The sequence below is a fragment of the Artibeus jamaicensis genome, unplaced genomic scaffold (assembly GCF_021234435.1).
Source record: "Artibeus jamaicensis isolate MK-2021 breed Jamaican fruit bat unplaced genomic scaffold, CSHL_Jam_final contig_729, whole genome shotgun sequence".
In the NCBI taxonomy this organism is placed as follows: Eukaryota; Metazoa; Chordata; class Mammalia; order Chiroptera; family Phyllostomidae; genus Artibeus; species Artibeus jamaicensis.
Window position 1 is genome coordinate 893,685 of NW_026521939.1, and position 288,358 is coordinate 1,182,042.

Consider the following 288,358-nt stretch of genomic DNA (forward strand, 5'->3'; position numbering starts at 1 on the left):
GGAGATTTTTTTTCTTTTATCCTCTCTCTTTCTCTTGAGAGAGAGAGAGAGAGAGAGGGAGAGAGAGAAGCATCCATGTGAGAGAGAAACATAGATTGCTTGCCTCTATATACCCCCTGACTGGGGATTGAACCCACGACCTTTCAGCATAGGGGATGATGCCCCAGACAGCTGAGCCTCGGCCAGAGCAGATCTTGTCACAATGCACACCCTGCTCAGTGGGTCTGGAGCAGGGCCTGAGGGTCTAACGAGCCCCCAGGAGATGCAGATGTTGCTGGTCCAGGGACCATACTTTGAGCAGCAAGTAGTCATGAATGTTTAAACTGTTTATTGAATTTTTCCCACGTGTCACGCACTGGGCTCAGTACTCCGAATGTGACAGTGAAGCCGATGCTTGAATGCAGAGCTCTGTGACTTCAAACTCCGTGCTCAGAGCGAAGGAAGTAGAAACAGTCATGGATGCAGGGGCAGGAATGACTGTCACTGGGGTGGGGCCCTCTCACCTTTGAGCTCACCAACACAATGAGATGCCTTCCTCTCTTTTCTGCGTTCAGAGAACTGCTGGTCTCTGGAAAATACCCTCGGGAGAGGCTGAGTATCTGCTTTCTGTTGGTGGCAGACCCCTGAAGGACAGGGAGTGCTTTTTAATGCAGTGTCACTACAGCAGCGAGGCATTTGCTGTGTTTGTAGACGCCCACAAGTCGCCTCCCTCTGAGGACCTTCGTTCATCAAATTCCCAGACTTTGACTCAGCCCCATTATCTTTGTTACAGAGTCTCAAGTAGTCTCTTCATGCACAAAAACAATCTCCTGAATACAGAGCAGGTGCATGTTTCTGGAATTTCAACCTGTCTTCCTGGGGAGGACAGAAGGGAGGAGCAGGTGTTCACGCTCAGCCGATGGGCTCGCCACCCTGGCCAAACAGTCCCTTTGTCCCCCCATGGAGCAGTGACGGGATGCCGTGGTTGGTCACCCAGATGTCGCTGTGATTTCCGCTGCGTCATGTCGCCCACACTGTTTCTGGCGATCCAGATGACAAGTGGGGCGTGTTTGGGAGACAGCAGAGCCCTTTCGGAGGTGCTGCAGGGGAAGAAGCACCAGCCTGGATATTAAGACGTCTGGCGTCCTGCTCCTGCCTGCAACTCGCCGGGTGATTCTTTTCTGTTTGGAACTGACGACACAAACTGGCTGCAGCAGAAAACCGAGGCGCTCAGTCCTCCAGGTGAGGGACAAAGCCCAAAACCAAGGCAGGGCTGCGTCCAGGGGCCGAGCTCACTGTGCTTCTAGCTCCAGTCAGCCGGATGCTTCACCCTCTGCCCTGCCTGCTTTGGGCACACCTTGGTCTGTACGACCTGAAAATCTACCTGAGTCCTGATCGCCGTCATTGGCCCCTGCCTCCCCTGTCACCCTCCCTCCTTGGGAGGCGTTCTCCTCCCGGGAGGTGCTTTGTCAAGTACAAACCAACCAATCCAGAGCCCACACCCCTGACCACCTCCCTCACTGCTTCCACGCAGGGGCCACTTCACACCTGTCCTAATCACCCCAGGGCCGGCCCCCGGTCCCCAGGGTTCGCTGGAATTGTTCAGACTAGCCAATGGTAGGCCTGTTGGCCCCCCCTCACCCTTCCTTCCTGCAGAAGCTACAGTGAAGCCTCTCACCCACGGGTCCCCTTCCTCTGTCCTGTGCCTGTCACTGGTGCTTCCCCATGTGTCCCACCCGTCATGTGACGGGTACTTCCAGCTCTGGGGATCTGCGAGTATAATGGACCATCTGCTCAATGACAGTCCACTCCGATCTGTTGTCCCTGCCATATCTAACGAACAATCGAGCCTGTTTAAAAAGGGACTCAGTGCCATCAGAAGGCAGTCTCTCCGAGCCCCGCTTTCCATGGTCCTGCTCATCCAGGCTGGTGTCCCGGCTTCACTCCCAGACAAGGCTGCTGCTTCCTCTAGGGTAACAGAGGTCTGCCGACATCCCACTGCACTCGGAGTTTAGGGGCCTCCACGGAAGGAGGAACGCTCTTCCCACAACAGTAGGACACTCGATTTCTATCGGCCTGGCTTGAGTGACATGCCCATCCCCAAACCAGTCACCGTGGTCAGAAAGACAGGGTCCTCTGACCGGGTGATATAGGGGACCTCCAACCCCTGCGGGCCCAGAGTGGGAGCTGCTCCACCCCAAGACGTACGGCCTGAGAGTTTGGGATCCCCAGAAGCAGACCCCCACCACGAGGATTTGGTGCAAGTAGGTTATTTGGAAGGTGACCCCAGGAGCCCTAGCGGGAGAAGGAGAAGTAAGGCAGGGAAGGGATGAGGGCCACTACCAGGTGCATTCGTGACAGTGACTGCTTTGTCGATTGGGACCCAGTCCAGATGGGCACTTCTGGGAGACTGTACAGAACTCGTCTAAGAGGTAAGGGACTTGGGGTATCTGTCACTGGTTGAGGCTTCAAGGATGTGTATTTTCAACCATTTCCAACCTGGCCTGAGTGCTTACTGCCCAGCTTCTGGGGCCAGAGAACACCTCAGGCAGCAAGTCTCAGGGGCCCAGGGGATATGGCCCAGGGCAGCACCAGCATCTGTTACAGTCAGAGACGAGACCTTCCCCCACTCTGCACCTCTGAAAGTGGTCTCGTTTGTGAAGTCAGATCCTTAGAATACAGGCTCACTGCCCTCTCCCGGGGACACCCACACGCTTCCTCGGGGCTGAGACAATGTAAGGAGGTGGTTGGTGTCTCAGTCAGGGTCTCAACAGAAAAGATAGGGCGCAGGCTAAACTGTTTATTTAAAAAGATTTTGCTGCCCTGGCTGATGTGGCTCATTTGGCTGGAGTGTCATCCCAACAGACCAAAAAGCTGTGGGTTCGATTCCTAGTCAGGGCATATGCTTAGGTTTCCGGCTCAATACCCAGTCAGGGTGCAGGAAAGAAGGCAACCAGTTGATGTTTCTCTCATGTCCTCTCTCTCTCTCTCTCTCCCCCTCCCTCCCTCCCTCCTTCCCTCTCTCTATCCCCCTCCTGTCTCTAAAAGTAATAAAAAATGTTCTTAAATGAGAACAAAATAAAATAATTTTTAATTTAAAAATTAAAAGAGATTGCTGATGAGGTGGGGCAGCATGCAGAACTGGCAGAAAAGGGAGCAGTCCCACCCAGAATGGGACAAGGCGGGGAGATGTATCGTGGGAGTCCCGGGGAACAAGGGAAGTAGGAGGGGGACCACTGCGCAGTGTAGCCGCAGCCCACAGCCCGGGGCGGGGGTCATGGGTCGTAGCCACTGCTAGAACGCCAGCTGGGAGGGCGGCGCTGGGAGGGGCAAAGTAGCACCAAATCTCCTTCCTCCTGCCCTCCAGATACTCCCCCTGGCCGAACCCAAAGCGAAACCAGAGTCCAAGGAATCAGCTGGCGGATGCCTACCTCCTGGGGAGCAAAGCCAAGCAGAGAAGGATAGCAATTGGATATAGGCAGACAAACAGAAGAAAACCTGCCCACCTGGGTTCAACTCCTGGTTCCTCTGCTTACTAGCTGTGCAACTTTGGGCGAGCTGCTTAGCCTGTCTGTGCCTCAGTTTCATCACCTATAGATTGGCAACAGTGTCCCTCTTATGGTTGTTGTAGAGATTAAGACACATGAAAGCACTTAAAACAGGCATTTTGTAAACGATCAACAATTATTAGCTATTATTATTATCATATAATTATGTCAGTTATCGTAAATATTATTCTGTCGCTTATCACCACATGACAGCCCTGTGCTAAGTGCTGAATTGCTATGAAGTTAAAATGTGATCAGAGGTGTTGGAGGAATTAGAAATTTTGAGCATACTCTCAGAAGCTGAAGAGTATTATTATTATTTTGCCTAAGAAGTTTCCATGAATATTGCTTCAAGGGCCCGAGGGGGCTGGGGGGAGAGAAAGGGGGGTGGGGAAGAGAGAGAGAGAGAGACACCAGGGCTGGGGAGAAATCTGATTTTTCTATATCTGGGACACTCCTTGTAACTCCTGCCAAAAACCATTTCATGCCTCCTCTGCACCAAGAGCAAATTTTAAAGGAGTGTAATATGTTCTTCATTAAAGTCAGCGATTTTCAACCCTTTTTCTTTCATGGCACTCATAAAAGTCATTACTAAAATTCTGTGGTGACCAAAAAATATATTCTTTGCCAATATGACAGAAAAATAGATCACATTTTGATTTATTCACACCAGATGACTATTGTGTTGGCTGCTGTTGTCATTCACTTGACACTCTACGAGAAGGGGGTCACGGCCCCTGACTAACGAGTCGGGTGTTGTGGGTTTTCAAAAGTCTTGCAGCACAACAGTTGAAAATCGCTGTTATAAGTCAAGATAGACCTTTTCAGATCATCGTCTCTGGGAAGCGGCTGAGCGGAGCCAGGCTCCCCTGACATTCTGCAGAAAGGTTTGAAGGTGGCAGTGTCCCTCCCACGTGGTGGCAGAAACAGCACGGGGGCGGGGCAGCAAACCAGACTTGGCGGGGGGAGGTCAGACCCTTCCCTTCAGCGATTGCTAAGGGCCAGGCACTGCGCTGAGCACCTACAGTCGTTAATCCTCCCTGCAAAGTGTTACTACAGCTCCCCCCACCCCCCCTTCCCTGTGGAGCCTGTGTTAATAGCTGAAGATAAGGAAAACTCAGTTTGAGTAGAAGCCTCCTTGGGACCTGACCCTGGGAACAGAAATTCCTGCTCCTCCTTCCAGAAATTGCTCAATTGCCCTGGACCTAGTCTAAGGAGATGGCACCACGTTTGGTCTTCTAGATGGGGGGCCAGAGGCTACCCCCAACTCCACCTGGGTGCCTCCGCCCTCTGAGTGTGAGAACAACCCTTAGCCCAGTCCACACCTGGACTTTCCTCATGGAGCTGAGCAACCACAGCTGCGTTCTTTGAACTGGTCAAAAAGTTTATGACGTCATAAGACTCAGCACCTTGCCACACCACAGACATCCCAGGTGTGACCTTATCATCAGGTGTCACAACATAGGCTGACAGGGGAGCAGCCCCACAACTCCAGGCGTGATCTTAGAGTAACAGGATTGTATCTCAACCTTTTTATTTCTAACATAAGCATAATGACAGACACATACCTCACTGGGAGAGCGGAGTAAATGAAAGTGAAATAATGTAGATGGAAATCCTGGAACATGGAGATGGATTAGTGAGGGTTTAAGGCTCTAAGCCACAGAAACAAACAATGTCCACCTTACACAAAGAAGCAAAAATTTATGTAAAACATACAGAATACCTGGCAACAAGGAAGGGAAATGGAAGAGCCAAGGCTTGAAAGGGACTTGAAAGCAGGCTCAGCGTGCTAGGCAGAGTTTGAAGAATGACCCCCAATGATCCTTGGCCTTACATAACTCTTCCCCTTGAATTTTTGGTAGAATCTGTGATTATGATAAGGTGTCACACCCATTTTTATATTATGTTATGTAGCAAAATAGATTTGGCAGATGTAATTAAGTTTACTAATCAGTTGACATAAAATGGGAGATCACCCAGGTGGGCCTAATCTAATCACAGAACCCTTTAAAAGTAGAACGTGTTCTCTGGCTGGTAGCAGAAGAGGAAATCAAAGAGAGTTCAAGTGTGAGAACTATTTGATATCTTTAAAGAAGGAGGAGACACTAGGAGGTGAGTGTTTTCCCTAGCTGAAGGACGATAGGAGATTGGGATGTCAGTCCTACAACCACAAGGAACTGAACTGTGCCAACAATTTGAGAGAGCTCGGGAACACATGCTTCCCCAGCGCCTTCAGAAAAAACCCAGACCAGCCGGCATCTTGATTTCATTTTTGGGAGACCCCAAGCAGTGAATCCAGCTAAGCCCACCCCCACTTCTCCGACCTTCAGAATTGTGAGATATAAATGAGTGTTTTGTTTTATTTTTGTTTTTGTCCATAGATAATGACTTTTGTGCTTTTAAAAAAGATTTTACTTATTAATTTTTAGAGAGAGGGAAAGGAAAGGAGAAAGAGAGGGAGAGAAACATCAATGTGTGGCTGTCTCTGGAACGTCCCCTACTGGGGAACCAGCCCACAACCCAGGCATATGCCCTGACTGGGGATTGAACCACACCTTTTGGTTCGCAGACCATACTCAATCCACTGAGCCATACCAATCAGGGCTATGCTATCTTTGATATGATTTTAAATTTCATATTATTATTACAGTGTTTATAAGCACAACTTGAAAAACCAGAGTAATAGTTTTCTATGCTGCATGACAAATTACCACAAATATAAGTGGCTTAAACCAACACAAATTTATTATCTCCAAGTTTCTGTGGGTCAGAAGTCCAGGCATGGCTTTGGGGTCTGAAATCTAGGTGTCAGCTGGGGCTGAGGTCTCACCCAAGGCTGGGGCCTCTTCCAAGATTTATTGGTTGTTGACTGAGCTCAATTACTTTAGCTGTGGGCCTGAGGCCCTCAGCTCCAGGAGCCGCCCACTGCCCCTTGCCACATGACCCTGCCCACACATGGCTGTTTGCTTCTGCAGGGCCAGCTGAACAACATCACTGAGTCTTTTAATTTCTTGATTTCCTCTGTGTCTGACCCTGAGACCCAGATTCTAAGGGTTCATGTGATTAAGTCAGGCTCACTCAGCATAATTTCACTTTTTTTCTTAATTTATTTTTTTAAATTGATTATGCTGTTACAGTTGTTCTATTCCCCCCTTCATTCCCCTCCACCCTGCCCCCCCATCCCCACCATTACCCCCCTTTAGTTTATGTCCATGTGTCTCAAGTCCTTTAGATTCTATATTTCCCATGCTATTCTTGCCCCCCCCATCTATTTTCTATCTACTGTCTATGCTACTTATTTTCTGTACCTTCTCCCCCCATCTCCTCCTCCCACTCCCCTGTTGCTAACCCTCCTTGAGATCTTCATTTCTATGTTTCCACTCCTGATCTAGCTGTCCTTTTAGTTTGCTTTTGTTTTAGGTGTGGTTGTTAATAACTGTGAGTTTGTTGTCCTTTCACTGTTCATGTTTCTTTAACTTCTTTTTTCTTAGATAAGTCCCTTTAACATTTCATATAATAAGGGCTTGGTGATGATGAACTCCTTGAATTTGATCTTATCTGAGAAGCACCTTATCTGTCTTTCCATTCTAAATGAAAGTTTTGCTGGATAGAGCAATCTTGGTTGTAGGTCTTTAGATTTCATGACTTGGAATACCTCTTTCCAGCCCCTTCTTGCCTGTAAGGTCTCTTTTGAGAAATCTGCTGACAGTCTGATGGGGACTCCTTTGTAGGTGATTGTCCCCTTAGCTCTTGTTGCTTCTAGGATTCTCTCCTTCATTTTAATTTTGGCTAATGTAATTATGATGTGCCTTGGTGTGTTTCTTCTTGAGTCCAACTTTTTTGGTACTCTCTGAGCTTCTTGGATTTCTTGGAAGTCTATTTCCTTTGCCAGATTGGGGAAATTTTCTTTTATTATTTGTTCAAATAAGTTTTCCACTGGTGGCTGTGCCTTTCCCCCTTCTGGTACCCCTATAATTCGGATATTGGAGCGTTTCAAGATGTCCTGGAGGTTCCTAAGACTCTCCTCATTTCTTTGAAATCTTGCTCCTTGACTCTTTTCTGTTTGGCCATTATTTGCTTTCTTCTGGTCCACTCCATTGATTTGAGTCCCAGTTTCCTTTTCATCGCTATGGGTTTTCTGTGCAATTCCATTCATTTCCATTAGTTTAGCCTTCATATGTTTCTCTAATTTGTGGCTATAATCAACCAGATCTGTGAGGATCCTGATGACCAGTGTTTTAAACTGTGCATCTGAGAGTTTTGCTATTTCTTCTTGCTTAGATTTATCTCTGGGGCTTTGAGGTCTTCTTGCGACATTTTTGGTCTGTTCTGGCCCTTTAAGTGAGAGAAGCGGCGCCTTGGACTCCCAGGTCGCTGGGTTGTGACGCTGTATGTGGAGGCGTGGTCAGAGCAGGGAAATGGCGGCGCCCTCTACCGCGGCCGGTCCAACCGCCCACTCCCTCGCCTGTCCACTCGCGCACAAATAGGCGACCGCAGTCAACACGCAGCACCGCCTCCCCACTGTCTCCTCTGCAGTCGCTCACCCGGTGGGTTGCTCGGTCGCTCACTAGGTCCAATCCTGCATTTGGAACCGTGCGTCTGGATTCGCGCGTCTGGATTCCGCGCCTGGGTCCGTCCGACCGAGTCCTCCTGTGCAACCCCTCACCAGACGCCGGTTTCGCCCCTTACCGGTCGGGCTGAAGAATTTGTTGTTAACGGACTTCCGAAAAGTTCAATTTTCCGTGTTCTGGTTGTGTTTTCTGATGCTAATATTTAGTTGTCCCTAAACTTGGTTGTGTGAGAAGGCACGGCACATCCACCTATACCTCCATCTTGGCGGAAGTCCATAATTTCACTTTTGATTAACTGAAAGTTGACCAATTAGGGCCCTTTATTACATATACAAAATTCTTTCACCTTTACCATAAAATGTAACCTGATCAGTGCAGGGATGTTCCATCATATTCACAGCTCCCACACACACTTGAGGGAAGGGAATCATACAAGGAGCGTCCACCAGGGGCTGCCAGTTTGGGGGCCCACATTAGAATGCTGCCTGCCACCGTTTATTGAGCATTTACTATGTATCACACACTATACTAACTATTTCAATGTACCCATTTAATCCTCACATCATCCTAGTGAAGGAGAGGCTACTGCTGTCCCCAGTACACAGATGAGCAAGTTAAGGCTAGTGAGTGGCAGAGCCAGGATTAGGACTCCACTCTGCCTGTTCCTCCTCTCCTCCTCTTCCTCCTCTCCTCTCTCTCTCCTTTTGCGTGTGTGTGTGTGCTTGCATGTGTCTCTTCCTCTGTCTCTCACACACAAGACACCTCCCCTGATTCTTTTCCTCTCCAATCTTTTGGTGAGTGTCTGCTTTCAGAGTGTAGGTTTAAAGGTCTGAGGGAATGGGAATGTTTGGGGGAAGGGAGCTTGTAAATCCCAATGTTATTAATTGTACTTGACTACTGAGCACTTACTGTGTGCTGTGCTGGGCTAAGCACTTTACATCCCTCATCCCAGCCTCACAGCAACCCCAGGTGCTATTATTATACCCATTTGATTGATAAGAAGTTGGGGGCTCAGAGAGGTTAAGCTACTTGCCCAAGGTCACACAGCAACTGACTGATATGGGATGCCCACTCACATTAGCCCAATCAACTGCTAGCTTTCCCCTGAACCCCAAAGCCTCTCCTCAGAGCCCTGACTTCTCTGCTGTTGTGGTGAGAAGCTGGGGCAGCCCTAATGCTGGAAACCTCAGCTCACCTAGAATGGGAATAAACAGAAGGTCCTGACACTCCCTGCCTCCCAGCTCCACAGCTGTCTCCCTCTGCTTTGCATTCGTGACAACATCAATCTTGTTCCAACCCCAGAGCCCATGAGTCCTGCCGGTCTGGCGGCCTCTGAGTCACTGCACACTGGCAGACAGCGCTAAACTAATTTCCCTGCATCTATGGGGAGGATTTGGTTACTGTCTCCCTGGCTTGGAGCCATGCAGATGGTGGCAGGAGGCTGGCAGAACCCAGGGGCTCCCGGACAGGAGAACCCAGACTGAGATATGACAAGGTCCTGATTAGCAAAGTGGCTGCGGCTTGGAGAGGGTCCAGGCTGCGGCCCGAACTGGATTAAGGGAGGGGACAGTAGGTGCCAACCCAGAGGGCTGGTGCTAAAACTTCCCTGGAAATGTAACAGAGAGCTGTCATTATTTTTGACAATGACTTACAGGGCTCATATACTATGCACACAGACGATTTGATCCTCATCACAACCCTACAAGGTAGGGACTACTTATTACTGCCATTACAGATTAGCAAACTAAGGCACAGAGCTCCAGTAACTTGCTCAAAGTCACAAACCTGATAGGCATTGGAGCCAGATTTTTAACTCTGACTACTGATTCAGCAGGACACTGTGTCATTTGCCTGTCACTGTGCCCACACATCTTGGTCCAGTCCTGTAGATGGCGCCCACAGGCAGAAACCTATAAGTCCGTTGTCTTTCTCTTTCTGGAACTGGTTTTGAATTGGTCCCCAAGTGGGTAGTGATGTGTGTTTCAAACCAAGCTGGGCCATCTTCCCAGTGACTATCTTCCTGCTTCCCTTACAAGACTGATGCTACTTTCCACTCGCCGATTCCTTCAACAGAGACAGCCTGAGCTCATGGAAGGAGTCAGGGCAAAGGGGCTAAATTCAAATCCTGCTTCTGCCACTGCTGATGGCCTTGGACACTTACCTCTCTGAACTTTCCCCGCCTGAAGAAAGGGCAGTGATAATGCACACCTGGCCGAGCTGTCAGAATTAGCGTACACACGTCTATAATACGGGCACACAGTCAGCCCTCAGTCAGGGACAGTGGTTAAGCACACAGATTCTAGAGCCCACCTAGATTTGCAGCTGTGTAGTCCTTCAGATTTGTTATTGAACCTTAGGGTTCTCATCTGTATAGTGGGGGCGCTAATAACACCCACATTTTAATTAGTTAAAACACAGCCAGTTTTAGGACACCAGTGCACATTTAATACTACAATGATTTTTAACATCGTGATAGCAGAGAGGTAGCATGTCCCATTTCCACCTAAACCTTAGCTTTGGCAGATGGATATTAAGATTCTGCCAAATGGACTTTGTTTAAAAAAGATTTTATTTATTTTAGAGAGTGGGGAGGGAGGGGGAAAGTGAGGGAGAGAAACATAGACATGAGAGAGAAACATCAACCGGTTGCTTCTTGCATGAGCCCTGATGTGGAGCCGACCCCGAAACCCAGGCCTGTGCCCTGACCGGGAATTGAACCAGCAACCTTTTGCTTTGTGAGATGACACTGCGCCAGTCAGGGCTGGACTTTTTTAAACCAAATCTTATTACAACAAAGTGATTAGTAATAGAGCAGCTACTGGGGACAATGCCGTAGCATTTAGTATAAAGTAGTAAGTTTTACCTTGTGTGTATTTTACCATAATTTAAAAAAAAAAACAGTATTCTACCCACTCATTTGGCCATCCCGGAAGTGCCACAGAGTCTGGACTGTTTTGGACTGTTGAGTGATCTGTGGGTCTCATGTTATTATTTCATTCAAAGAATGCTGCTGGCCATGCAGTGCCGTTTGAACGAGCGGAATGGTGCCCCCTGCTGCGAGGGCAGGTCTCCTGGGCTGCAGTCCTGGGCACGAGCATTACTGACCGATGGTGGACCCGGGACTAAACGCAGCCAGGCCCAGCTCAGCCACGGCCAGAGGAAAAGGGTGAGACTGTCCCAACCCCCATCCAAGAACCATCGATGCCCTGTGTCAGCAGCCACGGGAGTGGCCCTTTAGAAGCCCCCTGAATCCATTTTTTAAATGATTTCTCCGTGACTCACAATGCACCATAAATTTATCAAGTTTGACTCCTCCAAAATGTCAGGCGGGAAAGGATATGACAGGCTCCAGCATTTTCAAACCCAGTTATGCAAGACGACTGAAATGAAGGCTTTGGAAGACTGCCGCTTCTCTCCAGGTTAGGAGCTGCTGTGTGGCTTTTAGAGCTGGAAGCCCCAAAGCCTCAGATGTTTCAAAGGTGGCCACGGAGGGTAAAAGCCAGTGTCCTCTGCTCATCTCATCGGCACCGGCATATTTTGGTAGGGCCTCGGGGCGACTGCTCAGAGAGGCACTGGTGGTCCTCGTGTCTGGGCGTTTGGGTGGTAGCAGGCGGGATGGCACACATCCCCAAAAGCCCCTGCTGGGGCACTGACGGCTTGCAGGGGTTTGGAATGTGACGTAAATCCAAAGATCTCAGTGTAAAAGCTGGAGCCTGAGATCCACCAGGAAAATCTTAACATTTGTTAAAATTTTTTTCAAAAAGCTTACAGATAGCAAAGAACTGTGTCTGTGATGGTCTGGAATTGTGTTAAGTTTTTATTTTCAGAGCCAATCGAACATTTTCTTCCTACTACTTGGAGAAGGCCAAATCCCAGCTGAGTCCTGCTGATCCTTATCTAGCTTCTGGATCACATCCTCTTTGGATAATTGGCATCAGTGAGCTCAATAAATTCCAGGCTCCCTCCTGGGAGACTGAGGAGCCTGTCTCAGAAATACGTGGCAGTAAAAGTACTTTCCTGATTCCGTGGGCAATACAGCCGGGCTCCAGTTTCTCCATGAGACAGAGGTCAGGCCTTCAGACTCCAGTTCCCAGCATCGTTGAACATAGGGAGGTTCCCCGGGAGCAGAGAAGCTGGATTCTCCAGTGGAACCCTACCGATCTGCAGTTAGAAGGAACTGGAGATATTACTTTATCAGTTATCACTGATAAGTCCAACTGTATACGGCCAAGTCTTCTGGGACCGATCTTCCCTTTAATAATAGTGCTTTTAGCTGGAAGCACTAGAGCTGGCAGAAATCCCAATTCAGCTGGCTTAAGCAATGCTAAATGTGTAACCTCATATAACGAGATGAAATCATAAGCAAAACGAAAATGGTTCTTCTCACCACGTTTACTCAGCATTGTCCTGGCAGCTGTGGTCATGGCAGGGAGGCAAGAAAAAGCAATGAAAGCATAGAGATCAGAAAAGAGGAAGTAAAACTCTATTTGCAGATGACATGATTATTTACTAGAAAAACCTAAAGAATCTAAAAATGACGATTGAGAACTGATAAGTGAGTTTAACAGAGATAACAGGGTACGGGGTCGATATATAAAATAATCATATAATGAGGTACCCACAGAGAAAGCAGTCTCAGTGGTTCGGCAATATCATGGAAGCCCTAGGCTCTTCCAAGCTTTCCACGGTGCCAAAACAGTGCTGTCCCTCATGGGTTCATGATGGCCGACAGCCCCAAATGTCACGTCTGTGCAAAGCAATGTCCACAGGCCAGAGCGAGAAGAGGACAAGCTTCTTCCTAGTGTCCACGGCGAAGAGGAGGAGACTTTCAGAGCCCCGCCCCCAGGCTGTCCTTCACTGGTCAGAATAGTGTCACATGCCCTGTTATGAACCAATCACTGGCCAAGGAAGCAGAATTGTCATGATTGGCTTGAAATTTTCTTTTTCCCAGTCACGTATCACTTCTTGAACCCAGTTCTTAATGCTGTTTTTCTCGTCCGGTGCACTGGGAACCTGGCTGTGTTGCCCACCCGTCTCTGGGCACAGACCCTGCTCAAGTCTGTCCAGCACCTGAAACCCACCCCACGCCTGATGAGACCTCCCTCCCTGTCCGGGTGGGGAAGTCATTTGTATTCTATCCCATCTTTCACATGCGGTGCTTAAACCTTTAGCCGGGAACTCAGTACCTCCGGCAAATCTATGAAAGGTGGGGGGAGGGGTGCCATTTGAGGTGAGCAAAGGGTTGGATATGGTAAAAATCTCTCTCTCTCTCTCTCTCTCTCTCTCTCTCTCCTAATGGGGAATTCACTGACACCCTCCCCTCCCTCCTTAACCGCTGCCATCCCCGACTCTCTCCTCAGCCAGTCCCACATAACCACCCCAAACAGACCAGAAGCCAGGCCCCTGTTGCACCTGCTTTTTAAAGAACACTTCCTGTCCTCAATTTCATTAACAAGGGTAATATAAAAATATTACTCCACCTGTGCTGTCTCCTATCTCTCCAGCACAACTTGAATTCAATTTTGCTAGGAGACGAGGAAGAACTCTCCATATCCCTCTTCTGTTCTCTGATTTCATTATAAATTGCGAGAATTAAAGCAATATAATTATATCATTTAGGGAAGATTTTTAGGAAATTGGCATTAAAAGGAAACTGAAGAAAAAGAAATCCCGTCCACTTGTATCTGTTTAGTGAAGTTTGGGGGGATAACACTCGGCACCCAGACTTGCCTGTTCTCTCCCACAGAGTCTTTCTGACACCACTCAGAGAGTGAATGGCATCGATGCGATGAGGGGAAACGCATTCCGTACTCATATCCTCACTATTTCAATCAAAAGAAAGGTAGTTCAGTAGGAAGTTTAAAGCCATTAAGGCAAACTGGTGGCTTTCAGGCTGGATCTAGTCCATAGACGTGGCCGGTTTGCTCTAAATGGTGGAATTTTAAAAAACTGGCTGCCGAGGCGGGCAACCCTGATGGCTATTCCCAGCTCCCTCTGTCTTGCCCACATAGAGAAACTGTCCACTATAGAGACTGAACAAAGCCAGATACCTGGATTAATGTGTCATTTCCTGATTTGGGTTATTCTGCCTTGGTTATACATAAGAATGAACTAGTACTTGGGCAATGCCCTCTGAAATGTGTACAGGTAAAGAGCATTCTGTCTGCAAGTTATTTTTAAATAATTTAGAAAAATATTAAAAATAGGGAATTATGAAGCAAATACAACAAAAAGTTAATTGAGGAATGTGGGTGGAAGATATGTGGAAGTGCTTTATATTATTCCAGCAACTTTGCTATGATCCTGAAATCATTTCAAAATCAAGTTACAAAGAGATAATAAAAGTAAGGAAAAAAAGGTCAGCTACTCACTGTCCTAGCCTATCTTGAAGCTAACAATGTTCATGCGACCAAAGTTTGGCCCATGAGCTGTAAGAGAAGACCTGGCCAGGCTTTTGTTTACTCAGACAAAAAGAACAGCCTCCTGAGGAGCACTTGGGGGTGCCATACACCCTCTTCTTTGAAACTGGGATACAGGTGTGATGCTGGAGCCGTGGTAGCCATCTTATGATCATGAGACAATAAGACTATGGACAAAAAATGGCAATATGTGAAAGACAATAGTGCAAAGAGAAAGAGCTTGGCCCTGATGACACTGGAATTGCTGTGTCAGCTCTCTGACTGCCAGTCTCTGGTTTCTTGTGTCCTGGTGTTTTAAGCTGTTCATAGCAACTTGCAGCTGAAAGCATTCCCAACACAGTTGCTGTGTTCAACTTTTTTTAAACCTGCCATAGGTAAACGCACAAAATAGGAATTCCAAAATAGGTTTTCTTGCCCACTTCAAAGTCAAAAGGGGAAGATGTTTCCTTTCTCGGCTTCCTGAAAACCAGGTACTGGGACATGTGACCAAGGTGCTACCAGTTGAAATGCACACCCAGCATTGTGAACATCTTGAGCACCTGGAAGCTGTCAAGGGTGGTGGGCTTGATGGGCTAGGGCAGCACGGCCAGCCAATGCTGGCTTTTTACCAGCCTGCTCCCTTGCTATGACCCAGCTGTGCCCGCAGCTCCCGGGCCTCCTGTGGTTCTTGCCCATTTCCTGAATCCGTTCTCTGCTGTCTGTGCTACCTGACATACCTTTCCCACAAACCCTTTTCCTGCTTAAGGTGATGGCAGAGGGTCCTGTTAGCAGTTGATGCCACTGACTGGGATAACCGCACACATCTGAGAATCGGAAAATTCCCATCGAAGTCTACATTCCTGGCTTATCTTGAAAAGTGAGAAGGTTATGCAACAGTGGAGCTCATTTCCCACAGGACCGCGATAGGCTGGTGCTGAACAGCAGCTGACATCCCCCTTTAAATAATATAGTTTGGTTACCTAGCCAATACTTGGGCTCATGTCTTCCAGTCCTAGCTAGCCACATGAAATGTCGTCTCTCCTTCATTTACGTCTTATCAGAAATATTCGAACTGCCCTGGCAGGCGTGGCTCAGTTTGTTGGGCATTGCCCCACAAAGTGAAAGGTCACTGGTTTGATTCCCAGTCAGGACACATGCCTGGGTTGTGGGCCTGATCCCCAGTTGGGGCGAGAGGCAGTCTCCCCCAGTCTGATTGATTGTCTGGTTGTGAGAGAGGCAGTCTGATTGATGTTTCTCTCCTGTTCTCCCACCTTTCCCCTCTTGCTGAATAAATGAATAAAATCTTTTTAAAAAGTGCTCAGAACTAAATTCCTGTAACGGCTGCTTCCTGGCAGGTGCTGTCATGTGGAACCTCTTAGCCTCCACATTCCGAGATCCAGGGCGTCAGGTAGAATTATGCACGCATCGTTCCTTGGAAACTTTCAGCGCCCAAGACCCAGCCACCTCAAGGCCCCAGCATCGTGACCTCAGTTTCAGCACGATTGCTCTTGGTCCTCGCCTCATTGCTTGTGGCGCTGCCGGTTGCTGAAGCTGTGGACACCGCGGTCCTGCTCTGTATGGTTCTCAGCAGAGGGCACCGATGCCTGTTTGGGGGTGTGCAGGGAGTGTGTGCAGGGAGAGAAACGGGAGTGTGTGCAGGGAGAGAAACGGACGGGGGTGACTCTGAAGGGCCCCCTGCATCTGACTTTGCCCTTTGCTCTGAGAACATTTGTGCTGTCGAGGTTAAATACAGAGCTTTGGTGTCAGAAAGTTTCCGAGAAACAGTCATTTTAAAGAGGGCAATTTTACTTTCTTAGTTTCCCTATAAGTGGGAACAAATTGATATACATCAAATGGGGGAAATTTTTTTTCACAGCAAATAATGCACTGAAAACTGCAGTCTGTCATTTGTATTTGCTAGTGAGAAAGGATCAAAGAAGTCAGGTGTTGGGAACTTGCATCGGTAACATTTGCCAGCCTCAGGATTCCCGAAGCACATGGCCTTGGGAGAGGGGAGCTCTTGCCCAGAACCCTAGGAAGCCACGCTGTTCAGCTGCGATCGTTGCGTCCTGTGCCACTCAGGGACTTGCCTCCACATTTTTATTAGGCTTTTGTCGTATCTCCCAAGGTAATATTGTACTTAGATATTAGATACCAAATACAGTCAGTCAAAACTTAAAGCTTTTATTCGTTTGCGGGAGGGGGGGTTTAAATGCATTCAATGTATCTAACATTGAAATGGAGAAAAGACTTAATGTTAAAAAAAATGCTTCGTATTGACATTGAAATAAAGAAGAGATTTGATGTTTTAAAAGCCTTTAAATGAACTGAATAACACCCCCGTGGTGAGAAATATGACATTAAATATTAACCCCGTTATGTTGTAAAAAAATGAATACTCAGAACTATAATATCTAGCTAACCCATTTCAACTCTGTGTTTAAATTTTTGAGGTAGGTCAAGTTCAGCAACTGGGTGTAGTCAGTACCAATAAATATATACTAAGTGGGTGAATAAATGAATAGAAAGAGTGATTGTAGCATCTGGAGGTGCTCAGCCTGGAGAAAAGGCCACTGAGTCTGTAAATAACCAGACAGGTATTAGGTGAAAGAAGAATTTGTGTGCTTTGCATGGACCCAGAGTCAGAACTAGACCTGCAGTGTGGAATTTATACAAAAGCAAATTTCCACTGAGACCAAGAAAAGCCAGATAACTCGAACTGCTCATCACAGAAGGGGCTGGCTGCTGACGCACAGAGAAGACGCCCCGTGACTGGAGGTGCTCGTGCAAAGACAGCCGGGTACCGGGCGCAAGGGAAGACTGCTCACAGTTGACTGGGCAGCAGGATGCCCTAGGATTCCTGTGACTGGACGGAGTGACCAGTAGGTCTGGGGTGGGGCCTGAGGTTCTGCATTTCTGACACCTTCTCAGGGGACGCTGATGACCCGGTCCATCCACAGACCACACTTCGTGTACCTGTGGGTGAGATCATCTCGGGGCCCCTTAGGACTCTGACGTTCTGTGAATCCAGGGCAGGCGTCTGTAAGCTCCAAACCAATGGAGACCGAATCTGCCCTGTCTTTCGTTCTACCTTCAATACTCAGCACAGTGTCTGCCAGTACTCAGCAATAAAAAAACCGAGTGACAGAAGCCAGTCTCAAAAGATGATCTAATGTGTGATCGCTTCTGTCCAACATTCTTGAGAAGACAGAGCTAAGCAACACAGAGTCTATCAGTGTTTGCCAGGCAACAGGGGCAGGAAGAGGGGAGTGGAATCACAGCAGGAAAAGCACAGGGCGGTTTCTCAGCCGGTGCCACGGCTCTGCTCTGACTCTGGTGGTGGTTACAGAATCTGTCCGTGCACTAAAACTCATAGATCTGCGCTCCCAGAAAAGGTCGGTTTTACTGCCTGATCATCTTTAAAGTAAAATAAATATTCTTTAAAATACGAATTATAATTGAAAACAGACATTTCCCGAATCCCATTAATGGAATACCTACCCTGGGCCAGGCCAGAACCAGGTTCTGAGGCTTCGAAGAGAAATAAGACAAACGCCCTCCCCGAGCCTGGACCCTCACTGTGGGTGAAGCCCCTCTGTGGAAGCAGTCATCCCAGAGTCTTCAGTGACGAATGGAGGCACGGAAACCATCTAATCTCCATCAGTTTGTAATCATCGTTGTTTATGCTGGAAGTTGAGATGACTACTAATTATATTCTGCGCTTTTGATGGGCTTAGAAAAAGTTCCAGAAAGGCTGCTCAGATCGCCTTATTTATTAGCCTGTCCCCACGTAACAAATCCAGGAGTTTGCCTCCACACTTAACCTTGTCCACCGTCAGATCTGTCCAAGGGGAAGCCAGTTTGCGTAATCCAGTCCAGCCCCCGACTGACAGATGAAACGGATCTCACAGAGCAAAGAGAGTCTTGACTCAGTAAAAACGGAAAACAATACAGAAATCTGAGATGCAGAGAGCGCCACTCCCGGAAGTTTTCTATATAGTCCTCCTGTGGTTTTTTTCCTCGTGCACAGACGAACATGTGCATCAATCCTTTGTTTTACAACAATGTGATCATACTGAATAAACTCTTCCATCTGGTTTTTTTTTTTTCACTTAACAGTATGAACAGTTTTCCACCTCAGTGATTGAGATGGACTTTTTTGTTGTTGTTAAAGCTATGCTAATAGACTATTGTTGAAATGTCCTGTAATGTGTTCACTTAGTCCCCTATGACAGATCTCAGCATTCTTTCAGTTTTCACGGTTACAAACTCCATCAGTCTGGATGAGTTTGGTGACGCTGCTATAAGGAGTCTTTCAAGTCTTAGTAGCTGAAAACGAGAAAGGTTTCTGTTTTGCTTTTGACACCTTTTCTCTGTTGGTCATCTGGGGCTCTGCCCTGTGTCATCCTCACTCCAGGACCCAGGCTGAGGGAGCAGCCTTTATCTGAAATCTGTAGGACAGTGCGACGTTCAGGAAAGAGAGGAGACCAGACACGCTGGCTTAAAGCTCCTGCCAGGAAGAGACCCATGAGACCTGCTCACGTTTTCTCTTTCTTTTCTTTTTCTCTCTTTCTCTTGCTTCCTTCCTTCCTTCCTCCCTCTTTTCCTTCCTTCTTCCCTGCCTCCTTTTTTCCTTTCTTTCTTTCACTGAAACAAGTCACATGGCCTTGCCTGGGTCGAAATGGCAAAAAAGGACACTCCTTCCACAGGAAAGGGAGCCAGATACTGGCAGAGTCAGTCTACTGATGACCACCGTGGCACATGTATCTTTATATTCTTAGGGGAGTTTCTCAGTAGGATAAATTCCTACCAGATTCCCCTCGTGTCCCCACCAGCCGTATCAGGACCAAGTGCCCATTGCCAAGCCTGGCATCACCGTGAGAGGCTTAAGCCAATCAGGAGTTATTCTGGAGTCACCCAGGGAGGCTAGACACGGGACAAAAGTCGGGGGCTCTGGCTGCAGGAGGGCAAATGTGGTCTTCCCCAGTGTGGTCTTCTGAATGCAAACAAAACTTGAAAGAACACTTCCATGTGTAATTAGAAAAGCAAGTTAATAATCATTATCTCATCACTATCACTTACACCCCCAAACTAGATTTTTCTCCATAAACTGGGACATATAATGTCCTACCTAAATGCAGAGAAATGAAGAACATTGCCATTTCAAGGCCCTTCTAGTCTGAAGAGACTAAGGTTCTAAGACCTCAACGGGTTACATGACCTTGGACAAGCAACTGCCGTCGCTCAGAGCGCCAATGTCTCTGATCACAAAGTAAGTGTGGTGCTATGTCTAACTCCCCACTCTCTTGAGCTCACGGCTTAGTGACATTTCTTCTAAATGTACAAATGTGACCTAAGTAATATTTTGTCGTCAATATTATTACATTATTAAAGAGGCAGTTCAGCCAACTGATTAAGCATGCAAACTGTATGAATAAAAATCCTAAGTTTACTAATCCATTATTAATGTCGGTGTGACATTAAACAGATTAATTAACCACTATGAGCTTCAGTTTTCTTGGCTGTAAAATAACATTTGCCCCCTAGAAAAATTTTATGAGATGAGGTTTTGTGATGGGCCACAAATGTGTCTGGCACACAAACGCTCAATAAATCTGAACTTTCATATTCGTATTAGAGTCAATATTGTTCTCATAGTGTCATTTTCTCTCCTGCCATTGTGCGGGGAACATTATTAGGATGATCAGGTGAGCGCTGGAAGGGGCCTGTGGTGGGAGGGACAGTGGCCTCCCCGAAGATGTCCGCGTCCTCATTTCCCAGGACTTGGAAATGGGTCACCTCACAAGGCAAAATGAACTTTGCAGATATCGATTGTGGATCTTGAAATGGGGAGACAACCTGGATTATCCAGGAAGGTCCGATCTAATCCCATGGGTCCTCAAAGGTGGAAGAGGGAGGTAAACGAAGGGGTCAGAGAGACTCAACAGGAGAACTCTCCACTCACCACTGCTGGCTTTGAAGTGGGAGGAAGGAAGACAAGGGATGTGCCAGCCTCAAGAAGCGATCGACTCTCATCCGACAGCCAGCAAGAAAACTGGGCTGCGGCCCTACAGTCACGAAAACTAAATTCTGCCAACCCCTCAAATGAGCAGGTGACTGAATCTCCCCCTAGACCTTCTGGAAAGGAACGCAGCCTGCCAACACTTCGGTTTTAGCTCAGGGAGACCCATTTTGGACGTCTGACCTGCAGATCTGTAAGATAATAAATCTGTGAGTGTTTTTTCGTATTATTGTGTCAAAAACACGTCACACAAAATGTGCCATCTTATCCATCGTTAATCATGCAGTATACTCATATGTACATTTTTGTGCAACAGATCCCTAAAACTCTCTTATTTTGCAAAACTAAAACTTCATACCCATTTCTGTTGCTAAGAACTTGACTCCTTTAGTTTACTCGTGCAAGTGGGAGCAGCCCGGTTTGTCCTTCCACAGTTGGTTCCCTTCCCTTAGCATCACTTGAGGACCTAGGTCCCCCAGGTTCATCCCTGTCGTCGTGTGTGACATAACTTTTTTCTCTTTTAAGGCTGAAAACCCTTTTGTGTGTCTGTACCATGTTTTGTTTATCCCTTCATCTGTTGATAGACATTTAGGTTTGCTTCCACCTCTTGGCTTTTGTGAATAATGATGCTGCAGTGAACATAAGTGTGCAGCTATGTCTCTGAGATTTTGTTTGCAATTATTTTGAATCTGTACCCAGAAGTGGGATTGCAGGATCATATGGCACTCCTATTTACTTTTTCTGAGGAACATCCGTGCTGTCTTACAGAGCAGCTGGGCCATACGTTTGTGCTGTTTAAGCCACACAGTTTGTAATAGTTCGTTATGGCAGCAGCAATAGGAAACTAATATTGGGCCTTTATTGACTTTTTTTAACCCTTTTTGAAGTACGACATACACAAAGAAAAGTCATATAGCTTTATAAATTTTCACAATCTGAGCACACCTGTATAACTAGCACCCAGACTAAGAAAGAGCATTTTTCACACCCCCCCACCCCATCCTGGACCCTCCCACCTCTTCATGTCTGGCGGGGAGGGCTTTGGAAACCATCATTTTGACCTCCATTTTGCAAAAACATAAACTGAGGCCCAAGAAAGTGCAAGTAGTACCACATTCATTTCCCACCATATTTTTAAAACATGCACATTTCAAATACCAAGGACTCTGAAAATACTTAATAAATGAGATTGTTGGAGGAAAGAAAAATCATTTCTTTTCTAGGGAAACTCATCTGATAGTTCCATTTTTAATAAGTTTAAGAGGGTCCCCAAGAGTTTTAAATGAGCCATAAATAGAAATTATTCCATAAATTCGTGGACTTGTTCACAAGAAGCATTTTTAAAACCATAAGCCCACCCATGATCTAAATTCTAAATCTTAGGGGAAATGGTAACAGGATTATTTCAGTTCTCAATTGTAGCTTGGCCTCTTGCACCATCTGCTGGTGAATTGTGGAAACCTCACCACCACATCCTATCGTTTACTTCAACATACTAAACGCATTAAATGTTCTAGACACGTACAATCTTCTGTCTATGAGGTTCATGATCTTGCACAGGAAGCAGACATTCATCCACATGTAATCAATGTAAAATTGCAAGTGCAATAAATTCAACAGTGACAAGTGATTCTCCAACCTGGCGGTTCATCAGGTGCCCTGTAAGAATATTGTTAGAATAACCTTTACCAAAAACTCCCCTCCCAGAGATGTGAGTCCGTAAGCCTAGGGTGGGCCCCAGGGTCTTATTGGGTGTTTCTACCAACGCCCAATAAGACCTCTGTTGCACAGATGAGTGTGGACACAGTACATTAGTTTTGGAAGGGTTAGGTATGAAGGGAACTTGGAAAGTTGAATTTGATTTTAAATGCACTAAGAGTAGAAATCCGAGTAAAGTAAAAATGTCAGTTGGAAATCATCGCAGTAGGACAGTTGTAATTGGAGAAAGTTGTAGAGTATTTTGGGAGAGACAGACAAGTAAATAGAGAAAGAGAGAGAGAGAAGGTACCAGGCAGAGAATGGAGTTTTATGTGGATGAAGAGAAAGGAGAGAAAAAACAAGGGGGGAGAAATCAGATCATCAAACAAAACCACAGCCCCGTACAACTAGAAAACCACACCAGGATATTCAGCCCCGGCCACAGTATGGAAGGGCCCAGAAGGACTGACTGGAGCAGCGGCCGGACTTCAGCAGCCCTGAGCACAGGGCCATGGTGACAAAGTGAACTCCAGAGTTACGTGGTTTGGTAATCCACAAAACTATAAAAATAAATCCATTTTTCATTTCCTCGCTTTAGAACAATGATTTGTTGAGCACTTATTATATGTTGAGCAATATGTCATAGGCATTATCTGTTAATAACCTTACACGATAGATAATATTTTGTCTCCATTTTTTTCAAATGAAGAAACCAAAATTTACCAGAAATTAAGCAATTGGCCCAAGGTCAAATGGCCAGGAAGTTGGGGATCGAGCTTAGATTTGTTTGACTTCAGAGCTCAAGCTCTTAATTAATAGCTAAACTGATTTTCATCCATATGATTATGCACTAAAAACATCCCCAGTATATTACGATTTCTTTGAAAACACCATTTTTAAAAAAGATTTTATTTATTTATTTATTTTTAAAGAGGGGCCAGGGAGGGAGGAAGGAAGAAAGAGAAATATCAATCAGTTGCCTTCTCTTACGTTCCCCAACTGGGGACCAAACCCACAACCCAGGCAGGTGCCCTGGCTGGGAACCGAACCAGCCATCTTTCCATTTGTGGGATGACACCAACCCACCGAGCCACCACCAATCACGGCTGGAATATCTTCAATTTATGGCATTATAAATGGCATCTTGTTCTAAATATGTATCAGCAAACTGTGGTTTTGTGGGCCAAATCCCCTTGGCCTATGGTTGTAAATAAAGTTTTATTGGAACACAGCCACACACATCCTTTTACATATTGTCTGCGACTGCTCTCACTGCCAAGCTTAGTCATCGCAAGAGAGACCACACATCCGGAAAAGCCTCAGCTAGTTATGATCTGGCTCTTTGTAGAAAGGTCTGCTCATCTCCGTTCTACATACTGATTATTCCTTAGCATAAGCATGGAGAGTCAAGCCACGCTGTTTTCCAGAAAGTTAATGAACAACACAGCCACCAGCAGACTGCTTGAAGTCCATTTCCCGCACCTTCCAGCTTTGCCAGCACTGGCCACTGTGTGAACAGATGTCAAGGGATCGCACTGCTCCAGGCACTGGGGACACGGCAGTGACCAGAATATACAAGTCCCTGCCCACTCGGGGCTCGTCATCTGCTGAAGGGGTGAGGAGGAAGAACGACCTACTCGACAAGTGAATACATCACTGGTCAGGTGGCGATCGGCGCCGTGGGGCCAACTAAAGTGGTAAAGGGGGACCAGAGCGGCGCCGAGCCCTGTGCTAGGTGAGGACAGTGCTCACCCCCCCCTCCACCCCCATCTCTGGGAAGGTGACCTTTGAGCAGAGACCTGAAGAAAGAGCTACTCAGATGGAGGCAAAAGCAAATATGATGAACATGGTATTTTCAGAGTCGGGGGGTGAAATAGTGACAGTGTTTTTTCGAGTATTAGTTACAGTACTTTTAACTGCACGGTGGGGCGCGCTGCGTCTTTGATGACTCCGGAGCGCCAATGGACCTCGTTTGTGGCTGGCTCTGAAGTCCCTGGGGCTCGTGGGTGAGCGGCAGCAGCTGATTTGTCTCCAGACTGGGTTTTGCTAAAGCTAACACTAAAATTAGTTTTCACTTCCTAAGTAAACAGCAGCTGGCAGGGTGTTTGGGGTGGAGCACAGCCCAACGGAGCCGGGTACAAGGCAAGACTCATCAGGGGGTTTGTATTTTCTGGGGAGGGGGCGGCGCGCATCAGCGAGTACGCGTCCAAGACCTCGGGACAGGTGTTTTCTCACCTGGAAGTCAGAAACCTCACTGTCATCTGAGAGGGTTTTTCCCTCACCCCCTCGTTCGTTCAGTCACCAAATGCTGGTGTATCTCCTTCCGAAAGATCACTGGATTCTGGAGTCTCATCTCGCTCCAGGTCGTCACCAGCGGTCAGGGAGGGCTGGTCGTCCTTAATAACTGACTTCGCCTCTTTCCTTCCTGAATTTAGCTGGGCACATGGCCATTCAAATTAAAGAGCACACCCCCCAGTCTCCTTTGCTGCTAGTGTGGTCATGTGACTTAGTTCTGACCCATAAAGTGTGAGCAGAAGTGATGTGTACAGTTCCCGGCTGCGCCCCTCCAGGTTGGGAGCATGACCTCTGATGTCCCCTTTCCCTCTGTCGTCTGGCTGACGAATGCGGACATGCTGGCAGACACTGGGACAGCTCTCTCGGATCACAAGGTGAAGGCCCCATGTTGAGAATGCAAAACAGGACGTTGGAAGGAGCCTGTGTCCCCAGCCCTTTCATCCCACTGTCCGAGCCCTAGGCTTCCAACGTGGACTGTTGGGTGAGAGAGGAACAAACGCCTCTTCTCAGGCCTCTTTGCTGCAGCCCCCACCTGTCTCCTAACCAGCTCACTCTCTCCACTGACTCGACTATAACAATCCCCGGGCGGACCTGCTACCTCTAGTCCCTCACATCTCTCTCCGTCTTCTGGAGAATGAATACCCTAAAATTGGTCATGTCTCACTCCTTTATTAATAACATTTGTTGGGGTCCAGTTTACACTCTTGCACTTGGCATATGTGGGCCTCACAGCCCAGCCCCAAACCGCTTTACCTGCCCCCCACTCCCACGATTCCTGCCGCATCTGGCCCTGGCTGTGCTGTGCTTCTACCAGACTCAGCGTCTCCAGAATGTTCCTGCGGTGGCATCAGCCTCCTGGTGCTCATGCCCCTTGCAGTCCTTCCCCACACTGAGCAGGGGTGGGGACCTAGAGGATATCGGGAGAGCGACAGCATGTGGCTTCCAAGTCCTGGTCACTGACGACACCGTGGCTCTCTCCTTGCTTTGCCTTGAGCCCCTCACTGGGTGAACGTCCGCCCCACCTTGTGAGGACCCTGAAACAGCCCTGCGGACATGCTCCTGTGTCAAGAAGCTGAGGCCTCCGGTCCACAGCCCCACCAGTGAGCTTCCTTGGACACCTGACTCCCCTTGGCATGTGACAACCTCTGACAAGTCTCCTGAAGCACGAGGCTGTGGGCCAGTGTCCTTGCTTATCACGCTCATTCACCAGCATCCTAGTTCCTGATGTGGAGGGAGGAAAAAAATCTCTAATCATGGTGGATTCGGGGTTCCCGTGGGTACAACTGTCATCCACACAGGCTTTTTAAATGAAAATACCCGAGGCCCAAGGTGACCTGGTGGTTCTGCCACTTCCGTAACTTTGTGAAATGCAACCTGATCAATCAAGACTTAGTCCCACGTAATTTGAGTCCCTTACACACAGAGAACAGAACTATTCCGCAGTCCCAAAGTTTGGCATCTTCTGATGAGAAAAGACCATTCCCGAGTGGCTTGGTGTTTGCCCTTAAAAATGGAGCCCTTCCCCGGAATTTCCACAGCTGCTCCAGGCTCAGCAGCCAGGTTCACGGGCCCAGGCACTCAGGCCCCGGGCTCTGCCGCTCTGTGGAAAGACTGCCCCTGGCACTGGTATGTTTAAAGACGAGTCAGGCTCCTCTGAGCGAAGAAAGGATCCCGGGCATTTGAGTCCAGCACAAAACCTCTCAGCCTGACCACCCCCTGGAGGTCCCGGACCTGCCACTGGCTGATGTCCATGCTCAGCAGAGGACTGGCTGGCCAGGGAGAGGGGCAATGTACCTGGCGGGTAAGGGCACAGCCTCTGGAGCTTCAGTCCCCAGCAGGGGTTAACATACTAGGGCCATGGGCCACATCTGGCCTCTTACCTGTTTTTGTAGATAAAGCTTTATTGGGGCACAGCCACGTCTATTCACTTACATGGTACCTATGTCTGCTTTGGTGAAGTATAAACTACTTACGGTCTGGCCCTTTATGGAAAACGTTTGCTGATCCCTGAGAGAGCATTTACTAATTAGCCTGCTTGGTTCTCAGCTGACACTCGGGGAAAATATAGCTTTTTGTCGCAGGGTTTCAATGAACAATGGGCAGTTGGTCCAACACAGGCCTTTCACTGTCCTGTAAGGTTGGGAACTCAGAGCCCAGGAGCAAAGCTAACCCCAAAAGTGGATTTTGAGTTTCATCTGTAGAAAATTAACCAGTCTTACGTCTACTTTAGCAATGTAATTTATTTCATTCTTTTTCTGACTGACATAGAAAGCTTATCCCTCCATTTTTTGTTTTGTCTCATTTTTGCTTCTGGTTGTTTCTCTCTAATAACCATCCATGCAAGAAATATCCAAACCTGTAAGAATTTTTGTGAGTTTATTTGAGCCAAACTGACAATAATGCTCAGGAAATGATATCTCAGTGGATTAAGAAAATGCTCCGGAGAATGCAATTTTGCACCTTATTGTAAACCTTTGAGTCCAAGGAGGAGAGGGAAGAAGGGTTACATGAAATTCAATGGTGATAGATTAAGGGGGTGGGAGAAAGCAAAGAGGGGACATTTCTGAGACTGGATAAAGAGCAAAACAGAGAGACAAATGCTTCCTGTACTTCGGCGGGTACAGGATAGTTAACAGTGAGCATTTACAGCTCATACGGATGGTACGTGGGCAACAAGATAACAATGAGGGTTTGGGTATCCATGGTCTGGTGGGAGATTGTGCCCTGAGGTGACTCTGATGTCCCAAAGGCATGTTATCACAGATGCAAAAGGACAATAGACAGCCCAGTTAATGTAAAGACTGGCCATTGTTGGGGAACATACTGGCCCAGGACTTGACTGCCCACCACGACTCCAGTTTAGTCAGGAAGTTTCCTGTTCAGACCATCCTGTAGGGTTGCTTTCATCTCTGAGTTTGTAAGGTCCACCACGCAGGCCCCCCCTGAGGGGTTAGTATGTGACCTCCTCTTTGTCCACATAACCGACATAAACGACGATACCTGGAAATGAACAATCACGCATTGACAATCGCCAATAGCAGAGTCTTCAGGCTGTTTAGTGCATCTAAAAATGGCCCAGGAAACTTGATTTTAAAATGCAGATTCCAGAATCATTGAAATTAGGAACAAACGGACAGTAACCAGAGGGGAGGTGGGAGGGGCTAATGGGGGGGGAAGGAGGAAGGGTAGTCAAGGAACTCGTATAAAGGATCCATGGACAAAACCAAAGGGCGTGGGATCAAGGGTGGGAGGTGGGGATGTCTGGGGTTGGGGAGAGTGGTGGGGGGAGGATAGAGACAACTGTATTTGAACAACAATAAAAAATATTTAAAATTAAAAAAGCATAAAATAAGTTAAAAAATCAAAATGTAGATTCCACCCTGGCTGGTGCAGCTCAGTGGATTAGTGCCAGCTTGTGAACTGAAAGGTCGCTGGTTCAATTCCCAGTCAGGGCACATGCCTGGGTTGTGGGCCAGGTCCCCAGTTGGGGGTGCATGAGAGGCAATGGATCTGATGTACCTCCTGCACCTCCCTGTCTTTCTCCCTTTCTTCCCCTCTCTCTAAAAATAAATAAACTCTTTTTAAAAAACCCGCAGATTCCAAGGCTCTGGCTCCAGAGACTATGTGCTTCAGGAGATCTGAGTGAGTCCTGGGAATCCCCATTTCTGAATAAAGAGATCCTTCCCCGCCAGAAGATTGTGAAACAGCTGGTCTCTGACGTACAGTCCTACAAGGTGAGAGCCAAGCTCCCTGGTTTATATGGCCCTGCCCCCTCTTGCCCGGCTCCTCCCATATTAGAAAGTTTGACACCTACGACTGGTCATACCTCCTCTGAGGTGTCTTCCTGACTTCCCCCAGATTTGAGCACAGATGTCTTTTCTGTCCACACAGTGCATTCTATTCTACCTCTTACATAGACCATGTTACACTACAGGTGCTGATTTGCTGAAGGGTCCATCTGCCCAAATACTCTGTGGGCACCTTGGGGTGGGGGCCAAGATGTATGGATCCCCGTAGCCTCAGCTCCCAGCCCAACAACCAGCTAGGAGGTGCTCAGTGAATGCTGGTGACTAGAAGGGAGGGAGGTGGAGAGGCATTCTCGGGTCATCACTGATCGTTTCAACAGGAATGTGCCTGTTCCTCTGCCAGGAATACGTGCACAGATACAAGGGTAACTGCTGCACCCACCCTTGTGATTGAGAAGGAGAAGGAGGGGGAGGGGCAGGAAGAGGAAGAGAAAGGAGGACGTGCATAGGAAACCCCCAGGATTTTCTGAAATACACAAGTGATCCATCCCATCTGAGATGCGGAAAGCTGGTCCAGGAACCTGACTTTTCATGTTCTGACCTTCAAAGCTACTTTAAATTATAACTAGAATCATAATTAACTTTATCATTACATTTTTTAAGTCTGTTGACCTAGATAACCCTACGTGCACCCCCAAGTGGCACATACTAAGACATACTTTCCAGTTTTAGTGTGAATTTGTAGGTCCACCCCAGTGTGGCCTAGAATTGACTCCTGTTTTTACCTATGATGGGGAATGAAGGGCAATTGCCGAACCTACCACCCACGGCCACGAGAGGGCGCGCTGAAGCAGCCAAACCCGCTAAGGACCAGGTGGTTCACAGGGAACCATTCCGAACAAAAAGCAGTCTCATTTTCAAAAGGCTGATAGGGGCCCCCACAGGGTGTTCATGCTCCTTCTCCTCATAAGTAAACGAACATAATTGCAATTTAATTTCTTCCAAATTGCATCAACAATTAAAGAGAAATTACTTCCCTCACCTTTTCTTTCTTTCTTTTTTTTTTTGCAATAGGCGCCCTGGTAATTTCAGCAATGTAACAAAGTCCTTTGTGGGGAATCAATTGGATTGCAACGACTTTGCTCCTCTGAGCTCGCCCACAGGTAGAATCTGCCTCCTCCGCCTACTTTTGATTTACTGTGAATGTCCCAAAACCTTAATGCATCATTCATTTTGCCTTTGCTGTCTGATGATAGATAACCTCCTTCCTGAGAACTGGGCATATAAATATGTCTGTCTGTTCCCATCATGATTCACTTTTTCAAGTTCAAAAGGGAGAAAATAGAAAGCTTTTTCCCTGGTTGAGCCCCTCCCTTCCTCCCTCCAAGTGGTTTCTACTGTTATCGCCTCTGTGATCATTCATTCTTTTCATCTCAGATCCACGAGCCTTTTAGTAACACTTGTTATGTACCAGAAAGGACAGAAATTAATAAATAACACCTGGCCCACTTTCCATTCCTCAGTTCTAGGCACCAGGGAAAGGGAGTGGACCCCCCAAAATCCTACCTTGTCACCAAAAAATAGAAACACCAAATGCCTGTAACAAATAAATGAAATGTGGTCTATTCACACAATGGAATATCATCCAGCCATGAAAGGGAATGAAACACGGATACGTACTACATCATGGTAAATCTCAGAAACATCATGCTACGCGGAAGAGGCCAGACACACATTGTATGACTTCACTTATATGATGCCCAGTGAGAAATCGAGAAAGTAGATGACTGGTGGCCGGGGTCTGGAGGGAGGGGCCCCGGGGCGGGTGGGGAGCGCTTAATCATCCTAAGTCTCCTTTAGGGCGATGAGAATGTTTTGGAACTAGATGGAGATGGTGGCTGAACAACGTTGTAAATGCACTTAATGCCTCTGAATTAATAAACACTTTGCAATGGTAGGTTATATGAATTTCACATCCATTAAAAGGAAGAGAAGAAAAAAAATCCCTGCCCTTATAGAGTTGGCATCCTAGTGGGAGTAGATTGAAAGAAACCAATAAGTAAATAGATAATAAATATGTCACGTGAGCTGGAGGTCACGTGGGAGAGACAGACAAGTCACCAAATCATTGCCTTCTAGTGTGGCCAATGCCTTGGCAGACACATGCTAAGGGAGAGAATTTCCAGATGACCAAACTGCACTGCAGAAGTTTCCAGAAGCCTCAGCTGCTGCCCTGGGGTTGAGCTCCAGCCCTGGCTGAGTGCCTCAGTGACGCTGGACATGTATCTTTATTCATCTTTTCACATGAGATACACTGAATCGACAGAGGTGGTAGGAGTCCCTAGGTCATTCTGTTCATTCTGGATGCATCCATCTTCTCTGGCTGTTTTTCAATGTCTTAAATCCTGTTTTAACCAGTCCCAGTTTGATAGCTACGTTGAGTGATACTACTTAGGGACTCGGAGTACGCTGGGGTTTCCAAGAAGCCAGGGGACCTTTTTATATGGGGATGTGGAGGGAGAAAACAGAGAGGGAGCTGCCCGGGATTTCCCCTGAGAATTCCCACCTTCCTGGTCGCTGCTTCATTAGGGGACTTGTAGGTGTTGGTTTGAGCGACTTGCATGAGTCTCCAGGCACATAGACGCTCAGAAGCCAATGAAGACCGTGGGCAGGACCCCCTGGAGAGTAATTTCCCACTTCTCAGTGACACTGCAGACGAGCAAGCCTGACCCTACCTGTGACGTTCATCCCCGTTTGTTCCAGGGATTCGGGTGACACAGCTAGCACTGGCTGCTCCTGTGGAGACTTTGTGGTTATTGGAGGCACAGGAGTAGTTCGTATTTATTTTTTTATTTTTTTTAACTTTTTTTTATTGATTATGCCATTACATTTGCTCTATTCCTCCCTCCATTCCCCTCCACCCTGCATACCCCTCCCCCACCATTTCCCCCTTTAGTTCATGAGCACGTGTCTCAAATTCTTTAGATTCTGTATTTCCCCTACTATTCTTACCCTCCCCCTATCTATTTTCTATCTACTGTCTATGCTACTTATTTTCTGTACCTTCTCCCCCCTTCTCCTTCTCCCACTCCCCTGTTGCTAACCCTCCACTTGATCTTCATTTCTATGGTTCTGCTCCTGATCTAGCTGTCCTCTTAGTTTGCTTTTGTTTTAGGTGTGGTTCTTAATAACTGTGAGTTTGCTGTCCTTTCACTGTTCATCTTTTTTATCTTCTTTTTCTTAGGTAAGTCCCTTTAACATTTCATATAATAAGGGCTTGGTAATGATGAACTCCTTGAATTTGGTCTTATCTGAGAAGCACTTTATCTGTCCTTCCATTCTAAATGAAAGTTTTGCTGGATAGAGCAATCTTGGTTGTAGATCTTTGGTTTTCATGACTTGGAATACCTCTTTCCAGCCCCTTCTTGCCTGTAAGGTCTCTTTTGAGGAATCTGCTGACAGTCTGATGGGAACTCCTTTGTAGGTGACTGTCCCCTTAGCTCTTGCTGCTTCTAGGATTCTCTCCTTCATTTTAATCTTGGCTAATGTAATGATAATGTGCCTTGGTGTGTTCCTTCTTGGGTCCAACTTCTTTGGGACTCTCTGAGCTTCCTGGATTTCTTGGAAGTCTATTTCCTTTGCCAGCTTGGGGAAATTCTCCTTTATTATCTGTACAAATAAGTTTTCCACTGGTGGCTGTGCCTTTCCCCCCTTCTGGTACCCCTATAATTCGGATGTTGGAACGTTTAAAGATGTCCTGGAGGTTCCTAAGCTTCTCCTCATTTTTCTGAATTCTTATTTCTTCATTCTTTTCTGTTTGATCATTTTTTTCTTCCTTCTGGTCCACTCCCTTGATTTGAGTCCCAATTTTCTTTCCATTACTATTGGCTTGCTTTGTATCACCATTCATTTCAATTAGTTTAGCTTCCATATGTTTCTCTAATTTGTGACTAAAATCAACCAGTTCTGTAAGGATCCTGATAACCAGTGTTTTGAACTGTGCATCTGAAAGACTGGCTATTTCTTCATCGCTTAGATCTATCGGTTCTGGGGCTCTGAGTTGTCCTAGAGCCATTTTTGGTCTGTTCGTGCTGTTAAGTAAGCGGAGCGAAGCCTTAGTTGTTTACCAGGACGAGGAGACCCAGGTCGCTGGTTTGTGACGCTGCGTGTGTGGGCGTGGTCAGAGAGGGAGCAGTGGCGGTCCAGTCACTCCACACGCCTGGGCCTTGTTTATCCAATCGGAATTGTGCGAGCCTGCTGCCCCGCGCCGGCTTCCCTTCTCACTGGTTTCTCCGCACGTAAATGCGTGCGACCGAACTACCGCCGCGCCTCTTCCCTGTGCGCTCCCACAGCCAGCTCGCTCGCGATCAGCGCCCTCGGTTGCCTGCGCGTACCCCGCACCTCCCCGGGAATTTTTTCTTGCTAACCTGCTCCGCTGCTGGCCTCGCTCCTCGTACCGGTCCAGCTGAGTATCTAGTTGTCCTTTGGACTCCGTATTGTCGATTTTCCGTGTGGCTTGGTTGTGACTGCTGTTAAAAATAGTTGTTCTTAGATTTGGTTGTGCACAGAGGCGAGGTGGTTCCTCCAACCTACGTCTCCATCTTGGCGGAAGTCCTAGTTCGTATTTATAGAAATATAAAAGTATATAATTTATATGCTACATGAATACATAATTTGTAGCTGATATAAATATTAAGTATTTTATAAATGTATACTATATAGAAATTGAATTGGGGCCCGCCCTAATGATCTCAATTTACCTTAATTACCTCTTTAAATGCCTGACTCCAAATACTGGTGCTAGGGGCTCGCATGTCAATGTCTGGGTTTTTTTTTTAAACTTTTTTATTGATTATGCCATTATATTTGTTCTATAATGTCTGGGTTTTGAGGAGAAGCAAACCAGCCCATAACACTCCCTAATGTCCACAAACATCTAGTTCTCTTCCGTCCTCAAAAGCCAGCTCAGAGAGGTTTTTGACTCTCCCTGTTGAGCCTCCTCCTGGTCCAACCACATTAGTCAGGTCGCCTGGCCACTGAATGGACACAGCTGTCCCCAGAAAGGGACCACCTCCTCTCTGTCACTTCCAGCATGAAAGAGGTGGGGGGGGTCCCCTATTTTGGAAATTCAGAATTCCATCTCGACCATTTGTGTGCTAACAGGGACCCAAGCTATCTCCTCCTGGAACATTATTAGTCTGGGTTCTCCAGAGCGACAGAAACAGTAGGAGACAGTGATAACATACGTGTGACTACAGAGGCCAAGAAGCCCAGTATCTGCGATTGGCAAGCTGGAGACCTAGAGAGCCGATGGTCAAGGTTCCAGTCTCCATCAGGAGAAGATCGGTGTCCTGGCTTGAGGCCAGTCAGGCAGAAGGAAAGGATTCCTCCCTTACTTAGGCTTTTATTCAATCCCTGTCTTCCCTGAATGGGCTGAGGCCCGCCCACATTCAGGAGGGCAGTCTACCTTACTCAGTCTACTGGTTCGGATGTTAATCTCACTCAGAAACGCCCTCCCACACCCCCCCAAAATAATGTTTCACCAAATGTCTGGGTGCCCTGTGGCCCAGGCAGGTCGACACATATAATTAATCACCACAGGGTAGAAACCTAGGAATTCAAACTTAATTCTGCTTCAGCCTCCTGAACTCTCTTATTGGTTAACATGGTCCTGATCAACAGGGTAACAAACACCTCATTGAGTACCCTGCTCATTGAGCCCCCTGAAGTGGGGCGATGGTTGTTCTCTGTATGTTTTATTACAGGGCCCTGTCCTTGCACCAGCCTTGCAGACAAGAGGGTGAGGTGTGAGCAGGGGATGACTGGAAAAGGCAAGATTATAGCTGCTGAAAGGGACACACGTTCTGTGGCAGTGGAGGGAGCAGCCTGATCTCTGGGCGACAGGAAGAAGAAAGGGCACTAAGCATCCTCGTCTTTCGGAGCTCCCTCCAGACCTTTCCTTACACAGGAAAATGCCCTGGTTCCCAAGCTGCTGCAAATGCCTTACATCTGCCTCCTGGTTCTGCTGCCCCTCCCTCTGCCCTAGATGGTTCTGATCATAATTTGATCACTGTCTCCTTAACCTTACCAAGGTGTCTGTTGAGAACAGCAGGGGCTGGCCCCAGCTCCTTCATCCCTCCCACAAAACACCTGTCAGCCTCGTGTCCATCTCCATTCCCACAGACATCGCTCAGTTGTTCCGTGGGGCAAATGCCCCAGTTAGCGGCAGAGACGAACGGGACAGGTGGGACCGACCACCCTCAGGTGGTTTCTCAATTATTCAAACTGTACTGGCGCCTCTAGGCTGGCCCGCTGGCCCAGAGAACAGGAGGCCACAATAACTGTAAGCAACACTCTCTTTCCAGCAGCAGCGTGTGTACCCCTGGACTGTACTTGCTGTGTGCAAGCCAGGCACGAGCTTAACCCTCTCTAAAAACACCAGGACTTGGGTCGTCATGAAAAATCTTCAAGTGTGTAAGAAAAACTCACAAATAGATCCTATAGCTTTCAGATGACGGCAGAGATCTCTCCAAAAGAGGCTACCCTAATGTTCCTAGAATGGTACCCAACTTAACTTTTCGCATCCTGTGGACAGTTATCCCTATGATGGAATTCATCCAATTGGAATAGATGGCATGAAACTTGGCCCTGACTTTAGCTAACGTGATCAATGACACCACGTCATCCCTGGGAGACATTCAGGTCAGCCTCAACTCACTGACCGGGGTTGTTAGGGCTGAGATCATTGCCCTGGGCTTCTATTCTGCAGGCCCTGGGGAATCTGCAATTGCTCGTCCACCCTGTTGTACCTGGACCGATGCCTTGGCCAAAAGGAAAGGTCAGTGCAAATATTTAAGGAGAAAGCCACCTGGGTTCCTAAGGCCGACCCGGGTGGTTTATGGGATTTGTTCAGCTGGCTGAGCTCATGACCATGGGCGGGGGCTGGCCAAGGCCAATGTTGTTGTTTGGAGTCCTGTTGACAGCAGCCTTCAGTACATGCTGCCTGAGACGAAGCATGGATTGGACTGGCTCTGGTTCTACCCTCCGTTGGTCAGATTAGTTGCAGTGGCCAGTGCTATTGCATACTCCTGGGAGAATTGTTCTTAATTTATTAATCTTTTTAGAGGAAGAGAGAAACATTGATTTGTTGTTCCATTTACTTATGCATTCATTGGTTGCCTCTTATATGTACCCTGACCAGGGATCAAACCTGCAGCCTTGGTGTTATAAGGACAGTGCTCCAAACTAACTTAGCTACCTGGCCAGGGCTCACAGGAGAATTTTCCAAAAACCAAGACAGTGTAAAAATAAGGGATGAATGAAAATTTTTGGAAGGCAATTCTCCACGGGTCTCTTGTGTTTCTGCACGTTTTATGAACAGAGCTTTTCCAGAGTGTCTTTTTAAGAATGAATAGCAAACAGCCTTGAAAGAGAGAGAGAGAGAGTGTCCCTCTGTTGCAAAGAGCAAATTTGTTTACTGTCCAGTGTAGAAGGTAATGTCTCCTTTTGGGCAAAAGCCAGGTAGGTTTGTTGCCCATTACGCAAGATTCGAGGTCACCAAGCTCAGGCCTCCTTCTCTATAATGCACCCCATTGAATATGCAGGTACCCCCAGCCCTGTTGCGCTGTCCTTTGGGAATGGGGCTTTGGAAAGGGTAAAAATGCCATTGCAATAACAAAGTCCTTTGCTGCTGATCCAGGAGTCTTGTTCCATGCACTCGTGCCCACAAAGTGTGGCAGGCCAACTCGCCACACTCCAAGGAGAAGATCTCAGACCCTTCAAAGTTTTCGACAAATCCATCCAGCATATTTTTATTGACAACCTACTATTTCCTAAGTACTATTATAAATGTTGGGTGTACAGAAATAAACAAAACCAAATCTCTGTCTTCATGAAGCTCATAATCTGACAGAATGTGGGAGAATAAATTAGGGCATCCTTTATGCAGAGCAATTTGGCAGATTATATTTAAAACCTCAGAAATGTGCCTACCTCTCCAGCAATTATAAGAATTCATCCCAAGGAAAACATCAGACAAGTACATAAATGTACGTGCCCAAGAATATTTATTACAGCATTTTTATAGAAGTGTTTTTTTTCTTTTAAGACATATTTATTCAGTGTCATGATCAGCCTATTACATTTAGCAACCAACAGCATGAGAGCAAAAAAAAAAACCCTTCATGAAAACCCTTTGTTGGAAAGCTTTACACTTCCCACAGAATGAAAACTAAGATAACCTGTTACACAATTAGTCACAAACACAGTCCTCAAGTTTTTTGCCCACTCACACGAGTGTTCTTTGTAGCAGCTAGGCCCTGACACCACTGTCCTGGGCTGAGTCCCAAATCTGTTGTAACCTGTAGCTTTCCTGTCTCTTCTCTGGCCTTCCTCTCCCACTAAGCTTTGTTTCTGAAAGTAATTAAAGCCACTACCATAGCTGCTGCTGCTGGAACCGCCACAGCCACCTGGGTTTCATGGTTTTGCAAAATCTTGGCCTCTACCACCCCAGACAGGCCTGCTCTGGAGGTGCCAGAGCTTCTGGCTCTAAAATTTAAAGATTGATTGTTGTAATTGCCAAAATCATCGCAGCTTCCACCACCTCCCAAACTGCTTCCATTATTACCAAACCCATGATAGCCATCCCCACCACCACCATGGCTGCCACCAAAGCCACCCAGACCACCAAAGTCTCCTCCACAACCAAAGTTGTCATTCCCACCCAAACCGCCTCCACAACCACTCTGAAATTTCCAGAACCACTTCCATCTCTTTGGCTGGATGAAGCACTAGCCGTCTCTTGCTCAGTTTGGGTTTTCTTTACCTGCAGTGGTGGCCATGCACAGTACGGTATTTCTGAATGACAGTCTGGCCTACAGAGTTGTGGTCATCGAAGGTTACAACAGCAAAGCCTCTCTTTTGCCACTGCCTCAGTCAGTCATGATTTCAATTGCTTCAGTTTCCCCACACTGTTCAAAATAACCCCTTAGGTGCTGTTCTTCAGTGTCTTCTTTAATACCACTAACAAAAATACTTTCCACAGGGAAGTGGGCACCAGGGCTTTGAGCATCTTCTCTTGAGACAGGCCTCTTTGGCTCCACACCCTTCCACCCACCTCGTGTGGCCTCGCATTCATGGCTGCAGCCACCTCCTCCACAGTGACACAGGCGGCAAACCCAGAGCCTTCAGAGCCCTTGGTGTTTGGATCTCTCAGCACGACAGTCTGTGAGCATCCTCACTGCTCACTGTGGCTGCCAGACTTTCATCCATTGCTTCAAAGCCCAGACCTCTGATAAAGAGCTTCTGCAGCTGTTTGGGCTCTCAGGGAGGAGCATGTCCACAGGACCACTGCAGGGGGAGGCTGTAATGATGCTCACTCAGCTGCAGCCACCTGCAGAGAGCTGGAAGTGCTTCCTGAACTCTCATTCAAGCACCAACTTCGCGATTTGTGTTATAGCCACCTGCCACCATATTATTGTCTTAGTCCTTCAGCTAATTGAAGTTATTTGGTAGATGCATTTTACTCTCTTTTGTGAGAGAGACACAGAGAGAGAGAGATAGGATTCCTGTATGTGCCCCAGCCAGGGACAGAACCTGCAACCTTAGCATATCAGGACAATGCTCTAACCAACTGAGCTATGCAGCCAGGGCAAATACACTTTATTCGTAAATCAAACATTATATGACTATGAAAAAGGCTAGTTACATTATTTTCTTTTTTTAATTTAAATTATTTATTTTTATTGATTATGCCATTACAGTTGTTCTATTCCCCCCTTCATTCCCCTCCACCCTACCCCTCCATCCCCACCATTACCCCCCTTTAGTTTATGACCATGTGCCTCAAGTTCTTTAGATTCTGTATTTCCCATACTATTCTTGCCCCCCCCATCTATTTTCTATCTACTATCTATGCTACTTATTTTCTGTACCTTCTCCCCCCTTCTCCTCCTCCCACTCCCCTGTTGCTAACCCTTCTTGAGATCTTCATTTCTATGTTTCCACTCCTGATCTAGCTGTCCTTTCATTTTGCTTTTGTTTTAGGTGTGGTTGTTAATAACTGTGAGTTTGCTGTCCTTTCACTGTTCATGTTTTTTTAACTTCTTTTTCTTAGATAAGTCCCTTTAGCATTTCATATAATAAGGGCTTGGTCATGATGAACTCCTTGAATTTGATCTTATCTGAGAAGCACTTTATCTGTCCTTCCATTCTAAATGAAAACTTTGCTGGATAGAGCAATCTTGATTGTAGGTCTTTGGTTTTCATGACTTGGAATATCTCTTTCCAGCCCCTTCTTGCCTGTAAGGTCTCTTTTGAGAAATCTGCTGACAGTCTGATGGGAACTCCTTTGTAGGTGACTGTCCCCTTATCTCTTGCTGCTTCTAGGATTCTCTCCTTCATTTTAATGTTGGGTGATGTAATTCTGATGTGCCTTGGTGTGTTCTCTCTTGGGTCCAACTTCTTTGGGACTCTCTGAGCTTCCTGGATTTCCTGGAAGTCTATTCCCTTTGCCAGAATGGGGAAGTTCTCTTTTATTATTCGTTCAAATAAGTTTTCCACTGGTGGCTGTTCCTTTCCCCCTTCTGGTACCCCTATAATTTGGATGTTGGAGCGTTTAAAGATGTCCTGGAGGTCCCTAAGACTCTCCTCATTTTTTTGAATTCTTGCTTCTTCACTCTTTTCTGTTTGGCCATTATTTGCTTTCTTCTGGTCCACTCCATTGATTTGAGACCCAGTTTCCTTTTCATCGCTATTGATTTCCTGTGTAATTCCATTCATCTCAATTAGTTTCGCCTTCATACGTATATCTAATTTGTGGCTATAATCAACCAGTTCTATGAGGATCCTGATCACCAGTGTTTTCAACTGTGCATCTGAGAGTTTTGCTATTTCTTCATCGCTTAGATTTATAGACTCTGGGGCTTTGAGTTCTTCTTGAGCCATTTTTGTTCTGTTCACACCCGTTAAGTATGAGGAGCGGAGCCTTGGACTCTCAGGTCGCTGGGTTGTGACGCTGTATGTGGGGGCGTGGTCAGAGCGGGGAAATGGCGGCCCCCTCTGCTATTTCCCACCGCCGGGTGAGGAGCAGAGCCTTAGGTGGTTCACCAGGGCAGGGCCACTTAGGTCGCTGGGTTACGATGCTGTATGTGGAGGCGGGGTCAGAGCAGGGAAATGGCGGTGCCCTCTGCTGCCGCTCGCCACTGGGGCCTGCTGGGTCCCATCCAATCACCCACTCCCTCGCTTGTCTATCCACGCATGGATGTGAGACCACAGTCAACCTGCAGCCCTGCTCCCTCGCTGTTTCCCCACGGTCACTTGCTGAGTTGCCCACCAGGCCCAACCCTGCGCCTGGATTCCACGCGCCTGAGTCCGTCTGACGGAGTTTTCCTGTGCAACCCCACTCCTCCAGCTGCTGGTTTCGCCCCTCTTACCGGTCAGGCTGAAGAATTTGTTGTTATCAGACTTCTGAAAAGTTCAATTTTCTGTGTTCTGACTGTGTTTTCTGTTGCTAATATTTAGTTGTCTCTAAACTTGGTTGTGTGAGGAAGCACTGCGTCTCCAGCTATGCCTCCATCTTGGCGGAAGTCTAGTTACATTATTTTCAATAACTATAAAAGTAGCTATATAATTTATTTGTACATATGTATACAAATATATACATAATATATTAATAACATATTTAATATACTTAGTAGTATATTAAATATACTATTTAAAAGTTTAACATTTATCAATGTATTATCCAAAATCACACTGCATGACTCCAGTTACATATACCACATTTTGGAAAATTACTGCTTTAACACTAGAAAGTTGGAAACAAAACAACAATTAAACAAATTGTAGTATATTTATATAAATTAAAGAAATGTTAGCAGGCATTACAGGTGCTGATATAATGCATATTTATTGTCATGAAAAAATCCTTATGATAAAATATAAATAGAAAATAAAGCAGATTTAAAATATGGCTATTCTATTTGAATATGCTAATATGTATTATACATATTATATGTATTTGTTCATATATGTGTAGAAAATATCTAGAAGCATTAATTGCCTTTGAGTGCTTGGAACCATGGGTAAGTTTCTTTTTGACTTACTTAAAAAGAAAATTAGGAGTTTTTTGTATTTATTTTTAAAACTAGACGGAAATAATTCACTATGTTTATGTGCTCTGGGAGAAAGTATGGTGGCTATGCAGATGTAAACACCAGTTTTTCTATGATCCTGGTCTTCCATAGATTACCAAGTCACTGACAAGAGCTGGAGGAGGTGCTTCACTCCCGTTCAGACTTGAAATTTGGGATTCACACACACGATGGGCCAGCTTACTCTTCAACCTCGAATGTGTAATAAAACTGCAGGGATGGAGGGTCTATACTTTCAAAATTTACATCAGAAGTGCCTCATGAAGTCACAGAAAACTCAAGCTTGAAAAAAAACCTCATAAAGTTACTCTACCCCCAACAGTGGAAAGATGGGGAAATCGAAACTCACTCGTACTGGCTGACATGACCTCACATTTGCATTAGTGACAGAGGAAAGATGAGACCCCTGGTGTTTTGTGCCCCCGCCCAGTGGGAGAACATGGGTTGTTGTGAGATGAACATGATAATGATGATGGTGTGTTTAAATCCCAATCCTGCTGCATCCTCACAGCCTAACTGAGGCACTGTGAATGAGTTAATTTCTCAGAGCCAGGATTTCCTCACCTTGGGAATGGGAATAATGCTTAGCTCAGGACATTTCAGGGACACTTCAACAGCATTGCAGACACCGCAAGCAGCCTACCCAGTGTCTATTATCCTTTCCTGAAAGGATCTCAATTTTGTGTGGGACTCTCACCGCAATGAGACTTTGTAAGTACACTCATGTCCACGATGGCCAAGTGACACGGTTTCTGTCAATGACTAATAAGCTGAGACTTCTGGAAAGGCTTTGGCCCGTGGAATCAGGCCCACCCCTTACTGCTTCCCATTTGTTCCAGTAATGCAGATAGGGCTGGAAGGGGAACAGCCATGTTGCAATTACGGAAATGTGTGAGTGAAGGCAGAATCCAACATGCTGAAGATGATGAGGAGGGAGAAAATACTGGGATGGCATTGTTGTTGAACAGCTTCACCTCCCAAGTCTACTTCCAGACTTCCTGTTATAGAGAAAATGAACCCTTGTTTGGCCTAGTCATAGAGGTATGTTGGAAGCTTGGTTCCAATTTTTGTCCTGCTGTGCAGTAGAATCATCCATCTAAATTCTTGGCCTCAAGGGAAGGGTAGAGTGTCTTTCCTCAAAGACCTTGACTTTGGTCTTGGTCACAAGACTTGCGTTGGCTAATGGAACACTAGCTGATGAAATACGAGTGGAGCCTTAAAATAAATATATTCATGCAGCCGGGCTCACCCTCTGTGCCTCTGCCGTCGCCATGAGAAGAATGTGCCTCAAGAAACCTGCTGGTTGGTCTCAGCCCCGGACGGGAAACCCACTGGGTCAGAGCCTTGTCCCAATACACCAAGGTTGCAGGTTCCATCTCCAGTCAGGACACGTACAAGAAACAACCAATGAATACAAAAGTAGTGGAACAACAAATCGATGTTTCTCTCTCTTCCATTCCCCACTCTCTCTCCCCTTCTCCCCTCTCTAAAATCAATCAGTAACATTTTTTTTTAAAAAGGAAACTGATGGTCTCAGAAAAAATGAGGGCAGCAGGACTTAACCACATTCAGGCCCTGGTGCTAAGTCCACCCTTGAACAATCAACTCCAGTTAATCCACAAATGTATGAGCAAGAAAAACATGTTTGCTATCAGAGGGTACGGAGATTGGTGAATTATTCACTACCCAGCAATCGCTGATGAAGACACCCGCTATCGTCACGCATTCTGTTCCTTGTGCCCAACGGGATCCTTAGCAAATAAAAACAAGCAAACCCACGAGGAGCGCCTGGTACCTATTAGATGTTCAGTGAATAGCGATTGCTTTCTTCTCACTCTCCCACGCGTCATCATTTCTAGAAAAGGAAGGAATTTGTTTGCATGTTAGTTGGTCTCTGATTTGGGTCTGTGGCTCTTTCAATAGGTTTTTGCCTGGAATTCAATCATTCCCATTGTGTCTATTTTTCTAATACAACACTATTCCAGAATTCGACAAAGAAATTAAAACCAGCCTTCAGCAACACAAGTTACGGACTTAAAATTCAAAGAACTGAGATTTCTGGCATGGGATTAATAACCATAGCAAAAAGTTTTATGGAATACATCTAAAAACTGAGTTTTTGCTTAGCCATAAGAAATAGTGAGTTAAGTCGGTCTGTAAACTTTCCCTTTTTAATTTAATTTAATTTTATTTTATTTTATTTGTACCTTTCATGTGTGTGCTGAGGCTGTAACACAAGGCAGCTGCTGTATAATGGTCTCTTGCTTCCAGTAAATGCCCAGGTCACACCACAGAGATTATTTGCACAACAAGAGACATTGATCTGATGACGCTGTCCCATTACAGTGACCGTGTGTATTCTGCTCAGTGACTGAGGGGGCTGAAGTGCACTTGGCTTCAGTGTCCTGTTCTTGGGCAGCTGCCCTTTGAAGAGCTCAGGGGACGGAGCTATAGCGTTGGGTAAGCAGGACTGCTCAATCGGGGGCAGGCCACAGCGTAGACCTGCCACTGAGTATGGACCAGCAGTGCTGGCAGGAGCTGGGGGCTTGTTAGAGACGCAGAATCACAGGCCTCCGCCCTGAACGTACTGCCTCAGAATCTGCATTTTAACAAGATCTCCAGGTGAGTCTTTTGTCATTTAAAAAAATGATATATGATTCATATACCACTAGTTCATCATTTTTAAATGTACAATTCTGTGGTTTTTAGGATAGTCACAAAGATGTGCCTCCCTCCGTCACCACAATCTAATTCCAGGACACTTTCACGGCACCCAGAGAAACATCGCTCCTGTTGCAGTCGTTCCCCATTGCCCCCCACCTCCCCCAGGGCCTGGCAACCACTGATGGACTTCGTGTCCCTGTAGCTTTGACTATTCTGGACACGTCGCATACATGGAATCCGAAATTCTGTGACTTCTTCGTGTCTGCCTTCTATCACTTAGCATAACATTTTCAAGATTCATCTATGTTGTAATGTAAACTGCATTTCATTTTTTGTTATGGACGAGTGATATACCATTGTATGGATAATTCACATTTTCTTTATTCATTCATCAGTTGATGGACATTGGTGTTATTTCCATTTTGGGCTATTATGAATAATGCTGCTATTTGTTCAGAAACAAGTTTTCATGGGGACAAATGTTTCCATTGCTCTTGTGTGTACACCTAGGAGTGGATTTGCTGGGTCTAATGGTAACTCTGTTCAGACTTTGGAAGAACTGCTAGGCTGTTCTCGCCATTGTACAGTCTCACCAGTGGTGTCTGAAGGCTTCGACCTCTCCACGTCCTCACCAACACTTGTTACTGTCTCATTTAACATTTTGATAAAATATTCATAATGCAAAATTTGTCATTTTAATCACTCTTAAGTGTACAGGTGAGTAGTCTTATGCACATTCATATTACTCCGCGGCCATCACCACCTGTCTCTAGATGTGTTCATCCTGCAAAGCTGAAACCTCACACCCGTGAAACACTAGTGCTCCGTCTTCCTCCTCGCCCTCCCTGACGGCCACCCCGCCACAGTCTGTCTCTGTGGTTTTGACTACTCTAGGTAGTGACAATGATGAAACTGGACAGTATTTGTTTTGTGTGAGTGTGCGTCTGGCAGGTCATTTAGAGTGCTGAATTAAAGGTCCATCGGTGTTGTAGCAGGTGTCAGTGTTTACTTTCTTTTTAAAGGTGAATAATATTCTGTCGTGTATGTGTACCACATTACATTTATCCATTCTTCCCTGCATGGAAACTTGGGTCTTTTGTCCGTGTTTTTGCTGTTGTGAATAATATTTCTGTGAATGGTGGGTGTGCAAATATCTCTTAGAGACCCTGCTTTCAATTAAATTTTTTTTCTTTCGTTGATTCTACAGAGAAGAGAGGAAGAGGGAGAGAGAGGGAGAGAAACATCAGTGTAAGAGAAACATCATTATTGTTTGCCTCTTGCGCACACCCCAACTGGGGACCAAACCCACAACCCAGACTGGTGCTCTGACTGGGAATCGAACCTGTGACATTTCATTCTGCAGGACGATGCCAGCCAAATGAGACACACCACCCAGGGTCCTGCTTTTGATTCTTTCCAAAAAATTAAAATTGAGAATTTCAGAAGCCAAATTTCTGGATTATAAGGTAATTTTGTGTTTAACTTTTGAGAAACCACCATACACACCTGCTCTATTTTACCTGCCCACTTTCAATACACAAGTGTAACAACTTCTCTTGATCCCCACCAACACTCGATATTTTCTAGTCTGGGGTTTGTTTTTACTTTATAATAGTCATCCTAACGAATATGAGGTGGTATCTCATGACGGTTTTGATCTGCATTTGCCTAATGATCAGTGACGTTGACCATCTTTCCATGAGCTTATCAACCGTTCCTATATCTCCTCAGGAAAAATGTCCATCCAAGTCCTTTGTCCGTTTTTTATTTGGGATGTCTGTTTTGTTGCCGTTGAATTTTAGGAGTCTCTAGATAGGCTACATAGTAATCTCTTATCAGAGATTTGGTACGTAAATCTTCTCCCATTCTGCGACTTGCCTTTTCTCTGTATTAATAGTGCCTTTTGATACACAAACATTTTTAAGTTTCCTGAAGTCCAATTTGCCTGTGTTTTTTTTTGTTCTCTGTGCCTTTGGCATCATTTCCTAGAAACCATTGCTACATCCAGTGTTGTGCAGCTTTTACCTTATATTTTCTTCTAAGAATTTTATTGTTTTAGCTCTTACGTTTTTTTAAACTGGTCTGAATTTAAACTTTATTTTACAGCAATAGATATTTCTCTGTAGACACCAGATCAATTTATCTCTAATTTCCTAAAAAGAAGCCAACTCACCACACTGCTTCACTATTTCTGGCAGACTTTAGGCTAACCTCAATACCTATTTTTGTTTGAGGAGTGACTAATACACAGTGTTTCTTTTAAGCAGAACTAGATGCGGTGGCTCTTACATTTTGATCTTTAATCCATTTTGTGTTAACTTTGTATGCGGTGTTAAATGAGGGTCCAACTTCATTCTTTTGCGTGGGAAAACTCAGTTTTCAGTCAGCGTAAAGCGCTCCGTCCAATTCCTTACCTCGACCCCTCCTCGTTCGGTGCCCCTCCTCGGCATTCTTTTTATAACTCCTTTTTACTGCTTACAAAATCCACTTTAATTGCCTACTTTCCTGCCTGTCTTCCCCACGAAACTCCAAGCTCAGGGAGGGCACAAACATTGCTTTCTCTCTCCCCCCACGGTCCACCGCACCCGCAGCACTTGGCCTGCTCTCTGACTCCGCCCATGTGCTGTCCTAAGAAATATATTTGATCCTGGCACGGAGCTCCTAAAACTCTTAAATCTACTGAGCGATAGCAGTATTTCGTCTTGTTCATAACAAGCCCTTTTGTCACAGCTGAGTTGATGGTCATGAGGTGACTTAGGATGGGGCCCTGGTCTCAGGATGGGGCTGGTTACCAGAGAGCCCAAACTTGTGATCAGAGGGTGAGAATCTCCAGCCCCATCTGCCGACCTCCAGGCAGGGGAGGGGCACGGAAGCTGAAGACTGCGCTGCGCAGGGAGCCTGGAGAGCCCTGGGGCTGGGGAACCCATTCAGGTGCTGGGAGTGGGGACACACCTGAAGAGGCATGGCACTCCGTGCCCCCCTCCTTCCACAACTTGCCTCTTCCATCTGGCTGTTGTTGTTTTTTAAGATTTTATATATTTATTTTTAGAGAGGGGAAGGGAGGGAGAAAGAGAGGGAGAGAGAGACATCCATACATGGTTGTCTCTCTGGCACCCCCTACCGGGGACCTGGCCTGTGACCCAGGCATGTGCCCTGACTAGGACTTGAACTGGCAGCCCTTTGGTCCATGGTCTGCTGTTCAGTCTGCTGAGACCCAGCAGCCAGGGCTCTTCCTGAGTTTTATCCTTTCCAATAAATTTACAAGTGTAAGTGATGTGTATTCTGAGTTTTATAATCCCTTCTAGAAAATTTTTGATGTTGAGGAGGGAGTTGTGAGAACCCCTGAATTTGTAAGCAGTTGGTTCGATGTGCAGGTGGCCCGAGACTTGTGACTGGCACCTAAAGTGGGGCATTCTTGCGGAACTGAGCCCTTAAATTGTTATCCACTACCTGACACTCACTCTAGGTAGTGTCAGAATTGAATTGAATTGTTGGACAGCGAGTTGATGCTGGAGAATCAGAAATCTGGTGTTGGGGGAGGGAGGAGATGTCATGCAAGTAGCCACATGTCAGGGGCCCAGCAACTAGTAGCTATTTTTATAATTATGAAATTATTATAATCATTATTACCAGCTCCCTACTCCGTCCAACCTCCACAAACTTCTATGGAAATATGTATGTTTGCCATTCCTCTTTCCTTCTGCACAGAATTTAAGCCAATTTGGACATTTATATTTTTGATTAAGGAAATAGAGATAATGATTGAACCTGGGTCCAGATCTTAAGACTGCTCTTTGAAATTTTCTGAAATTGTCCACATCAACACCTTTGGAAGGAAGATGCACCAGGATGGTAAAATCAAAGCAAAGAACTCCATATCCATTTAATGATCAAAAAGTAAAGGGTAAAAATACATTTTGAGATTAAAGCAGTCTTCTGAACATGGGAGCGAAAGGCAGAGGGCAATTAAAGCCAATTTAATAGAATATTTTCTTCTCATCCTTGACTGCTAAAGATTAGTATCGGTTTTGAGGCCAGGTCACAGTGGCTGGGAGAAAATGCAGCATGAAGTTAACAACTATAAACATTGTGGAGACACCAACTTGGAGAAGCTTCGGGGGGGAGGGGGCAGAGCAGCAGAGATTGCATTCGACTCAAGGCCAGATTGTGTCCTTCAGGGGCCTTAAGCCCCCAGAAAATGTTGAAGCATATAATGCTGTGTGTCTTCCTGAAAAGATGCACTCAGAGGGGTGTATCACCTATGAAGGTTTCTTGCCCCTAAAACAGCTAGCCTGAATGTAACCAAGCCTCTAGAACTACCTTCCAGTTTGCAAGAAAGATGGGGAAGGGTGTTAACCCAAGAGGAAGCGATCAGACACATTCAGAAGGTGGGACATTTTTCATGACAAGTGGCCATGATTCTTTTAAAAGTCAGTATCATTCATTTTGAAAAGTTCATTGTTAGTGCAAAAACTCTACTGATTTTTGTGTGTTGATTTTTTTATCCTACAACTTTACTGAATTCATTTATTAATTCTAACAGTTTTTTTATGGAACCTTTAACATTTTCTTCTTATAGGATTGTGTCCTCTGGAAACAGATCATTTTATCTCTTCCTTTCCCATTTACATGTCTTTTATTTATTTATTTTTATCATGCCTAATTGCTCTGGTTAGAACTTCTAGTACTTTGTTGACTAGAAATGATGAGAAAGGACATCCTTGCCTTGCTCCAGATTTTAGGAAAAAAGCTTCTGTTTTTTTTACCATTGAGTACGTTAGTTGTGGGCTCTTCTTGTATGGCCTTTGTTGTGTTGAGGTAAGTTCTTTCAATACCTAATTTGTTGAGATTTTTTTTTTATCATAAATGGGTGTTGGATTTTGTCAAATGCTTTCTCTGTATCGGTTGAGATCATCATGTGATTTTTATCCTTTATTCTGTCCATCTGGTGTATCATACTGATTTGAGTATGTGAAATCATTCTTGCATCCCAGAAACACATCCAGCTTGGTGAGGTTGTATGATTCTTTTAATGTGTTGTTGATTTGGTTTACTAATATTTTGAGAATTTTTGCATCTGTATTCATCAGTCTTCATTCATTCATTGACCTAAAGTTTTCTTGTAATGTCTTTGTCCAGCTTTGGTATCATAGTGATGCTGGTCTCATCACATAAATTTGGGAGTGTGCCTTCTTCTATTTTTTGGAAGAGCTTTAAAAAGATTGGTATTAATTCTATACCATAGATGAACTTGAAGGACAATATGCCAAGTGAAATAAGCCAGACACAGAGGAACAAATACTACATGATCCCACTTATATCAGGAATCTAAGATACTCAAACTCATAAAGGCAGAGAGTAGAATGGTGGTTTCCAGGGGCTGGGGGGAGGGGTGTCCAGGGGGTGTTGGTCAAAGGGCACAGAGTTTCAGTTATGCAAGATGGATAAGTTCTAGAAAACCGCTGAATAGCATAGTGCATGTAGTTAATGGCACTGCATTGTATTAAAATTTTGTTCAGAGGGTAGATTTTATGTTAAATATTCTTACCACAAAAAAGGATGGAAGGAAGAAACTTTTACAGATGACAGTTATTTATATTTACAGCACTATTTATGGTGACAGTTTTACAGGTGTATAATTATCTTCAAATGCATGAAGATGTAGACATTAAATATTTATAGTTTTTTTGCATCAGAAAAGTCCATGTCATTCAGAAAGTAGATTGGTGGTTGCCAGGGGCTGGGAGGAAAATAAATAGGGAGTCATTATAGAACAGATAAAGAATTTCAGTTCTGCAAGATGAAAAAAGCTCTGGAGATGGATGGTAGTGATGACTGGACAACAATGTGAATGAATGCACTTAGTGCCACTGAACTGAACAAACACTTAAAAAGGGTTCAGAAGGCAAATTGTAGGTTACGTATGTTTTACACAGCTAAAAAAAGGGTGGAAAGAGATGGGAGATGAGAGGACTGTTCTGGATAAAAAGAGACTAAAGAGACAACAGTCATGCCAGACAGGAATTTTAGTGACTTCCTGGCTTGAGGAAACGAAGCAGCCATGGAAGGCATTCTGAAATGCGAGTGCAGACTTGACACAAGACGATAGGACAGAGTCGCTGTTGGTTTCTGCAGGTGTCAGGGCGGCATCGAGGTTGGGCCGGAGAGTGTCTTTAGTCCTACAGGATGCATGCTGAGTACTGAGGAATGAACTGCTCCCAGGGGCTGCAACTGACTTTTAAATGGGTCAGAAATGTAAGTAAGATAAAACAAAATAAGTAATAATAGAAGGCAAAAATGACGAAGTGTTTAAAATGGTTGAATACAAATGGAAAAGCATCCTGGTGTTCACCGCGTCATTTTCCCAACCTTTAGGGATGTCTGAAAGTTTTTATAAAAAAGATGATAGGATAAAATGATTATGATTCCTTTCTGTCCTTTTTCTTATGTAATTCAAAACAGGAACAGAAGTAGGTGCTGGGGGACAGATAGACAGTGAATCACTGGGGATTTTTAGGGCCATGAAACTATCCCTTGTGATACTGAAATGGTGGACACATAGCATATACAATACAAAGCATGGACCCTAATATAAGTTATACATCTGCAGTTAATCATAACACGTTGCTATTGTATCATCAGTTGTAACAAACAGACCTTGCCAATGCAAGTCGTTAATAGTAGGGGAGATTTATGGGGAAGGAGTATGTGTGTGGAAAGCCCCTGTACTTTCTGTTTGATTTTTCTGTAAACCTGCTATTTCTATAAAATGATTCTTAAAATAATCTATTTATTAAAAAATTATAACCATAGTATAGCTAAGCCCCCAAAATAAAGGTAAAGAAATCAGAAGGAAAAATAAAAGTTAAATAATAACCTGTGAAGTTAGTGGTCAGAAATGCATGCACTGTATTACTAAATAATTATAAAATATAGGCCAAATTCAGCTCTGAGCTTCTTGGAAGTCAGGAAAAGAGGAAAACACAAGATAATAAAAATGTAAATTTACTCAATAGAAGTTAAGGTATTCTTTAAAAGGAAGGGAGGAAATATGAAAGAAGTCTTTCCCATGGGTCCTAATTTTTAAAAAAGAAAAAGCGGTGTATACTTCTTCTACACCATTTTTTTCAAAAAAGAGAAAGTTAATAAACGGTGTATAATTGTTCAGATTGTCCATATTCAAAAATAAATGTTATTCAAGAATTATACTTATTCAAAAACAAGTTTTATGTGTCAATTATTACAAGTAAAATTGGGAACATAAGAATAGGAAATAAAACCCTAGATAGCAAAAAGCCTCGTAAAGAAGTTCAACAAAATGTTCATTTCCTCATTTTTTCAGAATGATGACTTCTTTGCTTTTATCTAACTATCAAATATCAAATTCTTTCCCAATAAATCTGGGGTAGAGAGTTCCCCTGTTTTGGTACTGGCCCCAAAGTCCGCTGGGAAATCCTGCCCTGGTATAGCTCTCTTCTTTAGCACACATTTATTTGCTCAACAAATGTTGACGTTCTGATATCTGCTAAGTGCCAGGCATTATGTTTGGTTCTGCAATGACAGAGGTTAAAAATGAAAACCCCTGTTCTCCAGGAATTTGCTCGATTGGAGGAAGGGAGGGGAATGACCAGCAAGTCTCCTCCTGGTGCAAGGAGCCCAGAGCACCAGGTATCGGGAGGGGATTGTGGCAGCACCAGGAGGCCCCACTACGTAGGCAGTGACTCCCTGAGGCTTGAAGAAGAGGAGCCACCTGCCAAGTAGGGAAGGAAAGGGAAAGGGAAAGGAGGGAGGCGTGTCTGGTAAAGGCAACAGCCTGGGCTGGGGCGGGGGCAGGGAGGAACAGTGAGGGGGAGTGGAGGCAGGGAGTGCCTTCAAGTGCTCAAAAGATTAGACTGTAGGCTGCACCCCAGTTAAAGCTGCAAAGGTGGGCAGGCTCCAGAAAGCCTCTTCTCTTAAGTTTAGACTCTAACCTGATGGTAACTGAGAGAGGTTGCTATGCAGAGAAGTCTCCTGGTCAGAAATGGGTTGTTAGAGGACGTGTCTCCTGGCTGTTTTGGAAGCCAGACTGAAGGCAGCTAGACCAGTTCTGGGCTGTTGTTGCAATGAAGGCCTGACCCGGGATGGAGGAAGGGGTGGACTCACTGGGCGTTCTGGAACAGAACCAATGGGACTCACTGATGGATTACGGGGTAGAGAGCGTGACGGAGAGGAGATAGGCTGACTCCCACATTCCAGTCAGGGCACTTGGTGGGGATTCTGGGTGAGGAAAACAGTCACAGAGGTACGGGAGGAAGGGAGGAAGTACCTGGTAGATCTGCCACATGTGGAGTCCCAGGTGTTGCCAGAGGAAATAGCATTATTCCACAGTTTCACAGGAAATGCATTTCAGGGAAACATGCAGAGGATTCGAAGTATAGTGGCAAGATTTATAGGAGCATAAACAAAGGAAGGGTAAGGCGATGTCTCATCCATGACCAGGTGGCTCAGCTCTGTCTCGCTGCTGATGACTTCCAGCCTCTGGGGCCACAGGCCCGTACTTGTCCCCACTAAACCCAGGAGGAGGGCCAGGACCCAGAGCTGCCATGCCATTAGCCTGGCATTCAAGGCTCCAGTAGTCCAGCACCATCTCTTGTTCCTGTTCAGACCATGACTGGTGCTGCACTGTGCCTTATGCAGTTGCTTAAGGAAGAGCATGAGCCACAGGCTTTTGTTACACTTTGATTATATTTCCTTGGGCTTAGGTTAGAGTAAGCTTTCTTTCAAACTGTCCTGGCTCTTTCCTGGCTATGCCAGTGCCTCCCCCTATTCAATCCCTTTCCTAGGTTCTTCTCCTTCCCTTCATGGTCACCATTTTTGCTCCTACTGCACATACACTTATAGTAAATGGACCTCCCCCTGTACCATCCTGGGTCCTACTGCGCATGCCTCAGCAGAGGAATTTCCCCCTCACTGCTTATCCCTCTACCTGTTAATATGGGGGAGCTAACTGGTTGTTCCCTAGGGAAGTTGGGAAACTGGTCTTTCATGCCCACTTGGACGTTAATCCATTTGACAGGGCTATTTCAACTATTCCCTGGAGTTTCTGTGAAACTGTAGTCTCCCAACGTAATCAGGCTTAGCCAGCTTTCTTGCTTCTCTTTTGTTAATACCTAACCAGCTATCTATCCATCATAACACGGGGGCCTGTGGATGTCCAGGTAGAGATGGTGAGTTGTCCACTGTGTGGGCAGGTCTGGAGTTAGAGAGAGGATGGGGCTGCAGTTAGACCAAGGAGTGTGCTGTGGGCTTGAGTGTCCCAGCATGGGAATGAAAAGATGGCACTGACCCCTCCTTGGCCATACATGTTCACATCATGGACAGTGACTGTCCGGATACCCTCTGTGTGCAAGGCCCTGTCCAGGTGATGGAGGTTGTGGACATCGATAAAGACCATCCAAAGGAGAACAAACAGAGGTATTTATTCAGAAGTTGTTATAGCAAGGACTCACCCACTATATTTGTGTTTTGGCAGACTCAAAAGTCAGCAGAAGGGTGGGGAAACTTCATATTAGAAGAAAGGAAGGCTCCAAATGTGTCCAGATTGAAGGCTGTCAGCATGGGGAAGCTGGAGACACCCACCTATAGGTAGGTGTCCACCTGTCCTGGGTGATTGGCTTGGAGTACACGTTTGGCTTCCTCTGGTTGATCCAGACAAAGGCAAAATCTAGGGAAGTTGTCAATTATTAGTCAATTTCTGGCCATTTGAAGCCAATTGTTACAGGGGCAATTGTTTGGCTTCTTAGGCTGGTTGTTAGAGATAGTGATCTGACTTCCTCCAAGTCCGACTTTGAGACAGCAGGGTGGCTCCCTGGGCTGGTTACTGTAGATAGTGGAATGGTTTCCCAGACCGGTTGATGCCGATTGTGGGTCAGAAGTTTATTTTTAGATGTGGTCAGGCCATTGTCTGTGTGTTCAGGCTCTCAAGGTGCAGCAGTGAAGATACCAGATACCATCCTGGCCCTCATGGTGCTTGCATTCAGGGAGGTGAGACAGGCACTAAGCGAGCAAACACATGTGTTACCAAGACCTTTCCTCTGGCCTCAGTTGATTAGAGCACCCTCCTGATACACCAAGGTTGTGGGTTTGATCCCCAGTCAGGGCACACACAAAAGTCAACCAATGAATGCATAAATAAGTAGGACAACGAGTTGACGTTTCTCTCTCACCCTTCTTTTCTCTCTCAAATCAATTTAAAACAAGAAAAGACCCTTTCATCGAGGTCTCAGTATTTTTTTTAATCCTCACACAAGGATATGTTTTTTGCTTGTTGTCGTTATTGTTGCATTGATTTTAGACAGAGAGGATGGGGGAGAGAGAGAGAAAAACATCAATGGGAGAGAGAAACATCAATCAGTTGCCTCCTGTATGCGCCCCAACGGGAGATCAGACCCACAACCTTTGGTTTACTGGACTACGTTCTGACCAACTGAGCCACCCAGCCAGGGCGAGGTCTCAGTCTTTCACTGTCCTTATCAACTAGCTCATATTTTCCAAAGACACTTAGCACTCACTTCAAGGGCCCTGAAACTAGAATTCTGACAGGTTTCCAGGCAAGGACATGTACCTAAACGTCCATGGTAGCATTAATCACAATAGCCCCAAATGTGTATCAATAGATAAACGAAAAAACAAAACATGGGATAGCCATAGAATGAAATATTATCCAGCCACAAAAAGGAAGGAAGCACTGGTACTGCAACGACAGAACATGGGAACCTTAGAAGTCCGATGCTCAGTGAAGGAAGCCAGGTGCACAAGGCCCCAAACTACATGATTCCACCAAAATGAAACATCCAGAACAGGCACATTCTCAGAGAGAGAAAGCATATTAGTGGTTCTCAGGGACTCGAGAGAAAGGAAACAGACAGCAACTGCTTAATGGGCACCAGCTTCCCTTTGGGGGTGATGGAGAGAGTCTGGAACTAGGTAGTGGTTGTGGCCGCACGGCACCTGAACACAGTGCCGCACAACCGTACCCTTTGCACAATCGTACACTTTAAAATGGTCTGTTTTATGTTATGCATGTTTCACGTGCGTGATCAGTTCTGATGATTTAATTGGATTAAAAACATTTATATCCAAGTCTTCTATTTGGCTAACTTTGATCAAACAAAGGAATATTCATTTTTTATTGAGAATATCAGCTCCTGGGTAATTAATGAACTTCAAATATACAATATAATATATATCGTAGAAAAGACAGCTTTCACTCAACATGGACTGTTCACTTTCTAAATTACTATTCATGCAAAAGATAATAATTGATAATGATGAGTAAATAGGTGATCTTCTAGTTGGTAAATATCACGGTTTTTACATTTAAAAGATATGTAGAACAATAACTCAATTTGAATTATTTCAGAGAGACTTTAATGATATAACACTGGGACCTCTTAAAGGGAATAGCAATGAACATTTTTTTCCTACAGTTAAAGAACCCTGGCTCTTTTACACTATTCATTGAAAACCACCATCATTTTCAAAAAGGATAACTTTTGGTCTCATTCTTCTGTTGGATACAATTATTCAGCACTTTTGAGGCACTAAGCTGTGGGACTTATGCAGCCACCTAATTCATGCCATCACAGTCTCCCGCATTCTGCAGAGAAGTGGCAGAATCTGCCCAAGTTCTCTCAGGTGCTTAATAATGGATCTGGGGTTCAGAGCTTGCTTTCTTCAATTCCAAATCGCATTGCCTCAGCTGACAAATTTGCTCTGCATGGGGCCAGATAGCAAATATTTGAGGCTTTGTTGGCCATGCAGACTCTGTTGCAACTACTCAACTTTGCCCTTGTAGCATGAAAGCACCACAGACAGTTCATAAACAAGCAAGTGTGCTCATGACCTGTTTCAATAAGGGCGTGAAATTTAAATTTACCTAATTTTTCATCTATCACAATCATTCTTTCCTCCCAGCAATTTCAAAATGTAAAAACGATTCTTAGCTTGCAGGCCACACAAAAACAGGCAGTGAGCCAGGTTTGGCTCAAGGGCTATAGTTTGCTGACCCCTCCTCTTGATCCCTGGGAGGGCCCCAAATCCCACGTCTACAGAGGACAGGAGCATAATAAAATGAGTGAAACAGGCTGAGCAAACATTAGAGGTTAGTGGAGACTGTAGCTACTAGAAGAACCCACAGCTTCCTCAGGGAAGCTCTTAACTGTTGCTGTCACATGGGAATGTGGGTCCCGTATTGCCAATCCTTGCAGGTTCTCCAAGGAGAGAAGCTGGAAGCTCAGGTTTGTCCTTTACAGTCTTTCTATTTCAATATCAGCAGTAAATTCAAGTTTCTGGAAGAAAACGCTGTCTAAGAAAACCTGACATAGATCAGGTACGGCCCATGGGTGCCGCTGTGTGTAACCTCTTTGTTAAGGTCGCACGGGTTCTCAACCCTGGCTGTTTCAGGGGATCATTTTGGGCACTTAAAAAAAGTGGAGATGTCTGGGCCTCACCCCTAGAAATGGGATTGAAATGGTCTGCTGCAATGGAGCGATTGTGTATTTTTAAAGCCCACTGATGACTCTGAAGTGTAGCCACCCCTGCCTCTGTCTGCCAATTACACGGGCTTGTCTCTGGAGCTGAGCACATGCGAACTGAGGGAGGGCAGATTTCCAGCTGCTCTCGGTCCAAAAGTCAACTCATTTAACCTGTTCCTCTGCCTGCCCCACAGCTGTTGCCTATAAACACCACCACAAAGGACTGCAGTCTTTTACTCATTAATCCCACTTGTTGGAAACTAACAACAACCAAGGAGCAAAATCCTAAGGATCACTTGCCAGTGAGGTCTGAACACACAGGGAACCCGATCTGGGACAGAGTTGGACGGCATTTTTTTCCTGCCCAGTGCCCTGCCCTATTTAAAATACTGGGGGTGGGGTGGGTGGGGGGGTGGCTTGAGCACTGGCTGTAGACAAAGGAGCCCCACCCATAGACATAGGTCGTATGCCTGGTTCAGAGCCTTCAATAGCTTCCCCTATCCTTTCCCTCGGCCTGTGTGATGTGGCCCATTGTATCAGTCAGGTGCAGTGAAGAAACACTATAGATTGTAGGATAAGAGATTCATTCTAGGAATTAGATCCTGCAGAGCTGTAGGAAGAGCTGAGGAGTGGACAGTCTGAGAGGGAAACTAGAAGATCCAAGAAGGCACCAACCAGTCCCTCTGACCAGCAGCACATTTGGCCAACAAAATCAAATTTGACCAAGGAAAGCCTCTATGGCAAGCTGTGCCTCCATGTCATTACTGCCACAAAGCATCTGGTGGTGGAACAGGGGCCACTGCTGGTCAACAGGGTCAGCAGTTAGGAAAAGGGCCAGATGCAGAGCTGAGGAGGGCAAGGGCAGGTGAAACCCGCAGGTGCCTCTGCATCTGTGCATCACTGTGTCTGTCTGACCACAGTGACCCGTGGTGTTGGCGGCTGCTGCACTCACCTCTCCCGGGTAACCCAACAGGGAAGAGAATTCTAGGAAACATTTTCAACTTAACCAGGCTGACACAGTACACACCACACATCCTTGCTCACCTCTCTTGCCTCTTTTAACTGTCATCCTCTGTGATGGTTAATTTTATGTGTCAGCTTGGCTGGGCCAGGTATCTAAACATGATCCTGGGTGCCTGAGTCAGTGGGCTGAGTAAAGTAGATCGCCCTCCCTGATATGGGTGGGCCTCATCTATTCAGTCGAAGGCATGGGTAAAACAAACAAACCAAAAAAGGAGGTGGGGGTAGGGAGAATTCTCACTTTCTGCCTGACTGCTGAGCTGGGTCAGCAACCTTCTCTTGCCTTTGGATGGAAACTTACACTGTTGGCTCCGCTGGCTCTCAGGCCTTCACGCTCGAAGTGGAATTGCACCACCGGCTTTCCTGGGCCTCCAGCAGACTGGGAGACTCTGCCTTCAGCGTCATGGGAACCAGCTCCTTATAACACCTTTCTCTCTCTCCATATATATCCTCTTGGTTCTCCTTCTTTGGAGAACTATTACTAATCCACCCTCTTTCCTCCATGGTTCTTCTTTCAGTTCCTGGAGGTTGCCAAGTTCTTTCCTGCCCCAAGGACATTCCAGTGCTAGCTGAAATGTTTTCCCCTCACCAACTCCCCACCTACGTCCTGTTCCTCACCTCCCAGGGTTCAGGTAACGGCACATTCTCTGGACTTCCAATACCAATGATCTCCTCATTCTTTTTCTCCTATAGGCACAACTAGGGGCTGTTTTTCTACGATAGAATGTCAAGTCTCAATACACAGCATTGGGTTGTATGTTTAGTCATAGTCTCTCTTTTGCAGGCTCTGAAGCTCTTTGAGGGCAGGGATTGTGTCTATTATGTTCACCGCTGTAAACCCAGTGCCTACCATGTAGTAGGTTCCAAAACATACCTGTTAGATGAACAAACACAGTCATTTTGAAGGCCAATGTTTGATATAGTTCTTAGGAGGGAAAAGAATTAGTCCCTTGCCTCATTCATGGCTTCATTTCGCTATATAATTTATGGTTTACACGTAACAAAACAAAACAATACTGAAAGTCTCTGCCAGCAGACAAAAACTAGCCCTACCACCCCCAACCCGTCCTGGGCCCCTGTAGGCCTGCAAAGCCACTGAAAGCAATCACTAAAACCTCGTTGGGTCGTCACATGACCAGCGCTCAGCAGGAGTTTGCATGGCTACCATGTGAGGTCCAGAAAATTTCTGTGGCTTCTTGGCCCATGCACATCCCCAGCCCTACATGTTTAATACATGCATCGCTTGCTCTGTGAGAATGTTTCATCCAAGGAGGCGACTCTGCATAAAAATTTTTTTCAAAAAATTCCAGACAGTCATCTTTCCAGTGATAACAGAGCTTTCTATTGCAATTTGTGAGCTAATGAAGACAAAACAGTTTGTGGCATCCTTAAGACATAGTAGGTGCTTAATAAATGTCACTTTCCTTCCCACACCCCTGGGGCTGTTTTCTTCTAAGGATTAAACAAACTTGCAGCAAGCAGAAAGTAAGTCCTAGAGTTCTAATGCACACTGTAGTGACTACAGACAACAATATTGCATTATAGTTATCAAACTTGCTAAGAGACTAGATCTGAATTATTCTACTGGGACCTGGCCCACCAACCCAAGCATGTGCCCTGACTGGGAATCTAACCGGGGACCCTTTAGTTCTCAGGCCAGGCCAGTGCTCAGTCCACTGAGCCACACCAGCCAGGGCTAGATCTGAATTATTCTAATCACTAAAAGGAAGTTATAATTATGTGACATGAGAAAGGTGCTAATTATCACTACAATGGCCATCATATTACAGTATATAAATATACTAAATTAACATGTTATACACCTGAAATTTATACAATGTTATATATTAAGTATATTTAAAAAATTTTTTAAAATTAGTTAAACTCGGACTACTAATTATGAAAATGTCCCTGAAAGAAAACAAATAGGTAAATAAAGAAATTTTCTTTGGGAAAAATTAAAAAAGAAGATATTTTAAAAGATCTGCTAGACCTCACCTCTGCCCCATCTCAGCTGTCTACGCATAGTGTGCTTTTTCTTATTTTGAATGTAAAAAAATGAATTAGAAGTTGAAGGAACGTTTGCACTGATTCAGAAATATAACCTTTTGGAGTAAAGAGCTCAGTGTTTTTTTAGAGCTAATCCTGGTTCTTCCATCTTACTTCTTCCACCATATCTCAGCGTCCCTGTGGTTATAGTGAAGCTCTTTAGCCCTTCGCCGAAGAGCCAAGGTCACAAACCATCTCTGTGGATGGTCTCACGGGCTCCTGCTGAAACCAGGGTGGATGGATGTTCTACCAGCACCTGCACTTAGTGGGAAGCCTCCAGCTTGTCAGATGCGGACAGTCACCCTCCCCGTGAGCACCGCTTCTCCAAAGGCAAGGCCACCACCCTGTGTTGTAGAGGAGCTACAACTGGCCTGAACTATGGCAAAGGGGGATGTCCACATGGAGTGGACAGGTTGCAGTGCCATCAGGTCTTGTGGCATAAAGCAGGGGCCACAGGCTGCCTGTCGTTGGTGGACAGTCCTCTCCGGGTAGCAGGACAGTCAACATAGCTTCCTTACAGTGCCTCCCCGTGGTGACACAGCTGTGGTCTGTGTGGTCTCTCTCCTCTTCCCCAGCCTACCTGCAGGGGGTCTCGAAACACGACCCCCAGATCAGCAGCAGCAGCAGCAGCTGCTGCAGCAGCACCTCCTTAGACTACAAAATATCAGGCCCCACCCGGACCAGTAGAGACTCTGCAAGGTGGGGCACAGCAATCTGTTTGAGCAGACCCCCCAGGTGACTCCAGTGTGCACCACAGTGTGAGAGCTACGGCTCTAGTGCTTCTCTGACTACGCTTCATACTAGCATTTCCTGGCAAACGCTGAAAAAGCCAAAAAGCCCAGGCTTCATCCACACTTATTAAATCAGAGTGTGCCAAGGACAGCCAAGTGTTAGTAGTTCTTAAAGGGCCTGCAGGTAATTCAGAGGGGCAGGCAGGTTTGAGAACCAGTGATTTGCTCTGGGGCCTGGGTACTCTGAAGTGTAGTCCCCGGGCAAGCAGGGGGGCTTGTTAGAAATGCAGAATCTCAGGTCCAAGCCCAAACCTGCTGAATCAGTCTGCACTTCAGCAAGATTCCAAGAGACTGGCGAACACAATAAAATGTGACGGGCACTGGCCTAGGGTACAAAAAGTGCAATCTGAAGCATGTGCCTGAAACTTTCTGACTTAATAGATCAATGATTCACGGAATCGGGTTCAGAGGTCGTTGCTTTTGTTTTTCTGGCTTTCTGGTGATTCCGCACCCTGGCCCCTCCCCCCCCTGAATGGATGCTCTGGCGGGGGAAAGGGACAATGATGACCCTGAGAGGAATTAAATTCAGTGAGCAACTCTAGAGGGGCCTACAGAGTGAGTAAGGCAGCAGGAAACACTTTAATTCACATTTGGACATATTCTAGGCAATCTGTTCACCATATTATTACCACATTGTCTAATGGCTGCTCCCAGGAGGCCCCCTCCTAAACCAGCTGTTTCTTCTTCTCCGTCCACCCCGCCCTCTTACCGGATCGTTACCCAGTGATTCAGAAACTGAAACCAAGGCTGTCTCAGAATTGGAATAAATATTAACTCGGACTTACTATTTTTTTAAGGAAGTGAAAAGAGCCTCAGATTAGAATAAGCCAACCTGCGATGAAAGACAGGTAGAAATTTTGTTGCCCTGCAATTGTTTAAACTGACAAGATCTTTTTTTACTAACCCGATCCCCATAGTTAGTCTTTTTCCTCATACTGAGAGTAAGATGTGGCTGTATACCAATCTCGGTATACGTGTAGTCATGGCAGATAGTTTTTCAAGATGCCCATGTACCTTGTGCAGGGCGGGCTGTGGGATGGGGCCACGGTGGGGAGTGAGAACACCTGGGTCCCTTGTAGCAAGTCACATCGCTTTGCTCGGCCTCAGCTTTCTCGCTTCTATAATAAATAAGGGAGTTTGATGGTTCAGCTTGCAAATTCAAGTGCCTGCAGGTGCTGGGGTGGAATCTAAATGGGACTAAGGGCAGCCCCTGTTCTGCCCTTCTCTCCCTGTTTACCTTGGGAATGCGAGTCCAGTGTTATCAGAGGTCAAGGGAAGCAAAAAAATCTGAATTTTTGTTTGCAACTTTCCAACTTTTGAATACTGAGAGCTAATAGGACTTTTTATTTTCCCGAATTTGAAAACCGCCCAATACACTCCTGAGGCTACAGTCCACCTGGGGCCAGCCAGGTAATGACCTCTCGACTAAGTGATATTTCAGGATGTTTTCTGAATTCTACATCCTGTTTTTTAAATTATTGGTTTGAGAGAGTAAGGAAGGGAGGGAAGGAGAGAGAATGAGAGAGAGAGAGAGAAACATCAATTTGTTGCTCCGCTTAAGTTGTGAATTCAGTGATTGCTTCTTGTATGTGCTCTGACCAGAGATCGAACCCAAAACCTTGGCATATCAGGACAACTCCAAGTAACTGAGTTATCCAGCCAGGGCCCCAATTCTACCCCTTTAATAAATCTGGGTTTTTTTATGTGTGTTGTCATAGCTGTATCTCTAGTTTATTGTTTAATAAATATTTGAGTACCCATTATAGGACAGAGACCGTAGTTGATTTTAAAAAGAATGAGATGGGGTTTCTACTTAGGTGAGCACATGAGAGAGCTAAGTGAGATGCCCCAATAAATAATAATAAGGCTTCCTGAAAAAATTAGATATGCAGAAAAGTCTAAGGAAAGGCAGATGTGCTTCTTTAATAAGACACAGTTGTATGAGTCTTGGTAGTTTCATTTGCAAAATGGGGAAAATAATACCTCCCCATCAAGTCTGTGTGAAGATTAGAATTGTATCTATAAAGTGCCTGGCACATAGTAAATGCTCAATAAATAATGCTGTCTAGCGCTACTGCTTTTATTATTATATTATAGACTCCCTGGAGTTAGGGATGGGTCTGATTACAGTCATGCAATGGCAGTCGGTAACCTGTAAGTGGCAAGCCGGTTGTGTTCCCACAGTGAAGGCCTCAGAGCTTATTTCCCATGGAGACAACATCCATTTGTTGCATCCCCAAGGCAAGTCTGAGAAAGCCTAATTTAACTACACTGTGGCCTAAATATTGCCCAATTGCAATTGTTTTTAAATCAAAAAGCAGCGCTGATGGGAGACACATACAACTGAAAAAGCTCTCTCAAGTTCTTTTTTTTTAAAAACAAATGATGTCACAGGGCTTTTTGCTTGTTGAGAGTGGTGCTTGCAGTTCTAAGGCAGGTGTACTTAGAAGACGATGCAAGAGTTGCACACTTCATGATCCTGAGAGGCCTGTAAGATAGAGCATTCCAGGTTTTTAAAATTTGTCTAATCGCACTTAAAAACACATAACTTTCCTTTTCTTTGAGCCGGTGATCTCTGACACTGTTTTCATACTTACCCTTAAAGTATTATCTTTAGGTTAATGACTCTCAAATTTACACCTTTAGGCCACACTCTGACATATTCAGCTCTTAGCTTGGAATTTTTACTCAGAGATCTCATCCACATCTTGGATTTAGCATGGTCAAAACAGAACTCTTGACCCAAATTTGCCTCCTTTCAAGCCTTTCCTATATCAATAAGTGGCATTGCTATGTACTGGTTGCTTAGGTGAAACCCTGGAAAATATTCATATTTTCTCTTATTCCCATCATGCCCCACATCCCATCCCTCAGGGAGTCGTGTACACTTAGGCACCAGTATCCCATGGCATTATATGCAAATGTACGTAATGGGTTCTCACCATATACACACTCTCTTTGACAGACTGCTAGTTCTCCCTCCATTTCTACTCTTCTCCTTTTCCCTGAGAATGGAACCTCCTATTGTTATCTAAATTTAAAATAGGCCAGTTTCCCTTAAACTGTTCATGGCTACATGACTAAGTTCTGGCCAATGCAATATAAACAAAAAAAATAATGCGGTAGCTTTTAGGAACCATCCTTAAAAGAGCATTGACATATACACTTTGCCTGCCACCACCCCCTTTACTTATTCTGCTAGCTGGAATGTGATGTGATGGCTGGAGCTGGAGCAGCTATCTAGACCATGAGGTAGCCTTGGAAATGCACAGCAGAGCGACAAAATAGAAGGAGCCTCGATTGCCGAGAACTTCATGGAGCAAAATGGTCATAGCCAGTGTGGATTACTTGCTTCTGGACATCTACTCGTGAGAGAAATAAACTTTTGTCTTATTTAAACCACTGTTCTTTTAGATCCTGTTACCAACTTAACTCCAACTAATAGACTATTGTAGCTAAAGCAGCCCTCTTTCATATTTATCTGTATTTTTTCTTCAAAGCACTTAGTAACTGAAATTACCCTACATATTTACTTATGCTTTTATTCATGTTTTTATTACATGTCTTCCCCTCTCTGAAATGTAAACTTCTAGAGGCCAGAGATTATCTGATGTTCAGTGCTGTATCCCTATTCCCCGGAGTCATGCCTAGCACATAATAGATACTTAATAAATGTTTGTGAAATGAATTGGTGAATGAATACCTACTACCAGGGAGGGAAGATACAAAGATGATTAGCACATGTTTCCTGTGTCCCTTGCTCGAGGAGCTCACTGTCTAGTGAGAGGTGACCCTAGTTTGAATGGCAGTCATCCTCACTGAATTCATCTATTGTAGAACAGTGATTCTCAGCCAGGGGCAGTTTTGCTCCCCAAGAGGCATTTGTCAATGTCTAGAAACATTTTGACTGTTGCAATTTGGGGGATGCTACTGGCATCCAGTGAGTAGAGGCCAGGGATGCTGCTGAACATTCTACAAGACACATGACAGCTCCCACAGCAGAGAATTATCTGGGTTGAAATGCCATAGTGCCGAGGTTGAGAAACCCTAACCCAGTAAAGGTTGGTGCCAATTAGCTTTGCCAGAAAGAAAGCTGCTTGGGCTGTATGAAAGTAAGAGCCATAGAGCGTGGGGACACTTGCCATGTGCTAAGTTCTCTATAATGGTATATGCAAGAATGTATAGACCCAAGCAGACCCAAGCAGAGGTCTGTTGAATTGTCAAATTCTACAAAGCTCTCCATTAGGAGGCCACCTGCAACCATTAACCTTTCTTCACCTGTCACAGGTCCCATGTTTTAAGGACAATGTGAACTAAGAACAGGTACAATCATGTCTGGAACTCCAGAAACCAAGCCAGAGAAGCTCTTTGAATGGTATCATCATTAATATAAAGAGCTCCAACATGCATTCTCACTTTGCCTGGTTTCCTTGGGAAGGCTGAGAGAACTCCGAGGCTTTGAGGCTGTAATAAATTTCTTCTCTATATTCACAGCCCTCCTACAAAATGCAATTTTCTCTTGCAGGTAAACAAATGATAGATGAAGGTAGTCTAAGGGACAGGAGATTATGGAAGTGATAGTTCTGAGCCACTTCATGCACATGTTTTTAACTTTCCAGTATGTTAGACATTGAAGCTTTTGGTGACCTAGGGCAGGAAGCTTAATCTCCCTGAGCCTCAGTTTTCCCATCTGCAAACTCAAGGGGTTGGATCAGGCCATGACTTATTTGCCTTCCACTTTAAGTAAAGGATTCATCTCTTACCTGTTACCATGATGTAACTGATGGTAATAAATGCCTGGGTTTAAAGAAATAAAATTGAAAATAAAGGAAAGACTACAGTGACTTCTATCATCAACGTAAAGCACCCCCCATTTTTTAAAAAAATAAAAAAGCATTAATTTTGGAACAGTATTTCCTAAAATATATTTCTTAGAACATAGCTCCTTAAGATATGAAAGTAGGACTCTATGTCAAAAACAAAACAATGGGGAGGATACCAGGTCCCCTTCTTGGAGAGTAACAATAAATCGTTTTAACTTGGTATAAACCCAACATTTCTCACTTATTTGAACAGGGAATCTATTTTTTACTGAGTACTTATTAATACCCTATAGAACCAGTATTCTTCGAAATTCACTTTTGGACACCCTGCCTTGGTATACAGTGACATTACCCTTTGCTCTGTACCTGTTAGGAGGAGTGATGGGACCTGCTAGAAAGAATCCTGAAGAAGATAGGCAGCGCGCTTCCCGACATCCCTGGCCTTCTTGAGAAACATGGAAATTACCCACATCCCTGATATCAGGCAACAATAGTATACTTGGACACACTATTATTGAACTCATTTTGTTGTTGTATAAACCTGTGATGCAAAGAGAGAAAAGTTAGAACTTGTGCTTCTTTGCTGAATTTACTCTGTCGATCCTATTCACTAAGTGTCTCTATTACGTGGATGGCAAAATAGGGTTTTATCTTTCATGACAAGTTTGATCAATGGGTAGAAGCTGTCTGGAGCTCTGAATTGAAACCAGTATTAGACCTTCAGTGGGCTTGAAGGGAAAAATATGCTGTGATTGATTCCTAATGTCTGTCATGGGTGTAGTGCTGTGATTGATTACTGATGTCTGTTGTGGGTGTAGATTAGATAGAATGAATAGGATGCTTATTGTGTGTTTCCTCATTGAGAATCAGAGGCTTCTTATAAACTACCCACATTGGTTTGGTTGGGGAATTAAGACAGTGTACTGAAAGGCCTTAGATGAGTAGCTAAGATCATTCTATAGGGTCAGAAAAGGGGTGACCCTAAAGGGTTTTTAGGTATTAAGGTGAAGATAAGTTTTATGGAAGAGTTGACTCATGCCTTGAAAGACAGAAAGGTTAGGTCTTGTAAAGAGACCTTGGGACATAGTTCTCAGCAGGGACTGCTGATGAGCTGCTGAGGTCCCAGGAATTGCTCGTATCTCTAGAGCTGCCCAGATACAATGTAGGCATCACTTACACATAGAGAAACAGGTGCCTTAGTTTTACTAATACATTTTATTTAACCCAGTACATTGTGAATATTATCACTTCATGTCATAAGCATAATTTACTAATGAAATATTTTACACTTAATTTTTGGTAATAAGTCTTTGAACGTTGGTGTATATTTTACTTACAGCATGTTTCACTGGGAACCAGCCACACTTCGAGTGTTCAGTCACCACAGGTGGCTAGTAGCTATCATATCAAATAGTGTCAGACTAAACTACAATCCTTATTCATGAAATTGGAATACAGTTAATGAGGTTTCCTGTGGTTTTCCCAAACTCTATTCTGAAGAACAAATTGGTACCAGAAATATTTTTTATTTAAAAATTACTTCTATAAATAACATACAAAAAATCTATTAATTCATTACCTTATAAAGTAACTTAAATAATTAATAATTTTTAAATGAAAGAGACTTAATTTTGTTTACTGTTAACATTAGGAAGACAAAGTTACTAAGTAAAGAATTGTAACGGTTCCTGTGACTTGTTTTCTCTCTGTCTCCATTTTTTTCATTGTGGTAAAATATAAATAACATAAAACATACCCTTTGTGTGCACAGCTTACTGGCATCAAGTATATTCACATTGTTGGGTTACCATCACCTCCGTCCATCTCCAGAATCTTGTCCTCTTCCCAAACTGAAAAATCTAGACCGGTTAAATGATTACTCCCCATTTTCCTTCCCTCCAACCCCTGGTACCCACCATTCTACTTTGTCTCTGTGAATTTAACTGCTCTAGGTTCCTCATGCAGTGGAATCATACAGTATTTGTCCTTTTGTATATGCTTATTTCACTGAGCATAATGTCCTCAAGGTTCATCTATGTTACATTATATCTCAGAATTCCCTTCCTTTTTAAGGTGGAACAATATTCCATTGTATGGACAAGCCACATTTTGTTTATCCATTCACCCATCACTGGACACTTGGGTTGCTTCCATCTTTAGGCTATTGTGAATAATGCTGTTATGGACATGGGTATAAATATCTTTTTGAGCCCCTGCTTTCAATTCTTTGGGGTATACATTCAGAAACAAAATTCTAAATCATATGGTAATTGTATTTTTTAACTTTTTGAGGGACTTCCATAGTGTCTACATTATTTTACATGCCCACCAACCATCTACAAAGGTTCTAATTTCTCTACAAGCTCACCAACACGTATTTTCTGTTTGTTTGTTTATAATAGCCATTCTAATGGATATAAAGTGATATCATATTGTGATTTGCATTTTCCTTATGATTGGTGATATTGAGCATCTTTTTGTGTATGCTTATTGTACACTTGTATATTTTCTTTGGAGAAATGCTTATTTAAGTCCTTTGTCCATTTTTTAGTTGAGCTGTTTGTTTTGTTATTGTTGAATTGTAAGGGTTTTTTGTATATTCTGGATATGAACCCCTTTTCAAATATATGATTTGCAAATATTCTCTCTCTTCCGTGGGTTGTTGCCTTTCCACTTGGTGATAGTGTCCTTTGATGTTCGTCAGTTTGGTACTTTATAGGATGGTCAGAAAATGCTCCTCCTCACATGCCCCTCATGACATTTTCAGGCAGGGGGTATCTTTGATAACAGGAAGCCCAGGGTTCAAAACCAGTCCTTGCCACTTTCTAGCTGGGTGGCCTGGGGCAAGTTACTCAGTAAACTTTCTGAGTCCAGTTTCTTCCTATCTGAAAATGAGTATTGGATGCTATTTACCTCCCAGAGTTTGAGGAACGGTGATTGGAAATCAATATAATTCAAAGTCTCTGTAAGTAGTCATTACTTTAACAAAATGGAGAAAAGGGTGGTATCTGCTTTTGTTGGGAGCACAGGGCCAGGCTTTGTCATTTATTAGCTTCCTTCCATCCTGGCATTTGCTGGGACTAAATACTTTCCAAACATTTACTAATGATTTGGAGATTAGGCTATTCTTTTTCTACCATTCTATTATTTTCATATTTCTGTTTCCCTTACCTAAGGTGATGTCATTCATACTTGGCCATCTGCTTCCCCTGCTTCCAAAAGCCACATCAAGTGTTTTTCTGAGACGCTTCTTCCAGAGCCCAGCAGGTAGGGCCCCTGAGAGGCAGCAGGCCTGGGGGATAGTCCAAACGCCTTGCCAAGCACCGTGACCTTCAAAGCGTTTCAGCACCAAAGACCTTCCAGAATAAACCTTTATTTGCCTCCTTAGTGTGGTACAAAGGGATCGTTTTAGTCATGGCACATATTGCAGACCAGCAAAGAAGTTGAATATTTCTAATATTTTAGCAAGAAGCTCTGGAGGAAAATATTTATTCTTCCCTTACTTGGTAGGCTCTTTAACTTTTTAATCATAATGAATGAAACTTGTGACACTTGATTGCTTTTAAGAAAATGGGCTACTCATACAATTTGATAGATAAAGTCGATTGTTAGCTGAGGTAAACTATAGGAGCAACATGCAGACAGGCAAGGCAACTGCGTGTGGTTTTCAACTTGAGCTGTGTTATTTACTGGCTTCGTTGCCTTGGGCAAGTTCTCTGTAAACTTCTGCTTCATCATCTGTAAAATAGGAGTAGGAGGAGCAAACAACTTTGTGTGGTCATCTTGAGGGTTCAATTAACAATGAGCTAGTTATATAAAGACTGGCAGGTAACAAGAACCCCGTAAATGTTAGCTATTTTTAATATGAATTGTATCATCATCATCATCATCATCAACAGAGTTTGGTGACTGACAAGTGGTGACAGCAAATACCGAATGCACCACTCTCCTTAACCCTGGCTTTAACTTCCATCTGCACACTTCCTCTTCCCGCCCACACCACACATTAATATCTTTTCTCTTCAGCGCAATCCTGGTGGGCCCCGACCTTTGCCAAGATGTTTAAGAAGGCCGGAGTTGGGCACGAACCCAAGGAAAGACGCCAGAAGCCATAACTTAAAGTAAAAGTCATGGGAATATAAAGTACAGCACAGGGAATGTAGTTAATAATATTGTAATAACTATGTGTGGTGCCAGATGGGCACCGGAAATATGGGGGGGGGGGCACTTTGTCAAGTGTGATTATCTAACCACTATGCTGTACACCTGAAACTAATACAAAATGCTACTGAGTGTAAACTGTAACTGAAAAATAAAATTGCCCTGGCCGGTGTGGCTCAGTGGATTGAATGCCAGCCTGCAAACTGAAAGGCTGCCCTTTCAATACCCAGTCAGGGCACATGCCCGGGTTGTGGGCCAGGTCCCCAGCTGGGGGCATGTGAGAGGCAACACAGCAATACTTCAATATTTTTCTCCTCTCTTTCTTTATTCCTTCCCCCTCTCTAAAAACAAATAAAACCTTTAAAAAAAATGAGTGAAAAACACTAAGGCTACATTGCTGCGAGCTCCTTCTGCTAAAAGCCAGAGAGAAAGGAGACGCACCATTTCTGGCCAAATAGTGCTTGTCAGTTAGCATTCAAAGTAAAAAGCCTGGCTCCCGGAGAATCCAATTCTTCATAAACACAGTAACTACAATATGCATGTTAAATGATAGCTGTATAAACAATAGATGCAATGACTTGCTGCTGGAGATTTTATTTATATAATTTGTGTTTTTATTTACACAAGTCTCTGATATTGCTTTAATCTTAAGAAGCAAAGGAGGTGGCTTCTTTAGAATCCTCACACAAATCCTTGGGCCTCACCGGGCCAAGCATGGGGTAATCTCATCCTCTCGTTTTCTCCACATCATAAGTCTCAAATAGCTTTGGCTGGGCATCATTGCCCTCCTGTTTTATTGTTTGGAGAGTGCATGAGCCACTGGGCAGCACATCTTGTGTCCTGATTCATAGAAGCTTGGCCCTTGCCTCAAGCTGAGGCAGCCTGAGTGGAGGTTTCAAATGTGTCATGAGGTTTCCCAGCCAAATTTCTCCAGCACCAGCTTGAAAACTGGCTATAAAAATAGCCCTAGCTAAGGGAGCCTGACCTGTGACGATTTCCTATCTGGGAGCAGGAATAAGAGGACTGCTATTTTTCTTTTCTTTTTTTAATCTCCTGTAATATCTCTCTGATATGGGTTTGCTTTTAAGATTGTGTTTTAAAATCCTTCTTGAACTCAAGTCTCCGGTTTGGGAATGAACTTCCTACATGCTTGGTGACTAATTGGGGTTAATACAGTGTCATATCTGGGGATTAAAGGGAACAAAAAAGAGAACCTTATTTTTTTGTTTATCAGAATATAAATTTGAGTATTTACCTAGGAAATTTGGAAGATCTATTTAGGAAAATCCTGGTGGCTAGGGACTCTGGGGTGCAGCGTCATTCAGAAGTTAAGAAAGGCTCAGGTCTACTCACAGTGTTTGAGGTTCTAAGTACGCTAAAAATTTAAGAAATAGCAAACAGGACACACAAAATGTATGGCATATTTTTAAAGTTTTCCTTGGTACAACTGAATGCTTTTAACACAAGGGGGGGGGGAATACAATATAATGACCTATAGAGACCCTAGGAGTATGTGGGCCACGAAGGGACACAAGTTTCAAAATCCAGACTTCTTTCCTATCACTATGCCTCTGGGACTTGGTATAACATCAATAGGCCACAATGTCAAGGTATAACTCTGAGGCCTCTGACAAATATGAGGTCTGAATCAAATGTCTCTTCTGTCCCTTCCTGGGGCAGTTCCTATCTACCACCAGCAGATGACCTTGGACAGGCTGCTCAGTTCCTCTTGGCCTCACTCAGCAATGCCTACCTCATAGAGTGGTTTTGGAGAATTTCATGCAGTAACCCACACGGAAGATTTGGCTCAGTGCTTGGCATTAGTAAATGCTCAATAAACATTAGCCAGCGTGGGCTACATGGGTCATCTCCATACCCTGTGGGTATTCTTTGTCATTCATTCAACACATACTCACTGAATGCCTAATTTCAGTTTTCAAAATTTTTGTTTTATAACTACCACTTCTGTATTAAGAAACTACCGATAATCAGGGGGAAAAAATCACCCATGATCCCACTTATCATAGGACATTAGTATTAGGTAAATTTAATATTTTAATATACTTTTTTCCAATCATTTTTCTGTGAAACACCCCCCGCCTTTTTTTTTCTATGCTCACCCACAAACAATTTGTTTTCTTTGCTCTGTGAGAAAGAGAGAGCACGAGTGAGCAAGACAGAGAGAGAGAAAGAGAAACATCAATGTGAGAGAAAAAACACTGATTGGTTGCCTTCTCGTATGCTCTTGAACCAGAAATTGAACCTGCAACCTGAGTGTCGCCCTGATCGGGAATCTAACTCTTCTACTGGATGATGCTCCGACTTAACAGAGCCACATTCAGGGCTCCCCCTCCCTTTTTAAACTGAGTTGAGGTCCTAGCATATGTTTACTTCTAAATCTCACTTTAAAAAAAAACAAATTCACATATTTTTCTGATTTTATTAAAAATTCTTCATAAATAGCCCTGGCTGGTGTAGCTCAGTGGATTGAGCGTGGGCTGGGAACCGAAGGGTCACCAGTTTGATTTCCCAGTCAGGGCACATGCCTGGGTTGCAGGCCAGGTCCCCAGTAGGGGGCAGGTGAGAGAGGCAACCACACATTGATGTTTCTCTCTCTTTCTCCCTCCCTTCCCCTCTCTCTAAAAAATAAATAAACAAAATCTTTAAAAAAATTCTTCCTAAATATAATTTTAATGGCTGTATAAAATTCTAACTATGAATATACTATCTCCTAATCAGTTTCTTATTGTTGGACATTTTTTATTGCTATTAATGAGTAAAACTGAGATGAACACTTTTGTATTAATCTTAGTCCATGTTTTAGTTAATTTCCATTTCATCCCTCCCATTCACAGCTATTTTTGAGTGCTTATTCTGGGTCAGGTGCCGTGCTATGTACTGGGGATCAAAAGGGTGGGTGGGATAGGTGTGGACTTTGCTTCCACAGGCAGAGTTCACATCCTAAGGGTGTGACAGATGAAAACACCTTAAATTTGCAGCCGGTGGTGGATGCTACCAAGGAAAGAAGTAGGATGTGTATCAGATTACCTGGAAAGGGTACTGGCCAGCTTTTGGGGGCTGGGAGGTCAGGGAAAACCTCTTAGAAAAATTAAAATGTATCATGGAAAGCTGCCAGGATTAGGGTGAGGCAGGGTTGGCACTTGCACAACCCTGAGAATGAGTGCTTCCTTGAATTTGGCACCATAAGGTATTCACTCTCATCCAAACTAGAGGAGAAGCTGTCACACCCATTACGGTTTCAAAAGCCCTACAGGAAGAACAAACTCTATGGTTATCATAGCACCCCCACCTGCAATTTCCTCTTCCCCTCTATAAAAGAACTTCCTCACCTTTGATTTCACCCAACTTGAACATGGCTTCCCATAGCTAAACATGCTGGCTTGCAATCTTTTCCCACTCCCATGCCCACCCCCAACTCCCCACACCAAATAAATCCTTTTTGCTGAAGGATATCTTGGCTGCCTTTCTGGTGGTCAACACAACTCTGATGGCAATCGTGTAGGAAAAGCATTCCAGGGAGAGGGAACAGCAAGTGCAAAAGCCCAGAGGCTAGAGAGGCTTGGTGCGTTTCGGGAACAAAAATCGGTCCCTGTGACTAGAGTGAAGTAGAGAAGTGCTAATGGAACCACTGATATAGAACTATCAAAAGAAATGAAAAAAAAATGTTTGAAAGTTTTGAGACCGATCATTTTTGATATATATATATTAAAGTATTCAAGTAGTTGCTGTGGGAAAAACTGGAATTTCAATTCCTTTCTTCCCAGTGGTTTAGAATTGTCTTTATAACCCACGTATGTTGGGAAGTGAGGTTAGGGGAGGCACTAGTAACATTTTCAGTGCTGGTGTTTCTAAACTTTGGCTGCATATTAGAATTCCCTGTGAGCCCTGGCTGGTGTAGCTCAGTGGATGGAGCGCGGGCCTGCGAACCAGACAATCGTGGTTGGATTCCCAGTCAGGGCACATGCCTGGGTTGCAGGCCGGTTCCCTGCAGGCCAGTTCCCAGCTGGGGATGCATGGAAGGCAACCATACATTGATGTTTCTCTCCCTCTCTCCTTCCCTTCCCCTCTAAAGATAAACAAATAAAATCTTAAAAGATATATTAAAAAAAAAAAAGAATTCCCTGTGGAAGTCTTAAAAAATATTGATGCCTGGGCCCACCCTGAGATATTTGGATCTAATTGGTCTGGGGTACAACCTAGGTGTAGGAATTTTATCGTGAAGACAAAATTGAGACCTATCTTTAGTGTCCTGATCTGGGTATGAGCTGCTGTGGGATATTTGCAGTGTAGGAGAAATCAGCTTTTACAGGCTCTTGTGACAAGTCTGGATTTTACTCTAAGAAGAATGGGAAGCCCTTGATGCGTCTTAAGTAGGATGGTGACATGATCGGATTTTAGTATATGAGCTGCTGAATCAAGCACAATCTGATTTTTATTTTAAGAAAATCACTTTGGCTGCAGTGTGGCAAATTTTTCTAGGGTAGATTCCCAGAAGTGGAATTACTGGAGGAAACGGTATTAACAATTTTAAGTCTTTGGATACGCACTGTTAAATTGCTTTCCAGGAAGTTGCTGCCTAATTACACCTAACTTCTGTGTCCTTATACTACGCCTTTGCCAACACTGAGTCTATTTAATGATTTCTATGTGAGAAGTATAAAAAGCAATGATAAATAATGCCCTGGCTGGTGGCTCAGTGGATTGAGCCCTGGCCTGTGAACCAAAGGGTCGCTGGTTCGATTCCCAGTCAGGGCACATGCCTGGGTTGCAGGCTAGGTCCCTGGTTGGAGGCATGTGGTAGGCAACCACACATTGATGTTTTCTTTCTCTATTTCTCCCTCCCTTTCCTTCTGTCTAAAATAAATAAATAAATAATTTAAAAAATGATATCTTTAAAAAAGATTAAAATAATAAGAAGCATTTGAGCAACTGGGTACAACCCCTGCCAGTTACTATTTTTTTCTCCTTCATTGGACAAATATTGTCCAAATAACTATGTATTTCAGTAAAGTTGTAGATCTGATTTTTAGTGATCATTTATTGATTACTGTTTGGCAGACACTCTGCGAATTATCAATACTTTACATGGAATATTTGTATTAATCCTCTCAACATCCTTAGGGAGTTGGCACTGCTGTTATCATCTCCATTTTAAAACATTTTAATTTTACTAATTGATTGTTAGAGAGAGAGGAAGAAAGTGAGAAATATCTATTCATCATTGCACTTATTTATGTATTCATTGGTTGATTCTTATGTGTGCCCTGACCAGAGATTGAATCTGCAACTTTGGCATCTGGTTGCTGCTCTAGCCATCTGAGCTACTCAGCCAGGGTATTATCATTTCCATTTTACAGATGAAAAACTGGGGCACTGTGAGAGTCAGGAGGTTGCCAACACTCCCTCAGTTTTTAAGTGGAGAACTTAGAATGTGAACCCAGAGTCCCTCCTCAAATTACTCTGCTGTTGTTCTGTAATTTGGAAAGGTTAGAAGACTCCTGTAATTTTTCTCAGGGGCCTAAGGTTCTGGTAATATTCTGCTGTAAATTATTTTGAAATATGAATAATGGACATGATTTGGTCACTGAATCATTATTGTAATCAACTATTTGAAAAATAAAAATGATTTCTCAGCCACTTCAGCCATTTGCTCATGGGTCTGAAGGTCCCATACAAGAGGGAAACATGAAAAGGAAAGGATCTGAGGAAAATATCAAGGACATTTGGAACCTAAAATTAAGAAAAGGCTTTGGGAGAGAGGGACCTTATAGTCAGATAGCAAGACAGGCTTGCATGGTGGTGGAGAGAGGGCAAACCTAAATATTTCAGTTATTTCTTATAATAAATCTATCTTTCTGAGCCCTGCTTCCAGAGGTACTTGCGAACAGGATTTGAGTCTTGACCGGTGTCCCTGTGCCCAACTGCTTAACTGATGCTCAACAAAATTTACTTAATGTTGAATGAAAGAATAAATCATGATTAGGTTGTACATTAAAACGATGCATGAGGATAATGTATTCATTATTGCTTATGTGATTAAACATTAACTACAACCATACAAAACCAAAATACCCTTGTGGCAAGAATAACAGTCTCCCAGAGAGGACCATATTAATGAGGGGACCCTAATCTTGGGGATGTGATTGAAGAGGGACTTCTTTTCATAGAAGAATAGGGAAGAGGAAATGATAAACAGAAGAAAGGACACCTTTTTTTTTTTTTTAACTGATAGGACCCTTCCTCATATCCTTCTATCAGCAAGAGAAAGGTGCGAAATTATGAAAGTACTAGGGCAAATTTCAGGATAGAGTATGTACATGTACAGTTATTCCTCTTAACTAGGTGTATTATTATTTTTTTACACATGTGGGTGACCATGCTTTGGTCTGACCTAGTGGGAATTTCTTCATTGAGTTAGATATCAGCTCCAGTTCAGAGTAGAAGTTTCTTTTCTCCTGAAATGGGGAGATGGGAAGAGTTCATTTGAAAATCTAACTTCCCATCCTTTACAAATGGCAGGACCCCAGATAGAGAGCAGTTGGTGGGGATAAAGCAAGGAGTCAAAGGGTGACAGGTATGTGTGTGGAATATCAACTTTTCTCATAATCTTCAAATACTTTTGGTAATAATTTAAAATTACACAAAGACTCTTTCTTACAACAAAAACAATAGGCTAAAACCCTTTGGACAGGTAAGGTTAAGACCCTTTGACTATTCTCCCAAAGTTAACTCCGGTTACCCATTTGATATGAATCTTGCCCACCTTTTCTTTGTGTGTCTGCATCCACAGTATATATTAGGTGCTTTTGTAAAGAAAATCTTCCAAGGAGACTTAGGTGTGTTTGTTGGGGTGTGAGTTTGGAGACTGCTCACGTTTGCCCGCCTTTAGCCAACCTCTTTCTGGTGGGGATGATGGACAAGTACCAGGGTGAGATGATTTCAAAGTACAATTTACGTTGCACAGCGGATGGATTGGTGATCACTTTCCTTTCTCCCTCCATTTAGTGTAGTTTTTCACATTGTGAAGAAATGGTCAAGGTATTAAGACTCCAAAGCACACTACGGATGGTGGCCGGGTAGGTCAAGGTCGACATCAACCCACTTTTTTAATTATTATTTTTATTTTTCACCATACATGGTGGGGACGGTGGGCGCACGTGAACCCTCAGAGCGCGCACGCACACCCCAAGTCCTTGATTGGATGCCTGTTTACCCCTGACAACCCGGCCCTCGAGGGTCAGGTGGTTTCCGATGCGTGCTCGGACAGTGTGCGTGAAGGGGTGGTAGCAGAGATCCCCTCTCCCATGAGCCCCCGCGGCGGGCCCCGGACTTTGGCGCGTTTTGCGGGCAGTGCCTGCAAGCCCCGGGCTGGGAAGAGCTGTACGCTCGCCACGCCCCCTGGCTACGCCCCCTGGCCTCCGCCCCGCCCCGCCGCTGTGCCCTAGCCGGGCGGGCGCCGCTTCGCTTCTCGCTCCCAGCATGCCGTGCGGCAGCGGCGGCGCGGCGGGCGGAGTCGGGAGGCGGGGAAGCTGTAGCTGTATGAGCGTAAGGAGGTGCTGCCACCGCTTCCTCCTCGCTGTCCTCCTTCTGGGCCCCGGCGTCGCGGGCCGCGCACGGGCCTGGAAAAGACGTCTATTCCCCTTCTTCCACCTCCCCTTTGCCGCGCCGCTCCCGCCTCCTCCACCTGCGCTGCGGGCTCAGGCGGAACCCGGAACGGCCGTCTGCCTCCCCCGCCCTCCGCCTCCTCCTCCTCCTCCTTCTCGGTTTCCTCTTCATCCCTGGGCCGGAGCGGAGTCTGGGCGGCGATCGGTTCGGGCGGCGACTCGCGCTTCTTCGGGCGGCGGCGCTTGGCCATGTCGTGTCGGGGAAGGTAATGAGCCGCAGAGCCCCGGGGTCTCGGCTGAACAGCGGCGGCGGCGGCACCAAGTACCCGCGGAGCTGGAATGACTGGCAACCCAGGTAGGTGAGCCGCAGCCCAGTCCGCTGCCCCGAACCCCTCGGCCCCGCCTCAGGCGGGCCGAGGCCTAAGGCCGCTGGGCTGGAAGGCGCGGCCTAGGCCCTTAACCCCCCCGGGAACCGGGCGCGGCTTCCTGGGTCTCCTCCCGCCCCGACTCGGGGAAGGCGGCCACTGGGAGGCTAGGCCTAAATGTCTCCTCTACCCCCGGGGCTGGAACCGAGACCCTGAGCGCCAGGCGGAAGCACTGGCCTAGGAGTTGGTTCTAGGATGGTGAAGAAAAGGGCCTGATGATGGGGACACTTCCTAGTTATCATCTTCCCCCTTGTTTGGGATAAGAGTTCGGGGACCCTGATAGTCTAGGACCCTCTGTTACCCTTTCACTTCCTTGGTCTCTCGCCCTCTCAGCTCCCATGTGAAAGACTTTAACTGTGATCCTCTTCTCTGACCCCTTCCCCACGTGTTAATACTTAAACACACACACACACACACACACATATACACATACACACCACACAAACACTCAACTCTTAAGGATTTCCTTTGACTTTAGGCAGGATAGTTGTGGGGCACAGGATGGGATTGGGAGTGCGTTAATGGGGCTGACCCACTGTAGTCCTAGGAAGTGAAGTTTTCACAAGTGCAGGGGCAGTTACTCTGGTGGAGAGCAGTTCATACCTGGCCATTCACTTTAGAGTAGTACAGAATTTTCTCTAGTATGAAGGATTTGCTCTCAGATCGGTTTGGGGCCTAGTTGGTATGGATATAATAAGTAGGAGCATCAACTTAAAAAAATGCGATGGTGTCTTTCTGATTAATCATGGGCAGTTGTGCTTAATTCTGTAGTGATTTATTTTTACCTTTCTTATTAAGTGCTTGTAATACTCAGATTATTTTAAATTTAGCCTGGTGCCTAGAACTCCCTAAATATATATATTTTAGGATTAGTTGATTCATGAAGCATTCTTACTTTGAAGTGTACTTGCATTATGATTGTCCAGGAACTGACCAAATACATGTAAGACACACAGTTAGTTGGGATAATTTTCTTCCTGATGTTAATTCCACCAATGTTTGGAAAGAAATAATTTGGTAAACTGTTAGTGCTTAACATTAAGACTTGATAAAAAAAAATCAAAATAATCTCTTGGCTAATTGGTGGTGTGCATCATGTTCGATTTAATTCCTTGCCAAATCCAGTGTCTGTTGAGAACTGATGTATATGACTAGATGACTTTAAAGTCGATGTCTAAATTTAGAATTAAGATGTTATCTAGTTTTTGAAAAATTGTTTGAAAACGTATAGTCAGGTGGGGTTTGTGAGTGCTTTAAATAAAATTAGTTGACTAGTTCAAGTATTTTTATCTGGAATTCACATTCTTCATTGTTTTGTTCTTTGGTTGAAATGTGTAACTTTTTGCATGTAAGGAATTAGATGATAAATGGATGTGATTCTGAGATTTGAGAGCTCTTCTTTGACAATGGGTTTTTTCATTATTTTTCAGTATTGTGGTCAGCATATATAAAATAATTTAATATCCTTTTATAGTACTATATCAAGTGCCCTTCTCAAAGATCTTAGAGCTTTTGGAAAAGAATAAATTGTAGCTTGTAATCATAATGGAGTAGTTGGGGTCACCTGCTGGGATTGCCTGACTTTTATTTGACAGATATGAAGCAAAATAGTTATGGATATGTACTTGTTCCACTTTATTCATTCATTAGTTGACTTGTATGTGTGTGTGTGTGTGTGTGTGTGTGTGCGTGCGCGCTGACTGGGAATTGAACCTGCAACCATGGTGTATTAGGATCTACTTTAACCAACTGAGCTACTCTGCTGGGGCCCCTTGTTAATTCTTATGTTTTTCTTTTTGTTTTTGTTGTTTATTTCAGGATCTTATTTATTTTTAAAGATTGGGGAAGGGAGGGAGAAAAAGGGAGAGCAATATCAGTGTCGTGTGAAAGGAACATCAGTCAATTGTTTGACCCACACTCCCGGTTGGGGCGAAATCCAGTCCTGTGCCCTGACTGACCTGGAACTGAACCATTGACCTTTTGGTGTGCAGGATAGTGCCCAACCTATTGAGTTACACCAGTCAGGGTCCCATAGTCTCTTTTTAAAAGTGCTTTATTTCTTGACTGTTTGTGGGGTGGGGTGAGCCAGAGTTGGGGGGAATGTAGCTTTCTTTGAAGCTATGCTCTGTCGCAGAACTTACGCCTAGGTAGACAGATACTCTGAGATGTACTTGGTTACATGGAGTAGCACTTGGTTAGGATGTTGAAGTACCTGACTTTTTTTTTCTGTAGAAGAGGTAACAGAGAAGTATAGACAATACCCCATAACTTTATTTGCATGATCACCTCAGTTGTTTTGTTTTGATTAAAAAACCTCAGTTGTTAGCCAGGTCATAAACTTTTTAAGGTAAAATTTGGGGTTGTTCTGTCTCCATTGCACTTCAGGAAAGGTGACAGTCTCCAGTTAACTGAAAGAGGGGAGCTTGATCTTCCCCCTTGTTTAAATGTGTTTTATTTTTTTAAACATCTTCAAATGCAGGCAGATTCCTGTGGTTCATCTGAACCATTTTGGTTTTTTAAAAGACTTTTTGCCTTTCTGTACCATTCCTCTTTTGCTTTCTTTGGTTCTATTTCCTAAATATAGGCATTTGAAAAAGTGAAATTCAAAAAAGTGTTATTTGTTGGTTTCTTTTAGTCAGTCTGGCCTACTATTGAGTCAATCATGGCCACACATGATACTTCACACATATTGACAGGAAGTGTTCCAGGTGGCTAAATATACTAATGTCTTACCGGAGCAGAGCAAGGCCACATTCCCTAGAAGCATACCTTAGCAGAAAGCATTTATCTAGTACTGGACTTTAGTCTTCCTTTTTATTACTGTACTCTCAAAATTTAAGAATGATTAGGCAGTTTAAAAAAAAAAAATCATTGCTACTAGCCAAAGCCTTTCCTTCTTTTCACTTTGTTTTGGGAAGTAATCAGTTGTACCAGTCAAGATAGAGATGAGGATGGTTTGTTTTAAAATTAAATGCGTAATTAGTTATTGTGTACTTCAGTGTTCAAAATGACATGATGAATTCGATTGAAATCAAATAAAAATTAGTTCAACAAGAGGAAGCATTCAGGTCAACAGAAAATAAATAGGTTTTACTTATACACTTAGGAGTCTTAGGACTATTCGTTTAACAGATATATATTGGGTATGTTACGGTGCCCAGTATGGGATCTTTCTACAATTCTGAAAGGATGAAAATGTGTATTAAAACCAGCTTCTACTTTTTTGGTAAAATCTACACAGTTTAAAGTTCTCAAAAGTGCGGATACCTTTATTCTCTATTGGCATAGACCAAAGAACAAGGAAGAGTGCTATGAGATTGTGTAGAAAAGCCAGAAACTAATGTCTGACCTTGTGAGAAGCTGGATTTTTGAAGTCAGAGCCTTTTATGTCTATTGCGCCTTTTATGAGTCTGTACTGTGTAATGTCCATAGATACCTAATACAGTAAACTGCATAGGAATTACATATTTTATAACTGTAAGTAGAGCTTTAAATAGAATTTAATGATTGCCAGTTTTGTATCACAGATTTCCAAGCGCACTAAGGTTTTTCAGATAGAATGTGTATGGGTGTTTAATTTGGGGAAGAAAGTTCATTTTTTTCCATTATAAAATAGACGTATTATTTATGAAACAATTGGCAATTGTATCTTTAAATTGTACCTTTTCCCCCCTTCTGTTTTGGTTCCTTTTTAGATTGGGAGTATAACTGAAGGTTGTTTTTGTTTTTTTTTTTGTAATAGATTATGAAATACTCTAATTCATTGAAAATATTCCAGTTCAGGAAATACCATTGCTTTAGGGATTTTTATGACTAGTAGGGAAGGTTATAGTTAGTTTGGCAGATAAGAAAGGACTTTGTAAAAGTTAAAAGCATTATATGGGTATTAATTATGATGTAATTCTCAGTATAGAGATTTTTACATGTGATTAACAGAGTTTAAAACCTGGAAAGTCAGCCCTGGCTGGTGTGGCTCAGTTGATTGAGTGCTGACGTGGTAACCAAAGGGTTGCCGGTTTGATTCCTATTCAGGGCACGTGCCTGGGTTTCAGGCCATGACCCCAGTAGGGGGTGTGCGGGAGGCAAGCCCACATTGATGTTTCTCTCCCTCTCTTTCTCCCTTCATTCCCTTCTTTCTAAAAATAAATAAAATCTTAAAAACAAAAAAACCCTGGAAAGTCAGGAGGAAAAACTGTGGTTGAGTTGGGGGGATCAGTAAGCCATGAAATTGAGTTCTACTATTTTGAGAGTAAATGGTGTGTGTATGGGGAGTGGTGAATCTCTTTAAAAAAAAAACAAAACTGAACCAAAAACCCAGAAGAAAGTAGGGGGATGGCAAAATGTAAGTTGTTTGTATTTCTAGTTTGTTCAGAAGGAAGGGGTGCTTCAGAGGAGTGACGCAAATAAGAGATAAAGCTCCAGAATTGGATTGGAGCTGGATGGTAGACCTTGAATCATAGTTTAAGTGTATGTATTTGGAATGACTTTAGGGAACCATCGACATTTTACCAGAAGGAAAGTGGCATAATTTAGGAAGATTAAAATTAGTTGGGGTGTGTGTGTGTGTCTGTGTGTGAGAGAAAGAGAGAGTGCGCGCGCACGAGTAAGCGCTATCACAGTAGGAGGCAATTGGCAAATAGTCTAAACAAGAGACTGCTAAGACCTGAATATTTTGTTCATAATTCATGATTTTAATTCAGACAAAAGTATTCAGCTCAATATATGGGAATTTTCATAAGCAAAAGTTGGTCATTAGTTATCTGGTTTTGATTTTGAGGATGATCGCTAAAGTACTTTTTTTCTGCTCACACTTTAGTTCAGGTTAGGACACTTGACATTATATGGAATAGTCATACACATACAATGGAGTGGGGTCCATGGTGTCTTTTGGGAACATTGAATTCTCACAACTTCTAATTTAGGATTTCCTGCCTTCACTGCCTGGTGTATACGAAGCACTTGGTTACGTGCTTATCTTTCCTTATTCCAACCACCTGAAATAAATCCATAGGGCTGGTTTTAGAGGACTTCGATTTGTGGATTCACACAAGCTGTTGTTTCGTTTCTCCTCATATTGCTGTTATTTTGGTTACTTGTCATTGGCTGTCTTAAAGTTTTCTCTGAACCCACTTTATTTTGAGGACTACAAAATAAAACACCCCCCACTTCTAGTATAGAGTGCTAATATTAAAATGCAGAGTGTTAATTGTGAAATTCCTATAGTTTTTTGATGTAGAGATGTTTGTGTTTTTAAAATAGATCTACTCCATCTTGTATTAGTTGGGTATAGTTTTCTTCTTAGTTGAATTCTTTTTTGAATTCCATTGTGTTACTTTTTGGGGGGATTTTTATTTTATTTTTTATGTATATTTTATTGATTATGCCATTACAATTGTTCTATTCCCCCCTTCATTCCCCTCCACCATGCACACCCCCTCCCTCACCATTCCTCCCCTTTAGTTTATGACCACGTGTCTCAAGTTCTTTAGATTCTGTATTTCCCCTACTATTCTTGCCCTCCCCCCTATCTATTTTCTGTACCTTCTCCTTCTCCCACTCCCCTGTTGCTAACCCTCCATGTAATCTTCATTTCTATGGTTCTGCTCCTAATCTAGCTGTCCTTTTAGTTTGCTTTTGTTTTAGGTGTGGTTGTTACTAACTGTGAGTTTGCTGTCCTTTCACTGTTCATCTTTTTTATATTCTTTTTCTTCGATAAGTCCCTTTAACATTTCATATAATAAGGGCTTGGTGATAATGAACTCCTGGAATTTGACCTTATCTGAGAAGCACTTTATCTGCCCTTCCATTCTAAAGGAAAGCTTTGCTGGATAGAGCAATCTTGGTTGTAGGTCTTTGGATTTCATGACTTGGAATACCTCTTTCCAGCCCCTTTTTGCCTGTAAGGTCTCTTTTGAGAAATCTGCTGACAGTCTGATGGGAACTCCTTTGTAGGTGACTGTCCCCTTAGCTCTTGCTGCTTCTAGGATTCTCTCCTTCATTTTAATGTTGGGTAATGTAATTCTGATGTGCCTTGGTGTGTTCCTTGTTGGGTCCAACTTCTTTGGGACTCTCTGAGCTTCCTGGATTTCTTGGAAGTCTATTTCCTTTGCTGGATTGCGGAAGTTGTCCTTTATTATTTATTCAAATAAGTTTCCCACCTGTGGCTGTTCCTCTTCCCCTTCTGGTACCCCTATAATTCAGATGTTGGAACGTTTAAAGATGTCCTGAAGGTTCCTAAGCCTCTCCTCATTTTTTTGAATTCTTGTTTCTTCATATTTTTCTGTTTGGTCTTTTTTTCCTTCCTTTTGGTCTGCTCCCTTGATTTGAGTCCCAGTTTCCATTCCATTACTATTGGTTTCCTGTGCATTTCCCTTCGTTTCAATTAGTTTAGCCTTCATATGTTCCTCTAATTTGTGACTAAAATCAACCAGTTCTGTGAGCATCCTGATCACCAGTGTTTTGAACCGTGCATCTGAAAGTTTGGCTATTTCTTCATTGCTTAGAGTTATGGGCTCTGGGGCTTTGAGTTCTTCTTGAGCCATAATGTTTTTATCTGTTCGTGCCTGTTACATATGAGGAGTGGAGCCTTAGGTGTTCACCAGGGCGGGGCTACCCAGGTTGCTGGTTTGTGACACTGTATGGGGGGGCGGGGTCAGAGGGGCCACCCAGGTCCCCTCTGCTCCTTCCTGCCACTGGGGCCTGCACGGTCTATCTCACTGATCGCTCCTTCAACAGTTTATCTGCGTGTGAATGTGTGACCATGGTCAGCCCTCAGTGGGTCCACCCACTGCTGCTCCACACCTGGGATCCGCCTGTGGCTGCCTGCTTGCCTAGGTTGGGTGCTCGGGTTGCGCGCCCAGGTCGGTCTGGTGGATCTTTCTTGCCCAACCCTGCTCTGCTGCTGGCTCTGCCCCCTTACCGGTTTGGCTGAAGGGGTCGTTGTTGTCAGACTTCTGTGTAGTTCGATTTTCTGTGGTTTGGCTGTGTTTTTGTTGCTAAAACTTTGTTGTTTTAAACTTGGTTGTGCAAGAAGGCACAGTGTTTCCACCTACGCCTCTATCTTGGCCAAAGTCCATTGTGTTACTTTTTTGACATAAAATTTACATGTGTTTATTTCTTAAATTCAGCATAACCGTGACTCTAATTAAGGTGCAGATATACAATGATTTTTTAGTTTGATTACACTTCCATCCCCATCATAGCTCCCAAAAAACCATCAGTGGAGCACATAGGTAGATTTTTGCCTTAATTTGGTTTTTTTGTAGAAAGGAAATCTTTGAATATTATCTATAATTTATTACCAACTTAATGGTTTCTGAGGATTGACAACCTCATCATCTTCAACATATTCCTTTTATTCCTCTTTTTCTATGAACATACTTAATTGGGATATTTGAAGATCCCTATGAAATCAGTTTCAAATGATGGATCCTCCGTTAACCTTTGCAGGCATTTATGTCCTGGAACACAGAAGAGCTCCTCTGTTTGGCTAAGTTTATTTCTATGAGCTACAAGTTCATGTGTTAATATCTTTCTCCACTCTCTCCATGCTACTTTTGCTTAGCTCTTGTTTTTCATACACTCAGCCATATAACCCTTGTGCTTTTCTTAAGACTTCTACCATGCTACCTCTGCCCTCAGTTATCCCTATCCTTTCTGAATCTTGCAACAGATCTACAATAAAAGCTAACTGTGCTTATCATTTTAATGATTGATCTCTTGTTCCCCAATTAGTTTAAGTCCTTAAGGCTTGAGCCAGAGCCATATTCTCCCCTGCTTCTTTGTTTTTCTTGCCCCAAAGCACCACTCAAGCTCTTTTCTGCCTTAAAGAGTTTCCATGTCCTGTTCTTGCTGCATGCGACTGCACTGCTTGCTCGTCTTGGAGTATTTGACCTGGGGTACTCGCATGCTGTCTCAACTTAAATGTTACTCCTTAGGAAGAAGAAGCAGCATTCTCTTAACACTTCACTGTGGGTTTTTATTTTTTTATTTTTTAAAAGATTTTATTTATTTATTTTTAGAGGGGAAGGGAAGGAGAGAGGGAGAGAAACATTAATGTATGGTTGCCTTTCATGCATCCCCTGCTGGGAACTGGCCTGCAGGGAACCGGCCTGCAACCCAGGCATGTGCCCTGACTGGGAATCGAACCGCGATTGTCTGGTTCGCAGGCCCGCTCTCAATCCACTGAGCTACACCAGCCAGGGCTCACTGTGGGTTTTTAAAAACATTTTTATTGTATTGATTTTAGAGAGAGTAAGGGAGGGGGAGGGAAGGAGGGAGACAGACATCAATTGTTGTTCCACTTTTTTATGTATTCATTGGTTGCTTCTTATGTGTGCCCCGACCAAAGACGGAGCCTGCAACCTTGGCATATCAGTACAGTGCTCTAACCAACTGAGCTACCTGGCCAGGGCTGGGTTTTCTTCCATACCACCACCTGAAGTTTTCATTTATCTTCCCCAGTAAAACATGACCTAAGTATGTGCATGCACTCCCTACTATAGTGCATCAAATAATGTACACTCTATTGTGTGTATTTCTATTTTCCTTAAGTAGATACATGAAAATGGGATTCTGCAAGTTTGTTTCTGCATTTAGCGTTAACTTCAAAGTTTACCACACTTTTACTGTAGCAGGCATTTTGAGAGGAGCTGTTCATTGGACAGCAGCCTGGTTAGCCTGAGACAGCAACTTAAATAAGCTGATTGAACAGGTTCAAAGGGACAGTGTTCTAGTGGACTGAGGTGGCCAGATCTTTTATAGGAGAGAGAATACGGTCATTGAAGAGTCGTAAGTTTTGTCCATTTTGAAAAAGTACCTCGCTCTCATATTTACAATTCTTTTACACATTATCTTCTATATCTATTGCATCTACTTCTACATTCTTTGAATAATCTAAAATCACTTAAAGTTAAGTACAGGGTTGAACTTTCTGGCATTCCATCAGGTGACCGGAGGAAATAAACTTCTTGCCAGTTGTATGCCTGATGATTAGAGAATGACAGAAATCCAAAATTTCCAGATTCAACAGATTTCTAAACAGTGAATTAATTACTATATTAATTTTTATGTCCTTCCAAAAAAGGAAATTGTATTCCTGTTACAAATTATTGCTTTGGAAGCTAATGTTGTTAGTTATATTATTATTCATAGTATATCTAGGACTTCATGTTTATTACTTAAAAACCATGTACAGACTTTCTGTATTAATTATTTAAAGAAAACTTTTTCAGAGGGGTTTCTGGTATCAGAATTGTAGGTGTGTTTTTGGCATGGAACTTCCTAAATTGTGCTATTTATTTAATTATAAAAAAGAGGCACTACTTTTTTTCCTTTATCTTACTTTTTATCATAATAAAGAACTTCAGCAGCATTCTTACAGGCCCTGTAGGTCAACAAGAAAATTGTTAATGGCTCTGCAGTGGCCTGAGGTAATTGTATAATCATATATACCAAGGTCTGTCCAGAAAGTATCCAGCCATGCATGATGAAAAATAGAGACATTTATTAAAGAAGGTACAAGAAACATTGTACATAGGACAGTGACGCCGCAGTCCCCTTCAACGTGTAGGTACCTTGGGACCTCAGAGTTCTCTTGTCATTTCTTCCACTGTTCAAAACACTGTGCCAAATCCTTTGTTGGCCCATTGTATTTTCCTCCCTGTCATTGATGGTCTGAAATCTCTTCCATTTGAAAGGTGATTTTAGTTTTGGGAAAAGCCAGACGTTTCTGGCCACCAAATCTGGGCTGTAGGGGGGCTGAGCCACCTGGGCGATTTGATATTTTGTCAAAAAACTCTCCATGAGATGTGATGCATAAGAGGGCATGTTGTTGTGATGAAGCTGTCAATCACCAGTTGCCCATAGCTGCTGTCATTTTCATCATATTGCATCTCTCAGCTGATGAGGAACATTGTGGTAGTACTCCTTTTTAGTTGGTTGGCCTGAAACAGTGTACCTGGGATGGACAACACCTTCCCAGTCAAAAAACACAGTTAACATGGTTTTGATCTCGGTGTGGCTTTGCTGCACCTTTTTCGGATATGGAGAACCAGATGACTTCCATTGGGACAACTATGCCTTCGTTTTTGGGTCATAGCTGTAGTCTGGTTATGACCTTTTTGAGGAAATCTGGTTCATTGGTAGTAGTTTGAATCAAGTCATTAGCAACTGCAGTGTGATACTCCCTCAGCTCTGGTAGGAGAAGCTGTGGAATGAATTTTGCCACTACATATTTCAAGCTAAGAGTTTACATCAAAATCTTGGACTCAGTACTTTTTGGAATCCCCAGATCAGCTTCTAGTTCTCATACTGTTTGTCGCTGATCTTTGTTGATTGCCACGCATGCACATTCAACATTCTCGGGTGTTCTGCTTGTTGCAGGACTTCCAGAAAGTGGATCACTTTCAGCACACACTCTACCATCTTTGAAGTGTTTGTGCCACACTTATTTGAGCTTCACTTATTGCATTGTCCCCAGAAGCCTTTCGATTCATCCAAATAGTTTCTGCAAAGGAATGTTTCGGCTTAACACATTTTTTTCCCTTTTTTCCTATTTTTTAAGAGTATATTTTATTAATTGTGCTATTACCATTGTTCCCATTTTTCCTTCCCTTTATATGCCTTTGCCCAGTACCCCCCTTCCCTCCAGCATTCCCCTGAGTTCATGTCCATGGTTTGTACATATACGTTCTTTGGCTTCTCCATTTCCTATCCTCTTCTTAATCTCCCCATTTCTATTTTGTATCTACTAATTATGGCTTCTTATTTCCTGTACCTTTCCTTCATTCTCTCCCCTCCTTCTACCCACTGATAACCCTCAAAGTGATCTCCATTTCTATGATTCTGTTCTTGTTCTAGTTTGCTTAATTTTGTTTTTATTTTTTATGTTTAGTTGTTGATAGTTGTGAGTTTTTTGTCATTTTACTGTTTATAGTCTTGACCTTCTTTTTCTTAGATGTATCCCTTTAACATTTCATATGATAAGGGCTTGGTGATGATGTGAACTCCTTACCTTATCTGGGAGGCACTTTATCTTCCCTTCTATTCTAAATAATAGCTTTGCTAGGTAAAGCAATCTAGGTTGTAGGTCCTTGCTTTTCATGCATTTGAATACTTCTTTCCAGCCCCTTCTTGCCTGCAAGGCTTCTTTTGAGAAATCAGTCATTAGTCTTATGGGAACTCCTTTGTAGGTAACTGTCTCCTTTTCTCTTGCTGCTTTTAAGATTCTCCCTTATCTTTAATCTTGGGTAACTTAAATGTCATATGTCTTGGTATATGTCTTATTGGATCCAACTTCTTGGGACTCTGAGCATCCTGGACTTGCATGTCTTGTTTCTTTGCCAGATTGGGGAAGTTTTTTCTCATTATTTTTTCAAATAAGTTTTCAGTTTCTTGCTCTTTCTCTTCTCCTTCTGGCATCCCTGTGATTCTGGTGTTGGAATTTTTAAAGTTGTCCTGGAGGTTCCTAAGCTTCCCCTCATCTTTTTGAATTCTTGTTTCTTCATTCTGCTCCAAACCATTGATTTGAGTACTGGTTTCTTTCCCTTTGCCATTGGTTCCTTGTATAGTTTTCTTTATTTCACTTTGCATAGCCTTCACTTCTTCCTTTTTTTTTTTTTTTTTGGCCATACTCAATCATTTCTGTGAGCATCCTGATTACCAGTGCTTTTTGAACTCTGCATCCGATAGGTTGTCTATCTTTTGATTGTGTAGTCCTTTCTCTGCAGTTTTGATCTGTTCTTTCATTTGAGTCATACTTCTTTGTCTTCGCATGCCTGTTACATTTTAAGGGGCAGATCCTTGGGTATTTGCCGGGGCAGGGCAACCCACTTCCCTGTGTTGTGGCGTTGTGTGTGGAGTAGGTGTCAGAGAGGGTACAATGCTACTTGCTTGGCTCTTGCCCTGCTTTCAATCACTTCACCTGCTTCCCACAAGTGAATTGTGCCCTTTTTGGTGCTGCCCTTGTTCTGATTCCCAGGTGGGTGGGCTTGCGTATGTTCTGGGACCCCGTAGGCCCCTCCAACAGACTTTCCTATGAGACTGGCAGTTTTTCCTGTGACCACATCCCCCATAGATTTTTATAGCTAGAGGTTTTGATGCTTTATTTTCCCCACACTGGAACCCTGGGTTGCGTGGTCTGTCTCATTCCCCAGTTGCTCCTCCCAGTTTATCCAAACATGAATGTGGATTTCCTGGTCTGCCAGCCACTGCCTTGCTCTGCAGGCTCTCCACCCTGGCTGCCAGTCTCTGCTGCTCCTCCGATCAGTCTGGATGAATGTTTCTTTAACTCCTTGGCTGTTGGACTTATGTACAGTTCTGTTTTCTAGCAGTTCTGGTTGTGTTTGTTTTTAAATTGGTTGCTATCCTTCTTTTGGTTGTGTGAGGAAGCAAAGCATCCTAATCTACGCCTCCGTTTGGCTGAACTTAACGCAGAAGTTGATGCAGATTCATTGCTCCATTTGCTCAGTTGTTTTGAATGCAACAGCCACACAGTACACATGCTCTCTCAGTGGCATCTACCATGACCACTGACTAGTACAGTGAAGTCATCACTGTTCTCTCATGTGCATTCCAGCCCATTCTCTGGCTGCCAGGTTCCATAGGTGTTGTGCAAATGGTTCTTGTTATATTAATGGTGGGCTTTTTCTGGACAGATCTTGTATGTCCACAGATTTTTAAAAATTGTTAAACTAAATATTTACGAGCTCTTTGTTTTTGGGTGGTATCCAGTATACAATGGGGGACCCAAGGACAATGAGAATTATCTTTTGGAGAGAGGGCCTCTTGTAGTACAGGCCTCCTCTGTTAGATGAATGTTCTTGGAACCTAGCTGTATCAGTGTGCCAGCTGGCATTTTTATAAGAGGCTGCATTTGGCTTCAGGGGATTTTTTTTTTTTAAGATTTCTTCAACGCCTTTGTCCAGTTCATGATGGGTGATTTATGAGTGCGTCTGCCCACACAGTGGTATGTGTTCAGTTTTTGACCAAAAAACGGCATGACCCCTATGCCCCTTCATCCCCCATTCACCTGCTCTTATCCTGAACACCTTTTATTTGTTTCCCTGATGAAAAAAAGTCCTCAAAGGGAAACATTTTGCTGATGTGGAAGAGGTAGAAAACCAAAAAGAAAAAAATGGTAGAAGTGCTAAAAGTCATCAAAATAGACAAGTTCAAAAACGGTTCTGAGCAGTGGAAAAGTCTCAATAGGTGCATTGCATCAAATGGAGCATATTTTGAAGGTGACTGAAATTTAAACACTAAGAATAAATACACGGTTTTTCTAAAATAAATTCAGGGGTTTTTTTTGGTCCCCTCTTGTATTAATACCTTTTCTGTTGATTAGGGGAAAGGCTCCACTAATAACTATACCTTGGGCTTTAAGTGACGTAGATTATGTTTTTCCTCCATGTTTGACAGCATTGGCAACCTTTCATTTTTTTACTGAAATTCTTTGAATGTGTTTTCTCTTTTATTTAAATTTATTAAAACTTGTCTTTCTTCTCTTTAACATTTTAATCTGATTTTAAAAGAGGTGTGTTGTGTGTTTATGTGTGATGAAATTTTAACTTTCATCTTGAAATATTTAGTTCTTTGAAACAATCCATTACTCCTGCTATTCAGTTTCTTGAGGGTCTCCTTGGTTTATATTCCTGATATGAACCCGTTCTTGTCTGAAAGGTAACACTTTATTTCCAGATTCTTTGTTTTGGGTCTAACCCTGGAAATCCAGATCCATTGCCCTAATGACAGATTCTGTGTTGGTGTAGGGGCTAAAATAAAAAAAACCTTTTTCTCCCACAGTCTAAATTCTTCTAGCTGGACTAATCACTGTAACAGAGACAGATTAACAGGAGAAAAATCAAATTTTAGTATGTGCACATGGGGAATTCACTTAAGTATGAAAATTTTAAAGATAGGCAAAATTGGGTGTATATATGTCTTTTTGGACAAAGGAGAAAGAGGGGGTAGTGATCGGATTTTAAAGGAACTAGGCAATTTACAGGTAGTTGAGGAAGACTGAAAACGCTTCCAGAAAATTCTTGTTTGAGTGGGACACAAGGGGTGATCTAGCTAACCAGGCCCCTGCTTGAAACCTTCCTGTCTACCATGCTTGATTTCAACTAAGCCAAGGTGAGTAAGCTGAGATTTCTTTCCTGTAGCAGATCTTTCATCTGAATCTTCTGGGCAAAAGAGTGGGAGAGTCTTTTGTTTCTTAATAACCACCTTAAAATCAGCATCCCAAAGGGCAGGACTTTGGTCCCCTTCACTGACCTCTGAGACTTGCCTGAATTTAGACAGAAAATCCTATTAATTTGAGGAAAGATGTCAAACTTTCCGTTGCCTTTGTAGAATTGGACTGTTTCCTGATTAGTTTAAAAAGACCCAAAGAGGATCCCTATCACATGTATGGCACAGTTGAATTAATATATATTTAATGAGAAAGAAAACACATCCTGGATTTTCTTTCCTAAAACTCTGGTTGTTTTTCTTGCTTGACTTATATTCTTTGGATAAACCTGAAGAAAAATAAGTGTAGTAGGCCCAGCAGCAGGACTGAAAAAAACTTGAGATTTAGTGTTTATTTTTTAGTTGGGTTTAAAGGAATATAAAGACAGTTTGTATTGTTTTTAAATGACTTGAGTTAGTATTTTGTTAAAAGTGATTAATTCTGTCATTATTTGAAATATTGATAGCATTTTAATAAGTGTAATCTTGTCCCTTTTTGGAAAATATTTTGAAATTAAAAATTTAGGTTGTGTGTGAAAGATTACCAATTGATTGACTATAAAACAAAGTTTTGTAAAAACAAAAAAGCCTTTTATTTAAACTTGCCTATCTTGTATAGTTACTCTAATGCTAATATTGTCAGTTTTTCTTAATTTTTATTTTATTGATTATGCCATTACAGTTGTTCTATTCTTCCTTTCATTCCCCTCCACCCTGTACCCCCCCACCCCTACCATTTCCCCCCTTTAGTTTTTGACCATGTGTCTCAAGTTCTTTGGATTCTATATTTCCCATACTATTCTTGCCCTCCCCCTATCTATTTTCTACCTACCATCTATGCTACTTATTTTCTGTACCTTCTCCCCCCTTCTCCTCCTCCCACTCCCCTGTTGCTAACCCTCCATGAGATCTTCATTTCTATGGTTCTGCTCCTGATCTAGCTGTCCTTTTAGCTTGCTTTTGTTTTAGATGTGGTTGTTAATAACTGCGTTTGCTGTCCTTTCACTGTTCATATTTTTTATCTTCTTTTTCTTAGATAAGTCCCTTTAACATTTCATGTAATAAGGGCTTGGTGATGATGAACTCCTTGAATTTGATCTTATCTGAGAAGCACTTTATCTGCCTTTCCATTCTAAATGAAAGTTTTGCTGGATAGAGCAATCTTGGTTGTAGGTCTTTGGATTTCATGACTTGGAATACCTCTTTCCAGCCCCTTCTTGCCTGTAAGGTCTCTTGAGAAATCAGCTGACAGTCTGATGGGAACTCCTTTGTAGGTGACTGTCCCCTTATCTCTTGCTGCTTCTAGGATTCTCTCCTTCATTTTAATCTTGGCTAGTGTAATTATAATGTGCCTTGGTGTGTTTCTTCTTGGGTCCAACTTTTATGGGACTCTCTGAGCTTCTTGGACTTCCTGGAAGTCTTTTGCCTTTGCCAGATTGCGGAAATTCTCCTTTATTATTTGTTCAAATAAGTTTTCCACTGGTGGCTGTTCCTTTCCCCCTTCTGGTACCCCTATAATTTGGATGTTGGAATGTTTAAAGATGTCCTAGAGGTTCCTAAGTCTCCTCATTTTTTTGAATTCTTGTTTCTTCATTCTTTTCTGGTTGGTCATTTTTTTCCTCCTTCTGGCCCACTCCTTTGATTTGAGTCCCAGTTTCCTTTCCATTACTATTGGTTTCCTGTGCATTTCCCTTCGTTTCAATTAGTTATTCTTCATATGTTCCTCTAATTTGTGACTAAAATCAACCAGTTCTGTGAGCATCCTGATCACCAGTGTTTTGAACTGTGCATCTGAAAGTTTTGCTATTTCTTCGTCACTTAGGTTTATGGGCTGTGGGGCTTTGAGATCTTCTTGAGCCATTTTTGGTCTGTTCTCGCCCATTAAGTATGAGGAGCAGAGCCTTAGGGGTGGGGCGGGGCCTCCAGGGTGGGGTCGCTGGGTTGTGATGGTCTATGTGGTGGCGGGGTCAGAGCGGGGGAAATGGGGGTCATCTCTGCTGCCTCCCGTTGCTGGGACCCGCTGGGTCCTGTCTCACTGCCCACTCCCTCGCCAGTCTATCTGCGCAGGAATGTGCCAGCACAGTCAACCCGCCGCCCTTCACCCTCGCCGGATCCGCGGGTCGCTCACTGGTCGCGCTCACTAGGTCACACTCACTAGGTGGCTCACTGGGTCGGCCCTTTGCAACCCCATGCCTGGGATCCATGAGCCTGAGTCAGTCTGACTGAGTTTTCCTGTGCAACCCTGCTCCGCCAGCTGCTGGTTTTGCCCCTCTTACCAGTCAGGCTGAAGAATTCATTGTTACCGGACTTCGGAAAAGTTCAATGTTCTGTGTTCTCGCTGTGTTTTCTGTTGTTAATATTTTGTTGTCTCTAAACTTGGTTGTGTGAGAAAGCATGGCGTCTCCACCTATGCCTCCATCTTGGCGGAAGTCTGAATCTTGTTAGTGTTTTTATTGTAATCTTATTGAGGTTGTAAAAATTATACCAATAGTGCTCTTCTCCCCTTAGTCCATTTAAAAGTTTTGTTTCTTTCTTAGTATAATTGCATTGGAGAAGATAGAAATAGAACCCCACGGTGTTTTAGATTCTTCTCTAAGGTGTATTTATTTTTTAAGAATGTGTGCATTTTTAGTATTGGTCCTTCACAAATATTTATCTTAGGAAAGGCTGGTGTCATCAAAATAGCAGTGGACTAAGAATAGGAAGACAAAGGGCTTTTGTATTGGCATTACCAGCTGTCCCCCTTCCTAAGGAGGTCATTCTTGCCTTCCTAAGATGTAGGGTTAGAGTTGGTTAAAGATAAAGTTGGGAAAGTTACTTTCAAAAGTGTTAAAGGGCTACACAAATGCTAATGTTGCCATGTCTGACCAAATGAGGAATTTCATCTCTCTTTCTCAAAAAGTTTTAGAATTTACTACAAATGTACATATTCACACTTGAGTTCAAATTTCATTTGTGTCTTCTAGAGTGAGTGTGTGTGCGTAATAACTTCTAAAAATTTTATAATGTCTATTTATACTGAATCTTAGAGTGTAAAGGTGATGTGAATGGAAGCTCATAATTTTTAAATTTCTGTTAAGTATGGCATATGATATTTGTGTTATTGTTATATGCATACTTAAAAAAGATTTGGTGGAGATGCAGTTAATTGCCCTCTAGTATAGTAGTGTTTTTTCCCCTCCATCTTCTACTCCATTAGACATAAAAGCCTGTTTCAAGTTGGCTTATGAGGAATTTGACTGTAGATCTGCATCATTTTTTTTTCTTTATTTTTTTCACACTCAAATTTTTTTTTTTTTGTATTTATTTATCTTTAGAGGGGAAGGGGAAGGAGAGAGGGAGAGAAATATCAGTGTATGGTCGCCTCTTGTGCATCCCTTGTTGGGAACTGGCCTGCAACCCAGGCATGTGCCCTGACTGGAAATCGAACTGCAATCCTCTGGTTCGCAGGCCTGCACTCAATCCACTGAGCTACACTAGCCAGGCCTTTCTTCATACTTTTAAAACTTGATACCAGTTGAAATCCTGATCCACCAAAAATATCTTTGTGACTACATATATTGGAGGGCAGGAACTAATAAAATTAAATAGAGAAAAGGAGTAGATTAAAAGATAGCTTGTAGCTTTCTTAATTTTTATTATGTCTTTGAAATTTAAGAATTAATCCTTATAAAAACATTACTTATGTGCTTCTTTGCTTTCTCCCAGCCCCAGGCTGGAGGTGTGTGTGTGTGTTTGTGTTTTAAAGGTGGTAGGGAAATGGATCCATGGAATCTTGGAAAAGATAATTCTCTGCCAGTCTCCTCTAAGCAAAGATAGGAATTAGTGAAATTTCCAACCATTATACCAGTATATATACAGTATTAATCTATCATGAGATTTTGGTACTATTTTAAATTATGGCATTATAAATTTACTCGAAATGAGTAAATGATGTTTCCTAAGGAACTTGATATCTAGTTCTCTTTTGTTGTAAAAGGGAATTATAAAAGATTCTTATTTTTAAACCATTTAAATCAGTCTTATTAAACTGTTTCCTATACAATATCGAAAAAGAAAAGATAGGGTGTATATAGACCTTGTGGGTTTAAAATGGCTTACGTGGTAATTTTGAATTGTTCCATAGCTTTCTCAGACTCAGGGCTGCTTTAAGAACCTCAATATGTTATTTCTGCCTACTGATGAGCACAGTGGGAACATTGTTTCCTGGCTCTTTGGTGCTTCCTGTATGTTTCAGTAACTATAAAAACTATCTTCATTTAATAAATTTTTCTATAGGTAGAATAGTGTGATTATTCTGCAAAGTATCTTTCTTTCCCAACTATTTGATAAAGGAGATTATGTCTTTTGAGATTTTTCTGTGAGACCTTTTTATTTATTTATGTTTTAGTGGTAGGAAGTAGCTATTTCAGGATGGCCCCTAAAAGATATTCTAGTGCTTAGGTAGGAGGGTTCACCATACATATTTTACCTCTGAATACAGATAGTATGTTTCGTTACCAGTTTGTTGTTTCAGAGCGTATTTCCTACCTCAGGATACCTGAGGAGATAGGTCCTGTAGGAATGATTGAAGATGTCAAAAGGAATCAGTGTCCATTTAAAAATCCACTTGCTCTCTTAGTATACATACATTAGTAAAGTTAGAAGTAGCACTCCAGTGTATTTCAGATTTTGTCCTAAGGTATATTTATTTTTTAAGAAGGTTGGAGTGGAGGTCATGTGTATAATTTGAGAATTCCCTCAAGATATTTCTAGTCATATGCTCATCTTTGTTGAGAATTACTGGTGTGGAATATGAAATTCAGTTAAATGTCTTCTTTATATTTGTCATCATTTAACGTATGTTAGATGTTCAAGGATGCATGATAGAATATTGATTGTTCTTTTGATGCCCCAAAACCTTGATTTTGTCCAAGGTTCATAGGGTGTACTATATACCATTGTGTCCATGTAGTGCCTAACTTGCTATTAATTTTCTTTAAAAGTACCTATATCTGCATCGCATATTTGTTTTTTTTTTAAATTTATTTATTTTTTAAAATTGATTATGCTGTTACAGTTGTTCTATTCCCCCCTTCATTCCCCTCCACCCTGCCCCCCCAACCCCACCATTACCCCCCTTTAGTTTATGTCCATGTGTCTCAAGTCCTTTAGGTTCTATATTTCCCATGCTATTCTTGCCCCCCCCCCCCATCTATTTTCTATCTACTGTCTATGCTACTTGTTTTCGGTACCTTCTCCCCCCATCTCCTCCTCCCACTCCCCCTGTTGCTAACCCTCCTTGAGATCTTCATTTCTATGTTTCCACTCCTGATCTAGCTGTCCTTTTAGTTTGCTTTCGTTTTAGGTGTGGTTGTTAATAACTGTGAGTTTGTTGTCCTTTCACTGTTCATGTTTCTTTAACTTCTTTTTCTTCGATAAGTCCCTTTAACATTTCATATAATAAGGGCTTGGTGATGATGAACTTGAATTTGGTCTTATCTGAGAAGCACCTTATCTGTCCTTCCATTCTAAATGAAAGTTTTGCTGGATAGAGCAATCTTGGTTGTAGGTCTTTAGATTTCATGACTTGGAATATTTCTTTCCAGCCCCTTCTTGCCTGTAAGGTCTCTTTTGAGAAATCTGCTGACAGTCTGATGGGAACTCCTTTGTAGGTGACTGTCCCCTTAGCTCTTGCTGCTTCTAGGATTCTCTCCTTCATTTTAATTTTGGTTAATGTAATTATGATATGCCTTGGTGTGTTTCTTCTTGAGTCCAACTTTTTTGGTACTCTCTGGGCTTCTTGGATTTCTTGGAAGTCTATTTCCTTTGCCAGATTGGGGAAATTTTCTTTTATTATTTGTTCAAATAGTTTTTCCACTGGTGGTTGTGTCTTTCCCCCTTCTGGTACCCCTATAATTCGGATATTGGAGCGTTTAAAGATGTCCTGGAGGTTCCTAAGACTCTCCTCATTTCTTTGAATTCTTGCTCCTTGACTCTTTTCTGTTTGGCCATTATTTGGTTTCTTCTGGTCCACTCCATTGATTTGAGTCCCAGTTTCCTTTTCATCTCTATGGGTTTCCTGTGGAATTCCATTCATTTCCCTTAATTTAGCCTTCATATGTTTCTCTAATTTGTGGCTATAATCCACCAGATCTGTGAGGAAGCTGATGACCAGTGTTTTAAACTGTGCGTCTGAGAGTTTTGCTATTTCTTCGTCGCTTAGATTTATCTGTGGGGCTTTGAGGTCTCCCTGCGACATTTTTGGTCTGTTCTGGCCCTTTAAGTGTGAGAAGCGGCGCCTTGGACTCCCAGGTCGCTTGGTTGTGACGCTGTATGTGGGGGCGTGGTCAGAGCGGGGAAATGGCGGGGCCCTCTGTCGCCTTGGCCGCCGTTTATCGCCGCCTCGGCCGGTCCAACCGCCCACTCCCTCGCTCGCGCGCAATTAGGCAACCGCAGTCAACTCGCTGCACCGCCTCCCCACTGTCTCCTCTGCAGTCGCTCACCTTGTGTGTTGCTCGGTTGCTCACTAGGTCCAATCCTGGGTTTGGAACCCGTGCGACTGGATTCGCGCATCTGGATTCCGCGGCCCCGGTCCGACCGAGCCCTCCTTTGTAACTCCTCACCAGATGCCAGTTTCGCCCCTTACTGGTCGGGCTGAAGAATTTGTTGTTAGCGGACTTCCGAAAAGTTCAGTTTTCCGTGTTCTGGTTGTGTTTTCTGATGCTAATATTTAGTTGTCCCTAAACTTGGTTGTGTGAGGAGGCACGGGACATCCACCTAAACCTTCATCTTGGCGGAAGTCTGCATATTTGTTTTTTTATAATGTGTTTATGAGTGATTTTTGGAACCATATTTTTTTGACCAGTCTCACCTGTTAAAAAAAAGTGGTGGTAATGATATCTGTTACACAGTACATTTATTTTTAAAGGCGACCATAGTACTTTTTATTTTTAGAGATAAGATTTAGAATATGTAATTGTTAGAGAATCTCACATGCATTGTCAGCCCCTTGAGGATATGCTTGAGTCTGTTAGCTAGAGGAACTTTATCAGATTAACTCTACAGTCATTATTTGCCTGTTTTCAGGACTTTATAAAGGTGGTTGTACACAATTCTTATATTAATAAAACACTCCGCCTTTTCCTTGATTATGGAGTCCCGGTCTGATTTTAAGATTCTTTCTTTTAGGATTCCTGTAGTATGTAGCTCTTAGTGATTCTTGATCTCCTCTGTCCTTATGGTGCTATGCTTGGCTTTTAACTGAAGAGCCTGGGGGTGGGACATGTTTCTTTGTAGACTTTGTCTTTTTGTTCTTCTCCTGCTAGGGAGGTCCTGGAGTAAGAGATTTCCTTTCAACTTTGGCCATTTCCCAGGCTGAAATGGACATTTCTGAAGTACTTTCAGGACTTGCTGACAAAAGAGGAAGAAGCGATGCAAATTGGACCTGAAGCAGAGTTTCTTTTTAAGTCTGTAAAACTAGCTTGGGTTAAAAATAAAGGCCAAGAGAAAGTCAAATTAACAAGGTGCCTTAGATTCAGGAACCTTTAGGTGAATGATTCTTTAGTATAAACAAAATTGTTTTTGTTAAATACTGAATGTTGAATTCACATTTGTGTTGGAGATTAAAAGCATACAAGATTTTTTAACTACCAATATTCTTGATCCTAGTAAGATATGAATTTATGCCAGTTGAGGTACAGGCCCTTAGAATACTTACATTAGCAGTGGCTTTCATGTCTCCGCTTCAGCCAGTGATTTTTCTGATTTTATCAGCCATAGTACTTTGACTCTAAATTTTTTGCATTGTCTCAGCGGTTAGTAAGAACTAAGCCACAATTTTGAAAGCTTACCAAAATGGGTAAGCAGTAAAATACTAAGAAATTATAGTGCATTTATTTTTAAAAAATTAAGTTCTAAAGGACTGACAGGTATTTCTTGGGTATTGATAAAGAGTAAAATTTCTCTTTTGCTGTAGATTTAGAACTTATTATCAGTGTAGGTAAGACTTATCTTTTACTGGTATAAATTACTGGTTTGTTTCTTTCTGTGTCTTGGCTAAGTTAATCTGTTTTCGAGTTGTAAATTCCAGCTCTCCTCATACTTGATCGGTTAATTCAGACACTAACCATCTTTGGTTTGATTGGAAAGCAGTGATTTTAAGCCAGTGCTATGTTACCTTTTTGTGTTTCCATTTAGAATGGCTAAATATGGTAGGTAATAAAAGACAGAAAATACTGAATTATTAAAAGTAAATCAGGTCTTTTATAACTTTATTATAAAGAAATACACTGTCTTTAAAGTGAGGTTTATTGAGGTATAATTTGCATGCTGTGTAGTTTGAGTTTTGACAAATGCATATATAGTATTGTAATCATGACCACCACAATCAAGCTTATAGCAGATATCTTCAACTGGTGCCGCAAGAATTTTTAAAAGATGCAGTACCTGACTGTTTAGTCAAGGGCACTGATCTCTATCCCTTAGATTGTCAAATAAAAAATGACAACAACTAACACAACAATAGCTATCCTTTGTGAATGAATTAAAATTATACCTTTTTTTTGTTAGATCGGCAAAAAATACATTTTTGGTGTTGCAGATTTTTAGTAATTAGTTTATGTGTGCCATGAGATGCAAAAGGTTGAAAATCGCTGAGCTATAGAGTGGTTCCATCATCCCCCTAAATTTCCTTGTGCCTCTTTGTAGTCAACTTACACTCCTGGCCCTTGGTAAACACTAGTCTTTTACTCCTTGTAATTTTATCTTTTCAAGAACATCATAAGTAGGGGTAGAGGTTGAGGTGGAGGGATTAAGCAAAAAAAGAAGAAAAAAATCATGAAGTTCTTTAAATTGTGGTGAAATGAATATAAACTTTATTATTCAGAATTTAGTGTTATTAAGTACATTTATAGATGTCATGCAACCATCATCACTATCTAGTTCCATGCTAAATGGTTAATCACTATCTAGTTAATCATGCTAAATGGGAAGCCTATACCCATGAGGCAGCCACTCTGCATTCTGCCCTTTTCCCAACCTTTGGCAACCACAAGCCTACTTTCTGTGTGGATTTGCCTGTTGTGCATATTGCATATACATGGGATCGTACAATATAGCCTTTTGTGTGTGGCCTCCCACCTAACGTAATCTTTTCAAGGTTTATCCATATTGTAGGAGGTATCAGTACTTCATTCTGTTTTATGGTTGAATAATATTGCACTGTATGGGTATACCACTTTTGTTCATTTATGCTATCCTTTGATGGACATTTGGGTTTCTGCCTTTTGGCTACTGTGAATAGTGTTGTGTCATTTGCATACAAGTTTTTGTTTGAATACCAGTTTTCAGTTCTTTCAGGCATATACCTAGGAGTGGATTTGCTGGGTCATATGGTAATTCTATGTTTAACTTTTTGAGGAACTGCCAAACTTTTCTACAGTGCTTGTACCATTTTACATTCCTACCAGTGACGTATAAGGGTTTCAATTTCTCCATATCCTTACAACACTAGTTATTTTTAATTTTAAAGAAAATTATGGCTATTGTAGTGGGCATGGCTTGTCATTGTGGTTTTGATGTGCATTTCTCTACTCACTAATAAATCTCAGCAACTTTTTGTATGCTGATTGGCCTTTTGTATATCTTTGGAGAAGTATTTCTATTTGAGTCTTTTCCCCATTTTTTAGTTTGGATTGTTTGTCTTTTTTGTTGAATTGTAGGAGTTCTTTATATATTTTGGATATTAGATTCTTTTTTATAAAACTTTGCCCTGGCTGGTGCAGCTCAGTGGATTGAGTGCCAGCCTGCGAACCAAAGGATCGCCGGTTCAATTCCCAGTCAGGGCATATGTCTGGTTTGCTGGCCAGGTCCCCAATAGGAAGCATGTGAGAAGCCACCACAAATAGACGTTTCTCTCCCTCTCTCCCCCTCCCCCCGGACTATAAATAAATAAATCTTAAAAAAAAAATTGTTTTATTGATTGATTTGAGAGAGAGAGAGAGAGAGAGGAACTTTTTTTTATTGTTCCACTTATTTATGCATTTGTTGGTTGCTTGTTGTATGTGTCCTGACTGGAGATCGAACCCGCAACTTTGGTGTTTCGGGATGATACTCTAACCAACTGAGCTGTCTGTCCAGGGTGCATACCAGATTCTTATGAGATACATGATTTGTAAATATTTTCTCTGATTGTGTGAATTGTCTTTTTGCTCTCTTGATATAGTGTCCTCGGATGCACAAAAATAAGGCTCCAAAAATGCATATTGAGTATATAAATTCCGATTTTATTTAAATATATTGCTGAAACCATCTTTTTTTCTCTGGCTTTTTTTTGTGTGTGTGTTCAGAAAACTTACTCTTCTTTTTAAAGATTTTATGTATTTATTTTTACAGATTAGGAAGGGAGGGAAAAAGAGAAGGAGAGGAACATTTATGTGTGAGAGAAACTTTGATTGGTTGCCGCTTGCACACACCCCATACCAGGACCAGGCCTGCAATCCAGGCATGTGCCCTGAACTGGGAATCGAACTGGCAATGACCAACTTTGCCACATTGGTCAGGGCAGAAAAGTTACTCATAAAATCATATGCACAGACCAAATTTTAGTTGTGGAAATCTTAACGTAGGAGACAAAATTTTTACTTAATTTAAACAATGATGACAGTCGTTTTCTAATCCATTGCTGTCCCTTCTGCCCATCAGCCATTTATTCTGTTCTTCCTGTGAAAGGTGTGTGGTATAAGGTGCTAGCCCTGACTTTGATACTAACATCCCAAACAAGTTACAGAAATTAAAGTTAGTATATAACTAGTGAAGTACAGACTAGTGTTGTACATGTTTTTTGAGTGCTATAAGACTTCGAAAGATAAGCTGAATGATGGGCTTTTTTTCCTTTAAAATCACAACTGTTTAAAATATATATATTTTTAAAATATTTCATTTATTTTTTTTTTGCGGGGGTGGGGAGGGAGAGAAACATCAATGTATGGTTGCCTCTCACACAGCCCCAATTGGGGCCTGGCCTGCAACCCAGGCATGTGCCTTGCCTGGGAATCAAACCAGCGACCGTTTGGTTCACAGGCCAGCACTCAATCCACTGAACCACACCAGCCAGGGCAAATCACAGCATTTTATACTCTTTTTAAAAGATTTTATTTATTTATTTTTAGAGAGAAAGTAAGGGAAGGAGAAAGAGAGGGAAAAACATAAATGTGTGATTGCCTCTCACATGGCACCTCCCACTGGGGACCCGGCCAGCAACCTAGGCATTGTGCCTGATGTAGAATTGAACCGGTGACTCCTTTTTGTTCACAGGCTGGCACTCAATCCACTGAGCCACACCAGCTAGGGCAGCAGTTTATATTCCTCATTGCTATTTATAGTGACAGTTCTTTTCTCTTTAGGTAGTAAATTCATAGAGGGTTGGAACCATCTTAGTTAACCTTTTGGAGTTGTTAACTCCTAATTAATGCCTTTGTTTTAGTAAATGATCAAGAAATATTGCTGATTTTAATAAAACATTTTGGAGAATAAATGAGGGTTGCAGGTGAATCTTGAAGAAAAGTTAGTATTAGGTTAGGTTAGGGGACTGCATTCCAAAGTCAAGAGAAAGGCCTCAGTTATGAATATAGGCAATCATTTAGTCAACAAGTAATTTATATGCCATCTAGGCAACAGAGATACAGTGATAAGCAAAACTAACAGACCCCTACCCTTCTGGGATTTATAATCTCCTGGCAGAACACAGTTTAAATAAACTTTTCAAATGGTCTAGGAGCTAAGGAAACTATTAGGTTCTCTAGTAGCACATATATATACGAGGGATTTCTAGCCATTTTCATGAGAATCAGAAACTTTCCCAAAGATAGCTGAAGCTTGAAGGATGATAAGGAGAAGTTGGCTAGGGTTGGCAGGGGTTGAGGACAAGCTGTTCCAGGCAGATGGGCTGAGCAAGGTGATTCTTTCCGTGGCACTGAAAGATTAGGATGGGGTATGGAGTGTAGAAGGGGTGGTTGGTAGACTTAGCTGAAAGGGAAGTGAGCTACGTAGGATAAGGGCAGTGCGAGGACATCATATTTGTGTTTTATAAGAATTATTTTTGTTGAAATGTGAAGAAGAGATGGGATAGAGATGAGGATTGGAGATGGGACACATGTCTGACTGATCAAATAGTGCCATTTATTAGAAAGTAGCTGATGATTGTACTGTTTATTAAAATGGGGATTCTGGGAGCAAAGGAGCCAGTTGTTTTTGAGGCACTAGAACACTGAGATCTTTTTAAAAAAGTGTTTGGTATATACCTCAGGTCTGGACCTCAGAGTAGACCTCTGTGATGGAGCCCTAGATTTGGGAGTCAGTGGAATAAAGGTAGGTGATAAATACTGCCATCAGCTTGTAATGAGGGAAGAGTACAAAGGGAGGAGATGAGAGGGCCAAAGCTTTGAGAAACTTCAAGATTAGTGGTTTTAGCCCTGGCTGGTGTAGCTCAGTGGATTGAGCACGGGCCTGCGAACCAGACAATCACGGTTCGATTCCCAGTCAGGGCACATACTGGGGTTGCAGACCAGTTCCCTGCAGGCCACTTCCCAGCAGGGGACACACGAAAGGCAACCATACATTGATGTTTCTCTCCCTCTCTCCTTCCCTTCCCCTCTAAAGATAAATAAATAAAATCTTAAAAAAAAAAAAAAAAGATTAGTGGTTTGGTACAGAAGTCTGAGCAAACCTTCAAAGGCTCCTGAGAAAATAAGAACAAGAGAGGTGGGACAAAATACGAAGTGTAATATCTCATAAGCTAAAGGAAGGGAAGAGTCCAGTTACTTTAAATTCTCAGGATCAGTGCAGAGTGGGTTGTAAGAATTTTTAAAAGTGGTTTTCATTAAGCCCCTCATTCCTTCCCCCACAAGGCTTCTCTGGTGCAGGCCATACTCAGCCACGCTGCGAAAGCTGCTGGAGATCATAGTTGGTTTGGCCAAAAGTGATGCAGTAGAAGTTGGACCAGTGTGGATTGAAGAGCTAGTAGAGGTGAAGAAGTGGGAGTGGAGAGTAGAGACAACTCCTAGTTTGACTGCAGAGAGCAAATGTAGATTGTTTGGTGGAAGGGCATGTGAAATTGATGAAGTTTTTATGGTTTTAAAAAATACACGTTTTTGTATTTTTAAAGGGGAGACCTTAGAAATTTTTACATATTTGAGGAGAGGATTCAGTTTGGTGGGAAAGGTAGACTCCACAGGACAAAGAGTATTTGAAAAGAGATAAAAATAGATGAAATTTCAATCAAGGCCTCTAGAATTGGGTGCAGATATGTTATGTGAACTTTTTTGGTGACTACAGATAGTATGAGAAAGTTTAAGAGTGTGATTCTGGGATCCATGGACACTGGGGGAAGGTCTGCATAATGCACGTATCGAATGAGAGGTTGAACATCGGAGGGCCTGGGAAGGTGGTGCTTCCTGATGGATAATGCACAATTGATAGCTGGGTTTAACCGTGGTTAGATTTTGTCAGATTTGTGTGAGTAAAGTATTCAGGTAGATTTAGAGGGTTGGCAAGAGTGTTATTGAAATGCTAGACCATGAAGTCTAAGCCGGTTAAAGAAGGAGGAAAAAGTACTTGAACTGGGAAAGAGTAGAGTCATGGAATTTGAGTTACTAAAAAAAAGCTTTAGAGTTGTGGGGGGAGGGGAGTATAAGGAGATTAAATGGTAATGGAAAAAATACAATAAAAAAGATGGGTACAGGTATAAAAAACTTTAGGCTGGTGTTGAAAAAAAAGTGTGACTAGATAGTTGTCAAAAGCAAGTCACTGGGGCATTGAGCAAGGTGAACTGAAAAGGGTGCATGGAATTTGAGAGACAGTAGGCTATGAGTGGAAGTCTCTGCTTTGGCAGGAAAGTTTCAGTGGAGTACTGACGGTGGAACCCAGATTACAGTTAGTTGAAAAGTGAGTGAAGGCAAGGCAGATCAAGTTTTCTCAAGAGGTTCTCTGTGATGTGTACATACACTTAGAATTAGGAGAAAGAATTAAGAGTTAGACTTTTTTTTTTTTAAGGAAAGACTTAGAGTGCTTATATGTTGATGATGTGATGAGCAGTAGCGAAGAGGGAGGGTCTGGGTCCACAGGGTTACTGTAAGTACAAGGTTTACGTATTCCATTATGTGATGGAAAGGTTGTGTGTGCAGATGTGGGTGAATTTGTGGAAAGAAGTTGGTAGGCAGTGGTGGAGTGCTGAAGGACTCTGAAGTTTGAACTGAGTTTGAGTTCTTGCTCTGCCTTTTATAAGCTATGCAACATAAGGTCAGTTATGGAACCTTAGTTACCTCATCTTTAAGGTGGTAACCAATAAGATTATGTGAGGGATCAAATGATATAATAAGTGTATGTTAATTGCTTGGGTAAGTTGTGTACCATACTTGGTAGGAGCTCAAAATTATTAGCTCTAATTGAGGGTGCTGTAGAAGGAATGAACGGCTTCTTCACCTGGGGTTTTCTCCTGAAGCAAGGATCTTTATAAGGTCATCCACAGGTAGTGCTGGGGAAAGGAAGAAGGTACAGAAACTTTGAAAGCTGTTTGGGAAAGGTGAGAGCCCTGACCAGGAAAACGTGGGCAGCATTGAAGACCTAGTTGTCAGAACTACATGGGAGTGGTGTCTTCATCATCCTTTTCAATGACGATAATTGTGCACGTGAAGCAAAGTTTGGAATCTGACATTGTGTCCTCCTAGAGTTACTTGCTTTGTTATTCCTTTCTTGTTAATTAGATTAGAGCTTTGTCAGTAGAGGGTTTATGAGATTCCTTGGAAGAGAAATAAACTATAGCAGGTCTTAAAATAATATTGTTTTATTACAATGTTCATAAGATGCCATAGGGTCTTATCTCTTATTTACATCAGTTTAGTAATACTGTTTTTGTCATATGTCATTTCACTTAAAAGTTGCAGAACCTATTGATAATGTTAAGTGGTGACTTACTATACTGAAAGTTAGTTCTTTATTATGTTTGCTAAAGATGTTATTAAAAGACACAATTTTATGGTTTTTTAAATTGTGGGTTAGAGTTTGTTCAGTAATTTTTAAATGTAGATGCAGAATTAAAAGGCGGTATGATTGATTCATAAGACCACCTTTACTTCTTACACCAGTTCCAAGTTTGGAGGCCCCCAAGACTATTCTTAGGATAATTCACCAGAAGGACTTACAGAACTTGTTGAAAGCTGTTATACTCATGGTCACAGTTTATTACAGCTAAAGGATATTGATTAAAATCAGCCAAAGGTAAAGGTGCACAGGGCAGAGTCCAGAAAAGTTCCAAATGTGGAGCTTCCAGTCGTTCTTTCTGTGTGGAGTTGTGAACAGTATTAGTTTCCTGGTGTTGATGTGTGACAGCGTGCGTGGAGTGTTAACACCCAAGGAAAGCTCATCTCAGCTTCGGTATCCAGAATTTCTGTCCGGGCTCCGTGATTGACTGCCCACGTGGCTGAGCTGAGTTTCCAGTCCTTCTGGAGATTGAGGAGATTTATCTGACTAAAATCCCTTGCCATAAATCACATGGTGAATAAGAACACTGGTATTAGGCATGACATTCCAAGAGTTTAGAGATTACTTTCCAGAAGCTCAGGGCTTGGGAAAGGTAAAGTTTTTACAATTTTACAGTATTTAAATATCTTTTTTATATTTTGAGTCTACAGTGGCTCTTTAGTTGAGAGCTTAAGTAATGATTTAAAATTGGAAACAAAGAATCCATAAATAGGTTGGTGTTATAGATTCTTAAGGAGCTAAGGAAGCATCAGCAAGAAATTATATAAACTTAACATTTTAATATTACAAAACTGATGTAAACTCATTTATAACTTTGACATGATGGTTCAATTCTTTTATTAAATGTGAACTTAACTATTTTCTCCTGAGAAGAGTTTCATGTAATGAAGCCTCTGAGTCTCCCAAATGAAATTTTTAGTTGTAGACTCATTTTAGAGCAGTGTTTGTAATGTGAAAGTGATGTATATACAAAAGGCCCAAGGTCACACAGTTTCACTTTTTTTTTTAATCCCCCATGAAAACATGTTTGAATCCAGGTGAGTAAGAGACACCACAGGGATAACCTTGAATTTATTTCTAAAAAAGATAAACCACTTTCAAGTGGTATTAACTGTTAGTATGAAAAACTTGGTATATCCTACAACTGCTTTGTGACTGACAGTGATACTATACTGTCTTTGGGTACCACTGTTTTAGAGAATAAATGTATCCCCACCTCATTGGCTTTAGTGCAAATCTCATTTCCTGGTTGATACCCATAACAAATTAGGTCTCACCAAGAGGGCAAAATCTCTTAATAAGCCTACTTAAAAATAACTTGAAGCAATATGATGCTTATTCCTGTGGCACCACCAGGTGTGGTGTTTGCATCAAGTCATTTCGGGGTGCTTTATTTCTGGGTGCTTTATGGAAACGTTCCTTATAGGGAATTCCCTGACTTCATAGTTCCAGAGTGGCTCTTTTTCTTCTTTTTTCTTTTTGTTATTCTTTATACTGCTTATAAGAACTGGACCACATTCAGCCAGGAGATACTGTCCTCTGACACATGGTAGATTATTGATGTGAGGTCTGAGGATTTGGGTCATGCAAAAATGAATGACCTTTCAGATTTGTTACATTTTCTGTATACTGAGAATAAGTCACTAAAATAGTGTAACTATATTTGCATGTAATTTGTATGTTATAATGGACATTTAAATTCTTCTTTGTACTAAATTATTATTATTTTTTGGTTGCCACCTTAAGCCTCAGCCCTAAGGCACAGAGTGGCTTTCCATTTAAATTTTTGCTTCAACATATGAAACCTAGAGGGCCATAGTTGGACTAAAAGCACCTAACCCATGGATGGTATTTGCTACGTGTTTGAACAACAAATGTTTTAACCCACTGCCTTCACTAATATTGTAACTACTGTCTTACAGATTGACTTGATGCAAAACATCACAAAGGCTCCATATTATACAGTATGCGATTTTTGAGGTATGAGCTTTAGAAACTTACCTCGCGTGTGGCATGTACATCAGGCTTTAACTTCAGTTTAATCATTTTGGGGAAATTTATGCATTTTTTCTCTCCATAACATTTTTAGAATATTAAAGGGGTTAAGGAGGTATTTTGGGATCCTTGCTCTAGGATTCTTAGTCTTAACAGATACACTTTCTTTTATCACTAAATTGAGACACCAGTTCTGTTGGATAATAGTTTTTTCAGCCCCCATAAAGTAGTTGAACATTTTTGCCTGCCTCTTTGAGTTCAGATCTGCATTTCTGTTTTGTGCCTTTGATTGCCTCATTTTAAGTGCTCATTTCTCTTCTTTAACAGTTTTCTCTTTATTGGACTATGTGATCTTGGTGATTACAGCCTCATACTGACAGTTTTTTGAGACCTAAGCAGTCTAGATATTAGAAAATATAGATTTTTTATACATGCTGAACCATTTTGTGCTTTTGGGTTCAGAATACCAATAACTTGAATTGGGAAGTTGCTCCTGTTTTTCTTTTTTCCAGTTTAATTTGAAATCAGTACTTGCTAGTTAGAAATGTATTTGTTGGTAGCAGTAGTTCACTTAATTTCTTCAATGAAGAACTAAAATTAACTGCAATATGTAGAGCATAAGAATTTTCTTTGATTGTCTTTGTATGTTCATGAACTACTTATACATTATTTGTTAGACTGGAAACCTTGAGTTTATTTAGTAATATGGCCATAGTCATTGAGTGTACACTGTAAGCACAGTATTCCTACACTTGATCTTAGCCAAAAGGCCGAGAGGCAATATCACAGTATTCCTAAAGAATTCATTATCTTATACAAGCCTCACAATGGCCTTTCATATTAGATAGGTATAATCTCTATTTTATATAAGAGACAACTAAGGCTTATAAGTACCTTTTGCAGAGTCACATGTATCTTTTTGGTACTGGAGCTGGGATTTGAGCCCAGATCTTTTTTTAAACCTGTATTCTCTGCTGCCTAATGTTTACTGCTATGCCACCAGAAAACAGTACAAATATTTAACTCTTAATATTAAGGGAAATAAATATATGTGATACGTAAGTGTAATGAAAATAGGAAATTCAGACATTTCAAATATTGGTAGACTTCAGTTATCTAGGTGCTTCAGAATTATTTTATTCATTCATTTCCTAACAGGTCACTTTCCCTGATTGTGTTAGATGCCATACATACAGGAAAGTTCAAAACCTGTCAGAAGGGCTCATATGCTCTCTCTAATTTTTCAGTTCCCTTTCAGAAATTATGTTACAGTGTATTATGGATTATTATAGGTGAACATTTAATGTGCTATTTTTAGATATGTGGGGAATGTTTTTACATTAGTTTTTAAAAGTTCTCAAGTTCCATTTAGTGTTAAAGATACTTAAACTTTTATAGACTTAGTATACTTTGAAAGTATCTTCATACATTTTTCTTGAAATTCCAGAGATTTTATTTTCCCATATGTTGAAAGTATTGAGCTTTGTTTATTAATTAGTGAACCCTGTTTGTCTGAAGAAGATACTCTATTATGAAGTGTTAGTTGTTTTAGTATGCTAAAGTACAGCATTTTATCAAGGTTCAAATTGAGAGCCTTTAGGGATAATTTACACTTGTGCCACTTAGGTATCCAAGTTTAATTGGACCTATTGTTTGTATTCTATATTAACAGTGGTTACAGTAAGTACAGATCAGGGTGTCTGATTGAGCCTATGCAGAGTTTCATGTTTAGTGTTTTTGTGGGTGAGGGCAATGAAAGCTAACAAACTAGATGAAATATATTTACAACTACTGCAGTGATTCTTATTCATGGGGTAGAGGCACAGGGGTTGAGGAACAGAGTAGTTACTGCCCCTGCCAGTGTCCTTAAATTTTTCCAAGTAATTATGAGTTCAGAGGGTGTTTTCAGTAAGTAACATAAAACTGATCTATATTTCAAAAGGTTGTTCCTCTCAGAAGAAATATCAGTAGAACTTTTTTATGCTGCCTCGTAGTATGTAGTATTGTCTTATTTCTTGATGCTGTATGATTGATGGTTGGAAGAATAAGGTTCATGAGAAATTATGAAGTTCAGCTCTGTATTTTAATGATGAGGACATTGAGGCGTAGAGCTGGCCCTTGGAGAAGGGCACTGATTTTACCCTGGAATTATACCCATCGTTTATTAATATCCAAGTATCCAGGGTTAATTTGGATAATACTTGATTTTTATGTAGATTATGAACTGTAGACTTCAAATTTAGCTTTATTAGATTCCTGATATCTTTCATTTTCTTCACTTTTTAGAATTTTAATAGATATTCTTTACAGTTAAGAAATCTTCAATGATTTCAAGACTTCAATGAAGTCTTTAGTATTGCAGTTCATTAAAATAATCTTATTTTGTAACTAATGTGTTCTGATACCCCACTGAGCTTGCTTTCAAATATCATTCCACAATTTATTTTCCATCAAATAATCAAGTTACAAATTTACGTGAGAGAGAAGGAATGCCTTATTGCCATGAGGCAGTACTTTAAAAATAATTTGGTAACATATCACCTCTGCCTGATATGTTGCCAGTGTTTTTTAGGATTGGGAAGATTAATTTTTCCAGTGATTAAAGCTGTTCTGGGAGGAAGAACTACTTCTTTTTTCAAGTCAGATGAAGAGAATCCTGGATCGGGTGATCAAGTGCCCCAGTTTGCCGAGGGCTGAGGGAGTCACTAGGACACAGGGTGTCCACTGCTAAAACCAGTGAAGTCTTGAGCAGAGCGGGAGGAGTGGGGAGCCTTAATCCTTGTAGTCACTCATGTTTCTAAACGGGGCCGTAGAATAGTAGCAGAAAGGGCTCTCAAAAACAGGCACTTCATCCACTGACAGTCCCTTCCCAGTTGAGACTTATTAGACACAGGAGTACTTATTTATAATTGTAATGATTTAAATAATTAAAATGGTAGAGAGAGGAGAGAGGCTTGTATAAAAGAAAGATTTCTAATTTAGGCCAGTGATTTTCAACCTTTTTCATCTCATGGTGCACATAAACTAATTACTAAAATTCTGTGACACACCAAGAAATAGGTTTTTTTTTGTCAATCTGACAGAAAAAGATCTGACAAAAAGAAAAAAAACTGGTATAATTTTGATTCATTTACACTGGACAGCTATTGTGTTGGCTGTGTCTTTTTTTTTAAACTTGATAATCTACAGGAAAAGAGGTCAGTGCCCCTGACTAAATAGTCAATATTGCATGTTTTTAAAAGTCTTGTGGAACATCTGTTGAAAATTGCTGATTTAGGCTATTACAATATTTGTTTAAAATTCTAATCTTATACTCTTCTCTCTTTACAGAACTGATAGTGCATCAGCCGACCCAGATAATTTAAAATATTCTTCATCCAGAGATAGGGGTGGGTCATCTTCTTATGGACTGCAACCTTCCAATTCAGCTGTGGTGTCTCGGCAAAGGCACGATGATACCAGAGTCCACGCTGACATACAGAATGACGAAAAGGGTATATATATTTTCTTATTGGTAGAGGCATGTTTTCATATTTGTTTTTTAACCTACCCATCCCTCTACCCCTTTTCCCCCTTCCTCGCCTCTCTCTTCTAATAGCTTGAAATATAGCTATTTTATACTTACATAAAATGTTAAAGTAAAAAGCTCTTGATCATAGGCAACACAGTTTGATGTGGAGGAAAGAAACTCTGGACTTAGAGCTATATGGCTGCCCCCTCCCCCCACCACATACACAGAGTGAGATTTTTGAAACTTCATTAAGTTTGTGTCCTTAATTTTTTTTTTAATTAAAGTACTCTTTACATACATGTAATGTGTAAGTGAAGTTTCTTCGCTAGAAAAGAAAAATACACTATTACTAAGGCTAAAGTCTCAACTACTGTCTCTCTGGACTTAAAAGTTTTAAGAGAGCAAACCTGACTTGACTTTAATTTCTCTTACCTTCCATTGATGATACTAAAATGAAATCAAGCCCCAACTGGTATGTCTTAGTTGGCTGGGCATTGGCTCGCAGAGTGATGGGTGGCCAGTTCAGTTCCTGGTCAAGGCACATGCCTAGGTTGCGGGTCCCACCTCTGGTCCCTTGTCGGTTGCTTGGGAAAGGCAACGGATTAGTGTTTCTCACATCGATGCCCCCCCCCCTAAATAAATAAATAAATAAATAAATAAATAAATAAATAAATAAAATCTTTAAAATGAAATGAAAATAAGATTTCAAGGCAGGGCAGCACAGGAATAGGTAGAAGCAAAGGCTGGCTGAGCTGTAGAATTGGTAGTTAAGATCTAGAACTCTCAGGAATTCATTGAGTGAAACAAAGAGCCTTATTAAAATAATGTAAATGTTGTTCTTTTTCAGGTGGTTACAATGTCAATGGAGGATCTGGGGAAAATACTTATGGTCGGAAGTCGTTGGGGCAAGAGCTGAGGGTTAACAATGTGACCAGCCCTGAGTTCACCAGTGTTCAGCATGGCAGTCGTGCATTAGCCATCAAAGACATGAGGAAATCACAGGGTAAGGCCGGGCAAATTGGGGACCAAGCACATACGCCTTCACATAGACCTGTATCTTCTCTTGTACTGGACACTTTATTTCTTACTAATGCTTTTACACGTGTGAGTTGATTAGTTTACTCTGCGTTGAAAAACGTGCAATTTTTTGCATTCTTTTTCCTGTGAACTGTTTCTTAAGAGTAATTTCCTATGAGAAAGGTTTTAATATTTTTTAGAAGAGAATTCTGTTAAAATAAGACTGGATAAACTTTTAAAGAAAGGATTTTCCTGATTATTGTGGCTACGAATGTATAGTGGGCTCTTACTGTAGCAGGTCCTCGAACCCTGATGCCTGTGGAGGGTGTGGGGGTCTGTGGGGGTCTGTGGAGTGGGTCCCTTCTAAAGTTACACTGATGCCACTTGCTGCCTTACAACACCCGCCTCAGCGTAGAGGTAAAGTGCCCTGAAAATTCAGAGGATTAGAGGTAATGATTTTTTTTCTAAAAGAGGAATTAATTTCATTGGCGAAGCTGAGTATGAAATTAAGATTTCTGGTTTATACACTTTGTTGGATATAGTTACTATGGACTTTTAGTTTATGAACTTTTCCCTTCAAGTGTGTATCTGTGTTGTGTAGATCTTGGTGAACGAACATCTTTGTGCATATAGGTCTTTTTTTGGTATATAGCTTTAAAAAATATTTCTTTTGAATAAATTTTCAAAAGTAGAAAGCTAGATCAGAGGCTGTACTGTTTCTTAATAGTGTTTGAAGTTAGACTTATGTGTGATTAAGTTAGAAAGTGACTCTATGCTAATTTAGTTCAATTCTTCCTCCTCATAGGCTCAGAATTATGTTGTTTGCCTAGTGGCAGAATTGTAAATAGAGCCTAGGTTTCCAGTCTGGTATCCTAATGACATTTTCCATATTCATCCTTACTGAAATACTCAAAAATTCCCATTCCTTCTCTCTTATGTTGTACTTTCTTCTGTTTTTAGTATTCCTTTCATGCCTTGGAAAGAAACAAAACTGTCAGACTCCTTGATGTGGTTTGTCAATGTCCATTGGTTAATTATGATAAATAGCAGTTGAAAATTTACAAAGAGAACTTTTATAGTTAATAGCATTTTTATGCATTTAAGTTGTCAAGCATTGTTTGAGCATTCCAGCTTATTCTTGTCATTAAAAAAATAAAGGTTCTGATCTGCCACTTTCTTAGTGGCAGCATACCTTGCACATGGTAGGTTGTAGTGAAACGTGATTTCTGTTGGGCAAAGTTTTGTGCTGGGAAAATGATGATAATGTGATGATAATCTGGGAGGCTTTGAGCCTTCCAGTGGGATACCTAGATGAGAAATAGAGGCAAATAGCCTGCTTCTCCTGATGATGCTTTACCTGTAACCTGAAAAAAATAATTTCTAAGCATTTTTTCTGTGTCAACTGACCCTGTGGAATGAGGTATTTACTTGGGCTTACTTTTTCTGAGGGTCTGTAATAGTAACCAAGACAGCAGTCTGCCCAGGCTTGGTTTGTAGTGATGAGCAAAAATGTGGTGGGACCTGCATTTGTTGAGCTTTTATTGTCTAGTGGACTCTGGTTTTTGATGTACTTTAAAATATTTGGGATATAAGGTTCCTGTGTTTATATTCACAGAGCGATTGATGTCTTACTCTGATGAGTCTCGACTGTCAAATCTTCTTCGGAGGATCACCCGGGAAGACGACAGAGACCGAAGACTGGCTACTGTAAAGCAGTTGAAGGAATTTATTCAGCAACCAGAGAATAAACTGGTGCGTATAGTATGTTGGGGATGTTGATAATTTTTGTGTTTCCATAATAAGCTAGGTAATACTGTCCAGAGTGGTTTAAGAAGGGAAAAGGTTTACTTCTAAGCAAAAATAACAGGGATTCCTTACTCCAGATTAATTGGGCCTATGTTATGGTTTAGAATTTTATGCCCCTGATGTGTGTAATTTATGTACCACTGTTGGACCCACATTGGTTGCCTTATGCACTGAAGTGCCTTAACACATGTGTTGTGTTGTCCTCAGAATTTTTTCTATGTTCCAGAACAGAATATCTGTTGTTTTTCATATGTGAAATTGGAGGGTACATACCTACTTTGTAAAGGGTAAGTTTGGTCTAGTGTCCAGGGCCAAATAAATGGAAGAACTCCTTTAAGGACAGAGTGCAGGGGCAGTTACAAATTTGTCTCTACCCCCAAGTAATTCTCCTTATGTAAAATTAAGAACTTGTTATAAAGTAGGAGAAAATTAATGAGAAATGGTATGGCGAGTCACATAGTATTTGATTCAAAACAAGCTTCTTGCCCTTCTCCAAATGTTATAAAAAAATTACAAATACACAGAAAATTGAAAGTATTTTACAGTGAACATAATATGCCCATTGTCTAAGTTGTCATTAACATTTTACCATATTGCTTCATCACATAGTCATCTCTTCATCCATGAATCTGCTTTTTTAAAAATGCCTTTCAGAGTACATTAAACAAGTCTCTTGAGTTTATTCTTTTTTATTGATGATCATGGCTCCATGATTTATATGGATAAAATTTTTTTTCATAGTCTGAAAGAAAACTTATAACACTCTTGATATATGTTAATTGGGGGCTGGAATAAGGAAAGTAAGGTGTTGTCCATTTATAATTTGGAAGGGGACATAAGAAAAGTATAGAATGTTATTCTTAAAAGTTTATGAATTTGAAATTTATGTGTGTTTTTTTAAAGGTACTAGTTAAACAATTGGATAATATCTTGACTGCTGTACATGATGTGCTTAATGAAAGGTAAGTTACTAATAATGGGTAAATTTAAAAAACTGATATTTTTATAAATTATTAAAAATAAAGTAAACCCATTGGTTTCATTTATAAACATCTGTTTAATGTTTCGCTGGGCTCTCTTGTCATCTTCATCTGTGTTAAAGTATTTATATGGTAATAAACATTGAATACAAATAGAGTCATTGAAAGGGAATACCATTTTAAAAAAATTTGTCAACATAACCGAATAATCGAACGTTGACATATAAAGTGTCAAACTCTGAATGCAGGCGTGAATGAATCAATGAATGCAGTTAACGTTTGTAAAGTAAAGAATTTTGAAGTTCTTTAGAGAGTAGAGGTGAAAGGACAACAGTGGGCTGAGATGATACAGTCCTATTTTGGGCAACAGTAGATTAAGACCACGTAGTCTAGGGGACTACTGGCATTCTCCAAAGGTAAGCAGTCATTTATTTGTATGTCAATTCCTGGAAAATTGCAGTGTTGGAAAGCACCCAAAAACTCATCTCAGCAGGTCATAAACCTTACTGCTTTTTGATGGTTTTCTTTTATGTAGTTACCTATTGTATTTAAATGAGTATTGTTATTCCTTTAAGTTTATTATATTTAACTATTACAATTTCCTATTTTTATAGCCCCTGTATATTGAAATTATACAGTATATATAGTGTGTTTTATCTAATAATTTGTTGCTGCTCTTCTCTGTGAATCATGTAATGCAGCTTGAGATGGAGTTTAAAGCATGGATTTTAGTATTTCTTAGGCTTCCCTTACTGTTCATAGGTAACTGATTTTGTAAAAGAAAGCCCAGTGTCTAACAAACTTACTTTTGGGCACTGCAGGATAGAGAGAATAGAAAATACTTAACTTAAAATGACTAAAATCTCAACCTTTTAGGTAGGTTGAGTAGAAATTTTTAAAAAAATTGTTTAAGACATTTTGTTTGTAAGATGTCATTCTTGTTATCTTTGAAAGCTTAGGCTTTTGTGTTTTTATTTTCCTTAAAAAAAACACAGTAGCAAATTGCTTCAGGAGTTGAGACAGGAAGGAGCTTGCTGTCTTGGCCTTCTTTGTGCTTCTTTGAGCTATGAGGCCGAGAAGATCTTCAAATGGATTTTCAGCAAATTTAGCTCATCTGCAAAAGATGAAGTTAAACTCCTCTACTTATGTGCCACCTACAAAGCACTAGAGACTGTAGGAGAAAAGAAAGCCTTTTCATCTGTTATGCAGGTAAGAATGGAGGTGGGGGGCTGTTGATGATATGCTCGGAAAGAAAATTGTCCTTAACACATGTCCTTGGAGGGAGCTTGAAGAAAGGAGATTTAGAATGGAGCTGTCTACTGGTAGTAAATATGGTGTAGGTGGAATTCCTCTTTCTGAATTTGAGTAAAGGACACACGTTAAAGGTAGACTTAAAATAATGTTAGGTGTCATCTCCCTTCTCCCCCAGTTGCTCTCTAGAAGCTTTCCTTTGAATTTGCTTAGTACTAGAATCATTTGCTGGTTTGAAAACAGGAACTCTGTGAGCAGAGCTGGATTAGGAGAAGCTTCACATTTTTTGAGGTAGGCAAAAACTGAACATCACAACTCATACTAGGCTTTTTTAGGTTTGATAATGTGTCAAAAATTCTTATTCCAAGTGATGTAAATAATTGTGTGTGAATAAATATCAGTGCTACTTAATTCTATTCTGCCTTTTTAAAAGATGGCATTTTTCTTTGATTATAGAGGTTGTAAAATTTTTTTTTGAAAAGATTCAGAAAATTAGCTGTAACTAAATAGCATAACTACCACGTGGGCTTATCTTCTATAGTTGTTGTATTGATACTCCAAACATTAATACAAAATATTTAGTTTTGTATGTTAATACTTCTCTCCACATGTTTACTTTGAAACTTTTCAAATCCACAGGAAAACAGATTAGTACAATAAACACCATATATCCTTTACCAAGATTTATCACTAACATTTTGCTACAGTTTCATTTTTACACATACAATTTTTTGTTGAATCATTAGAAAATAAATTATACACATTGTGACAGTTTATTCTGTAATGCTTTGCCGTGTATTGTCTAAGAATAAGGCTGTTCTCCTTTATAACAACAATATTATAATCATACCTAAGAAAATTATTTTTATTATATAATACAATCTATATTCAGATTTCTGCAATTAGCTTGAAGATGTCTTTTATATATTTTGTCTTACCTGACCCAGGATTTTGTCATCAAGATTCATGTGTTGTGTTTGGTGGTGTCTCTTTATCTCTCTCAGAACAGTTCTCTGTCTCTTTTTGATCCCCATATTTTGTATAATGTTCCACTTTGTGGGCTTTTTGAATTGTTTCTTCCTGGTTAGATTTTGTTTAGACTTCAGGTCTTACTCTGTGAGATGAAGAGTCTGATTGCCTGGTTGAAGTGATGACCACCAGATCTTTCCATTTTTGAAGGCTGATTTTTCTCTCTCTGTAATTAGTGAATAATCTGGCATGATGCCATGAGATCTTATGAGCATTCTGGGGTTTTTTTTTTGGAAAGGAAAGAAAGGTTTATTTAAAGCTGTGCAGACTTAAAGTAGTGACCCAATGTCCCCATAAAAATATCGAAGTCCTTTAGGATAACCACAGATGCCCACAGGGCTTCCCCCCCCCCCCGCCCTAATTCGGGGTACCGTATCTCAGGAAAAGAAGCACACGTCTGTGTTTCAGGCTGCTGGCACTGTCAGCTGTGTTACCGTCCAGGCAGGATCTCCAGTTAATCCAAAGTCATGTGGCACCTTCTCATGGTCCACTGGCAAGAGTTCTTTGTACCCATTTTTCCAGTCAAAGTCTCTCCTGCTTCCCAGGCCACTTGGCCAAAGGGAGCACCCCAAGGCTGTGTGGGCCTCTTCTACCAGAGCTGCAGGGGTCAGCACTCTGACCAAAAGTGTGTGGCTTTCTTCTTCACCTGGCTGCAGGGGTCTACATTCTTCCAAAACTGCTCTCCTTTTCACCTGGGCAGGAGGGGTTCTGCACTTCGACAAAACCACGTGGCTCTTCCCAGCATTTTGTTTTTTTTTTTTTTTAGTAATATTGCTGTCAGTGATCTTAGCATCTATTCATAGGCTGTGCCTGTGTATATTATAACTTTGGCTGTTGTGAAGTGTTGGTTTTCTAATTCTGGTATTTTTTCTATGTTTATAACATTCTTTTGTAAAGAGGAGCTTTCCTTTTTTGGGGGGGGAGAGTGGTTTTTAACAGCTACAAAATATTCTATTAGTGTTATGCCATTATTTATTTTAAAATTATATGTAGTGGTGATGTGGGCCCGTGGGTCATTCATGAATTGGGGCCATGTTAATCTGCCTTAAGTCATTTGAGTCTGAAGCACGTAGTAATAGTTTAAAGCATAAACTGTACAAAATTTGCTCTATATTTTGAATTAGAAAGTAATTGTGGTATTTAAAAAATGTTTCTAAACACATTAGATTTTGTACTTGAAATTTAATCACATCAGTGGTGTTAAAGAGTGTGCTTAGGGATAATGTAAGTAGACATTACGTAGAAATAATTTTAACAGACATCAGATAAGAGAAAACAGTATTTGTTTTTAGCTTAATATCTTAGTGGAATAAAATGTTTTCAACTTCTTTTTTGTGTCAAAACTATAGAATTTTCTTTGGTATCATAAATTTGGATGTAGTCACTATTGAATAATGAATCTGATTTGCTTGTTTTCTTCCTTTTTTGTTGAATGTTCATGGTTTGTAATTTCATTTTATAGCTTGTAATGACCAGCCTGCAGTCCATTCTTGAAAATGTGGATACACCGGAATTACTTTGCAAATGTGTTAAGTGCATTCTTTTGGTAGCTCGGTGCTACCCTCATATTTTCAGCACTAACTTCAGGGTGAGTTCCCCAATCCCTTCTTTTCAAATGCTAGATTGAGAGATTTGGTTGCATGTATGAGGACCTTGGAACTCAGAAAACAAGCCCTCTGCTACTTTGAGTGTAATCAGTAATGTTTGCGGGTCCGTGATTGAATGGTGCAGCAATAATGTTTTTATAGAAAATGCTCTCTGTATTTTCTGACACTAATGCCTTAAGATATTTAAAGAAAAATATCTCATTTTATCAGTATCATGAATTAATTTCATTGTTCTCTTGGTTGCCCTTCTCCTTTTTCACTTTGTAGGATGTCACATAGGTAGAACATAGATGACCTTTCTAGGGCCTCTTACTCTGAAATCACCCATAGGTGGAATAGCAGTTAAGACCTTAAAATGCTTAGTGCCCTTCTCTGTTTCCATCCAGGATACGGTTGATATATTAGTTGGATGGCATATAGATCATACTCAGAAACCTTCACTCACACAGCAGGTGTCTGGTAAGTGGTTCAGCATATACCAGTTCCATAAATATTGTGGGAAGGATCATTGGTGCCTCAAAGACCAGCTGTTAGTATTTCTTTGAAAATGCAAGAAAAATATTGTTTAACAGAAATAGTTGGGTTATTATAAATGAACATTACTTGTTAGCTAAATTTATCTTTTCAAAAGAAAATTGTGCACTTTCAAGTACAGATTATGATGCTCCAGTGAGAAATTGAAAGGACTTAACTAAGTCGTCTGTGGCTTGTGCTGGTAGGAGGAGATATTATAGTGGTCATGTCCTGAAGTTTAAAATGGAGGATCCTAGATATTTGTGGCTTGTGTTGTTGTTTTTTTAAAACTAAACAACAAGCAAATGGTTTAATTTAGAAGATTGTCATAAATGGTAGAATATTTTTGGAGTTAAATGAATAACTGGCATGACTCACTTGGATATTTTAGCACTTGTTTCAAGTGCTGTAGTTTCTCTTAGCGTATTTGGGGCAATAAACTTCTGAAAATATGTTGTGCAGGTGAGACTGGTACTGTGTCATCTCCACTGGGGCGATGAGTACACACCTTTGGTGGCTAACTGTGGCCCTAGAGTAGATAACCAGCCTGGTGGTTGATAGGTTGTGGCATTTTAATCTATAACTATGTGTTTAGTGACAATCTGGTTATTAAATCTGTTGAAAAATAAGGATGTGAGATACACATTTTAATTTCTGGAGATTATTTTTGCAGCATTTAAAAGACACTGGATAATCATGGTCAGCATGCTTAACAGTTAATACTCCTAGTTTTATGATACAGGTTGTGTTTTAAGAGTTGGCAACTTGAAAACCAGATGTCTTCTAAAACAAGTCTCTTAAATATATTTTTATTTGGATATTTTATTCTTTATACTGTTTCAAAATTTCTTATATGATTCCTAGGGTGGTTACAGAGCCTGGAACCGTTTTGGGTAGCTGACCTGGCATTTTCTACTACTCTCCTCGGTCAGTTTCTAGAGGACATGGAGGCATATGCTGAGGTGAGTATAGAGAAAGCCAAGTCATTAAAAATAAGTAAATAAATCTTAAACTGTGCTAGATTTATTTTAAAATAATTTAGATCACCTTACATTTGAGCAGAAATTGTAAGACCATTGCCAACATTTTATTTTATTTTTTTAGATGTTATTTTTGAGTTATCAGCAGAATTACCAGAAAGACTCAAAGAAAAATTGTAGGTCTAATTTTTCAAAGCTTAGAATGGTCTTGGTAGCTGGTAGTTTTCTGAAGACATTTCTGTAGTTTATTCTTATTTTTTTTGTTGCTGAAAGAGTCTTAAGCTCTGGTCTGGTGGCTCCATTGGGTGGAGCGTCATCTGGCACCCTGAAATCAGATTCCCTGGTGGGGGCATGTATGGGAGGCAACTAATATTCTTTCTCTCTCATTAATAAATAAATGTCCTTGGGCGAGGATTAAAAAAAAGAATCTTAAGTGAGATGAATTGTTACTGTATAAAAGCTCCTAAAGACTTTCCTCTTACATGTGTGGAGATTTTGGAACATACTTTGGAGGACAAGACTTGGTTTTTGCCAACTTTTACAACTGTAGAAGTACATACGGTAGCTTTAAGGATCCTGCTGAAGTTTCTGGTACTGGTTCTTGGCTTTCCTGGCCCTGTTGTCATGGCTTAAACATGCCATTTTTTGTGTGAATCTTTGGGTTTCTTCCCTACTCAGATCTACCATGATTCTTGTTTGGTGTTCAAGGCTCCCATTAAGATTTAGCTTCATCTTTTCTTTATAACCATGGCTATTTCTAGCCAATAAGAATGCACTACTTTTAACTGTACCAGTCTGCTTGCTACCTTTTCAGAGAAAAGCGAGGGAATATTTTGCTTCCACATATTTCTTCACTTCCACAATTAGAATGTTGTTCCCAGCCAACCTTTAAAGTTGATCTGCCCTTCTGAGGGGCAGACAGCCTACAACCTCCATTGTAGGTTGTGGAGACTCATCCCCTTGGTATCCATAAGATCTAACTCTCTTCTATTATTTGGTTGTTTAAGTATAGGTAGTAACATATTAATTCTAGTATCCTATTTTTTGCTAATCTTTTCCTTTTTTTCTGCAGCTAGATTATAAAACTGTGATTCAGATCTTATAGTTCTCTCCCGTCGATCCTCCCTCCCCACATACACACTCTTTGTGTACATAATGTTGGTGTGGAGTACTTATCATTGAGTCAAGTAGCTTCCAATACTTGGAATGAGATTTTAGCAAACAATTCAGGAGTGCTAAAAGTTTCTGGCTCCATTTATACCTTTATAAAACTATAGTGTATGTTCCAGAATTAATTCTTCCCAATACCGATCTGAGTTGGTACAAGAAATTTACTTCCTTAATCTACTCAGATTAATATTGACTTATTTAGTTGGAAAATAAAATCTACTTTTACCTTAGATGCATGTTTCCTTTTCTCATAGGCCAAAATACCTTTTTGTTTGTAAAAATGAGTTATAAAGTTAATTGAAGTGTTTTACATAAATAAGAATGCTGTAAATTCACTTCTAGGACCTCAGCCATGTGGCCTCTGGAGAGTCAGTGGATGAAGATGTACCTCCTCCTTCAGTGTCTTTACCAAAGCTGGCAGCTCTTCTCAGGGTATTCAGTACTGTAGTGAGGAGCATCGGGGAGCGCTTCAGCCCAATTCGGGGTCCTCCGATTACTGAGGCGTATGTGACAGATGTAAGTGTATTTAGGAGTTCTGAGTATTATTCAAAAATAAAGTTGTTTTGTGTTATAAATGCTTCTGTTTATCTGGTATACTGCTATTAACCTTTCATTTGTCTAGCATGTATGTATCTGGCCACTTTCTTGAATAGCTGGAAAATTTGGGAATTTCTATATTCCATCCTACTCCTTACTTTTTTCCCTCCATGAAAAAACCGCTACTGTGAATTTTTAAATGGTGTGAACTTTATAGATCCCATGTATTCTTTTTTAAACATATACTTAAAATGTTTTTCTTTTTAATAATTATCTTGCTTTTAAATTTGAGTCTTCTTTTAGTTTTTCAGCATATTAAGAATAACAGTGTAGAGAAAGCCTCAAAAAGTACTTTTATGTTAGCATGACAGGATGAAATAACTGGATAGCCTGACATCAAAGGATATAAAGCTATAAGGACTTAAAATGTATAGTAACATGAGTCCAATGATAAGATTGCCACACTGCTTCTGGCTGGGCAGCTCAGTTGGTTGAATCATTGTCCTGTGCACCAAAAGATTGCCAGATCGATTCTGGTCGGGGCCAATACCTAGGTTGCGGATTTGATCCCTGGTCCGGTTGTATGTAGGAGACAGCCAGTCAGTGTTTTTTGTCTCTTCCTTCCTCCGTCTCTAAAATAAATATGTCCTCAGGTGAGGATTAAAAAAAACAAAGTTAGCCACTCTTCTGTGCCCCCAGCATCAACTGCACTGTATTACAGTATGGTGAGTGGTTCAGCATAATAGACGTTAGAAATGAACCTCCATCATTATGCTCTGCTTGAAGAAGAATGGAGAAATGTGTGATACAGTCAACAAACTTAATCTAAATGATTAAAATTTTACTGTGAGGACTAAACTAGCTTTTGTGAGTATTTGCTTTTGTTAAACACATTGTTAGATAAAATAGTATGTTAATTGTGTATTAGAGCAGAAATGTTTGATCTTGAATATAATTAAAATGAGCATGTTAATAGTTTTAATCTGATCATAATGGTTTAAGATCCTTTTTTACCATCTCAAAGGTGGTTGGTTATTTGATGACTATGTCAGTGTTGAAATAAAGGCCAGTTAACTCAGATATAAAATGAAAGGAACATAATAGTTTTCTAGGATAGTTACATATTAAATGTATTCTTTCACGAAGTTCTTTTTAGGCCTTTTAAACCTGTATATATAGGTTTTAAAAATCTGTGTGTAGTGGTTGTTGACTGTTATAGAAATATTTTAGAGATATCTTTTTGTCAGTTTGTTTTTTTACCTCCAGGTTATTTTTATTAGAAATTTAATACATTTTGATTATTATAATTTAGTGGAGGTTTTGGTTGGAAATTACATGATTTTTAAAATCCTCGTATAGATAGCATATGTTATGAATGAGAATACTGTTAGTTTTAAAAGATTGTCCAAAAGCCCAAGTGCTAGATTATAGAAAGTTATCCTTTTGGCAGGCAATTCCCATGCTGTTAATACTACTACAGTTCTAAGTTCTGGCATATTTCATAATTATAAAGATACGAGCTTCAGACCTTTAGTGACGTTGGGAGCATAGGAAGCGGGTACAATGGAAATAGAGGACTGCAAATTCCATTTCCTGAAACAGTTGTACTTTAGAATTTTTTAAGCAAGATAATTTTTGTGTAGTGTACTAAAGATACCCTTATTATTACTCACCCTCTGAGAACTAGTATATTAAGAGACTACTGACAAAAGAGGCAGTTAATTTTCAGTTGAAACTGCATTACATAGAAAATAATAATTTGCTCTGTGAAAGCATGTGAATTTTTTTAAAAAGCTGCTTGTTTTCCCCATTTGCAGGTTCTGTACAGAGTAATGAGATGTGTGACGGCTGCAAATCAAGTGTTTTTTTCTGAGGCTGTGTTGACAGCTGCTAATGAGTGTGTTGGTGTTTTGCTCGGCAGCTTGGATCCTAGCATGACTATACATTGTGACATGGTCATTACATACGGATTAGATCAACTGGAGAATTGCCAGACTTGTGGTACAGATTATATCATCTCAGTCTTGAATTTACTCACATTGGTATGTGAATTTTTTTTCATTGTTGCTTTTTAATATGTTGGTTTATTCGGGCCCTTAAATTTGCTTTGCTTATGGATAAAAGTAAGGCCTTGGTTGTTTTGGGGCTTTTTTGAATGCATTAGTCTTATTTATATAATCTAGTTTGCTTTTGCCCTGGTATCTATTTACTTTTAGTGTTAGAAGGCTTATCTCAGTGTAGATGTACTGGGTGTTTTTTGTTTTGTTTTTTGATGAAACACTATCCTTTACATGAGACTACCTAATATATCTAATACTGCTGACAAATACCATATAAGAGAAGGTACTTGATAGCGATTTTGGAGGATCCTGTTATGTTTTATTTCCCATATGAAACTTCTGTTATAATTTTTATTTTAAACCATAAATACTCCCCCTCAGCCTTTTATTATAGACACTTTTATGCATATTTTAAAAATAGAATAGTATAAGGAATCTCTGCATACTTTACATTTGACCCATCTAGTCCTCTGGCCCACCCACGCCCTTCTTGCTATTCCTCCATCCCTGTTTGGATTGTTTTAAAGCAAATTCTAGATGATATTCTGCTGAACATTTCTACCAGAGTATACTTCCCATTGCCAGTGTAAAACAAATGCCTGTGTTTAAGTTTAAATTTAAAGTATATTATGTAAACATACAGCTTTTTAAAAATTAATGCGCTGTTTTTTCAGAGGAGTTTTGGTTTACAGAAAAATTGAGCACAAAGTACAGGATTCTTATATATCCTCTTCTCCCAATAGTTTTCCCTGTTACTAACATCTTGTTTTAGTATGGTATTCATTACAATTGATGAGCCAAACTGACACATGATTATTAATTAAAATTCATAGTTTACTTCAGGGTCCATTCTTTGTACAATGTATGGGTTTTGACAAATGTATAGTGCCATGTATTTACCATTACAGTATCATACAGAATAGTTTCACTGCTTTAAAAATCTCATGTGCCCCACCTACTTGTCTCTTCCTCCTTTCCCTTGAGTCTCTGGCAACCACCAATATTTTTACTGTCTCCATAGTTTTGTATTTTCCAGAACATCATAGTCGAAATCATAATATGAAGCCTTTTCAGATTGGCTCCTTTCACTTAAGAATATGCATTTTAGGTTATTTGATGTCATTTTGTGACTCGATAGCTCATTTGTTTTTATTTTATTCTCTTAGATTGTTGAACAGATAAATACAAAATTGCCATCATCATTTGTAGAAAAACTGTTTATACCATCATCTAAACTATTGTTTTTACGTTACCATAAAGAAAAAGAGGTAAGTGATAGATACATTCATAAATACTCTTGATAATTTAGGTCATTGAAGTTTGACTTACATTGTTCACTAGACTACATAAATGAAATGATAAATACTTCATTTACAATGTAGTGATTATAATGATTGTTTTAACTTGATATTTGTGGATTATCATAAGATATACCTTGATGAATGAATGCCAAATATTCTTTTCAGATTTTCCTTATTTGTCTTTATTAAATTTGTTCAGAACTGATATATGTTATAAGTAAAACTTTATTATTAGTTTTTCAACTGACTCCATGTCTCAACCACTAGAGATTTTCTAATTAGATGTAGGGAAATTAATAAACTGTTGTTTGTATATGTGTTTTGACACTGGCTTTTTTTTTTAACATCCTTTGAAGAAATTTCACATGGTCAGGTTTTAATTTAGAGTTTCCTTTCTCTAGGAATGATTTGTAGATTTTAAAAAGCTTACTGATATGTGTAGGTTCCCAGAAGGTTGGGTTTTTAGAAATTAAGATCTTTTGTGTTCTATATAGTGATTTTTATCCATCTTAAATGTTCTATACAGTGATTTTATCAATCTTAAATTGATTTGCATCATCATTATATGTAGATGCTAAGTTATTTTTCACATAATTGTTAAAGATTTGTTTTCCATTGCCTTACTACTTTCCTGATTCTCTGTTTAAGGTTGTTGCTGCAGCCCATGCTGTTTATCAAGCAGTGCTGAGCCTGAAGAATATTCCTGTTTTGGAGACTGCCTATAAATTAATTTTGGGGGAAATGACTTGTGCCCTAAACAGCCTGCTACATAGTCTACAACTTCCTGATGCCTGTTCTGAAATAAAACATGAGGCTTTTAAGAATCATGTATTCAATGTAGATAATGCAAAATTTGTAGTTATATTTGACCTCAGTGCCCTGACTACAATTGGAAATGCCAAAAACTCACTAATTGGGGTGAGTCTTTACATGTAATCACTTTGTCTTACCCACATTGAAGCCTCTTCTCACTGCATACGTATGAGTATTTCATTTATCGTCACGCCAGGGCATCTGCAGCGTCCCTGTAGAACAAATGGCCGTATTTAGGAAGGCAGCTGTGCTCACCACTATGCCACCAACGTCAACAAAATGGCCACATTTAGGACATGCCTGAATAATTTGGCAGTAATATTTTGCTACCATTATGTTTAGCTTTCTCCTTCCTTAACTTTCATCCTTTGATAGGATTTTTAAAATATTTGTTTTATTAGAAATTTTAATGAATTTCTCCTATTTAATATGCTTATAGAAAATTTCTCAACATTTTCCACAGCTCAGATCTGTATAGTTCTTTTAATTGCAGCCCCTTCTTTTCCTGATACTTTTCTCCCCCTCTTTACTAAAATTAGTGCTTATATATGGTCTAACTTTTTGACTGCTTACTTTTCTAGGAACATTCATATATGATTTCTTTAGAGAAAGAATAATGATTTCTTTCCTCTAAGAAATTTGAAGTGACCCTATTGTAAATTTATAATTATTGCTAGGGCTCGTATATTTCTTTCTCCTAGTAGACCTTGCAGGATTGAGAAAACATTATTTCTAGTATAGAGTAATGGCATATAACTAAGAGATTAGCTTTCTAAGAGAAAATGGAGGGGAAAATCAAGATTTGATTTGTATTTGCATGTACTTCATATTGTTAGATCAGATTGCCTTATAACACTCGATAGCTGTTCCTTCCCTCACTGCTAGTTATAATTTCAGTAGGCTCTTTCTTTCTTTACAGTCTAAAATTGATTGCTGAGGAATTCACATTGTATACAGACTTGAGGAGGTTTATGTCCTGTGCTCTGGCAATAGGAGGCGGGATGCTTAGGGGAGGGCTAGCGCCCTCAGGTGGAGTGGAGTATTTTAGCATAAACGGAAAAGGGAAGGATGAAAAAGGCTTAGAGTGGCAGAATTTTTCTTTCTCATTGGACAGGGCACTTTGCCATTTGCAATATATGAAAAATTGAGGAAATAACTACACTAAAGGGTACAAAGGGCTATGTTTAGGCCAGGGATCTGTAAACTGCAGCCCCTGGGCCAAATTCAGCCCACTGCCTATTGTGATCTCTAAAAAAAAATGCTTTATCGAGGTATAATTTACATACCATGCAGTTTTCATTAATATATACAAGTAAATGATTTATAGTATATTCAGAGAATGTAACTATCACCAGTCACCTGTTTTTGTAAGGAAAGTTCTGTTGGAACGTAGCTGCTCATCTGTGTTGTCTGTGGCTGTTTCTTACTGTAGAAGCGAAGTTGAGGACATCACAACAGATATGTCATATGGCCCACTGAGTCTAAGATACTGGCTCTTCTTAAAAAGTGCTTGCTAACCCCTTGTTCAGCGTACTAGATTGTTTCCAAGTTTAAATTGTCATTTTAATTTTATAAAATGTATAGACACTTATTTTGAAGGATAAGCTCTTTGTATGCTCATGTACATATTAGAGGAGCCAAACATTTACTTTCTTTTGTTCATCATCAGATGTGGGCACTGTCTCCAACTGTCTTTGCACTCCTGAGTAAGAATCTGATGATTGTGCACGGTGACCTGGCTGCTCACTTCCCTGCCATTCAGTATGCAGTGCTTTACACTTTGTATTCTCATTGTACCAGGTACTGTATTTACAAATATTCCTTAAACAAATTTAAAAAATTTAAAGGTATTTAAAAAATCTGTGTGTTGAGCCCTGAGCAGTATGGCTCGGCTGGTTGGAGCATTGTCTCATAAACTGAACTGCTGTAGGTTTGCTTCCCAGGCAGGCCACATGCCTAGGTTGAGGGTTTGGACCTGCTTGGGGAGCATGTAAGAGTCAACTGATTGATGTTTTCTCTCTCTTTCTCTCTCTCTTCCCTTCCCTTTCCTTTCCTTCCCTTCCCCTCTCTAAAATCAATAAGCATGTCCTTGGGTGAGGACTTAAAAATATATACATGTTGATTTAACTTTGGAAATGCTCTTTTGGAAAAATTAGAGATGAAAAGATGATCTGAACTTTGTCTTCCAGGCACGATCACTTTATATCTAGTAGTCTTAGTTCATCGTCCCCGTCTTTGTTTGATGGAGCCGTGATTAGTACTGTCACTACAGCTACAAAAAAACATTTTTCAATTATATTAAATCTCCTGGGAATATTGCTTAAGAAAGATAATCTTAACCAGGACACAAGGTAACTGAGTAATATTGTATATTAACACTTAACTTTTATTAACTTTTATTAATTTGACTTTATGATTTAAGAATAAGCAATGAAAATTGTTGAGTTGAGGTAGAGCAATGTCTTCATTATGAAACACTTTGAAATTTGGTTTTATTGTTTAGTCTAAGATTTCTTACTCTTTTTCAAAAGAATTAAACACCCTCTACCCCAATGTGTTATGGGAGAATGTATTGGGTTGGCTAAAAAGTCCATTTAATTTTTTTCTTTTATTTTAAAAAGACATGTTTTTCATTTTCACCAGTAACTATTGATTTGGATATTTCGAGTATGTTGACTATCTCCCGCTTTTAACTTCCAGTGGGTAGAGGCCAGGGGTGCTGCTAACCATCTTCCAATGCATTAGCTCTACAACAAAGAATTATTTGGCCAAAATGTCAGTAGTACCAAAAAACTTCACAAACCATTTCCGACATGTTCAGTCAGTCACAGCACCTTCTCCACATACTGCACAAATCTTTTTTTTGCATTTCAGTTGAGTTTACCCTTCTTAAAATAATAAAGCATAATACACCAAAAACGTTGTGTATCTTTTTCCATCTTCAGTATTAAAATAGCTGCACCAAATATTCATCAATTACATCGGTTTTTTTTAAATGCGTGCTGATACTGATACCTGTCACAATACAGCCTAACAAAATTGTCTCTAGTGAAGAAATACAGAAAAAAAAACCTAAACAAACTTTTTAGCCAACCTAATATTTAGATTTTCAAAAGACATACAATTTTTGACAAGGGGATTTCTATAATTTTAATGTTTGTTTCTTGTTGCTTGAAATATTTAGAAAATCAAAACAAAACTAAGAAGAGATTTTTATAGTTGATTTTGTTTTTTGGATGTAAAATCACTATTTTGTGTTTCAGGAAACTGTTAATGACTTGGGCTTTGGAAGTGGCTGTTTTAATGAAGAAGTCTGAAACATATGCACCTTTATTCTCTCTTCCATCTTTCCATAAATTTTGCAAAGGCCTTTTAGCCAACAGTAAGTTTGTGTGATTGATTATTTAATTTTGTTAACTCTTAAAAAAGGGATCATTGGTAGCAGGAGAAAGTCACTTGAGTACTTCTATGACCTGAAGTGAATAATTCCCATTTTTGATGAGAGAGGTGCATAATCTGTCTTAATTTTTTTATTCTTAATATATTAGTTTTAAGTGACTGTCACATTTTAAAACTTACGTGAATGTGACACATTTCATGCACTTTTAAAATTTCCCTCAGAAAAAGTTTTGGGTGAAGACTAGTCACTTTAAGTGGATTTTGTTGAATGTGTCATTTTCCCAAATGTTAATGTGAGAATCCCTGGCAGGGGCAGAGCCTGCTCCGCAGTGAAGTGCTCACTGTTTGTAGAACGTTAGAAAATTATTACATACTGGTATGTAAATTATTTTGGCAAGCTGAAAATAACTCTTAATTTTTAATAGCTCTTGTCGAAGATGTCAGTATCTGTCTGCAAGCATGCAGCAGTCTACACACGTTGTCCTCTTCCTTGCCAGACGATCTTTCACAGAGGTATGGACTAAAGATCCTGTCTTTTGAGTCTAGCTCTAAAAACTTGGAAATGCTACCACACCTACGTTACCTATTTCATTTTCTGTAGGTGTGTTGATGTTTGCCGTGTTCAACTGGTTCACAGTGGGACTCGTATTCGACAGGCGTTTGGAAAGCTGTTGAAGTCAATTCCTTTAGATGTTGTCCTGAGGTAAAACAGTTGTGTTGGGGCAAAAACATTCCACTATGTTTTCACTGCCTAGTCTAGTTTAGGAAAAGATAGATCACCTAGTAATGAATTAATGTCACATCTTGTATGGCGCTTCTCAGTGATTGGAGAGAGATAAGCTTATGGTAATTAGTGTAATTCATGTAGTGCCAAAATGTGTTTCTTGGTTCAGTTATTTGAAAAACTAAACTCTGATCATTTATTTGATTTAAGTTAATTTGGGAGCTTTAAGAACCTGAAATTTCAAAGTTGAAATAATGTTCTGTTTTAAAGCCTTAATTTTATTTTTTTACTTCCAAATTTAGTTAGTAGGAAAATAGCCTGTTTATAGTATGTACTAACCTTTTAACCACAACATTTTGCATGACAATAACTATTTTCTGTCTACAGCAATAACAATCACACAGAGATTCAAGAAATTTCTTTAGCATTGAGAAGTCACATGAGTAAAGCACCAAGTAACACATTCCACCCGCAAGATTTCTCTGATGTTATTAGTTTTATTTTGTATGGGAACTCTCATAGAACAGGGTAAGACATTTCTTTGACTCTTTAATTGGGAAAAGTAATATATACTTGAATATATTGGCCCTATGCCTGCTTTTGAGGAGTGATGGGTAGAAAGTAATATTCTTGTTAAACAGGTTAGTTTTCAGTAGGAACCATTGCTTTGAAGATAACATCTAAAGATAGAAAAATGGCCTTTGGAAGTGGGTGATGAAATTTGGTTGACAGTTAACTGATCTGACGTTGTCATCAATACTTCGGGGAAGGGTCTGTGGCATAGATATTCTGGAGATGCGTAGTTGGAGTGAATGTTTTAGTCTGATAGCCAAATTATCCTGAGCTATTTACCTTAATAATTTGTCCATACCATACCCCATCCTGTTTTAACTCTAACAGACCTCCTCAGAATAAGAGGTAGGGATTTAATGCTTTTCTTAGATTTATAGGTTTTGCCTTTTTGGAGTAGGAAAAATTATAGTTCCCTACTCCCATTCCCCTTGCAATTTTTATTATTTTATTAAAATGAGGTCATTGTTGTCTGTTAAATATGAAACTGCTTTTCCCAGGAAGGACAATTGGTTAGAAAGATTGTTCTATAGCTGCCAGAGACTGGATAAGCGTGACCAAACAACAATTCCCCGCAATCTTCTAAAGACAGATGCCATCCTTTGGCAGTGGGCTATTTGGGAAGCAGCACAGTTCACTGTCCTTTCTAAGTTGAGAACTCCACTGGGCAGAGCTCAAGATACCTTCCAGACAATTGAAGGTAATCAGTTCTGGTGCTTTTCCAAACATTGTGATGTAAATACTTTCAAGCCTTATATTAAGAAATTTGTCTGTTAAAACAAAAATTTGAAAGCATAATTTTTTTCTGAATACGTTACCACTTAATCTTTTAGATATGGTGAGAATAAGCTTTCATCGAATAATTGTGGTGGTAACAATGTGGCTGTTTCTTTGCGTTTAAAAATTTAAGGGATTTGTGTGGAGAAAACATTTTTTGCCCCTGAAATAAAAAATCTTTTATGTTGAGAGTTTTGTTTTTAAATGATGGCTGTACAGAAGAAGTTTGATAAATGTGAAATTTGTGAAATGATCTGATTTTTTAAAGATTTCTTTTAAATTTGGAATGTTTTCTTTGCTTTTAGGTATCATTAGAAGTCTCGCAGCTCACACATTAAACCCTGATCAAGATGTTAGTCAGTGGACAACTGCAGACAACGATGAAGGCCACAGTAGCAACCAGCTTAGACTTGTTCTTCTTCTTCAGTATCTGGAAAATCTGGAGAAGCTGATGTATAATGCGTATGAGGGATGTGCCAATGCATTAACATCCCCTCCCAAGGTGGGTTTCAGTGGGCTCAGTGTTGCTCTGGAGCAGTGTTTTATGGTAAAGTTGGTGGTGTGTGTAGAGCCAACATCACAATAGACGTATGTGTTTGTTGTATGCGTATTTGAGTCATCAGCACCTATAATTTGAACCTGCTTTTTTTTTTTTTTTAATTCTAAAGGTCATTAGAACTTTTTTCTATACCAATCGCCAAACTTGTCAAGACTGGCTGACTCGGATTCGACTCTCCATCATGAGGGTTGGATTGTTGGCAGGCCAGCCTGCTGTGACAGTGAGACATGGCTTTGACTTACTTACAGAAATGAAGACAAATCTATCTCAGGTACAGTGGTGTGTTTGCAGTTAATTTAAATCTGTCGATTAGTAAAACTGGGATTTAATATCCTTGCTATTATTTAATCTCTGGGTAAAATAAGTGAAAATTTTAATTCATTTTAAAGCTTTTGATCCATTAGTTTATAAAAGCAAAAACTTCCAAAGCCACTTATTCATATTTTGTATTTAGAACATGTCAAAATATGTATTACTTATACTTAAGGTTGGAACATTAAAGGTAATTCTAAGAAATTTGTAGAAGAAATAATTTTTGTAATTTGTAATGGCAGTTGTAAAATGCATAGGGAAATATATGTAAATTGTAATGAGTGCAGAAGTATATATAATAATGTTTTAACATATGAGAAAAGTGCTAGCTTGTAAGTGGGCTCAATAAGTGGGATCCAAAAATAGCAGATATTTGCTAATTATAGTAATACCAGGCAATATTCAGAGATAAGACATTAATCATCTTTTTATTCATGTTTATTTATATTTAATTTTGCTTTATATTTACTTTATGTGTTACTCCTTTAGATGCCACAGTTGAAATGCTGGGGAACTTTTTATTTTGTAAAGACTAACACCCTGAGCTCTTAGGGTTCTGTCAGTCAGACTTTGTAGCTACATTATACATGACATTTTAAGAATTCTAAGGGAAATAGAATTCCCTTAGAATTCTAATATTAATATTATTGTTGCAAAAATTCTTGTTAAATACATTTGACTTTAAATAGGCTTTTACATGATCAGTAGTTGAGTTTTAATGGTGTGATGTCTGAGGTTAATACTTCCGAGGTCCATTTTCAGGGGAATGAATTGGAAGTAACCATCATGATGGTGGTAGAAGCACTGTGTGAACTGCATTGTCCTGAAGCTATACAGGGAATTGCTGTCTGGTCATCTTCCATTGTTGGGAAAAATCTTCTCTGGATTAACTCAGTGGCCCAGCAAGCTGAGGGGAGGTAAGTCGGAAGGAAGGAAATGGGTGGTAGGATTTCTTTACGTTTACATCATTTTTACTATCGGCTAACATTATATTTAAATGCTAAAACAGCTTTGTTCCATTTTAGTAATTGGAGTTTGCTGTATATTATTTTACTAGTACACATCTTTGTTCTTTAGTAGCAAAGCTTGGGTATCTTTATTTTTTATTTTTAATTTTAATTTTATTGATTATGCCATTACAGTTGTTCTATTCCCCCCTTCATTCCCCTCCACCCTGCACACCCTGTCCCCCACCATTCCCCCCTTTAGTTTATGACCACGTGTCTCAAGTTCTTCATATTCTATATTTCCCCTACTGTTCTTGCCCTCACCCCTATTTTCTACCTACCATCTATGCTACTTATTTTCTGTACCTTCTCCCCCCTTCTCCTCCTTCCACTCCTCTGTTGCTAACCCTCCATGTGATCTTCGTTTCTATGGTTCACTCCTGATCTAGCTGTCCTCTTAGTCTGCTTTTGTTTTAGGTGTGGTTGTTAATAACTGTGAGTTTGCTGTCCTTTCACTGTTCATCTTTTTTATCTTCTTTTTCTTAGATAAGTCCCTTTAACATTTCATAGAATAAGGGCTTGGTGATGATGAACTCCTTGAATTTGATCTTGTCTGAGAAGTACTTTTATCTATCCTTCCATTCTAAATGAAAGCTTTGCTGGATGGAGCAATCTTGGTTGTAGGTCTTTGGATTTCATAACTTAGAATACCTCTTTCCAGCCCCTTCTTGCCTGTAAGGTCTCTTTTGAGAAATCAGCTGACAGTCTGATGGGAACTCCTTTGTAGGGGACTGTCCCCTTATCTCTTGCTGCTTCTAGGATTCTCTCCTTCATTTTAATGTTGGGTGATGTAATTCTGATGTGCCTTGGTGTGTTTCTTCTTGGGTCCAATTTCTTTGGGACTCTCTGTGCTTCTTGGATTTCCTGGCAGTCTATATTTCCTTTGCCAGATTGGGGAAATTTTCTTTATTATTTGTTCAAATAAGTTTTCCACTTGTTGCTCTTTCTCTTCCCCTTCTGGTACCCCTATAATTTGGATGTTGGAGCATTTAAAGATGTCCTAGAGGTTCCTAAGTCCTCATTTTTTTGAATTCTTGTTTCTTCATATTTTTCTGCTTGGTCATTTTTTTCTTCCTTCTGGTCCACTCCCTTGATTTGAGTCCCAGTTTCCTTTTCATCACTATGGGTTTCCTGTGCATTTCCATTCATTTCAATTAGTTTAGCCTTTATATGTTCCTCTAATTTGTGACTAAAATCAACCAGTTCTGTGAGGATCCTCATCACCAGTGTTTAGAACTGTGCATCTGATAGGTTGGCTATCTCTTGTTCGCTTAGAAGTATTGGTTCTGGGACTTTGAGCTGTTCTTTTGCTTGAGCCATAATGTTTTTGTCTGTTCAGTCCTGTTATGTATGAGGAGCAGAACCTTAGGTGTTCACCAGGGCAGGGCCACCCAGGTTGCTGGTTTGTGACACTGTGTGTGGGGGCGGGGTCAGAGAGGAGCAATAGTGGTCCCCTCTGCTGCTTCTTGCTGCTGGGGCCTATGTGGTCGGGCTCACTGCTCGTTCCTTTGCTGGTTTATCTGCATGCGAATGTGTGACCACGGTCAGCCTGCCGCCTTACGCCCTCTCTGGGTCCAACCCTGGCCACCCCACACCTGGGATCCGCCCACAGCTGCCTGCACGCCTGGGTTGGGGGATCTTTTCTGCCCGACCCCCACTCAGCTGCCGCCTCCACCCCTCTTAATGATGTGGCTGAACTGTTAGTTGTTGATAGACTTCTGTATAGTTCAATTTTCTGTGGTTTGGCTGTGTTTTTATTGCTAAAACTTTGTTGTTTTTAAACTTGGTTGTGTGAGAAGACACAGGGTTTCCACCTACGCCTCCATCTTGGCGGAAATCCCTCAGCTTGGGTATCTTTCTTATTCATGAATTAGTAGGAAGTCTTCCTTAACAGAAGAACTGCCAATTATTTGATTTAAAAATACTTTTAAACTTGATCCTTAATTGATAACCTTTCAAATCAGAGTCTGGTACAAATTACCCTCTTTGGCTAGAGTAATTGCTCATTAGGCCCATCAACTCAACATTCAGACTCATTTGATTCCTCGTAAATGAGCGTGTACCATAATAGTCTCTGCACATTGATGTAAGTTTTATCTGTAAAATGTAGGAAAAAATAAGAGAACTGCTCATAATTCCATCTCCTAGCTGTAACTGTAGTTTTGGTATATATGCCTTTCTGGTTCTATTGTCTTCTCATATAAGTTTGTATTAGCCACATGATTTTCTTTTTCCACTGAGATACAGGTACACACATACACACTTTTTTCTTTTCCTTTTTTGACTATAACCTTAGGATATGTTTTAATTGATTATAGAGAGAGAGGAAGTGGGAGAGAAACATTGATGTGAGAGGGAAACAGTAATCAGTTGCCTCTTAGACACGTTCTGAGTGGGGATGGAACCCACAGTGTTCTTGGTGTATGGGATGACGTTCCAACCAACTGAGCCAGATGTCCAGGGCCCACTGAGCAATATGTAAAAAAATACGTTGCCATCTTAAATATTCTACAGTGTGATTTTTTTAGTGGCACATTTGTATTTTTTTTTGTGATTGTACCCAAACTTAACATCCTTATTTGTTGGGCAATAAAGTTGTTTCTAATTTTTTTTAAGTAATCTTAATGCAACACGGCACTTAGCTTTTTGCTCATAGTTGTGATTATTTTCTTTGGATTCATTCTACAAGCTGATATACTAGAAGAAAGCCTTCAGATCATAAGGCTTATGATACATACGGTTGCTAAGTTGCCCTATAGATAAGATGGTGCCAATTTAAATCCCTAAGGATAGATAGAGTAACCCCTTCTGTTTCCCTTTGTGAATACTGAAGGTCACCCAGAAACAACCCTACCAACCATCATCAGTGAAGTATCAGATTTGTTTTATTTTATTTTGCCTAATTAATGATTAATAGTAGAACTTTGTGGGTGTCTTATGTTGACCATTTATGTTTTTCACAGAGATAAATCTTTATGGCCTTTTGTTGCTTTTCTTTATTGATCTGTTAAATTTTAATATACACCAAACTGTTAATGCTATTTACTTTTTATTTGTAATTTATTTTAAATGTTTATGGTAGTTTTTAAAAAATGTTTATGGTATTATTGATACCCAAAAGTTTCAAGTTATTGTGCCATTAAATATGTTACTTTTTTTTTTTTTTTTCCACCCTGGCTTGGCTTAGTGGATTGAGTGCGGGCCCTCGAACCAAAGGATTGTATTTCAATTCCCAGTCAGGGCACATGCCTGGGTTACAGGCCAGTTCTCAGCAGGGGACACTCGAGAGGCAACCATACATTGATATTTCTCTCCCTCTCTCCTTCCCTTTCCCTCTAAGATAAATATAATTAAGTTATTTAAAAAATGTTATTTTTTATGGATTCTTGTGTTTATTCTTTTATTTAACCTTCGCACACATTTGAGATCAGATGCTTACCCCAGTATTTTCCATTAGTTATTTTTGGCTGTCTTTATTTTCAACATTTAACAATGTTGTTTATTTTCATTTGTTACGAGGAAGAGATCTCATTTTGTGTATGCCCAGCCCCATGCAAAATAATTATCTAGCTTAGTTTATTGATTCATTTTTTTCAAGTTTTTTATGGAAGTGAATATATGAATAATTAAAATAAGACTTTCAATTTCTGTTGAAGGTTTGAAAAGGCCTCTGTGGAGTACCAGGAGCATCTGTGTGCCATGACAGGCGTTGATTGCTGCATCTCTGGTTTCGACAAATCTGTTCTTATGTTGGCCAATGCCGGGCGAAATAGTGCCAGTCCCAAACATTCTCTGAATGGTGAGCATTCAACATTTAAATAAAAAGTAGTGGTCAGATAGTTTGTACTAATGAATTTACTGTATATTTTTAGATTTCTGCACTCTTTGAAATATTTATAACTGCTTTGCATATCTCTCTCTGTATTTTATAAAATACTTTCACTCAGGTGACTCCCGAAAGACTGTGTTGTCCAAACCAACTGACTCTTCCCCTGAGGTTATAAATTATTTAGGAAATAAAGCATGTGAGTGCTACATTTCAATTGCTGATTGGGCTGCTGTACAGGAATGGCAGAATGCTATCCACGACTTGAAGAAGAGTACCAGCAGTACTTCTCTCAACCTGAAAGCTGATTTCAACTACATAAAGTAAGGATTTTTTGTAGTTATAAGTTGTGATACTTAACTCCATTAAAAAATTTTTTAGTAACTTTAAAGGCTTCTTCTGTGCCTAAAACATATTGAAAGATGGTTGTAGTTCTAATAATACTGCATTCTAAAAATGACTATAGTGAGAAACCAACCTTAGATATGATAAGCGTATTCATTCTGTGTGAAAACAGACTCATAATTGTTGAAGTAGTTATTTGGTATGATTATCAGAGCCTATTCTAAAGCAAAAGTAAACATACAGTAGCCCCCCCCCCCCCCATCCACAGGGAACATGTCCAAGAGTCCCAGTGGGTGCCTGAAACTGCAGATAGTACCAAACCTTGTATATACTGTGTTTTTCATATACACACCCACGGTAAAGATGAATTAGGCATAGTAAGAGATTGACAACAATAATAAAATACAACAGTCATAATAATACACTACAATGAAAGTTACGTGAATGTAGTGTGACCCTGTCACTCATAACCAGTCTGATAACCCTACCGATAACCGAGATGGCTACTAAGTGCACATGGGCAGGTGTTGTGTGCAGTATGAATATCTGGACAAAGGGCCGACTCTCATCCTGAGTGGGATGGCGTGAGATTTCATCATACTGCTGTGAACAGTGTCCAATTTAAAACTTAAGAATTTTTTATTTCTGGAATTTTTCATGTAACATTTTTGGATTACTGTTGACTGTGGGTAACTGAAACCATATAAAGTGACATGGCTGGCGAATGGTGGGGGAACTAGCAGAATGGTAAATTTGTCGTACTTTAGAAAGGATCCCATTTATGGTGTTTCTGAATTAGATTTGGATACAGTGAGTTCTCATTTAACATCATTGATAGGTTCTTAGAAACTGACTTTTAAGTGAAACACCATATACTGAAATTAGCATATGATAAAATGCGAATTTTATCATACGCTAATTGATATAAACAAGAGTTACGTTTCTATGGTGTATATTCTTGGTCACAAAACCATCAAACTACTAAATAAAGACCCTAAACATGTCTGATATTAAACATTGAAATAGATGTGAGCTATAAATACATTTACGAAAGGTTAATGAAAACAGTAAAAAAAGTAATAAAAAGTGTGAAAAGGACTGTGACCCCTAATAAGATAGAAAATCTTAGGTAGAATTTGAACAGGAGGAGCATGTTGTCTTAGTGCTGTGTTGTGAAGAGACTAGAGTTATGGAGGGCAAGGGTAGAAGCCTTGGGGGGACATAGGCAGAGGGAGGAGGAAACATACTATTAATTGAAGTAGGAACACACAGAACGTCGAAGTATGTTTAAGGTGCTTGTGAAACATGCAGATGAGACTCTTTAGTATGTATTTGGATTGTGCAGAAAGTCTGTATGGTTATTTCTGTAAAATAAAAGACACATGTTTTTATTTTCACCAATAACTTTATTGATTTGGATATTTTGAGTATGTCAGCTGTTGCCCGCATAATATAACATTGATTGTCCTCAGTGTCTCAGTTCGATCGCCTTCAAACTTTAGTGGGTCTACCCAACCGTGGAGCATTGTGGAAACTTTGCAAACCACTTTTGACACCTTCAGTCATTCACAGCACCTTTTCCATACACTGCACAAATCTTTTTTTGTGTTTCAGATGAGTTTTTACCTTTCTTGAAATAATAAAGCATAATATACTGAAAATGTTTTGTATTTTCTTCCACCTTCAATATTAAAATGGCTGCACAAAAACTCATAAGTTTTGATAAGTTTATTTTTTCACGCACAGTGGTGCGTGAATTCTTCTCATTCTACTGTATGACAGCTGTCACAGTAGAATCTAAGAAAATTGTCTCAAGGGGGTAGAGGGATTGAGCAAAAAGGAAAAAGGACTCATGGACAGTAGTGGTGGTGGTTGCGGGGGGGGGCGGTGTATAAGGGGACTAAATGGTAATGGGAAAAAGTACAATAAAGATTAAATTAAAAAAAAATGTTTTGAATGAACTTAAAGACAACTAAGCACTGCTAGAGCCATCTTATGGAAAAAAACCAAACGAACCTTTTGGTCAACCCCATAATTAAGAATTGGATTTGGAGCTAAGGAGGGAAGTCTAAGCTAGAGATTTGGGGATCATTACTATAAAGGCAATAATTAAATGCTTGATTCTTTACCCTCAAGCCTTTGTAAGCCACCAACCACAGATAAGGCTCTGGAGAAGAGTGAGTGAAAAGGAAAGAGGGTCAAGGTCAGAATCCTTTTGAGCATCTGTTAAGGAATAGGAGGAGCCATTGAAGAAAACACAAGGACGTTGAGAAGGGAGCGTTGGAGATGTAGGAGAGCCAGACTGGACTAGCCAGCCTCGTCAGGAGCCCCAGACCAGGCAAGGAGAGCTTTGTGGAGAGAGGAGCAGCCAGGTCAAATACTGATGAGTGTTAGAAAAAATTTGAAAATTAAAAGTTTTAGTTAGGTTAATTGGGTTTCTTGAAGTCAAGGGGAAGAATCGGGGCTGGAAGAGTTATCGTGTGTTCACATATTGGTGAGATCAGGTGTTTTTTCAGACAAAGGGGGAGGAGCCACTAGAAAGCAGTTGAAGAAACAGGATATTAAGACCACTGATTGAAGGATGAACTAAATTCCACCTTTTCTGTGCCTCAAGGAAAGCAGTTAAAGTTAGATATAGATGCTCTTGGGAGTGGATAATGGGTTGGGGTAAGGGTAGAGGAAACTAAAGCCTGGTGTTTTTGCCCTTTTATGTCCTGTCATGTCCTGTCAGTTATTAGCTGGAAGCGTGAGGGCATTGTAGAGTGTAGTGGGCACAGAGGGAACCTGCCACTGGCGAAAACTGACCCTGTAGTGCCAGAAGAGGTAAGTGTTTTAGTCTATAAACCGTAACAGTTCATCAGCCGTACAGCTCACCTAAGAGGCTGGTGGTTGCATTGAGCCAGGCATGGGGCTTATCCGTGTGGAAGCAGGTACAGTCAAGTAATGTCCACTTACATTGCTGGATTCAGGCTGAGATGTTAGGGAGATGATGCAGGGAGGGGGGACAGGAAAAGATGAGAGAGTAATGGAAAAGAGAGATGGAGAAACTTTACCAAAGTTGTTATTCTGTCTGAGAATAGCTATAATGGGAATGGGAACAGGGTCAGGAATCTGAAAGCCGTGAGGAGCTAGGAGGATGAGGCCCCTCATCTTGGCACTGATGATCCAGGATTATAGGAGTTTCAGAGGTGTTACCATTTTCACATAAGGTGAGGAAATAGAAAAGAATTATTGAAAGAAAAGAAACAGATTTCCATGAAACATAGTAGAAAAGGTAGAGAGGAAGAGGGTCAGCAGTGAATGAAGGCAGGACTATTAGAATATAAGAATGAGATGACAACATAGACCTACAGGATCTTAGGCTTTTAGGGGCTTTGTAGGGGTTTGGATGGTAACTGCGGGGGAACTAGATGTTGAAGAAATTATCCTGCAGAAGTCTGTTTTCAGTTTGTTGGAGGGGCCCCAAGGAAAATAGGCTGCAAAAAGAGAGAGGAGACATTGAAGGGTGAGAATGCTAAACTGATGTCTAAAGCTGTGACTTTCATGTTTGCTACTCCAATTTTAGTGCTAATTAAGGTGGTGGTCACATCGTCAGAGTAAAAGTGAAATGGTGGGCTGTGTTGAAAGAACTTTATTAAAAGAATGCTGTGTAATTGTGCTGCCTTTTTCTAGAATTTTTTTTTCATGGTTCCACAGGCTGGATAGGGTATAATACAAACTAATCAATATTTTAATTACAGATCACTAAGCAGTTTTGAGTCTGGAGAATTTGTTGAATGTACTGAGCAATTAGAATTGTTGCCAGGAGAAAATATCAATCTACTTGCTGGAGGATCAAAAGAAAAAATAGGTATTTGAGATCATTTTAAAATTAAATACTTTCATGAACAAGTTGCTCAAAGTGTTTGGCTTAGTATATTTTACTAGGAAATCTGGAAAGTTACTGTACATTTATTTTGGGGCAGAGTCCCATGTAAATCAACAAATTTAGGAGTGTTCTATTTATATTTAATTTGGCAGGTAATGGTTTAATTAAAATTAAGCCAACAAAAAAAAGGGCTACACTAATACTTTGAAATTTATCTAGCCATTTGCTTGAAAAGGTATAAGTAGTATTTAAGCTGAATATTTTTGTGCTTGACACCTTTTTAAAAATTATTTTTTAATTAATATTTAAATACAGTTGCCTCCATTTTCCCACCGCCACTTCCCCCCGTGTGGTTGACATCTTGATGTGGTTCAGTAATTCTTTATCACAACTGAAACATTTTGTATGCTATACTGAAGTTAGTATTCCATAATCTGTGTGCTAGTATTGATTTGCTAGATTCAGAGACATTTGCCAAAGTAGGTCTAATTTAGCCCCTATAAATAGTAGGTTACTAACTGATTTTTGAGCCTTGAAATTAACTGACTTGGGAGAGGTCTGAAGTATAACTATATAGAGTATAATTTTTATGTAGGTATCAGAAATTTAATTGTTGTGTTTAGCTGGTTGAACCTAATATGAAAGGAGGTATTCATTGGTGATTATTTTCAGCACTGTCAAAATATCTTATCACCTGTACATTAAAAGCATGTTAACTGAATGGAATCTATTTAACTTTTGTAGATATGAAAAAACTGCTTCCTAACATGTTAAGTCCAGATCCAAAGGAACTTCAGAAATCCATTGAAGTTCAGTTATTGAGAAGCTCTGTTTGTTTGGCAACTGCTTTAAACCATCTAGAACAAGATCAGAAGTGGCAGTCTGTCACCGAGTAAGTTGAATTCTAAGCAGGTGAATGTACGCTGTGTATACCTTATGACAAATGTTTGTGCTCTGGTAGGGGTGAGGCAGTTTCCAGAGCACTACAGTGCTAATCATGGAAGCTTCATTTTAATTGAAGAAGTCATGTAATACGTGGATGCCACTTGCTTACATACTGAGGTTGAAAGTAAATAAAATATTAACATCTCCCAAAACAAATGCTCTGACTTGCTTATACAGTTTTACTAAAGAGGAGGCCTGCTCCTCTTCTTCCTCCAGTTTGGGTGCCAATATGGAGGTATCTTATCAAACTGCTTATACCCTTTAGTGGTTACAAGTTGAGAAATCTCATTTATGAATTAATAATAAACATTTTGTTTCAGAAATGTGGTAAAGTACTTGAAGCAAACCTCCCGCATAGCCATCGGACCACTCAGACTCTCTACTTTGACGGTTTCCCAGTCTCTGCCAGTCCTGAGTACCTTACAGCTGTATTGCTCCTTCGCTTTGGAGAACACAGTTTCTAACAGACTTTCTACAGAGGTGTGTATAGGTATATTTTTACCAGGATAGTCTTCTGAACATCGGTAGGCACTAGTGTAGAACAAAGACTGTTTTTCAAGTTTTAAAAATAGCATCTGTAACTTTGTTGGACAAGCTAGCAAATCCAGAAATCTAAAATGCCATTTCAGGCAGATTTTCATTTGAGAAATGTGTAGGGCAGATGGAAGAACTTAAGGTACATAATCTCAAGGTTGCTAATTGCTTAATTTTTTTCTTTTTGGAAAAGGGGTTGGTGTACATAAATATATTTCTATTGGGCAGATTATATAAATTTTATATTTGACTAAGATGAAGACACCCCCTACTCTTCCCAGATAGGGTAAAGTTTAACCAAAGATAAGCTCTTCCAAAGAGAATTATAATACGATGTGCATACTTTTTGATAAGTACATTGGTAAGTTGGACTTACATTCTGAAAAACAGGTTTTTTTGGTGGGTGAAAGTGTCTTCTCTTAGAGTGTCTTTTCCTCTTATGATTAGAAGATGCAGTGAAGAAAGTGGAGAGTTTAATATAAATGAACCTGGAATAGAGCTGATAGTCAACCTATAGAGATGTAACTGAACTCAGTCTACAGACATGTAAGGGATCCTGTTTCCACTAAGGCGTTTTGGTTTTACCCTGGCAGGACTGCCTTATTCCACTGTTCAGTGAAGCTTTGCGTTCGTGTAAACAGCACGATGTGAGGCCGTGGATGCAGGCGTTAAGATACACCATGTACCAGAGTCAGTTGTTGGAGAAAATAAAAGGTAACTAAGTTAAAAAAATAGATCTATTGAGATATAATTTACATATGATAGGTATATAGTTCTGTGAGTTTTAACACATCCTCACCTATGTAACCATTAATAAAATCAAAATATAGACTATTTATCTACCCTGAAAAGTTTCCTTATGCCTTTTCAGTTATCTCTTTCATCTGCCCATCCCAGGCAACCACTCACTGATTGGCTGTCTACCACTATAGATTAGTCTTGTCTTTACTAAAATGTTATATAAATGTAATCATAAAGTATGCTCTTTTGTGTCTAACTTCTCTTGATTAGCATTTTATTTTTGAGGGTTACCCATGGTACAAGTACCAGTGTCTCCTTTTATATTGCTGAGTACTATTTATTGTGTGGATACACCACAATTTATTTTATCTCTTGACCCTTTGATGGATATTTGAATTGTTTTTGAATTTGGGCTCTTGTGTATAAAGCTGCTGCCGTGAATTACATGTGTAAGTTTTTTGGTGGACATGTACTTGTATTTCTCTTTTAAATGCCTAGGAGTGGAGCCGTGACTGGTGAGGCTCAGTTGGTTGTGCATCCTGCAAAGTGAAAGGTCACTGGCTCAGTTCCCCATCAGGGTACATGCCAGGGTTGTGGGTCCAGTCCCTGGTTGGAGTGTATGGAGAGGCAGCTGATCGATGTTTCTCTCTGGCGTTTGTGTTTCTGGCCCTCTCTTTCTCTCTCCCTTCCCCATCTCTAAAAATATATAAACGAATGAATGAGTGAATGAATGAATAAATAAATAATTAAAATTTAAATGCCTAGGATTGGGGACATTGGGTCATATGGCTTAACTTTCAAAATAGTTTGGCAGTGTCTTATAAACTGATTGTGTATACAACATTCTTTCTGGCATGTACATTGTTGGTATTGTTAGTCTTTAATTCTAGTCACTGGAGTTTGTATGTAGTACTATCTCATTGTTCTGTGTACATCTTCCTGATGATTAATGATGTTGAACATCCTTTCATTTGCATAATGGCCATTGTATATCTTATATTCTTTATTTTTTAAAAATATTTATTTAGTTTTAGAGAGGGGAAAGGAAGGAGAAAGAGAGGGAGAGAAACATCAATGGATGGTCACCTCTTGTGCACCTTTTTGCTGGGGATCTGGCCCACAATCTGGGCATGTGCTCTAGTCCGAAATTGAGTCAATGACCCAATTTGCAGACTGGTGCTCGGTCCACAGAGCCACACCATTCAAGGCTATATCTTACACTCTTCCAAATGTCTGTTTCAATCTTTTTAATGAAGTCAGAAGACTTGTTTATGTCTTTGTCAGCCACACCAAATGAACAGTTTGAAAATTAGCATTTGTAAAAATATTTGTGTCATTTTCAAGAAATGTCATATTAAAGGGATGCTAGCAATTTACTTTTACTGCTCTAAAGTGGAAAACTTGCCAGAATTCTGTAGAATTTTATTTGAAAATGTGGTAGCTGGGCTTACTGAGTAAATTTGAATGTTAAATTTTGACTGAGCTAATACTGGGAGATGGTCTTGCATTGCAGGGTGTCTTTTGGTAACTGGTTCACACCCTTAATGTCATATGTCTGGGTTTGGGTCTTTAGCCCAACATTTGCAAATTGAGGCACCTTAGGGCAAGTCATTAAACTTCTGAGTCACTTTCTTTTTTGGTCAGGGAGATTGCTCCACTGATGTGATTCTTGTAAGGATTCATAGGAGATGAGACAAGGTATATAAAAGCCTTTGCACAGAATGTAGCATGCAGTAGGACTAGAAATATCATCTCCTTTTCCATCCTCCTTTTGAACATGTTTTAAAATTGAAAAAGTAATTCATTTGTTATATTTAGAGACAGAATTTCACTCCTCCTCACTTTTCTTTTATTCATCAAGTGTTTATCAATTGTGTGCTTTGTGCCAGGCACTGTGCTTCAATTGGGATGCAGTGATGAAAAGACAAGCCTGTTTTCTGTATTCCTAGGACCAAAGGGATTCTAGAATCTAGCAGGGAAAAGTGACATTAAATAAGAAACAGCAATATGGTGTAATGCACGGAAGTGCACATGCAAGTTGCTAAAAGAACATGCAACAAGGGCAACTGCTTAATCCTAGGACTCGAAAAGGACTTCAGAGGAAGTACCATTTAAGATGAGACCTGAGGGAGGTAGAGGTGAGAAAGAAGGCAGACTGACTTAATTTAAACAAACATCATATGTGAAGGATAGTGGTTATGATGAAAGATGCTTAGATGACTCAGTTTGCTTAAGGGAGAGTGGGAAGAGATGAAGCTGAATGAGGCTGAGATTGTAATGGAATGTAAAGCACCAATGCCTCACAAGCCACATTCAGGAGTTTGGGCTTTGTCAGAAGGGCAGTGGGAAACCATCAAAAGGAAGTTAAGTGTTGAGACTTCCATCTGTGTAAGATTGCTTCAGTTGCAGGTTAGAGAATGGGCTAGAAAAAGGGGAGACTGGGAAGAAAGGTACCAGTTAGGCCGAAGTCCCTGCTAAAGGTAACCAAGGTTACCTTAGGGACATTAGGGACAGAAAAAAGCACATGATATGAGGGTTGAAAATAAAGTCTAAGATGACTGCTAGGACTTGCTCAAGTAGCCAGATTGAAAAAGGAATAATAGGAGAAGGAAGTAAAAGGTTTGAAGATGGAAAATGGACTTCACTTGACACAGGTTAAGGTGCCTTTAAAAATCCTGAGTATAGGTGATTGGTAAGCGGTAGAACTCACATGTATGGTCTGGGCTAGAGATAAAGATGCAAGAATCACCAACATTTGTATGACAATCGAAGCCACAGTAGCAGGTAATATTGTCCAGGGAAATTATGCAGAATGAGAAGAGTAGAAAGCCTTAGGACTGACCTGAAGAACACCAGTTTTAATGGATTAATGGATGGGTAGTGGAAGAGAAGGAAATGGAGAAGGATACTTCAGAAAGGCAGGAGTAAACCAGGAGGGAATAGCGTGGTAGAATGGCAGGGGGTACTTGTACGGGAAAGGGGGGTGGTCTAGCCTCACCCTCATTCCCTATCCTTTGGCCTAGGCTCTTTGCTTAAAAGATTTCAGAAACTAAATGTTGAATTTCTTTTAGTGAATGGTTTTTACTTTTGTATATTTTGTCGTATATGTTTATTTCAACAAACATTTATTGTTTATTGTATGGCAAGCAATATGCTAACTGCAAGGGATTTAAAGATGGTGAAAAAATGACCCTTTATTTAGGGAGGTGGTAGGGAAGGCAAGAATTGGGGAGGAATTTTTTGGTTGTGTTTCTGTGCAATCTGGGATAAGACCAGTCAAGACTAATAAAATCTTTTCTTTTCTCCAGAGCAAACAGTTCCAATTAGAAGCCATCTCATGGAATTAGGTCTAACAGCAGCAAAATTTGCTAGAAAACGGGGGAATGTGTCACTTGCAACAAGACTTCTGGCACAGTGTAGTGAGGTTCAGCTGGGAAAGACCACCACTGCACAGGATTTAGTCCAGCATTTTAAAAAACTCTCAACTCAAGGTCAAGTGGATGAAAAATGGGGGCCTGAACTTGACATTGAAAAAACCAAATTGCTACATACTGCAGGTTAGTAAAATGAATTATGGTTAATACACAACTATGACGATAATCATGTGTATGAACATTATGGTGTGAGGCAGTAGTAGAAATTTTGAATTTTTTTCAGCTGTTGCAGAACATTTGAGTCCTGAATAAGAATTTTATGCATTGACTTATCTCTGTAATTTAATACTTCTAAAAGAATTTTGTTACTGGTTATTAAGACATGCTTTTTTTTTTTTAAGAAATGCAGCATTTATTATGTTACTAATGGCAAATAAGCTATTCATTTTTTTTGATCTTTCAGTATTCTTCCATATTTATTTATTTTTTATTTTATTTAGTTATTTTTCAAGTACAGTTTTTTGTCTATTTCTCCCATCCCAGCCTCCCCTGAAGACATGCTTTAAGAGATCATTGGTTATCACTGAATTTGCATGTGTTTAGAAGTATATTTCACCCTGAAATTATGTCCATGATCTGCTTTGAAGGCTTCTAAGGGTTGTTTTCGGTTTTCTGTAGGCCAGTCAACACACGCAATGGAAATGTTGAGTTCCTGTGCCATTTCTTTTTGCCAGTCTGCCAAAGCTGAATATGCAGTTGCCAAGTCAATTCTGACACTGGCTAAATGGATCCAGGCAGAATGGAAAGAAATTTCAGGGCAGCTAAAACAGGTTTACAGAGCTCAGCAACAGCAGAACTTCACAGGTCTTTCTACTTTGTCTAAAAACATACTTACTTTAATAGAACTGCCATCAGTTAATACAACAGATGAAGAGTATCCTCGCATTGAGAGTGAATCTACAGGTAGGATTTCTTTCTCTTACCAGCTTTAAAATAATTAATTTTAGAAGTTATTTTGTTCCCTGTTTTGAAGTTTACAATGTCATGCTGGCTGTAATGGGCCACAAAAGTGTCTGTATGGAAATTTATATGGCCTGGAAGTGCCGTAACTAAAACACGTTTCTTTAGTGTCTGCCCCAAGGGCCATACTTCCCACCTTCCCAATTCACTGAGCTGTTACGGACTTACACATTTGTACATACAGTAGGGTCCTGCCCCAGATATCTAAACTTTCACGTCACACTAGAAGGAGCAACAAAGATATAACAGTTTGCAGTCTCCTTGACTGGTGGAGCATGGAAGTTCTAGAAATGGCCCTAGCCAGGTAGCCCAGTTGATGAGAACATTGTCCTGATATGTCAGGGTTGAGCGTTCAATCCCTGGTCAGGACACATACAAGAATTCAATAAATTTCTTCCGCCAAGATGGAGGTTTAGGTGGATGTACCGTGCCTCCTCACACAACCAAGTTTAGGGACAACTAAATATTAGCATCAGAAAACACAACCAGAACACGGAAAACTGAACTTTTCGGAAGTCCGCTAACAACAAATTCTTCAGCCCGACCGGTAAGGGGCGAAACCGGCGTCTGGTGAGGAGCTGCAAGGGAGGGCTCGGTCAGACCCGGGCGCGGAATCCAGATGCACGAATCCAGACACACGGGTTCCAAACCCAGGATTGGACCTAGTGAGCGACCTAGCAACACACAAGGTGAGCGACTGCAGAGGAGACAGTGGGGAGGCGGTGCAGCGAGTTGACTGCGGTTGCCTAATTGCGCGCGAGCGAGGGAGTGGGCGGTTGGACCGGGCTGCGGCAGCGAGAGAGGGCGCCGCCATTTCCCCGCTCTGACCACGCCCCCACATATAGCGTCACAACCCAGCGACCTGGGAGTCCAAGGCGCAGTTTCTCACATTTAAAGGGCCAGAACAGACCAAAAATGTCGCAGGGAGACCTCAAAGCCCCAGAGATAAATCTAAGCGACGAAGAAATAGCAAAACTCTCAGACGCACAGTTTAAAACACTGGTCATCAGCTTCCTCACAGATCTGGTGGATTATAGCCACAAATTAGAGAAACATATGAAGGCTAAATTAAGGGAAATGAATGGAATTCCACAGGAAACCCATAGAGATGAAAAGGAAACTGGGACTCAAATCAATGGAGTGCACCAGAAGAAACCAAATAATGGCCAAACAGAAAAGAGTCAAGGAGCAAGAATTCAAAGAAATGAGGAGAGTCTTAGGAACCTCCAGGACATCTTTAAACGCTCCAATATCCGAATTATAGGGGTACCAGAAGGGGGAAAGACACAACCACCAGTGGAAAAACTATTTGAACAAATAATAAAAGAAAATTTCCCCAATCTGGCAAAGGAAATAGACTTCCAAGAAATCCAAGAAGCCCAGAGAGTACCAAAAAAGTTGGACTCAAGAAGAAACACACCAAGGCATATCATAATTACATTAGCCAAAATTAAAATGGAGAGAATCCTAGAAGCAGCAAGAGCTAAGGGGACAGTCACCTACAAAGGAGTCCCCATCAGACTGTCAGCAGATTTCTCAAAAGAGACCTTACAGGCAAGAAGGGGCTGGAAAGAAATATTCCAAATCATGAAATCTAAAGACCTACAACCAAGATTGCTCTATCCAGCAAAACTTTCATTTAGAATGGAAGGACAGATAAGGTGCTTCTCAGATAAGACCAAATTCAAGGAGTTCATCATCACCAAGCCCTTATTATATGAAATGTTAAAGGGACTTATCTAAGAAAAAGAAGTTAAAGAAACATGAACAGTGAAAGGACAACAAGCTCACAGTTATTAACAACCACACCTAAAACGAAAGCAAACTAAAAGGACAGCTAGATCAGGAGTAGAAATACAGAAATGAAGATCTCAAGGAGGGTTAGCAACAGGGGAGTGGGAGGAGGAGATGGGGGGAGAAGGTACAGAAAATAAGTAGCATAGACAGTAGATAGAAAATAGATGGGGGGGCAAGAATAGCATGGGAAATATAGAACCTAAAGGACTTGAGGCACATGGACATAAACTAAAGGAGGGTAATGGTGGGGTTGGGGGGGCAGGGTGGAGGGGAATGAAGGGGGAAATAGAACAACTCTAACAGCATAATCAATTTAAAAAAAATAAATTAATTTAAAAAAAAGAATTCAATAAATTTATTTAAAAAAGAAAAAGAAATTACAGAAAGATTTATTTCACATCCTGGCACTAGTGTTAGTAACAGAAAGGTACCCAGCAAATAAGGTAGTTAATTCATTCAGTATTTGAGTGCCTGTTATGGTAGGTATCATTGTCCAGATTTTACAGATTGGGGGGTAATTAACCTCTGCTGAAACATAGAATGTTGCCTCATTGTACTGTTGAGATCCTAGGCTCTTAATTACTTACATTGGTCTTATGTTTCTAATGTGCATTATTATAGGGTCTTGATATTCATGAGGGGTAAACCTTCATACTGACAAATGACACTAGAGCAGGTGATTTTTTTTTTTTGTACTTTTAAATCGGGAATAATGTTATTTGCCTCCTGAATCTTTGAATGAGATTGTATACTCATCACCTTTATATTCATTTTGCCAAGACGTTTAAGCTAAGTATAATCACAAGGAAACAGTCATTCAAATTTAAAATGCAAGACATTCTACAACGAATCTGACACCTGAACACATGGACTTATTTGCAGTGTTGTAATTTAAGCTTGCTTGGGAAGCTGAGTGATTCATCTCAACATATTAGACTTTTAGAAAAGCATAATATGAATGAAAGTGTTATCACATTATGAACTATAGTATTGTGGAGCTTACTGTTTGCAGATAGCAAAATTCTAAAATGTTCATGGGAATTCCATTAGAAATTTATGAATGTAACATTGCTGATTGCTTTCATTATTTTTTTCTTCATTCTGGCAGTACATATTGGAGTTGGAGAACCTGACTTCATTTTGGGACAATTGTATCACCTATCTTCAGTACAGGCACCTGAAGTAGCCAAATCTTGGGCAGCCTTGGCTAGTTGGGCTTACAGGTGGGGCAGAAAGGTGGTTGACAATGCCAGGTATGTATTTTGAAATGTGTGACCTATTTAATGCATTGTATTAATTGCACATTAGTAATATTGCAAAATAGAGATTGAAAATGTCTGTTGACATGGTAAAGGTTTGGTAGCTGAAATACTGATGACTTGTTTATTTTTATAGTCAGGGAGAAGGCGTTCGTCTGCTGCCTAAAGAAAAATCTGAAGTTCAAAATCTGCTTCCAGACACTATAACTGAAGAAGAAAAAGAGAGAATATATGGTATCCTTGGTCAGGCTGTGTGTCGGCCAGCGGGGATTCAGGCAAGGAAAACATGATACAGTGTTTGGGGGGAATAGTGTCAAAGTCACTGTTCTAATTCATTCATTTCGAGGAAATTGATCACATATACTTGATTAAATGTTCTGTTTCAAATAAAAACTTTGGTTCTTAAGATGAAAGTGAGTTGCTGTTTTTCTGATTTCTTAAGATCAAGTCATTTCCTTAGGCTCCTATTAAAAAAAGATGAAGCTCACTTTATGTAAAGTAGATTACTCTTTAAATGTCCTTCTGATCATTAGGTTTTTAACACTGGCTTGGGCCTGAGCCCCACCCCAGATATTCTGGGTAGAAGGTATGTGTGCATGCCGTGTGCACATGTATTTAAACTTACTAGGTGATTCTAATACACAGTTGGAGTTGAAAAACAAGGGACTAGATGATCGGTAGGATGTATTCTCTCCACTCTCACAGTTCCTATGTTATGTGCACACACAGCACTGTACAGAGTAAAGTCTGTTTTGACTGTATTCTGTGTACCTCCCATGTCAGACTTTTGAACAGATTGTTTCATTTTCTGCAGGCAGAATATTTTATTGTAACTTAGAATATTGAAAGTCAAAAAATCAGCCTTTAGTCTTTGTGAGGTGCTTATATCTTCTTAAATGCATTAGTAATTACACCATAAGGAGAAGCATATTGATAGTGATTTAGCATGTATAAAGCCAAATATGAGTAGTTTGGTTTTTCATAATGAGAAAAGTACTTTCATTTGGTAGGAAAACCAGGCACCTTTCTCCCTTTTCAATTTGTATTAAAAATAGCATTTTTTGCCCAATTTTTTTGTTAGGATGAAGATATAACACTTCAGATAACAGAAAATGAAGATAATGAAGAAGATGATATGGTTGATGTTATCTGGCGTCAGTTAATATCTAGCTGCCCTTGGCTGTCAGAACTTGATGAAAGTGCAACAGAAGGAGTTATTAAAGTGTGGAGGAAGGTTGTGGATAGAATCTTCAGCCTGTACAAATTGTCTTGCAGTGCATATTTTACTTTCCTTAAACTCAATGCTGGTCAGGTAGGTCATGCCACATTCTCTTTTAGCAAAGTTTATTTGAAATTTCTTTCCTAGTAGACAAAAACAGTATTTTAAATTGTTTCTTCTATCTCTTTTTTTATTTTTATTTTTATTTTTGGTCTTTGACCCTAGATTCCTTTAGACGAAGATGACCCAAGGCTACATTTAAATCATAGAGCAGAACAGAGCACTGATGATGTAATCGTGATGGCCACCTTGCGATTGCTCAGGCTGCTTGTGAAGCATGCTGGCGAGCTTAGGCAGTATCTGGAACACGGTTTGGAAACAACACCTACTGCTCCATGGAGAGGTGATGATCTAAAAAATGTCTAATGAAAAATTATTTCTGGGTAGGATATCTAAGGCAATAAAAAATAGTAGTTCCTTTATGTTTGTTATTCAAACGTGTTACAGAATAGCTACATTAGTTAATATGACACCTTGATCTGCTATTATACCACTTCCCTCTTACCTTTTAGAAGAATGGAGAGCTGAGAGGCAGAAGCCTTTTGAATAAAAAATAAATTTGGGGGAGAGTGGTTAAAATAAATTTCAAAAATCTTCATGTACCTTGTGAATCCAAAGAACAAAATAAACAAACAAACAGAATTGAAATAGGCTCGTAGATACAGAGTGGACTGGTGGTTGCCAGAGAGGAGAGGTGAAGGAGGATTGGGTGAAAAACATAAAAGGATTAAGAAGTACAAATTGGTAGTTACAAAATAATCCCAGGGATGTCAAGTACAGCACAGGGAATATAGTCAACAGTATTGTGATAACTGGGTGGTGCCAGGTGTGTGCTGGAAATACCAGGGGACACTACATTTGTAGAGTACATCATTATCTAAACCACTGTGGGTTACATCTGAAGTTAATACAAAATAATATGGAAAGGAAACTGTACTTGAAAAAATTTTTCATATACCCTTTGTAAACATTGTCTATGTCTACTTTTAGTCATTCACAGAAAGTACATTACTCTAGAACATTTTTGAATTGCTGTAGATTTTATTATAGCTCTAGACTCTAACCAGACTTGTAAAGCAAGACTATTGCGTATGGTTCCTGGTATCACAGGGAGAAATTTGAGGCCCTTAGAAGTGATGCTGGTAAACATCAAGTTGTATTCTTTTGCATCCACTATGTTGATCCCTTTTAATAATTTTAAAGTATGTTTTTTTCTTCTTATCCTGAAGGAATCATTCCACAACTTTTCTCACGCTTAAACCACCCTGAGGTGTATGTGCGCCAAAGTATTTGTAACCTTCTCTGCCGTGTGGCTCAAGATTCCCCACATCTCATACTGTATCCTGCAATAGTGGGTACCATATCGCTAAGTAGCGAGTCACAGGCTTCAGGTATGGAATATTAACATACTGCTACTTTGACTATAAATTATTTCTCAAATAATGTTTTAGGTAAATATTTTTGAGGTTTATATTCCAGAGTTGACAGAATTTGTAGTTTTTTTAAATACCAATTTAATAATTGCCATTTATTGAGAGAGTAACTGCTGTGTGTCTGGTACCCGGCACATGTGCTTTACATGTTATCTTCAATCTTCCAGTAATCCACCAAGCAGGGGAAGTTGAGTCACTTTCATGTTCACTGAGCTGAGTAACTGGTGGAGAAGGATTGAAAACAAGTTCAGGACTCTGGCTGGGAGAACACTTTATTTGTTGAGACTTCTTTTCTTCCATTTACCTTCTACTAGCTTATAATATTAATAAATATAAAAGCTCAATTTGTAAAATAGCAGAATATTCATGATCTTTGTTCAGTTTAGTGCACAGAATTATTTAATTACTTAAATGAGTGCGCTGGAGTTGAAGAGCTCATCAGTGTTTTCCCTAATGTGATACATACCCATGGGAGAAACATACAAAGTCTACCTTATTTTCCCATTTTATTATAGGAAATAAGTTTTCCTCTGCTATTCCAACTCTGCTTGGCAATATTCAAGGAGAAGAATTGCTGGTTTCTGAATGTGATGGAGGAAGTCCTCCTGCTTCTCAAGATAGCAATAAGGATGAACCTAAGAGTGGATTAAATGAAGACCAAGCCATGATGCAGGATTGCTACAGCAAAATTGTAGAGAAGCTATCATCTGCAAACCCAACTATGGTGTTACAGGTACAGAGAACCAACTCATAAGTTTTAAGCCAATTGTTATTAGAACCATTCTCCTCCCAAAACAATCTATAAGCAAAACCCATTACAAACTGTTATGGAAATATTTGAGGAACAAAGCTTTTAGAGTAATTCAAAATGGGTTTTACCAATCTGTATTGATAGGCAGACTCACTGACATAGGTTGTCTAATTGTTTCGTGAACAAAAGATGCACAAGTTTAACCAGCAGCTTCCAGAGTTTGCAGAGCTGTGCTGTTTGTGTACTGCTAGATGACCATGTTTGGATGTGCTGTGTCTGCAGGTTCAGATGCTTGTGGCTGAGCTACGCAGGGTCACTGTTCTTTGGGATGAACTCTGGTTGGGAGTACTGTTACAGCAACACATGTACGTTCTGAGACGAATTCAGCAGCTTGAAGATGAGGTGAAGAGAGTCCAGAACAACAACACCTTACGCAAGTATGTTTGTTTGTTTTAAAGATTTCATTTATTTTTAGAGAAAGAGAAAGGGAGGGAGAAAGGGAAATAAACATTGATATGAGAAACATTGATGCCCCATCTGGGGACTGAACCTGCAACCCAGGCATGTGCCCAGAGTAGGAATTAAACTAGCTACCTTTTGCCTTGCAGAATGACGCCCAACTGAGCCCTACCAGTCAGGACACCCAGGGATGTTTTATGCTCTGAAAAATGAAGCTGCCTTTCTTTAATTTTAATTTTTATTTATTTATTTTCTGTCCACCCATATCTTTTTTAAATTATATTTTATTGATTATGCTATTATAGTTGTCCTGATGTTTTCCCCCTTTGCCCCTCTACCAAGCACCCCTTACTCAGTTAGGCAATCCTCCCAACGTTGTTCATGTCCATGGGTCACGGTGCGTAAGTTCTTTGGCTACTCCATTTCCTTTACTGAACTTTATATCGCCATGGCTATTCTGTAACTACCTGTTTGTACTTCTTAATCCCTCACCTCTTCACCCCATTCCCCCACACACCCCTCCCATCTGACAACCATCAGATGCTCTTTGTATTCATAATTCTGTCTGTATTATTATTTGCTAGTTTGTTTTTTAGATTCAATTGTTGATGGATTTATATTTTTTGCCATTTTATTATTCATTTTTTTTTTGTTTGTTTGTTAAATAAGTCCCTTTAACAATTCATATAATAATGGTTTGGTGATGATGAAAAACTTCAGTTTTTTCTTGTCTGAGGAACTCTTTATCTGCCCTTTGATTCTATGATATTTTTACTGGATAGAGAAATCTTGGTTGTAGGTCCCTACTTTTCATGACTTTGAATATTTCTTGCCAATCCCTTCTAGCCTGCAAAGTTTTTTTAGAGAAATCAGCTGTCAGTCTTACAGGAGCTCCCCTGTAGGTAACTAACTTCTTTTCTCTTGCTGCCTTTAAGACTCTTGCCTTATCTTTAACCTTTGGCACTTTAATTATGATGTATCTTGGAGTGGGTCTTCTTGAATCCACCCAAATCTTGTTTGGGACTCCCTGTGCTTTCTGGACTTACGTGTCTATTTCCTTCATCAAATTAGGGAAGGTTTCTTTCATTGTTTTTTCAAATAGATTTCCAATTTCTTGTCTTCTCCTCCTGGCATCCCTATAATGCAAGTGTTGGATCTCTTGAAATTGTCCAAGAGGCTGCTTATACTATCCTCATTTTTTTGAATTCTTTTTCTTCTGGTTGTTCTGATTAGTTGTTTTTTGCTTCTTTTGTTCTAAATCATTCATCTGATTCTCATCCTCATCCGCTCTACTGTTGTTTCTCTGTAAGTTGTTCTTTATTTCAATTAGTGAATCCTTCATTTCTGACTAGATTTTTTTATGCTGCCAAGGTCCACGCTAAGTTCCTTGAGCATTCTAATGACCAGTGTTTTGAAATCTGTATCTGATAGATTGCTGATCTCCATTTACATTAGCTCTTTTCCTGGAGTTTTGATCTGTTCTTTTATTTGTGCCATCTTTCTTTGTGTCCTCTTTTCAGCAGCTTCCCTATGTTTGTTCCTATGTGTTAGTTAGAGCTGCTTTGACTCCTTGTCTTAGTATTGTGGTCTAATGTAGTAGGTGTCCTGGAGGGTCCAGTGGCACAGCCTCCCCATCCCCCAAGCTGAGTACTCAAGGTGCACCCTTTGGGTTGGCTGAGTACACCTATTCTTGTAGTTGAGCCTTGATTCTTGTTGGCAGATCAATGGGAGGGATTTGCCCTGGCCAGTCAGCTTCAAGGATTGGCTCTGACCACAGACTACTAACCTCCACTCTCCATGGAGGGTCAGCCGTGTAGGGGCAGGGTGGTGGTGCTCCAGTGTGGTCTGTAGTTGTCTACTGGGTACACTGGCCCTGGGGTTTCCCTGGTGGTGCAGGCCAAGGTCAGCCCCCACCTGTGTTTTGTCCAGGGCCACCCTTCCTGAGCTATAAAGCAATCTGAGATGGCTGCTACTGGTACTGAGCTTGGAGATTCCTGGGTGAAGACAAGCTGTGAATCTAGGCTGGCTGCTGCTAGTGCTGTGCAGGGAGCTCACTGAGGGCAGCTGTTGCTTGTTAGAGGGGATTTAGGAGGTTGTATAGCATGAGTCAAGATCAGCCATTCAAATGGAAGATCAACTTGGGTGGGCCCATAAGTTGGGTGGGACAGAGTCTCTGGGGATCTCCAAGGTGTTAGGGTCAAACAGTGTTAGCCAAGTTGATGGATTGTCATATATGGCACTAGCTTGCTGGCTCTGCGGGGGGAGGCTTTCAAAAAGGACAATGGCCTCTGCTTGCCTTGATGCCAGACACATCTGTTCTTCCCTTTATGTCACTGGTACCTTTCAAGCTGCTTCCCTGGTGCTGGAGCTCAGAGGGAGTGATTCTGAGTAGGTAAGTCCATGTGTGGGTTCTTTAAGAGGAACTGCTTGGGACTCCAGAAATTTCTTTCAGTGATTCAGTCCCTGCTGGTTTTTGTAACCAGAAGTTGTGGGGACTTATCTTCCTGGCACTGGAACCCTGGGCTGGGTTGGATAGCCTGGTGTGGGGCTAGGACGTCTCACTCCCAGGGTATCCCTCCTAAATTTTTATCCACCTCATGTGGGTCAGGGACCAACCCATTCTGGGTCTGTGCCCCTCCTACCAGTCTGGATGGATATGGTTTCTTTGATTCTGTAGTTGTCAGACTTCTGTTCAACTTGATTTCTGACAGTTCTGGGTGATGGTGGTTCTATATTTTGGTTGTAATTTTGATGTGGTTGTATGAAGAGGTGAGCCAGGTCTGCCTTTGCTGCCATCTTGACAGGAAGAAAGCTGTCTTTTAAAAAAAATACAAAATATACATAACATAAAATTTGCCCTCTAACTAGTTTTAAGTGTATAATTCAGTGACATTAATTAAGTACATTCACAGTGTTGTGCATCCATCACCACTACTCATTTCCAGAACTTATTCCTCATCCCTAATAGTATCTCTGTAGCCACTGAACAGTACCTCTCAATCCTCCTGTAACTCCAGCCCCTGGTTATTGCTGGTCTATCTACATTCTGTCTCTGAATTTGACTCCTGTAAGTCCTTTTGTGTCTCTCTTATTTCCCTGAGCATAATGTTTTGAAGTTTCATTCATGTAGTATCAGAATTTCCTTCTTTTTATGGCTGATTATTTCATTTAATGGATGTGACACATTTTATTTATGTGCATATCTGTCAGTGAACACTTGGGTTGCTTCTCTTCTCTTTTGGATTTGGGTATCACAGTGTTTTTGTCAACATCAGTGTACAGAACGATTTTGTGTGTGAATCAGTGCATTTGCAGGATCATATGGTAAATCTGTGTTTAACTTTTTTAGGAACCGACACACTTTTCCACTGTGGCTGAACCATTTTATTATGTTTCCACCAAAAGTGCATATAAATTCCAATTTCTCCATGTTCTCAGCAGTACTTGTTATTCTCTTTTCTTTTTTGATGGTAGTCGTTCTAATGGGTGTGAAGTGTTATCTCACTGTGCTTTTGATTTGCTTTTCCCAGTGACTAATAATGTCAAGCATCTTTTTGTGTGCCTGTTGACCATTTGTGTATCTTCTTTAGGGAAATGTCTTAGTCAAATCCTTTGCCTATTTTTGAATTGGGTTGTTTATTGTTATTGAGTGTTAGGGGCTCACTGTATATATTCTGGATATTGATCCATCAGATACATGATTTGCAAAAAATAATTTTTCCCATCTTGTGTGTTGTCTTTTCATTCTCTTGGTAGTTAGTGCCTTTTGGTGTATATATATGTTTTTAATTTTTTTAATAAAATTTTTAAAAGATTTTATTTATTTATCTTTAGAGGGGAAGGGGGGAAGGAGAGAGCGAGAGAAACATCAATGTATGGTTGCCTTTTGTGTGTCCCTGCTGGGAACTGGCTGCAGGGAACCGGCCTGCAACCCAGGCATGAGCCCTAACAGGGAATCGAACCGCAGTCCTGTGGTTCGCAGGCCCGTGCTCAATCCACTGTGCCACACCAGCCAGGGCTATGTTTTTAATTTTGATGTAGCCCAATTTACCTAATTTTCCTTTGTTGTCTGTGCTTGTGCCATATCTAAGAAATCATTGTCAAATCGAGTGTCAAGAAAACTTTCCCCTGTGTTTTTTTCTCAGAGTCTAGTCTTAAAAGATATATGATCCAGTTTGAGGTTTTCTTTGCATAGGTAGTGTCAGATAAGGGTCCAGCTTTATTCTTGGGCATGTGAATAGCCAGTGTCCTAGCACCGTTTGTTGCAAAGGGAGGCTGCCTCTTTTATATGCTGGATTTATGACAATGTCATGTTGTAAGTTACTTTGCTAATATTTATTTTTTCTTATTCTTTTACACTATCTATTATACTTGATACATTTAAATTGTTACTTATTTGTATAAAACTTTTATGTCTTCCTGGTCAGAGAAGAGAAAATTGCCATCATGCGGGAGAAGCACACAGCTTTGATGAAGCCCATTGTGTTTGCTTTGGAGCATGTAAAGAGCATCACGGCAGCCCCTGCGGAAACGCCTCATGAAAAGTGGTTTCAGGATAACTATGGTGAAGCAATTGAAAATGCCCTAGAGAAACTTAAGACACCGTCAAACCCTGCAAAACCTGGAAGCAGCTGGATTCCATTTAAAGAGGTACAGAAAAATCTCAAGAGTGCTTCTAAAATGGGAACACTTCTATGAGATACAGAATTTAAATAAGGGGAATCTCCTTACTTGGAAATGAGAAGATTTGGAAAGCCCATGGAAGTCAGCTTCTAAGAAATGTAGAGAAAGGTGTTTTCTTCATTTTGAGAATTTGGGGCTGAGTGTGACCTGAGTCACAAACTTTCATCTACAGTGGGTTTGCACCAAGGAAGTATATTCTTAAGAAATTAGTTAGTAATGGGCCTCTGGCCTTGAGCTAAATATTGATTGCCTACTATATTCTCATGAAAGATTAAGAAATTTAATCTTGTGCCTCTATAGCTTTTCTAATTATTTTGGAGTGAATTCTGCATAGGCTTTTTGGAGGTGATTAGTATATTTAAATATTTGAGAATCTTTCTTTTCAGTTTTGATCTTCTTAGTTCTATATTTTCTTTGGTTTTTATCTTTTACAGCAGTAGCACTAGGAGTTGGGGGAGCCTGTTTATTACCTTGTAGTTTTTCCTTATCCCTTCTTTCTCTGGTTAACCTTTATGATTCCTAACTGCTTTCCTTATTCCGGTAATGGGAAAAAGCACACCTTACTATAACATTAATACAAACTGTAAAATTGAGAGAAAATAGCTGGAAGCACAAGACAAGACCAACATGAATGATAAAGCTTATTTTGTGTCTCCTAGCCAAAACTTGTTTCCTTGCATTCCAACAATAATAGTTTCTTACTTCTTTGTTGTCTTCTCAGTAAATTAACCAAGAAACCCAGAAGGGGAGACATGAGGAATACTTTTTAAAACCAAGTAGGGGGAGGGGGGTGTGTGTGTGTGTGTGTGTGTGTGTGTGTGTGTGTGTGTGAAATAAGTCAGAAAATGTTTGATGGATGTGATCATTTAAAAAATTTTAAATTAAAAAGAATACCTGTGTCTCCCCTTTTTTCTGTAATGAAGCTAGAAAAATAGAATTAGCTAAAGAAATACATTTTACAAGTTTCACATGTTCCTCCCTAATTCTCTCTTCCTTTCTGCAACCACTGTTCTGAATTTTTAACTAATCATCACCTACTCAAAAAAATAGTTCTTGTTCATTGATGCATTTCTGAATGGTATATTGTTTAGTTTTTGCCTGTTTTTTAACTTCATATAAATGAGATCATATTGTATATATATGTCTGTGCTTTACTACTTCTATTATTCATGAATTAGCCTTGGGGGTTTGTTTTGGTTTTTTATTTTATGATTCATATTTTCTGTGCAGCTGAACATCAATCTATTATGGGAAAATACCACAGTTTACCTGTTCTGTCAGCAGGTACTGGGTTTTTTTCCAGTTGTCGTTTTCCTTTTATGAACAAAGTATGCTAAGGATTGATTTAAAATTCTTTTCACTTGAAAGCAGAGTCCACAGTTCATTAATTCAGGTGCAGATTTTTGAGTTAGCTGCAAATAGGAACACAAGTATACATGTGACCTATTCCCTGTCAGGTATTAGGAGGGATTATGGTGTTTTTCTGCATACTTCAAGTGATCAGAGCTCTGGGACCCACTTTTTAAGCTACTTCCTAAGAATGTTTTTACCTGAAAACTAACACTGGCTACATCTTTCGCTGTATTGCAAGGGATGAATTAATTTGATTTGGCATTGATTATGAACAGCTTAACCCTGGAGAATTAGTATGCAGGCCCTGAATTTTGTGATCACAGAGTGATTTCTGTCTGTCTGCTGTGATTTTATTGCTAGTTTGGACAGAGGAGGAGGAAGGAGGCTAAACAAAGTAAACAACCGCTTAGAGCATACCAGCACACCAGTGTTTCCCCTCCCAGGAATACCCAAATATGAGGGGGGACCCCAAAGAAATGGAATTATTTTCTGGAGGGTGGGCCCCTTGTAGTTCAGGCTTCCCCCGCTAGATGAAGTATTCTAGGACTGTATCAATGTACCAGCTGGCATTGTTGTGAGAGGCTGCATTCAGCCTCAGTGAATTTTTTTCTGAAGACTCAACACATTTGTTCATTTCATGATGGGTGATTTATAAGTGCATTTGACCAAAAAATGGCATGGATCTGGGGTCTGCCCTATTCTTTCTTATTCACCTGATCTTGCCCCAAGCAATCGACATTTTTTGTTTGTTTTCCTTGGATATAAAAAGTCCTCAGAGAAATGTTTTGCCCATTTCTCTGAAGTGAAACAAAAAATATCAGAAACACTAAAAGGCATCAAAATGGACGAATTCCCAAACTGTTTTAAGCATTGGAAAAGAAGTCTCAGTAGCTGTATTGCATCAAATGGAGAGTATTTTGAAGGTGACTGAAGTTTAAACATTAAGAATAAATACACAATTTTGTATAAATAAATTCTGGGGTTTTTTTGGTCCCCCCTCATATATGACCACAAATAATGACACATACATGTATGACCATGTATGTGGTCATGACCAACACATTATTAAATGTGTTGGTATTTCAAGGTTACTTTGATGCCAGATTGAATATGGGAGAAAGTAAGTGTTGTAATGATAATATAAACTTGTTTTACCCACCTGACAGATAATGCTGAGTTTGCAACAGAGAGCACAAAAACGTGCAAGTTACATCTTACGTCTTGAAGAAATCAGCCCCTGGCTGGCTGCCATGACTAACACTGAAATTGCTCTTCCTGGAGAAGTGTCAGCCAGAGACACTGTCACCATACACAGTGTGGGTGGAACCATCACAATCTTACCTACCAAAACCAAGCCGAAGAAACTTCTTTTTCTGGGATCAGATGGGAAGAGCTATCCTTATCTTTTCAAAGGTTAGATTTAAAAGAGCATTAGTTTGATTATTAATGCTCTGTGTGTGTGTGTGTGTGTGTGTGTGTGTATGTGTGTATGTGTTAGGAGAGAGTTGCTTCAGGTGAATTTTTATGTGTCATGAATAGCTGGGAATATCCTGTATCTTATGTGATTTTGAATGGAAGTGTTTGGATGCTGTGGAGTAAAATTTCCCATTCCTACTCTCTCTGCTTATGAATTTGTGCCAGCAGAATAACAGCTAATAATGCCAGATATCTTATGACTGAATTGAATGTTCTCTAAAGCTCTAAGTGTGCCTACTTGGCTGTCATTTCTTGAATTTCTGTTGCCAGTTGAGAAGGACACAAAATGTGGTATGTTTCCAACCCTGTCCCCTCGTACTTCATCCCATTCGGTCACCTGCACTAGCTACTTCAATGTTGTTTCCATAGGATTGGAGGATTTACATCTGGATGAGAGAATAATGCAGTTCCTGTCTATCGTGAATACTATGTTTGCTACAATCAATCGCCAGGAAACACCTCGTTTCCATGCTCGGCACTATTCTGTAACACCACTAGGAACGCGTTCGGGGCTAATCCAGTGGGTGGATGGAGCCACACCCTTGTTTGGTCTTTACAAGCGATGGCAACAACGGGAAGCTGCTTTACAAGCACAAAAGGTTGATAATAATTCGAGTATACACGTACTTTTATTTGAATGTGCCTAACAGTGTGTATTAGTCTCCATTGTTATAGGTGAAATATTTCTAAGTTTACTGCACTTGAGCATTTTTTTAACTTTGTAAGTTAAAGAAGAAACAGACTTGAGGTACTTAAGAAAGTGTTTTTGAGGGACATTTTATAACAATAAAGTTTTAATAGGCAGAAATAATGACATTGGGTTAATCTTCTAAGCCAATACTGGGGGCTAGGGTGGTAGTATGGTTAATACTCTGATAATTCACATCTTAATGCTTTTTATTTGGCTTAATGCTTTTAAATTTATAAATACAACATAGCTTCGACCCAGGTTCTTTTAAATTAAGTATGTAAGAAGAAACTTTAGAGTTAGTCACTGTTTTATACCTGTGACAATTTATACTTTGATGCAGAGTAGGAGTTTTATTTAGGATTTGTTTTAGTTAAGTATCTGAGTGCTTAATATCTGCCAGGAACAGTAATATTAAGTGCTGTGGATATAAAGATAAATTTTATCCAGTCTCAACCTCCTGATGTTACATCTGTCCTGAGAAAATGACTTTAATCAGGCTAGGTGTGGGGAGGAGCAAGAGTTCGAAAGGAGTCAAGCTATAAAGTAGGTGTAGGAGACTGCAGAACAATTGTTGAAGGGTAAGGTAGAGACGGGCTATCTAAATTTTGTCTAAATATCTATTTAGTATTGATGATGAAGTCATATTGATGAAGAATGAAATGTGTGTAAATGAGAAGTTTAAACTGAATTATACGTTACAAAGAAGAATGTACTTGGGTAATGAGTTTGAATTGAACTTCAAGAAAATATAACACTAGACCACGTTTTTAATAAAGTAGTGATAGCGCCTAATTACAAGAAAGACCTAGATTGTAAGAAAGATGCATAGTCCAGAAGATTGGCTTTTTGGTGCATGAAATGATAGAGAATTCCACTGGGGGGGGGAAACAGTTTTAAAAATACTATTTTGCATTCAAAGTAATCTTTATACTTATTTAAATAAAGTTGCTCTTTTCTTTTAAAATAATTTTTTTATAGGCCCAAGATTCCTACCAAACCCCTCAGAATCCTGGAATTGTGCCCCGTCCTAGTGAACTTTATTACAGTAAAATTGGCCCCGCTTTAAAAGCGGTTGGACTTAGTCTGGATGTGTCTCGACGGGATTGGCCTCTTCATGTAATGAAGGCAGTGTTAGAAGAGTTGATGGAAGCCACCCCGCCAAATCTCCTTGCTAAAGAGCTTTGGTCATCTTGCACCACACCCGATGAATGGTGGAGAGTCACACAGGTATGTTTTGACTGTAACCAGTATTGTTTCTCATGCCTGCTGCCCGTCTTGTCTGCCTGGATCACCCTTCTTCTTCCTCCCTATTTCCCTCCATACTTAGTGGTTTGAGACCTATATTTGAATCTTATATTACACTTATTTTTGTAAGACATGGCCATGACTGCGTAAGGGCAGAACAGAGGAAATTATGGATGAAATGAAAAGAAGAATTAAAACTTTAGAAAGGGGAGAACTAGGGAGGCTGAAGAATACTTTTGCTTTTTAAACCCAGCATTCTGATACTATTTGGTTGGCTAAAAAGTTTGTTCTCTCTTTCCCCCATAAGATGGCTCTAGTAGCATTAGTTGTCTTTAACTTCATTCTAAACAATTTTATTAGATCGTATTGTGACAGCTGTCATATCAGTGTGCATTTTTAAAAAACAATCAAAATTGGCGAATTTTTGCGTAGCCATTTTAATATTGAAGATAGAAGAAATATATTAGCATATTATACTTTTTTTCAACAAAGGTAAAAATGCAACTGAAATGCAAAAAAAGATTTGTGCAGTGTATGAAGAAGGTGCTGTGACTGATCGAATGTGTCAAAAGTGGTTTGTGAAGTTTTGTGCTGATTTCACTCTGGACGATGCTCCATAGTTTGGTAGACCCATTGAAGTTGATAGTGATCAAAGTGAGACATAAATTAAAAATAATCATCATTGTACCCCATGGAAGATAGCTGCGTACTCAGAATTTCCAAATCAGTAAAGTTAGTGGTGAAAATGAAAAACTTGTCTTTTATTTTACAGAAAAAAACCTTACAGACTTTTTGGCCAACCTAGTAACTTAAGCAGACCAATGAGGACCATGGTGTTGCGTGCCGCTGCTCAGTGCAGAGCCTCTGCGACCCTGTGTTGCAGCTCTGAGCAGTGCCAGCTATTTATTTAGAAACAAAGGAGAGGAGGGTTATGGAATTTTTAAAGTTTTAGAGCATCAGTGCATGTTGGAAAGACATTTGCTAATGAATTTGCTAAAGAAATTTGCCAATCTAACTTATTCTTCCACCCCTTCCTTTTCAGTCTTATGCCAGATCTACTGCGGTCATGTCTATGGTTGGGTACATAATTGGCCTCGGAGATAGACATTTGGATAATGTTCTCATAGACATGACAACTGGAGAGGTTGTTCACATAGATTACAATGTTTGCTTTGAAAAAGGTAAAATTAACTTAGATTTTATATTTAATATAAGGGTCAATTTTTTTGTTGTTGAAAAGACAAAAATACGGTGATTTGTCTTCTCAAGGTAAAAGCCTTCGTGTTCCTGAGAAAGTACCTTTTCGAATGACACAGAACATTGAGACAGCACTGGGTGTAACTGGAGTAGAAGGTGTTTTTAGGCTTTCGTGTGAACAGGTATATTGTTTTCTGTTACATCTCTTAAAATAAATCCTGTGGCATGAAAAACTACATTTTCATGAGGAAACTTGTGGCCAAACTTAATATTCTTTTAAAAACAGGTTCTACACATTATGCGGCGTGGCAGAGAGACTCTGCTGACATTGCTGGAGGCCTTTGTGTATGACCCCCTGGTGGACTGGACGGCGGGGGGTGAGGCTGGGTTTGCTGGTGCTGTCTATGGTGGAGGCGGCCAGCAGGCCGAGAGCAAGCAGAGCAAGAGGGAGATGGAACGGGAGATTACCCGCAGCCTCTTTTCTTCCAGAGTAGCTGAAATTAAGGTGAAGTCAATGATAAGAAGCCATTGCTGTCTTTTTGTTAATAGAGTTAATGTGTCCATAAAAAAGTGGAGTGAAACATTTTACTTTATTTTATTTGCAAGACTTTAATATTGAAACGGTAGTAAATAGGCTAATTTGATGTCTGTTTAATTGGGAAACATTTCCATACAAAGACACCTTTTTTAATAGATCGAAATGTGTTTGCCAGTGACTATTTTAACTTCTTTAATTGGATGGTCTCCCTCAGTCTTGGTTTGAATAGCCTGGTAGCCAGTGATGCTCATCTTGTTTTATGTGCTATGGCAGTAACTGAATAATATTGTGGAATTGAGTCTCACTTTATGGTTTTGTGAACTTGAATGCTGTTGTTATCTTTGTAAAATGGGGGTGATGCCATTACCTCCTCAGGGTTTTGTTAAGATTTAAATACAGTAACATGTGCAGGATAGACTCCTAGCATGATCCTTCTGAGAGACATCTTACTGTCTCATAGCTGATCCTGTAAGAATCTTCCTAACCATAATACCTTTCACAGGTGAACTGGTTTAAAAATAGGGATGAGATGCTGGTTGTGCTTCCCAAGCTGGACAGCAGCTTAGACGAATACCTAAGCTTGCAAGAGCAATTGACAGATGTGGAAAAACTGCAGGGAAAACTTCTGGAAGAAATAGAGTTTCTGGAAGGAGCTGAAGGAGTGGATCATCCTTCTCACACTCTGCAACACAGGTTTGAAACAGTGTTGAACTAATTTCTAAATATATGTTGTTAAGGAGAATTTGCATGTTTGTGTAACAAATATTGTCAACTTGAATTAGAATTATTGCAGCAACTCACACAAATGACAAAAGCTCTCCCAGGGACTGCAGTTTCAAAGTGTTAATAAATAAGAATTCACTTAAATATTATGCTTTGTTATATTTAATTTAAATGTTTGAGTAATTATTAAGGGTATGTGAGTATAATGGTTATGACACTGAACTGGGCTTCATGAAAACTTGGATTTTGGTTTTCTCTCTACACTTTCTGTCTGAATCCTTATTCATTTGTACATTGGCAGTATTTCATTTACTTCTCTTGAGTTCTTAGGCATTAAATTAGTATGACCTGAGTGAATGAACCTGGCACACAGAGCAGATGCTCAGTAAAGGTAGTAGAATTATGCAAGTTCCAAACATGGCATGAGGCTCTAAGACTATAAAGATCTATCAACATCAGTCTTTTTTTTACCTTTCAATAACTCAGAACCTGGCTGGTGTGGTAGACTTTTGCTTAAAATGTTGTGAGTGTAGTTGAAGGAACTGTCGGGTCAGGATAAACCAGAGAAGTAGGGGACGTTTGTGTAGTGCCCTCAAGATTGAAAAGGAGCTTACCAGGCATTCCAAGTATGAGCAAGGCAGGGTCATGAAAGAACAGAAAATAATTTAAATTTTTCTTCTCCTCTATTAGGTATTCTGAACACACCCAATTACAGACTCAGCAAAGGGCTGTTCAGGAAGCAATCCAGGTGAAGCTGAATGAATTTCAACAGTGGATAACACATTATCAGGCTGCATTCAGTAATTTAGAGGCCACACAGCTTGCAAGTTTGCTTCAGGAGATAAGCACACAAATGGACCTTGGTATGGGTTGACTTACTTTAGATAACACACATGAGCATGTGTTTTGTAATTGTGTCTTTATGTGTGGGGTTCTGGTTTGTGCCATCTTGCAGTGACTGCTGATTTGAAATAGTTTTGTCACGGTTAATCATTATCTTTTACTCCAAGGTCCTCCAAGCTATGTGCCAGCAACAGCCTTTCTGCAGAATGCTGGACAGGCCCATCTGATTAGCCAGTGTGAGCAGCTAGAGGGAGAGGTTGGGGCTCTGCTGCAGCAGAGGCGTTCAGTGCTCCGGGGCTGTCTGGAACAGCTGCATCATTATGCAACCGTGGCCCTGCAGTATCCTAAGGCCATATTTCAGAAACATCGAATTGAACAGTGGAAGACCTGGATGGAAGAGCTCATCTGCAACACCACAGTAGAGCACTGTCAAGAAGTCTACAGGAAGTAAGTTTATAGTACTTTGTTTACTTTACTTCCCGTTCGGGTTAGAAGCAAAATTGTGTTCAGTTGTTTAATTGCATAGTATTTAATTTTTCTTGAACAAAATAGTTGGTAGATGGAATTCGTCTGGAGTCACTTTTGTCTTGGTTCTAAGAGGATGTTTTCCTCGTATAAGTAATAGATTTTTTCTAATCTATTAAAATGTATCCCAGTGTAAGAGGAGTGGGACCAGGGTAAAGAGCTAAACTCAAACATTGATTCTGTCACTAACTAACAGGTCATCTTCAGATGTTACTTTGGCTTTTAGACTTTTCCATCTGTAAAGTGGAAATGATAATTCCTACTCTTCAAGGTTTGAGCATCAAATGCAGTATTCCACATATGGTACTTTGTAAGCCATGAACTTTATTTATAAGCAGGGAATGGTTATATTATAAACAAGTACCTCTTTCCATTTTTATATAGATATGAAATGCAGTATGCTCCCCAGCCACCCCCAACGGTGTGTCAGTTCATCACTGCCACTGAAATGACCCTGCAGCGGTACGCAGCAGACATGAACAGCAGACTTATTAGACAGGTGGAACGCTTGAAACAGGAGGCTGTCACTGTGCCTGTTTGTGAAGATCAGTTGAAAGAAATTGAACGTTGCATTAAAGTTTTCCTTCATGAAAATGGGGAAGAAGGATCTTTAAGTCTAGCAAGTGTTATTATTTCTGCCCTTTGCACCCTTACAAGGTGAGTTAGCTAACCTCATGTTGAGACTGTTTTATTGCCTTGGAAGCATTGATGCATATTGAGATTTCATAAGTCTTTTGTTTAATCCCAAACTTGAGGTATTTTGCTATCATTAGTCTTGCCCAGTGTTACAGCTGCATTGTTTCCTTTCATATTTTGAGGTATCCTCATTTGTATGTGAGTTTAGCTAAGTCAGTTTCACTGCACAAATATTTATCACATGTAGGCGTAACCTGATGATGGAAGGTGCTGCTTCTAGTGCTGGAGAGCAGCTGGTTGATCTGACTTCTCGGGATGGAGCCTGGTTCTTAGAGGAGCTCTGCAGTATGAGCGGAAACGTCACTTGTCTCGTTCAGTTACTGAAGCAGTGCCACTTGGTGCCACAGGACTTAGACATTCCGAACCCCATGGAAGCATCTGAGGCAGTTCACTTAGCTAATGGAGTATACACCTCACTTCAGGTGAACACTTTTAAATTAGCTTAAGTTTTCTAAGTTTGTTTTAGATATTGAACATTGTACTTCTCACCTGTTTAATTCAGAAAAGCAGTTTGACTTCCTCCCTTTTAATGTTGCTCAGGCAGTCACTTAAAATATTTTAAGATCATGTCCATAATTTGGTTACAATAGCATCAATTTTGTTCTTAAATTATGGCATTAAGTCTCTAAAATGTGTAACTTATCTAAACTCAGAAAATGTTAAATTATATTTCTTACATATTTATAGGAATTAAATTCAAATTTCCGGCAAATCATATTTCCAGAAGCACTGAGATGTTTAATGAAAGGAGAATACACACTAGAAAGTATGCTTCATGAATTGGACAGTCTTATTGAACAGACAACAGATGGCGTTCCCCTGCAGACTCTAGTCGAATCTCTTCAAGCCTATTTAAGAAATGCAGCTATGGGACTGGAGGAGGAGACACATGCTCATTACATCGATGTTGCCAGGCAGGTGCTCTCTTCTTTCATGAAACAGATGGGGAAGCCAGATAAGGGTTCTGAGCTTTTATTTTATTAATATAATTACTTATAAATGCTTATATATATATATTTTTAAACCTTGTATTTTGAAATAATTACAGATTCATAAGAAGTTGTAAAAAGACAGAAGGTTTTGTGCAGCTCATCCCTTCTCCAATGTTAGCATCTTGCATACCTATAATGCAATAGCAACACTGTGCAAATGACATTAGTACAGAGCTGACTAAGATTTCACCAATAACATAAGCATTCATTTGTGTGTGTGTGTGTAGTTCTATGTGGTTTTATCACATACATTCATTTATTTTTTCGGTGCTGTAATTTCACCATATGTGCACACAGTACAAGGTGGAGTGCGCTATTTTTTAACTTAGCCCTTAGAACTCTGGAAGCACCTGAGCCAGTTTAGTTAGCTAATGGAATATATACCTTAATTCATGATAACATTTTAAAATTAGCTTAAATGTTACAAGGTTTATTTTTCTGGATATTGAACACTGTACGCTTCAGCTTTTGAGTCCAGAAATACAGATCTTGGAACCTGTAGATATTGGGCAGTTCCTCTAGCCATGCACTGTACCTATAGCTAAGCCCTAAGTCCCTTTGTCCCTGGTAACTCAAGACCTCATTCTTTGACATTCTGATGTCTAGTTCACTCCAGAAAGTATAATTGAAGGACTGGAAATAAATTGTCCCATCAGACTTCTTCCCATGGGGAAATTCAAGTATAAACTCAGTAGAGAGAATAATACAATGAACTCCCATTTTACCACTGTCAGTAGTTACCCGTATATGGTCATTCTTATTTAAATTGTATTTGCCCCAGTTCTTTGAAGCAAATATTATTCTTAAATACTGTAGGAAATATATATATGTAGAATATAAATTTATTTCTCTTAGTCATGGTAACATTATTTCAGCAAAAGAGGTAATAATTTCTTAACGTTTTCTGTTATCCTACATTCAGAATTTTCCTATTTTCACATGTTTATTTGTAATTGTTGTATTATACGATAAAAAAGTGAGTATAATTATTACAGCACAGCATGCCAGCTAAATGGTGATAAATGGCAGGTATTTCAGTTTACTGTCAATTTAGTTGGCTCTACCACTTGACAGTGACGTGAACATACTTAACAATTTTTGGTAAATCTACCAGCTTTAGAATTGTGGGATTCTTGACCTTTTTTTTTTTTAATATTGAGCTTTGTTCTATTCAAATTCTGTGTGTGAAGTAAGACTAATATTTTATATAGGTTTTTGTTTTTTTTTTTAAGATCTTTTTTTTTCTCTAAATTATCTTTAGAAGGGGAGGGAAGGAGAGAGGGAGAAAAATATCAATGTGTGGTTGCTTCTCCTGCATCTCCTGCTAGGAACTGGCGTCAGGTCACATGCATTCCCAAGCATGTGCCCTGACTGGGAATTGAACTGTGATCTTTTGGTTCGCAGGCCCATGCTCAATACACTGAGCTACACCAGCCAGGGCTATTTTATATAGTTTTTAAAAAAATTGTCATAATTCAAGTTTACATAAAATTTATGTGAATAATTGCTAGTACTGAATTGGAACCATTGACGTCACATTTTGATTGACAGTAAATGCCATTTTATCATAACATTTCTTCCTTAATGCCGAAAGACTTTTTGCTAGACTTTGTGTACTGTCTGTGAGACTTTCTGGTCATTTGTGTTCCCCCCAAATTTACTGCCCTCTAGTGAGGGTTTTAACTCCCTGTTTTATTTTGTTTTTTCTTCTAGAATACTTCATGCTCAGTATGGTGAATTAATCCAACCAAGAAATGGTTCAGTTGATGAGACACCAAAGATGTCAGCTGGCCAGATGCTTTTGGTTGCATTTGATGGCATGTTTGCCCAAGTTGAGACTGCTTTTGGCTTATTAGTTGAAAAGGTAAATATTGATTGACTTAGTGTTATGAGCAACTTTATGAATGTACAAAAGTAGTTCATTGTGTGAAGAGTAAAAATAAACGTTTTTTTTCCATTTACATAGTTAAACAAGATGGAAATTCCTATAGCTTGGCGAAAGATTGACATCATAAGGGAAGCACGGAGTACCCAAGTGAATTTTTTTGATGATGATAACCACCGTCAGGTGCTAGAAGAGATTTTCTTTCTCAAAAGACTACAGACAATTAAGGAGTTTTTCAGGCTCTGTGGTACTTTTTCTAAAACTTTGTCAGGTAATATTTCATATTTATTTATTGTAATGTGTATTTTATTGATTATGGTATTACAATTTTCCCAAATTTTCCCCCTTTATAGCCCCTCTGCCCTGTACCCCCCAGTTTTGCAACATTCTCCCCCTTAGTTCATGTCCATGGGTTGTACATATAAGTTCTGTGAATTCTGTTTCCTATACTATTCTTAACCTCTCCATGTCTATTTTATGCCTACCAATTATGCTTCTTATTCCCTGTACCTCCCCCTCCCCTCCTTTCCCTCTTCCATACCCCACGCCCCCGAAAACCCTCTATGTGATCTCCATTTCTCTGATTCTGTTCCTGTTCTATTGTTTGCTTAGTTTTTGTTTTCGTTGTTTTTCTTCTTTTTTTTTGGTTCAGTTGTTGATAGTTGTGAGTTTGTTCTCATTTCATTGTTCATAGTTTTTGATCTTTTTCATTTTCTTAGATAAGTACTTTTAACATTTCATGTAATAAGGGCTTGGTGATGATGAATTCCTTTAACTTGACCTTGACTGGGAAGCACTTTATTTACCCTTCCATTCTAAATGATAGCTTTGCTGGGTAGAGTCATCTTGGATGTAAGTTTTCTCCTTTCATGACTTCAAATACTTCTTTCCAGCCCCTTCTTGCCTGTTAAGTTTCTTTTGTAAAATCAGCTGATAGTCTTACGGGCACTCCTTTGTAGGTAACTCTCTCCGTTTCTCTTAGTGCTTTTAAGATTCTCTCTCTTTAATCTTGGGTAACTTAATGTGCTTTGGTGTGTTCCTCTTTGGGTTCAACTTCTTTGGGACTCGCTGGGGTTCCTGGACTTCCTAGAAGTCTGTTTCTTTCACCAGACTGGGGAAAGTTTTCCTTCTGTATTTGTTCAAATAAGTTTTCAATTTTTTGTTCTTGTTCTCCTCCTGGAACCCCTATAATTAGGATATTGGAATGTTTAAAGTTGTCCCAGAGGTTCTAGAGCCACTCTTCATTTTTTTGAATTCTTGTTTCTTCTGTTCTGGTTAGATGTTTATTTCTTCCTTTTGTTCCAAATGTTGATCTCAGTCTGGGTTTCCTTCCCATCACTGTTGGTTCCCTGAATATTTTGCTTTATTTCACTTTGAGTATCCTTCATTTGTTCTTTCATTTTGCAACCAAGTTCAGTCAGTTCTGTGAGTATTTTGATTACCAGGGTTTTGGACTCTCTGTCAGATAGGTTGGCTGTCTCATCCCTTAACTCTCTGGAGTTTTGCTCTGTTCTTTCATTTGGGGCGTATTTCTTTGTCTCAGCATACCTCTGTACATTGTAACAGGGTGGGGCTTTAGGTATTCACCAGGGCAGGGCAACCCTCTTTGCTGCATTGTGGTGCTGTTTGTGGGGGAGGGGTCAAGAGGGAACAATATGGCTCACTTGCTAGTCTCTAGCCCTAGTTTCCAACGACTCTCCTGTGACACTGGGAGTTTCTCCCACCGTGGCAACCCCACTGTAGCCCACAGTCAGCTCTGAGTCTCAGTTTCCCATTCATTCAGCCCTGCCCCCCTCGGTCTGTCATCTCACAGGTCCTTTCAGTGGGCCCAGCCCACGTGGTCCACTGCATTACAGGGGGTCTTCTCTGCCTACCAGGCTGCCTGGCTCCTTCCTATCTGTCTGGTCGAGTGTTTCTTTAATTCCTTCGATGTTAGAGTTCCATGCAGTTTGATTTTTCTGGCACTTATGGTTGTTTATTGTTTTTAGATTGGTTGTTATCCTCTTTTCAACTGTGCGAGCAAGCGAAGGGTTTCTACTTATACCTCCATCTTGGCCAGAACTCTCCAGAATAATCACTATTTTATACTTAGACATGCTAAATTTAGTTGAATAGCACTTTGGAAGGGGGCAGGATTGAGTAAGCTTAATTTGATTGTATGCTCATAAAATCTTAAGTTTTTAAATAAGCAGCATTATTACCTTATTTTAGTTTTACATGAAATACTTTAAAACACTTTTTTTTTTTAGGGTCAAGTTCACTGGAAGACCAGAATACTGTAAATGGGCCTGTACAAATTGTTAATGTAAAAAGCCTTTTTAGAAACTCTTGTTTCAGTGAAGACCAGATGGCCAAACCTATAAAGGCCTTCACAGCCGACTTTGTGAGGCAGCTCTTGATTGGACTGCCGAACCAAGCTCTGGGACTCACGCTTTGCAGTTTCATCAGCGCACTCGGTGTAGACATCATTGCTCAAGTAGAAGCAAAGGATTTTGGTGCTGAAAGCAAAGTTTCCATTGATGATCTGTGTAAGAAAGCCGTGGAGCACAACATCCAGATTGGGAAGTTCTCTCAGTTGGTCATGAACAGGGCAACCGTGTTAGCAAGTTCCTACGACACTGCCTGGAAGAAGCACGACTTGGTGCGCAGGTTGGAAACCAGTATTTCCTCTTGTAAGACAAGCCTGCAGCGTGTTCAGCTACATATTGCTATGTTTCAGGTAAGCATTTTTTTAATAATGTGTTTTTCCTTGATGTGGGAATTGAAAAACTGGAGGAATTTAATATAAAACAGAGAACTTTTTTAATTTCCTGAACCTGTGCCAGCCTAGAGCAAACCTAGCTTTCATATTTGGTGCTTTCCAATTATTCCTATTTATCTTTCGTGCAGTTGATAATTTTGCATTTATAGTTTGTGTATTTTGAATTGGTTTTTCATCAGTGTTGTAATGGTTTGTATTATCTGTGTCATTATTACTTGTAAATATAATTTCTGATGATTGCATGTATTTATTATGTGTATCTGTCTCCTGTATTGTTTAACATATAATTAAGATTCTTAATCTAAAGTGACTTTGGTTTCCTTGATGCTCTAATGATGTGACAATAGCTTCACGTAAATCTGTTCTTGTCTGGGAATTGTATTTAGGAGCCTGCTACTGTCTTTGCATATTTAGGGGGCAGTATGACAATACAGACTTTATGGGTGAGGTGGATTTGGATTCAGGTGTATGAACTTGAATTTAACTTCTCTAAGTCTGATTTCCTCACCTATAGAATGGTTAATAACAGAGGGTAAAAATGATGATTTATGTAAGGCAGGAAGCACAGTGAAAATTTAGCTACTTTAAAATTTTTTCAAATACTTTATAGTCTTCAGTATTGTCAATAGCTTCAAATAAGCTGTAGCATGGAGTAATGTTTTGGGACTGCATTTCCCTGGCACCCCAACAAATCAAGGTTCCTTTGTGCCATTTGTATTGAAGGTGCCTCCCAGTAGTGGAACTGGTGGTTTCAGCTCCATGCGTGGAACCCAGCCTCTTTCCTTCTCTTCGCAGTTTTATTGTTGGCTGTTTTCTTAGTTCATATGTTAGTAAAAGTAATTTATTCAAATTATGAAATTGCATTTATTGTATTAGTAAGTCTCTCTAGCACATTGGGATGTGTTTTTGGAATTTTTTTACTTCTAAAAATATAATGCTAAAAAGTTTTATTTCATGTATTTGGAGTTTATTCTTTAAAAAAATTGACAACTGTAGGGGAAATCTTGTAAAAATCCTTTCAGTTTTATCTGAACACCTTTTAAACTCTAAGCACAATGTGTAACTTTTAAATTGTTGTCCAAATATCCCCTTTGGCCCTCTGGAACCTTCCTTACAACACACAAAATGGCTTGATACTCTCTGAATAGTTGCCCACCCCTTTCTGTCACTTCTAGGTTCCCTGTTTTGCGAATTCTTTCTTTTGTGATTGCTGCCATTAATTCTTTCAGTCACTTGGCCAGCCTCCATGCTGGACAGTCTTCCCCACTACCACACCTGTTTCAGCCTCTTGACTGGAGATTATCTTTTGGGTAGGAGGAGTGTGTACTACTAGGCTGTTACATGGACTAGGAAACGTCTTCAGAGTTACCGTTTTAGTGTTGCATGTCACTGAGCTAAGAAATATATCACCCATTCTCTACCTCAGAATTTTCTCCTGGTTGTGATTCTTTTGTAACATTTCCTGCTGTTATTGTTCCTGCCCACTCCACTTTGCTGCAGCTGGGTTTCTTTGTCTTCACCCTCGCCTCGTCTCAGCTCACAGCTCCCCTTACTTGTTTATCTAAAGGTTTTTTCCTCCTGATTTTATTACATTTGTTTTTCTTTGAACAGTGGCAGCATGAAGATATCCTTATCAACAGACCACAAGCCATGTCAGTCACACCTCCCCCTCGGTCTGCCATCTTAACCAGCATGAAAAAGAAACTCCATACTCTGAGCCAAATTGAAACTTCAATTGCAACAGTTCAGGTCTGTTTTATCAGGTCTTCCTTCCAGCACATCTTAATAGGAATAACCTTTTTAGGAAAACCTACTCTGATGAATGAAGTGCCTGTCCTTGGCATTTAAGCCACAGGAACATAACCCCCTTCTCACTTTTATTTTTAACTTACATCTTTTTTTCCTTACCTTCCAAGGTAATTGAATTTTATAGAAGCAGTATATTTTGAACCAGAAGTATAGGCATACTAAATATTTTAGGTTTTTAATGAATTTGATAATTACCATGCATTTACATGTTAAATGGACCTTAATAATTGGAAAACTTGAATACTGTATTTTGCTGTGTATAATGCACACTTTTTTGTCCAAATTTTTGAGGGAAAAGTAAGGATGTGCATTATACATGGGTAGTACTAATTCTGTGTCTACCTAAATGTTTTTAATTCTTTATTTATATTTATGTGTTAAAAGCATAACTCTAGAAAGCAATAATGGTATCTGTATGGAAAATAATACCCTGGAATACAGTGATTGGTTTTATTTGTAAAATATAAATAAATAATTTAATTACAAATTAAAATGAGAGATTTTTTTTATTTTTCCTGAAAGTTTGGGTCAAAAACATGGGTGTGCCGTATACATGAGAGCACATTATGTATGACAAAGTGCACTACTTTTTTCCTGAAATGTACATAAGCAATTTTATACTGCTTATTATATCTAGCAGAATATTTTTACAAACTATTATTATTGTTTGTATTTTTTGTCCTTTTAGCTACATATTTAATCTCTGCTCTCTTTTTTAAATAAACTGGTCTTGATGATAGTTACATAGTTATATATATCTTTTCTTATGTATCCTTATATCTTATGTACTTAGTAATCGATATTTTTCTTTTATGTAAGTTAATATTAGTGTAAAACAAGTATAATCACTTCTGTAATATTTTTAAAATTTTTAATGAACATTTTCTGGAGCTCACTTCTTTGAAGATCGAAATATCTCTTCTCTACAGCTATTAGTTCTAGCTTTTACTTACGAAAATGAACTCTTGCTCTCCTTTTTTTCTGATTTGAGGGAATGTTAAAGGGAGAGAAGCAGGGGAAAGAAAGAATGTGAATTTCCTCCACCTGAAAAGTTGAATAAATAATGAAATATCTTCACTATATAAAACCATCCATCCTAAGATAATCTAGATGGGTTTCTACTATTAAAATTTTTTGAATTTCTGGGAATCTGGTTTTTATTTTTCACAATCAAAAGTATAACAGATTTTCTTATAAATAGCACATATTGTACAGGAGGTACCAAGTGTTTTGTTTTGTTTTAGACCATTTAAAAATGAAGATGAAACTTCCTTCTGCAGATTTTAAGACAGGAAACTAAAAGCCATTTCTTAACCCCCCAGACTTGTTTAGCTTTAAACATTTAAAGTGAAATCAAGATGAATTCCAAAAGGTGACTGTTAAAGATGTTTTCTAAATTACACATGCCCCATCCTGCTTGTTTTGAATCTCTCATATTTATACAAAATGCTCTATAGACAGGAAGTGAGGAGTGTCAAATATTCACTGACATTCTCCTGGCTTTTTATAGGAGAAATTAGCAGCACTTGAAGCAAGTATTGAGCAGCGACTCAAGTGGGCGGGTGGTGCCAACCCTGCATTGGCACCTGTACTACAAGATTTTGAAGCAACAATAGCTGAAAGAAGAAATCTTGTCCTTAAAGAGAGCCAAAGAGCAAGTCAGGTATTGTGGCCCTTATACACCATCTTTGTTTTGAGTTGCAAGATAATATAACTGAGTGGAAGTTATGTTTTGGATGACTCGGGTAGCATGAGAGCCCACCCTCTAGTTCACAGGGCTCTGGGAGGAGGGGCCAATGAAGGCTATGGTTGGGGGCAACATCCCTTAGGCTGAACTACAACCAGTTATTTCCCTGGGTTCTTGCTCCCTCCCAGTTAAAGATAAAGTGGACTCAATCTCTGTTGGAAGATAAAGGGTTTAATTCCATATTTATCTCAGGTTTTCTTTATATGTAATTTAAGGTGATCTAAAGATTTGAGTATTATTTTTTCCACATGGCAATAAAATGTTTTATGACCTAGTGCTCTGCCAGGGGTGGTGGCTTAACTTTGTTATGACAGAAGGGGTCAGGGAGGACAAAAGCGAAAAATTTAATGTAACTTTCAATTAGGTGTAACATTAAACTAATATAATGATTTTCATATTCCATACACCTATGACCAAAATGTTTAAATTATCATCTTAAGTCCTATTTGATTTCCTCTGTATTTCCTACTCCTCCTTTCCATCCGACAGTGGAAATACCCCATATTAAATAAGTTTATCTGTAAATATGTCAGTATGTGACTGTAAAGATAAGAACTATTTAAGGACATAATCACAATTCTGTTATCTACCTTTAAAGATGTGCTTAATATTTTCAAATATCTAGTTAGCATTCTGTGATCTTTATTGTAAAGATAGGCAGGAGTAGAACCATAAAGGGAACCTTCCAAATTGAAATGTGAACATAGCACAAGTTGTAGCTGAATATGATAACATTTATCTCTTAGAATAAAATTTTTTTGTGTTTGTATAAAAAGAGTCATGCAGGAGGTACATATACCTAATTATTCCTAGGTGCTTTTGGCCACCTCAGGCCTAACTGCATTAACAACCAAAAATGTGCATTTGTTTACAGGCCATAATTGATAAGGATTAGGTTTCAGAAGAGTCACGATGAACATTCTCAGGACCCGTTGTGGTCCTGAATTCTGGAAATGAATGGGTAGTATTATTTTGTATCATTAATTGCACTTTTTCCTTTTTTCTGGAATGGTCCCATTCCTCTTTTGCCTTTTCACAGGTCACTTTCCTCTGCAGCAATATCATTCATTTTGAGAGTTTACGAACTAGAACTGCAGAAGCCTTAAACCTGGACGCTGCATTATTTGAGCTAATCAAACGGTGTCAGCAAATGTGTTCATTTGCATCCCAGTTCAACAGTTCCGTTTCTGAGTTAGAGCTTCGTTTATTACAGAGAGTGGTGAGTTTTGATTCTTGGTGGGAGTAGAGAGAGACTGGTGATTAAAATGATAAGACCAGTGTATCCCCTCAAAATCAAAGTATTTGGTCAACTTACATTTATTGAATGTGTACTGTATATAAAATATTTTGAGGGATACAATGACGATTAAGTCTTTTCTTAGCCCAAACAGATAGTACAATGAATGAAAAAATGGAAAGTATTCTCGGAGTACTGTGGAGTTTCAGGCAGGAGGAGGGAGATGTCTGTATAGGAAATGACTCGGATGCACTGGAAGTAGGGTAGCAAGGCATAGAGGGGTGGTGAAAGATGAATGCTGACTGAACAAGTGAATTGGGTCCAAAAATACCAAGTTGACATATTTAGTGTTTATATTTTGTGGGCAGGCTTTAGGATGTGTATCAGGAAATTCCAGTTTCACTTTAAAGAGTGATTTAGGGCCCTGGCTTGTGTGACTCAGTGGACTGAATACCCCCGCCTGTGAACCTAAAGGTTGCCGGTTTGATTCCTGGTCAGGACACATAACTGGATTGCATGTTGGGGGCATGTGAGAGGCAGCTGATTAATGTTTCTCTCCCTCTTTGTCTCCTTCCCTTCCCCTCTCTCTAAAAATAAATAATTTTTTAAGAGTGATTTAGGGTCCTGGATGTAGGTCATCTTTGTTATTTCATATACTTCTTAGATCTTAAACTTTAGGTGTTTATTTCATGTATGATTGATTATGCAGAAAAGTTAAAAATCTTAGCTTGTACTTCATATATTGTTTAAATTAGTGTTTTGTGGGTAATTCATGACTTGGAAGTGGAGATTCTTTGTGTCAACTTGAGTTACTGATGCCTTTTGATGATGATAAAGAATTATATTATTCCAACTGACACTTAAAATCAAACAAATGCTTGTTCTGTTTAGGACACTAGTCTCGAACATCCTATTGGCAGCTCTGAATGGCTTTTGTCAGCACATAAACAGCTGACCCAGGATATGTCTGCTCAGAGAGCAATTCAGACAGAGAAAGAGCAACAGATAGAAACAGTCTGTGAAACAATTCAGAACCTGGTTGATAATATAAAGACTGTGCTCACTGGTCATAACCGGCCACTTGGAGATGTCAAACACCTCCTGAAAGCAATGGCTAAGGTAAGGCTAATAACATTGATACACAGTTACTTCCCCCTTTTATAAAATTACAAATATTTGTATTTATATGACCTAAACAAAACAGTTTTCTCAGGTCACATTTTCCAATTTATAACTGAGTTAATTTGTGTTTTCATCAACTGTTTTTTTTAAGCAGGTAGTAGTATTTGGATTTTGTACACAGAGAAAGCGAGGCTTAAGAAAACTGATTCACCAGAGTCACATCATTTGTAATGGAGCTAAAACTTGAACTTAGTCTCAGAGTGTTTAGATCTCCAAACTCTCTTCCTTCTTCTCATCATTATCCCCCATACTCATAGAGTTTGTCTCCAAAATGACTGAAAAATTCTCTCTCTTTTCTAGTATCCTACGTAATCTAGATAATGAGACTCAGTTCCCCAAGAAGGCTAAATTATTTATTATTACAAAACAGTAAATAATTTAATTTTAGGATTTATTTTACTTAGAATTTTTATTTTGTGTTGGAAACAAGATTCTAACAGAAAAGGCCTTTAATGGTAATAAGCATATTAAATAAATGCATTGGTATTTGAAAAGCACTTATTGTTCTTCAGAAGGTGACCATTTTAAGAGTAATTACTAACACAAATACTCTTTTTTTCTTAATCATTAATATATGGGTTCTAGGATGAAGAAGCTGCTCTGGCAGATGGTGAAGATGTTCCCTATGAGAACAGTGTTCGGCAGTTCTTGGGTGAATATAAATCATGGCAAGACAACATTCAGACAGTGTTGTTTACGTTAGTCCAAGCTATGGGTCAGGTTCGAAGTCAAGAACATGTTGAAATGCTCCAGGAAATAACTCCCACCTTGAAAGAACTGAAAACACAAAGTCAGAGGTAAGAACACCCTTCTGGCCTAAATTTAAAATGTAAATTAAAAATTTCTGGTGTAATTAAATTTTGTTTATTTCTCTAATTTTTCTTCGGTCTGCATATTTGTAATAGTAATTTGATAAAGCATTTATAAGTAAGCCATTTTATTTTGTATTTCAGTATCTATAATAATTTAGTGAGTTTTGCATCACCCTTAATCACCGATGCAACAAATGAATGTTCAAGTCCAACGTCATCTGCTACTTATCAGCCTTCCTTTGCTGCAGGTAGGACTTCCCTGTTTGAAAAGACCTGAATCTTGATCTGTTCATCTATACATGGAAGCTGAGATGTTTATCTATACTATAAGCATCTAATATATTTATATTATCTATACTATAAGTATCTAATATATTTATAGTCATCACCTATTGAAAGGATTTCCCTGAATTTTGTCATATGCAAAACAACAAATTTTGGCTTAATTTTAAAAGTACCTAGAGAGATAGTAAAAATATCTTGTGTTCAAATACTCTTTAAATTGTTTATGAAATATAGGGAAATTAAAAAATATTTAATAGAATATTTTGTATTTCTGTACTAATTTGAGGTAAAACTACTTTGTGTTTGTTGACTGACTTCTCTGTGTATGCACACACCTACTCACAAATTGGTATTCTGTGAATGTGAGTTTTGTTGCCTTTTGCCATTTAATATTGATAATTTCCCTGTCATTAAGAAATCTTTAAAATGACAGTGGCCAAATTTGTTTATTTTTATTGGCCAAATATAATATGCCATTCTGTGTTATTAAATCTTGTATTTTTGGACAGTTGAGATATTTATAGTTTTTTGATGCCACAGCAAGCTAGGAAGCCCCATTGTACAAATGTGTATCTCAGTGTCTAGATGTTTAGGTTGTATTTTTAGGAAGACAATTTCTATTTCAAGGAATAAGGACTTTAAGTTAGTAAAATCATTTGTCTTCGAGGCTGTACATTGAGGTCGGTAATTGAGAGAGTCACTCTGCTGTCTCTTCTTTATGTTCCTCCACTTTTCTGTTTACATGTAAATTGAGCCACCCGCTCTTTCTCTGCAGCAGTCCGAAGCAACACTGGCCAGAAGACTCAGCCTGATGTCATGTCACAAAATGCTAGGAAGCTAATTCAGAAAAATCTTGCTACTTCGGCAGATACTCCACCAAGCACGGTTCCCGGAACCGGCAAGAGTGTTGCTTGTAGTCCTAAAAAGGCCGTCAGAGACCCTAAAACTGGGAAAGGTAATTTGTTTGAATAAGGATGCCTTAAATATTTCATACAGAGTGGTGGTTTGACTCGCATGTGTTTCCATTGCTTCACAGCTGTGCAGGAGAGAAACTCGTATGCAGTGAGTGTGTGGAAGAGAGTGAAAGCCAAGTTAGAGGGCCGAGATGTTGATCCAAATAGGAGGATGTCAGTTGCTGAACAGGTAGGTGGTCATTTTTTAAACCTTGAAGCACATACTAAAATGCTGCTGAAACTATAGGTTTAAAGATCCTCTCATTCATATCTTTGGTGCGTCATCAAACAATGAGAAACTTGTGCTGGCTGGTGTGGCTCAGTTGATTGAGCACTGGTCTGCAAACCAAAGGGTGGTGGGTTCGATTCCCAGTCAGGGCACATGCCTGGGTTGTGGGCCAGGGCCCAGTAGGGGGTGCATGAGAGGCAACCACACACTGATATTTCTCTCCCTCCCTCCCTTCTCTTTTCTAAAAATAAATATTAAAAAAAAAACCAAATCCCTTTAAAAAAAAAGAAATGAGAGACTTTAGGGTTCAGAAGATTTTGAGCAACAGCTCTATAATCATCAAATATTCATCATTTTACTCTGACTCTATTAACACTTATTTTCTCCCTAGCCCTCTTTTAATAGAAATTTAAAGTGTGACTTGACCCTCTAATTTGTATTTTTTAAAGAGGATTATCTGAAGGTTTCAAGTACACCGAGGCTGACATTTTAGGTGGAGGAGTAGCATCTGTAAGTGTTCTTGGACGTGAGTTTGTCCGAAGTCATTACTGTGAAGTTTTCTCATGACTTTTATTAAAATTGTACATATAAATATGAAAATGAAACATTTCTCTCCTCATCTTTTTTTTTGAAAATTTTCCAATCTATGGAAATAAAGGAACTCGAGTGTACTCTACTCAGAATTGGGAAACCAGTTGTTAATGTTTTCGTACACCTGTTTCACTTTGTGTGTGCTGCACAGTTCTTCAGAGCCATTTGATAGTTGTGGACATTATAACATTTCATGTCTAATACTTCAGCACATGTCTCCTAAACAAACATTGTGAAATATAGCCACAATATAATTATGTAACTATCAACTCAAGGAACATCAGCTTTCTGTTGTTATAACAACAACAAAGTGATGTTACAGTATTTTGTTATTTCATCTTGGTATCATTGGCTTTTATCCAGCCTTCAGGCAATATTCAGATTTTTCCAGTTATCCTAAAATGTCCTCCAATTAAACCATCACTACCTTCCCATACAAAATCTAATCAAGGTTCATCCTGCATTTTATTCACTCGTTCTATTTTTAGTCTTCTTTAATGTCTACAACAGTTCCCCAGCCTTTTTTTTCTTTTGACATTGGCTTTTTTGATGTGTCCAGACCAGTTGATTTGTAGAATATGCCGGTTTGTATTTGTCTGATATTATTTTTCTTTTTTTAAGGTTTTATTTATTTATTTTTAGAAGGAAGAGAGGGAGAGAAACATGGATGTGTGAGAGAAACATCGATCTGTTTCCTCTCGCGTGTCCACACCTGGGGGACTGGCCCTCAACCCAGGCGTGTACCTTGACTAGGAATTGAACTGGTAACCCTTCAGTTCACAGGCCAGCACTCAATCCACTGAGCCATACCAGCCAGGGCTGGTAGTATTTTTCTTATAATTAGATTCAGAATCAGCATTTTTGGAAGGAATTTGTGTCCTCAGAATTTTATATAAGTGACATATGTTTGTGCCATCTTTGACACAAGTTAGATCACTTGGTCAAGGGCGGTGTCCTCCTGAATTCTCCATTACAAATGTAATTTTTTTTCTGTAAAAATTTGAGACTTGAATATTTTACTTTCAAATGGTTTGGGATTCACAATTCAATTTAAACATCAGCAGGAGAGGTGTATTTTTATTTAAACACTGTTAAATTACTGCATAGGACCTGAGCTTACACTTTCCTTGGTCAAGAGGCACTCTTAAGAAACAGTTTGTCATGTTTGTCAAAATCTGGCACGATGCTTTTAGTCAGTACCTTTACTTCAGAAACTTTCTCATCGGTTATTGGGTTGTATACTTTCATGACTATCCATTATTATTGTTTTAAGTCCTCACCCATGGGTATTTTTATTATTGATTTTAAAAAAGAAGAAGAGGAAGGGAGGGAGGGGCAGTGGGGGGCTAGAGAGAAGAGGAACATCGATCGGCTGTCTCCCATATGCGCCCTGACCAGGGATTGAACCCACCACCTTTTGATGTATGTGACAATGCACCAACCAGTTGAGCCACACAGCCCGGTCTTTGTTCATCTTTTTAAAGGAGGCTTGGCTGTTGTACTTTTTATTCTGATAATTATTTCATTTTATGTGAAACTAAATTAAGGGGCATAGGAGTAGGGTTAAGGGTAGAGTTCTTTGCACACAATTTTTAGTAAAGGTTATAATTTAGCCATATCATGCACATAATTGGACCCTGATGGATGCTGTGGATTTCGAGAGATGATCGTATCTCTTACAATAAAAGACAGTTTAGCTGAGTCAGAATCAGTGGACATTTGTTGAGCACCCACCTGTGTTCCAGAATCTGTTAGGCACTTTTCTTTATACACCATGTAAGCATTTCCCCAGTGACTGTAAATGCTAATGCCAGGAGCAGCTGTGGGGTCAGTGGGGCTCAGAGGGGTTGTGGCTTTCCAGAAGTCCATCTTCTAAGCTGTGCAATTAGGAGGGAAGCTCAGCTTACTTAACCTTTCCACCACAGCAACTATATTTCTTTTGAGTAATTAATTTGGGTGATTATAAACTTACTCTAAAATGATTTGTATTCCTCATATATGAACTGTGTCAAGTTTTAAATGTTTTTAAATAACTGTACTGCCTATTTTCACAGGTTGACTATGTCATTAAGGAAGCAACTAATCTAGATAACTTGGCTCAGCTATATGAAGGTTGGACAGCCTGGGTGTGAATGGCAAGATAGTAGATGAGTCTGGTTAAGCGAGGTCAGACATCCACCAGAATCAACTCAGCCTCAGGCATCCAAAGCCACACCACAGTCGGTGGTGATGCAACTGGGGGTTACTCTGAGGAAACCTAGGAAATCTCGGTGCGCTAGGAAGTGAATCCTGCAGGGCAGCTGCACTCAGGGATACGCCCAACACCATGGCCTGCAACCCCAGGGTCAAGGGTAAAAGAAAGCAAGCTCACCGCCTGAACACGGAGATTGTCTTTCTGCCTCAGAACAGCTGCAAACATGTCAGGAGGTTAGCTGCAGAAAGAAATCGGGATGCCGCGGAGCACAGAGTGATTTGGAACTCCATTCCACCTGACCCTGTGTGTACAATCCAGGAAAAAACAAACCCCGCTCAGAAACAGAGAAAACTGGGGCCGCGAAGAAATCACAGCCAAGGAAGATTTGATGCATTCAGATTCTCGTGTAACACTTGTTGCCTGGCAACAGTGCTGGTTGGGTTGACCAGTAAGTACAAAAAGGCTATGTGATACGAATTTCAGAAATGGACTGAAAATGGAGAGCTATGTAACAGATACACTACATGGGAAGAACTTACTTCTGAAATAAAGGGAAAAAAACCCCACTCATCCTGCTTCTCCCCAAATCCTGCCACCTACCCTTCCCCTTTTACCTGATACAGATTAGCCATCTTTCAGATTCACTTTTAGTTCAATCCTTATATTTCATATACTTCTGTCTTGATGCTGTTACATAACATATTTGGAGTGATAAACAGAAATTTCTCCAAAACTACTGATAACATGGAAAATTCAAGGATTGTTTGAAGGCCTGATGATCACATACAAAATGTAATTCTGGTTAAGTCATTTCTGTGATTCTATCATGTACAGTTTGCAGAATTGTCACTGTGCATTCAGAAGTAATGAATCTAACACATTTGATTTCATGTACACTCCCCTTTGCTTATAGTGTGCATTTTGGGAGGTCATTCAAATTTCCCCTCTTCTGTGATTGCTGTAGTTTCTTTCATAAAAGTAGCTAATCCGATGTAATCTTTTTACCTTAAAAAAAAAAAAACAGAATAGAGTACCTATTAAGAGTTTTACATTGTTGATGACAGATTAAAAATAAAGTGATGTGTTCTTGGAGGTAGAGTGAAATGTTTTTTTAATTCAGTTTTCTCATTTGATACTTTTAATTTACAAGGTGTAAATTAGAAGGGCTTTAGTTTACCTGGCATTTTAGGATATGTACATGAAACATCAGCAAAAGTAAGAACCACCAATATTTTTTATTAAGTTAAATTAGTCTGTGAAAGTACTTTTCTTTTTACATAATTTTAATAGTTTGCTGTTTAGTAATACATGATAGTGAATTCATGATCAAGTTTTTCTTAAATTTTAGCATTGCATTTCTATACTGACCGTAAACTCAATTGCTGATCCAAAATAAAATCCAGATTAGGACTCTACAAATCACTCACTAACATAAAGTAGACTACAATGAAAATCTTGATTGAGACCATTTTCTCTGCATCTTAGAGATTAGGACTGTGATCAATTTCTAGTTGCCAATCTTCACAAACTTGAAAGGTATTAAGGAAAAATTCCACATAGCTCTCGCCTTTTCTGTATTCTTATTGCCACATTAATCTCTAATCTTTAAATACCCATCAAAGAATGCATTTCAGTATCAGTGCTTTTTTAGTACTTTGACAGATGTTGCAAGAAAGGTGGTATATTTTTTAATACCCGTGTGTGTCTAATATCAAGATAAAGAACCTAGTGCATCAAATTTTACTCATTCATTTTGAACCTTATTTTCACAATCAAAACAACCTATCTGGAATAATAATGCCATATTGTGTTTTGCAAGCTGCTTTATTTCCTAGAGGCTGTGGGAGCTATTGCATTCATCACTTGATTACCTCTGCTCCTCAAGATTAAAGTGTTTTCAGCAACATTGCCACAAGGAAAAGCTTCCATCAAAATAAAAACCAGTTCATACTAGTTTGTCCCTGTAAGTAGTACTCAGAAATTGCTTCCTCTTTGGTAGAGAGAATAAATGAAATAGGTGGATTTTACTGCCTGTGAATTTCAGGCATCAGAGGGACCTGGCACCTTATCCAAGCAAAACCAAAATAGCTTTATATCAAAAACATGTGCATCTGGTAAATTATCCATCACTTTTATTTAAAAATGGTCCCTCAGAGAATAGTGTGGCACATACACGTTTGGTTGTGGGGCAGTTGTGAATAACTGATGGGTCAAAACTGCTCTTTACAAAGCTGCCCTCTACTGCATCCTGGTCATTTGGCAAGTAGCCTTGCCATTTTAAACCGTTGTAAGAGAACTCAACAGAGAGTTAATCAAGGGTAAAAAAGTCCTGGTGATAAAGCAGATTTAGAAGTCAGGGCTGTATTTTGGGTTTTATCTTTTAAAATAATGTAAAGTTCAGAATGTTGTGGTTATGAAGTCATACATTTAAAAAATTTTTATTTGAGTAAGAAACATAGATCTGCTTCACCCATTTATGCACTCACTGGTTGGTTCTCAAATGTGCCCTGACCACGGGATTAAACCTGCAACCTTGATGTATTGGGACAGTGCTCCAACCAACCGAGTTGCAGAGCCAGGGCCTCTGAAGTCAGACATTTTTAATGATACAAAACACCTGTGGAAAGCCAGGGGTTGGCTCTCTTCGCTCTTTCTCTAAGATTCAGAGGGTACAGGATAATGCAACCTCTAATTCAGCGTACCCTTGGAAATTGAAGTTTATCTTAAGTGTTTTATTGCCTTTAATTTTCTAGAAATGCCTGAATATTAGTTGATTTCTCTGCAGGGCTGTGGAGCTTCATGGTTTATGGCGCTGTCTGTATTTCTTTGGTATGTCTTAACATTCTTTACTTCTGGTCATGAGTTCTTATAGTTTGCTAGATGGTTATTCAGATTCTTTTGTGTCTGACACTTGTGGTGAGTTGTTTTTGAGATATGTAAGATTTCTTTGAGAACTGGTAATCAAGCTCTTGATCTGCTTCCCTAAATTGTTTTTTAAGAGCCCAAACCCCAGGTTCAGGGTAAGGGTTAAAGAAAAACTTCCATCATTTCCGCCCTTAATACTTGCCTCTATTAACTAAGCTTAGTGTGTAGTTTTAAAATATTGTCCCTTTTTTTTTTGCATTGTTTTGTGGTTGTTCTGATGTGTGAAATTTAAGGAAAGAGCCATTAAAAAAAAATACCACGCAGGGCAATGCAAGTACAGCCAAATATTAGAGTTGATGTGCAATCTTAGGTTCTTTTAAGTCTGGGGTATTATAGGCAGTACTTTAAACTGAAAAGTCTTCCTGGCCTATTTTCCTCCACATGTTTGTAATTATTCTGGGCTTGTTTTGGCAGTAAGGAGCTGGTTCTTCTTTTCTTCCAATTCCTTTCAAATTAAAGAAAACACCTACAGTTAGCCTGTTGGTCCTTATTCATCTACATCAAAAATCAGTGAATGCTTTACTATTAGCACATTAAATACCTTTGTTTTACATAAAATTAGATAAATATGAAAACAGTCACCTTCAGTTCTCTTTTTGAGCTTGTAAAATGCCAGAAATTTAAAGCTAGAAGTCCCCTCCCACCCCAAATCAAGGAGGTAGAAGATACTACTGTAAGGGTCACTTGAAGAATGTAGCTGTTTCAAGTATTTGGGTTATATTAGAAAGATTTCTCCTATGGGGAAAAACTAGCATTACAAAATTTTCCAAACACTGGGGAAGGGGACATTCACTGTATTATCTCCCCTAAGGGTTTATGCACTTTTCCTACTTTTTAGGCCCGGGTAACAATATCGCTATCCCTTCTTTACAAATGGGCAAGTGGGCTCTTAGAGCAGCTTTATAGGTCCAAGGGTTAAGTTGTACAACGTGAACTGCTTAGAGTCTTTTGCTTTTTACGGGATTTGACTGGGTTTATTAGGGAAAAGGTGTTGGTTGTGCTAATGTAAAAATGTCATACAATTAGCTTAAGTTTTGAAGATGGTAAACTTAAGGAATTGCATGTTCTGAAATGCAGACTTGTAGAATGTTTTTTTTCTTTCAAAACAGGCTGATAATTTTTCTTGACAGTCCCACTTTCAGCTCCTATTTAAGTTCTTGTGTCAGTTACTTTTGTTTTAAATTTCTCTTATTTCCACCTGTAATGTCAGTGGCCACATCATACTTCATTTGTTAATTTACTTTACCCTTATTATAAGAGCAAATTGAGTTGAATTGAATCTTCCTTGTCCTAGTAAACATTGTATAAATTAAAGTGGCTTCTCTGTACAAAAGGTTGTAATGCCTTCTGATGGATATAATTTTGTGATTGTATTTAAGATTAAAAGTTGAATAAATCACACCAGCTTCCTGAAAATGTTCATAAATGCATTGTTTGGAAAACAAAAATACATGCCTACTTTGTGCATATTTGCATTAACATGGCAAAGATTGTATGAAATACCTGTTTTTCAAAAAAAAATAAAGTCTTAAAAGACATAGCATATAAGCTCTGAATTTATTGGTCAAAGTAGTTGCCAGATAATGTAATTTTGCAATATAGCTTTTTTAAAGCATCAATACCTCCAAAAATGTTTAAAATAATTTTTTCTACCTTCAAAGTTCTAAAGTATTTTTGGACAGCAGTAGAATTTTACTTCAGTGAGAGTTAACATAAAATTAGGCTTAATTTTGTATTTAAAACTGTAGAACATTATTCACATGTACTTTTCCAGGGGTATAAAGCCTGAAGAAAAATTAAAATACCCAGTTTGCTTTACTGTGTGAAAGTCAGATTGCATTTGTTGCTGTCTCCTGGCATGTTAGGAAACATCCTGTTTTTGTAGCACAAAAATAAAGCTCAAAGCTACACTAAGGATAGGTTTTCTTTTTCTTTTTTTTAAACTAGGCTAGTTGTAAAGTATCATAGAAACCTTGTAGCAGTGCTCTTGGGCTGTGAAGTTGAAGAAGCTCTGGGAACACCTTTCTTAAACAAAAGTAGTCTGGAGAACCTGCTGCTTGAGCTGCTTCCATTTTTTTCACCTACCTCAATTTCACAAGTTGGTGTTCAAAAGTCTTCCTTCTTAAATTGTACATAGGGGAACTTGGGTGAAAACTAGAAGTACTTCCCAAAGTAGAAATGTCAGAGGTTTTTTTGTTTGTTTTTAGAAGGGCCATTTTTTGAAGCCTAATAATAACTCTGGCCTCTTATTTGAAAGTGGATGGTATTACTATGCCAATAGCAAAATGTTGCGCTCAGTGCTCAGTATATTCACTAATTCCGTAGCTGTTGATTATTTGGGACCTTTTTGTTTTGAAGAGGTAGAGAAGGACCTGGCCCTCAAACTTCATAGCTTTCATGTCTCCCAGAATGGGGTCTCTAGATCAGCTTGCTGCATCTTACCTGCATAACCTATTTTCCACCCAATAGTTCCCAACGGGAGGACTTCATTGAAGGGTCCCTTTCCCTTGCAAAGCACCCCCCCATTAAGTGTTTATATGTGATCCAGGTGTTTTATTTTTCGAAGATCCTTCTGAGGCAAGGAAGAACTCAGACTGTGCTGCTGTTACTGGCCAGCATCTATCATCCTGGTTGCCAGGGATGCCTTTTGGCATTTAGGTAAAATGAATAGTAAACCAAGACAGGGAGGAGGAGGGAGTCCTGTCTCACCCACTAACAGTACTGAGCCTGGTCTGGTAGTATTCGAGGTGTTCCACCATCACAACAAACATGTTAGCACACAAGGAGGGAAGTCCTTGAAATTCTCTGTATTGTTTCCACCATCTGGGAAGGATAGCCTTTGAAACTGTATTCATCCCAAGGCCTGAAAGCAGAGAAGAAGGTCTGCGGTGCCCAAAGAAGCCCATAAGACAACTTTGGTAAATTGCCTGCCTCTGGTCACTATCTGTTTTACAGGGGAGTCCCTCGTGCTTAAAGAGCCCATAAAAACCTTTGGGTAACTACCCCAACTTTAACTGCCTCCTGTCACGTTATCTGTTTCACAGGATGAACAAATGGAGACTGAAGTAAGAAAGATTGGGCTAACAGAGCCCCACACGTATACCTAAATTTGGGTAGTCAGGTCCCTTCCCTCCCCCTGAAAGATGACACCACATTTACCCTCCCCTCCCTGGGGAAGCTGACACCACATTAACCTGTCAATTAATATGTAACTTTTTTACGTTCATCGTGCCAACTATGTGAGTCCTCAGAACAAACGACTCTTGGCTCTCTGGCTGCCTGGCCTCAGGCCCCTTTGGGGGCTTGCCACCCCAGCCGGCTGCCCTTAACTTCCACTGCCCTGTTGTGCCTGAACCTACTGCCTTCACCCTGTCTCCCACCTTACCTAGGTCCGTTCTCTTCCATGGGAACCGATCACCAATAAACCCTAATTGCAGGCTAATAGATGTGCTGATCTGTAATTCTTTACATGAATGGGCAAGAAGAACCAGGTCTCTCAACACTACCCTTTCTTGACATAATGCTCCTGCACCCCTGGCTTTCTGTGTTCTGTAGCTATACTCACTCACACTTCTTTATGCCTTCTTTGAACTCTTAAGAAGCTGGTAGTTCTCTAAGGAATGATTTTAAAACATTTAAATCCAGTGGTGTAATATAGATGAGTATAAAAGGATAAAAAGCTGTAAGTTAAAAGCTTGGTAAGTTTTCGTAGAACAGACATCTGACCAGGTGAACATCTGGCATGATTTTGTTTTGAATAATGAAAAGCAAAGCACTTGTTAATACCGGAGAGAAAAAGACATAGAAATGCCTCAATACGGTTCATCTAGATTCTAAATTGCTTGTAATTCCACAGCTCATAAAAGGGTTTACATCTTTCTTCAGCATGATCCCTAATGTCCAAACCAGCACTTCTGGAGGGGAAGCTCCTAGCTTCCTAACTCAAGTGCCCTAGAAAGACCCTCATATAAGCCAGTTTTATAAATCGGTGCATTTTTCACGAGCTCTCAAACTAAGCCCGGACCCTTATCCCCCCCCCGCCCCCCGCAATCGAGCTAAGGCCTTTTCCTAATGGGTAGGAAGAGAAAAAATGCAGAAAATTCACACAAATAGCTCAAAATGTAAGGAGGTGGGCACCAGTGGCAGTCACAAATCTGGGCTGACCCGGGCGCCACAGCAGGGATTAGAAGGTAGGGCCACCTAGGGCAACAGCAAGGTTAGGGAAACATGCCCGTCTCTGTCTGATACTGCGTGGCTTAGTTCTTCGAGAACTAAATTTCAGAGTCTCCTTAGCTGCTTTGAGATTCAGCAGAAGATCACAGAGATAACCTGGCGTCCAATGCTGGGGATACTAAAGCCCGGCCAAACGCGGAGCTGCGGCTGTTCAACCGCTTTCGAAAGGCCTGAGCAGGGCCGTGCACATCTCCTGGCCACTGATTGGTCATTTTCTGTCTCCGCCCCCTCAGCCCAGAGCCGCCTCTCTCTCCTTTGACCTCGATTTCAAGCCCTGCGCAGGGCAGCGGTTGGTCCCACTCCCCTAAAGCTTGGGTTTGATCTGCCCAATGACCAACGGACTTCGCGGGGGCTGTCGGGAAAGGCGGCCGGCCTATATAAGCGGTTTGCTGGGTGTGTCGTCGCATTGGAGATACTGTGCTGATCTCCGAGCAGGGCTGTTGAGGAGGCTGGCTTACGCTCAGTGAGGCGGCACCTTGGGGATGATGGCAGAGGGAGATAATCGTAGCACCAACTTGCTGGTGAGTGCCGGCGCGGCGTCACGAGAGAACCGAGCGGGGCCTCTGTACTTCTGAGGGCTCCGCCGGGCGGAGCTGGGGCCTCGTGTCTGTAGTCCGCGGCTTCCCCGGCCCTCCTCTCCCGGTTTCCAGGCGCCGGCGACGATCCCTGCCCCTCGGGCTTCTTGGGTAGCTTCTGCTTGGATGTCTCTAGCCGTGCCAACCCCTAACATTCCCTGGGAAAAGGGCGACGGAAGCGCACGATCAGTTATCGTGAATACCGGTTGAGGAGGAAGTAAGAAAAGGGGGACTGTGACAAGTCTTGGGTGTAGCCTGGGGCAGGGGACCGCGAGGTGACTGCCGAGCGCATTTGGGGCCTAGGCCCCAGTCCTATCCGGATTTCTCTGTTTTGATCTTAACCGGGGTGCCCTCGGTTCTCGTTCTCCATACTTGGCAGGTGTGGAGGATTAAAGGGGATTGCCGAGGATTTCTGTAAGAGCTGGCACAGCTTAAAACGGCAGAGGCAGCCAGTTCTCAACGTAGAGAACTGGGAGTGGGGTCCAGTTGGAAGGACAATGGGAGGTCCAGGCGTTTGCCTGGATTTTGTAAGTCTAGGAGTCACAGGACGATTTGAGGATAAGCAGGGGTCCTAAGGAACCGAAATGAGGTTGTATCACAGGTGTACAAATTTAACCTCATTACGAATTTCACAGCACGCTCAAGGCAAAAACCAATAAAAATCCGTTCATTTTCTCCATCGCCTTTCTGCAGGAAAAGGCAAGGTCACACACCACAACCACCGTGAATAGAAGGAGCAAAGAATTTAACTTTTGGATTTTGATATTCGATTTCCAATACCCAGGTGTAAGGAATTCGGGGACTTTGCACGGCAGTTTTGTTGTGTGTGCATTCGTTTTTAGAAATGCATGACCTGCCACACACACCCCCGCCCCCACCACTACCCTCTCTACAGCCCGGATCTTTTTAAGAGCACAAAGAAGTTGCTGGAGTTCCCACAGCTATTGAAATGACAGGTCCTGGACTGGAGCTCAAATACTCTTTCCAGCACAGCTGTGTAACTTTAAGGAGAACAAGGCCCTTGGTTTGGATTTCCTTTATTCAGATCTTTAACCTCCGTGTATCTCAGTTTCCTTATTTGTAAGATGAGGATAGTAACAACACCTTTTATCTTGTTGGGAGGATTAAAGTATAAGCATATAAAACACTTAGATAGTCTTTCACATAGGAATCTTTTATTTAACTATTTAAGTATGATATATAAAGTCAGAAATATTGAAGTCACCTGGGTGATCAGCGTGGCACGGATAGCACTGTAGTTCCCTATTATTTGCATGTTTTCCTGCGTCATTTATAAGGACATGTGGATTTTTTGTTCCAATTTCTTTTCCCTCTACCAAAGTCGGCTGAAGGGCTTTATGCTACATTAGCTCATCCTGGAAGTCAAATTGTCAGCTTTTCAGAGAAATTTGAAGTCTAATCATAATGTCCTTTTAAGTGTAAGAAGCACTGTAGAGGAGATATATATTGAGCTTAAAATGCCTCATATAATTTGATGAAAGTAGTTTTTCTTACTTGTGCAAATGATGTCAACATCTAAATGATTCCATTACACAAAGAGCTATTTTAGAAATTGAGTGCAGTTCAAGGAGAGGCTTACCTAATGGACTTAGGAGTGGGGATTTAAATCAATGATATGACAAAACAACAGATCAATTCCAACCACCTGAAGTGAGCAAATATAAAGTGATCTGTGTAGTGTGCTTGATAGTATATAACTTTAGGAAAGTTAGTTAACCACTCTTTAATTGTAAAATAGGTTTTAATTATCCCTATCTTACATAAAAGAATGTCCTGGTTCTTAGTTGCGGAAGGTGACCATTAAATAATAGTTTTTTTTCTGTCATCGATTCATGTCACTGGTACCAAAAATGTAGTTTTTAGAAACTAATGTTTAAAATAGTGATTTGGTTAACAGCTATTTTATGTACTTGGTGGCTTAGAAGAATTTTAACTCTCTAGGAATAACAGAAATGTTGAGAGTAGTAAAATGGTTTTAAATGTTGGTCATATGTAGGCTGCAGAGACTGCAAGTCTGGAAGAGCAGCTGCAAGGATGGGGAGAGGTGATGCTGATGGCTGATAAAATCCTCCGATGGGAAAGACCCTGGTTTCCACCTGCCATCATCGGTGTGGTTTCTTTGGTGTTTCTGTAAGTGAGCTATTCAGTTACTTAACATTGTGCTTATTAATAAGGGCTCAAGTAATAACAGCCTCCATTTATGGAAGTGTCTTAAGTCTTTTGTAAAATATAATCGGTAAAGAATGCCTTTTCTTAGAGAAGTTTGCCTGGTTTTCAGAATTTGTAGTACTTATGTGAACTCAGTAACATAAATCAGTGACTCTTAAACCATTTGGCCTTAGAGGCCTTATCAGCTGGCCTTAGAACACTTTACAGTCCTAAAAAGTATTGAAGACCCCAAAGAGCTTTTTTTCTCTTGTTATTTACATTCCAGCTATGATGTTGTCATGTCATGAAGCTTCCAGAAAACCACTTGTGAGAAAATTAGATTGAAAAGGGCAAGTAACATCTATGAGAACTAGAGAACTAAGTGAATAAACATCGTTACTTAGGAAAAATGGCTATGTTTTTTTAACCTTTATTAATTTTTTTTTTTTAACAGGACCATCTACGGTTTAGATCCATCTGTTCTTTCCGGTGTTTCCTGTTTTGTTATGTTTCTATGCTTGGCTGACTACTTTGTTCCCATTCTAGCGCCTAGAATTTTTGGCTCTAATAAATGGTAGGTGGCATAATGATTTGATATTCTAATTTCTGAGAAGTTACCCTGTTGGCTGTGATTAGTACCCTGTAGTTATCACAGAGAGCTAAGCATCAGTTACCTCCAGGTTAGACTTACTGTTTTTATATGAAGAATATTTTAGCCATTTCACATATAAGTCACAAATTTTTAATACTTACATATCTCCGTAGGTCTTTATAGTCTTTTATTTGGACTTTTTTTTTTTTTCTTTTTAGATCTTTTTATTGAAGTGAAGTTTCCTTTTAGGTAATGTTTTATCAAAGATTGTAGAACTCATGAGCTTTCCATAAAAGTTCATTTACATTTTATATTTATTTTCATTAATATTTAAGAAAGTATATTACTTTTACAAGTTACTCTTGAATGGATATGAAAACAGTAACTGGTAGATTTTTGTACATTTATCTAGCAGCTGTTTTATTGAATGTCTACTTTTATGTTCAGTACTGTTCTGGGTGCTGTGAATTATTTTGATTTTTAAGATTGGTCTTGGTTTAAGGTTGAGAACATTGAGGCAGTAAGTACAGTGGTAGTTGAATGCATAGCAAGTGCTTCAGAATAGGTTCAAGTTGTGTATATACAAGTAGGTTGTTGATTTCATTTATACTATACTTTGAATTAGTTACTTACTGAGTTCCCAAGGTATAGTTAAGTGGCTATGGATCATATTAAAATATTTTAACTTCTCCGCAATGTTGCATTTCTCACTTTTCATCCAAATGAGCAGAATTGGGAGTCAGAATAGATTTTTTTCCTCCCAGCTGCTATTCTCTCTTAGTTGTTTCTTTTAATTTGATTAGTCTACTTGTGCCTTTAGCTTTTTATTCCCCTGATAATAGCAAATTATCAAATAATTCTTAAAGGGAAGAATTTCAAATTTAAGTCCTTGGATCTTTGAGAAAAATTCAGATGTTTTGGTGGAGTTTGCTTAGTTATGGGATAATTAGTTATATTTATTTAAAGATGTTTCCCCCATAGCAGAATGGGTGAGTATTAGAAAATATCTTTTGAATCGAATTGTTTTTCACATGCAGTAATGAATTATGCTGCTTTCGGGGGGGGGGCGGCAAGTTTGTAATCACATAGTGTAAAAATTTAACAAAGGGAATCAACTTCTGACCTTGACTTTATTTGCCAGCTGGCATTCTAATCTGCTAATTCATAATTTCTGGAGAAAAGTTTTCAGAAACAAACACTGTTTCTGAAATCAGAGTTTCATGGTGATCAGTAGGTGGCTTGGTCTTATCGACAGAGCAGTGGGGAAGGAAGAACACTGTTGATAGCCATAATCAGCCTTGACTACAAGCAACATAGAAGGTCAAATTGTTTGCAAGAAGTTCCAGGGCTCAGTAGAATCCTCCTACTGTGTCTTGCTGCAGTTTCACAGGGATGAGAACTGGAAAAGAGAAGACAATATATCTCCCAGTGCAAGGCCTGCTTTATAATTGCAGCTATTACAGCCACATAGCAAAGACAGTATAATGGCAATTTCTATCAGAACCCCCCCAAAAAATTATAAGCAGAAAAGGGCTTTATTGGAGGATCTCGTTGTAGTTTTACCGCTGTTTGGTTTGTGATTATAGTATTTCTCAGTGGCACTAAGATTGTGGTTGTGTGTTGCTGTTGCCTTGGCATCAAATGTATGCAGCCCAGTTGAGGGTATTGATGCTATGAATGCTGATAGTTACTATCTTACTGAAAAGTGCTCAAATAGAGCTGTTTGAAGAAACTTCATGTCTTCCTCAAAATAGTGGGACTCTGGTGGGCTACAACCCAGGATTCACTAGAATCTAAAAAATAATATAGCAGTAGAGAAATTAATTTATGCTGATTTCTGTGCAGCCCATAGTAGTATGAGTCTTTTGTTACTGTCATTAACAAAATGTGGCTCGAGCACTATAGAGTACAATTACTTTTACATGTGCACACTCACAGATATGTTCATCTCAGAACTTATTCCTGTGCCATCTAGGGTGTCTTAATGGTACAAGAACATTTTCACCTCTGTAAGATAATGATGAATCATTATTTTTTATTTAGGTTTTCTCTAGAAGATAGCTTTTTAAATATGAGAGGATGGTGTATTTCTGTTTACCATGGAGATTTGCTTATAGTTAAGGGGGAAATTATGTTTTTAGGACCACTGAGCAGCAGCAAAGGTTCCATGAAATTTGCAGCAGTCTAGTAAAAACTCGACGCAGAGCTGTGGGCTGGTGGAAACGCCTCTTCACACTAAAGGAAGAAAAGCCAAAAATGGTACTTTTTTGTTTTGACTTACTCAAGTAAAGCAAAATTTTAAGATTGATTCAGTCAGTTTTTCTTCATTGTAATATAATGATAGCCTTTTTGTGTGAAGTTATATTTTGATATCCATTCATTTAATTCCTCTTGAGTACATTCATAATGCATAACTGCATTAGACAGAGTTACTAGAAGTTAAAATTATATTTTACATTTAATTTATATTCTAGTGGGGTGAGATACTTCTTTTTTTCTTACAGGAATAAAGTAAAAGACATAGAAAGTATTTTAATTCAGCTTGACATGAAGTTACTATGTGGCATTATTAATTGTAAGAGTAGTATAATTTCTGTTATAAACTTTAACTTAAATATAGAATTACAGTAGTTCTAGGAGGGTGTGTATCCAAATTCTATAAGGCAGGTCTAAAGGAGATTTCTGTGGGTTTTATATAGTATATAGATACTAAGTATTTTGAAAGAAAAGTGGTAATAAAAATGGAATCATTTGCCAGCCTTTGCAACAGCCTTTTAAAGTTATGCTTCTTAGCCTGTTTTGAGGAGTTGATACATTCTTATTATTTTTATTACTAGTACTTCATGACCATGATCATTTCTCTTGCTGCGGTTGCTTGGGTGGGACAGCAGGTCCACAACCTTCTTCTGACCTACCTGATAGGTAAGTCTTTGAGGACACAGGTACATCCTGGGCAGTGAAGTCTAACTGGAACTTAGTTAAACAAATATGTGCATGCTTACCAAGTTTAAGGCACTGAACAAGGAACTGGGAGTCTAAAAGGATTAATAAAACTCAGGTCCTTGTTGGCAGGGAGCTTATGGTCTTGCAGGAAGCTAAGCCAGAGAACATAATAACCAGGGTAGAAAGAAATGTGCAGGAGGTAAAAAATGTGAGCAGTGTGTGTCATCTGAGGTTGGGAGCTGTGGTAGCTGAAGTTTCTAGAGGTAAATATCAATAGAAGTAATGGATTTCATAGTTCTTTCTCCCATTAGAATGCCTAATAGTTTGGGAAACCACCTTCTCTAGCAGGTAATAACATTTAAGAAGTGAATGGCTGCCTCCTTAATTTTGTTTGTTTATTTTTAAGTGACTTTCTTACTGATGCTTCCTGGACTAAACCAACATGGAGTCATTTCGAAGTACATTGGAATGGCCAAAAGGGAGATGAACAAGCTTCTTAAGCAAAAAGAAAAGAAAAATGAATAACACCTTCTTCATTTAGTGTGATTAATGGTGTGTATATTGATTGTCCTTGGGAACAGTTTCTATTATCTGGATACTAAAGTGTTACAGAAGTAGCTCCTTGCTCTCACTCCTTCTGCCCTTAGTTACTAGAAAATCAGACTTGCCACACAAAGCTTTTATACATAGTATCTTCGTATCAAGTGTATCTGGGTGCATTGTCATCAGTTGGCCTTATATGGACAACTCACTCATGAATACAACTTTTGATTTTTCTTACCCAGGGTTAATTGAATTCTTGTAGGCAGCTTCCTTTAAAATAAAATAGTGGTGGATTTCACTTTTTAGTACAGTTAACAGTAACTTTGGAAAATTGTTCGAGTTGATCTTTGCTTGCTAGATACAGGTGTTAGCAGTCTGTGGTTACAAAAAACTGGTTCTACTGCCTCCTTCCACAGTCTGCTTAGAAAGCTGTCTGGTTTCCTGAACATAGAGACCAAGTTTACCACTTCCAATGAAGAAACCAGTGAAAATTCATTCCTCATTCTGTTTGTATGCCATGGGAGAAGAATCCTCATAGAATAAAATGAAAATAATACATGCCCTAGTATATGTTGGTTTCTCCATTGTGTAAAACTTAAGCAATTTGTAGAAAATACTGATTCTTCCTCTGAAATGGGGAATATGACAGGCTTAGAACTCTTGTCCCCTTTCACTTAGCGTTCAGGTTAGTAGGTCCTTAAAAGGTTTTTTAATAGCAAGCTTCTAAAAGCTTGCATTTAGGATTTTTAGCATACTTTTAATTTAAGATTTCAGCTGTTTAAAACTAAAGTACAGAAGAGATGAAGACTTGTGCCTATGACTTTTACTCCAAGACCAGCTAATCAAGGACAAAAGTCTTACTGTGTTCCATCAGGATTCAGCACAACATAATCTTATCCTACTAATTTTTCAGTTCTCATTTTATGGTAATGTTGGCTGCTGTGGTCACCATAGATCTGGCCTAGGAGGTGGTGACTATGCTGGCATCTGACTTTTTCCCTGAATATTCCTCTGAAGAATAGGAGGGCTGTTGGTGAGAGCAGACTTTGGGAGATGATGGATGGCCTTGAGTCTGTAGAGATTTTGTAACTCTCGGAAAGCATCTTAGAGTCATTCTTCCTCTCAGTAGCTACAAGTTTAGAGTAGTTGAAGTCTGTGGAATGAACCTCTAAGGGCCAAAAATGTGACATATTTGGGAACAGGTCTTAAACTCTAATTAATTAGCTGTAATATAGTTTTGTGAATTTATTGCACTGATGCTATAAAACCTGGACTTTGTGGTATGGTATATCTGTCCCTAAATAAGTGTTTTCTCCCCTTCATTGCTGTAAACAGTGGCACTCATGTAGCATATGTTTGATGATTGTTTAAATGTTTCATATGAAAACTACAAGCTACCTTAATTTACATGTGTTTCCTCATTGTAAATAAGCCTGTTGTCTTATCTGGATCTTTTTTTCTTATATACATGGTCTACCAATTTAACTACTTTTGTGTTTTTAATCCTGTGTTGTTATATTTCTTTGTTTTGTGAAAAGAGGAAAAATAAAAGCTGGAATCCCTTTTTGTGTCCTTTCTACCTTAGCCAATACAATATTTACATGGGTGGATTTATGGATCCGATGGATTTTTTTTTTTTTTTTTACATTAGAACTCAAATTGTATGTTTTATCATTGGGCCTCACCTTCTATATACTTAGTGGGTCCTGGGAACAGATTCCATCAAATTAAATTCTGAGACCACTGATGCCTGCAAAAAAAAAAAATGTATGGATTCTTCTTTGGGGCCTTCTGGGGATTTGTTCTGGTAAGATGTCCAGAAAAGGGAAGTCTCAACCCAAAGTCACCATAGGTGACCTCCTGATGCTTTGTAATGCTGGATTTCTACCACACACCTGTGATTACATCTTGGGCCAGTCTCGGTTAGCTTTACTCTGAAGCCATCTTGCCTACCCTTGTGCCAGCTCTGGCCACAGCAAAAGTCCCTTGTTAACACTTGCCCTGGCATCACCTCCAGGGGAGGTCCTGTCATCCCAGAGTTAAATGTCGAGAGGAGGTCACATTTGGAGTTGTGCTGAAACATTTTTAGGAGGTGATTTAATGCCAGTTCACTGTTTACATGGTTGCCATTTATTTTAATAAGCAGACCATGCTCAATCCTATTTGAAGCCCTCTCAGCAGGCTCCAGTATGCCTATAGCATAAATCTCAAACTTGTAAACAAGGCACTTTATTGGTGGCCCTCTGTCCAGTTCTACTCTACCCTATTTCCTAATTCCAACCCTGCCATTATGTGATTTCTGTTCATTTTTATTCCATGCCCTTCTAATTCTTGAAGCTGTTGCAAGCCTATAGTATCTATTGCTTGTACACAAACGTTTTGGGATAAGGTAGACCTAGCTCTAAACCCCACCCACTTATCTAGTGGTTTAGACAAGGTAAGTAGCCACGTTTTTCCCTTTGACTTAAAATAATTTTAAGGTTGAGTCAATTTAAGATTGAACTTCTTTTCTCATTTGTGAAATAGAGATAAAAGTATAGATCTTACAGGGGCAGTGTAGAATCATTTGTTTTGAGGATTCAATAAATTAATCTACAAGAAAACTGGCTGTTACAAACTGGTTGGTAGTACCCTTCACAGCACAGATCAAATTGCACTTCCTCAGAGCTTTAGCAACATCCCAGGCCACCTCCGAATTTCTATATGGCACATTGCCTTGTGTTTTGTGTTATTTAGAGTTTTGTCTCCCTACTGTGATCTGTACCTCTTAAGGGCAGGGACTTGTTTTTGTCCCCTCAAACCTGGCACATGATATTTTGATGTTTGTTCAATGAATGGCTGCATGAATGAAATATATAGATAGTGGATGGTGCTCTTTTTCTATTTATGGTAAGTCTCTTGAAGTGGGTTTATTCACTTAACTCCCCATGGTTGTTGCCAAGGACCTCAAGGTGAACTCCACATTTTTAGTAAACAAAGCACTTTTTTTTTTTTTACATAAGTGCAGGGGAATCAGTTCTTTAAGGAAATTTTCATTTAAAAAGCAAATAGTCCTTTTGTAATGTATATTTAATCTGAGAATTCTGTATCCCTGAGATATCCAAATTGGGTGATCTGCTTTCCTGGGTTTCACGGAGGATTTGAGAAGTGGGAGGTGGTCAGCAGTGGCTTTTATGCTAACGAATGTTAATGTTGATGAGCACTTACTCTGCCAGATTTTCTATTAACCTCTTATGAATCATTTCATTTATCCTCACAGAAACTTCAAGTGATTGGTAGTATCATCCCCATTTTATAGATGGGGAAGTTGATTTGCCATTTACTTATTATCTATCTATCTATCTATCTATCTATCTATCATCATCTATCATCTATGTATCTATCTCCAAGGCCTACTATGTGCCAGATATCTTCTGGTAGCTATGAGTGCAGTGGTGGACAAATCTTAAGTCCCTGCTTGCTTGGAACTTAATGTGGACAGAAAATAAATATGCTTCCAATTTTTCAGGTGGCAAATGCTATAGAGAAAAATTAAGCAAGGCCATGGGGACAGGGGACAGCTAGGAGGCTGTATGTATGTTTGTGTGACTGAGTAGAGAGCTGAGGAAAGCCAGGGAGCAAACCACCTGGCTAACTGGGTGGATAAGTGAATGTAAAGGCCCTGAGGTGGCGTATGCTTGGAGTATCTGAGGAAAACCACGCCACGAAGAATGATGAGGTATGAAGTCTGGTGTGTGGTGCAAGGAGTCAGGTGTGCACTTCAGGGAGGACCTTGTAAACTTGGTAAGGAATTAGTATTTGATAGGACCCCTTGGAAAGTGCATGATCTGACTGTTTCAGTTTTGAAAAGGTCTTTGTAGCTGCCGTAAGACAAGGATGGTGAAGATGAGGTAAGGGTGGAAGCAGTGAAATAAGGAGGCTATGGGTAACCAACCGGCTTCAAGGTCACGCAGCTCCAGAAGAAGGTAGAATTTACTCCCTTGCAGCTGATTAGACGCCTGGACTTCAAGCAGTAGTTACAACTCCCTGCTCCTTCGGTTGCTAAATACACTGCACACCTACTATGTGACAGATGTTGTGCGAGCCCATTGTCACCATTATCTCATCTGACTCAAAATAACTTTTAAGAGGCAGGGACTGATTTATTTACATGTGGGGAAAGTTCAGAGAGGGGAAGACATACAAACTGGTACTTGTCCGGTTGCAGAAGAGCAGAGAAGTCTCTGGATCAGAATCCTGAGTATTTATTTTGAAACATTTGTGGCTTTCTTCCAGACCGTTTCCCAGAACTCGAAAGAAACATCTTGAGCCCTAGTAAATAATTTCTAAGATTTAGGGAGAGTCAAACAATATTTTGACTACTTTGAAGATTTAATGTATATACCTTTCAAACAACAAAAGAAAATTGTATAGGGAGAAAAGCAAGTCTTCTGTCCCAGTTCCTAATGCCCTCCCCAGAAGCAATCACCGATTTCTGTAGGTCGTTCCAGGGACCCTATACATACGCAATATCAAAATCTACTCTAAATGGTGAACAGTTAGTGCAATAAAAGTGAGCAACTATCTTGTTGTCAAGTTTTTCATTTTTACAGATTAAAGTGCTAAAACCAAATGGAACCTCCGCATAATGCCTTACTTCTATCTTCTACCCACGGCTTCACCTGGGAAGGTCGATTCTATCAACTCTCTATTGCCCACCCCTGCAGAGGCTCCGCCCTACACCCGCCTTCTTCCACCAGTCTTTCCCTCCCTCCCAGAGGCACTTTGAAAGTCTCGCGATAGCCTTCCCTTTTCCCATAACTCCGTGGGCTTGCCCCTCCCGTCCTCTTTCCGCCATCTTTCCGTGCCGGTGAGTACCTCTCTGTGAGCCATCCAGCATCATCCGTCAGTTATCGGCGCCATCCTGCTGTCTCAGACTCGACTTCTGTGCTCTGCGAGGATGCCGGGGCTTGTCTGGGCTGGGGATACTGGCCATGAGGGGGCTTGGGCAGGCGTAGGGGAGAGTCATGCTTCGTCGCCCCACGCTCAGTACCATGGGGAGCTGGCTTACAGGGCACAGGCCACAGCGCTGGCGGGAACCGGAGCTTTCGACCGCCCAGAAAGGTGGTAGTCCCCGGCTCGGTCGGCGGCGCCAGGATCTTCTCGTAGTGGGTGAGGCAGCGCCTTGGCTCCGGACGGCGGGAAGCGTTGGGGACGGTGGCCATCGTGGGCCGTGCATTACTGCGGGCGCGCTGGGAACTTGGGCGTCTGGGGACGCGGAGCAGGGAATACTGCCTGGGGTGGCAGTTGGGTGGGAACTAACCTGGATTTTCAGTGCTTTAGGTGTTCCCCTCAGGCACTTTGCTGAGCGAGGAAGCAGGTTGGGTCCCTGCTGGTGATACTTGAAGCACATTTGGTCTCTGTCCTTATCTTCGACAACTTTTTCAGAACTCTTGCAGTTCGTGCCCACTGGGCTAGGGTCCATTCTTGTGCATGTAAAATGTTTCTATTTGCCATTGTGATACGCTGGCTGTTGGACACAATTTTAGGTGTCACAAAGACGTCCTATTTTTAACAGTTACGGGACAAGGTTGACATTGAATTAGCTGATCTAAGGGACAGTAGTAAAGTACTAATGTTAATAGTACAGGTGCTGCTGGATTTCAGAGTTAGGAAAACATTGTCGGTTACTCTTAGCTCCCTGTCTGAAGAACTGACCGACCGTATGATATTTATGTTTTGTTAGCTGACATATTATGCTGGGGATACTGGGATGCCAGCCTGCTTAGAGATAGGAAAACTTAGTCATGATAGAGTCAGAAGAAAGAGAATGTAGAATGTTTGGGTCCCTGTTGATGTTTGCTGTGATGGTAAAACTCTTGTCTTCCCTGAACAGCCATAATGGTGCGCATGAATGTCCTGGCTGATGCTCTCAAGAGTATCAACAATGCTGAAAAGAGAGGCAAACGCCAGGTTCTTATCAGACCGTGCTCCAAAGTCATCGTCCGGTTTTTAACTGTGATGATGAAGCATGGTAAGTGTTGCTGTGTTTTATGTTTTGATGTACAGAGATATGTAAGGAACCAGACGTGTAGAAATTGTGGGCTGGGACGGAGGGGGAGCCCGCTCTTCCCAGTACCTGGGGATTGTGTGCAGTTGACCTGTGGTGTGGACAGGATGGTGTGGAAAGATGATGCTGTTGAAGAAGCATTGAGTAGGTTAGGACCGTTGAAAGGAGGAATGAAGTTTGTGGCTTTCCCTGCTCGGTGTTTGGGATTTACAGTGGTCTTTCAGCTGTATGTCATTGAAAACGCTCCTGAGCTCTTCCAAGAGCTTTAGGGTGGAAAGGATTGTTGCATGTCTGAGACACAAGGTAGTCTTTGGGAGTGGGGAGCTATGAAGGAATAAGGGGAAAATAATCCACTTTGAAGAATTGCAGGGTGGCTTTTGGGTGCTGCCCCCTGAATTTTAAGTATTTTTTTATTTGGCTGTAAATACTAGTTCTAATACAGAGCAACTGTCTTTTCCTAAACTGCTCAGAGAAATAACTGAAACTAGGGAAAAGAATCCAGTAGGTAAACAGCAGGAATACTAGAAGAGCAAAAATATTCAGGTCTGTCAAATTGATATCTGCCATTTAATATAATCAGTTATGTTCTGTAGGCTACATTGGCGAATTTGAAATTATTGATGACCACAGAGCTGGGAAAATTGTTGTAAACCTTACCGGCAGGTTGAACAAGGTAAGAGTTGATTATTTTCCACATTTAAGAATGATCTTACATGGTGTTGACATTGCCCTTGTAAAACTGAATAATAGTGTGGTGTGCTTATTTTACCTAGTTAGGGGAAGACTTATATTAGGAAGTGATTAAAATCATTAAATTTTATATCACATTTTACTTAATTTGTTCTCCAGTGTTACACTTGTTCTGGAATTGTTAGTTGGCCTGGTGTTTGTGGAGTATGAGCTATCTGAAGGGGGCTATATGGCAGGGTTGAGGTGAAGCTGGTGGTCCTGGTATTTGAATCTTGGGTTGTTCACTGCTTGCCTCACTGGCTTGAACTTGGGTGGCCAAAGTCACTAACTAATCCTCTTAGTATAAACAATTTTTGTCCTTCCTCTCTTGGTGATTCTTTTGGGTTTTTTAACAGAATAGGATTCTCTAACAATGTTAATATTTTTCTTTTTCCTGGCATAAGCTGTATATATGTCTCAGGTCTGTGTTCCCTGTCAGTTTGAGTTGTCAGTGTAACCTAGTGGATCTGTTTGAGCCATTTGACTTTGTGGTTTAACTGATTGCAGGTATTTTGGAAGCAGGTATCTGTAAGCTAAGTCAGGGTCCCTGAGCTGCCATCATGCTGTGTTCATGTTTGTAGCTTTCAGATTTGCAGGGAGTCTGAGATCCTGTAGTCCAGCACAGTTGGGGAGGGGGAGCAGGCCCAGAAATTGAATCAGATTGCTTGGTAAGGTTATTTCCTTGTCCAACAATTTCTTCTACAAAGTTGCACCCTGTGAATTTGGTTTATGTGTGGCCAGATACTGAGTGGTGTTAGATGAAAACTCCTGCGGTGAATCTTTTATAAAAGATTTAAAGGGTTTTTCTAGGGTAACTTTGAGTATGTCTTGTTTTCTAGTTATAATCATTAGACCACTGCCCCAAAGAAAGATGTAGAGCTCTGAAGTAGAGGGCCTTTTCCTATTTTGGGGAGTTAGGAAGCTGAGAGCTGAGCTCTGCTCAAGGTTTGTCGGCTACTTGGTAACCAGTGGGAGACAGTTTTATAGCATATCTTAAAACTGTCTTGCAGAAAATACATAAAACTAAAAACAACAACAACGACAACAAAATCCTCTTTTAAGTTGGGGAAGGGCTGCATACCAAATTCTTGAACATTCACTGTACATAATGGTTTGAGAAATAAGTTTGAATAGAGCATTGCCCTAATGGACCTCATTTGTGGCATTCTTGTTCTGTGGTATACTAGTTTGAAAAGTTCTGGCTAAGAGGTAGTTGAAATCCAGGCCCTGGCACTTAACAGTCTGACTTTGGGCAAAACAGACTTCAGTTTTCAGCTTCTCTGGGTTTCACTCTTCCTCATTTTTGCCTGTTTCTTTTGTTCAAGAGGTGGTTGTACCCTTACTGTGGAAATGTGGGACTGGGGGGAAAGGTAGTATTTAAAGACTGTAGGTGAATTAACAAAATTCTGGCCTTGATCCTATCCTCTTAAGATTTATGTGGTTTGGGAAAGGTGTGTTGGTTTAATTCTGTTTGAATGAGACCCATTTTTCTGTTGGAATAAAAAGCCTGATGCTGTGGAATGGAGGCCTCAGAAAGGTTTTTTTTATTGTATGTTGCTTGGAGAACTGGTTTTCCCTATTCCTGTATTTATTTCCATCCAGTGTGGGATGGACTCAAGTGACATTATAGCTAATAGGAAGTAGTACCTGAGTAGGTAGGCTTTCTAGCATAGGGCAGTTGGGCCTAAGGTCCATTTTCAATTTCTGTGGATTCAAACCTCTACCTTGGAAAGTGTAACTACAGAACTTGAATAAGTTCTAACCTCATAATCACCTTTAGTTTACTGTTAAGCATCTTGGAATTTTTTAACGATTGATTGTCTTGTATGGGTGTGCACACAACTGTCTACCTGCTTTCTTAGTGGTCTGGAGCTTACACTTTGATAGTACTAATCCTGAGTGTTCTCGCACAATAACTTCTTGTGTGTAAATAGGGGGAGCCTATTTTAGCACACTAGGTGTGCTAGTGATTTATAAGCACTGGTGTGAGTGGGGCGGTCATGTTGAGCTTTAATTAAAGAGACTTTTGATCTCCCCAGCTTTCATTTTCCAATACCAGCTGATTAAGTCAGACACCTTGTATGAATCCACAGGTAAATCATGTAGCTTGTTAGTAGATGTTTGAACATGTATTGTGTTTTAGGATATGTATATGATTGAGTGATTGAAGTATTGTGCTTTGTCTCGGAGAGCTCTCACTGGGAGAGGACAGTTGCTGTGTCTCAGTAGCAAACAGGTGGGATAATGTTAAGAACTCTGCTCTTTCTCCTTCCCATTTGTTTTGTCACATGAGTTTGAAAAACTTTGCCTGGGTTATAGGGGGTAGGAAGCCTCAAAAGTATTTAGCTGTAATTTATTGGTGTGGGCAGTGTTCCTAGATTTTAGCTTAGTGCCTGTGGAGCTTGTTTCTTAGAAATTATAATATTTTGTATATTCAGTTTATAGGTGAATATAAGGATTTGAGACTCTACCTATCCATATTAGCCTTACTTTGTAAAAGTTTTGACTGCAGTTTTGTCTAAGGCTTTGTTATAGGGCAGCTGTCCAGCCCGTGGGGAGGGTGGGATGTACACTGGTGACCCGACTGACATTTTGCCTGCCTCTTTGACTTTCTCTGTCTATACTTTGCTTTTTCTCCCTGGGTTGTATTGTCGTGATTTAGTGTATTTCAAATGGCAGTTATATCAAGTGCTGTACATTAAATGTTGGTTTGTATGACTGTTTTTTGTATGGCTGTTTAGCAAATAAATGCTGTTTTGTGTTTTTCTGTTATTGATGAAGAGTGAACATTGTTTTATGTTACGTTTTTACAGTGTGGAGTAATCAGCCCCAGATTTGATGTGCAACTCAAAGATCTAGAAAAATGGCAGAACAACCTGCTTCCGTCCCGTCAGTTTGGGTAAGTTGATGTTCCTCATTTAGAATAAGTTAATGCTAAAGATTGCTGTGATGCAGTTTGACAAGCTGAGTTTTGTTTTTTGTCACAGCAGTATGAATTGTGTTCATTCTCAAACTGCTTGAGTCAAAGATTTACCTGTAGTCATAGTTCACATGCTAGTGTTAGTATTCAGATTCTGAGACGCTGAGGTTGAAAGAGCAGATTTGTGTCCCCTTTAATGTCTGCTCTTCTGGTTCAATGCATATAGTTCATGTTTATGTGTGATGTGATTCCTCTCCTTTGAATCACTTCTGAACTCTAGGCCTCTGGGGAAACTCAATTTGAAAATCTTCTTCATTGCTAAAAGGCTGAGTTCAAATCCTTGTTTTCCTACTTTAAAGCTATGAATCCTTGGGCAAGTGATAGCCTTGATATCTTCATGTATAACGGTGGTAATAGGTTTTTTATAAGTTCTATTATTAACTGATTTAATTCTGGTAAAGCACTTGAGAGTCTGACAGCATTTTCTTTGCAGTTAGAAACTTAAGCCCCACAGTCCTGTTTGGGGCTGTGGTTGGGTTTACTCCCACTTTATGGTTACTGGGTAGCAGGTACAGTGTTAGGAGCGAGTCATTTCTAACTGTAATTATGATCCTAATTTTAATGCCTCACAGTTGGCATATTCTGTGTGCCTTACTTGATTCCCATAGTAACCCAGGAGGTAGGCCAGGTGGGACTCCCATTGTCCAAGTGACTCTGTACAGTAGTTTGCCTGTGGTCATACATACAGTAAGTGGCAGAAACAATTCCATCCACTTCGTAGCAGTACTTTGATGTTTGATATTCCATGTCTCTTTACCTGAGAGCAGAAAGTGACATTTTGAAGATGAGTGCAGTCTTTGTTTTTAATTAAGCTTAATAGCATTGTTTTTCTTTGTTAGCCCAGGGCAGAGCTGTGTGTGTGTGTGGCTGAGGTCTCTGGTTTTGAGTCTTTTGGTTCCAGGAGTCATGCCAGCTTGTGTAGGCACTGTTAGTCTCTTGTCTGTTATAGGAAAGTATCTTAAGCACTGATGAATGATGCTGCTTTTCTGTAGCAGGAACTGTCTTTATGTTGAACTATTTAGGAAGCACTCACCAGCATTTTTTTTTTTTTTTTAACTCTCCGTAGTTTCATTGTACTGACAACCTCAGCGGGCATCATGGACCATGAAGAAGCAAGACGAAAACACACAGGAGGGAAAATCCTGGGATTCTTTTTCTAGGGATGTAATACATATATGCAAATAAAATGCCTCAATGGACTCTGGTGCTTCACTCAGTCGTTTTGAACGTGACAGCAGAGTAGCAAGAGCTCCTGCGGCAGTGTGCAGCCTTTGTATTAATTGGTGAATGCTGTTTCCCTGGAGTGAACAAGAAAGTCTTGGCTTGTGATAACTCCACCGTCACCCTCATGGCTCAGCACAGGAGGGTGTCTGGCCATGGATGGCTGAGTCTGGGTTGGGGTCCAAGTGGTGAAGCTGTTCCTTTCTGGGGTCTTACGTCAACCCTGAAAGGAGTGGTGCCTTTTTTCTTGTTTTTAAGTTGATATAATACTCACTCCATGCACTGTTAACTGCCCTGAAAATATGTGGTCGGTTAACTACATAGGTGCTTGTACGGAAGCAAGCAGGAGGAAGACGGCTGGAGCCCACAGTTCACTAAGACCTCAAAGTAAATTTGGATGGCATATCAATAAGATTTTAGCAGTGTGTGTTTGTAAAGTGGCATTTAAAAAAATGAAACATCTTTTTAAAATTGTAGTTTTACTGTAAACCTGTCACACATGTCTTCCTGAGGTTGGGGTGAATGAGTTTGCTAGACCACTTCACCTGGGAAATGCTTATAAACAGCTCAGCCACCAAATAGGACAGGATGGCTCCTGTGAAATAGACCAGGACGCCACCCTTTTCTGAGAGCTTTACTGTCCAGGGTAGATTTTAATAAGAGCTACATGTGTAATTAAGCTTTCTAGTAGCCACATTGAGACAAGTAAAGAGACAGTGGGATTGACTTTATTTTTCTTAACATTTTTGTGCTTAGAATGTTAAAATTTGAACATGTAATTGATACAGAATGAATGGGATTTTACTTTGTAATAAGTCTGAAATCATGTTACACGTCAATTTACACTTAAAGCACAGTTAATTGGGACTAGCCACTTTTAGTAACCACATATGGCTAGTATTCCATAATGGCTTATACTCTTTATTTTTGGTAGGACTGACTGAGTCTGGCCAAGGAGAAAAGAGGCTTGGAAGAGAATTTAGCTACTGTACAGCTAGCCTGCTGTGTTTGCCTGGCATGGAAGTGGAATGGATGGGGCAGTTCAGAGCCTTTACATAAAAGAATAGCAGCTGCCTTGTCTCTAGTCATGTGGCCCAGAGTAGAAAAATGGCTGCCAGCTTGCAGGCCAGATTCTAAAACATCCAGTAGACCTACTAGGAAGTGGTGTAAGGTGCTAGCAGTGGTTCGATGCTGTGTAGGTTTGATTTGATTGTCTTCAGAAAAGTATGTTTCACCATTACCTGTTGGGGTTATTTTGATAACTATCATACAGGGCTACTTTCTGACTATCTGATGGGTCAAGCAGTTCCCCGCACTCTTACTTCAGCCTGTGTGGGGATGGTGAATCATCACTGACCTGGCATAAGGTGATCTCCAGCAGGTGACAACTGGGTCCTCTTGTTTTGTCAAAAGGTAGAACCTACCTCATCTGGTTGCTAAATGAGAGCATGTAAAACAACCCAGGGCCTGTGTAAGGAGGCACATAACCACATTTGGTAAGCTCCATCTGCTTTTAAATGTTAGAGAGGTCTGAGTCTGAGGCCTCTGATGTTCCAGAAGCTGTGAGCGATTAACGTGTATTTCAGGGTTCAGCAGACCAAGCAATTGAGCGTCATACTGTTTTATTTGTAAGGCACAGAGGTGAGTTCGGAATAGTCTTCAGAGAGTTGATTTTTTCTCTTAATGCCAAGATCGTAGACTCCAGGAGGACAGGATGTGTTTTAACTTGTATCTGATCACTAGTGCGATGACTGGCCCAGAGGGGATCCTCAATAAATATATGCTGAGTTGAATGAATCTTACTGGGCACTGACTACAAACATTAAAATAAGTGAAAAAATGACCCCATTTGCCATCAAGATACAGTGGAGGTCCTATGTCCTTTGAAATGGTTAGGGATGGAAAAACTGGCTTGAAAATGGGTGGCCAGTTGGTTAAACAGCACGTTTTTTGGGTTAATGAAGGAGCAGACGAGAGGGCCTTGGTCCATATTCTGAGTCCCAGTGAGTACAATTCTAACATGACCTAGACCTGGTTGGGGATGGAACTAGGTTTTGAGGATCTGGAGACAGTTTAGGTTTGTGCTGGCAGGATGATTTGGCTCAGGCCAGTTGTACTTCCAGTTACGAGAGCCCAGACTTTTTGCACAGCATGCTGTCACTGCAGACCTAACTGTTGGGGTTGTGTATGAGTGTGACAGTATCTGGATCACCTGGGCCCATCAGGTGCACCAGAGTCAGTGTTGAAGAAACCTTAGCACATATCCAGGTCCTCAATTCATAACCTAGAATCTAGATGAATGTCAGGGACACTAAAGTTTACTTGCAAAGTTGATTCCCATGTTTTTTTCTGGAGAGAGAGCTTTTTGATCAGAGGCTGAAAAATCTAATGCAAGGTTTCAAAAAAAAAACACCGCCAAGGACATCCTCCACATAGTACCCGAGTACATGTTGTGTTCTCATTAGGAGGCTGTTTGACTTACCTGTGAGAACTGGTACCTCAGGTAACTGTTGGATAGAACACTCAGTTTTCCGGGCAAGGTGGAGTTGCAGCCTTGATTAACCTACATTTCAGACATGACTTCTCCAGGCTAGAAGGTTACTTTGCACTCCTGACGCCAAAGACAAAATCTGATTCTCACTTGGCTTTCCAGTCTAATCCACTGCCTAGACACCGTCTTGTGCCCCACCTCTGGCACTTTGCTTGTGGCTCACCCCACCTGGAATGCCTTTTCCCCAGAGATGTTCCTAAGAGCCAGGTTAAACGTCTCTTCACCAAAAATCTCCGAAAGGAACATGTATTATATGTTAGCTTTTTTCTTCTTAAACATGCAAATACCTAAATAGGATAATGGTGCTTGTTAGATGTTTACTATGCGCCAGGCATGGAACCAAGCTTTATGGCATCTCATTTAATCTTAACAAGGCTATATCATGGCAACTCTTACTCCAGTTTTTTAGATGAAAAAAATAAAGCACAGAGCTGTGAAGATGTTTGTTCAAGATGCTAACAGTTGGCAGAGTCAGGATTTAAATGCTTTAAAATTATAGCCTGCCTGTGACCTGGCCCTTACTGTGTTCTGTCACACATTTCTTGTCTTAACTGTTACTGTGTGTTAGATGTTCAGGGAACAGCAGTGGGTACAAGGGCAAAAACACTTGAGTCCATGCACTGGTTGCATCCTGTTAATCACACAGATTGAGTCCTCCACAGCAGGAATGCTGCTACTCTATCCATAGCATCTGGCCTATTGGGGTATCTGCAGGTTTAAAGTCATCTCTGACCCTCACTGTGGGAGAGCTGTCTTCTTAAAGTGGAGTCATACACAGTGTTGTATAGTGTTCAGTCTACTGAATTATATAAACCCAAAACTTAGTCTTATGGCAGCATGGAGTGGAGTTGGATGTGGGCAGGATTCAGTTCGAGGTCACTGTCTTGGCACCCAGTTACCCACCTCTTTACATTTTAGTAATCTAATAGGCAGTGGAGATGCTGAAGACCACACAGAAGATATGCCAAAGGAGGCAGTAAAAATACAATTAAGAGAGTGGACTTTGGAATCAAATGATGGCCTCATTAGTCAACCTGGGTGATCTTGGGCCAGCTGCCTGTGTGTCAATCTCCTCATCTTTAATGTAGGGATGATAGCAATACTTCCTGTAGTAGTGAAGATTAAATATGATGATTGTGAGGTGCTGCAGTGGTAATTAGAGCAGTTTGCAAAATACTCAGGCTCCCTCTGCTGCCAGCCACATAATACTTTACATGTGACTAATTCTGGCCAGTGAATGAGCTATGAGCAGAAGTGGTGTATTACTTTCATGCTGGAGCATTTAGTGGCTGGTGTGAAATCTACCTCTTGTCTCTGCTGTGGTGATGGGCTCTGTGCCAGAGAATGGCCACTCCATTAGCCCAGGCCTGGGTGTGAGGGTGGCTATGCAGAGCTCCAGCGCCAAGCAATGAGGGTGTAAGAAGAGCAAGAATTCACCTGTGGATTCGAGTTTGTTACTAACCTCATATATATGCTTAGAGCAGTCTCTGAAATTAGTAAGGGCCAAAATCAATGAAAAGGAAAAGGATGGGATATCAAGTAAAAAAAAGGAATCGGCCTTCTTTGAGCCATGTCAGGAGACTATCCATCACACTCTGTTCTCAGTGTGGCTTTTCCCATTACCTTCTCTTTCCCTTCCACGTGTGCACATCGTTCTCAAAGGCGCCCAACTCCCAGCCCTCTGACAGATATTTAGTCCTTGTGTCAGACCATGTTGAAGATACCTTAAGATATTTTGAACTGGGGAGCTGTGAGGTTTATCTCTTTAAAATGATGGAGATAGTAAAATAAGATCTTGAATTCTTCCAGGTATTTGAGTCTGGGCTACCAGTTCTTCCTGAGATGCAGCTGCACCCCTGCCCTTCCCATGTTTATATCTTGTGAGCAAGGATTAACAACCTCCTTTAAAAAAGTACCAGTTTGAGCTAAGTTTTAATTTAGTTACAATAAATTAATAAAGCTAAATTTAAATTTGCTGGTTTGAGCTAAATTCTAGTTACCTGCAAACTGACAACTCTCCTGACTCACTGATCTGCGCCGGGACTTCTTGGGGGTCAATCTCATCTGTCAGATGGGGGCCAGGATATTGGTGCTACCCCGCCTTATCAGTCAGTGCTCTTAGTTGGGGGAGAAAACCCATGTTAGCTAGTTTAATTTATTGAAGGATAAAATGTAACACAGAATCTCTGAAAGCCAGAGAATTAATTAGTTTGGAGGCTTTGCAGCTGGAATGGTATCTCATTTTCCTGCTGGCCCATTCCACTGGAGAACCCTGATGCAGCTGGGTTCAGACACCATGACCCCCTTTTATCCTGTGTCCCTAACATGCTCCTGAATTCTGTGCCTCGGCTATTTTTGGAGCCTTGAAGTTTCTCTGTTGCCCTTACTAGAATAACTGGTACTGTTGGCATTTTGGGTTGGGGTGGAGGCTGTCCTGTGCATTGTAGGACATTTAGTAACAGTCTTGGCCTCCCCACATTACATGCAAGTAGAGACAAAATGTCTCCAGACATTGCCAAACTTCCCTGTTGGGCTGAGTCACCCTGGCTGGAGAAGCATTGCTCTCTTGATCGAAGGTTCACACCCTAACTGGCTGCAAGCAGACAGTGCCAGTGCCAGGGCAAGAGGTTAGAATGAGGCCTGTTTGTCCTATCTCTGTATACTTAAAAATTATAAATCAGGCAAACAAGCTGATTAATAAAATGTTTTATTTTTCTATCGGACAACTTCACAACAACAATAAAAAACCCCAAAATCTGGTTATATGTGAAGGAGTTGGCAAACTATCAAAGAAAACTGAGTTTAATTATATCTGAACAAGTTAATGGGCTATCTCTATTTGGATGAGAAATAAAGATGTTTATAACTTTACAAACATATATATTTATTATCCACAAATCTATTTCTCTCATTTCTATAAAATCACTAAATATGTTGTTATGATAAAAGTTTCTACATAATTTATGTTCCACTGGTAGTAATGATTGAAAGGACAAGAAAATGTAATTATGTAGTTTCAAAATACAAAAATTTGAATATGTTTTTATAGAAAATATAAATGAAAGTAAAATAAAAATTTTAAGTCCAAAAGGCTTTTCAAAGTTGCTTTCTAAATATTCAAAACTGTTCGGTAATATTACAGGGCAGAATACAAATATAAGTAATAAATATCAAAGTTTTAAATAAAAATTCTTTAAAGCTGAAAATTTTAATATTTAAAAATAATCCTACCAAATATTTTTATTATATAATTTTTTGAAATTCCAGTTTTCAGTGTCAGTGTAGTTGCTAATATAAAAAATTGGTATCACTTCACACATCTGGTGTCTAGATCTCATATATACAAATTAGAGACCGACATGAATTAAGTTGCAAATGTTCCTCAGCTACAATAATTAACGTGAAAAGAAGCAGAATGAATGCTCAACACTGCTGGAAAATGATACTTTTTAGGCCAGAATCTAATGCATGCATGCTACTTGAGAAGAGGAAGTTAATTAAGAAGTTAATTAATTTATTCTTTCTCTCACTTAAGTGTTTTCAGCACTCAAGATCTTTGCATGCTCTGAAGCACAGTGTCTGCGCAACATTGGCAGAGGCCACAGCCCACACACCTTTGTGCCGTTCAGATATAATTGCATTTTGTTTGGAGATTTCAGGGCACAACATGAGAACATTCTTTGGCCTGAGCACTGTTAGTTATGAAATGGGTTGTTTAGGATTACAGAGTTTGCTGAGTCAGTGCTAAGCATAGGATCCTGAGTGACAAGAGCACACTTATGTTCCTTAATGAATTTATTTATTTTTTCATCCTCACCAAGGACATGCTTACTGATTTTATTTTGTGTAGTTTTTATGAATTTATTTTTTGATGCATTTCTAAGTTGCAGGGCCACCTTTGCAGTGCAGCTGCAAGGGAGACCAGCAAAACAAGTGCCCGCCTCTACTGTGGGCATCTTTAGGTTCGTAAAACAAGAATTTCCTCACACGCAGAAAGAGCGCTCAAAATGGTGGTGTAGGGAACTAGTGAGCAGGCAAAAATCTGTCAGAATCAGCTTTTGAAGAACTCTGGACTCCAGTCAAAAACTTAACAACAGCCAAGGGAAAACGTGTTGAAGCTGCTTCATGGTAGGAGTGCTGCTGCATTTTAAGTTGGAACCCCCATTCCTCACCTTCCATGGTGGTGGCCCAGACTTCCGGTGCTGGTGGCTAGTGCCTGAGGAGCAGTAGGGAACTTACTCCCAAGGAACTGTGGTGGCAGATGTCAGCCTGTCTGGTGGCTCCCTCCAGGACAGGTGGAAAGGCTTCCTATTTCTTCATTCATTCTCAGGGCTGAGGTGGCTTTCTAGGTGGCTTTGGCCTCAACAGCGTTGGGCAAGAGACAACACTTGGGACAAGTAATGGACCAAGAAGTCTGGGAAAGAAGAGTTTGGGAAAGAGATATGTGTGGGAATTGAGTTTTTCAAAACTTCCACGTATGCCTGGGAATCAAGAAAGCCAAGAGGCTTTCTCACACTGAGGCATATACCCAGATCTGAGTGGAAACATTCAAAGTCTGTTTCTGTAAAATTTGTAAGATACTACTGAGGGCCCCGCAGCCCCAGTCGGGAGCCCTCTCCGAGTGCCTGAGACAAGGGAAGAGTCATTCTTCCCTGCACTCCTAGGCCAGGACTGAGGAGCTCTGATGCAGGAAGGCCCCAGGGCAGGGGAGGTGACCTGACCCCTGGTCGACCAGATGCTTCCTGATGGGGCCGGGCTCATCAGTGATATATGCAAGGCACCAGGTAGGGACTCCTAGAAATGCTGAGAACACTTTATGGGAAGTGTTGACCCTTGGAGAACAGCAGGGCACTGGGCCAGTGAAGTGGTGGATTATTATTATTAAGGTAGATTCATATTACGTGGATAGCAGGCCCTCAGATAAAACAGAATCTTTGTTGTATCACAAGGGTGCTTTAAATGATGCAGAAACCACTCCAGTCAGCTGAGGTGGGGTCCTGCCTGGGCACGCGTCTGGCACATAGAAGGTTCTCAAGAAATACTTTTTGAATAAATGAATGCTATTGAGTTGTGTACCATCTTTTTAACAGCCTAAATTTCTAGTTTTCCTCCTTTGTGCCTTCAAATGGGAAGAATGGCATAGAGAAGAATTAAACCAAAGGACTCGCGAATTACCAGGTACCTTCTCCTGTGTCCCTTCTTCATTAAAAATAAAGGCCTGATTTTGGGCCATGAAGATGGGGATGTGTTTAGAGTAGATTTATGCATGCATGGTGGCACCAGGAACTGCTTCTCTGATGTGTTTTCTCTTGCTGGGACAGCAGAGGCTGGTGTGAGGTGGGGTTGCATGTCTAGAAAAGTGGACAGTATGGTGAGGGAGAACTGGGGAGAGCACCCACGGGTGCATGGTTCCAGCCCAGAGGTGTGTTGTGGGCTGTGGGTAGGCGCCCAGGGAGAGGACACCCACACCCACCTGTGCTTCCAGCACAATTGCTCCCAAAGCAGAGAGTAGATGTTGTGTCCCTGCTTCCTGAGGCGTCCAGAGGGCAGCGGATCTGTGAAAAGAGTTGATGATGATGGTGGTAGCCATACTTGTGCGTTCTATGTTCCAGAAAATGTTCATATAATAACATCTAATTTTCAGGTCAATATTACCAGGCAGGTGCTATTATTATGTACATTTCACAGATGAGGAAGCCGAGCATGGAGAAGTCAAATCACTTGGTCATACAGTTAGTATTTGGAGGAGTCAGATCCAAACCCTGGCCTCTGTCTTCACTGGCTTTGTGGGCTCATCATGAGGGTTAAATGAGTGAATGTGTTAAGAGCTTAGTCCAGTCCTGGCAGCTGTGACTCAGTGGACTGAGTGCCGGCCTGCGAACCAAAGGGTCACTGGTTGGATTCCCAGTCAGGGCTCATGCCTGGGTTGCGGGCCAGTTCCCTAGTAGGGGGCATGTGAGAGGCAACCACACATTGATATTTCTCTATCTCTTTCTCCCTTCCTTCCTTCTCCTCTCTCTAAAAATAAATAAATGGTATCTTTTAAAAAAAGAGCTTAGCCCAGTGTTTAACACAGGACAAGTATTCAGAAAATTGTAGTAGCTGTTACTAGTATGAGAATCCAAACACACAAGTGGGGCTTTCTCCAACTCTCTAATGACATGTGCTTGTATAAAGAGCCACATTTCCTCACCTGGTGAGGCTCAGTAGATTGAGTACAGGCCTGCAAAGCAAAGGATGGTGGGTTCGATTCCCAGTCAGGGCACATGCCTGGGTTGCAGGCCAGGTTCCCAGTGGGGGACATGCAGGAGACAACCACACATTGATGTTTCTTTCCTTTTCTTCCTGTCTGTCTAAAAATAAATAAAATATATTTTTAAAAAGTTTAAAGAGCCACCTTTCATAGGGGTGTGGGGACATCATAGGAATGCAGTGGACTAGTAAATCTTAGAACAAATACAAATACCTTTCTGCTGTGTGGAAGATAAAATTTGCTCAGGTCTTCCTTCATTTGGCCCCAGCCCACTTCCCCACTTGGCTAGGTGAGCTGGTCCCCTCTCTGTCCCTCAGCCCCCATGCTTCTCCTGCACCAGGGCACTGACCACACATTTGTGTAACTGCCTGGTCATGAGCCAACCTCTCAAAGGATCTGAGAGGTGCAGAGGTTGTGACTGGCCCCTCCCTAGCCTATTTTGGCAGTCCTCTTGTTAGAGCAAAATCCAGGTGTCAGAGAATTTGATTTTCCTTGTTTTCTTCTCATGAAATAAGAGTGTATGTAGGTCTGGTGTGTGGGGAGGAATATGGCGATTCGTATTTTCTGCTCGTTTGGCTCCTGGCTGAATGGGAGTTGGCATTGTTTAATGTCTGGCTTCTTCCTTGGTAATTGAAATTAGTTTCCTATTCAATTACTTAGTATATTTCACAGCCCAATAATCCTTTTATTTTCACAAGTGGGCTTTTCCTTGGTGGAGATGTCTGATTCTCTGAGTAGTTGATCTCTCAGGTCCTCTGCTTCCACTGACCTTGCCTGTCTGTGCAGGAAGTTAAACTCCGTCATTTATGGGTTGGGAGCTTTGAAATGGCAGTTAGGGAGACTTTGACCTTGCAAGCCAGGGGTGAATTCTTCACATTCACCATTGGTGGGGTAAGATTTTGTACTCCCTCCCTGCCCTTCAATCTGTCAGCTTTGGACATGGTTACACAAACTACATCTTTAGCAAGACTTGGGCCTGGGGTTGGTGGAGACAGAGTGTGTCAGGAACAGAACAGCATACAGGCTCTGGTGGGCCGTGTCTGGGCTGATCTGAAAAAAACAAAAACAAAAAACCAAAATCTCCAAACACTGAAAGACTCTGTTGCCCTTGAGGTGGAGCTGATACCAGGCTTGCTGTGTCTGGGAAGCCCTCAGTTTAGGTTTAATTAATTTTGTTTCTAATTGGTCCCGTTTGTCCCCTCAGACTATAGGTTTCCTGAGGATGGCTCAGCCAGCTCTCTCTCTCCCTTCCTTTCCCCTCTCATGCCATCATGTGTATAACATGATTGTATACGGGTGTACATTGTGAAATGATTACCACAACTGGGTTAACACATTCATCACCTTCCACAATGACTTTTTTTTGTGTGAGAATGCTCTCAGCAAATTTCAAGGCTATAATATAGTATTATTAACTGTAATCACCAAGCTGTACATTAGATCCTCAGAATTTATTCATCTTATAGTGAAAGTTTATGTGCTTTGACTAATATCTCCCATTTCTCCCACCCCTGAGGCCCTGGCAACCACCACTTTACTCTGTTTCTGTTTGACTTTTATTTCTTAAGGTTCCACATATAAGTGAGACCATACAGTGTTTGTCTTTCTCTGTCTGGCTTATTCACCTAACATAATTCTCTCCAGGTTCATTCATGTTGCGGCAAATGGTAAGATTTCATCCTTTTTAAAAATAATAATATTCTTACACATATATGATATATAGTTATATTTACTTTATCCATCCATTGATGGACACTTAGATTATTTTCATATGTTGGTGTTTGTGAATATTTTCATGTCTTGGCTGCAGTGAACATGGAAGTGCAGATGTCTCTCCCAATTGCTGACCTCCTTCCCTTTGGATATAAACTCAGACGTGGGATTGCTGGATCATATGGTAGTGCTATTTCTGGTATTTTGAGGAACCTCCATGACATTTTCCACAATGCCTGTACCAATTTACATTCTCTTCACTAATACACGAGGCTTCCCTTTCCTCCACATCCTCGCCAACATTTGTGATTTATTCTCTTTTTGGTAATAGCCATCTCTTAACAGGTATGGGGGTAATATCTTCTTGGAGTTTCGATTTGCCCTGCCCTGATGACTAGTGATATTGAGCACCTTTTCATGTACCTGTTGCCCTTTTATATGTCTTCACTGGAAAAATTTGTTTATATGTTTGTTTTATATGTTTATTAAGATCCTATGACTGTTTTTGATCAGATTATTATTTTTTGCTGTTGAATTATATGAGTTCCTTATGTATTTTAGCTATTAACTCCTTACCAGATAGATGGATTGCAAATATTTTCTCTATTCAGTAGATTGCCGTTTCCTTTTATTGATTGTTTCCTTCTCTGTGCAGAAGTGTTTTGGTTTGATATGGTCCCACTTGTTTCTTTTTTGGTTTTTTTGCCTGGCTTTTTGGTACCTACCATACCTGAAAAAATTCTTGCCAAGACCAGTGTGAAAGAGCTTTTCCCATATGTGTCCTTCTAGGAGTTTTATAGCTTCAGGTCTTACATTTAAGTCTTCAATCCATTTCAAGTTAATTTTTGTGAGTGGTATAAGTTTGGAGCCCAATTTCATTTTTCTGCATGTGGATGTCCAGTTTATTGAAGAGACTATCCTTAACCCATCATGTGTTCTTGGTGATTTTTTCAAAGTTTAGTTGACTGTTTATGTGGACTCTATTCTGTTCCATTTGTCTATGTGTCTGTTTTTAAGCCAGTACCATATTGTTTTTTTAAATATTTATTTATTTTTATTTTTATTTTTTATTTTATTGATTATGCCATTACAGTTGTTCTATTCCCCCCTTCGTTCCCCTCCACCCTGCACACCCCTCCCCCACCATTCCTCCCTTTAGTTCATGAACACGTGTCTCAAGTTCTTTAGATTCTATATTTCCCTTATTATTCTTACCCTCCCCTTATCTATTTTCTACCTACCATCTATGCTACTTATTTTCTGTACCTTCTCCCCCCTTCTCCTTCTCCCACTCCCCTGTTGCTAACCCTCCTTGTGATCTTCATTTCTATGGTTCTGCTCCTGATCTAGCTGTCCTATTTGCTTTTGTTTTAGTGGTTGTTAATAACTGTGAGTTTGTTGTCCTTTCACTGTTCATTTTTTTTATCTTCTTTTTCATAGGTAAGTCCCTTTAACATTTCATATAATAATGGCTTGGTGATGATGAACTCCTTGAATTTGGTCTTATCTGAGAAGCACTTTAACTGCCCTTCCATTTTAAATGAAAGCTCTGCTGGATAGAGCAATCTTGCTTGCAGGTCTTTGGGTTTGATGACGTGGAATACTTCTTTCCAGCCTCTTCTTGCCTGTAAGGTCTCTTTTGAGAAATCTGCTGACAGTCTGATGGGAACTCCTTTGTAGGTGACTGTCCCCTTATCTCTTGCTGCTTCTAGGATTCTCTCCTTCATTTTAATCTTGGTTAATGTAATGATAATGTGCCTTGATGTGTTCCTTCTTGGGTCCAACTTCTTTGGGACTCTGAGCTTCCTGGATTTCCTGCAAGTCTATATCCTTTGCCAGAATGGGGAAGTTCTCCTTTATTATTTGTTCAAATAAGGTTTCCACTCGTGACTGTTCCTCTTTCCCTTCTGGTGCCCCTATAATTTGGATGTTGGAGCGTTTAAAGATGTCCTGGAGGTTCCTAAGCCTCTCATTTTTTTGTTTCTTCATCCTTTTCTGTTTGGTCATTTTTTTCCTCTTTCTGGTTCACTCCTTTGATTTGAATCCCAGTTTCCTTTCCATTACTATTGGTTTCCTGTGTATTTCCCTTCATTTCAATTAGTTTAGCCTTCATATGTTCTTCTAATTTGTGACTAAAATCAACCAGTTCTGTGAGCATCCCGATCACCAGTGTTTTGAACTGTGCATCTGAAAGTTTGGCTATTTCTTGGTTGCTTAAAGTTATTGGCTCTGGGGCTCTGAGTTGTTCTTGAGCCATGTTTTGATCTGTTTGTGCCTGTTACGTAGGAGGAGGGGCGCCTTATATGTTCACCAGGGCAGGGCCGCCTAGGTCGCTGGTTTGTGATGCTGTATGTGGGGGAGATACAGAGAGGAAGCAATGGCAGTCCTCTCCGCTCGCCTGGTCCACCTCACTGCTTGCCCCCGCCTGTTTATCTTAGTGCAAATGTGCAAGCCCGCCGCCCTGCACTGGGGCCTGCGTGTTCTGTCTCAATGCAAGTCTCTTCACTGGTTTATCTGCGTGCAAATGCATGACCTCAGACAACCAGCTGCCCGGCACCTTTCCTCGGCTGCTTGCGCGCCGCCCAGGTCGGGGGTCATTTTTGCCCAACCCGCTCTGCTGCTGGCTTCGCCCCCTCACCGGTTTAGCTGAGCTGTTTGTTATTTTTGGACTCCGTATTGTTCGATTTTCTGTGATTTGGTTGCATTTATTGTTGTTAAATCTTTGTTGTTTTTAGATTTGGTTGTGCGAGGAAGCAAAGTGTTTCCACCTATGCCTCCATCTTGGTGGAAGTCCCCATATTGTTTTGATTACTATAAATTTGTAATAGTGTTTGAAATAGGGAAGTGTGATGCCTCCAGCTTTGTTCTTTTTCTCAAAATTGCTTTGACTCCATGGGATCTTCTGTGATTCCATACAAATTTTAGGATTCTTTTTTCTATCTATTTCTGTGAATATTATTGGAATTTTGGTAGGGATTGTAGTGAATCTCAATATTGCTTTGGATGGTATGGACATTTTAACAATATTAATTCTTCCAATCCATGAACATGGTATATCTTTCCACTTATTTGTGTCTTTTTCAATTTTTTTTGTCATCGGTGTCTTAGAGTTTTCAGTGTATAGGTCTTTCATTTCATTGGTTAAATTTTCTCCAAGTATTTTATTGTTTTTGATGCTATTGCAAATGAGATTGCTTTCTTAATTTATCTTTCAGATAGTTTGTGGTTAGTATATGGAATGCACCCCATTTTGTATATTACTTTGTGTCCTGCAACTTTACTGAATTCACTTATTAATTTTAATAGTTTTGGTGGTGTCATTAAGGTTTTTAATATATATATATATATATATATATATATATATATATATATATATATATATAATCATGTTATCTGGAAGTAGAGATAATTTAACTTTGGTCTATCCTAGAGAATGTTTCATGTGCTCTTGAGAAGAATGTGCATTCTGTTGCTGTTGGATAAAGTATTCTATATATATCTGTTAGGTGCATTTGGTAAAAAGTGTACTGCAGGTCTAATATTTCCTTTTGATTTTCTGTCTGGATGAGTAATCCATTAGGTATTGATGTCCCCTAATATTAAGGCATTGCTATCTATTTCCACTGATGGATAGTTAGGTTGCTTCCATATCTTAACATTGTAAATAATGCTGCAATGATTATATGGATGTATATATCTTTTCAAGTTTTAGATTTCTTTGGATAAATACCCAGAAGTGGAATTGGTGGATCCTTCTTTGTCTCTTGTTATAGCCTTTGTTTTAAAGTCTATTATGTGTGGTGTAAGTACTGCTACCATTTTTTTTTTGCTTCCAATTTAATAAAATATATTTTTCTATCCCTTAACTTTCAGTTTGTGAATGTCTTTTGACCTGAAATGAGTCTCTTGTAGGCAGCATATGTAAGGATCTTATTTTTTAATCCATTCAGCCACTGTATGTCTTTTGATTGGAGCATTTAATCCATTTGCATTTAAAGTAATTCCTGACAGATATGTATTTATTGCCATTTTATTGTTCATATTTTTAAATTTCTGTTTCCTTAACAAAGACCCTTTAACATTTTTTTTGTGATATTGATTTGGTGGTGATGAACTCCTTCAGCTTTTTCTCATCTGGGAAGCTTTTTATCTGCCCTTCCATTCTAAATGATAGCTTTACTGGGTACAGTAATCTTGGCTGTAGGTCCTTGCTTTTCATCACTTTGAATATTTCATGCCAGTCTCTTCTGCCCTGCAAAGTTCCTGTTGAAAAATCAGCTGACAGTCTTATAGGAGCTCCCTTGTAGGTAACTAATGGCATATCTCTTGCTGCTCTTAAGATTCTCCCTTTATCTTTAATCTTTGGCATTTTAATTTTGATGAATCTTGGTGTGCGAACCTCTTTGGTTCATCTCATTTGGGATTCTTTGCACTTCCTAAACTTGTATATCCATTTCCTTCACCAGATTAGGAAATTCCTCCATTGTTTTTTTCAAATAGATTTTCAATTTCTTCCTCTCTTTTCTCTTTCCACACCTTCATGATGCAAACGTTGGTGTACTTGAGGTTATCTGTGAGGCTCCTTACACTACCCTCATTTTTTAAAAGTTCTTTTTGCTGTTCGGATTGGGTCTTTTTTGCTTTATCTTCCAAATCGCTGATTTGATTCTCTGTTTTATATATTCTACTGTTGGTTCCTGTAACACAGTCTTCATTTCAGTTATTGTATTCTTATTTCTGACTGGTTCTTTTTTTATGTTTTCTATCTGTTAAAGTTCTTACCAAATTTATCTACTCTTCTCCTGAGTTCACTGAGCATCTTTATAAGCAGTGTTTCACACACTATATCTGGTAGATTGCTCGTCTCCATTTTGTTTAGTTCTTTCTCTGGAGTTTTTTTTCTGTCCTTTCACTTGGCACATATTTCTTCGTTTTCTCATTTTGGTGCTTCCCTGAGTATGTTTCTATGTGTTAGGTAGAGCTGCTATATCTCCTGGTCTGGGTAGTATGTTTTTATGTAGCAGGTGTCCTATAAAGCCCAGTGGCACAGCTTCCCAGTCACACAAGCTGGACACTCTAGGCATGCCCCCCCCCCCCCCCCCGCCGTTGTGAGTGTGTGCACCCTCCTCTTGTAGCTGAGCCTTGACTGCTCTTGGCACACCAAGGAGAGGATTTTCCTCCCATGCCAACTGGATAGTTGTCTATTTTTTTTGGTCAGGGAATGAAGGCTGGTATCTCCTACTCCGGCATCTTATTAATGCCGTGCCAAACTATCTTTTCTATGGCAATTGTCTCTCATTCTGTTGACCTTACCATACTTGAAAAAATAAATTCTCCTTTCATTCATTCTGACAGCAGTGCCTAAGTGGGACTGTCTAGAGCAGGGATCAGCCCTCCTTTTCTATAAAAAGCAGTCAGTAAATATTTTAGACTGTACAGGCCATAGATAATTTGTTTCCTCCTCTTCCTGTCCTTCTCCTTCTCTTTCTTTGACAGCCCTTTAAAATCCATTATTATGTTGGATGCTGCATGGAAACAATGTGTGGGCTGGCTTTGGCACACAGGCTGAGAGACCCCTGCTGCTGTGGCCTGCTGACTGCTCCAGGCCTGCTTCTTGAGTCCTTTGCACTGTTGTAGCAGCCCCATGTTCTTCTATCAAACTCTGTGTTTCCTTAAGTTAGCCAGCATCAGGCTTGCAACTAATGTACCCAACTGATTCGAGTAAATAGGCGCCTTGTCCAGAAGCTTAAGAAGTGGTCCAGTGAGAAACAGTGTTGGGTTTGGGTGGAGTGTTATCACTTAGTAACAGTAATGGCAGCATTTCTCATGTGTCGTGCATCAGGTGCTGGGCCTGCGCTACATGCCTTGTTTTCATGATCTTGTTTTTAATCCCCACAATCACTCAAGGAGGTAGGTGAGCAGCATTATCACCAGTTTCCAGCTGAGAAAACAGGCTCAGGTGAAGTGGCTGACCTGTGGTTACAAGATAAGAACAGTCCAATTTAGCTTTTGAACCCAGGTTTGTCCAACTCTGGAACCAAAGTTCTGCTACAAATGACAGCCTAGTTCCATGGCTTAAAGAGGAATGCCTGCCTTTCAGAATTTCAAGAATTAACTTGCCTTCTGTGATGGAAGGTTGCCTATTATGAACCACCTCAAGTGCCTCTGTTGGTCATTAAGCTTATAGAATTGACTGAGTTAATTATAGAGAATTAACTGGAATTATAGAGATTTCTTGGCAGACCCTGGACTGATGGCAATGGCCCGGGCACTATGCTAGCCCATGGCGACCTGGGAGCCACCAGCTTTGGTGGGGAGGAGCCTGGAGTCAGAGTTAGCATGTGGCAGGGCCCCTGGGGTGGAGCATTTATGGTGTTGGGGTATCTTCACCTTCACCAGAACCAGGGTGAAAGATCTAGGCCTGTGCTCTCTCCAACAGAAATATAACGTCAGCCATGTATGTAGTTAAAATTCTTTTGGTAACCCTATTTAGAGAAGTAAAAAGACCAAGAGAAATGAAAACATGTGTCTCCACCAAATCTTGCACGTGAATGTTTGTCGCAGTATTAACCATAACAGCCAAATGTGGAAACATCCCAGATGTTCACCAACTAAGAAATGGATAAATAAATGTGGTGCATCCATCCAGTGGACTATTACTTGGCAATAAAGAGAGATGAAGTACTGACATGTTACAAAAAACTGGATGAGCCCTGAAAATATGCTAAGTGAAAGAAACCAGTCACATGAGACGACATATTGTATGGTTTTACATCTGTGAAATGTCCACAAGTGGCAAATCCACTTTGTGGTTGCCTAGGGCTGGGGGAAAAGAAAGTGGAGAGTGACTGCTGGTGGGCACAGGTTTCTTTGGAGGACGCTAAAAATATTCTAAAATTAATTGTTGTGACGGTTGCACAACTTTGTGAATATACTAAAAGCCAGCGAGTTTTACACTTTAAATGAGTGAGTTAGTTGTATGGTATGTGAATCATATGCCAACAAAACTATCTTAAAAAGTAAAAAGAAAAAAGTAGACTAATTTTCATAATTTAACTCGACTCATAAGTGAATGATGTAGTATGCAAATGATGTTTTATTGAATTGTACACTTGAAGCCTATATGTATTTTGCTTTTTGTTTTTTGTTTTTCTTATTGACTTAGAGAGAGGGGAAGGGAGGGAGAAAGAGAGGGAGAGAAACATTGATTGGTTGCTTCTCATATGAACCCCAACCAGGAACTGAACCTGTAACCCAAGCATGTACCCTGACTGGGAATTGAGTCTGTTAACTGCTTGGTTTATGGGATGATGTTCCAACCAACTGAGCCACACTGGCCAGGGCAAAACCTATATGATTTTATTAACCAATGTCACCCCAATAAATTCAATAAAAATATATCCAAAATGGTATCTTTTTAAGATATAACCAGTATAAACATTATTAATGAGATGTTTCACATTCTCTTTTAGGGGTGACAAATCGTTGGAATTTGGTGTATATTTTACAGTTACAGCACATCCCTTTGGATCAGCCACATATCACTTGCTCAATAGCCACATGCTGTTACTGGCTTCCACATCAAAAGGTGAAAATCTAGGCAATTCGTAGTGTTCTGCCAGTAAAAAGTCTCTGTGTCTTCCTTTTTTCTCCTCCTTTACGAGCTCACACAAGCCTGGGTTCAGATCACTTTCTGCCACTGACTAGCAGTATAACTTTGGGCTTGTACTTGTTCTTTCTAAATGAGTTTTCTGTGAAATGGCACAATCGAAGAGGGCTTGTGGTGAGGGTGAATTGAGATACCCATTGTGAAACTGGAATGGTGCCTGGCATAGAGTGTTCAATCAGTGTTAGTTACTATTGTTTCTTGGCCCCACAGGGCAGGGCAGGGCAGGGCAGGGCAGTCTGTGTACTCAGGTAGGAAAGACATGGAACCAGAGAACCCAGGTTCAAACCCTGATTCTCTCACATTTGTGTTAGCTTGTAGAAGAGCCCATTATGTCTACATATCTGCCATACCACAGCCCCTTTGCAGTGTTGGGGGGCGGTCTTTTCTCTGAGTTTTCCCACTTTGCATGTTAAGACTCAGAGTACAGCTCATTGGAAAGGAGTGGACACCCACATTAAGGTCAGGGACGTCTAGGTTGATCAGAGGACTAAGGTGGCCTCATGTGAGAAATCCAACCCACAAGAATACTGGGAACCAACTGAACAATTCAGAGCCTTTCATCTGGTGTATCTGAATATGAGACTTGGAGAAAAGATTAGTGTCAGCGTGGGGGAGAGAAGCCGAGAGACATAGCAGAAAAGTTCTAAGGAGAAGCCTTGTGTCAATACAAGCTAAGGCAAGAAGGGGCCAGGAATGAACAGGAGCTGTGAGTCAGCAGAAACTGAGCTCAAGAGCAGAGTGGAGACAGCAGAGCAGTAGGCCAATACCCAGAGGTGCTGAGTCACCTGGACTAAGTAGCCCCAGAGTACCCAGCTAGGATGCCCCCTGGGGAGGGCACCTGAGGGTGTTCCCACTGATTTCGGAGCTGCTGACAGGCCACTAGAGCTATGCCTAACTTGAAACTGTTTCGGCCTCTGGGAGGGGCCCTGGTGGGGTGGCCAAAACTTTGGTTTCACCCATCTTATAATGAAACTGACATTGTTTCTCTTCCTTGCACCCTACAAGCACCTGACCCACACACGAGCCATCTCAAAACTTCTTTGAGACTCAGTTGCCTCACCTGTGAAATGGGGACAGTTCTTGCTTTGAGTTGTCCAGCATGTCTTTCTTGGGGTGATGACTTTTATTTGACACTTTTGCAGTTCTGGGCCCGCCTGTCATCCCGGAGGTGGCCCTGTAATCCAGGCCGCCCGAGTCAGACTCTCCATTGCAGGGGATTCCCTCTTATGCAGGGGAAACACCTCTGGGGCAAGGGGTTGGCACCCGTTAAGAGCTCCTGGGTTCTTCCGGTCGGCATTTTCTGAACTAGCTTGGTTCCTGCTTTTCAAAGCCTGTTTATTCTGCTCTTTTGTTTGAGGAGTTTCCTAATTGCCTCAACAGATCCCCTTTTCTTGTTTAAGTAATAACGCTAACTGGACACACACCTTGCAGGGTTTTGTAGTGAAATAGTGAGTCCTAGGCAGGTGCACCTTCTGCCTCCGATTGTGCCGTCTTCCCTCTCCAGCTCCGCCTGATGCATGTCTGCAATCCCTACCTAGTAATTCCGGGCTCAGTGTACCTCAAATAGCTCAGTGTTTTCTCCCTTTGAGAGAAGACTCTAAACTTAAACTAACTCCTGATTTACCGTAGGCTTTGCCAAGTCTTTGCCAAGTGTGTCTCTTCAGGCTTCAATTTCTCTTTCCGGATAATATGAAAACCTGCGATGGCTCCTTGGCATCTAAGTCTAACGTGGGGGTTGGGGTTGGGGTTGGGGTGGGAGGGCAGAAGCAGAGGGTGCAGAAGGTGCGGAGGGGGACGCCTCTGCCTGCAGTACCATAGAAGTACCTGTAGGTGGCAGCACGTGACCACAAATGTCCTGGAATCTTAGTCCCTGTGAGTTGCTGGGAGCGGGGTTGGGGTGGGTGGTGGTGGGGAGAAGAGAATGCAGGAGGGAGGAGGAAGGAAAGTGGGCGTGTCACTGGGCTTGAGACATAGAGACTTGACCTGAGGTATGGAGGACAATGGTGGTATACTCAATCCACCCACTCTTCCACCGATCCAACAAACATTTTTGAGCGCTAGGCTGTAGAGATGCTGCAGTGAACAAGACAGACACAGGCACGAGCTGTCCTCACTACCGGTGCACCTGAACTTGGAACCCTCCCTTTCCCCCAACATCCATTATGGAGCACACCCCTTTGCCTACTGGGCTTGCTTCCCATTTGCAACATGAGGCAATAAACCACACACCTCACAGGACTGGTGAGTAGGAGGTGCTGGCACCCTCATCCCCACCCTTTACGGGAACCGAACACTGCGGACTCTGACTCCCGCGGTCATGGGACTGAGGGCGCAGCGGTCCTCTTTGTGTCAGAGGGAAGAGCCAGCCAGGACACCCTTCCTCGAAGTCTAGTTAGGCCTTAAACTCAAAGGAAAGTGCCTAAGGGCTGTGAGAAGCCTCTTAAACCTCAGAAGTTTGAATCTGATAATTTATATTTATTCTAAGTTTCAGTGGGAAAATGTTTCTAAGGAAACAAGTTGGAGAGGTTATTCTACTGATACATATATAGGATTGGGCAAAAGTAGGTTTATAGCTGCGAATACGTGACATGCAGAGTTTATTTTTGTGTTATTTATTAATTACTTTATTTTCCATATGAACAGCTCTAAACCTACTTTTGCCCCACCCTGTATTATATATGTGCACTGATATATATCATGCATGTTGATTTACATATAATGAATATAACCACACATTCGCACGTGGACACACACATATACACATACACACTGAGATGCCACACACAAACACCAATATGTATCGTGTATGCGGGTATTCATACATGTATGCACACACGAGTCTACACACTGATATATGTCATATATGCTAAGATCTGTGCACATCTGTACATATACACATGAGAATAACTGGCACTAACTTTCAATGAGTATTAAGGTTGATTTTATTTGTCTAGCTGCCTTTGGACTTTCTGTAGTGCCCCTATTACTAGCATTTTTAATATTAATACCCTATTTCCAATAATCTTATTCCCTGCCCCATTAATTCTTAATGTAAGCCAGATGTTATCTGGGAATTTTGGGCCTTCTGATCTCAGTAAAATCTCTGTAAATGCCCCTTCTTCCTCCCCAGCCTTCATCCCATTTCTGAGCAGGTCCTCAGCCTTGTACAGGGTTTCTGCCAACTCCGGACTTTTTCTGCCCCCTGGGGCTCTGTCTTCTAGTGGGATGCCCCCAGACCTGCATTATAGCACATTCTTTTTTCTTTTTTTTCTATAACAGCAATAACAATCACAGAAAGCTATTCACAGGACTCCCACTAGGCTCCTGTGAGTTTAGCACACTCTACGGAGGCTTTTGGGAGGCTTCCTGGGGCAGGAGGTGGGGCAGTGGGGATTGTGTGTCTGACTGCTGGCTCCTTTTTCTCTCCTGTTGCTCACGTTTTGTCCCCAACTCCGGTCTCCACCCCGGTTGGCTGCTTTGTCCGGGTATACCACATCTGTCTCTGTCCATTATGCCCGCCCTGTCCCTGGAGGGCTGGAGAGATTCTGAAGCAGGGGTGCCAGCTGGCAGCTAACTGCCTGGAAATTCACCAGTGGTGATTAAATGCATAGACTCTGAAGTCAGATGTTTGACCTGAGAAAGTGGAAAAATGGGGCAGAAGGAATACCTTGAGGGGAGAAAAGCGTCAAGCCTTGGCTTTGACCAGTTTGAGTTTGTGAAGCCAAGTTAGACACTCTCTGTGTGGTTTTCAAGGGAGAGGCTGGGGAGGCAGGACAGAGCTGGAGCATGCTATCAAGATTACCGGGTGCCTGCAGCCTTGACAATGGATCCTTCTCTTAGGAAGAGAAGGATCTGCCATCTGACCCCCAGGCCCTGGCACGTACTGTCATGCCCCTGCCTCCCACCTTGACTAGCTTCTCGCCTCCTGTGGAAGCCTTGCTGCAACTGCATTGGCCAGATTAGGTGGCTCTGTTCACACACCAGAGATCTAAGACCTCAGGCAAATGTACTTCTTTTCTTAGATGCCTCTGAGGCCAGTAGGCTCGAGGACCAAGCATCCCAATGACAGTGTGGCCTTGCTTCTCTCCTCAGTTAATGGAGTTAGATCTTGTGTTCATGGGCCCTGCCTGCAGATGCTGGAGCCTGTTAAAAACCCTCATTCAACATGGCAGCACAGGGCAGATAAAAACTACCAGGGAGGACTCCCCCCCAAACTGGAATGATCTTCTGGAGGGCAGGACCCTTGTAGTACAGGCATCGCCTGCTAGGTGAGAGGTCTAGGAATCCATCTGTATCAGTGTACCAGCTGGTGTTGTTGTGAAAGGCTGTGTGGCTTCACTGAATTTTTTTGAGGACTCTTTCATCACATTTGCCCACTTCATGATGGGTGATTTAAAAACCCATCTGGAGAAAGAGACTTCCGCCAAGATGGAGGCATAGGTGGAAACATTGTGCCTTCTCGCACAACCAAGTTTAAAGGCAACAAAGTTTTGGCAACAAAAACGCAGTCAAACCACAGAAAATTGAACTATATGGAAGTCTGACAATAACGAACCATTCAGCCAAACCAGTCAAAGGGGCAGAGACAGCAGCAGAGTGGGGTCAGGTAGGAAAGATCTACCTGACTGACCCGGCCACACAGGTGCTCAGGTAACCGTGGGCAGATGCAGGTATAGAGTAGCAGTGGGCCAACCCACTGAGGGCGCAAGGCAGCAGACCCACTGAGGGTTGACTGTGGTCACACATTTGCTCGCAGATAAACCAGTGAAGGAGCGAGCAGTGAGATGGACTAGGCAGGCCCCAGTAGCAGGAAGGAGCAGAGGGGACCACTATTGCTCCCTCTCTGACCCCCCCCCCCCACATACAGTGTCACAAACCAGCGATCTGGGTGGCGCCTCTCTGGTGAACACCTAAGGCTCCTCTCCTCATATGTAATAGGCGCGAACAGATCAAAACATGGCTCAGGAACTCAGAGCCCCAGAGCCGATAAATCTAAGCAACCAAGAAATTGCCAACCTATGAGAGGCACAGTTCAAAACACTGGTGATCAGGATGCTCACAGAACTGGTTGATTTAGTTACAAATTAGAGGAACATGTGAAGGCTAAACTAATTGAAGTAAAGGGAAATGCACAGGAAACCAATAGTAATGGAAAGGAAACTGGGACTCAAATCAAGGGAGTGGACCAAAAGAAAGAAAAAAATGACCAAACAGAAAAGAAGGAAGAAACAAGAATGCAAAAAAACAAGGAGAGGCTTAGGAACCTCTAGGACATCTTTAAATGCTCCAACATCTGAATTATAGGGTACCAGAAGGGGGAAAGGAACAGCCACCAGTGGAAAACTTATTTGAACAAATAATAAAGGAGAACTTCTCTGATTTGGTAAAGGAAATAGACTTCCAGGAAATCCAGGAAGCACAGAGTCCCAAAGAAGTTGAACTTGTGAAGGAACACACCAAGGCACATCATCATTACATTAGCCAAGATTAAAATGAAGGAGAGAATCCTAGAAGCAGCAAGAGCTAAGGGGACAGTCACCTACAAAGGAGTTCCCATCAGACTGTCAGCAGATTTCTCGAAAGACACCTTACAGGCAAGAAGGGGCTGGAAAGAAGTATTCCACGTCATCAAACCCAAAGACCTACAGCCAAGATTGCTCTATCCAGGAAAGCTTTCATTTAGAATGGAAGGGCAGTTAAAGTGCTTTTCAGATAAGATCAAGTTCAAGGAGTTCATCATCACCAAGCCATTATTATATGAGATGTTAAAGGGACTTATCTAGGAAAAAGAAGATAAAAAATATAAACAGTGAAAGGACAGCAACCTCACAGTTATTAACAACCACACCTAAAACAAAAGCAAACTAAGAGGACAGGTAGATCAGGAGCAGAATCAGAGAAATGGAGATCACATGGAGGGTTAGAACAGGGGAGTGGGAGGAGGAGAAGGGGGGAGAAGGTACAGAGGATAAGTAGCATAGATGGTAGGTAGAAAATAGATAGGGGGGAGGTTGGACAGCCCTGGCAGAGATCCCTTACCACCCGGCCCCTGCTGGCTTTTCAGCCTTATCTTGCATCACTTCCTCCAGCCCAAGTCAAAGACCAGTTTCCTAAGTCTGTGATGCAGCCATTTTTATACCCCAGGACTTTGACCCTGATACTTGGGAGCTCCATTCTGAGAGGGTCTGGCTTTGTGGGTCCTCAGGACCCAGGGTGGAACTCTCCACTTCTTGGATAGTATCTGGGACCACTACTGAGGGGTAGGGAATTGCATGGAATGATCTTTCTTGTCCTTTCCTAGACCACCTCCTGGTCACTCTTTAAGACTCAGGTTAGGCGTCCCTTTTTTTCCTGGAGGCCCTCTGTCTCATGCCAGCTTCCCTTTTGCCCCACAAAACAGGTTTGTGCAACAGGTTGTATTTTTCAAAGATGACAGCAACAATGTCTCTCATCCCACATGTTCTTTTTACAAGGTGACCTTGACTTTCTTCCCACTGAGGAGTGGGATTTATGTCCTGCCCCCTTGAATTTGGGTATAGCCGTGAGACTGCTTCCATCCAAAGAGTACAACGGCAGTGATGCTGTGTGACTCCTGAGGCTGGAGCACAACATCTCTGCCAATCTTCCATCTTCTCTTGGGACCCAACCCCAGGCTGTGGGGAAGCTCACATTAGCCCCTGGGGAGAGGCTTCATGGAGATGGCCCTGTGGTGTTCTGGACAATGGCCCAGTGCAAGTCCTGGCCAAGAGCCAGCACCAACTGCCAGATGTGAGTGAGGATGCTTCCAGATCATTCCAGATGGCCGCCTAGTCACCCCCAGCCCTTTTGACTGCTCAGCTGAGCTCCAGACATCCTGGAACATCCCAGCTTACCCAAGGAATCCATGATAAATGGCCATTTTATGCCACTGAGCTTTTGCAGCAGTCACTAACCAGGACCGTTAGGAGGTCCTCCTTGCATCTTGTGCAGTCTGGCACTGCCTCAGGATGGAAACATTGCATTCTCGTTGCCTTGTCTTTCTCCTCCTCTGGGCTGAATCTTTCGTGAAGTCTTTTTTGGGGGGGGTTCACTTTTCCTAGATCTAGTATAATACATAGAAGGCACTGGAATATTTTATTTTTATTTTTTAATATTTATTTATTTATTTTGAGAGCGAGGGGAAGAGAGGAAGAAAGAGAGGGAGAGAAACGTCAATGTATGTTTGCCTCTTACGTGATCCCACTGGACACCTGGCCTGCAACTTAGGTGTGGGACTAGGAATCGAACTGGTGACCCTTTGGTTCTCAGACTGGCACACAGTCTACTGAGCCACACCAGCCAGGACTGGAACATTTTAAAATGTACTCATTTTTTAGAATGGGATTTAATTGCCTGTGTAAAATGTATTCTTCTCCTTATAAAAGAATATAAAACAAAGTCCCTTTAGCTACCACTCCCAATGCCCAACCCCTCCCCATTTTGAACATGTTATGGGTCCTTGAGGACCTTGAAATACTTTGACACACATCTGTTTGCATCTTCAGTATAGTTTCAAAAGCCCCAAGGCATACCACGCTGTACTGCATATTTTACAACTTGAGTATTCTCACCCAACACTGTGTTTCTGAGACTGACCCCTGCTGATAAACCTAGAGCTTGTTTACTTGGCTTCGCTTTGGTGTAGCATTTCATCATCTCTTCTCTTTTCAAGTGATTTCTGTGTTGATGAACATTTAGTCGTGTCCACTTTGCTATTGCAAATAGCACTTCGGTGAATGTACCATATAGGCCTTCCTCTTGCGTACATGGAGAGATTCCTGAGGCCAGTGGTTGTCAACTGGGCTGCAGACGGAATCATCTGGAAGCTTTATAATCACACTAATGCCCCACACCCAAAGATTCTTAATTCATTGGTCTGGAGGTAAGCACCAGTGGCTTTAGGAGACTCCAAGTCAGGCCCTGGCCAGGTGGCTCAGTTGGTTAGAGTATGTCCCATGAACCAAAATTTGCAGGCTCTATTCTGGGTCAGGGCACATACCTAGGTTTTGGGTTCATCCTGTCAGGGCGCTTAGGGAAGGCAACCAGTGATGTCTCTCTCTGACATGGATGTCTCTCCCTGATATCAATGTTTCTCTCCCTCCCTCTCTGTACAATCAGTAAGTGCATCCTTGGGTAAGGATTGAAAAAATGAAATAAATAAAATAGAAAGTTTCCAGGAAGTTCGAATGTGCATCCAGGGTTGAGACTCACTCTTCTGGGGTGTACACAGGTGTGCGTGTGCACGAGTGGCCCATGGAGTCTGTCAAATGGATGCACACCCCGCAGTTACTAGGCACAGACCAATTGCCTTTCAAGGTAGCCGGACTCATTTGCACCCCCATCAGCAGTGTGTGAGTGAAAAATGACTGTTTCACGTGGGCGAGTGAACACAAGTCACAGCGGCTTGGTGAGCCAGCGCCCCGCCCCCCCTCGTACTGCACAAACACCTCCCAGCCCAAGTGTGGCCCACCTGCTCCGGGAGGAAGGCAGGTTGGAAATGTTTCCTGCCCCTAGGTGGCAGTGTGGTTCAGCTGCAAAGGCACCGGGAAGAGGAAAACCAGGATTCCACTTGATCCGTGCCCACCACCCCATCCCGCCTCCCTGGGTGTCTACCGGGTCAGTCTCCCAGGCTGGGCCTTGGCATCCCCACCTTGAAGAGAGGAGATCTGCCACGCAGCGCAGGTTCCTTCTAACCTTCACCTTCTGGCTAAGGCACGTGTTATTTCCAGCTGGGCAGTCACAGAGCAAGCAGGCTGCGAGCCTGGTTCTTAATCTTTTCCGTGCTTCTTCTCAGAGTTGTTTTTTAGCTGTAAGATCCATAAGGTTACAAAGGCAAACAAATATAGATATTTTTCCGTATACTCATCTTTATTGGGGTATGCTTGACAAAACTGTAATACATTTAAAGGATACAATGTGATGATTTGATCCACGTTTACACTGGGAAAGGTTTTCCCCCATCAAGTTAATTACCACATTCATCACCTCACATATTTACCTTTTTTTGTTTTGTTTTGTTTTGTGAAGACATATAAGTTCTACTCTCTCAGCAAATTTCAGTTCTACAATACAGTGTTATCACTGCAGTCACTGCGTTTTGCATTCGACCCTCAGACCTTATTCATTTTATAGCTGAAAGTTTGTATCCTTCTACTGACATCTCCCTATCTCCCCCACCCACAGCCCCTGGCGACCACTTTTCCACTCTGTTTCTATGAGTTCAGCTTGGTTATTCATTTAGATGCTACATATAAGTGATACAATGCAGTACTGGATCTTTTCTGTCTGGCTTATTTCAGGCAACCGATTACACTGAAATACAGTTTTCTAGATACTACAAAGCCAAATCGTGATACAGAATCACATGTGTGTCTTCCATCACACACCACATGCCAAGAGCTGGCGGTGAGTAGGCCACATTATTACGACTGTAATTTCAAGGCAGTGATGAGTGTAAATGATATTTCAGGATATCTGCAACAAAGGTAATGGGACATGAAAATGTCTCTGATTCCAACTGGTGACAACATCCTGGGGCTGCTGGCGGAACTGCAGTTTGATATCCACATTCATAATGGAAAGAAGTGCTACGTTTCGGTTAGATGTTAGGATAATTAGGAGAGCATCTGTTTTCCCATCCAAGTTCACCACCCCTAGGTTACAAGTTCATGAACCCCAGGCTGAGCCCTTGCTGGAGTTAGATAGACTTGGGCTTCAGTCCCTGCTCTACAGCTTCCTGTGCGGACACATTTGGGCGAATTGCATCTCCTCCCCTCGTCTCAGTTCCTCGCCCATAAAATGGGTGTGAGACTAACGAGCTCAACGAGCTGCCGGGAGCAATAAATGCAATAAGCCAAATACAGCACCCATTCACTTACTTAAAATTGTATTTTTGTCCTGTGGTAGAACATTAAAATGAGACTTACTCTCTAAACAAACAAGAAGCTGACACATTTTGGCCAGGATGTGGAGTAATTGGAATGCTTACACACCTTTTCTGGTAACATAAAATGGTGTCGTCACTATGAAAAACAGGACAGAAATTCTTCAAAAAATTAAAAACAGAATGACCGTATGATCCAGCGATTCCATATTTGGGTGTTTGTCTCAATCGAAATCAGGATTTGAAGAGCTCTCTGCACTCCCCTGTTTACTGCAGCACTATTCACAACAGCCACGGTGTGGAAACAGTCGAAGTGTTTACTGACAGATGAACAGACAAAGCAGATGTGACATATATGTATCATGGAATATTAGAGAAGAAAGCAATTCTGTAATATGTGAAAACATGGATGAACCTTCTCAACATCTATTGGGAACTTTTTACCTGCGTGTTTTAGAAGCTGGGGACTGTGTACTGAATGAGAGCGGTGAAACCCTGCCCTCATGGGGTTCACAGTCCAGGGCAGAGACAGTGAACCAGTAGGCAAAGAAACATATGTGCTTTCGGACAACATTAAGGGCTTTGAAGAAAATAGAACAGGTGATAGGACAGAGAACAAATGTTTGGTGGAGGAAACATGAGATCAGGTAATCAGGGAATCATAACACACTGAAAGAAAAAGAATTATTTTAGAACGTATTTGAAGTGCTTGGCACAGTGCCTGGCACTTGGCATTGGCCATATGATGATGACGAGGATGCCAGCTTGCCTGTGAGGCCAGGAGTTCCCTGTGGGCACAGACCCTGGGCTCGCTGTGGCTGGTCCTGGCATTGCCTGCTATACCAGGGCTGGATGAGTGTTGAGTGATGGAAGCAGGTGAGGAGTGGCCTGTCAGAACTGGATCTGAGGGAGGCAAGTCTGATTAAAGGAAGATAAAGTCTTCTCTCTGCTGTGTCTTGTGGAGAGAGCCAAGCAATCAATAGGTCTTGCAGATCAGTGGAGGGTGCTTCGAATCTGGCAGCATGGGGCTTTTTAATTAAACCTATAACTGCAGGAAAAGGTAACTGCCTTATTTCAGCAGCTTGTGTTTCTGTCTGCCTGCCAGAAATTGAACAAATCAATGCACTTCCAGAGGTTCTGAGAGTCTCGCTGAGGTGGCCTCTGGTTTCGGGGGGGGCAGACCCTGCTTGGATGGACACCTGGATGGCAGGGTGTCCAGTACCAATTCTGGAGGCTCGGGTGTCATCTTTGGCATTTAAACACCCACAGCCAGTGTGATTGTCGATTGCGTTTCCTGGGAAGGTGACAGCCCTTCTCAGCCAGCACCGATTTCTTTCCCAAACCATTGGTTCTGCCCAAAGATGCCAACATTACTTAATTTTTTCCTTTGATTATAAAATAGAGATTTGATACTTAAAGTGTGGTCCATGGACCAATGGGCTCAGCATCACCAGCTGGGACTGAGTCAGAAAGGGAGACTTCTGGGCCTTGCCCCAAACCTCCTCAGTTAGAATGTGCATTTTAACAAGATCCCCAGGAAATTCATGTGCACGTGAAAGTGTGAGAAGCACTGAAATATGAGACCTGGAAGGCAAACCAGCCCATCGTCAAGGGGCAGATCTTAATTTAAATCCTGAAAAAGAAAGTTAAAGAAAGTATGACATTCATGAGACATTTCGAACACATTGGCTATTTGAGGACAATAAGCAATTATTAACTTGTTAGGTGTTATATCAGTAGTGTTGGCATATTTTAAAAAAGAGCTCTTACCTTTCAGAGTTACACTTGGAAATATTTACAGATGAAATAACTTCTTGTCTGGCATTTGTTTCAGAATATTAGTGCACTTGGAGCCTGGGCTGTGCACAGGGCAGGGCTGACCGTGCGTCGTCTGTGGTTTGGAGGTCTGAGTGGCGGCACATGAGACTGTGTTATACTGGTTTGTTTACTTGGTGCACGTTTCAAACTCTCCATAATAAAAAGTTAAAACTATGAAACATAACATTCACACAGAAAGCGCATTAAACATGAAAGTCTTGTGAGTAGGTATTCACATGAGCATCCATGGATCTATTACTGGATGAGTGACAGCCACACTGCCTCCCACCTGAACCCCTTCCCTGGAGTAACCCCTTCCCTCCTACTCTCTCAGGTTCTCACCCCAGCTGCCCACAGGATCACCTGCAAAGACTTCACAAAATAAGGATGCTGAGCCCCTCCAGACCAACAAAACCGTCCCTGGGGCTGGAGCACAGGTGACTCTAATGAGCATTACAGCTGTGAATCGCGCTTGAGTCTTCCAGTGAACTTACTGCTCCGTCACATCAAGTAGGGCCATCCCACTGACTATTGCTCCTGGAGGACAGAGATGTTGGATTGCTTTGTGAGCACAGATTGCATTTAGTTGGGCACATTGCAGCCTATTGTTTTTAGAAATGGCAGTGGCATATGATCTGACCTATACATGGAACATAATCAACAAAACAGACCAGTGAGCAAAACAGAACCAGAGACATGGATAAAGAATAAACAGACAGTGACCAGAGGGGAGGGGGGAGGGGGATAATGGGGGAGAGAAGGGAAAGGGTCTATCTAGTCAAGGAACATGCGTAAAGGACCAAGGACAAAGACAATGGACGGGGGTACTGAATGTGGGACGTGGGAGGTGGGTAGGGCAGGGGAGAGTAATGGGGGAAAATGGGGACAACTGTGATTGAACAACAATAAAAAAATCTAATGACAGTAATTACTACTTACTTAGTGCTCTCTCCATGCCTGGCACTGGGCCAGCTACTTTATGTACATTTATTACTTTTAATCCCACAACTTTGGGGTTGACATCGCTTTCCACATATTATGGACCAAGAAACAGGCTCACAGAGACGGTGGCTTGCCCAGTGTCACCCAGTTTAGAAAGTGCAGAGTCCGACTCAATGTTCTTCATCATCATACCATGCTGCTCATGGAGGACCTTGAGGAAAGAGTCTAGGGCCATTCGATAACCCACGCAGAACTGAAAGTGACCTTACATTGCATGCCTTTGGTGAAAATCAGCCGGAGCTGTTTCTGTGTGTGTCAAATGGGGACATCGATGCTGTGTGTTCTTAGCTCGCCCTCTTACTCACCTCTCAAAAGTGTGTCAGTGGTCACAGGATGGGGAGGCAGAAGCTGCCTCTGTGTTTTGAGTGACCTCGTGGCTGAAGCTGAGTTAGTCGCACCCTCCTCAAGCCCCCCTGAGTGCAGGCTCCGGCCTCACTCACGGTGCCAGGCCCCGCCCCTGGAAGGACAGGCTCAGGCTCTGCTTTGCAGTTTTTCTGCATCTGCAGAAGCCAGCCCAGGGAGTGGCCTGTTTCTGTGATTTGAATGAGCTAGGGTCCAGCTCAGCTACCAAAACTTCGGCCAGAGCACATGATCTAGTGATGTAACATCCGATGGGCAGAGCTGCGTCAGAGACAGGCGCAGGATAGTGGTCAGGAGCTGGGCTCTCAGTCCAGACTGCGGGGGTTCAAGTCTCGCCTCTGGGGCGAGTTCTTCCACCTCCCTGGGCCTGTCTCTGACACAGGAGGCCCTGTCTCCCTGGGCCTCCCTTCCCTCATCTGAAAATTGCGGGTCACAACAGTAGTTATCTCAAGGGGTTTTATTGTCTGGATGGGATGACTTACTAGTTGAAGTGCTCACCCCACAGGGCTAGCGTAAGGAAGGAATTGTTAATTCTTGAACAGCACTTAGACGATGTCTGGCAGCACTGGCGACCTGGAGGCAGAAGGAGGCATTGGTAACAGAAGCCCTGTCTTTATTTAAAACTTAAATATTTTTGTTCATCGTGGATATCTTTGCATTCGTTTTGATTGTTTTCAAATATTGCAGTGAAATATTATTTACCTCGATGACTGAGTTTTTGGTGCCCCCTTACATTTTGCATCCAAAGAGGTGCCTCACCTGCCTCCACTCCCCCTGACCCCAGCACTTAGGAAGCTACACACAGTTTTCACTGGTTGGGAGGGAGCTCAGTATCATGTGTATTAAAAGTGTATATTCATATACATGCAGTTCTTGTGCAGCAGCTACTGTGCTGCTCTGGTTGGGGGGATGGAGCCGTGAGCGAGATACTGAGAGCTGAGTGGTGGTCATCACCATGTACTGAGCACGTACTGCAGGCCAGGCTGGTGCTGGTGATGCTTTCACCAGTCCTCACAGTGACCTCTTAGGAGGGGATCGTTATACCCACTTCACAGATGGAGAAACTCCAGTCCGAGTGACTGTACGACTTGCCTGAGACCATGAAGCTAAGAGGGAGGACCAGTCTTTCAGGCACTAACTCTCAGGCTCCTTCCACCTTGGTGAGAAAAGAGTTCTGCACCCAGCTTCTCCAAGATCATCTTAGAGGCTGAGGAAATCAGCTGGGTTTTTCCGGGAGCTTCGTCGCTCAGTTCCTCCCATTACTCATGCCTCTGGAAGCTCCAGTCTAGACGGGGAGGGGCCGTGGGAGGCAGGCCCCCCTGTTTAGGAGTGGGTTTGGGACACCATCTGCCACCACCTGTTCCCTGTGGGGAGAAAAACACGGTGGGAAAATCTCTGAGACAAGGCTCTGGCGCACTCTGAACACACTGGAGAGGTAGCTCAGGATCTTCTAGCAAAGGAGAGAGGGGCTGAGGGTGGAAGGGAGAAGGGGAGAATGGGACGTGGGAGGGAAGAGGGGCGGAGGGAGCATGGGGGCCAGCGGACAGCCTCCCAGCCCACTGCTTTGAAGGTAACCAAACTCTATGTCCCCAGAGGGTTTCTGTGAGACAGCCACCTTCCTGCCCCCAGCAGGAGACTGGCTTCTGCCATCAGCCTGGGAGATGCAGTTGGGGGCAGGGTTGGGTGGGCTAAGGGGAGGTGACAACTCCCATGGTGGGGCCTTGCGGGGAATTTGAGATGGAAGGAGCATGTGAGCTTGAGGTTTGGGGCCAGCACACGTAGGTATTTCATATGTGTCCGTACATCCGTACAGCCCCTTTCTCTCAAACCAGCGGCTTCTCCCTTGGAAAGGTAACAAGTTGCCCCAGAGTAACAATAGCTACAATTATAAAGTGTTTACTGTGTACTAGTTACTTTTCCTTTAACCCACGAAAATAGCCAGTATCATCATCGCCCATTCTGTAGATGAAGAGTGAGGACCAGAGTGTGTAAATGATGAGCACAAGGTCACACAGCCTACGAGTGTCTGCAAGGTGGGGCCACACTGTCCAGAGTGGTGACCCCTAGCCCCTGTGGCCACTGAGCACTGCGCATGTGCCTAGCACGAGGCAGGGAGTGGATTTTAAATTTTATTTAACTTTAAGTGATTTACATTTAACTTAGAAACTGAAGCAATAAAAATATTTTTCCGTGAAAACAACTCAATTGTTTCAGTGGGATTCCATTTCACTTTATCTGTTGAAAATTTAATGTCCAAATTGAAACTCTTATAAAATACACAGGGTGTTTAAAGACTATGCATAAAGAGAAAAAGAAAATAAAATGCCTCATTAATACTTTATAAAAATTGTATTTTATTGATTATGCTGTGACAGGTGTCCTGATTTTTCCCCCTTTACCTCCTTCCACCCAGCACCCACAACTCTCTCAGGCAATCGCCCCACCTTTGTTCATGTCCATGGGTCATACATGTATGTACTTTGTCTACTCCATTTCCTACACTGCATTTTACATTCCCATGGCTAGTCTGTAACTACCTATTAGTACTTCCTAATCCCCTCACCTCTCTCATTCTCTCACACCCCCCAATCTCTTTATCTTTAACCTTTGGCATTTGAATTATGATATGTCTTGAAGTGGGCTCTTTGCATCCATCTTGTTTGGGACTCTCTGTGTTTCCTGGACTTGCATGTCTCCTTCACCAAATTAGGGAAGTTTTCTTTCACTATTTTTCAAATAGATCTCCAATTTCTTGCTCTTTCTCTTTTCCTTCTGGTACCCGTATGAAATGAATGTTGGATTGCTAAAAGTTGTCCCACAGGCTGCTTACACTTTCCCCCCTTTTTTTGTATTCTCTTTTCTTCTTGTTGTTCTGCTTGGCTGTATTTTGCTTCCTTTTTTTCCATCTCATTGATTTGATTCTCAGCTTCATTCACTCTACTGTTGTTTCCCTATAAATTGTTCTTTATTTCAATTAGTGTATCCTTCATTTCTGACTGGATATTTTTTATGTTGCTCAGGTCCTCGCTAAGTTCCTTGAGCATCTTTATAACCAGTGTTTTGAACTCTGCATCTGATAGATTGCTTATCTTAATTTTGCTTAGTTCTTTTTCTGGAGTTTTGATCTGCCCTTTCATTTGGGCCATGTTTCTTTGTCTCCTCATTTTGGCAGCCTCCCTTTGTTTGTTTTTATGTGTTAGGTAGAACCGCTATGACTCCCTGTCTTGGTATGTGGCCTAATGTTGTAGGTGTCCTGTAGGGTCCAGTGGCACAGTCTCCCCCATCACCCAAGCTGAATACTCAAGGTGCACCCTTCATGTGGGCTGAGTACTCCCTCCTCTTGTAGTTGACCCTTGGTTGCTGTTGACAGATCAATGGGAGAGATTTACCCAGGCCAGTCAGCTGCAAGGATTGGCCGTGAGCACTAACCACTGACCTTCACCCTCTTTGGAGGATCAGCTGTGCAGGGGCTGGGTGGTGGTGCTCTGATGTGGTCTGTAGCTGTCCACTGGGTGCACTGGCCCCTGGGGGTTCCTTGGTGGTGCAGACTAAGGTCGTCCCCCCCTCTGTGTTTTGCCTGGGGCCACTGTGCCTGAGCTGTAAAGCAATCTGAGATGGCTGCTACTTGTACTGGGCTTGGAGATTTCTAGGCAAAGCCAAACTGTAAATCTAGGCTGCTAGTTCTGGGCTCATTGAGGTCAGCTGTTGCTTGTTTGAGAGGATTTAGGAAGTTATAAAGCAGGAGCCAATACCATTCATTTGGAAGAGCAGTTTGGGTGTGCCCTTAAATTGGGTCCGGTGGAGTCTCTGGGGATCTCCAAGGTGGGTCAAACAGTGTTAGCCAGGTTGATAGAATCTTAGATACAGCAGCAGTCTGCCAGTTCTGTGGGGGGAGGGATTAGAAAAGAGACAATGGCCCCTGTTTGCCTTGATGCCAGACACATCAGCCTCTCTCCAGCATGTCACTGGTGCCCCTCAAGCTGCCACCCCATCACTGGAGCCCAGATGGAGTGATTCTGAATAGGTAAGTCCATGTGCGGGTTCTTTAAGAGGAACTACTGGGGCTCCTGAAGTTTCTTCCACAGACTTAATCCCTGCTGGCTTTTGCATCCAGAAGTTGTGGAAACTTATCTTCCTGGTACTAGAACTTTGGGCTGGGTGGCCTGGTGTGGGACTGGGACTCTTTGCTCTTGAAATATCCCTCCCAAATTTTTATCCACCACACGTGGATGTGGGACCAGCCTGCTTCACATCTGCGCCCCTCCTACCAGTCTGGATGGATGTGGTTTATCTAAGTCTGTAGTTGTCGGACTTCCATTCAACTCAATTTCTATCAGCTCTGAGTGATGTTTGCTGTATGTTTTAGTTGTGATTTTGGTGTGGTCGTGCGAAGAAATGAGCTGTGTCTGCCTATGCTGCCATCTTGTCAGGAAATCTCAATAAATTTTTTATATCAATTACATGTTGAAATTAAAATGTCTTGGAAATGTTAAGCCAAATAAAACATTAACATTAATCTCACCTTTTCACAATACTTTTATTTTTTTAAGTTTAAAATTAAGTGTATCGGGATAACATTGGTTAATATTACATACATTTCAGGTGTATAACTTCATAATATGATATCTATATACTTGATTGTGTGCTCACTACTCAAAGTCTAGTCTCCTTCCATAACCATGTATTTGACCTCCTTTACCCTTTTTTCCCACTTCGGCTCCCTTTCCCTCTGGTGACCACCATTCTGTTATCTGTGTCTATGAGTTTGTTTTTTGCTTGTTGCTTTCTATTTTATATACCACATATGGGTAAAATGATATGGCTCTTGTCCTTTTCTGATTGACTTATTTCACACAGCATAATACTCTCAAGATCCATCCATGTTGTCACAAATGGCAATATTTATTTCATCTTTTTTTGTGGCTGAGTAGTATTCCATTGTATATATGTATAACATCCTTATCCCACCATCCATTGAAGGAGACTTGTGTTGCTTCCATGTCTTGGCTACTACTGTGAGTAATGCCGCAGTGAACAGAGGGGTACATCTGTCTTTATGAATAAGTGATTTCAAATTTCTCACATAGATACTCAGGAGAGGGATTGCTGGGTCATATGATAGCCTTATTCTTAATGTTTTGAGGAACCTCCATACTTTTCCACAGTGGCTGTCCCAGTTTACATTCCCACCAACAGTGCATGTTGGGGGTTCCATTTTCTCCACATTCTTTCCAATACTTGTTATTTTTTGTCTTATTGATAGTAGCCATTTTAATGCATGTATGGTGATACTTAATTGTGGTTTTGATTTTTATTTTCATTATAGCTAGTGATGTTGAGCATTTTTTATATATCTCTTGGGCATTTGTATGTATTTCTTAGAAAAATGTATTTCTTATTCAGGTCCTCTGTCCACTTTTTAATCAATTTGAGTTATTGTTGAGTTGTATGAGTTCCTCATACATTTTGATATTAGCTCCTTATTGAAAATATCATTTGCAAATGTCTCCTCCCATTCAGTTGGTTGTATTCACTTTGTTGGTGGTTTCTTTTGCTGCGCAGAAGCTTTTTCGTTTGATGTGGTAACATTCATTTATTTTGCTTTTCCTTCCCTTTGGGGCCAGATTCACAAAGACCCCTATGACCAAGATCCATAAGTTTACTGCCTGTTTTTTTTTCCTATGCATTTTATTTTAATAACACTTTAAAAACACTTTTTAATCTAGAAAATTTAAAATGACATAAATGGTTTGTGATATAATTCTGTGGGACAGCAATGAGCTAGAAAATGAACCTAGGAAATACAGGTTTGGAGTATAGGCTTTCAATCACTGCTTTATATATTGTCGGCCCCTTGAGGACAAAGGTGTGTTGTTCACCCCTGTGGAGGGTGGAGGATGGAGCAAACTGAGGAGTTTCCTAGAGTATCAGACTCATCTTCCCCAAATGCCTGGTATCTTCTATAAGACCTTCTTCTACCCAGAGTGGCCCTTTGGATACAATGGACCTTCCAACAACTTCAGCTGACAAAGAGTTTCTATATCGTCAGGAGAACAAAGGTTGCTTCATTCCCATTACTGCATCCATTCATTCAACAAAGGCTTACCGAATTTCTGATGTGTGCCAAGCACTGTTCTATTGAGGATACAATAGTGAACAAGACATACAATAACTACTGTCCTCATGGAGTTTATATTCTATTGGGAGAGGCAGAAATAAAAAATATAAATATATAAAATTATAGAAATTTAGTAGTGAATGCCAAGAAGAAACAAAAAAGGTGAACGGGAGGTACTGGGAACTGTATTAGTTTCTCGTGGCTGCTGTAACAGATCACTACAAATGTAGTACCTTGAAGTTTTTGGAGGTCAGAAGCCTACGGTGGGTTTACAGGGCTGTGTTCTCTCTGGTGGCTCTAGGGGGGAACCCATTTCCTTGCCTTGTCCAGCTCCTAAAGGCAGCCCACAGTCCTTCGGGCCTGACCCTGCGTCACTTCAGCCTGTGCTAGTTGTCAAGTCATTTCTGACTCTGACCTTCCTGCCTCCCTCCTCTGAGGATCTTTGTCATTGGATTGGGCCCATCCAGACAATGCCCTCATCTCAAAATCTGTAATTTAATCACATCTGCAACATCTGCAACCCCTCTTTTGTGATGTGAGACACACTCACAGGTTCTGGGGATTAGGATGTGGATGTCTTTGTGGAGGGGAGAGCCTTATTCTGTGTACCACAGAGATTAAAATTTTATTGATATGCTATTACAGTTGTCCCAATTTCCCCCCTTTCCCCCCCTCTACCCAGCACCCCCAATTCCCTGCCTAGAATGATCCCCTTTCCTTTGTTCATGTACATGGGTCATGCATATAAGTTTTTTGGCAACACCATTTCCTATACTTGCTCTTTACATCCCCCTGCCTAATCTGTAACTATCAATTTGTAGTTTTTAATTTCTTCACCTTTCCCTCATTCCCCCAGGACCCTCTCCCCACTGGCCGCCATCCCAATGCTCTCCATATCTATGATTCTGTTTTATTTTTTTTTTTAAGATTTTGTTTATTTATTTTTAGAGAGAGGGGAAGGGAGGGAGAAGAGAGAGAGAGAAACATCAGTGTGCTGTTGCCTCTTACATGCCCCCAACTGGCCTGTAACCCAGGCATGTACTCTGACTTGGAATTGAACCAGAAACCATTTGGTTTGCAGGCTGGCACTCAGTCTACTGAGCCACATCAGCCAGGGCTATTTTTATTTTTTAAAAACATTTTATTTATTTATTTATTTTTAGAGAAAGGGGAAGGGAGGGAGAAGGAGAGGGAAACATCAGTGTATGAGATACATTGATCAGTTGTCTCTTGCATGCCCTCAGCTAGGGACCTGGCCCACAACCAAGGCACGTGGCCTGACTGGGAATCAAACCAGTGACTATAGTAGACCGCTCTGCCTGATTCTAGGAATTGTATCTCTACCCCTAGTGGCTAAGGGCGAGAGACAACCTTCAGAATGCCAGCCAAAGCCTGTCTCTGATAGCAAATGCTGCCTCAGTTCCTCTCCGTGCCCCCAGAGCTTGGTCAGAAGTCAATGACTGGTAAGACCCCTCACAGCGGGGGGCAACCTAAGCCAGACTCGGTCACCTGGGAGGCCTTCATGGAAGGACTCAGGGGGCTGCAACAAAGAGCAATAGACTCTCGCCCGCCCCGCTTTGTCAAAGCCTGAGTCCCCATGTTCTCTGGGAGAAGTGCTTCCTGGCTCTAATCCCCTTAAGCCTGAATACCTGATGGGGAGAGGTGCAGCTCCTTGCCTGGCCAGAGTGCGCCCCGGGGAAAAATCTGGCACCACAAAGACTTGCTGATAAACCTGTGAAATCTGCTCTGCTAAGAGTGCTTTCATTCATATAATAAGGGTCCAAGAGGAAATGAGTATGTCTCCCAAAGTTTCTGCAACTCTCTTCCTGACAGACACTCAGACTGCAACCCTCAGACCTCTTTGAAATGTTATCTACTGTTTGATCCTTGCCGCCCTGTATTCCTGTGTATTACAACCCAATAAAAGGCTATGGAGAAAGGTGCTCAAGGCCTTTTTCTCCTCAGAGAAACTGGCCGCTGCTGGCCTCTTTCTCCCCTGAGAAACTGGCCACAGCCCACTCCTCCATCCCCAAACAGATCTCATCTTGTCTCGGCCATATTTTTTCACTCATGTGTGTCCGTGGCACGGGGGGGGACCTCGCGAAAGTGGCCACCCCCACAAGTGACCTTTAGGTTCACAGACTGGTGCTAAATCCACTGAGATGCACCAGCCAGGGTGCTTAGTTAATTTTTTAGGTTCCATTATTGATAGTTATGTATTTATTGATGTTTTAATATTTATAGTTTTGATCTTCTTATTTTTCTTTATAAGTCCCTTTAACATTTCATGTAATAATGGTTTGGTGATGATGAACTCCTTTAGCTTTACTTTGTCTTGAAAGCACTTTATCTGCCCTTCCATTCTAAATGATAGCTTTGCTGGATAATCTTGGTTTCATCACTTTGAATAGTTGCCAATCCCTTCTAGCCTACAAAGTTTCTTTTGAGAAATCAGCAGACAGTCTTACGGGAACTCCTTTTTAGTAATTATCTGCTTTTCTCTTGCTGCTTTTAGGATTCTCTCTTTATCTTTAACCTTTGGCATTTTAATTATGATGTGCGTTGGTGTGTTCCTGTTTGAGTCCAACTTGTTTGGGACTCTCTGTGCCTCCTGGACTTGTATGTCTATTTCCTTCGCTAAATCAGAGAAGTTTTCTTTTATTATTTTTTCAAATAGGTTTGCAATTTTTTGCTCTTTCTCCTATCCTTCTGGCACCCCTGTGATTCAAATGTTGGAACATTGTAAGTTATCCCAGAGGCTCCTTACACTATCCTCAATTTTTTTGTATTCTTTTTTCTTCTTGCTGTACTGATTGGCTGTCTTTTTCTTCCTTATGTTCCAAATCATTGATTCGATTCTCAGCTTTATCCACTCCACTGCTGATTCCGTGTAAATTGTTCTTTATTTCAATTAGTGTCTCCTTCATTTTTGATTAGATCATTTTTACACTCTTGAAGTACTCACTGAGTTATTTGAGCATCCTGATCATCAGTGTTTTGAACTCTGCATCTGATAGGTTTTGTATCTCTATTTTATTTAGTCCTTTTTCAGGACTTTTGATTTGTTCTTTCATCTGTACCATGTTTCTTAGTCTCCTCATTTGGCAGCCTCCCTGTGTTTGTTTCTATGTATTAGGTAGAGCTTGTTTGACTCCATGTCTTGGTAGTGTGGCATAATATAGTAGGTGTCCTGTAGCATCCAGTGGCACAGCCTCTCCTATTCTCCAAGCTGGGAACTCAAGGTGAGCCCTCCATGTGGGCTGAGTATCCTCTTTACTTGTAGATAAGCCTCGGTTGCTATCAGCAGGTTAATGGGAGGGATTTATCCAGGCCAAATAGCTGGTAGGACTGGCTGTGCCCACTGGCCAGCAACCACCTTCCTTGCATGTCTTGTGGAGGTGGTCAGGTGGTGGTGCTCTGATGTGGTCTATAACTGTCTGTTGGGTGCACAGGCTCTGGGGTTTCCCATGTGGTACAGGCCAAGGTCAGCCTCCACCTGTGTTCTGTCTGGGGCCTCTTGCCATAAACTATAAAGCAAACTGCAGGTGGCTGCTGCTAGTGCTGGCCCCAGGGACACTTAGTGAGAGGTATGGGGCTGGGCTCAGCTGTTGCTTCTTTGATCAGATTTCAGAAGGTCTGAAGCTTGTGCCTTGCCCAGTCCTTCATATGGAAAAGCCACTGTTACCAGGTTGTGTGGGTTTGCAAATTGTATGGGGTGGAGCCTGTGAGCCAGGTTGATGGAGATTCAGATATGGTGCCTCTGCACTGTGGCTCTGTGTGGGGTGGGCTCAGAAAAGGAACAATGGCCACTGTCCAGGAGGTGGCTGTCCCCCAGCTCTCGCCCTGATGCAAGACACTTTGGTTCCTCCTCACATGTCACTGGTGCTCTTCAAGGTGCTGCCCCAGTACTGGAGCCCCAAGGGAGTGAGTCTGAGTAAATTTGTGCATTGGGGCCTCCAAGAGGAGACACTTGACAATCCCTCAGTTTCTTCCACTGACCCAACCCCTACTTGTTTTTACAGCAGAAGGTTTGGGGACTTCTCTTCCTAGAACTGAAACCTTGGGCTGGGTGGTCTGGTATGGGGCTGGGATCCTTAACTTGCAAGATATCCCTCCATTTTATATCTAGCTTATGTAGATTTGGGAGCAGCTAATTCCATGTCTCTGTGTCTCTGCCCCTCCTATCCATCTGGATGAATATGTTTTCTTTAATTCCTTAGTTGTTGGGCTTCAATACAGCTTGATTTTCTGAGTTTCTGAGTGATAGCTGTTCTGTAGTTTAGCTGTAATTTTTCTGTGGTTGAGTGAGGAGGTGAGCTGTGTTTACCTATGCCTCCATCTTCGCCAGAAGTCCTCTGATTGTTCTTCAAGACCAATATTTTAGATAAGGCAGCCAGTGAAGGACTCATTGAGATGATATTTCAGTAAAGTCCTGAAAGAAGGGAGGGAGGGAGTCATGCAGATACCTGGGGCAAGAGTCTTTCAGGCAGAGGGAAAAGCATGTGCCAAGGTCCTGAGGTGAAGCTGTGGTTGGTGTGTTTGAAGGTCATCAGAGAAGCCAGAATGTCTGCAGCAGAGAGATCTGAGGGCAGAAAGATAATATGGGGAACAGGGTGGGAGAGGCAGATCATGGAGAGCCTAGGAGATAATTTTAAGACATGTATGAATGATGGGAAAGACATGTATGTAAGACATTCTGAATGATGGGAAGCCTTTAGAGATTTTCTTTTAACTATTTATTCAATAATCCACTGTGAAGAAAAATCTAAAACCAAGTAAAAAGAGAAATGCAAAATGGGGTATAAACATGCAAAGAGGGAATAAAGAAATCTAAAAGGGAAACAATTGAATGCAGAAATCAGAAAATGCAAAAAAAAATAAAGCCTTTAATGTATGAGAGGAAAGGGCTAATACCTTTGTTTTTCAAAGACCTCAGACAAGTCAATAAGACAAGTCTTGAAACTGTGTAGAAAAACAAACAAAGGGGCCTGGACAGGCAACTAGAAAAGGTGAAATGCAATTAGCTAAGGACATGGGGAAATGACCCACCTAACTGTAATAAAAGAAATGCAAATTAAAACAACAAACAACTATCTTTCCACCTAGTAAGGATTTAAAAAATGATGATGCTGGATTGGCCAGCATAGAATGAGGTAGACAAGGGAACCCTGGACACAGTGGGAATTGAAGTTTTCATCCTTTTGGAAAACAGTTTGGCATCAGGTATCAGAACCTTAAGCATGGGCATAATCATTGGCCCAATAAATCCATTTCTGGTAACTTAGCCCAAGGACATAATTAAAAAAATATGGACAAATTTTTATTTATTGTGGCCAAACAATAGAGACAAATAAATTGTAAGCAACAGATTAAAGAAGCCATGAGGATCATTCCTTTGATACTTTTGTCAAATAATATCAATTTAAATACCAGTTGTGTGCCAGGCAGTGTTCTAGGTGCCAGAAATACAGCCATGAATAAAATATCCCAAATTCCCTGTCCTTGTGGGGCTCATATTCTAGTGAAAAAGAAAGAAAACAAAAAAGCAAAGCTATGCACATGTAATATGATGAAGAAGAATGAAGCAGGATTATGTGGTAGAGGGGGGCCACAGGTGGAACAGCTCTCCCAGTTTGCTGGGTGTCTGAGGAGGTTCTCAGAGCAGGAGATTTTCAGTTTTAAAACTGGGACAGTCCTGGGCATACTGGGATGTGTTGGTCACCCTAACAAGGGAGTCTTTTGATGGGGTGGTCAGGGCCTCTTTAAATGGGTGGCATTTGATTAGGGACTGAATGAAGTGATAAAGAAGGTTGGGGCATCCAAAGTCAGCTGTCAAATGAGTCCTGTGTCTTCTAGGAGCAGTTCTGCCTCAGTTTCTGTGCTGTGCTCTGCCATAAATGATGGGGTGCAATGGGTTTCAAATCCAGCAGGTGCATTCTCGCACTCGCCATACACTCAGCCCCTCGCGGGACGGTTGCTCTGATCAAATGAGACAAGGCATGTAAAGCACTTTGTACAGGATCTAGTGTTGTATAAGCACTTGACACATTTTTAACTATTATTATTACCCAAACGCTCTTTTGAAGCCAACGAAATAGAATTCCCCTTTTCTTTTGTCACCAAGCATTCCTTATAGCAGAGATGCTGAATTCAGATTCTTGTAAAGGAGTGAAGAAAGCCAGGTGCAAGACATTTAGGGAGTGGTGGGGACTATGAAGAGCACATGCTCTATGAAGAGCACCATCTAAGAGGTTTTGAAAAATAACCTGTTCCAGACAAAGCAACTGCAGCTATGGGCTGGATTTGTTCTATGCCCCTCCAGTGTGAAACCTCTGCCTTATGTGAACAACATTGTCTATAATTATTCCTGATAGTCTGGCTTTGCAAAAGCCAGGAAGTCAATCTAATTAAAATAAAAGGGAATGAAAATAGCAGGGCTGATTATTTTCACTTCATTGAGTAATTTATAGTGTATTTGACCAAACTGAGAGATCTGACTGGTTGTTTTTTGATTTTGTATATGGCTTTGGTGTTGGCTTATGTGACAGGTTTAGAATGCAGACGTGGAGAGCTGAACAGCATGGGTTGGCATCTTAGCTCCCTGACTTTTCAGCTATGGGGCTTGAGCAAGTTATAAAACTGAGCCCTGGCTGGCAGGGCTCGGTGGATTGAGCACTAGTGTGCGAACCAAAGGGTCACCAGTTTGACTCCCATTCAGGGCACATGCCTGCATCGTGGGCCAGGTCCCCAGCAGGGAGTGCACCAGAGGCAACCACACACTAATGTTTCTCTCCCTCTCTTTTTCCTTCTCTTCCCCTCTGTCTAAAATAAATAAATAAAATCTCTTTAAAAAAGTTATACAATCTTTCTATAACTCAGTCTCCCCATCTGTAAAATGGGATAATAATGATACTACCCTTGTGGGGTTGCTATGAGGATTTAATGTATGGAGAGGGTTTAGGACAGTGTGGAGAACATGGTTAGGCTGAATAAGTGTTCATATTGTCTGGGTTTGGTGAGGGAGACAGAACATGGCTTTTCTTCATAATTTATTTCATGTAAGTCCAAAACTTAATGATTGGTTTAACACCCAAATAGGAATGAGTTTCTCTTACCCTGGTGATATAATCATATATAATAATGCCATTTATATAAGTCTCCTTACCTCCTTGTTAAATCCACCCACTCTGTTCCACTTCTTCCTGTTAAAGAATTTTTTCTCCCAGAGGAAAAAAGATACCAAACTCTTTATTAATAATCACTTTAAAGCAGCGACCAGTGTGGATTAGGGGGTGGTGGAAAATGTGTATTTGGCAGTGCTCTTGATTTGGGGAGTAAAGTCTTTAGTCAGAAGGAGTGAGTCAGGCCTGGAGACCTCATAGGGATGAGCAGAATCATGGAGCCAGAAGCAAACCATGGTCTCCCCGAGATCAGGCAGGCTCAGGCCATACCTCAGAGAAAGTGTCCACAAGCCAGCCCTCTGCAGACAAATGCCAAGCTGCTGTTGCCTTTCTTTTTTAAAAATCTGAAATGTGTTCTACATGTGATATAGGTTCACTGTGGAAAACATAGACAATAGAGGGGAACAAAATAGAAGTGTAAAAGTCAGAACTTCTTTGGTGGTAGGAGTCAGAAATCAATCCCAGGGAAACTTCCGGCCAAGATGGAGACGTAGGTAGACACACTGTGCCTCCTCACACAACCAAAACAAAGACAACAACAATTTAGAAACAAAATAACAATCAGAACTGACAGAAAATTGAACTGTATGGAAGTCAGACAACCAAAGAGATAAAATAGACACAGTCATCCAGACTGGTAAGCATGGCAGAGTTGGGCAGTTGGATGAAGAGAGGTTGCGGCACAAAAAGCGGTGGCACTGGGCACCAAAGACACCTCGGGCGTGCAAGATGGCAGAAGACAGACCCTGGGTGCCCAGGTGGTGGCTGGCAGAACCTGGGCACACGGTGGCAATGGGCAGACCCAGCAGGCACTGATTGTGAAGTGAGGCACTGCGCACAAGGTGGCTGACTGGGCAGTCCCACATTCACGTGCAGATAAACCAGGTGAAATTGGGGATTGAGACAGACCACACAAACCAGGATCCCAGCGCTGGGAAATAAAGCCTTAAAACACTTATTAAAAATACCTGTGGGGGTTGAGGTGCTGGGAGAGACTCCCAGCCTCATAAGAGAGTTTGTTGGAGAGACCCACAGGGTCCTATAATGCATACAAGCCCACCCACACGGAAGGGAATCAGCACCAGAAGGACCCAGGTTGGCTGGGGGAAGCGGTGGAGGGGACTGAGATCTGACAGAGAGCAGAGCAAGTGCAATTGTTTCCTCTTGGATCCATCCCCCACATACAGCATCACAACCCAGCAACTGGGTTGCCCCACCCTGGTGAACACTTAAGGCTCCACCCCTCACTACATAACAGGCAGATCAAGACAGAAAAAAATTGGCCCAAATGTAAGAACAGATCAAAGCTCCACAGCAAATACAACTAAGTGATGAACAGATAGCCAACCTATCAGATGCACAGTTCAAAGCACTGGTGATCAGGATACTCACAGAATTGGTTGAATTTGGTCACAAATTAGATGGGAAAATGAAGGCTACACTAAGTGAAATGAAAGAAAATGCACAGGGAACCAATAGTGATGGGAAGGAAACTGGGACTCAAATCAAGCGAGTAGACCAGAAGGAAGGAAGAAACAATCAAATAGAAAACAATGAAGAAACAACAATTCAAAAAAAAATGAGGAGAGGCTTAGGAACTTCCAGGACATCTTTAAATGTTCCAACATCTGAATTATAGGGGTACCAGAAGGGCAAGAGGAAGAGCAACACATGAAAAACTTATTTGAACAAATAATAAAGAAGAACTTCCCCAATCTGGCAAAGAAAATAGACTTCCAGGAAGTCCAGGAAGCTCAGAGAGTCCCCAAGAAGTTGGACCCAAGGAGGAACACACCAAGGCACATCATAATTATACTAGCCAAGATTAAAATGAAGGAGAGAAATCCTAGAAGCAGCAAGAGATAAAGAGACAGTAACCTACAAAAGAGTTCCCATCAAACTGTCAGCTGATTTCTCAAAATAGACCTTGCAGGCAAGAAGGGGCTGGAAAAAGTAATCCAAGTCATGAGAGACAAGGACCTACATCCAAGATTGCTCTATCCAGCAAGACTTTCATTTAGAATGGAAGGGCAGATAAAGTGCTTCCCAGATAAGGTCAAGTTCAAGGAGTTCATCATCACTAAGCCCTTATTATAGGAAATGTTAAAGGGACTTATCTAAGAAAAAAGATTAAAAAATTTATAGTGAAACGACATCAAACTCACACTTATTAACAACCACACCTAAAACAAAAACAAAAATGAACTAAACAAACAACTAGAATAGGAACAGAACCATAGAAATAGAGATCATATGGAGGGTTAGCAACAGGGCAATGGGAGGAGGAAAGAAGGGGAAAAGGTACAGAGAATAAGTAGCATAGATGGTAGGTAGAAAATAGACAGGGGGGAGGGCAGGAATAGTGTGGGATATGTAGAAGCTAAAGAATTTATGACACATGGACATGAACTAAAGGTGGGGAATGTGGGTGGGAAAGGGTATGTAGGGTGAAGGGTAGTGACGAGGGGAAATGGGACAACTATAATAGCATTATATATATATATATATATATATATATATATATATATATATATATATAAAAGAAACCAATCTCAGACTAGTTGAAGTGATTCAGGAGAATATATATTCTCATACAACACAGATATTTCAGGGATGGGTCAGGCCTGGAACACCACTTGACAGGATACCATCTTGTAGTCACTCTATGCATTTCTCCAATGGGCCATCTTAGGGAGGGGGCAGTGATTTGGACACTATCTACCACAGACTAATCCCTATTAATTGACCGATTCTACTAGAAAGAAAAAGTTTTTTCTCAGTGGTCAGGTAGAAAAGTCTCAGGGAGGAGCTTAATTGTTTGGGTATGTATCACATGTGGATTCTTGAGCCAGTCCCTGAAGTTATGAATGAAGCGCTGTGATTGGTCAGGTTAGTGAGCAATAGGCTCCTCATAAGAAGGAGGGATTCTTTCCTGGAAGAAAGGAGAGAAGGAAATGAATTGATGTAAACAACATGTGTCACTATAAGAAGTAAATACACATTTGTAATACTCCCAATACCCAAATATAAGGACTGCTGACTTCTTTATGTAGATCATAAAGAAGTGACTTCTTTAAGTAGATAATAAAGATCAATCCAGAATTCCCCATCTCTCCCTTATCTAATTCTCCCCAGGACTCCAGGGGATAGGTCTCATCAGACCCATTTTGTAGATGAAACGTAGAGATTACACAGACAGCAAGTTGCAGAACTGTGCTTACACTCGAGTCGAGTCTCTCCAACTCTGGTGTTTTGTTCTTTACTACTCCTACATGTCATACTTCTGTGAGTCTGTTTCCTTAATCATTCACTCACCAAATACTTACTGAGCACTTACTATGTGCTAGGCATTCTGCTGCTGATGTGGGCATACAAGACAGATGAAGTCCCTGCTATTATGGTGTTATGATCTATTGTTCTAATCTGTAAAAAGAGGATACCATCCCTCTGTCAGGGTTGCTGTAGGGATTAGGGAAATGCATGCCAGGTACATAGTAGGTGCTCAATAAATGTCAGCTCCTGATCTTCTTTATCCCCAAGAGCTGGTAGTTTTCTATTCACATATGTGGGGGAGAACTGTTAGAGCCAATTCCAAGAAGTGGACTACGTTCTTCTAGAAAGAGGCATTGCTACATGGTCCTCAGTATTCATGTAACACATACCCTATTAACCTAACTGAGCAAATGCTCATATTCCTGGCCTCTGTGAGCAAGACTCAGGCTCTTGCTCTGGTCTGTCCATTCTACCTTCTTACACTCTCATCTTCTTTCCCATTCTAGCCAGTATCTCAGACTATACATGAGTCTCGATAGACCAAAGGCAGTGGGCAATGCTTAGGGAAAATCTATGTGCAATTTCAAGAAAGGAAAAATGGAGTAATAGCTGCCAAGATGGAGGCATAGGTGGAAACATTGTGCCTTCTCACACAACCAAGTTTAAAGACAATAAAGTTTTAGTAACAAAAAAATGCAGCCAAAACACAGAAAATTGAACTATGTGGAAGTCCAACAACAACATACCGTTCAGCCAGACTGGTAAGAGGGGTGGAGCCAGCAGTGGAGTGTGGTTGGTCAGGAAAGATCTCCCAACCCAGTCACGCAGGCAGCTGTGGGCAGATCCCAGGTGTGGGGTTGTGACAGGCAGACCCAGTGAGGGCGCAAGGTGGCAGGCTGACTGCGATCACACATTTGTGCTCAGATAAACCAGCAAAGGAGAAAGCAGTGAGACAGACTGCACAGGCCCCCGCAGCAGGAAGCAGCAGAGGGGACCACTATTGCCCCTCTTTGACCCCGCCCCCACATACAGCATCACAACCCAGCGACCTGGGTGGTCCTGCCCTGGTGAACACCTAAGGCTCTGCTCCTCATACATAACAGGCGTGAACAGACAAAAACATGGCTCAAGAACTCAAAGCCCCAGAGCTGATAACTCTAAGCAACCAAGAAATAGCCAAACTTTCAGATGCACAGTTCAAAACACTGGTGATCAGGATGCTCACAGAACTGGTTGATTTAGTCACAAATTAGAGGAACATATGAAAGCTAAACTAATTGAAATGAAGGGAAATGCACAGGAAACCAATAGTGATGGAAAGGAAACTGGGACTCAAATCAAGGGAGTGGACCAGAAGGAAAAAAAAAATGACCAAACAGAAAAATATGCAGAAACAAGAATGCAAAAAAAGGAGGAGAGGCTTAGGAACCTCTAGGACATCTTTAAACGTTCCAGCATTTGAATTATAGGGATCCCAGAAGGGAAAGAGAAAGAGCAAGTGGAAAACTTATTTGAACAAATGAGAGAGAACTTCCCCATTCTGGAAAAGGAAATAGACTTCCAGGAAATCCAGGAAGCTCAGAGAGTCCCAAAGAAGTTGGATCCAAGAAGGAACACACCAAGGCACATCATAATTATATTAGCCAAGATTAAAATGAGGGAGAGAATCCTAGAAGCAGCAAGAGCTAAGGGGACAGCCACCTACAAAGGAGTTCTCATAAGACTGTCAGCTGATTTCTGGAAAGAGACCTTACAGGCAAGAAGGGGCTGGAAAGAAGTATTCCAAGTCATGAAAACCAAAGATCTACAACCAAGATTGCTCTATCCCACAAAGCTTTCATTTAGAATGGAAGGACAGATAAAGTGCTTCTCAGATAAGGTCAAATTCAAGGAGTTCATCATCACCAAGCCCTTATTATATGAAATGTTAAAGGGACTTACCTAAGAAAAAGAAGATAAAAAATATGAACAGTGAAAGGACAGGAAACTCACAGTTATTAAGAACCACACCTAAAACAAAAGCAAACTGAGAGGACAGCTAGATCAGGAGCAGAACCATAGAAAGGAAGATCACATGGAGGGTTAGCAACAGGGGAGTGGGAGGAGGAGAAGGGGGGAGAAGATTCAGAGAATAAGTAGCATGAATGGTAGGTAGAAAATAGATACGGGGGAGGGCAAGAATAGTATGGGAAATATAGAATCTAAAGAACTTGAGACGCGTGCTCATAAGCTAAATGGGGGGATGGTGGGGTAGGGGATGTGCAGGGTGGAGGGGAATGAAAGGGGGAAATGGGACAACTGTAATGGCACAATCAATAAAATATATTGAAAAAAAAAGAAAAACAGAGGAATATGGGCTCCAGGCAACTGATGTGATGGAGAATAAAGAAAGCAGATAAGAGAAACGTGTTGCTTAGGAGGATGAGTTTGCACAGGCAATGGGAAAAAGATAAGTGACAAATGTTTAGGGTGATTTCTTTCAAGCACCTGGAGCTTTTGAAGAATGTGGATAGAGAAAACGTACACCTCGGGAATGTGGGTGGTTGTTTAGGTAATTTCCGCCTTCGGAGGCCAACTTCTGCTTCCTCCTACATAACCCAGCAGGCGGCAGAAACCAGGGGGAGGCTGAGAGACTTTTAAGTGCCAAAGAGATAGTAAATAATAAATCTACAGATCACATACAATAGACATGTCTCATATAATTTACACGTACACAGCATCTACATCTAAAAATTACATATACATAAATATATTATAATCTATGTCCTGCAACCTCAAATGAGGGAAGGCACCAGAACCTGTAGAACTTGTATGGCACAAAGTAGGTTATTAGCTGTGATTAATAATGGTAATAATAATTGTGTGATTTATTATAATGACAATAATAATAATAATAAAAACCAAATGCGTGCATTTTAAATCCTTTATGTGGAAGGGTTTAGACAGTGAGAAATCAAATAGTACAGTTTGGAGGATTACCACGTGCCAGGCATGTTCTGAGGTTTGTTTGTTTATTTTTAACTGTGCCTCGTTTAATACTCACCATCATGGCAGTGCCTTGGAGTTGATATTATTTCAGGAGGGTTCATGAGCTCAGAATTAGTTCTGTTAACATTTCATATTGGATTAGGAGACAGAGTGTCCAGTTTCAGGAGTGGGTTGAGTGATGGGAAATCAGGCGGTTTGCAAGGTGAGACACCCACTTGCTCACTCCCGGAAGAGACCTTACCCCCGGTCAGTCTCGGAGGCACCTCTGTTTATTTCATTGGGGAAGGCAGCCTTCCCTCACCCCGACTGCCCTGAGACCCACCGCGGAGGAGTCTGATTGGTGGCGGCCCCAGTCCTCAGGTGCCCTCTCTTCCAGGGCACAGCGAGCATGCTTGGCACGCAGCGTGGTGCCTTTCACTGCTTCGGTGATGAACCTTGAGGCACACCTCAATTACTCTTCTTGTGTTCCATCGTCTGGGGTCCCCAGACCCTGTGAGCAGTGCCCTCACACTCATGTGTCCTTTTATTTATTATTTTTATTGAGTCTTCTATGGAGTTGTAAATTGAGCAGCCCTCCAGCTGGTTGGAACCCTCCTCAGGAAGCTGTCAAAGGGTGAATCGCTTCTCCTGGAGAGCACCTTTCCTAAAGGTTCGCTGCAAAGGCTGGATGTGTCCAGCGATTTGCTTATTAGAATCCATCAGTTCTAGGCAGCCCACATCAAGGTGGGTTTTTTCCCCCATTAAAAAAAAGGTAAAATTAAAAGTGAAGTAAATACTTGTATTTGCTCAGGGTCTTTTTCATTTCTGTACCTGATTCGGGAAAAGCCTCAGTTTTTGGATCTGTGAAGTGGATGAAGTTAATATACTTTTATTTCTGGCCTCAAAATATTCTGAGTGATCCTTGTATCAGGAATATAGGGGACAAGGCAGGGACTGACATATTTCCAAGAGTATCTGGGAACTGGCACCTTAAGCAAAAATGGAGATTAGACCTTGGACTTGGGATGGACTTGTATGGAAGTGATTTTTCTAAAAGCATGCCATGCCAGAGAGTTCCTAACAGGTTCACAGACACCTGCCAGGCCCTGTGCTGAGGGCAGTACATGTATGATCTCACGGATCCCTCAATAGTTTCCTGCGTTGTCCCATTTGCAGGTGGCAACACTGAGGCTCGCAGAGGTCATGTCACTCACTATAAGACTTACTCAAGGTGACATGGACAGTAAGTGGCAGAGCAGGATTTGAACCCAGATCCTCTTTAGTTTCATCGAAATAAACTCATTTAATTGTACATTTTAATGGTTTTGAGTGAATTTTAGAAGATGTGCAACCACCATTACAGTCCAGTTTTAGAAATTTCTATCACCCCAGAAGGTACCTTGTGCATATTTGAATTCAATCCCCATTTCTATCTTTAGCTCCAGCAACCCACTAATCTACTGTGTGTTTCTCTCTATAAATTTTCTTTTCCCTGAGCATGTCATGTAAATGGAATCATACAGTATTTAGTCTTTCTATCTGGTTCCTTTTTATCTAGCCAGAGGCACATCTACAATATTGTATGTTAGTCTTTCACTCATTTTTGTTACTGTGTAGTATTCCATGTATGGTTATACTGCATTTTGTTTATCCATTTACCAATTGATAGACATTTGGATTATTTCCATTTCCTGGATATTTTGAACAATTCTGCTATGAACATTTATGCACAAGTCTCTGTGTGAATGTATATTTTTTATTTCTTTTGGGTAGATTCCCAGGAGTGGAATCTACCACTTGCTGGGTTTAATGATAAGCTTATGTTTATAAGAAATTACCAACCTTTTCAGGCCCTGGCTGGTGTAGCTCAGTGGATTGAGCACGGGCCTGCAAACCAGACAATCGCGGTTTGATTCCCAGTCAGGGCACATGCCTGGGTTGCAGGCCAGTTCCCTGCAGGCCAGTTCCCAGCAGGGGACACCCAAAAGGCAACCATACATTGATGTTTCCCTCCCTCTCTCCTTCCCTTCCCCTCTAAAGATAAATAAATAAAATCTTAAAAAAAAAAAAAGAAATTACCAACCTTTTCAAAGTGGCTCTGCCGTTGCACATTGAACTCCAGGCCCTGTGACTCTGAAGTCCATGTTCTTAACCACTGTGTTGTGTATATGTCTTGTATTACTCCAGGGCATTAATGATCGATGAACTTCAAAAGTCATTGGATGATATATATTCTATTCTGGTTCTGGTATTAGGTAGTAGAAACAGTGATTAAAAAGACAGTTTGTTTTCTGCCTTCTGTCATAGGTTGAAATTGTTCATTGCAATTTTTCTGTATATGACCTCATCATGCATAAGATAAGAGGAATGTGTTTCTCCAAGATTTTGGGGGTTGGGAAAGGCAGTCTCCTGAATGCAGCCTTGTGCAGCCTGTGCTGGGCTTTTCAGCTTCTGAAGGAGTATCTTGCCCTGTTCTGACCTCGAAGTGACACACGCCCCCAACTTTCGGTACGCCAGGCCCCAGGGGGAAGGGCTGGGGTGATCCAGCTGCAGCGTGAAGTGGGCATGTGCTGCGACACTAGTGGGGTGGATCTGCTGGCCATAGGGGGTTGACACATCGCACTGGGCTGGCTCTGCTTTCTCTGCAAGTAAGTGCTGGACCCCCTTGAGTGCCGTGTGTGTGTGTGTGTGTGTGTGTGTGTGTGTGTGGTCAGTTTTCAGCAACATTGAATCATGCACTAGTCTCTTCCTTGGGTGACCCATAGCTGTCTTTTAATTTTGTCCACACTCATGTTATAGCCTATCCTGCAGCACAGCTTGACCACCCAGTGAATGGTTGAACATTGGGCTTGGTCCTGTGAGTGATGCCTCAATTTGCTTTGGCTTACCTTCCTGCACGCTTATAATCTGCTATAGAAAAACATGTGGATAGCTGCTGCTCCTGCAGCCTGAGGCTGAAAACAAACACATGTGGATAAGATCTGAATCCAACCTAGAGCTAAGTGCATGTTACCTATCTCTCCTTTTATTTGAAAAGAAAGAAAAAAGGTGGCGGGTCATGTTGTTTCCAGTGCTGACCATCAGGTGGCACTGTCAACCTAGGACAGCTTGGCTACTGTGCCCGTTGTAAGCACCTGCCCTTCTATGATCTGCTCTGTACTACTGGGGCTGGGAACTTGCACAAGCTATTTCCAATGCTCCTCTTCCATCTGGCTTCTTTTCATGTTGCACTGGCTGGAAATCAAAAGCTGAGAAAGAAGGGATATTTCCATAGTTGTAGCACAGCAGAAATGGAATGATTCCAGGCTCCAGTACCCCAGGCAGAGGCAGCCCCTGGTGCACAGTGCCAGCCCTGGAGGAGGTGGCCCCTCTGATAAATCCAGAAGTGGCTGCAGCAGCATCTCTGATATCAGGTGCAACATCAGGTGCGGGCTCATGGATCCAGCCTGGGGGCATCAGCAGCTCTGGTCTCTGGTTATCACCCCTTCTTCCTTTTGCTCTCAAATGCCCATTTCCACGTACTCCCCCTTTCATTCCCAAAATCTTTATATATAATTCCTTAGTTTGAAATACACAGAGTGGTGTCAGCTTTGCTGATACTATAGATTTTGGAAACACAAACATAGGAAACCATTGGTCTTGGGGTGAAGTGGGGAAAAGAACAATGAGAAATTGTCGACTTTTATGTATGAGAAAAACATCGGACAACCTGAATTCTATAGGCCCAGGGGGGCTTCCAAATTACATTTATTAATTCTTCTTTTTTGTATCATGATGCAGTGAACATAGCCAGTCAATGATTGGATGCCAGGTAATTGACGCTAAGCTTTTCTTGGGACTTGAGTTTTTTTGTTTATCATGAAGATAGATTGAAATGAACCAGTGATAAGCTGAGTTAGTTTAATAGAGCATTGCTCCAGGAATTTTCCTTCTTTCTCTCCTACCCTGCCTTCCCAGCTGCAGTCAGTGTCTCTAGGAGCTAGGTGCTAAGGTACACCGCCCACAAAATAGTCATCTTTCTATTCAGTGACCTTAGCTCTTCAGCCTTTTCTCAGCTGACCTGTTTCTTAGAACCCACATGGTCCCTTGTATGGAAGCCCATCAGGATCCAGAGTTTTACAGTTGATGTCAGGAGGAGTGATTAGGACTGGAAAAAAAGGAACCCAGGCACAGTTGCTAAACCATGTCCTGAGGTGTGCAGCAGCCCCCAGGGTCTCTGTTGATTACTTTAAGCAAAGCTCTTCAGTTTCTCTGTGGGGAACTTCTCTCTAAGTGACTACAATCAGGTTAGGCAGGTGGATGAGGAAACAAGGCTGAACAATGGGTTTTCCATTCAAGTTAGTTCATATCAGCAAGAAGCCCTAAATCTGTGTTTTTTTCAGCCTCATTTGAAGGTGAAGGAAAGAGTTTGATCATCCTGCTGAGGAAGAAAATAGGCCATTATCACCAAAAGAAGGCACCTGCCCTAGTTTCGAAGGCTGCTGGTTGTCTGGGTGGTTTCTGGCTTTCAGAGGGATGGCCCATTGACACCATCTCACCCCGTGGACCCAGGAAGGATATGAATGTGAAGGTGTATTCTTTGTGGAGTCAGGCACCCGGGACTTGAAGCTTCAGGCATCCAGTCAGCTTATCTGCTTTTCCCAGCTCCCCACTAGAGAAATCCTGTTTTCTTTTTTTTTTTTTTAGAAACCCTGTATTCTTACAAGCGTAGGTCACAGAGATTTTATCCCTGTCACACCACCAGGCTGGTCCCTAACATATGGTTCAGGAGCAGCTGTGGAAGACACCCCTTCCTGGAACCAGGCAGTCAGTGTCCAAGTCCCAGTCTCACCAGTGTCATGTGCCTTTGGGCGAGTCCCTTCACCTCTGAGAACCTCTGTTTCTCCACCTGTAAAATGGGGCTGGGACTAGAGCCTATACTCCTCACTTGGCAGTCCTGTGGGAACTACCAAAAAGAATGATATCATGCAAGTGGATGATATCATGCAAACTGGTTCTTAGCTGTCCAAGGTGGTGTCTGTCCTGTCACACATTGGGAATGGTCTCAACCCACAGGAGCAGGTTATATTCTCTTTGCTGTTATTCAACTCATCTACTGCTTCTGGTTAAAATAGAGGCACAGGTAAACACTCTTCATCTCCCTGCACAAACACAGAAAGAATTATAATTAGACCTCAAATCAAACAACAGCCAGAACTGTTAGAAGATCGAGCTGTATGGCAGTCCGACAACAAAGGATTTAAAGAAGCCACGTTCATCCAGATGAGGGGGAGGGGCGAGGGGCAGACATGGGTGTAGAGGTGTGGAGATGCAGTGTGGTGTGGAGAGGTGGCAGTGGCAGAGCAGGCAGTCCCACATTCATGTGTGGTGGATAAAAATTGGGAGGGATACCTTGGGATTGAGTGGACCCAGCCCCAGCCGGAATGCACAGCCCAGGGTTCCAGTGTCAGGAAGATAAATCCCCATAATTTCTGCTAGTAAAAACCAGTGGGAGTTGAGGCATCGGAAGAAACTGCCAGATTTTCAGGAGACTCCCCTTAAATGGCCTTCATGACTTAAAATGTTTGCTGACCCACCCACTCTGTGTTTCAGCTCCAGAGCAATAGCTGGAAGGGCACCAGTTTCACAGGGTGAGTGCCAGGCAAACCTCCAGAAGTCAGGCAGCAGCATTGTCCCCCACAGTTGCCTCCCCCCACACAGAGCCACAAAGCAGTAAAGCAGGTTGCCTGCCCTGGCAATTACCTAAGGCTCCATCCCACACAATTCACAGGTGCCTTTTTTACAATAGGCCATGTTACTAAGACAGGGAGTCAAAGCATCTCTACATAATACACAGAAACAAACAGAGGGAAGCTGACAAATTGAGGAGACAAAGAAATATGGCCCAAATGAAAAGACAGCACAAAATCCCAGGAAAAGAATGAAACAAAATAGAGATAAGTAACCTATGAGATGCAGAGTTCAAAACACTGATGATCAGGATGCTCAAATAACTCATTGAGTATGGCAATAACATAAAGGTTCCCATATGAAGAAATGAAGCAAAGAAATGAACCAAAGAAATGAAGGTTACAGTAAGTGAAATAAAGAAAAGTCTACAGGCAACCACCATGGGAGGAGAGGAGGCCAGGATTCAAATCAACAATTTGGAACATAAGGAAATAAGCATTCAACCAGAACAGCAAGAAGAAAAAAGGATTTTAAAAAATGAGGATAGTATAAGGTGCCTCTGGGACATTTCCAAATATACCAAAATCCAAATCATAGGAATGCCAGAAAGAGAAGAGGAAGAGAAAGACAGTGAAAACTTATTTGAAAAAATAGTGAAAGAAAGCTTCCCTAATTTGGTGAAGGAAATAGTCATACAAGTCCAGGAAGCCCAGAGAGTCGCAAACAAGTTGGACCCAAAAAAGACCACACCAAGACACATCATAATTAAAATGCCAAAGGTTAAAGATAAAGAGAGAATCTTAAAAGCAGCAAGAGAAAAGCAGATAATTACTTAAGATTATCTAAGGTCCCCTAAGATTGTCCTATGATTTCTCAAAAGAAACTTTGCAGTCAAGAGGAGACTAACAAGAAGCATTCAAAGAGATGAAGAGCAAGGACCCACAACCAAGATGACTGTATCCAGCAAAGCTATCTTTTAGAATGGAAGGACGGATAAAGTGCTTCCCAGACAAGGTAAAGCTAAAGGACTTCATCATCACCAAGCCATTATTACATGAAATGTTATAAAGGGACTTATTTAAGAAAAAGTAAAAGATCAAAACTATGAACATTAAAATGACAACAAATTCACAGATATCAGCAACTGAACTTTTAAAAAATGAGCAAAAAACCAAAATAGGAGCAGCATTATAGTTATAGAGATCTTTAGAGGATTATCAACTGAGAGTGGGAAGGGGGAAAATGGGGGAAAGGTGTATGGATTAAAAAGCATAACTGGTAGATACAAAATAGACAGGGGATGTTAAGAATAGTATAGAAAATGGAGTATCCAGAGAACTTATACCCACAACCCACAAACGTGAAGTAAGTGGGGTGGGGCAGGGGATTGCTGGAGGGAAAGGGGGACCAGGACGAGGGGGGCAAAGGGGAAAAGTTGGGACTAATGTAATAGCACAATCAATAAAAAATACTTAAAGTAACCAAATCAATAAAGTTATTGATGAAAGTGAACACAAAGAAGCAAAATAGACTGGGGGATGTGAAGAATAGTATAGGAAATAGAGAAGCCAAAGGACTTATATGCACAACCCATGGACATGAACTAAAAGGGGGATTGCTTGAGAGAATGGGGGAACCAAGTGGAGGGGGGCAAAGGTGGAAAAATTGGGAACACTGTAATAGCATAATCAATAAAATATATTTTTAAAAAACCTTATCTACTACTCATTTGGTGAACCCTTGGATGTCAATTGGCTTATTTAATGCCATGACTGAATTTTTTCATGCACTCATGTGACAAAGGTCTTTCATGTTCTAAGTCACTGCATTTCAAAATTTTACATGTGCATGAATCACCAGGAATGTTGTTAAAGTGCAGATTCTGATGCAGTAGGTTTGAGGTGGGGCTGGAGCATCTGCATTTTCCAAAGTCCCAGTTTATACCCATGCTGCTGCTGTGACAATTACATTTAGAATAGCAAGAATCTGGGGAATCTAGTAGCTTTTCTTGGTGCTCTTTGCATTATGCTGCATTTGAATTTACTATTTCAAGTTCAACTCTACCTTCTACAGTCTTGCATGACCCACTTAACTCAACACAAGTCATACAGAAATCTCTGTAACAATAAGTATCCCAGTTGTAGGGAAAAAAACAATGTTTGTACAAGAACCAAAACTTGGCAGTTCATCAGGAAGAGTGTATAGCACACCGTTGGCCGTAAACATTGTGGAACACAAATGGAAGTTTTCACATTGTTGAGGGCAGAGATGTCTTTTTCTCTTGCTTGTTTATGTGCAAAATTTGATGGCTTGCTCATTTTTGCCTTCCCAGATGGTACTGACCCTCAGTAAATGTTTGATGAGCTGAAAATGTCTTCAGTGAATAGGAAATTAAGCAATACTTCTTCCCTGTTGGAAGCCTGTCTGTCACTCCAAACTTCAGAAAAATGAATGGTAACTTCTATAGAACATCTCCTCCTCCATACTGTTTTATGTCTTTCCACAAAGAGCTGAACTCATCACGCATCACTGAACCTCTACCCATCTTGTTCTGTAAGCTCAGATTTATAAGGCCAGGGCAGAGAGAGAAGCCTCAGGCTCTGGCAGTTTGTATTTCCTGTAACCCTGAAATAACCACATTGATCACTTTTACTCCCAAAGCTTATATTGAAATCCAAATCTCCTGTTATTCATTTAGAGGAGGCAGTGGTGTAACAGGGTGCAGCCAAGAGGGGGGCCCCAGAAAAGGATTTGGGATGGGGTCCAGAGTTCAGGGTGTCCAGGAAATATTAAGATGTCCTCACCGTCCGCCCCCTTCCCAGGGGGAAGGGACGAATAGAGCCAGGGCCATTGAGAGCTGTTTTGCATAGCAGTAGTTTTGTAGCTAACCTCTAGAATGATTATTTCACATATCTATAACCTTTAACTGGTTTCATAGATATGTTAAATAGCTGTGCCATGCTTTGAGCCAGGGAGAAGGGAGTGGCTTCTACCCAGGATGTAACTAGGGGCAGGTCCCCGGAGTTACAGCACCTGCATGAGAGCTTGGAGAAGATTGGCTCCAGGGCATGGGGCAATACCTGCCCAGACTAATGATGGCAGCCCAGTAAAGCTGGGGAGGTATGGGAGTCCTGGCAGGTGTAACTGATTGTGGGAGGAGTCGGAAATGGGGCTGCAAAGGAGGATGGGTGCAGAGATTTAAACCCAGACAGGTAAAAGGGGAGAGTCATGCGGTTTGGGGCAGATGAGGACCCCTGCAGTCAAGTAAGGAGAGAGCCATGTGGTTTTGGTAGAGTTAAGACCCCCTCTTGCTGAGGTGAAGAAGAAAGAGAACCATGTGGTTTTGGCGAGAGGGCACACCCCTGCAGCTTTGGTAGAGGAGGCCCACGTGGTTTTGGGGTGCCCCCTTTGGCCATGTGGCCTGGGAAGCAGGAGAGACTTTGCCTGGAACTTGGTACAAAGAACTCTTGCCAGTGGATCGTGAGAGGGTACTACATGACTTTGGATTAACTGGAGATACTGCCTGCATGGTGACACAGCTGACGGTGCCAGCGGCCTGAAAAACGGACGTGTGCTCTTTTCCTGATTTACGGTACCCGGAGTTGGGACAGTGGGGGAAGGAAGAGCTGTGCGTGTGTGTGGGGGTGTATACCCTAAAGGACTTTGATATTTTAGTGGAGGAGTTAGGCCTGAATAGCATTAAATAAACATTTTGTTTCCTTTTCACAAATCTCTGGCATTGAGAGGTGTCTTTCCAATTGGTGGCAGACGGAAGAGCCCAGTAGATATTAGTATTCCATCCTTGGGAGGGGCCCTTGCTGTTCTGTACCAGTTTTTGGTGTCCCTAGGTGGGCCAAATATCACCCCCCCTCGGACCTCATGTTTGGTAACAGTGGCACCCATCAGCTCAGCACCTTTGCATATCTGCTTTCCCCTGTCCCTCAAAGGAGTGGTATTGCATGATGATCAAATTCTTTTGACATGAACAAGTTCATTGTCAAAGCATTGGGTGACTCAAAAATACCTATCTGGCTAAAGATAGAAAATACATATGTATATGTGTGTGTGTATATATATATTGTACACACACACATATGTTCTGTCTAGAAGGTATCCAGCCATATAACATAAAAAATGGAGACCTGTACTGAAGAAGATACAAGGTACAAGAAACATTGTACATAGGACAATGATGCCTCAGTCCCCTTCAGAGTAGGCACCTTGAGACCTCACACAGTTCTCCCAATTTCTGTCAGCTGCCCTATTGTATTTCCCTGAATCTCACTGACAGTGAAATTTCTTCCTTTTCAAAGGGAATTTTAGTTCTGGGAAAAGCCAGACGTTGCAGGGTGCCAAATGTGGGCTGTAGGGGGCTGACTCACCTGAGCGATTTGATGTTTTGTCAAAAAACTGTATGAGAGATGATGTGTGAGCAGGCATGGTGTTGTGAGGAAGCTACAATCACCAATTGCCCATAGCTGTGGCCCCTGAATCATTGGAATAGTTTCCATGGAAACTGTATGTTCAAGCTTAACACAAAATTTAATGCAGATTCATTGCTCTACTTGCTCAGTCATTTTGAATGCGGTGGCCACACAGTACATATGCTCATTCAACAGCATCTACTGCCCCCATGGACTAGTACAGTGAAGTTTTAATTATTCACACATGCGCATTCCAGTTCACTCTCCTTGGGTTACAGGTTACATCGATGCCACACAAATCATTCTTGTTATATTAACAATGGCTGGACTCATTCCAGACAGAACTTATACATGTCTGTGTGTGTGTATATTTTTTACATTGTAAAGCCTTGGAGAGTATAAGAATCTTCCTTTAATGCTTTCCTCACCTCCCTCATTCCCTCTCTTTTCCCTCTCTCTCCTCTTCCCTTCTTCTCTTTCTTCTTTTTTTTCACCTATATCTATCATTTTGTGTAACACACATATGTTGGAAATTAGAAGAATAACAAGGAAGAGAAGGGGGAAAAGGGCTCAAAAAAGGAAAAAGGAAGATAACTAGATTTTGTAATATTTGAAGGTGTATATTTCAGGATTTCAGGCTTTTCTTTTGCTCCCCACAAGACAAGCAAACAGACAAATAAAGAAACCCTGAAGGGATTGATTAACACAAGATGTGCAAAGTTTGAGAAGCCTTTTTTTCTCAGAAAAACAAAACAAAACATGCTGACTGATAAGCAGGGTATCTGTTGTGAGAATTTGGAAGGAGATGGAAATGTACCACTAGCCAACTAGGCATTGATCAAAACAACTAAATTCTATGAAGTGGAAAGGATGAAGGAAAGGACCAATATTAAGAAAGACATTTAAAATGGGTTCTATTGTGTTAGAATTTTTTACAAAGACAGAAACTTTCAGCTGTGTGGGATAAAGGCTCTTGCTAAATGAGAAACCAACAGACCTTGGAAGGGGATGTTCAATTTCACCTTCTAGGGCACATGGCTTTGTCAACTCTGGATGTGTGGTCAAGGCGTCTTAAGCTTACATCTTTTCTAGTATTCTTTAACATCCTCCCTGGGCCCGGGGCAGTTGTCTGATTTAGGGATTTAACGCCCACCTCTTGGATGTGGGGAAGGGTTCATGACACTATGATTGACGTTCCCACTGGACTGTTCACAGAAGGGAGAGGGGATTCAGAAGGGTGAGGAGTGGGTACTGGCCAAGTGAAAACAATAAATGCCTCCTGTACTCTGAGAATAATTCTGATTCCAATATTGAACTCAGCCTCTGTTGATGTCACAGCTGCCCAGATGACTGTGGACTTGACTTTCAATGGCATGTTTGTTGAAAGTGCATTTGGTTGTTTTTTTTTTTTTAAATAAGCTTTATACCCCCCCCCCCCCCCCCCGTCCCCCCCCCCCCCTCCCCCCTCCCCCTTTCCCCTATCCCTTCCTCTCCCCTCTCCTAAGATTTTATTTATTTATCTTTAGAGGGGAAGGGGGAAGGAGAGAGGGAGAGAAACATCAATGTATGGTTGCCTTTTGTGCGTCCCCTGCTGGGAACTGGCCTGCAGGGAACCTGCCTGCCACCCAGGCATGTGCCCTGACTGGGAATCAAACTACGATCGTGTGGTTCGCAGGCCCGCGCTCAATCCACTGAGCTACACCAGCCAGGGCCGAAAGTGCATTTGTTTTACCGAAGTGTGAGCAGTGAGCCCTCCTAGTGTTCAGGCCTGAGTTCCTAAATAACTCTGTCTCCTTAAAGTTACCAGGGCTCATTGGAGAAATGGCTGATTCCAGGGCTGGGGCAGGAAAGGTATAAGGTATACTTGAAGCATCTTTTTTCATCAGGAAGTATGGATCACTTAAAGAAAAATGATAGAGGCTTGCACAGTGATACAAGAGCCAGCTTGAAGGGGTTCCCATTGGCCAAATCTGGGATAATCTGAGCATCAAAATTAATAATGATAGTAATGGGTTATAAAACATAAAATTAAAGAAGAATCCATGAGTCCATACTGATATTAAGAAAGAACAAAGACATGAGAGGGAGGAGAGAAAGTGCTTATCTACCAAAGAATGTCACCTAATAAATGTAGAAGGGATAGTAGACTTAGAAACTCACATTTTGCTGCCAATGTGGAAATACTCAATTCATGCAAGAATCATCAGCCTACATTAAAACCTGTTAGATGAAATATTGTTGTGAAGAGTATAGTACCAGTCTCGAAATATCTCCTCACAGATCATTTATTAATTCACAACAAAGTACCTTTAGAATGGAGAATTGTGTGCAGACACCACTGCAACTGAATGATCAGACTTTTCATCATGCACCTTCTGAGCTGAGCACGGCGACTGTCACAACAATACCTGTGCAGTGTTCTTACCAAAATAAAGAGAGAGAGAGACCATGAGAGACAACCTGAAAAACCCAAACTGAGGGACACTGTATAACAATTGGTTTGGACTTTTAAAAGTATCAATACCATAAAAATAAAGGATATATGGACAAAGCCAAAGAGGGTAGGTTTGAGGGTGAGAGGTGGGGATGGGTGGGAGAGGAGGCCATGGTGAGGTGAAAATGGAGACAACTGTATTTGAATAACAATAAAAACAAACAAATGAATGAATGGAAACTATCCTAGATAAAAGGAAAATAAAAGGAAAGACATTTAAATGGGATCTGTGATCATCTTTGATGGGGTCCTAGACCAAAAAAAAAAAAAAAAAAAGAATCCAGCTTTAATGGACATTATAGGGACAACTGGGAAAACTGGAATATGAATTGATCATTAGATAACAGTATCGTACTAATGGTAAATTTCTAGAGTGTGGTAATTGTAACTATAATTTATTGTTCTAAAAGAATATTTATTTGTTTATTATTAATTTTAAATCCTCATCTGAGGATATTTTAGTATTCATTTTAGAGAGGAGGAGAGACTGGGAGAGAGAGAGGCATCAATTTGTTATTCTGCTTATTTATGAATTATTGGTTGATTTTTTTCTATTTTATTTTATTTTAAAAATATATTTCATTGATTATACCATTACAGTTATCCCATTTCCTCCTTCATTCTCCTCCACCCTGCACACCCTTCCCCTCTCACTCCCCCCTTTAGTTCATGTTTATGTGTCACAAGTTCTTTAGATTCTATATCTCCCCTACTATTTTGCCCTCCCCCCTGTCTATTTTCTACCTACCATCTACACTACTGATTCTCTGTAACTTCTCCCCCCTTCTCCTTCTCCCACTCCCCTGTTGCTAACCCTCCATGAGATCTCCATTTCTATGGTTCTGCTCCTGATCTAGCTGTCTTCTTAGTTTGCTTTTGTCATACATGTGGTTGTTAATAACTGTGAGTTTGCTGTCCTTTCACTGTTCATATTTTTTATCTTCTTTTTCTTAGATAAGTCCCTTTAACATCTCATATAATAATGGCTTGGTGATGATGAACTCCTTGAATTTGACCTTATCTGAGAAGCACTTTATCTGCCCTTCCATTCTAAATGAAAGCTTTGCTGGATAGAGCAATCTTGGTTGTAGGTCTTTGGATTTCATGACTTGGAATACTTTCCAGCCCCTTCTTGCCTGTAAGGTGTCTTTTGAGAAATCTGCTGACAGTCTGATGGGAACTCCTTTGTGGGTCACTGTCCCCTTATCTCTTGCTGCTTCTGGAATTCTCTCCTTCATTTTAATCTTAGCTAATGTAATGATGATGTGCCTTGGTGTGTTCCTTCTTGGGTCCAACTTCTTTGGGACTCTTTGAGCTTCCTGGATTTCCTGGAAGTCTATTTTCTTTGCCAGATTGGGGGAGTTCTTCTTTATTATTTGTTCAAATAAGTTTTCCACTTGTTGCTCTTCCTCTTCCCCTCCTGGTACCCCTATAATTCGGATGTTGGAGCGTTTGAAGATGTCCTGGAGGTTCCTAAGCCTCTCCTCATTTTTTTGAATTCTTGTTTCTTCCTTCTTTTCTGTTTGGTCATTTTTTTCTTCCTTCTGGTCCACTCCCTTGATTTGAGTCCCAGTTTTCTTTCCATCACTATGGGTTTTCTGTGCATTTTCCTTCATTTCAATTAGTTTAGCCTTCATATGTTCCTCTAATTTGTGACTAAAATCAACCAGTTCTGTGAGCATCCTGATCACCAGTGTTTAGAACTGTGCATCTGATAGGTTGGCTATCTCTTGTTCACTTAGAAGTATTGGCTCTGGGACTTTGAGCTGTTCTTCTGCTTGAGCCATAATGTTTTTGTCTGTTCGGGCCTGTTATGTATGAGGAGCAGAGCCTTAGGTGTTCACCAGAGCAGGTCGCTGGGTTGTGATGCTGTATGTGGGATGCGGGGTCAAAGAGGGGCAATGGCAGTTTCCTCTGCTGCTTCCTGCCACTTTGGCCTGGCAGTCTGTCTCACTGCTTGCTCCTTTGCTGGTTTATCTCCATGCAAATGTGTAACCGTGGTCAGCTTGCCACTTTGAGCCCTCACTGGGTCCACTCATTGCTACCTCACACCTGGGATCCGCCCATGGCTGTCTGCAGCCTGGGTCAGGGGATCTTTCCTGCTTGATCTACTTCGCTGCTGGCTCTGCCCCTCTTACCGGTCTGGGTGAGTGGTTCATTGTTGTCGGACTTCCACGTAGTTCAATTTTCTGTGTTTTGGCTCCATTTTTGTTACTAAAACTTTGTTGTTTTTAAACCTGGTTATGCGAGAAGGCACAGTGTTTCCACCTATGCTTCCATCTTGGTGGAAGTCCTGAAGTTTTTTTTTTTAATTTTTATTTATTTATTTTTAGAGAGAGGGGAAGGAGAGAGAAATGGAGGGAAAAGAAACATTAATGTGTGGTTGCCTCTCACATGCCCCCTACTGGGGACCTGGCCTGCAACCCAGGCATGTGCCCTGACTGGGAGTCAAACTGACAACCCTTTGGTTTGCAGGCCAGCACTCAATCCACTGAGCCACAGCAGCCAAGGCCATAATGTTGAGGTTTTAAAATAGTGAAAGTTGGGAGGAAAGTGCATCCGCGTGGTCCCAGTGTTGCCAAGAAAGTTTTAGTTCACTCTTAGACTTTCTTAGCACCCATCTCTTTTTCTTCAAACAGCCATATTGCTGACAGTTACCTTTTCAGATTTTCATGGTCAAAGGTGTTGGCTTAGTGGGCCACTGACCAAACTATCCAAAGGATGTATCTCCAAGCTCACCTGGACAGAGAAATCGACAGACACACTGAGGAGATGGATTCTGAAATGGCTGGTGGCTCTTGCCCTAATGCTGTCTTTGGGACTGGCTGAGTGAGCTCTCTGAGTTGTGAAGGTCAGTCTTAGAATTGAAAGTCAGTGTATGTCAGCAAGATGGGAACCCCAGAAATCTCAACAGAAAAAAGAACCAGACAGATTTGACCATGTGCTGATAAAAATTCTGAGGCATTAGAGTGAACTATAAATATCGAGAACATATTTGGAATGCATGGCAAAGAGTTACTTTTTTTATGTTTCGGGTTATAATCCAATAGGGCATTATTTATTTTGTTGCTCAAATTGTTCCAGCTTTGCTCTTGGGAGGCTCTTTCAGATAGCTCCTGTGTCCCTTGGACAGGCCCACCCCACTCCTTTTTTGGAGCACTATCTTACTTTTAATGAAGCACCACAAGATGCTTCATTCAGCTTTTATTGTATTGTCCCTGTCTCGGCCAGAGAACCAGCCATTTCTCTGAGGAACCCTGGTTCCTTCTATTGGAGCATGCTATTGAGAAACCACAACTGGCAGGTAGGTGACAGATTTTATTTTTATTGCTCATTAAACATTTTCATGTTCTCCATTAGGCTAAAAGCCCCCTGTTGGGTGGTAGCTTTGCTGCCTTTCTCATCATTCATTATTGTTGTACACCATTCTGTACCTAAAATGTCTATTATTTGTTGAATGAAGTTTATTGGAATGTGTTTTAGCTTTTTCCTTTTATCTTTCAATATTGCCACTAAATTTACTTTTATGTAATGCTGTCATAGCTAGATCTAGAAAATGCATAATACCTCAACTTTCTGTCATCAGGAGTTAACCAAGATTTCATTTCATAAAGACATGTATAATACATTCATTGGGTGTGGACTACCATGCACACATTTCACCAGCAGTCACTTATAGTCAATGCATATTTGCAATTCAAGGTTACTTATTTGTATTCCTGGCCAGGTATTGGAAAAGGACAGATACGCTGTTGCTCCCTTCTCCAGTTCTTTTCCCGCCTCCCATTTCCATATGTCAAAATTGGACCCAGGCCTCAAGGCCTAACTCCAATGTCACTTCAAGTTGCCTTTCTGTCTTGTGTCTAAACCAGAATCACCTCATCTCTGGATCCCATGAGTGCTGTAGCATTGACATTTTATTAATTGGACTTATTTGCATGTGTCATAATGCTCCTATAAGACTGTTAGTTAATCACAGGCAGGGTCCATATCAGATTGAACTTGCCTACAGGTAAAGAAAATCAATTGTTCAAAGGGAATTGAACATTTTAGAAATTAAATTCTGGCTCTATAATGATAGCTAAATTCCAGGAGGAAATAAAAAAGAACAAATAAATCAGTTGATCAAAAAGAATGGGGAGCTATATAAGCTGAATTCTAGCTATAAAATTACAAGTGATCTCTGTGTGGAAGGTAGCTAAAGAATCTAATACTACAATAAAATTCTCTTTTTATTAGATTTTATAAAAAGCAAAACAAAACAGAAAAACCTCAATAGTCAGTAATATCTGGTGCTGGAGAGGGTATGGTGAACAGGTTACATATATATACATAAGGGAGAGGAATCTGGCCTAAAATTATAACAGACAAACATACAGGAAAATTTATTCCAGTGTTGTTTGTAACAATGAGAAGTAAAACAAATTGGAAACGACCTGAGTGTCCATCCATACCAAATGACTGGATAGAAGTTGGCACAACTATATGATGGAATGTTATGTGGCTATTAAAACAAATTAGGTCTCTAGCAACTTTCCTGGAGAGCTGCTCCTGGGGTGCTGCAGTGCGCAGAAGCCCAGCCAGCTGAGTGAGAGGGCGGGTTTCAGTGCTCCCACGCGGGGAGAGGTAGCCTCTCATTCAGGAAAGGATATCTCCATTTTATTGATAAAGATTTTATTTGTTTATTTTTAGAGAGAGGGGAAGGGAAGGAGAAAGAAAAGGAAGGGAACATCAATGCCTCTCTCAAGTTCCCACCTGGGGACCTGGCTTTCAACAGGGGCATGTGCCTGACTGGAATCCATCTGGTGACGTTTCGGTTCTCTGGATGGGGTTGAACCCACTGAGCCACACCAGCTGAGGAAGGCCACCTTCATTTTGTGTTCCGGTTTGTTTGGGCTGCTGGAACAGAACGCCACAGACTGGGAGCTTGTACACAATGGAATTTTATTTTTCACAGTTCTGGAGGCTGGAAGTCCAAGATCAAGTTGTTGGCAGTTTTGGTGTCAGCTGAGGACTTCTTGGTTCACAAGCAACCATGTTCTGTCTGTGTCCTCACATTGTAGCCTGTAGGCTGCTCCTGTTATGGTGGCATCTGGAACTTTTGATGACGGAGAACCAATTCATGTGCATTAATTTTTGTATTGGAGGTATTGGAAAATTCTGAGCTTGATCTGTTCAGAGAGTTGAGATTAAAAGGCCTGAGTAATGAGAAAGGGTTTGTAGATAATTTAAAATGACATTTATAACCATTCATTTGAATGGTTTGGAATGAGTTTGAAATGGTTATAGATGTCCACTCAAATGATGATAAACTTCTGAGAAGGTGATCAAACTCACCAGAGCCAGAGAAATGTAAATTGAGGTAACAAAGAGCTATACCCCTCAGGCTGGAAAGAATGGGAAGGACGTGTCATGTCTATTACTAGGGAGGAAGCAGGGAAGGGATTACTCTCTTAAATTGGTAAAGATAAAAATTCCTTCAGCTTTTCTGGCCATATCTATTCAAATTAAAATATCCAGATTACCTAAAATTGTTATAGAATGTTTGATATACACCAACAAATAAAACAGGTAATAACATACATGCAGGTTAAAAGAATAATGATAAGCATTTGTGAGCCCACTTGTAGCTTAAGAATTAGATCACCACCAATACCGCTGAAGTCCCTTGGAAAATACCTTTCCAGGTAACCACACTTCTATTCTCTTGCTTGGTTCTATTGAAAGTAGTTAAAAAGAAAAACATGCATACCTTTCAATCCAGTAGTCTCACTCCTGAGAGTCCATCTCATGGAAATAAAAGCCACAGTACATAAGGACATTTGTAGAAGGGATATTTATTGCCACAATGTTTGTGGTTGGAAAAGAGGGGACACAAGCAAATGCTCATTAGTGATTGACTAAATTACAGGACATCCACACCATGGAATTTTATGCAACCATTAAAATACAATGAATCAGAGTAATACCAGATGCCTTGGAGGGATTTCTGTGGTTTATTATAGAATGAGAAAATGGGAGGCAGGAAAGTGTGTACAAAATGATACAAGCCTATGTATTTTGTAGGGTATGTAAATATTTATATTTGTGTGTGACTTTATGAATAGGGAGACAAATTTGGAAGACTCTATTCAAGGGGTCAAAAAAGGATTTCCAGAGAAAGGGAAGTTGGTGTGATGTGAGGGAAAGAGGATCGGGGAGGTGAGCAAAAGAAGAAGAAAAAAGAAATTTTCCTGAGCCTCAGTGGCTTCATCAGAGAAACAGGGATAAAAATTCCTACAGTATTTTTGTCTTAGATTCCTGTGAGGATTTCCTGAGATGATGCAAAAGCTTTTGAAAATGCTCAAGGCTCTGTGCAAATATGTGATGGTAGGATTTACTATAATGTACAAATGATACTTATAATAGTGATGTGATTTTAAGCAAATACTTTTATTGTTCTAGGCCTAATATGGTTTTAGCTATTAGGCAGGGATAATAATAACCCTAATTAATGGCTGGTGTCCTTCCAGGTGAACTATTAAAATCATGCTGCCTGGATGGCTTTGATTTCACACTCCTCAACCATGATAAAGTTCAAAGTATGACCCACTAGCCAGTCATCCCCCTCTTGCATTTCTCCCACATGAGCTAGAAATACTGTTGTGGGGGCGTGCTAAACTTGGAGATGCGTATTCTCTCAGGGCCACACAATCCTTGGGTTCCTTTGAATTGAGCCCAGGCCATGCTCACACAGTATGCACCCTGTATTTGTTCTCTATGACTGTTGCAACCAACTACCAAACTGATAGCTTAAAACAATAGAAATTTATTCCCTCCCTATTTTGGAGGTGAGAAGTTGGAAATCAAGGCCTGGGCGGGGCCATTCTGCCTCTGAAGATTTCTGAGGATGATTCTTCCTCGCCTCTTCTCCACTCCTGGTGGTTGCCAGCAATCCTTTGAGGTCTTTGAATTGTAAATTCATCACTTTAATCTCTGCCTCCATCATCTGTGACATGTTCCCCACCCATGTCTCTGTGTTTAAATCTCTCTTATAAGGGTACCAGCCAGTGGATTTAGGACCCACCTTCTTCCAGTATGACATCCTGACTTAACTAATTACATTACAAAGATCCTCGTTCCAAATAGGGTCATATGTTGAGATTCTGGGTGGACGTGAATTTTGGGCAAGGCTTTAATCCAGTATAGACACAAGTAGAGGTTTCACTGTCTCTGTTCCCTGATTCCTGTCTTCTGCCTGAAGTGGGGTTCTCCTGGAGCCCTGGAGCTGTCCTTGCCCAGCTCGAGATAAATCTCAGTGGATTTTATAAGAGATTTATAGCTGAGCCCCTTCAAGCATGACCAAGTTGCCACTGTGAGGAGTGATGTGGTGATGTGGGCTGGGGTAGGATATTCTGGGACCTATGCAGAAATTACAGACCTATGACAACATCCAATCACCATTTTTCTTTTTTTTTAATTGTTTTTTTATTTTTCAATTATAGTTGACGCATAATATTATGTTAGTTTCAGTTTCAGGTGTACAACCTAATGATTAGATGTTATACAATTTACTAAATGATTGTTCTGATAAATTTTGTATCCCTCTGATATTATACATAATTATTAGAATATTACTGACTATATTCCGTACGCTATACTTTATATCTCCATGACTATCCTGTAACAACCAGTTTGTACTTCTTAATCCCTTTACCCTTTTTATTCATCCCCTGAACCCCCCACTCCCATCTGGCAACCATCAAAATGTCTTTATATCTGTAAGTCTGTTTCTGTTCTGTTTGTTTATTTTGCTCTTTAGATTAAATTGTTGATACATATGTATTTATTGCCATTTTATTGCTCATATTTTTTATTCTTCCTCTCCTCCTCCTCCTTCTCTTCTTCTTCCAGAACACCCTTTAACATGTTATGTAATACTGGTTTGGTGGTGATGAATTCATTACCTTTTTCTTGTCTGGGAAGCTCTTTATGTGTCCTCTGATTCTAAATGATAGCTTTGCTTGGTAGAGTGATATTGGTTGTAGGTTCTTGCTTTTCCTTACTTTGGACATTTCTTACCAGTCCTTTCTAGCCTGCAAAGTTTCTTTTGAGAAATCAGCTGACAGTCTTATGGGAATACTGTTGTAAGTAACTAATTGCTTTTCTCTTGCTGCTTTTAAGATTCTCCCTTTGTACTTAAACTTTGGCATTTTATTTATCATGTATCTTGGTGTGGGCCCCTTTGGGTTTATCTTGTTTGGGATTTTCTGTGCTTCCTGGACTTGTACATCTGTTTTCTTCACCAGGTTAGGGAAGTTTTTCATTATTATTTTTTCAAATAGGATTTAAACTCCATGTTCTCTCTCTTCTTCTTCTGGCACCCCCATGATGCAAATGTTGGTATGTTTGAAGTTGTTCCAGATGTTCCTTACACTATCCTCATTTTTTGAGATTCTTTTTTTTTTCTTTTCTGATTAGGTATTTTTTGCTTCCTTATAGTCTAAATAACTGACTTGATTCTTGGCTTCATCTACTCTACTCTTGATTCCCTATAACTTATCTTTTATTTCAGTTACTGTATACTACATTTCTGATGGGTTCTTTTTAATGGTTTCTATGTCCTTTTTTATGTTGTTGAAGTTCTCACTAAGTCCATCTACTCTTCCCTTAAGTTCCTTGAGCATCCTTATAACCAGTGTTTTGAATCTGCATCTAGTGGATTGCTTGCTCCATTTTGTTTAGTTCTTTTTCTGGAGTTTTGTTCTGTTCTTCATTTGGGCCATGTTTCTTTGTCTCCTCTTTTTGGCAGCCTGTGTTTGTTTCTGTGTATTAGGTAGATCTGCAACCTCTCCCAAGCTTGGTATAGTGGTCTAATATAATAGGTTTCCTGTAGGATCCAGTGGCACAGTTTCCCCATTCACCTGAGCTGGGCACTTCAGGTGTACCTTCTCCACTCCCCATGTTGGCAATGTATACCTTTCTGTTGTAATTGAACCTTGATTGTTCTTGGCATGTTTATGGGAGGGATTTACTCCTAGGCTAACTGGCCACAAGTACTGGTTGTGACCACTGTAGGGGATCAGTTATGGAGCAGAACTTACTTCAGTACATCTCTGGTGCCCACTGAGTCTAACCCTTGAGAGTGTTGAGGAGGTGGTTGGGTGGTGCTTTGCCATGATCTGAAGCTGTCTGTTGAATGCGGTGGTTCTGGGGCCTCCCAGGAGATGCAGGCCAAAGTCAACCACCACCTGTATTTTGCCTGGGTCTATCTGGCATGAGCTAAAAAAGCAATCCTCAGGTGGCTGTGACTTGTGCTGGGTTTGGAGGTTCCCAGGAGAGACCAAGTTGTGAACCAAGGCTGGTTGCTCCTAGTGCTGGGCTTGGGCCCATTTAGCAAGAGTTATAGGACACACTGAGGCCAGATGCTGCTAGTTTGAGAGATTTTAGGAAAGCCTGAAGCATGATACAAGACAGGCCATTTATAGAAAAGCCACTGGAAACAGCCTGATTAAGCCTGTGAATTAAGTGGGATGGAGTCTCAGGGAATCACAAGCATGGGGCAAATAGTGTTAGGTCAGTTGATGAAGAGTCAGACATAGTGCCACCTGGTAACTCTGTGGGGGGAGGGTCCAGCTAAGGAACAGTAGCCTCTGCCAGTACTTTTGCTGTGAGAAAGCTGCTCTTCTAGCTCTCGCCCTGATGCCAGACACTTCAGTTCTTCCCCGTATGTCCCTGGTGCCTTTGGATCTGCCGCCTCAGCTCTGGAGCTCAGTGAGTGAATCTGAGTTAGTTCATGCACAGGTCCTTGAAGAAGAATCCCTGGGACCCCAGAAGCACTCCACCTGTCTCAGCTATAGTCCCCACTGATGTTTATAGCCAGAAGTTACAGGGACTTCTTTTCCTGGTACTGGAACCCTGGGCTGGGGACCTGGGGGGAGGCTGGGACCCCTTGCTCTTCAGGGGGACCTCCACAGCCAAGATATCCCTCCCGATTTTTATCCACCACATGTGGGTGTAGGACCAACCTGGTCTGAGTCTCTGCCCCTCCTACCAGTCTGGATGTCTTTTTCTTTATATCCTTGTGGGATATAGGACTTTTGTTCAGCTAGACTTGAGGCAGTTCTGAAAGACATTTTTTTCTGTAGTTGTAATTTTGATGTGATTGTGGGAGGAGGCAAATGCTGCATTTACCTACAACACCATCTTCCCCAGAACCAATCACCATTTTTTCTTTACCTTACTTGATACTCTGGTGAGCAAGGTTTTCCTTAACTTTTACAGAAATGTGAAAAACAAACAGGCATGAATTCTAAAACTAAGAGAGACCTTGGGGGCAAAGAACATTCCCAGGGGTGTCCAACCTTTTGGTGTCTCTGGGCCATGCTGGAATAAGAGTTGTCTTGGGCGACACATTAAATACCTTGTGACACATAATCACAAAAAAACTCTTAGTATTTAAAGTGAACTTATGATTTTGTGTTGGGTCACATTCATAGACATCTTGAGCCTCATGAGGCACGGGCGGGAGGTTGGACATTCCTGCTTAGACACAGCATAGTTATTAAACAAATTCAAGTTTTCAGCCAGGGACCTACCAACAGTGCACATTCCTTGCTCACTAAGAAACAGCCAGCTGTTCAGTGGAAGAAGATTGAACTCCACGATATGGCCTGCCCAGAGCCAGTGTCGGTTAGTCTTATTTCTTTCCCACCAGACGGTAGCACAGTTACCTGCTAGGACATGCTGAGATGTACTCAAGACTCTCCTGTAACAAAAAGTGAGGTTTTACAATGAAAAGCTCAAGGAGAGGTCTTTAAAATTATGCCAATTATGTCATTAATTGTGACAAACTTAATTTAAATTTCTTGCTGTGGTAAATACTCATAAAGTAATATTTTAACCATTTTAAAGGGTGCACGTTGATGACATTTAGTACATTCGTAATGTCCTGCAACCATCTTCTCAATCTAGTCCCAGAATATTGTCACCATTCTAAAGAAACGTGAGTGACCCTTAAGCATTCCCACCCCATTTCACTCTCTCCTCCCGCCCCCAGCCACTAGACATTTCCTAGAAATGGAATTGTATAATATGTGGCCTTTTATGTATAGCTTCTCTCACTTCATATAATGTTGTTAAGGTTCGTCCAGGTTGAAGCAGGTATCAGCACTTCATTCTTTTCTTATGGCTGAATAATATACTGTTGTATGGATATATTACATTTTACTTATCCATCAGTTGGACAAACCAAGTGATGGATTTTGAAGCTCCTCTTATCTAACAGGCAAGCATTATTTTTAAAAAATTAGGAACAATTTTAGATTTACAGAAATTTATAAAGATAGTGCAAGAGTGTTCCCTTATATTATCCTGCCCCCTCCCCTGCCTGAGTTTGCCTCTTTAATAACACATATTACCATAGTACATCCATCAAAAGTCAGAAATGGACAATGGCACTTTGCTATGAACTAAACTCCAGACAATTTGGATTTCACCATTTTTTTCTATTCATGTTCTCTCTTTGTTCCAGGATCCAATCCAGGATATCACATTGCATTTAATCACCATGAATTCTCAGTCACCTCTGGCCTGTGACAGTTTTTCTACTATTTTTATGACCTTGAGATATCCTGTAGAAAGTCCTCCAATTTGGGTTTGCCTGATGCTTTTCTCACTATGATGCTTTTTGTGCTCGTTATCCAGACAAATCCCACTGGGAGTAATTTTGCCTATGAAGATGTGACCCTATAGGAGTTTAAAGAGGGTATTAACTTGTCTTTTTCTTCTTTACATGATTGCAAATGCTGTCCATGCTACCTGCTGTGGGCTCTGAGGGAGTTAGGTCCCCCTTTTCCAGGGGAGGCAGCAGGCGCCTTGTTGAGTGGCAGAGGAGATCCCACCCTGGTGCCATGATCTGTCCACGACATCACACTGCTAATCGTGGATGGGCTGCTAAGAACAAATTGGTCTGTCCAAGGGCACGTTCAACTGCGGCCTCTGTTCCCCTTTGGGGGAATTTCAATATCACCTAATTAGGTAACATGGTAACTGGGCAACCATTACTTATAATAGACGTGGAGTTGTAAATTATTCTATTTAATTAAGAACTGCACATTTCCTATTAAAGAAAAGCTTATCATAGGTTAGTAAATTTATTTGGAACACTTAACTTTAGCTAATTAAGCTGTTTGAACTCAGTGCAAGGGCATTCATTAATAATCAAGCCCAAGCAGTTAAGGGCAATTAGTGAAACAGCTGGTCTTTATCTCACTGATAAAAGATGGTTAATAGAGATCTTTACAGCTGTTATTAGCTTCCCCAAAGCAATGTCTCCTTTAAAAATTTGCATTAGTGAAGAATATGGAAGAGGAAACTAAATTTAAAGGAACTGAATTGGTAGCCGTTCTAAGTTGAGAGCCAGAAGAAAAGTGGAATCCACCAGCCCTGGCCTCATCCAGCCTGTCTCCACATTCTGGGTGGGGTTTGATTTCAAAGTCAGCCTCATTGTCCTGGTTCCACTGGCATCCTGGCTGCCCCAGGAGCAAAGAGCAGGGATTGGTCATCTGTATCTGCAAAGATTATGCTTTTTGAAAGAAAAATGGAGGAATGTGGTCTGACAGAGTTTTTTTTTCTCATCTGTGGATGCCTTCATGTAGAAAGTCTCACAGAGTCCCTCTTTTAAAATAATATTGGCCTGAAATTCTTTTTTCTTATTTATTTTTTGTTCTTCTTTATTTTATTACTGTTGTCCCAATTTTCACCCCTAAAATTCTTCTTTTTAAATGGAAAAGTCTTGGCCAGGTGTCCTGCAGAATGTCCCATATCAGGGTTTGCCTAATGTTTCCTCTCCAGGGTGTTTAACTTCTTTCTTCATCTCCTGTATTTCCTTTAAACTCAACATTCACTTCAGAGCAGTGGTTAGTTAAGGTAAAACATTTTGGCAAGAATCCTTCAAGGTGATGCCATGCTTGAGCCTGGGTAAGAGGTAACCCAGATCTCTTCCTGGTAAAGGCACATTTCTACCTCTGGAATTGATACAAAATATGTGGGCTGCTCCCTTTATTTGCAGTGTTTCTTTCATGGCCTTCCTATCATTCTTTCCATCATTTTGGCCCCTATTCAAATGTTACCTTCTCTCATTGGACTTTAGGCACCTGCTCTAAAGTGGCCTGCGAGGCCCTGTGTGCTGGGGTCACTTTCTGAGGGACGCCTTCCTGGATTGCACACCCCAGTCCAGTCTGGGTGCAGTCCTACTGTCGAATGTTCTCAGCATCCTGGGAGTTTCCTGCATAGTGCTCATCACACTTGGAATTTTTCATTTTATTGACATGATTATTATACTAATTTCTGTCTCTCCCTCCCTAGAAGCTAAGCTCCACAGGGGCAGGTTCCCTGCCTAATTTTGTTCATCCTGGTAAACCTGAAACACCTAGTTCAATGCTTGGCACGTAGTAGGTACTTAATAAATATTTGCTGAGTGAATGAATGAATGGTCACTAGTTGAATAGCTCCAATGGGATCCCATGCTAATCATGTTAATGATGTCCTAAAGGATCCCAGTCCTATTTGGTACTAGGAAGTTTCTAGACTGGGGGTTGGAACTTTCTGGAAAGGGCCATGTAGTAAATATTTTCAGCTCTGTGGCCAGACAACTGACTGGGTTGGATGCTGGGGGCTTAGTTTCCCCATCTCTAAAGAGGGATAATAGTTTCTAGCTCATATGATTATTATGGAGGTTCCATAAACTAGTATGTGTGAAGTGCTTAAAGTGGCTGGTATATAACCCTCGCTTGGGTTTTAGCAGTTATTGCGAGGCTTGTATATGACAGGAGCACGGGCAACAAATGCATATACCAGTAAAGAGATGCAAATGAATATCAGCTAGAACAAAACACGGTAAATAGAAGCCCTACTGGATTTCCACATGCGTGTCAGTGACAGGCAGCCTGGATTATAGATCTGAGATATCACTGCGAGAAGCGCTGTCTTGTTCCCAGAGGAAAACAACAACCTGTGGAAAGAAGTAGCACAAAGTGTAGGGTGGGGAGACGGTGGCCTGAGGAAAGACAGCAGCGACAGAGGATGTGCAAGCCAC

The 288,358-nt window shown here is 41.3% G+C and overlaps 3 protein-coding genes across 14 annotated transcripts; all 3 read left to right on the forward strand.

Moving 5' to 3' along the window:
• The first annotated feature begins 42,225 nt into the window (after positions 1-42,225).
• SMG1 (SMG1 nonsense mediated mRNA decay associated PI3K related kinase) lies at positions 42,226-187,020 on the forward strand. Of its 12 annotated transcripts, XM_053672170.1 has the most exons (69): positions 42,226-43,034; positions 43,122-43,970; positions 44,284-44,542; positions 49,212-49,331; positions 52,588-52,700; positions 62,654-62,819; positions 107,655-107,712; positions 111,058-111,221; positions 112,086-112,241; positions 113,871-114,007; positions 114,965-115,023; positions 116,037-116,250; positions 118,784-118,909; positions 119,315-119,387; positions 120,306-120,403; positions 121,934-122,107; positions 123,946-124,170; positions 125,355-125,456; positions 126,138-126,407; positions 127,972-128,102; positions 128,492-128,653; positions 129,566-129,684; positions 130,127-130,214; positions 130,303-130,404; positions 130,813-130,953; positions 131,496-131,695; positions 132,078-132,274; positions 132,441-132,602; positions 133,406-133,560; positions 137,307-137,449; positions 137,598-137,799; positions 141,562-141,671; positions 142,434-142,581; positions 142,955-143,114; positions 143,762-143,882; positions 147,218-147,466; positions 147,962-148,246; positions 151,209-151,353; positions 151,496-151,634; positions 152,441-152,671; positions 152,804-152,981; positions 153,868-154,029; positions 154,587-154,804; positions 155,105-155,259; positions 159,709-159,931; positions 162,484-162,730; positions 163,163-163,392; positions 164,463-164,711; positions 165,772-165,910; positions 165,999-166,108; positions 166,213-166,431; positions 166,967-167,157; positions 167,878-168,050; positions 168,198-168,477; positions 168,940-169,212; positions 169,439-169,673; positions 169,939-170,165; positions 171,957-172,107; positions 172,210-172,399; positions 174,378-174,847; positions 176,501-176,638; positions 178,209-178,361; positions 179,485-179,664; positions 180,574-180,801; positions 181,450-181,661; positions 181,818-181,924; positions 182,737-182,916; positions 182,998-183,104; positions 185,789-187,020. In XM_053672170.1, exons 7-69 carry the CDS (start codon positions 107,699-107,701, stop codon positions 185,864-185,866), a joined length of 10,905 nt encoding a protein of 3,634 aa, XP_053528145.1. In that variant the 5' UTR covers positions 42,226-43,034; positions 43,122-43,970; positions 44,284-44,542; positions 49,212-49,331; positions 52,588-52,700; positions 62,654-62,819; positions 107,655-107,698; the 3' UTR covers positions 185,867-187,020. The 12 variants fall into 12 exon arrangements, with proteins under 12 accessions (XP_053528145.1, XP_053528144.1, XP_053528148.1 ...); XM_053672169.1 differs by lacking the exon at positions 49,212-49,331; XM_053672173.1 differs by lacking the exons at positions 49,212-49,331; positions 52,588-52,700.
• A 6,457-nt stretch (positions 187,021-193,477) lies between these two features.
• Positions 193,478-201,471, forward strand: ARL6IP1 (ADP ribosylation factor like GTPase 6 interacting protein 1). Its single transcript, XM_037153110.2, has 6 exons — positions 193,478-193,607; positions 195,679-195,812; positions 196,285-196,404; positions 198,564-198,681; positions 199,260-199,344; positions 199,772-201,471. The coding sequence occupies exons 1-6, from the start codon at positions 193,569-193,571 to the stop codon at positions 199,888-199,890; spliced, it is 615 nt and encodes a 204-aa protein (XP_037009005.1). The 5' UTR covers positions 193,478-193,568; the 3' UTR covers positions 199,891-201,471.
• A 3,178-nt stretch (positions 201,472-204,649) lies between these two features.
• Positions 204,650-210,878, forward strand: RPS15A (ribosomal protein S15a). The gene is made up of 5 exons (XM_037153102.2): positions 204,650-204,757; positions 205,784-205,921; positions 206,551-206,630; positions 209,500-209,585; positions 210,733-210,878. Exons 2-5 carry the CDS (start codon positions 205,789-205,791, stop codon positions 210,824-210,826), a joined length of 393 nt encoding a protein of 130 aa, XP_037008997.1. The 5' UTR covers positions 204,650-204,757; positions 205,784-205,788; the 3' UTR covers positions 210,827-210,878.
• The last annotated feature ends 77,480 nt before the right edge of the window (positions 210,879-288,358 follow it).

Bases quoted from the DNA above. Each gene is read 5' to 3' on its own strand.
- SMG1 (XM_053672168.1), top strand. From the start codon at position 76,330: ATGAGCCGCAGAGCCCCGGGGTCTCGGCTGAACAGCGGCGGCGGCGGC. The intron at 154,805-155,104 runs GTACAGAGAACC...CTGTGTCTGCAG, and splicing joins ACCCAACTATGGTGTTACAG to GTTCAGATGCTTGTGGCTGA. The intron at 155,260-159,708 runs GTATGTTTGTTT...CTTCCTGGTCAG, and splicing joins AACAACAACACCTTACGCAA to AGAAGAGAAAATTGCCATCA.
- ARL6IP1 (XM_037153110.2), top strand. From the start codon at position 193,569: ATGATGGCAGAGGGAGATAATCGTAGCACCAACTTGCTG. The intron at 195,813-196,284 runs GTAAGTGAGCTA...TTTTTTTAACAG, and splicing joins GTGGTTTCTTTGGTGTTTCT to GACCATCTACGGTTTAGATC. The intron at 196,405-198,563 runs GTAGGTGGCATA...TTATGTTTTTAG, and splicing joins ATTTTTGGCTCTAATAAATG to GACCACTGAGCAGCAGCAAA.
- RPS15A (XM_037153102.2), top strand. From the start codon at position 205,789: ATGGTGCGCATGAATGTCCTGGCTGATGCTCTCAAGAGTATCAACAAT. The intron at 206,631-209,499 runs GTAAGAGTTGAT...ACGTTTTTACAG, and splicing joins TTACCGGCAGGTTGAACAAG to TGTGGAGTAATCAGCCCCAG. The intron at 209,586-210,732 runs GTAAGTTGATGT...AACTCTCCGTAG, and splicing joins CTTCCGTCCCGTCAGTTTGG to TTTCATTGTACTGACAACCT.